General features: G+C 41.3%; 13 protein-coding genes across 28 annotated transcripts in view; 5 read left to right on the top strand and 8 right to left on the bottom strand.

Moving 5' to 3' along the window:
* The window catches only part of pms2 (PMS1 homolog 2, mismatch repair system component), a 6880-nt gene extending 3402 nt beyond the window's left edge, over positions 1 to 3478 (top strand). For all 5 annotated transcript variants that reach the window (XM_086196545.1, XM_086196543.1, XM_086196544.1 and 2 more), the window contains 8 exons: positions 1 to 94; positions 180 to 264; positions 360 to 515; positions 910 to 1735; positions 2327 to 2494; positions 2583 to 2683; positions 2798 to 2967; positions 3075 to 3478. The exon at positions 1 to 94 is cut by the window's left edge and continues 6 nt beyond it. In XM_086196545.1, coding sequence (XP_086052671.1) covers positions 1 to 94; positions 180 to 264; positions 360 to 515; positions 910 to 1735; positions 2327 to 2494; positions 2583 to 2683; positions 2798 to 2967; positions 3075 to 3212 — 1738 coding nt within the window. In that variant the 3' untranslated portion in view covers positions 3213 to 3478. The remainder of the gene's footprint in view (positions 95 to 179; positions 265 to 359; positions 516 to 909; positions 1736 to 2326; positions 2495 to 2582; positions 2684 to 2797; positions 2968 to 3074) is intronic.
* A 105-nt stretch (positions 3479 to 3583) lies between these two features.
* Positions 3584 to 8767, top strand: rsph10b (radial spoke head 10 homolog B). 2 transcript variants are annotated; one of them, XM_086195352.1, is made up of 16 exons: positions 3584 to 3839; positions 4074 to 4142; positions 4414 to 4445; positions 4533 to 4618; positions 4699 to 4819; positions 5000 to 5176; positions 5269 to 5368; positions 5451 to 5548; positions 5641 to 5830; positions 5943 to 6054; positions 6480 to 6559; positions 6675 to 6820; positions 7096 to 7200; positions 7303 to 7395; positions 7735 to 7834; positions 8014 to 8767. In XM_086195352.1, exons 2-16 carry the CDS (start codon positions 4118 to 4120, stop codon positions 8172 to 8174), a joined length of 1626 nt encoding a protein of 541 aa, XP_086051478.1. In that variant the 5' UTR covers positions 3584 to 3839; positions 4074 to 4117; the 3' UTR covers positions 8175 to 8767. The 2 variants fall into 2 exon arrangements, with proteins under 2 accessions (XP_086051478.1, XP_086051477.1); XM_086195351.1 differs by having other exon boundaries at positions 4272 to 4445; positions 8014 to 8763.
* Positions 8463 to 14569, bottom strand: dlgap5 (discs, large (Drosophila) homolog-associated protein 5). Of its 3 annotated transcripts, none has more exons than XM_086195349.1 (19): positions 14491 to 14569; positions 13409 to 13656; positions 13005 to 13192; positions 12623 to 12688; positions 12503 to 12533; positions 12331 to 12417; positions 12140 to 12232; positions 11945 to 12019; positions 11789 to 11841; positions 11452 to 11699; positions 11143 to 11316; positions 10969 to 11057; positions 10667 to 10827; positions 10486 to 10587; positions 10121 to 10361; positions 9400 to 10034; positions 9147 to 9309; positions 8855 to 8898; positions 8463 to 8712 (listed from the first exon to the last, which is right to left on the bottom strand). In XM_086195349.1, the coding sequence occupies exons 2-19, from the start codon at positions 13644 to 13646 to the stop codon at positions 8605 to 8607; spliced, it is 2796 nt and encodes a 931-aa protein (XP_086051475.1). In that variant the 5' UTR covers positions 13647 to 13656; positions 14491 to 14569; the 3' UTR covers positions 8463 to 8604. The 3 variants fall into 3 exon arrangements, with proteins under 3 accessions (XP_086051475.1, XP_086051473.1, XP_086051476.1); XM_086195347.1 differs by having other exon boundaries at positions 14419 to 14567; XM_086195350.1 differs by lacking the exon at positions 8855 to 8898 and having other exon boundaries at positions 14419 to 14567.
* Positions 14570 to 15098: 529 nt separating this feature from the next.
* ccz1 (CCZ1 vacuolar protein trafficking and biogenesis associated) lies at positions 15099 to 25203 on the bottom strand. The gene is made up of 17 exons (XM_086195346.1): positions 25055 to 25203; positions 23927 to 24002; positions 23742 to 23838; positions 22463 to 22560; positions 22168 to 22261; positions 21948 to 22028; positions 21814 to 21861; positions 21614 to 21697; positions 20627 to 20802; positions 20114 to 20195; positions 19913 to 19974; positions 18825 to 18936; positions 18569 to 18602; positions 18303 to 18420; positions 16695 to 16853; positions 16153 to 16280; positions 15099 to 16044 (listed from the first exon to the last, which is right to left on the bottom strand). The coding sequence occupies exons 2-17, from the start codon at positions 23938 to 23940 to the stop codon at positions 15989 to 15991; spliced, it is 1443 nt and encodes a 480-aa protein (XP_086051472.1). The 5' UTR covers positions 23941 to 24002; positions 25055 to 25203; the 3' UTR covers positions 15099 to 15988.
* An 894-nt stretch (positions 25204 to 26097) lies between these two features.
* On the bottom strand, positions 26098 to 29204 carry pvalb9 (parvalbumin 9). The gene is made up of 5 exons (XM_086196495.1): positions 28899 to 29204; positions 28171 to 28238; positions 27929 to 28061; positions 27307 to 27416; positions 26098 to 26454 (listed from the first exon to the last, which is right to left on the bottom strand). The coding sequence occupies exons 2-5, from the start codon at positions 28229 to 28231 to the stop codon at positions 26429 to 26431; spliced, it is 330 nt and encodes a 109-aa protein (XP_086052621.1). The 5' UTR covers positions 28232 to 28238; positions 28899 to 29204; the 3' UTR covers positions 26098 to 26428.
* A 3073-nt stretch (positions 29205 to 32277) lies between these two features.
* Positions 32278 to 33556, bottom strand: pvalb3 (parvalbumin 3). The gene is made up of 4 exons (XM_086196255.1): positions 33490 to 33556; positions 32982 to 33114; positions 32531 to 32640; positions 32278 to 32416 (listed from the first exon to the last, which is right to left on the bottom strand). The coding sequence occupies exons 1-4, from the start codon at positions 33548 to 33550 to the stop codon at positions 32391 to 32393; spliced, it is 330 nt and encodes a 109-aa protein (XP_086052381.1). The 5' UTR covers positions 33551 to 33556; the 3' UTR covers positions 32278 to 32390.
* A 4236-nt stretch (positions 33557 to 37792) lies between these two features.
* LOC147239398 (parvalbumin, thymic-like) lies at positions 37793 to 39117 on the bottom strand. Its single transcript, XM_086196373.1, has 4 exons — positions 39054 to 39117; positions 38786 to 38918; positions 38578 to 38687; positions 37793 to 37993 (listed from the first exon to the last, which is right to left on the bottom strand). The coding sequence occupies exons 1-4, from the start codon at positions 39112 to 39114 to the stop codon at positions 37965 to 37967; spliced, it is 333 nt and encodes a 110-aa protein (XP_086052499.1). The 5' UTR covers positions 39115 to 39117; the 3' UTR covers positions 37793 to 37964.
* A 13405-nt stretch (positions 39118 to 52522) lies between these two features.
* On the top strand, positions 52523 to 62151 carry bhlha15 (basic helix-loop-helix family, member a15). Of its 4 annotated transcripts, XM_086194635.1 has the most exons (7): positions 52523 to 52641; positions 52778 to 52877; positions 54696 to 55383; positions 55526 to 55613; positions 56567 to 56771; positions 56906 to 60331; positions 60921 to 62151. In XM_086194635.1, the coding sequence occupies exon 7, from the start codon at positions 60954 to 60956 to the stop codon at positions 61515 to 61517; it is 564 nt and encodes a 187-aa protein (XP_086050761.1). In that variant the 5' UTR covers positions 52523 to 52641; positions 52778 to 52877; positions 54696 to 55383; positions 55526 to 55613; positions 56567 to 56771; positions 56906 to 60331; positions 60921 to 60953; the 3' UTR covers positions 61518 to 62151. The 4 variants fall into 4 exon arrangements, with proteins under 4 accessions (XP_086050761.1, XP_086050760.1, XP_086050759.1 ...); XM_086194634.1 differs by lacking the exon at positions 60921 to 62151 and having other exon boundaries at positions 56906 to 60326; XM_086194633.1 differs by lacking the exon at positions 60921 to 62151 and having other exon boundaries at positions 52778 to 52970; positions 56906 to 60326.
* Positions 61704 to 73692, bottom strand: tecpr1a (tectonin beta-propeller repeat containing 1a). The gene is made up of 26 exons (XM_086196358.1): positions 73517 to 73692; positions 72422 to 72661; positions 71752 to 71934; positions 71562 to 71684; positions 71362 to 71481; positions 71088 to 71262; positions 70899 to 70999; positions 70586 to 70687; positions 70350 to 70498; positions 69652 to 70247; positions 69404 to 69549; positions 69158 to 69313; positions 68514 to 68663; positions 68124 to 68281; positions 67799 to 68029; positions 67167 to 67263; positions 66949 to 67028; positions 66791 to 66847; positions 66343 to 66517; positions 66042 to 66177; positions 65817 to 65909; positions 65615 to 65721; positions 64554 to 64673; positions 63986 to 64110; positions 62012 to 62102; positions 61704 to 61820 (listed from the first exon to the last, which is right to left on the bottom strand). The coding sequence occupies exons 1-26, from the start codon at positions 73601 to 73603 to the stop codon at positions 61704 to 61706; spliced, it is 3915 nt and encodes a 1304-aa protein (XP_086052484.1). The 5' UTR covers positions 73604 to 73692.
* A 1270-nt stretch (positions 73693 to 74962) lies between these two features.
* Positions 74963 to 105820, bottom strand: baiap2l1a (BAR/IMD domain containing adaptor protein 2 like 1a). 5 transcript variants are annotated; one of them, XM_086195698.1, is made up of 14 exons: positions 105520 to 105820; positions 104213 to 104288; positions 103327 to 103413; positions 90877 to 90938; positions 89252 to 89323; positions 88961 to 89086; positions 85529 to 85681; positions 85305 to 85448; positions 84967 to 85090; positions 84498 to 84711; positions 82186 to 82245; positions 81956 to 82106; positions 76921 to 76964; positions 74963 to 76781 (listed from the first exon to the last, which is right to left on the bottom strand). In XM_086195698.1, exons 1-14 carry the CDS (start codon positions 105568 to 105570, stop codon positions 76709 to 76711), a joined length of 1437 nt encoding a protein of 478 aa, XP_086051824.1. In that variant the 5' UTR covers positions 105571 to 105820; the 3' UTR covers positions 74963 to 76708. The 5 variants fall into 5 exon arrangements, with proteins under 5 accessions (XP_086051824.1, XP_086051826.1, XP_086051825.1 ...); XM_086195700.1 differs by having other exon boundaries at positions 76921 to 76961; XM_086195699.1 differs by having other exon boundaries at positions 81956 to 82103.
* Positions 105821 to 107227: 1407 nt separating this feature from the next.
* Positions 107228 to 111411, top strand: tmem130 (transmembrane protein 130). The gene is made up of 8 exons (XM_086195587.1): positions 107228 to 107322; positions 107394 to 107473; positions 107558 to 107729; positions 107826 to 107971; positions 108226 to 108310; positions 108403 to 108605; positions 110640 to 110746; positions 111166 to 111411. The coding sequence occupies exons 1-8, from the start codon at positions 107315 to 107317 to the stop codon at positions 111304 to 111306; spliced, it is 942 nt and encodes a 313-aa protein (XP_086051713.1). The 5' UTR covers positions 107228 to 107314; the 3' UTR covers positions 111307 to 111411.
* Positions 111412 to 114996: 3585 nt separating this feature from the next.
* nptx2b (neuronal pentraxin IIb) lies at positions 114997 to 120448 on the bottom strand. The gene is made up of 5 exons (XM_086195022.1): positions 119807 to 120448; positions 118886 to 119105; positions 118252 to 118496; positions 117835 to 118014; positions 114997 to 116575 (listed from the first exon to the last, which is right to left on the bottom strand). The coding sequence occupies exons 1-5, from the start codon at positions 120245 to 120247 to the stop codon at positions 116345 to 116347; spliced, it is 1317 nt and encodes a 438-aa protein (XP_086051148.1). The 5' UTR covers positions 120248 to 120448; the 3' UTR covers positions 114997 to 116344.
* A 5909-nt stretch (positions 120449 to 126357) lies between these two features.
* Positions 126358 to 209265, top strand: trrap (transformation/transcription domain-associated protein). 2 transcript variants are annotated; one of them, XM_086194887.1, is made up of 73 exons: positions 126358 to 126390; positions 126938 to 127121; positions 127560 to 127609; positions 127824 to 127934; positions 128170 to 128274; positions 129045 to 129128; positions 129819 to 129875; positions 129994 to 130119; positions 130623 to 130700; positions 131115 to 131203; positions 131870 to 131966; positions 132900 to 133038; positions 133634 to 133712; positions 134211 to 134445; positions 134529 to 134865; positions 134959 to 135056; positions 135255 to 135449; positions 135534 to 135725; positions 135812 to 135977; positions 136068 to 136324; positions 136903 to 137103; positions 138097 to 138248; positions 141058 to 141257; positions 141502 to 141719; positions 141866 to 142063; positions 142237 to 142497; positions 142677 to 142838; positions 143157 to 143253; positions 144774 to 144895; positions 146230 to 146400; positions 146775 to 146843; positions 147928 to 147948; positions 148476 to 148595; positions 149503 to 149622; positions 149908 to 150072; positions 150176 to 150357; positions 150784 to 150982; positions 156219 to 156347; positions 157640 to 157906; positions 158297 to 158503; positions 162457 to 162615; positions 162917 to 163060; positions 164149 to 164259; positions 165375 to 165521; positions 167032 to 167245; positions 167339 to 167467; positions 168292 to 168441; positions 169646 to 169845; positions 170265 to 170386; positions 171938 to 172151; positions 172332 to 172511; positions 172765 to 172911; positions 173610 to 173729; positions 174799 to 175086; positions 175265 to 175402; positions 175719 to 175831; positions 176249 to 176384; positions 178426 to 178617; positions 181722 to 181917; positions 182743 to 182861; positions 182959 to 183105; positions 184660 to 184760; positions 186668 to 186869; positions 189374 to 189535; positions 193656 to 193746; positions 194068 to 194273; positions 195270 to 195531; positions 201621 to 201846; positions 202112 to 202329; positions 203062 to 203246; positions 203677 to 203880; positions 206641 to 206835; positions 208252 to 209265. In XM_086194887.1, exons 2-73 carry the CDS (start codon positions 127022 to 127024, stop codon positions 208534 to 208536), a joined length of 11559 nt encoding a protein of 3852 aa, XP_086051013.1. In that variant the 5' UTR covers positions 126358 to 126390; positions 126938 to 127021; the 3' UTR covers positions 208537 to 209265. The 2 variants fall into 2 exon arrangements, with proteins under 2 accessions (XP_086051013.1, XP_086051014.1); XM_086194888.1 differs by lacking the exon at positions 147928 to 147948.
* The last annotated feature ends 79093 nt before the right edge of the window (positions 209266 to 288358 follow it).

Here is a 288358-nt window from a genome sequence, read left to right as displayed (position 1 = left end):
AGGCTTTGTGTCACAAGGAGACCACGGTGTTGGCAGAAGCGCCACAGACAGACAGTTCTTTTTCATAAACAACCGACCGTGTGATCCCCTAAAGGTTTGTAGAGAAAGAATCCGGAGACATGAAGGGAAGAGTTTGTATTTTCAGCCTGACTTTTGGTTTGGTTGTTCTCCCTTTGCAGGTGACCAAACTTGTGAATGAAGTCTATCACATGTATAACAGACATCAGTATCCTTTTGTTGCCTTGAACATAGCTGTTGCATCAGGTAAGAAAACCAATGTTCATTAAATGAAGTTTTTTTTCTTTTTGAAAGCACGCTTGTTTGACCTATCCACTTGTTTTTGGTCTTTCTTACCTCAGAGTGCGTGGATGTAAACGTAACCCCAGACAAGCGTCAGATTTTCCTCCAGGAGGAGAAGCTCTTGTTGGCTATTCTGAAGACTTCACTCATCTGCATGTTTGACGCTGGCGTTAATAAAGTTAGCCTGAACTATATACCAATACCAAGCAGCAACAGTAAGAGCAGTTTATTATATTTAGATAGAATATTACCGGGCATTGTGTACTTCAAATCTTTTTTGTTTCTAACTGAAGTGAGTGTTTGCAAGTGCTTTACTGCAATCACTGTCTTGTGAGTAAATTAAAGACTGAACCACAGAAGGAAAGAAGACATCTTGCCAGTAGTTTGTGCTATTTGTCCCTTTCCTCATAATCTGTGATTGGTTGAAAAGTGACAGTGATGAGTGAGAGTTTTTAACCCAAGTCGAACATTTTTCAATTCTCTTCAACCAGAAAAAAATAGAATACAGGAAAAAAAAAAACACTTTGGCGGGCACAGTATCTTTTTGCTGTAATTTCACTTGGAGATATTTGAGAATAATGTGACTGAATAATTGTCATTTGTCTGTAGTTGCGGCTTCTGCATCTGAGGTGCGCCCGGTTGTCCCATCCGATGAGAACCCGGCAGAATCAAGAGAAGACGCAGTACCAGCAATTCAGAGCCTGAAATCATCCCTGAACCTGGCCAGCCTAAAAGTTGCTTTCTCAAGTCATCACAGATCTCATACTGGTCTCAAATCCAGTAAAGGTGTTAACAGTGGCCCGACTCAGAAAACACTCCAGTCCTTTCTCAAGGGTTCTGGAAAATCTTCCACCTGTAACTCGACTATAAAATCTCATGCAGAATCCACAAGAGATTTATCTGCACGCTCTCCAGTGAAGAAGTCGGTGCTAGACGGGTTCAGGTACAGCGGAGTTGACTGCACTGATTCAGACTCTGAAAAAAACACTGACTCAATGGTGGCGAAAGACGAACAGTCTCCTGACGAACCCAGTACAAAAAAACAAACATTTACGGCAACAGACCAAAGTCAAATCTCTCAGGAAGATGCAGAATCATTAAAGAAACTGAGCACTTCCAGTGACCTCTCCACTGTGAGCCCAGATGCCAAGCGAGCCAGAAAAGAGAATCCATGTTTCTCCATACAGCTCAAACCCCCGACTCCTTCAGATTGTTTCGAGGGCGTCTCCCCCTCCCTAGTGGATGCTCCAGTCTGCCTTCAGAGGAGAACGGTGCATCTCCGGTTCTCTTTAGCAGAGCTGGCAGGGAAGATGAGGAGGTTGCAGGACCAGCAGAAACAAAGGGCCAATGGGGAGCTGCTCTACCGACGTTTCAGGGCCAAAATCAGTCCTGGAGAAAACCAGAGTGCAGAGGAGGAGCTGAGGAAGGAGATCAGGTATCTTATCATCTATCTTGACTCTGCTGGTTAAGATGTTGTGCTGATATCCTGGCTGTAGGAGCACTGTTTGGACATTTATAAACCATATTTGGAACATGCATGTCAAGTCAGGGATTTGACTGGAGTTCCTAACCTTGCAGCTCACTGCCTCTTGTCTGTTGACAGCCAGATGCATCAATGCTGCCATGTAGACCCGAACGAGAGATATAACTTGTCTAATGTCATTAGAATGAAGAAAACACTAGAACATTTAAAGTTGTTGTTTTTTTCTTTCGTTATGCACTTTATAATAAATTATGTGTAAAGTTTAATAGTGGGTAATATTTAAACCAGATAGGAGGGAAAATATGACAGTGGGCTGTAGTTCCGGACTTCACCTCGGACAGGTCAAGCTAGTCTGAATTACGTGGAAATTTTCAAGTAAAGGAAAAATGAACTTGTAGTGGAATATTGATTTTCCTTTACGATGGAAACAGCTTAGTTGGACCTTTGTCAGTTTAGGAACGATGGCAAAAACCTACTTTAGAGTGGTATTTTGAGTGTAAACTGAAACAGTTTGTCTTTACCCCCCCCCCCCCCCTTTGATAGTAAAGACATGTTCAAAGAGATGGAGATCATCGGTCAGTTCAATCTGGGTTTCATCATCACCAAACTCAACTCAGACATCTTCATGATCGACCAGCATGCCACAGATGAGAAATACAACTTTGAGATGCTGCAGCAGCACACGGTGCTCCAAGGACAGAAACTCATAGCGTAAGAATGTTATTCTAGTTACATTTTTGATGGTATTATTTGGAATTAACTGGTCACTGACCTGTTTTATGTTCTTCTGTCGCTGAAGCCCTCAGAACCTTCACCTCACTGCAGTCAGTGAGAATGTACTGATTGAAAACATTGAGATTTTCAGAAAGAACGGCTTTGAATTTCTGGTCAATGAGGACGGTATGAACATCTAATCACTTAATTACAAAAATGTTTAAAAATTACTGATTGCATAAGAGACCCTCTCTTTGAATGTCACATGCTTAGCCAACCCTGTGTTTATTGTGACTGCAGCTCAGGTTATGGAAAGGGTGAAGCTTGTATCTCTGCCAACCAGCAAGAACTGGACATTTGGTCCAGCTGACATTGAGGAGCTGATCTTCATGTTGAGTGACAGCCCTGGAGTCATGTGCCGACCATCCCGCGTCAGGCAGATGTTCGCCTCCAGAGCTTGTCGGAAATCTGTGAGTTCATATTTATGCAAATATTTGTTTACACCAAAATTGGGCATTGGTTCCGATGATAAAAGGCTTGTTCAGGTGTGCAATGCATCTGTTGTGTTCTCCTTCAGGTGATGATTGGTACTGCTCTGAGCACCAGCGAGATGAAGAAACTTGTGGTTCACATGGGTGAGATTGAACAGCCATGGAACTGTCCTCATGGCAGGCCCACCATGAGACACCTGGCCAACCTGGACATCATCTCGTAAGACTGATCACGTCGGTGGCGTTCCTGTCCTGTATCAGGATGTTAAAACAAGTGGACTGTGATTTTAGTTACTTTAATTTTTGTGATTTATCCCTGGAATGGCTGGTAAAAGTGACAAGATGGAGGTCCTAACCCTTGATTGTATTTTTGTGGTTCACATGCTTTGTTTTAGTATCGGTTTAGATATGTTTAATTTCCGATTTCTATCATAACACTACAGTTTGTTACATGTTTTATACATAATCGTTATTGCCAATAAAAGCGGTGTAATGCTACATTATGCGAAGTGCGTTCCTGTGTTTTAAATCGCAGCTGGTATCTTTTGACTGAAGAGAGTTTCCGTAGTTGCAAGCGTTCTTTGCCGTTGCCATAGAGATGATCCTGACGCTTTTGGGCATATCAAGCACAAGGAAGAGAAAAGAGAAAAAAGAAGAAGAAAGGCTCGATGGAAAATAATAAAGAAGGAAATATAAATTCTTACAACAACGTGCAGATGCCGCAGGTTGCTCAAGAAAGAAAAACAAAGTTGGTAAGCAGCTCTGATAACTTAAATCCGGACTCGGCAGTTACGGATGAGGACCGAGCCTACATCCCGGGACAGCGAGAGGGGTGTCGCATTCATTCGCAGGTACATCATTCAAACATACATAACATGAACCTTTTCCTTAATAGGGCCTTTAGACGATTAACTGACGACACTTAATGAAATTCATTATTAAATCATTATTAATGAGATCAATATTATAACTGACTCGGGGAAGCAACTGCACTTATAGTTTAAAAATGCATTAAAAAGTGCTCCAAAATGAAATCATTTCGTTAAATCTAACATAACGAGTTAATTCCAAACTTTATTTTTCAGGGGCCGTTTTCCATGGGGTTTATGGATGAACCTGGCGTCTTCACATGGGCAGATGGTTTGAAATACGAGGTGGAATGCAATAATATAATTATGTCGAGATTAATTTTCATTACATAATGCTATTCTATTAGGATACAGATAAAAGTATTTACAAGTAAGTACAAAATGGAAAAATAAAATGGGTGCATTATCCTAAAGGGAGATTTTGTGAGTTTCGCACCGATGGGCCAGGGGACGTACACTTGGCCTGATGGCAGCTCTTACAAGGGGGACGTGTTCAATGGTGTCCGTCACGGTTATGGAGCCCATAAAAGTGCCAACAACTGTGTGTCTTACACAGGTCAATGGCATCTGGGCAAGAGGCACGGAAAGGTATGATTCCCAAATACACATCAAGTATCTCCTCTAATTTAGGTGTTTTTGTTTGTTTGTTTTTAAAGATTTTTGTCTGACTTTTAGGGTGCAGTGTATTATAACCAGGATAAGACTTCCTGGTATAAAGGAGATTGGGTGATGAACACCAGAGAGGGATGGGGAGTGAGATGGTAAGTACGGATGGACTCGTAGTATTATGTTGATTGCATGAGTGGAAAATAAGACTAAAGTTGGACTTGTCTTCTATCAGCTACCCCTCCGGTAACATTTACTACGGTGAGTGGAAGAACAATGTGAGACATGGAAATGGAACGATGTGGTGGCTGAACCTGAGACAGAAATATGTTGGAGAATGGCAGTATGGAGTCCAGGTATAAAAGCACTTTAAAGAAGAATGGATTTCAATACTCCTTTTGGACCATCGATATCCATATATGCAGCTACAATAAAAGATTTTTAAGAGATTATCCTATGAATAATATATATATGTGTGTGTGTGTGTGTGTGTGTGTGTGTGTGTGTGTGTGTATATTTATATATTTATCTTACAGCATGGGCAGGGAAAACATATCTGGTTCCTGTTGCGATTACATGGATCCCAGTATTGCCAGATGAATCAGTACACAGGGGATTTTGTTCAGGGTGAGAGACACGGACAAGGAACTTTTGACTATACTGATGGTGAGATTTACGAAGGAGAATGGAAAAACAATAAAAAACACGGACAGGTTTGCTGCTTTTTTTCCTTCTAGAGTCTAAATGCCTTTATGAATTATATGAAAACAGCATGCAAATCCATTTGAAATACTTTTTGTCAAAGGGAAAATTAACTTTCGAGGATGGCCACATTTTTGAAGGAGAGTTTGTGAATGATCAGATGGCAACCAGGCTGAGTGGAAATAGAGCTCCCTCTCTATATGGTAAATACTTGCTGCATACAGTTCTTATTTTACCATCAGTGAGATGGACAGTAACTACTATTTTTGTGTCTTACCATGTCAGACAAGGATGCATCGGTACCAGGACCTGACATGACCGTTAATATTGAATGTCTCCTAGACAAAATCCCCAAGAGGAACCGATACTCTGAGCGCAAACAGGTGAGGTCCCCCTTCCCCCGACGCTTGTCAGCATAAAGTCCCTATCCTGACCAACAAATGCATGCTGATGTGGTCTCACTGATGTGCAACAGGTGGAGTTTGTGGTGCAGAGGCACCATGACGAGCTTAAGTCTATCTACAGTTTCTACAGCAGACTGGGCCAAGCTCATCCTCCAGATAACGTATCCCTGCTGTCCCGTATGCAGTTCTGGCGTCTGCTCAAAGACTGTAACATCCACCATCATGGCGTTACTCTGATGCAGCTGGACTTTTACATTAGAGGTGACAGGAACCACCATCCACTCCTTTTAACACACCTCGCATCTACAGGACGGGAGACTGACGGCAGCATTATCAGTATGTTTAATGCGTTTACTCTCTGTCTTTGTTGCAGAGGACTCCACCGCCAGCACAGACGTCTTCTCTCCTTTCACTTTCATGCTGCTTTGCAGGCTTCTCAGCTGCCTCGTGGTTCTATCCTACCATCTCTACCATGATGTCATGAAGTAAGTGGTAAACCTCGATTTAATCAGAGGAGGCTCTGTAGAGTGCACACTTCTGAAATGATCAAAACAAAATTGGGTTTCCGCGAGTTTTTACGCAGACCAGCCGGGGAACAGACAAACTAATAAATGAGGGTGAAACCTTAACATCTCTAATGAATGTGATAAAACACCAGTGGATGAAAAGCCAACACCTCTTAATCATGAAGGTGGAAGGACAATAGAGAATGACTTTTAAACTCTATCCCGCTGGGGTTTTCAAAAAAATTCCAAATGAGAAAGTCTTGGACATAAAAGAATGAATTAAGTCTGCTGAAATTAAAGTGACACGGGGAAAATAGAATCACCTGTGAAATAACACAGTGAAACCTTTACATTATGTGATTAACCTGCAGGAACACCACGTCCCCCATGTGCTCTTGTTACAGGTCACAAAAATACCTTCTGGCATCCTGTTTTACCAAACTGCTGACAGATGACATCCTTCCTAATGCTCAGATTGTAAAAGGTGTGAACAATGTATCGATGTATGAACATGTGTTGCCGATGTATTACAGTTTTTTTTTTTTTTTTAAAGATATGCAGTAATAGTGTGCTCTTTAGCTGTAACTGTGTTTAAACAGGCTTCCTGTTTAGGCAGCCAGAGTGTGCAGTGCTGGCTATGAAGTATATTCAAAAATGCAGGGACGTCTATCAGGCTTTCAGCAGGGCCACTGCGGCTGGAAACGGCCATGCCATGACCTATCGGCACCTGCTGTGGATGTTCAAGGTGAAATGGGTGAAACTACACTTCTACTTCTTTTTCAGTTCTGTCGTTTAAGTTAAGTGTACAACGCAACATTGGGAAATGATAGTTGTTCTTCACCACAAGGGTGCAGTAATATTTTGCAACTAAATAAACTCAAAAGGGCTTACAACTGCGATTCTTTTTATCACAAACATGACATATCTGTGAGATTATTATCTCACAATAGCAAATGTAGAAAGCAATTACACAGAATTGTAATTTATTTCACTTAGTATATGAAACACTGTGTTGACCAGGATCTTAATCTGCTCGACGATAAGCTGACCACAGCGAGGTTATTAGAGGTCATAACCGCCGAGAGCCCTGACCCCACCAACCCATCCTCCTGCATGGATGTAGAGGTCTGCTTCTAGCATGTGCAGCACCCATTTACAGATATTAATGCTCTAGCTTTTGGTACCCCTACTCTGTTTATATCATATTTTCTTGTACATGTGCTGCAGATCATATTCCTGGAGTTTATTGAGGTGCTTGTCGGCTGCGTCGAGGTGAAGTGCTTGCAGGTTTCTAGAGGCGTGGATGAAGAGCTTCCACAGGTAGAGGAAAGAGGGAAATCCACTACAGAGGATAAGCTTTTGGTTTTCACTAATTGTTGTCTTGAGCTCAAAAAGATATTTTCCTCTCCCGTATCTCTTCTTTGCTCTTCCATAATGCAGAAAAAGCCAGATACATATATTTAGCTTGAAGCTAATGGTGGAGCTTGACGCTCATTCGCAGCAGTGTAATCAGTAGGCTCATGCCTTTGAACCAACTACTCAAGCTTGCTCATGGTTATGCCAAATTTATAGTTTGTTTTTAGTGGAAAAGGTAAGTGGGTATATTTAACTGGATGATGCCCTTGACTTATCTTTACTGTACTTACATCTTGTTCATAGGCAGGACGATCCAGTAACTCACCAGAATTAACCTCTGCTCAACATGTGGGAAGTCAGCAAGATCTCACAGCTTCTGTCGCTGTGAAACCTCAATTTTCAGGTTTGTTTTGTTGTTAGCTTGCTGACTCCATTCAAGTATTTAGCATATTTAGAAAATTGAGGTGCAGATTAAATGATTTACGTAGGTAACTACAATTTAAGAAGAAAAACCAGACATATATTTTTGGTATTATCTCCTGGTTTACCACTGCAGCTAATATTGTATCATATTTCCTCCAGACAAACCAGGTGACAGAGAGGTCATGAAGGCCACAGACTATAAATCAGATATTTGGACCGAGATGCTCCATCAGTTCTTCAACCAGTTGCTCTTCCCTGCGTTTGACCATCATCAGTTAGTGACCAGATACATGAAGGAAAACATGGATCACTCTGGGTAAAGAACCAGTTAGTCTGTCTACAATAGATGCAGCCTCTGAATTGGGAATTTGACATTTACCATCACTGCCACCAGAGGGAGTCCACTTCCTCTCCAAGTAACTTTCATCGTAAATCTTGCACCCCCCCCCCCCCGGTTTCATATCATTGTGACCTTAACATGTGGCGTGTGAGAGGTACAATTATTGGGAGCTAATGGACAATAAACACATCAGTTGGTTAGCAGAAAAATGTAATTAAATAGTCCATAAGTTAATTCAGTGTAAGGTCTTCAAGTACGACAAGAAGAAAAAAAAGAAAACATGCCATTTCCTTGTTGTAACTAGAACTTTAATTAAAGCTTTTTCTAAGACACATTTCAAAGGTACTTTTTTTCTCTAAAAGAATAAACCAAAGTAATCAAAATGTCACAAATTTAAACCTTTGAGGATTTTAAAAGGGAGGGGTGAAGACCATGAGGTCAGCTGGACAGACGGACTGGCGGATCCGGTCTTTCTGGTTCGGAGTGAACAGAAGAAGAGAAGCCTCGGCTGTCTGCGCCTGAAATATGAACCAAGAAAAATACAGTGAGAACATCAGCGAATGATATTACCTCAGTAAGGAAATACAACAGCCTGGTTATGTGATCAGTGTAAACGTGAGTCAATATTTGGTAATAAAATGTTAAAAAAAAGGAAGTAACCTGTTGTGACTGTGAGGTTAACACCAAAGGCACAGCTGGTGGAACTGCAGTGACAGAGAATGAGCACCGTGAGTTTATTTGCAACTAAACCAGAAGACCAATGTGGTTATTCCCATACTAGGCTGCTACAATTCATCTGAGAGTTGCAGTGAGGATTGACAGTGTTGAAATGTCAGTAGGTAGAAAAGAAGACACAGAAGCAGAAATCCAGAGACTTCATTAGTCATTTGTGTTGCTAAACAACTGCAGCTCAGGTGTAGCACTGTCCTGCACATACGAGCACCAACCACACCTGCTTCTTGTTGAGTCGGACCCTCAGCTTCACCTCTGGGGCTCTCAGTTTCCATGTCCTCTGCCATGGGTGATAGCGTCTCTATGGCAACTGTCTCCTTTGGTGACAAGCTGCATCTCTGTGATGGCTGCAGGTACCGTTCAAAGTCCAACCCCGGAATTTCCTGAAAAAATAGCCAGAGGGAACCGATTAGAAACAGCTTTTGTTAGAATCCAGAAGTTGAGATAACAGCATTCTTAAAAGCATTGTTTACCTCAACAACTGAACTGTCTGGTGTGTGACACTCAGACTGCTGCGCCTCCATTGGGCTTAGTACAGCAGGAGAAATGACTGTGGGGGAGGAGAAGGGGGGCAGGTGGGGAGCTCTGTTGGGAGACAACCTCAGTGCCGATGAGGGCTCAGCTTCCTGGTACACAGGAGATTTACATGGAGAGAGAGAAAGCCTTGGCGAGAGAGAGCAGCCAACATCGAGAGCTTCAGCTGGTTCATCCTCCACCTGGACTACAGGAATGGAGGGGAGAGAATGTACAGGTGTGGTGGATCCAGGAGCCACACTGTCCTCTGTCAAGACTGTGTCTGGGTGTTCTCCAGGCAAGGTGCTCTCTGAAGGTGGCGCTTCCTTGACAGGTGAGAAACAAAGAGAGCCATTTATGGGATCCTTTCCTCTTTGTAGAGGCAGAGGAGTTCCACGCTGAGAGTTTGATGCTTGTCTGGGGGTTTGGTTTAGGACAAGATGGGCAGGGGTGTGGAGGGTCTGGGCAGGAGACCCCTGGGTTTGAGCCAACGCAAGGGAGTGTCGAGTGACTCTTCTTGGGGAGAGGAAGTTGGAGAGGGGAGAGGCCTGTGGCAGCGCGTTGGTGATCAGACGGCCAGATCTTCTCACAGAACCTACACATAACGATATGCGAGACAGCTATTAATCTTGCATGTTTACATGTACAACGATGATCAACAAGCAGTGATATTCCTTTCACCTGATGCTTTGGCTGGGCTTTCCACTTGGAAGAAGCCTCCGTCAAACACCACAGTGTCCGTTTGTGAAGCCTGCTGTTGGGGTTCCTCAGAGCTCTGGCTGGGCTCGTCTTCAATGCGTCCTGCAGCTTTCTCTGCCTCAGCTGCCTGCTGTCTGGCTTTCATGGCAGCTTTAACAGCAGCCAGTCGAGACTTGGCTGCTGCTTTGTTGCCCGTTGGCTTGGCAGGTGCAGCTGCCGGCTTCTGTTCAAAGCCAGGCCAGACATGTATTGGTGTATTTGTCACATACGCCACTGCACTTTGGTAATGATGTAGATGACAAAAATAAACAGAATGGGTTTGCATTAACATGCAGAGTTGTTGTCACCTTCACGACCTTCCTCTGTCTTGTTGGGGGCTTGTGTTCCTCCACCCAGCCTCGGGTCTCTGCTTCTTTGAGGGCGTCAAACTTCTTGTTGACATCTTCGACCTGATAGATAGAAATAAAATATTTCTGACTTGCATATTTGACGTTTAGAACACATGTTGCCCTCCTACAAGGGACTCACCTGGTAATAAACCATGTCCCAGAATCCCTGCAAGTCAGTGCAGGTGGTAATCTTCTCCCCTCGGCACAGCTCACAGTCATCCACAAGACCACTGAACTGGTTAAAACGCTCTTTCATCAGCAGCCTGGCCTGGCCAACAGCTGTACGCATGCGGTCTCTCACTAAACACACACACACAGACACGTTATGGACTATAGGAATTGGTAACTTGAGGAATGTTACCAGTAACCACAGTACCACTATGTTAAAAAAAAAAAAATTCAGAATATTCTTTATATCAGCTTAGAATAAAATTCACTCACTTTCTTCTGGGATGGACTCATCTTCCACTTTACTCTCCCACTGAGCACACAGAGATGTCAGCCGGTCCGTCTCACCAGCAATTTGTAACCTGACAACACACAGGACAAACTGATTAGTAGCAGTTAACACATTTTAGGGGAACCAGAAACTGAATAAAGGAAAAGATACACTACCTGAAGTATGGCACATCATGCTTCGATTCAAGTGGGCTGCCTGGAGTTGGAATAACGTCTTTGGGAGATGGAGGAGGAGGAGAGCGGCGAGGAGACTTAGGGGGAGAGGGTCCACTTGGCTCAGCCTGAGGCTCAGTGTTGAACACAGGGGCAGGGGGAAGACTGAAGCTGTAGCTGGTTAGGAAAAGTCCAAACAATGACTTTACATTAAATTAAAAAACAAAAACAACAAAAACAAGAGCAGCTGAATCTAAAAAGAAGAAATAATCTAAATAAAGAACAAAGTATAAATAGAAACTGTGAACTGACCTTGGTGTGAGAAAGGCATCTGCTGAGCGAGGAGTGAGAGGCTCAAACTTAAAGGAAGACAGGCCGACAGGAGCTTGGAAGGTAAAGCCTTTAGGAGCAAATGAGGACAAAGAGGGAGGACCCTGCTGGTCCTCAACAGGATCCAAAGCAGGAACAGGGTCTGCTGGAGCCTCATCCACCACCATTTCCTCCTCCTCCTCTTCAGAGCAGGGTGCCGAGCAGGGAGGGCAAGGTCCTTCCTCAGGCTCCTTAAAAAGACAAAAGCAGAAAAGTGATTCAACAAGTTACTGATAAAAAGGTAGTTACGGTTTTACAAACTGATATTTGTGACACTCACAGGAATGCTCGCTTTAGGCTGAGCAGGATGGACAGTGTTGACAGTTGCTGCACCTTAAAAGGATTCAGGAAAATTTGGGGTAGAAATGAAAACAATTGCGCTTCTGACATTAGAATGAGAACAACTGAAAAATGTATGTTCTACATTTATCGATACCTTTGCAGTTCCTCTTTCTCCCAGAAGAGGGAGCCACAGAGTGAACAACTGCTCTGCTCCTTGTGGTTCTTACATCTAAAAGAGACATTTGACAACAAAACAAAGAGTTTAGTAGGAACTAACACCTCCAATAATTTTCCTCAGACACTAATGAGCCAAAGAATAAAAAGCTGCTGGTTTAGGCCTGGCGTGTACCTGCAGATGGATCCTTAGGTTTCACCACAGGAACTGCTGTAAGGGGAGGCCTGTTGACTGATCTGGTAGACAAGGCTCGCACAACAGGCTCCACTACAATGCAAATAAGGAAACATAATAAGGTGAATTAACATGATAGCTGGTGTCAAGTATGTAGTATGTACGGATTTATTTCCCTTCTCATTAGTTACCCGCACAAACTTTGTTCTTGGTCAAAGTCGGTGCTGGCTTGACAGCTGCTATCCGGCTCCTGGTTGATCGTTCCATGGCAGGTGGAGCTTTATGTAGAAGATACAGAGGTCAGAGGTGAACCACATCAAAGTCCTGCTTCATTTGAAATGGAGAGACAAGAATGGATCTTACCTCTTTTTGCTGCTGCATTTGTATTTTGCGTCTGTTGAAAAAGTTCATTAGTTTTCAGTTGAACAGAAATCCTAAAAATTTGCGGGGGGATACATGTTTAAGATTTTAGAGATGTGAAACCTTCTGCTGCTGTTTCATTGAACGGGTCACTCTGCTGCTGTGGGATGCAGCCGTGATCACCTTCATCTGGGGAAAAAAAGAAAAAAAAAATCATTGCAACCACCTAATTGTATCACACTTACCAGAGCCACTCTTGATTATTGGTCTAATTCTTTGTTGATTCCCAGTCATTTTTCAGCATCAACACAAGTCAGTATCAAAGTGCCAAGAACATGCAAGCATTGATAAAACAAAATAAGATTGGGGACAAGATTTTTATGAAGGTCAAACCATACGGACCTAACTCAAGTTTGAGTCACATTCTCACTCTCTGGTCCAACTCATAAATATGAAAATAGAAATGTACGTTGCAGTGAATTTACAGTTAATGCAACCTGCTCACCTCCTTAGCTGTGGTTGAGGCAGCTGAGACTGGGGGCAGAAACACCAAGGTATTGTCGTCTTTAGGATGATACAGGCCAGTCTTAAATACCCCTTTACGCTCCCTCTCTCTTTTTTCCTTCTCCTTTTCAAAAGCCTTGCGTTCTTTCCAGCGCTCAAGCTGTTTCAGCCTCTCTTCTATAGCTTTGTCTGAGGAGAGACCGGGTTTGAACAGGGAGGACAAATGTTAGCTATGATGATGTGCGCAAGAAGCTTCACACAACTGTGAGAAACAAAGACACGCTTCTAAACAAAAGCTTTCAAGAGGCACTGATCCTTTGAGTCCTCTCAAAGCATCAGGAAAACTTTCAACTTTCTGTGGATAAACTGAAGGTTACCGTGCCCCAATAGCTAATGAAACTTTACTTTTAGCAGAATTTGCAGTGTTGTGTTTTTTCTCCTGAATGGTTGAAATTTGGGCCACTGCCATGGAGGCATCCAGAGAGGAGATTTCCAGCTCAGGGAGCTTGTCCAGCTGCCTCCGTGTGTTCACAGCCCGCTCTCGGTTCTCCTTCTGGGACTGAGACCTTCTACGGGACATTTTTACTCTCAGCATTGATACACTGGTGTCCCGCTGGCGCAGGTGAGAAAATCGAGACTCCATGTTCAGGTATCTGGAAAAAGGAGCAGAAGATGGTGTATTGTCTGTCAAAATGTAACAAGTGAAGAATGAACTTTAATATTCAGAGAAAAGCCCAAAACTGATTGTACTTTCGTCAGTCATGGATTCAGTTCAAAGCTATAAAACTTAGCAAAAAAAAAACAACAACAAAAACCCCACAACATCACAAGACTTGTTTGGGAAACAACATTCTAACTACAAGCCCATTTTAGGCCTTTAAAGTCAATGGCTGGCTGCTTTTTCTCACATAAACATATTATGATATGACAAATAAAATCACTTTAGATTCCTGCAACGTAAATAACTCAGCTTTGTTAATGTCGAGGTAAGTTGCCAACAGTCGATTAACGTGACATTAAAGTCAAATCTAAGTTTGCACAAAGGTAAAATGTCCAGAAATTACGCCAACACAAGAATAAATCTTTTGTTTCTATTCAGAAATATTTTCCCTGTATTCCCCCTGTAACAGCTTGAAGCAGTAACCCAAAATCTAGCGTATAATTAATAATATCCGATGTCACTTGACTACTGACTGTAATCAGCTGTATAGACAAGCCGCCGTTAATGTTGCTACAAATGATGATCTCAAAATTGAATTCAACACATTAGAAACATAGCAAGTCTTCGGTAATGAAGTCCTCACCATCTCACGTAGCAACAGCAACTTCGGGAAACAAGCTAACGCTAAATTTGACGAGCAAACCAAACTCCAAACGACTTGCGTGACAAATATATTAACAGAAACGCATCTTACCTGGTTCTTTCCGAAAAAAAAAACTTATTAAAAAATCGATCCAAAAACCTAAAATAAAACCGCCTTACTTACTGCGCCACAGACAGATTTATTCCGTCCAAATCCTAAACACACCAAACAATCATGGCGGGCGAGTTTTTGAAATTCGTCAATGGTGAAGCCGATTGGCTACAAGTCAAAAATACTGACTTTTGATTGGTTGGTGGAAGTCATCTTCTTCTTCGGGGATTTTTTTTTTTTTTTTAGCGGTAACTTCCGTCAGTGGGGAATTCTCTGCACCAATTGACAGATCTGAAGTTGCAGAACTTGGCAACTGATGTACCCTCTAGTTTAGGTAGGTTTTTCATTCCTCCCTTACTATCAGAACACACCTCTTCAGGTACAGTTGACCAGAAATTTCTGGGGGGGTCACTGGAGCCTTTCCCAGCTGACACTGTGCAAGAGGCCCTTCACCTGGGACATGTCTCCAGTCCATTGCAGGGCTACCAGGAGCAATTAGGAGCTCAGTGTCTTTCTCAAGGATACTTCGACACGGTCATCAGGGGAAGTGAGGATCAAACCAGCGACCCTTTGGATGCCAGATGGCCACCCTGCCTCTGAGCCATGCTGCTCCCATCATAACAAACATGAACAGATTATTCTAATTGAAAGAGATTTACTGACCCACACTGTATCTTATCACATTTATTGTCTAGATAATGAATTTGCTTGGACCAACACATGGAGACAAGCAGGGTTTTGTTAGTTCAGATTCATACATTCTTCACTCAGTAGTATTTGAGGTTAATTATGCTTTGTAACTGGAACCCTAAAACAGAGGTTAAAACATCAATTTTAATTATCAATCATATTAAAGGGCTCAACATTTGTTTCCTACATGCAAGTAGACATACTTTACCATATAAATGCAACATTTGAGTCACACCTGAAGTTTCCTTGTTATAATCAGTACCCAGTCTATAACCTGAAAACGTAGCCAACTGATTTCAGATGCACACACATCAGTTTTTATTGTGAATATTGCTTCAAAATACTTGTAAATATTCACATCAAAAAAAGAGAGATCACTATCGTTAAGTAAAATTAATTCTTAATTTATTCAAAGTTAGCAGAGTTGTTTACAAACCGCAATACTTTTGACATATCATAAAAGTGATCAATGTTCATCAAAGTAACCCAGAGTTAAATCTTCTGTGCATGTAAGTTATTAAATCAATTTGAGACACTCAAGTGCTCACTAAAAAAAAAAAAAAAAAATTTAAAAATGCATGAACAAACTGGAATTTGAAAGAAATCAGACTTAACTTGTAACCAAACCCTATGAAGTATGTGCAAAGAAAACGACTGAAAATAAATGTACAGTAAAAATCTGGATTTTTACATGTAATTACAAAAGAAAATTACAATTTTTATCGATAAGATTAAAAAAAAAAAAAAAAACATGGTGAGAATGCTTTTTATTTTTTGTTTTAATTTTACAATGCAATTATTGCATTACGCTGATGCTGTCATGATACCCTGCAACGCTGACAGTTTTTCATGTGGTAAAACGGCCTGTGTGTCCACTCCATCAGTCCAAGAAAAATATGTTGTTGAACTGTGTTGCGCAAAGCCTCTTGACCTCCTCTGTAGTGGAGAAAAGAGAAAAGAGCGTTCAAGATACGCAGAATGGCAGCAGATTTTCTAGTGAGGCGGTGATGGCACAGATTCACTCATCACTTTGTAAAGACGTACCGTTCACTTCAATCAGATTAGCATTCTTCTGATTCAAGATCACATACAGTTCTCTCTGGTCTGACTTCTTGCCGACTACCCAGTAGTCTGTCATCGCTTTTACAATGATTTCTTCATCTTCATCAACTCTGGAAGACAATTCCACGTACAAATCAAACATCAGTTCATCAATGCGAGCTGCTGAAATCAGGAAAGGATGTCAACTGTGGAAAACACGCCAACGCCAGAGTACTTTCCACAGTCACGTGAGAAGAGCCAAACAAGTTCTGAGGATCATCATGTTATCCACGGACAGGACACAGTTGTGCTCTTATTCATTCATAGACAACAGTTTGAGAGCTGCAGTTTATAGCTGAAGATATTAACATGGCTGCCTGAAGAATTGCTTTAGGTTTACTTAAATTTAACTGTGAACGTTCTGGTTTCTGATGAGAAAGTCCACAATTCTGCCAAGGTCTGCCATTTTTTTTATGCAATGTCTGGAGGTATTTGCCAAACGTAACATACCTAAAACTGCACTGACTAAATGTTCACGACAGTACCTGGCAAAGTCACAGTTGATGTCCCCCAGGATCTTCATGAGGTCGGGATGGACCGAAGTGAGGCAGACGCTGGCTGTCTTCCTCATGTGTATAGTGCTCTTCTCAGCCAAGTTCATGTGGTTGAAATAGATGAACTTGAACTGGGGCTCCTTTTCTGGCCTGAATTGACATGACGTGAAGATTGAAAAAAGAAAGAAAAAAAAAGGAGAAGCTGATTAAAAAAAAGAATTAAAGTAAAACCATCACCCACATCCCTTACAGGCCAAATCGTGACACAGAGCTGAGTACAGAATGAAGAATTTGGGTGTGTATCATTTATTCAGTGTATTGTTCACTAGAGTGATTAAAAAGGAGCCCATCAGGTTGTCCAGGGCAGAGAGTCCAGTCTTGGATTACAGGCAAGGAAGCAAACTGCTGGGTTAAAGATTAACGTGGTTTGAGTTACCCCTAAGCAGTGTGATGATATCTAGTGACATCAGAAGATACTAAGCAGGGCAAAACACAAATAGTTAGAGCACTGAGGGTGGCATGGTGGTGCAGTGGTTAGCACTGTCGCCTCACAGCAAGAAGGTTCTTCAGGGTCTTTCTGTGTGGGTCTGCATGTTCTCCCTGTTCCTGTGTGGGTTCTCTCTGGTACTCCAGCTTCCTCCCACAGTCCAAAGACATCAAGAGGGGACGAGGCTGATTGATACTCTAAATTGACCATAGGTGTGACTGTGAGTGCGAATGGTTGTCTGTCTCTGTGTGTTGGCCCTGTGATGGACTGGTGACCTGTCCAGGGTGAACCCCGCCTCTCGCCTGTAGACACTGGGATAGGTTCCAGCCCCCCCCACCACCCCCCCGTAACCCTTAACAGAATAAGCGGAATCCAAGGATGGATGGATGGACAAAATGAATCTGGTTCAATCATCCTTTATGGGCCTCGGGTGGTGATTGTGTCTGCAGAGCTGCTGTCCTCTGCCTGTATGTATTTTTTGTTTTGTTATTATGTTTCCAAGTGGGAAGTGGGTGTGTACACCTCCGCCAGTGACAACACACAGATGAAAGTGTGTGTGGGTAAAATTAGGACCTGACCAATATGGGATTTTTGAGCCCGATAACCGTTTTAGAGCAGAAAGAAATCCCAGATTACTGGCCGACTGGCATATCGGTCAGAATTTGGATAAAATATGTCTGGTGCCGGTGACTCCAGGAGGAGGAGCTTGAGTTGACTGAATGTTGCATTTACAAGCTGCAATGAACAACACCATGGGCTGTACCCTTGAAGCCTGAACCCTGGTGGGAAGCACAAACAGTAGGGCTACTCTATTCACCAAACACATAACACGAACGGTAGAAAGTGGTCTCATCAGAACAATGTAATACCCTGGATTCAAATGTTCAAATGTTAAATTGTCGGAAAAATGAAGAAATCACAAAAATTTCAAAACTTCCAAGTTGATGGCATCAAGTAACTTGGGAATGAACCTAAAAACGTGTCATCAGGTTTGCCTGCCTTTTTTAGGCTATTTTTCTACTGTCACTTTTAAATCCGCCCTGTCTCATTAGTGAAGTGGCTGAAACCAAGAACGAGTTCTGAATTAGCCTGATAGTGGATTCTCAACTGACCCTGATATCCTTCGATTAATGGTGAACTGTTCACATATATCCGACGCCAGCAGCGTAAGCTGGGGGCCAACCAAGGCATCCAACTGCTCACAGAACTCTCTTGTTAGCTCCACAGAGGCTGGAAAGAAGAAAGCCAGCCATTATGAGAGATGAGTAGGCGGAAAAGGTAATATTTTATCAAATACCAGAGTACGATTTTAATGAAATAGGAGGAAAAGTGGAGATGAAAGTTAAAGCATCATATAAGCGGGCAGGTGGACACTTACCATTGATCATAAAACACGCTGCGGCGCTCATCGCCTGGAACAGAGCAGATCAGTGCAGGTTAAACGCAGGATCAAGGTCGGGATTAATGGGAAAAGCATTATGGGACATCACCATTTTAAAATTCAGTTGTTTAATCCCCGTGGTTTGAAACAGCGGTGGAATATTACATGTAAGATCTACTGTCATAAATAAACAGTCAAATCCTCGGGACGTAAATGATGAAAATGAATCATGAGAGAACAACAGCCACTCTACCTTATAAACTATCAGGTGCAGCTCCTCATAGCCATCCACCGCACTGGCAAAGATTTTAGGAAATCGAAATTTGGCCTCCGGATCTTTAAGATTTGTAGGTCCTGTCAGAAACCTGGAGATAACAGAAGATAGATTAGAACATCACAATACACCACAACAAAAGGGAGGAAGAGGAGCTTTAGGAGCAGGGAACCAGAAGTGTTTAAGTCCTCAGAGGAAACACAAAGTCACTTCATGAGTTATCATGTCTACTTCTCTTGATAATTTTGGCTGTGTTTTTTGGCACTAGACAATAGGTCAGTGGGTCACCCAAATTTATGCTGGAAGAAACATACATATTTCCAGGATGTTCCTTCAGCCTCCGCATACAAATCATTAAAAGAACTTACTTCATTTCTTCCCTTCTAGAATGGATTAGAGGCGATTTCTCCGTACGACTACTAACTGCAGCAATTATTTTAGTTTCATTTGATTTTTTTCTTCCTTTTTGTTCCTGCTGGGTGCTACACTTAATGGAAGCCTGCAAGAAAATTAATAAATCCAAAAACTGCACACAAGATATTTACTAATCAACTGTTCCTCAACACACTGGTTTCCAAGGATGACACTGACCATAGATTGAAAACACTTTCCTTGGAGGGTGTATTTATATAATACATGTGCCTCCATCATCTGAGACACTTGATCAGGTATAACAGGACCCTCTGCTATTCCCACCTTCATATTCTGGTCTGTCAGTCTGTTGGGGGAATATATGGAATCAGACTTACACAATGGACTAGGGCTGCACTTCAAGTGGAACTATTTATACATGAAAAATACCTGGGTAAACTGAAATTTGATGATATGTATACTGAAACTGATAATGGATCTTCCCTTAAGCTGCAGAATTCATCTACTTTCATTTGTCTACAACATGTTAGCCAAGGGAGGAACCTCCTTGTCTGCTGCAAGGTGTCTGTGGTGTTAGAAATGCACGCGTATGTGCAAATTTAAGCACACATGCTGAGTGGCTAACAGACATTACACCACAATGTTTGTTGATGCATCAGTGACACATTCAGAGGTACGGCGGTTTAGGAACTTACCTCCCATAGTGCAAAAGATTCCCTGCAACTTCCGGCCTCAAAGGGGAGTCCCTGCCAGCCAGCTAGTGGAACAGCAAGGAAAAAATGTATTAGAGTACAAAACAACCAGAAAAAAATGGAGTGTATCAAACAAATAATTAAGAAGGAGAGCGGCCTCTTTTCTCCATCTGACACCAAAATCCAGATCCCTCCGGTACTCACCTCAGGTTCAGAGTGTCTGGGGAACAGTGAGGTGGTCAGGTACTTGTACAGGATCCTCATGTCGTCTTGTTCCAGTCCGCTCCTGCACACACAAAGACCTTTACACTTTCACACCAGCATGAGTGTTTAAATGTGTGATAAAACCTATGTTGCATCATGGGCAGGGCGACCGGTATGCTAATTAACCTTCAGCAGAGGTGTAAACATAAATAAGATCGAACAATGCAGCCACTTCATATGGAAGATAGTCTGTTTGCCTTTTGACAGCTGGCAAAAAAACATTAGCAATCATGTAATCCTCAACTGTGAGGCTGATAATCAAAAGGCAAGTGATGTGCCAGATAGCACATAAATCGCAAAGGAATGCAGGTTTTGTTTAGGCAGCATCCTGTGATGCCGATGCTCCTATCTCATCTATGGTTGCAAATTACGATCGTATAAGAATGTTCTGGAATATAATATCCCTACATTCACTTTATGGAATACAGTTTGGAACAAGGTTTGAGTGTGTACCAGATGAGCTGGTCGTTATAGAGAAAGGCGGTGTATTTGATCAGTTCCAGGCTCTCCTCCACTCTGTTCACAAAGGATTGGATCTTTAGGTAGGTCATCTTGTCCAGTGGGAAGAAGCTGATGCCCCCAAATACGTCGAGCAGGTCGCAAGACTGCAAGTGGAGAGTTTGCAGATACTGGAAACCCCAGGAGGAGAAAAAACACAAAACACACACACACACACGAGATGCCCCGCAGACACAAGAGAAGGGGAGGAGAAAGGGGTTAGTTTACCTTCTACAAGTGCATTCTTACAGTGCAATAAAGAACATTGAGTAAGATCCAGAGCGAAGTGATCCAGACGCTTGCATCACGGCAGACACACAAGTATTCCCTAATTAGGAATGAATGTTTTATGTGTTTGCATAAGATTTTGTGTCAGGAACTGCCAACACGATGACAGCAGCAAGCTGATACGACCAAAATAAGAAATCAGACAGGACTGCTTCTCAATGAAAGCTTTCACAAAATATTTATAAAGAAACTGATGTGCATGTGGTTGTCACCCAGTAATAAAAACTGTGATTAGCTGCTAACATTCTGGGTTCGATGCCCAGCTCCAGCACAGGGTTGTTCTGTGTGGAGTCTCCATGTTCTCCCTGTTCCTGTGTGGGTTCTCTCTGGTACTCCAGCTTCCTCCCACAGTCCAAAGACATCAAGAGAGGACGAGGCTGATTGATACTCTAAATTGACCGTAGGTGTGACTGTGAGTGTGAATGGTTGTCTGTCTCTATGTGTTGGCCCTGTGATGGGCTTCACCCCCCCCCCCCCCCCCCCACGACCCTTAACAGGATAAGCAGTAGAAAATGAATGGATGGAAGGATGAGGAATTCAAGAGTAACTTACTTCTTATCAGGTTCTGTAAAACATTTTTCCTTGAGTGCATTTATAATGACAGCTATGATGTAATTTTGCTTAGAATTTTGTAAATAAAGAAAGCTTTTTTACCCTGTAGAAGAACTTTTCAAGCTTCTGGGTGAGCAGCTCTACTCCGCCGGCCTCCATAGCTCTGCCAAATGTACCGTTAAAAAGCTGCAGCAATAAGAAAGAAATCAGTTTCAAAGAAAAAAATCTGATTGCTGGTTTGACTACACACATATGACATGGGGGACGACACACTTTACTTTCCAGAACATGCTGGAACTCACCTTGTACATACTGTAGCATTGCCTTACCACTGCTCCATAAACAGTGTCCTACAGAGGCAAGATGGCATGATCAGGACAAAGTTCAACTGACAGCATTCAATCTGAGAAATAAGGATGATGTTCTCAGTGCTCACAAGAATTTCTTCTTCCTGATACTCTATCGTAGGAGGTTTGCCATCTTTGTTTGGTTTCTCAATCATTGGGTTTCGAACGACCTAAAGAGTGAATGTGAAATCAATATTTTGCAGACAAACTTGATTAGAGAGAAACAAAATGAATAACATTATCATAAAGAGTCAACAAAGTCCAGGCAAATACTGATTAAGTGATGAACATTTAAACCATTGAAGGTACCATGACTATCCAGAAGTTGTCCTCAGGCTCAAAGAAGAACTGCCGGTTCTTCTGTGTGTGCAGGGATTTAGCTGGTTTTGTTGGACAGAAGGTCCTGGAAGGAACAGAAGAAAAAATACGCACCGAAAAGGACAATCAAATCTGTGCTGGTATGCATTGCACGTATTCTGTAATCAATGCTGGATCATTTTTTATTCATATAAAATCTTAGCAAGATTCAAGGAGGCAAAATAAACGGTCTGGTTCATATCAGGGAAGATGGCTCTGCAGCTCCGCTCTGCTCGGGTTTCTCTACCTGGTGAACTGGACAATGGCTTCACAAAGGCCCACATTTCGGATCTTCTCATTCTTCTCCACATCACTGGGGTGGTAGAACAAAATCTTCTTCTCCTCCTAAAAAAACAAAAGATGTGTTGCAACATTGATGTTAAAAGGTGCAGTAAGTGATTAACACATTGTCAAAGTAAGTGTTGGAAAGCTCAACATTCAGACAGCCATCACTGATGGAGCAGTTGCTCAATAACATGGGTCTCCCAGTCCCTCCACTCTGCAGTAAACAGAAAATGCATTTTCTGGAATCCTGATTGGCTGAAAGTGGCAACAGAATACCAGAAAATGTTTTTTTCTGTTTACTGCAGAGTGGAAGAGCTACATTACTTACAAAAGACTCTATATATGAGTATTGTCTGGCAGAATGGAGAGCTATTTTACACTTCTTTACATTAAAATAAATCTCTCTCTCTCTCTCTCTCTCTCTCTCTAATATATAAAAATGAAAATCATTTTAATTACAGAGTGTAGGGAATTATTTAAAAAAGGTTTTGAGTGTGTTTCTTTAAAAAAAAAAAAAAAAAATGGAACTTGACATTACTCCCTAAAAGATTCATTGAAATGCATGTCCAAAAGTGGTTTTGCGGAGTATAATAATGTCACTTTCAAGCTGGCCTTTGACCTTGAGCATATAAAATATAATTAGTTTGTGAATTCTAGAGATAATGCCAAAAAAAGTGACTTTCACCACTGAAATCTTATCAGTTACACTTTGAGGACGATATGGACCAAATCAAATTTCAGCATATTTTTGACCATACCTTATTATCAATATTGTGGCACAGATGCAGGGATGACAAGTGGTTGTCCCAAACAATGATTTTTATTTTTTGCTAAAAAAATAACTCCAATACATCAATAATGTGGATGTAACGGCTAAGTGGTTAGAGGCCTGTCTTAGAACAGTCTGGTATATTCAAATGATTTCACCACTGTAATGGAATCTTCAATACTAATAATAATTAGGAGAGACAAGTCTTATGTAATATATTAATACAATATACAGACATACAAAATCTAAAATGAGATCTAGTCTAATTTCACGATAATAATGTTGTATCAATATGTTGCCAGCCACAAGTCCAAGTCAACACTAGCGCCAAATTTGAAGTCATTCCCTCAAGGTGATGCTGAGATATATGGGATGAATGAAATATATAATGTGTCAAGCCAAAGTAACACAGAGGCATAAAAACACAGTGAGTGAACAAGTATTATGTGTGTTCTAAGCATGTTAAGCTCACCTCTCCTTCCCGTGGTCCAAATGTCGGGTTGTAGATGAAAAAACTAAGCAGAGATGGTGTGTACTGTTTCTCTTGCATTCCTGAGGCCATTCTGGGGCTGTAACATACACAGAGGGAGAGCTGATAAGCAGATGAAAGCCTTTCATGTTACAGAGGTACATGATGCTCAATCAGGTCTGCTTCACCTTATCATCAGCATCAGTGTAACGTGTGTCTAGATTTCCTCTGCTCCGAAGACAGTTTGGTTAGCATGCCGTAAGCCTGAAGAATGAAGAAAAGTGAGAGATATTGGTGATACAAACAATAATAAATAACCCAACCCAAGTACAGTTGATTTGCATCGTCCACATGCAAGGCATGTAAGACATTTAAGATTAACTTCAAAATTGTCTTAAGGAGAATCATTATTTAAGTGGCAATACAATACTGGAAGTAAAGGAAGGCAGAAAGTAGGGCAACAAAATACATACAGTATCAGTCTCAGTACCTAAAATGGCTAACAATAGCTCATGGATGCTGTTATTTAAGCCTCACACAAAACTAGACAGGATACTTGCAGTTGTCAAGAATAGCCAAGTACTTGCCTTGAGTATTTGTGATTGGATTAAATGACAATCTCAAAATACAGTAGTAGTCTTTTATTTCAGATTGGGTATACTTTACGTGTTTTCCTTTTATCAAAAGTTTTAATTTATCATGTGCCTTTTGTTTTGCCTTTGTCTATGAAACAAACCTTGTTATTAAATGCAGCGGTATTTGGCATTATTCCACCCTTAACCCTTGTCCTTAATGCTTTGTTTGGAGTTTTCTGGACCTTTATTTTTAGCTAGCTTAAACATCCAAAAATGGCAGCGTACAGGATTTGGCAGAAAATTGCATTCAGACGAAACATTATTATAATTATTATAACAATTATAATTATTTCTTTCAGATCATTTCCACCACGTGCTTGAATAGCTGTCCTTCGGATCCGCATCATTGTTTGCTGAGGATAATTTGTTTAGTAAATGCTGTCACTGTGTGAATGTTTTCTTGTACTTTTAGCAAAGTATCTAACGTTTAAGCAGTGAAGTGGTGAGGGCAGAGCAAAGCAGGAGGAAACCCTCTTTACACACCTGAGCATTTAGTACATAAGTAGTGAAAAGACGGAACACACGTGTTTCTTTCACGATTAAAAACTCCTAAACATTAACGTTATGTCCCTCTAAGCAGCTAGTTAGCTAGCTGTGCTAGCAGGAGAGATGTGTGTTTGCAGCGCGAAATAAACTCCGGTTACAGCGACGTTAACAGAAGAGCACGACGGTATGACTCACCTTCGAGAGCACAAACACAACACTTTCATATTCTTGTAGTACAGAGGGTAATTAAAAATATAAAAGGAGGAAATGAAACCAATGAGAGGATATGCCGCATTATACTTCACATTCTTAACTTCCTGCTTTTGACAGCAGAGTGTCACAAGTTCAACTGTTCGGGTGAAATTAATACCAAGCAAAAGAAAAGGTTCCTAGTCCCATCGGAGAACAGGACGTGTGGTATACTTAAAAGAAATAAATTAAGGTAAGGAAATGACCAATACACTTGAATTTGATAGAATTCTAATTTATATTTATGTAGTGTGCAATGCTATGATTTTATGCAATAAAAATTTATTCTTATCTGCACTTAACACTTTATGGTAAGCTTATCTTGTTTGACAGGTAGGACAGTTGATAAACGTTTACAATTTTTTTTTGCAGTCATTGTGTTTTTAAGAGTGTGGATTTCTAAACACACCGTAGTTATACTTAACCAATTATAGTTAACCCCTTGTTTTGGCCTCAACATTGTGTTAAAATTTTGTTTACCTTTGCACTTAAAAATGACAGATATTCAGTCTTTTCCTATCAAAATAGTATCATATTGCTTTATACATTCATAGAGATACTGAGTAGCAGATTGTTCCAAAGTAAACTGTATAATGATAGATTATTGTATTTATGTTTATACATTTGCTTAACTTCACCCATTTTATTATTAATTAATGAGCAATTTCATCCTCCTCCTGTATCTGTATTTAAAGATGTTTTTTTTAATTTCATGTCTATTTCACCATCCAAATTTTACTATGATTATATTCATTATTGCTTTGTCTTTTTGACCTATGTATTGCTGTTTTTTAATCTCTACAAAGTAGTTTTAAACAATATTGCTCGTTATTAGAGCTCTGTAACATACATTTATTTAACTTTTTTTGAATTTTTTTTTGTTCTTATGGTCTCCACTTTATCTTATCAGGTTTTCAGTGATCAGTGAAGCAGTTTGAACGGCACTATCTTGTTTTAAATGTGCTATACAAATATAGTTTGATTGACTTATTGAGAATGCAACAGGGCTTTTATTCCCAGCTCTCATCCATGTGGTTTCAGTTTGTAGACTTTTGTTCAGCAATATGATACTTTTGAAGAAAAGGCAGCAGATGTTTCCTCGTGTTTATTCATCTCATTCAATGCCACAGGTGTTGTGTACACAAATAAGAAAATCGTGGACCAGCGAAGTAAGAAGACACATTAAAAGAAGATAAAAGATCATTTAAAAACATTTAGCACACACAGAGTTCAGTAGAAAACAAATGAATGGAAGTTGGGATCAGAAAACATCAAAGGTGTCGAAGGCCTGAAAACTTGAACTCTCGTCATTTGCAGAACTCAAGACAGGACCATTGTCTGAAACTCTGTAGAAAAATAATATATGACAAATTGGTCATGAAATCATCTGCCAAAATAATAATAAATAATGTATCAGTTTTGCCCGTGAGTTTCACATCATGAATTGCTGAATATCCTATTAGCACATTAATTAATCCTTCGTCCTATTTACTCCATAACATAAAGAATAAGACACAGAAGCACAAACTGAAAGCGCGTGCATTCTATAAACAATCACCATGTTGGGAAAATATGCTACGATCCTATATTGTTTCAAACTCTGTTGTCATAAAGGAAGCATTTTCAGGATTTTAAATCTGAACTCAAAGATGTGTATAATGTTTCCTTTACAGTGAGAATGATTTAGCCATCTACCTTAAATCTGTCCGTTCTATCTCACAGAAGAATAATTTTACACATGCACTTTTCCTGTGTCATGAATCATTTTAATTGTTTAGTTAAACCTCACTGGACAGAATCAAGTACAACAACAAACATGAGGTACATTTGAGTGAAAGTTTTAGTATTGATCGTTTTCTTTGAGAATGTTTTTTTTTTCTCCTCAAATACTGGAAACTGCATTGCAGCAGTGAGGTGATTTATTCGTCCTATAAATAGGTTTCTGCTGCCAGGGCATCTCTGGACATGGACATATCTATAACAGCACACATATATCACCCTGACCATACAAGACTATAGTGGAGTATAAAAGTCACCAGTTAACCAAAAAATCTCTTTAACGATAGAAATCTGAATTTTGCTTTGAATCAGCATCAAAATTGGTGTTACACATGCTGAACTCCATGAAATGAGGATCTAGCTCCACCCACTAGGATTTAAGCCAAACTTCGGCCCACATCAAGAAATTAGATACTGACCCTCTACTCCAATTCTGCCGTCATTGTCATCATCGACTGCAGAGATGAAGCTCCTGGTTTCCGCCTCAGTCAGTATTCGTGCTCCAGGAACAAACCGCTGCAGGAAGAACCTACACACACACACACACACAGGCGTGCGCACACGCACACAGCACGCACGCACACACGCACACACACACGCGGTATGTTCTCTGTGACACATGCAAACATGTAACTTGCTAAAACTCTATGTATTTTACCCACTGTGAGCCCTTGACACACAAAAGTGAGTTATATAACACAAATACAACAATAACACTTTGCCTAAGGTGGATTATTAAGAGACAGCTTAATGGTGCCATCCTTTTTAATACCGCTGTGTGATTTATCCAGTAAATCTCTTTTATTCTGGCACACACACGCGAGCACATTCTGTATACCACATACCTCTAAATGCAATATATCTAATGCAAAAAAGACAGCTGCTGAGGATGTTTGCAAGGTTATTTCTACTGAAGCATGATTCATTATCACACACAAACATGACTACAATAGGAAGCCCCTAGTTAAAAAAAGAAGTGCTATTATGCGTCAGACCCTTGAACATATATCCCAACTCTCGAAGGATCATGGCTGTACAAACTTGAGTTCAGACTCCTCGATGTAGCCGCTGTTATCCTCGTCGAGGATCTGGAAGACATCTCTGATTTCCTGCGGTGTTTTTGAGGAGAGGCCACACAGCTGGAAAAACTTCTTGTAGCAGAATGAGTCTGGAGCTTGAAACACACAATTAAAATATGACCAAATGCTGGGGGAGTGTGTGTGTGTGTGTGTGTGTGTGTGTGTGTGCGTGTGTGTGCACGTGTGCGTGTGTGTGTATACTACCTTGACAATCCTTGACAGCATTTTCAATGGCCTCAGCTGACAGGATAGAAGTGAGAGACATCTTGGTCCTGTCGCACAAAAACAAAAGCTTTGTCAATTATTCACACACACACTTTCTCGCCTACTTTAGCCTTTGCCATGTCCTCTGATTCCATTTTAGTGTCATGTTAGACATGGCCTCTGTATGCCTGATTAACTGGGCTATCTGATCTGATTTCCCCATGCAGCCTCTTAATTACTGATGGGATTTGCTTTGGTCCATTTAATTTGTTTGGCTGTGCAGGGTAAGTGGCAATTTGGTCCTACATTAAATTGTTTTTGATGGACAAATGTTTTTATTAACCCTTTAACAGCCACTGAAACGTAAAGAGGACCCAGGGGGTTATTACTGATTTCTAATAAATACACAATTAGATAGCTTGAGAAATATTAGCACACCCTTCCCTCCTATCTATTGAAATATATTCTAAATAAAAAATAAAAATTCAGAGCTCTCTATCTTTAATTTTTAATGCATTCCCTTGAAACCTGAAGAGAATTTGCATTGGGATTTTTCTTGTTGAGTGTAAATAATCAGTCATATAACAAACATCTCTAAAACATGTCCTGCAAAATTAGAAAAAAAAAAATCAAATAAAAATCCTAGGTTCTACCTCTTTCCCCCTGCCAGGTACCACGACCTGATATCACCTGTGTTGAGAGTTTCCCCATGCAGCTGTGATACTCACCGCTGGTGGCCTGGTTTCCTCTGCTCTGGTCCCAAACAGCAGCAGCAGATGAGGCTTAGTGGTGGCCTCTGACAGCTGGCTCACTCTTATATCTGAGGAGGGATGCTTGAGTTTCCAATCTGACCTCGGATCAAGTTGTCCTACAGCTAGCCATCTCCTTCTCGAGTTCCTCCCCTGCACACCTGTCCAATTAACCTTCACTCTTTATATCTGCTGTTCTCTCTCTCCCCCCTCCGTCTTTCCTCTCTCTTCTTTACTCTTACAACACTGTTGTTTCTGTCCAATCAACTTTTCCAGCATGTTAAATTGCGCTCTCTACGTCTCTGTGTCTCTCTCTGTGTCTCTCTCTCTGTCTCTCTCTCTCTCTCTCTCTCACTGTCTCTCTCTCTCACTGTCTCTCTCTCTCTCTCACTATCTCTCTGGCGCTCTCCTCCACCCTCCCTGTTTTTCACCCTGCATGTGCATGCGAAAGCTCATTGACATATTTAATCCCCTTTTCTCTCTTTGGTTTTGTGAATAAGCCCCTAACTCATATGACTGTGGAGCAGCAAGTTACAAATCATCCCAAAACACACTGGATGTTATCCATATATGTATCACATTAATATTACATTACATCCAGCAAAACCTCATATTTGTCTTTTCTATTCCATTGACCAATAATTCTATTTTACTGGTTGAATGCAAATTTTTTCAATTCTGAAGCAAAGTTTAGATTAATTTTTTTGTTTGATTGCTTTTGTCCTGTTAAGGATAAGGAGGGGCTGGAGCCTATCCCAGCAGCCTTCAGGTGAGAGGCGGGGTTCACCCTGGACACAGGGCCAACACATAGAGACAGACAACCATTCACACTCACAGTCACACCTACAGTCAATTTAGAGTATCAATCAGCCTCGTCCTCTCTTGATGTCTTTGGACTGTGGAGGAAGCTGGAGTACCAGAGAGAACCCACACAGGAACAGGGAGAACATGCAGACTCACACAGAAAGATCCTGTGCTGGAGCTGGGACTCCAACCTGGAACCTTCTTGCTGTGAGGCCATAGTGCTGACCACTGCACCACCGTGCCGCCACTTTCGTTGATGTACAGAGAGAAATTTAAAAAAATGAGATCATGTGTAACATGTTCCCTCAATATATTTGGTTTATACCTTGAGTTACATCTTCGAGCCTTAAGATAACTCAACTGTGGGAACAAAGTATACCTCATGACCTCGAAAGATAGTTGTGTAATTTTCTCTCTATGCCAACAAAATGAAAATAAAAGATAAAATAAAATCAGATAAGGTTATACTCTTTAAGTACACTTCAGGGCCCTGTATAGGATGATAAAATAAATTATCTCTACCGTCACGAGCACAGATGATATCCTGTAATTTATTCCTTGCAGATTACAATTTTAGGAAATAATGTAAAGGATCTGGATGAACTTTCCAACTTTCATAAAAGTCTTTTATGATATTGTTCAGGTGAAGAGAGAGTTATTAGAGTAATTGAGATAAAACACTAGTTTTCTTTGGTGCAAAAACCCCTCAAGGAATTTCTATGAAAGAAACATTTATTGAGGCAGCATGGCTCAGAGGTAGAGTGGCTGTCCAGCAATTGAACAGTCGCTGGTTCGATCCTCACCTCCCCTGATGACCATTTCGAAGTGTCCTTGAGCAAGACAGTGAGACCCTCATTGGTCCTGATGGCCCTGCGACGGACTGGCGACCCGTCTAGGGCGAACCTCACCTCTCACCCAATGTCAGCTGGGATAGGCTCCAGCATCCCCCCCCCCCCCCCCCCCCCAGCAACCCTTAACGGATAAGCGGTAAAGAAAATGGGTGGATGGACGGAAGCACTTAAAAACTTATCACTCACCATTCAATTCAAGATTTCAGTGCAGGGTCTCTCTTCCCTATTGTGATAGTTTGCACCTGAAAATAGTGATGGAGAAGCAACCACACTATCAGAGACATGTATATTCCGAATGTACTCTAATAAGGTATGATGTTACACATGTGCATGGTGGTGCATGCTCACAGCAAGAAGGTTCCGGGTTCGAGCCCTGGCTTGGGATAGGCTCTAGCCCCCTCGTGACCCTTAACAGGATAAGTGGGTGAAAAGGGATGGGTGGATGGATTACATATGTGGCTATCAGGCGTGGCAACGCTTGGTCACCATGACAACTGATCACTCCAAACTGATGACTTTGTTGTCTGCAAAGAAAAACCCTCTGGAGAATCCAATCAGCAGTAATGTCATTAGCACAGTGGGTAAGATAGTTTTTGTAATGAGAACCAAGGGAATCAAGTTCATTACTGCTCCAGGTTTCACCTGCTGTGACCCCCTGGTGTTACATGTTGTGCGTGTTAATCCTCTCAGACATCTCACAATCGCTTTTTTTTTTTTTTTTCACAAAATGAACTATACTGCAGATCTGAGGCTCAGAAATCTGTGTTGCACCCACCATACGTCAAAAACTTCTGTCAAATGAAAGCTGCCCCCTGGTGGTTGCTTTGTTTCAATTCATCTTTATGTGGCATAAGGGAGACTTCAACCCCTCACTACAGAGATGCTTTGTAGGGAGGAAGAGTCGGATGCATTCAACACTGCTTCCTAATTTATTGACTATCGCATCATCACGAATTGGTGAGTACATGGACGGAAAATAGACTCATAATATGCCACAAATGTGTATCACACAATCCAGAAATGACAAATAAGATTAACAAATGTGTTACAGACGGGTCAGGCACATTCACGTACGGTAAAAGGCTATCGGAGAAAATCGGATTTTTGATTTAATTTTGTTGTTTAATGAACAGTATGGAAAAGGCAAGTCAGTTTGAATAAAAGCCATAGGTCTAAGATTTGCTTTGTTTTGTTTTATTTAATTTTTCACACTGCTACAAAGACTGAGAAATACAAGTTTTAGTGGACACTGAGTATTGGGAGTTTTTCCAGAAAACCTTCAGATTGTTGGAGGTCATGCCATAGTTTATGTTGGCATTTTTAGGTCTAAATAGTTCAAAGTGAGGCAAGTGATCTTTGCAAATAGTATTTAAAATGAAATAAATTTCCCCTATTAATTACCTTCGAACTAAGTATTGAAGACCAAGCTCAGACATGTGTTATTGAAAAAGAACCTTTATTGTTTTTCTCATCGTCCGTTTCCCATAAAAGTGCATCATCACTGATCTCACAGTAAGCAAAACTCACATAGTAAAACGACGACAGAAGTATGTGTTTGAGAGAGAGAGAAAGACACAAGTCAACCACGCTATACACTTAGTCAGGTACATTCATCGTGGACAGCAAAGGGGTGAGCACAACCAAAGAGACAGAGAGCAGTTGATTTTGTTGTCAGGGGTGAAAGGTTGCAGAGTATAAAAGTAGAGAGCTGAAGAAAGAGAGTGAGAGTGAGAGGGAAGAGGAGAAGAGGAGAGGAGGAGTATGTCTTGGCTCAAGTTGTTCCTTCAGAGTAGCAGACGTTGGTCAGTTTCTTCATTTACGATTTGATCAAGGCAGAAAACTCTGCAGAAGCAAAGAGAAAGAGAGAGATTTGTTATTTGCAGATTATGTGGAGGGTTTTAAAAGCATTTGAAGACAGTAAATGTATGAAATAGTAGATTTGTCTCAAATTCTCACCATCTACTCCGATCTTGCCATCACCATCAGTGTCACCGGCCTTGAGAAACGCCTTGGTCTCAGAGTCGGTCAGAGCTCTGGCGCTGGCAGAGAAATTCTGCAGGAACAGCCTAGGGAGGAGGACCAGGGAGGAATGGATCAGAAAGGATCACATCGCAATATTTTTGTTGAAAAATTCTCCAAGGCCTCTGATTTAAAACTGGGAAGTTCACTTAAACAGGCGATTAAAAATGCACCTGATGTGGCCCCACAGTCAATTTGGATGTGCTCCAAAGCTAAACACCAGAGGAGCAAGCCAGCATAGAGTTACCCCTGGGGAGAATACCTGCTACCCCTGAGCTTCTCAGATGCTTTAAGGCAGTGACATCATTCTGATTTCACTTTGGGCCAAAGAAATATGATCCCTGCGCTAGAAGCTTTGTGAAGCTTAAATCTAAGAGAAGCTGCCTACTTCAGCTCATCCTCCTCAATGAAGCCACTCTTGTCCTGGTCAATGACGGCGAAGGCCTTCTTGATGTCCTCTGCGGACTTGCCAGCCAGGCCGACCTTAGCAAAGAAATCTTTGTACTTGAAAGATTCGGCAGCTGTGGGAAGACAGAGAAGGACACAGGAGATGTGTCATGCACAAACGTTGCAGTGGCGCTGTGTTTTTTGTTGTTGTTTTTTTTTTTTTTAACAGCTCGGCATTTTTCAACCATCGAGCATTTTAAGCTCTTTTACAAACTTTCCTCTGAGGGACATAACATAAAAAAAAAAAATCACATTCCGTGTGCTAGCTGCATTCTAACACTCAGATGTATTTAAAAAAAAAAAAAAAAGATAGCTTGCTAGCTTCTGCAGTCGTGCTTTTATTCTGCAACAAGTCCCTCAACTGCACATGAATGAAGTAAGCTGCTCTGATTAACTTGTGCACCTGTGTAGCCGTCATATCGGTGTAACATTTCAGTGAAGACTTTTACCTTGGCAAGCAGCGAGGGCTGCAGTGATGTCAGCTTCGGCCAGAATTCCAGCGAATGCCATTTTTAACTGAGGAGAGGACAGAGCAGAGGACAAATCATCAATTCAAACAGGATGAAGCACAAGATGCACACTTCTTTTTTTTCCTGAACATAAAATCAAACAAAATTACAGAGCTGTATGTAATTTTATATCTTAAACAGTTCTTCTCTGTGAGTATTCCTCTCTGGCAGCACCCAAAAGAAAAGGTAGTCCAACTCCCCCAAAACCAAGCCCTCCAAGGCAAAAGATCAGATATCCTTTGCTGCTGTGGTTGGTTGGGTTAATTTTCCATTTGGTTCCTTGTAGTCCAAAGCCAAACTCTGAGCCTCTGGTGTTCAGAATCTAGCCCTTTCCTCGATTTATATCCCACTGCATGAAGTTGCAGCCCTGCAACACTCTTTGGGTTGGGCAGTAGCTTTGCCCTAAAGGTCTGAAGCTCTTCTTGAAACTCACCTTGAGGTTATCTCTAGGACTAGAGTGGATTCGCTCAGATGAATCTGCTCACTGCAGTGAAGCCTCCAGCCACTCTTGCAAGCTTATATACCTTCACTGGCCCGAAATATGATGCATAGGCCATGTAATAGACACTGTGTGCAAAGCGGTCAAAGCAGTCGGTCGAAAAATGTGTCCAGTAGACAGAGCTGTTCTATTTATATGTACATAAATGAAGATGCTTAAATGGTAGGCTAAGTGTAGGCCTATGTAAAAGTGCTTGATATTGCATAGGGCTAATAATATACGCTGCTGATTTGGGGGAAACGCTTGCTGTGGCCATGTGGTTTTACATAGTGTTAAACTGTGCAGGGCACTGTGGATTTAAAAATGAGGTAAAGCTTTATATTATGCATGTCTGGGATTTGATTTATTCTATCATCAGTAACTGCTTTTTTTCCTTGATTTAATATGACGACTTTGCTTTAATACCAGTGTATTAACTACTTAAAGGAAATGTGAATGTCTTTTACCGTATGGAAAAAAAAAATGCCTATATGAATTCATGTAAATGTAAAATCAAATTCTGTAGCTGCAGCTGAGCAGAGCACCCTAAACCCAACGTGTGTGTACAACTACGCCGTCACTGGCGTTGATTAATGACCCCCACGTGCCCTCTGAACTGGACGGTTTTAGTGAAAACGAGCCTGTGCGTGACTGGCATGTGTCAAATGTCTGCAGTGACTCAGCTGCCATTCCAGTGTCAGAAAGGTCTTGTTGTCATGATTGATTATCATAAACGATGGCATGAAGGTAAACCTGTTGAAAATCGTATTAAATTTTAATGTCTGGTATTAATAGTACATGGTCAGATTATTTTTTATTTTTTTTACGATAACTAAGATTTAACAGGTTTATTCACCAACACATAAAGGAATATGATTCTAAAGTGATTCCCGTGTTGCTTCTAACTAAAATGTAATGTTTATATGCCGCGGTTTTAATGGACTCACGCAATCAAGACCTTTATTTTTGCTTTAGTTGGCCTCACTTGTGCAACTCTGCACCACCGAGTGTTCAAGTTTTTTGCATTTGGCTGGACGTTATACACAGAAGGAATTCAGTCTCTAAACTTTATGAGAGGAAGATGATGAGAACTCAGACTGCGGGCTCAGGAGGAGAGGGAATTTCTTTGAGAGATCGGAGGCTTAATTAATTTGATTTAATAGTCCGTCATCATCATCCTCTTACACGTAGCGGAGAAGAAGCGTCTGCCAGGTTTTATTTTTGGACCCTCCACATCTCTTACACCCATTCAGACTATTTCTTCTTATGGAAATTAAACTGATTGTGACGCTATTTCGGCAGTCTGATGACCTCATCGTCATTGCCTTTAGCATCCTTGTCATAACACTACAGCAAAACATCCAATGGTTGCGTCATGACCTTCACACACTAGACAGAACAATGAAATTAAACAAGGAAAGTGTGCAGGGGTCTTCCCGTGCCCATATTTGCTGATTGCTGCAGCCTCTTGTACACTAGATGGCAGTGTTGAGAGCCCTCTGAGAATACTGAGTTAATATTGAAATATGTCTGCAGAAAACTAACTTAAAAAAAACCTTTATTGGGCTTTCATAATATAATTGAGTGCAGTTGAGGTCTATCTGAAGACTTTAATATGAATAATGTCAGGAATTTCATCTTTCTTCACTTCAGGATTCTTCCACCAGCAAGATAGCTTTATGTCAATTTTCTCAACTTCAATAAATGTTCTTAACAGCTTTGTTGCACTAATCCTTGCCCTTTAACATCTGCAGTGGTCAAATGAGGTCTGTCACCTTAATGGACCTGGCCATAGATACTGGAACTATTCCTGCCCCTTCTTCAATATCAGTTTTCAATTACAAATATCTCACGGCAGGGATGCAGCCCATCGAGCAGGACGTCTGTAACTCAAGACAGCAAGGAGACCCCCCACCCATCCTGCTCTGAACTTGAAAGCATCTAAGGGGATAAATTATTTTAATGGTTTAAATGTATTTGAATTTAAAACATATAAGACTGATGAAAATATTAGAATTACATCACCACTTTTATATTTTGATAAAATTCAAGACGACTATCCAGTGTCTGAGGCTGCAGCAGACTCTGATTATTCTAAATCAATGCTCGTCCTGATCTAGGGGGAAGATTATGCCCTCATCCAACAGCAGAAATAGAAATGACCCATATTCCTGTCTCTCCTTCTGCTCGGCACCAGCTTCCATGTGAGAGAAAGTTGCAAATAAATGTGCCTCACTGACAGAACCTGAGGAAATGTACTGGCTGAGAAACTCTAGACCTGTCTGCTGGGTCAACGCCATGAGTCGTTTTCCCAGATCCAGCTCTCTGTCTGCCAGACCTGCTTCTCCACCGTACTGTGTGTGCCAGGCGTACTGCTCACCCCTCCCTCCTTCATCTGCAATTCACACCAGTAAACATCCCGAGACTACGAGTGAGTGTGTGTGCGTGTATATGTGTGTGTGTGTGTGTGTGTGTGTGTGTGTGTGCGCGCGCGCGGGGGGTACTGATTCCTTGAGTCATTTACAATGCTACAATAGTCAGAAATGTACAAGATGTAGTTTCTTGCAGTTTTACTCTCACTCTCAATCATATTCTAAATCAGGGTTTGTGGTAAATTTGGAACAGGAAGGAAACAACTTTTTTTTTTTAAATAAAAGTAAAGATGAATATGAAATGTACTTTTGATGTTGGGCACATCCATTGTTTTATGTTTACGCTTTTCATTTATCTACTTGTTTTTTTTCCTTTTCCTTTCCTTTTCTTATTGGTTTGGAACTCTAGTTTGACTAAGTCACAGACCCGAACAAGGATTTTGCTCCTTGGGGACCATGACTGTACATCTAAAGATATTTTGCTTTAGGCTATAATTAGATACTTAAATAAGGTTATTAATTAATTTTCATTTTTATTAATATGAATAGGCGGTATTGTGATGCAGTGGTCAGCACTGTGGCCTCACAGCAAGAAGGTTCCGGGTTTGAGTCCCGGCTCCAGCACGGGATCTTTCTGTGTGGAGTCTCCATGTTCTCCCTGCTCCTGTGTGGGTTCTCTCTGGTACTCCAGCTTCCTCCCACAGTCCAAAGACATCAAGAGAGGACGAGGCTGATTGATACTCTAAATTGACCGTAGGTGTGACTGTGAGTGTGAATGGTTGTCTGTCTCTATGTGTTGGCCCTGTGATGGACTGGTGACCTGTCCAGGGTGAACCCCGCCTCTCATCCAAAGGCTGCTGGGACAGGCTCCACCCCCCCACGGCCCTTAACAGGATAAGAGGTAGACAATGGATGGATGGATGGATAATGGAATAATGAGAAAATAAGAAAACGACTGAAAATGTGCAAAGATTACCAGAAAATGACCAAATATTTGCAAAAATAAATCAGCAAGTAGGGGACAAATATGTCTAGAAATGTGAGATTTCATGTATTTAAATGAGACAAATTACACAACTCCTCACTTTTGTTGACAGCCTCATGGAAGACACAGAAGGACGCGTCTTTTCAAGCCTGCTCTAGGATTTATTCTTGGACAGATGTGATTCAGTTGTGGAAACACTTGATAAAAACTTTGATTTGAATGTCACAAATAAATAAATGTCTTTAACGAACTGTGCCATGCATACATGAGCTACTGTTCCTTAATTAAAATAGACAAAGACATGCAGTCTTTGAGTGAGGGACATTTGTCTTTGCTTAATGAGACAAATTATTTCACACAAACCAACGTCTCCATGAATCTCTTGACACGTCTGTCAGTGGATTCATCACAACTCAGTGGAGATTTATTCCAGCAGGAAATGACACATATCAGAGAAGGCAATTTATTTTAATGAACTCATAACTTTTTTTTTTAAATTAAACATATTTGTATCCTTGGATGAATCTGTAGTCGCTCGGCCCACTCTGACACCTTCACCATGTCATCTGAAAGGAGGACTTTATGAAGACTTAACCAGTGCAGAAAACTCTGAAATACAGAAAGAAAAATCCATTTTCTTTTGGGTAAATTCATTATTTTATCACCACAATCGTCTAATGTTGACTTACAACAATGACGAGTTTAACAATGTGAGAAACAGCAACATTCTTGATCAACACTTGGTTTTATAATTTTTCTGAAATTGCAAAAGTTCCTTAAAATATTCCGCCAAAATTAAGAATAAAAGCTATTGATCAGGCTGAATACACAAACAGGTATAAGAGAAGGATCTAAAATTTAGTGTGAGAGGATTCATGAGATTTAATGATCCAATTTTTTATGTTGTTGCAGAATAAATGTGTCTGAGATACATAGCTAAAAACCAAAGATAACCATATACTTGAATTTGATTCGCCATTTCTGCTTTTTAGTAAATTATTTATAAAATAAGTCATAAGACTAAACAGCCTGTGGAAACTTCTCCTTCAAAGCAAAGAACAAACGACCCTAATCCTGTATGTTTCTCTTCAAGACATTAAAAAAAATAGAAAAACCCCAAAAAATTCATACACCAAAATGAAATAAAATGCAGACGCCTGATCAGATACTTTCATCCCCTCAGACCTCCATACCTTCCCAGCCGATCTTCCCATCGCCGTCCGAGTCTCCCTCCAGCAGGAAAGCTCTGGTCTCTGCTGCAGTCAGGGGCCTCGCTCCTTTGGAGAAGTTCTGCAGGAACAGTCTGGTGGAATAAAGAATGATGTTGGTCCGTTTCATACTGATCTATGGTACAGAGGCTCAAGAGAGAAAGTTTCTTTGTTAGGAAAATGTAGACTCAACTGTAACTCATCCTGTTCTATGAAGCCACTTTTATCCTGGTCCAAAATCTTAAAGACCCTCTCTATCTCTGTGGGTGTTTTCTTGGACAAGCCCACTGTTTTGAAGAACATCTTGGGAGTAAAGGAGTCCTTTGCTGAAAGTCAGATGACAGATGACACTTGATTAGGTTCAACATGTTGAAGTCTGAAGCTTGCGTCTGTCGTAGTTGAAACTATACTGAAATGAAGGCCTTAAACTCAGCAACAGTAATAATATGATAAATTCTTACCTTTACAAGCATTGATAGCTGAAGTGATGTCCGCCAGTGCTAGAAAGTCAGTAATAGCCATGATGGTGGAGACTGCTGTGGGTGATGTTGCTGCCTGTTGCAATCTGTGACCGCTGTCAACCCCTGGTGTCAGAAACCACCAGTGTCCTTCTGTTTGCTGTCACCTGCAGCTGACCACTTCAGCCATCCCACTCTGTGTGTGTGTGTGTGTGTGTGTGTGTGTGTGTGTGTGTGTGTGCGTGCGTGTGTGTGTGTGTGTGTGTGTGTGTGTGTGTGAAAGACAGAATATAACACACTTTTCACAAGTGTATTCCTCTGAGGTCAGAGGTCGTGTTGGGTTTAAATTGACCTAACTATATCCAACCAGGTAGTCTGCCTGTAAACACCACAGTTGCTTGTGAGGTCAAATCTAGTGTGTGTTGCAGGGACCTGGCTGGCCTGCATTTCCTCTTGTGTTTCCAGCCACATGCACTTGCTGCCTGCTTGTGGTTGTCCCTGGCAGTGTTTCCGCACGCTGTAAACATCCTGTTATTATGGCCTCTGTCACTCTCAGGCTAAGTCTCTTCTCACAGTCACCTTGTTCCCACATGCTGGCTGGCTTAGGCTGGCCCTTAGTTATGCTGCAACTGGGCTAGACCGCCAGGGGACCTCCCACGACGCTCTGAGCGTCCCTGTCAACCTTTCCGTCCTCCTGTACTCATTCATTCATGCATGTTACTAACTTGACTTCTTCCCCAGAACCTCTGTGCTTCCCTACTTTCCAGATCCCAATGCTGCTGCTGGAGGAGGCTGCAGAGACGAAGAGGCTCAATCTTAGTATCAGTATTACAATAAGTACTAGTAGTATTCATGTTAAATATACACACTAGCATTGTGTTTGTACTGCATCTGCTACTCCTTAAATGCTCATATTATGATGAAATAGCTTAGGTAACCAGTAGATGTTACCATTGAAAGCAAGCTGACTATGATTGCTGTTGTTACTGATTGTAACAAGTCTTAACTCTCCCCCATTCCCGAGCCCTCTATCTTTATCTTTCCTTGTCTTTCTCCTTCTGTTTTGTTCTGCCTGTCATTCCCCCTTCCTTCTTTCTCTCTTTGGCTCTGTCCTCTTTTTTTCTGTCTCTCTCCCTTATCCCTTATTGTTTCCACCCCTGCTTTCCTGCTCGCTTTCCCCCACCTGGTCAAAGCAGATGTCCAGCCCCATTGAGCCTGGGTCTCTTTGACTTTCCCGCCTGTTAAAAAGAAGGTTTTTGTCTCTGCTGTTGTAAGGTGTGCTTGTTCATGGAGAATTGTTGTGTGTAAATTAATTGAAGGAATGAATTGCTAAACCTACCCTACTTGTACAGTGTCATGAGACATAGACAGACAGACAACCATTCACACTCACAGTCACACCTACGGTCAAATTAGAGTATCAATCAGCCTCGTCCTCTCTTGATGTCTTTGGACTGTGGGAGGAAGCTGGAGTACCAGAGAGAACCCACACAGGAACAGGGAGAACATGGAGACACGGAAAGATCCCGTGCTTTAGCCGGGGCTCGTCCCCTCTTGGTGTGAGGCCACAGTGCTAACTACTGCACCACTGTACGGCCCACATTGAAATTTATTTTCACTATAATAATAGTTAACATATTTATATTCATTATACATGCACAATATCCAATAGTCATTATCATGTGATATTTGTTATTAAAAATTAATAATTGGTTATTGTGCTTGTAAGTATCACAGTATCTTCCATTCATGAAAGAAATTCAAAGTTTTTGTAGGTAAACAGTATCAGTAGTAGCACCCCCCCCCCCACACACACACACACACATACACTTTAAGCACTCCTTTTAAGTGAATCAATTCATATATTTTAAGAAATTTTAAAACAACCTCTGCAGGGCATCAAAGCCAGACAGTTTCAAATTCTGCATGGTAGCTTTCAATTTATTTTTTTGAGTTCATCCTGCTGCATTTGGGGTCACATTTCAGCCCGCAGAGCACCACTTGAAATGAAACCTAAAAATCATCAATATTGTAATGCAAAGCTGGAATATAATATATATGATTATTCATGCCATTTACTTGTGATGGTCACAGTGAAATTACCAGCCAAAGGCAGTTTCTTTCAGTGGCCAAAGTACATTTTATGTATATATCAACTCTCAGTACTCTTTGGAATTACCTGCTTAAGAGTTCATTACATACAGGAAATAATTCTGACAAAACAAAAATGTTCTCAAAGTGTCTCCTGGATACTCCTTTGTGAAATACACCTATGTAAAGCCACTTCTCTTCCCATTCAGGGCTATTTTTATTTGAAACATAGTGTTTTCCATTGTTTTATCCCACATATGTCTTTACAGCTCCCAAGTGTGAGGGAGTGCTGGAGCGCAACCGTTACTGCGTCACACCGGCCGGGGCAGGCTGCACGTGTGGGCCCCAGGCCTGGCCAAAGTGACGTGAGCCTGATTTCCTCAGGATGGACCACAGTGAGGCCTGCAGCAGCCAGAGGGGCAGAGGACCGACAAAAAACATCCTCTGCTCCCCCTCATGTACCTTCCCCCCTCGGCCTTGTCCCTTTCCACACTCCGATGCTTGTTTTCAGGAAGACCAGGCTTCCTGCGTGATGGAGCGGTGGATGAGAGGAGGAAGAGGGGGATGGGACCAAGAGGAAAAGACAGACACACAGAGAGATGGATAGCAGTGGGATGAGGGATTTGTGCACGTAGTGACAGAGGGAGTTTTTTTGTAACAAAAAGTTATTTCCTGGAGGTAGAAGCAGATGTAAGGGAGTCTGGGCACCATTTGTGGTGAAATTCAAATATTGCGGGCAGGTGAAACAACTTTTTGTTCACCTGAGAGAAAACTTGTCCTACAGCTGAAGACAAGACAGGAGGTGGCTTCATCCACCTGCTGGCTGAAGATGAAAAAGACAATAATTTGATGTGAATCTAGCAGCATTTTGAGACCAGAGCCTGGATGTTTAAACTTTCACACTTTCAATTCATTTTTGGGAAATACTGCACACCAGCTGTGGTAAGTAATTCAACTGGACTTTACATGAAGAACGATAACGCATACCGTCAGCATTCTTATTTCATCTACGAATGTTTTTTCATCACATATTGACAGCTCAGCTGCTCCACCAGCTGTGAATGAAAGACACTGAGAAGCTCTTTGTCCAGCTGATGCTCTCAGCCAACGTAACTTTTTCTCATTGCTCATTTTTGCCATGATGTGTGAATCAGGACACATTCTACTGTTCGGTCTTTGCAGGTTGAACACACCTTAATTCCACTTTTTTTTCTGTGAATTCAGTGGCTTTAAGCTGTATTTCCTCTTCGATCTGTCTGGTCTCTCTTTTACAATTTATGAGCGATAAATGCATCCGAACATGTAAATCATGAATGTTTCTGTGTTGTAATAAGTGTTGCTATTATAAACATGTAATGAAAGAAGGAACATGATTTCGGAAAAGTTGGCCAAATTTCTTTTGTGTGGGTCATGCATGGGGGGAAGAAAAGAAATTTAGAAGAGCAACAGTTAGATTTTTGAATGTCTGACAAATGATGTTAAGGCTTAATGTCTGATGTGACTGTTTTCTCAGACGGACACTCACTCACTCACTCACTCACACACACACACACGCGCGCACACGCGCGCGCACACACACACACACACACACAAAGGAGAAGTGTTCATGTACTCTATGCATCCTTGAGGAAAGTAGGAGCCGCTTGTTTCTCTGGGTTCAGTTACCACTTCATCTATTTCTATCAGTCCAACTGTAGCGTGGACATGCCAAATGACACACTCAAATGCAGCCACACACACTCTCAGCTCCACCCACCGCCACCACCCTCTGCCTGGTGGCCTCACGAACTGTTTCTGCATCAGTTTTCAGATTTTGCATGAGCAGCATTCAGTATGTCTGCAGTCTGTGTGTGTGTGTGTGTGTGTGTGTGTGTGTGTGTGTGTGTGTGTGTGTGTGAGATTGCTGTGTGAGTGTCAGTACTATACATTACAACCGGATGTCTGCAACTCAATGAAGCTACAGAACATTTTGTCTTGAATTCTGTTGTAGCACTTAAAATAATTTGAGTCGAGCATCGCATTTTGATTTATTTGGAATAAGATTAGTTGGAAAGTTATATTTATTATTTATTAAATTAATTATCTACATTTAAGTCAGCAGAGGGCTAGACTAAAGTAATTGTCTCACTTACATCACTGTTGCTGTTTTGCTTGTAAAGAGGTGGATTATTTATTCAAATATCACACAAACCCAGCAAAATTACTTATTTTGCAATTGACATCCTATCCATTTCATCTGAATGGGCACTCAAAGTATTTATCCATGTTCAAGTTAGAGGAGGGTTAATGTGTGTGACCTCATTCGCAAGGACTTCTATATAAGGGATGTTTATTTAGATAAAAGTATGATGCACTGTAGTTTTAAAGCAAATCAACACTTGTACTACTGTCAGACAGATTTGATAAAACGGTAAAATAAGGATTTGTCTCAGCGGCACGGTGGTGCAGTGGTCAGCACTGTCGCCTCACAGCAAGAAGGTTCCGGGTTTGAGCCCTGGCTCAAGTACAGGATCTTTCTGTGTGGAGTCTCCATGTTCTCCCTGTTCCTGTGTGGGTTCTCTCTGGTACTCCAGCTTCCTCCCACAGTCCAAAGACATCAAGAGGGGACGAGGCTGATTGATACTCTAAATTGACTGTAGGTGTGACTGTGAGTGTGAATGGTTGTCTGTCTCTATGTGTTGGTCCTGTGATGAACTGGCGACTGGTGAGGCAGTAGTGTCCAACCCCCCCCCCCCCCCCCCCCCCCCAGTGACCCTTAACAGGATAAGCAGTAGCAAATGGATGGAGGATTAATCTCAGGGCAATTTTTTGTATTGCACTGTACTGCATATCTAGGGGCTTGTAATATGGAAAGGCAGATCCATGCTCTAGTATCCCTACTTTGACACTCACAGGCTACTCTTTTTGAAGAATCGACACAAAATGAGTAGCCTGTAAACATTTAACTTAAAGAAATGTGACTTGCAACTGCATCACTTCTGCTCGTGTCACATGACTGAGGAAAGCTGGCAATGAACCCCCCCCCCCCCCCCAGTGCCATAGCTAAATGCTATCTGTAGGCTTGTGGGTCTTAAAAACCATTGAACTGTTATTGTTGTGCACAATAACAATGATAACAACTCATTAGGATTCATTTCTGCACTGTAAATGGAAGCAAAGCAAGAGCTTCTCAAAATAGTTGCTGACTCATTTAACAGCAACATAATTTGACAAAATTCATACGGCACCGTGACCTAAACTGTAAATTCATGAACTTCATTCATAATGTTATCACTGAATTATAGTATTTCTGTAAAATGCTGACATTTTTTTAAACTATTACAAGTGTAAACATTTTATGACTTCATGTATGGGGTTTTTTTTGTTTGTTTTTGTAATAATTTGTTTTTTATTCATGGCTGTTATGTGTCATGTAATTTGCCTTTAGTATGATCCTCTTTTTGGCTGATAAAAATGACCATTATTTTATAAAACGTGTCACCAAAATGTAGAGTATCTGTATCAGTATCATTATCAGTGTTGAGCTCATAGTTGTATTTTGGAAGCTGTGCTCTCTGTCGTCAAGAATGAAGATACTGTCAATTTAGGAAGGCATAAAGCCTGGAATGGGGAGAAACACCCCTTTTTGCCATTTTTACCAGCAATCAACTGGTGCTGACATAATAGATCACAGTCTCAAGGGAGATGAACTTCAAAGATGAAATGTGTACGTTCCATGTTCTGAGCACTCTTTTTCTGATGTGGTCAAGCTGTAAATAAGGGACATCCCTGACTCATTACATTTAAGAGGCAAAAGCGGTTGCTGCCGTGCCACTGGATCGGGCCCTGATGAATTCCAGCCAGATTAGGATGCAAAGAGGCAGTGCGGCTGACAGTTTTGGGAGGGGGGAGGACAGGGACTCCCTGAGGTGTTTTTAAGGAGACCAGGGTAACGTAAGTAGGTAAGATCGTGGTGACAGGGTGAGCAGTGCGCTGAACAGATGGGTGTAGAAGATGTAGAGGTTGAAATGGCCGATATATCCACCAACTAATACCCCTCCTAAAATATATCCTCATCATAGAGCTTTTTCAGTGACAGACCAAAACATGAAAGCATAGTGTCGCGTTTCCTGTTCCTATAGTGTGAGGTAGAGTGATATACCCCTGAGCACCACCTGATTCCCAAATATGTATTATATATTCATATGCCTGAAAACCTCATCACATTTAAGATTAGCCACTGAAACGGATCTGCTCTTATCTTATCAGGTGTGTGTGTGTGTGTGTGTGTGTGTGTTTGTGTGTGTGTGTGTGTGTTTGTGTGTGTGAATGAGAGCTCTGTCACCAAGTGGTCAATCTGAACTCCTCCATAAACAGTTTAAACCCAGCTGAGTAGTCCCTCAGCTGTCTCAGCCTGTGTGTGTGTGTGTGTGTGTGTGTGTGTGTGTGTGTGTGTGTGTGTGTGTGTGTGCGGGCGTGCGTGTGTGTGTGTGTGTGTGCAGGTCAGAGTTCACGGTCACACTTTTCAACACTTCCTCTGCTGCCTTTACGTGCCAGCAGTCCTTACATTTCCAGTAAATTCCTCATCGTGTGTTTGTGTGTGAGTGTGTGTGTGTGTGTGGTAACTATGTTCATTTTATGTAAATGCTGAAATATCAGTTTGCGCTGCTTAGCTGTTCCCTCCGCTGTGCTTTGATTACAGGATAGGGATGAGGTAAGTGCTTACGCGCGCACACACACACACACACACTGGCACACGCACGTACACACACATATACACATTCATAAACACTCACACATTGCTGAACATTTAACGGGCACAAGTGTAGCATCAGCAGCTCAAGCTATTCACCATGCATTTTAGCACCAGACAGATATACTGGTTTTATGATGAAAGCGGTTTGTTCTGGGCTGCACACTCAGTGGAGACGTGTGATCTAGAATACAGAATAGAAATACACTTTCACGAACATTGCCATGCCTCTAAGATCAGTGTGTGAGCATGTGTTTGTTTGTGTGTGTGTGTGTGTGTGTGTGTTTGTTTGTTTGTTTGCTGGGATGTAAAATCCTCACTCATATTATCACCACCACCCCGCCCTCTGGTGGTGGGATACTGCAACGACAAGCTGTAAAGCCCAGTCGTAAAGACATAACCATCTATCTTTGCCTCCAACAAACATGATTTGAGAAGAAACTTGGAAGTAGACGTATATCTTTATTAAAATTACAACATGTCAGAAAAGGCTCAGGAGAGACCATTGCAAGTTTTGATCTGCTGCATCAAATTCTTGAACATGTGCTTTTTAAACCTTTCAAGCTTTTAGCTTTACTTACTCACACTGTTGATTGCTAGTATGTGACACGTGTTCGGTATATTATGTTGGCTTGATGGGTATGTGAACTCCACACATACTGATGCTGTGCACAAAAACTTCCTAGCAGATGGATAAAGTTATTTTAATGGATTTGAACTGAATGTGCTCATTCTGAAGTTACTTGTGTGTGCAGACAACACAAACATAACACAACTATGAATAAAGCTGCAACAACTCTTTTCTAGTGTTTTTATTTGTAAATTACTAAGGCATTTAATGTACTGAATAATTATTAATTCAGTTTTTCAACCAAAAAGTGTGATTTACCTTTCAATTTGTCACAAATAAGTGTCTTGAGCTCACAAAAACATAATTTTTTTTTTTTTTACCTCCCACACTTCTTTGAGACTTCTGAGGGCAGAAAGAGCCAGCCACGTACCTGAATGTCTGAGCGCAAAACTGCCCCAAAAGGTTCATGAATGAACTCTCAAGCACATCGTCTAGCGTGACCCACATCGCCTTTATCCAGCAGAAGGCTCGTGTATGCCATCTTGGGTAAGCATCATGCACCATTAGCAAAGGGGCTAAAACCCATGAGCTCTAGTGTCAATTCCTAGCACATCTCTTGAGGTGTTGGGGAGTGAGGTTTACTCCATTCAGAGCGTGAGGTGGTTCAAAAGTAGGACCAAGGCTGAGCGTGCAAGGTGCTGTTGTGAACGAGCGCCAAATCCGCTTTTTTTTGTCGGTGTTGTTGTTTTTTACTCAAATCTAATTGTTTGTGGATTACCGGGCGTACAACTGGACAAAGGATGTGGATTATACAGGAAGTATCTATGGCTATTGTTAGCCATTAGTTGCCATTAGCTTCCAGCTAAATATACATGGCCATTTTTCTTTCTGCTTTCTGGACACACAAAGAAGTGATACAGGAGGGTATCCCTTTCAACTTTTTTTTATTCATATTTATGTTGGCACATCTTGGAATGACAATTGATAAAACTAAACCAGATAACTGATTAATATTACATTCTCCCTCACTAAAAAAAAAGAACATTCATTTCAAATATTTGATTATTGGACACACAATGTCTTCTTCTTTACTCCAAAGTCCAATCTTAAGCTTCCAGCTTCCATGTCCCATTTGTGTAAATTGCACACTGGGCCACAGTAGATTCCAAACTATCTGGGATGTCTCACATCCTTCCCGTACATTCACGCCGCAGAGGAGAACAGATAAAATTCATCCTTCAGTGAATGACTGTGAAAATTGAGTGCAAAATTCTGCTCGTGCATAAAACAAACTTCCATGGAAAAAATATATTTTAAAATGAAGAGTTCTGTTTCACACTGAGTGCATTAGTAGCTATTTTACTTGACTTCTTTCAGCAGGGTCTTGTTCTGCCAGGTCAGATGCACTTTTCAGAGGAGATATTCATTTCTCTGTCTGTCATGAGATGAATTCCATATGCTGAATGATGGAGTAATAGATGGCTCTCGTTAATCCTTGTCCATACAGCACTAGCAAATGAGTAAAGATAGACTCAACCCCTCCTATAATCCACCCAACCAAATCCTGCCACCACCAAAAACCCAAGTCCTCTCCCGGTCGCCTTCTCTTTACACCTTTTCATACAAACACACAGCTTCTGCACCTTACACACACTCACACTTCTCCCAATATGGCAGTGCATTTGGCAGTGGTGGTGCTAGCTGAGGCAGGCAGAGATCCCAGGCCTGGACTGGAGAGGAGCAGGTGTGCTGCTGTCAACACAGACTCATAAATACTCCGCCAGTGATCTGAGATGGATTAAACATTTATGTCATCATATTAAAGACACTCTGTCAGCAAACGCCTTTAAGTCCCTACAATCTCCAGCTAAGGACACGTTTTTTTCTCCCTTCAAAGGGCAAACACAGCAAGTGTTGATCTGAAACAAATTATATTCAATTACAACCTGATTCATCCTGGCTTATATCATTAGAACTGTAAGGACTGCGACTTCCTTTACATGCTAACAGTAGAGGACTTTAATTACAGTCGAAGAAACACACCTTGAACTAATATGTACACACCAGTGACGTATTTATCACCCTGTATGTTGTTGTTTTAGTGTCTTATGTCACTTCTTCCCTGCCCCTCTCCTCTGCAGCCATGGGACCCTGCTGTGTCCAAATAAAGGCTGCAAACAGCACTTGAAGCGTCCTGACTGGATGTTTCATTTCCCATATTACCCATGGTGCTTAACAAACCACAGCTCCATATGTTCCTCCTCAGGCCTTGAGCACAGTGAACTCCACATGCTCAGAATAAGCCCAGTGATCTCCAATTACTCTCCTTGCACGGATTGTTTGGTGTCACTTGGCGTCTGCCGGCTAGATATGATGATTCTGCGGCTGCAGTGTAAAAGGATAGTAACACAGGTCTTTTGGCGTGTACCATGCATATTACAACTCAATCAGAACAGTAAGCTGCAGCTGGCGCTATCCAGTTGATTAAAAAATTCAAGTGCAACGCTTGTTCTCACCCTGTTCAGCACAACAGACACGTTCTTTATCCTGGTGGTGCAAAAGATCAGGTTTCCCTGAATGCTGCAGTGAGTTGTGGGACTGAGGTGCTTCTTTGAGGACATGATGGGAGTGTTAGCTGGCTGAATGACTTCCTGTTTTGAGGACTTAAAGGAACACACCAGTTATTTTGGCAAATACACTTATTGTCCATTCTCCCCAGAGCCAGACGAGAGGCCAGACACCCTTCTCTCCTTTATGTGTACATTCGGAAGGTGAGACGTACAGAAACCGGCTGATTGCTAGCTAGCTTGGTACAATGGATGGTAGCAGAAGGGAAGAGTTAGCTTCGTCAAAAGATATCAAATATGTAAGGTTTGGGAGCTTAATTAGTCTAGAAGTAATCCTCCTCATCCTCTCTTACGAAGCCAGCTATGATCAGTAACAGCAAGTGCTCTTATTGTCATCATCAAAAGTTTTGTTTTGTTGGCTGAAGTTTTGAGGTGCTTGTTGAAATCACTACGCCAGCTCAGGAGAGTAGTCCCAACTATGTGTCTGCTTCTAAAGTTACAATGTCTATTTATTATAAATTGTTATTTCACAGGGAGTTTGAGGTTTTGGAGGGGAAAAAAAAGAGTATTTGATTACTTTTGGTGGACGTATGCTAGCACTTCCCAACCACTACCATTCATTGCATTATGCTAACTGCTAGCTGTTTTCTGTGTATCTAAGATTCCCAATGCACACACACAGGGGAGAAAGGTTTTCATCCTCTTGACTGGTTCTGGGGAGGATGATAAATAAAATGTGTTTCCCAAAAGTTGCTGTGTTGCCATGGGAGAGTGGAGAGGTGACATTCAGTGCTGTATCATTTTAGTAGGTGTTGTAGTTTATGAAGAGCTTCATAAAAAACAACAGCTACTGAAATGCAACCATTGGGCTTCCAAAGCTTGGGTCAGGAGGGCTGAAACCAAAGATGCATCACTCAATCATCTGACATTTGGACACAGAAGTTGCTGAGCTATCAGATTATAAGCAACTGAGACAAGACACATCAATCAAAGTGAAAATAGCAGGGGAAATAGGATGGAACAAGCTCACATTTTGTGCCAGTGAGGAAGCTTTCAGCTCAGCCACTGTATCACATCCTCGCATGTACTGCTAAGTCCAGTGAAAAAAGAGTTGACTATTGAAACACTGTACTGAGGGCAGTCACGGTGCCCTGGCTGACCTGACATGGGTCCACGGGTGCAGGTTGCTGGGTGACACGTTGTCTGATAGGATGACTGGATGAAGTGAGATTAAAGGAGAAGACTATCACCTTCCTCTTTGAACAGACCCACTATCTGTCCATCTCTATTTCCCTGTTAGCCTTTCTTTTGTTGCACTTCTAATTCATTCATCTCTTGGGAACTTGAGATGGACTGAATGGTGAACCTGTTGCCTTCTGGGAACAACATCCTGATGCTGTCTGGGTGTGTAAAAACAGAACTCCAGCATCAGTGATTTTGTTGCCAGAGGAAATACACAATCTACACTTGCTGGATTTTCCAAATAAATGTGGACATTTGCTTCAAAGTTCCAGGATGGTGAAAACTATGGACAGAAGGTGCACTAGATAGTTCAGCACAGCAGGGGGCAGTAGTAGCAATATTTGTGGCGCTGTTATACAGTCAAAATAATATGAGTGTACTGTATGCATTCCAAGACTTATAATAGGAGTCTTGATGAAGCTGCTTGAAAACTTGCTAATAACCTATAGGGGGAGCTAGTGTTCACTGTTCCATCTGGTGAAACTAAACATGAAAAAAGGGAGCAATGGAGTGAATGTTAGGATTATGTTTTAGTGAAGACCCTGGATTTCCCGAGGGACCCTTTACCCTGATCTGTCATGTGAAAACAAATTTGCCACAAATTGGCTTATACATAGCCCAAATGCAGCCACAATACCTTAGAAATGTGTGCCACGATGCCCCAAAACTCTGCAGTCTCATGTGGAGCCAGTTTGTAGACATTTTAAGTTGTTCAGAAAAATGATGGGCCTCAACAAAGCAGAGGAATACTAGAGATGTTTACGCTGTGCACTGATTCAATGGTGTTACAATTCATCAGAATTAGAAAAAAAAAGAATATAATTTAATGACAGAGACCATTTACTCTCACATTCACACCTATGGGCAATATTGAATCTCTAATTTACTGAAGCTGAGAAGCCATCTTTGTATTTACTTTTTTGATGTAGCTCAATATAATTAAGCATATTTTCTTGTGTCATAGTTACATCTCATTATAGAGTGGCACAGGATTGTGTCCTAAACATGGAAATAAGTTGTAGAACATTGTTCTCGCTTATCTCCAAGTCAACAGTTTTTTTTCTAACTGGTTTTTCAGACAAAGGCCTTAAACAAGGCCTGTGGTTAAGGGAATTAGAGGCGTCCTTAAACCGACAGTTGCTAATAAGTGGTTAGACAAGACTACATACGGTGTCATGGATATTAAAGGTCATCACACCTTAAACGATTACTTTTTCTCTCCATCTAAAGGAAAATATATTCATTGAACACTAGACAGTCAGATTAAATATGTGAAGAGCATCAGGCTAGATTTTGTGTACTGTATTAACAATCACAAAAAATTGCTCCATGGCAAAAGATCTCACTGAATTTTTTCAATTTACCGGTACTTATTTTTTTAAAATTTTGTCTTACTTTTAATTACTTTTATTCGTTCTTTATTATCTCATATTAACTCATTGCTCTTGTGTGCATGCTTATTTCATACGTTTTGTAAAAAAAAACATCTGTGGATGGCAAAGTGTGATATGCTTATAATTTTTTGCTGCTGCCCTAATAAAAAAAAATAAAAAATTAAAAAATAAGAAATAAACATCATACCAAAGTGGGAAGAAGCATGTAGCTTAATTGGCATTGAAGTCATGCCTCTGTGGTGTAGATTTTTTTTTTAGCCTAATGTTGACGTTTTACTGCTAGCAATTGCAATTATACTTAAAATTTATAAAAGTAATGTTCATTTGTGAAGATCATGTTGCTGAACAAAATGTGAAAGTCTCATAAAATTCTGTCTGCTACAAATCTTCTGTTCTGCAATAAGACGTAATCGAATGTAAAAATCCGTTAGCATTTGGTTGAGGAAATCCGCGGTGATGCCAGCTTCTGGTGGAGTCAACAAAAATATGGAAATTAATTCGTTATGACGAGAGAACCTTCTTAGTTTCCTTGAGATGACATGACTATTGACTCATTAGCTTGACATAATGGCATTAAACTCCACACAGAAAGGTTTAAACCCCAAAACTTGCTGAGGGGCAAAAATACTAACTACTTTATGAATGATGATGATATTTGACAGCCATACTGTGCTAGCAATGATTAATATTTTTAAGCATATCGTGCATCAGTGGTTGCTGTGTCAAAGTGACATCTTATCCTCTGTCTGTCACTCAGTAGATAAGTTATTGATCCCACCTTGCAACTGCAGTAAAGCCAGCAGGGAGTGTATTCTGCTCTTTCTCCTGTGCTCACACTTAGTCGCCCCCCCCCCCCCCCCCCATCCCATTATCCCCCCCCATTGATTCAGTCTCTACCCGGTCCCCCCTCTGTCGATATGTTCAGCTCATCTCTTTCCCTCTCTCTGACGTGCAGAGAAAGCTAAAGGAATGAACGAGGCTGCCAGAACACAAGGTAGGAAAGAAAAGTGCTGGCGTCATGCATGATGGATGCAGAGAGACTGAAGCATGTTGCGACACGTTCTGCAGCGGCATTATGCAGCAGGATTTTGAAGCATCTCGTAACCATGTTCCTTCCTGTGTTTTTGCAGAGCTGAAACACTTCAAGAGTGGAACCACACTGATGATTTCACTGGATAGTTTAAACTGGCGTTCAAAAAGAAGATGCGGTGAAAAAGAAATCAGGAAACGGTATTGTTCCACATTCTCTCACGATAGTTTGACATGGTTGTCTCTGGTGATTGTGGGAGAGCTGGGATTGTTTGTTCCTCAACCTGTTACACAGTTAGGTATTACTTTACCTGGAAACAGGCAGACTATGGACGTCACGGCCTGCCCCATGCATGCGCGCATGTCTGTGTATGTGAGACTGTGCAGTCGGTGTGTGTGTGTGTGTGTTCTTTTACGTCACAGCTGCTGTGAGTCAGCTACTTTCCTCCTTTCCTGAGTCACTCATGCAGCAGTTGCTTGGTTACCGCAGAGTGGTGAAAGTTTCCTATTGCGTCGTTGCTTCCACGGATGGATGGGCCCCGATATTTATTCAGGCTCAGGAGTGACCCAATAATGCATGTTTGTGTGCACTCTTTCATCCAATGAACAAAGGCTGACAAATCAGTTTTAGTACATCCTGTTGTGAACAGACAGCGAGAGGTTGTCTTGCCCTGCAAATGAACTCATAAACTGACCAGCAGGATAAAAAAAGTGATTAAACGAAATCCTCTCACAAAACCTTGAATACAGTATCCTTCTAAGGTGAATTGCTCCAGCTTTTTGATCTGTGACAGTCCCTGATTCATCCAGTTTACACAATCAAACATTTTGACAAGTTTGACAGGCACTGTAAGCATCTAAATGTGTAGGATCTCGAGTCATCAGTTGATGAAGTTGTGCCTCACCCCTCCCTAAGGAACACCTATTGCAACTTGCAAGATAATTGAGAAATCTGTTCAAGGGATATTTTGCATCGACTGAGCCGGGTTGGCTGTCATCCCTAGTGCAGGTGTTAGCTTGGTATATGTGGGTCAGTGTGTCTTCCATGCAAAAAAGCAGACAGAAAAGGACGTTTTGTAGCTAAGTGTCGCTCTGCCGGAAAAGGGGTACTTCAGAAAAAAGTATCATATGCACCAAACAATGTCCAAATAAAAAATAATTATCTGTTTACATGTTCACTATTAGGGGGCAGCATGGCTCAGAGGTAGAGTGGCCCTCTCGCAACCGAAGGGTCGCTGGTTCGATCCTCACTTCCCCCGGTGACCATGTCCAAGTATCCTTGAGCAAGATACTGAACCCCTAATTGCTCCTGATGGCCCTGCGACAGACTGGCGACCAGTCCAGGGTGAACCCCGCCTCTCGCCCTACGTCTGCAAGGATAGGCTCCAGCCCCTCCACAACCCTGAACGGATAAGCGGTATAGAAAATGGATGGATGGATGCTCTTATTTTGTAACGTTTATATTACTTTATTTCTCCTGTAAGACAGCCCTTTCGTTCGGGGTCTCGGTTTTCAGTTGTATAACTTCCTTCATGCCTACCTGATGCCGAGTATTATTCCGCAGCATCAGCTTGTCTCATCCACGGACCTTTACTACCGATGACAACCTTGTTCAACCCAACCGAAAAATAATCAAAACTATCCCTTAAATCCATTCCAATTTGTGCAAAAATGCTGCAGTGAGGCGCTTAACAAGAAGAGCAGAATTTTAGTGATATTACAACAACTGACAGTTTGTTTGATTGATTTTCAGACTCCACCAATTTCATCGAAAGCCCATCATAGCTCCAACATATACATAAGCACTGATGTGCCAATCCCAACCAGTCCATTCTCCTGTTACACATTTTTCCATCATAATTTCAAATCGAAGCCATGAGCATGCCTGCTACATTGCAATTATGAACAAGAAAAAAAATGGATAATTACACTGATTTAAATAATTCTTTAATTGCTGCTGCAATGCAAAATCAACAGAACCACATAATCTCCATGTGTCACTGTGAATCATGTATCCAGGGCTGGGGACCTCAAGGTGTGCCAGTCAGGGCCGATCACCTGCACCTCTACCCTCACTCAAAGAAGAAGTGCAAACCTGAAGTTATGGAGGAGCTACGACTGTAAAACAAACTTGGCAGCAAACCCATCTCCCTTCTTGCTCTCTGCACGCCTCCTCAAGAAGTCAAATCATCTCTCCACATTTCTACCCGCAGCTTCTTTTTCCTCAAAATGCCCAAAGGAAGCCACTTGGACAAGAACTTCATTGAATATGAGGGACATTTTTAGTTTGATCACTGAGGATTTAAACATGGTGACCCATCCAAAAGCTATTATGATGGACTTGTACAATCATAGGTGTATCATATTCTTTGATGAGGACATACCAACACAATTTTTTAGTGACATTTGCCAAACTCAGGATTACTGGACATGCAAAGGAAACACTTTTTGCAATAGTAATGATTACCTCTCAAAGGAATTAGAAAACTTAACTTCCCTCTGGTGCCAATATCCAAACACCCACAACTCAAAGGAGTGCCGCCAGAGCAAAACAGCCGCCAGAGATAATTTAAATCCACACAGCCTTAAAAGCCTTGTGAAAGTCTGTCAAAACTACAACCGTCAAGATGAATCATCAGGGAGGAACAGGAAGATTAAAAAGTCTGTGTCTTTTGGTGAAGACGTCATGGTCTACCTGTTTGATCAGGTACTGTTCTTCTGTTTTCCCATTTACTATACCTTGGTGGTGGACTGTAAGCTAAAGTTAATATTTATATAGCATTTTACTAATCAAGATTAAGGCCAAGAAGCTATGTTTCTAGTAGTAATCCCCTGACTGTTATTCTTAGGAGAGTCCCACCCTGGAGCTGCTCTGTGAGGCCTGCACATCTCTACCCAACAGCTGCGACTGGCCAGATGTTGAAATGGAAGACAAAGGTAACACCTTATTGTGCCATAACAGGGGTCTGCATGTTTTACACCCTTGGGTACTCAAATGAAGGATCTCCATCCCTATTTTCCCCAAAGTGGAATTTGCCCTTCAATTAGGCTACTCGCCATTAGAGTCACCACAAAGTCATGACTCTACAATTAAGAAAAAGGCAAGTCACATGTTATTAGCTTGAAGCTAATGAAGAGAGACAACCAGCAAGTATGATCCACGTCTTCTGTAGCCAGTCGTATGTTCTGGTGTTTCTGGTTTAGCAAAACTATGAACTAGAGTGGACGAATTTGAGCAGCTAGCAAATTTAGTTGAGCAAGTTAGTGGATTGTTATAGGTTTTTTTTAGCTTGTCGTTCAAGTCAAGATTTTGTGGATTACTGAGCATACAGCTAGATAAAGGAGGCAAGGATTATACCGGACTATGCACTTGCGAGTTCGTAAAGCAACTTTGTAAACAGCTCTGTGGTTGTTAGTCGTCAGTGTCCATTACATTCATGCTAATTCAAGTGTTTTCTAAATTCTCGAGTCTCCAGTAATTCATGATTCATGAACAGGCAAATTGCACTTTTTGGGACAATGTTGCTTTAAGTGAAGGGTTTGTATCCATCATGATATTACTGGTAATATTTTTATAGTGTAATATTAGAACTTTTGCACGAGCGAATGATCTGAATCATCCTGATTATTTAGAGAAGTTATTATAAAAATGGTTTTAAAATCCACAAATGTGCACTGTAACCCACTTTTCCATACACATGTGGCTTTTCCACATTGATTAACCATCAATGTGGAAAAGCTATTTTTATCTCACCTGTCAAACTGAGGCTGCCGCTGATGTGACAAGATCTGGGTGGAAGACCACGATGGTTAAAAAGCTCAACTGTCTGTAAGTGCAGCTGAACTCAAGTGCTGCAGGCTGTTTCCTCTCTAACTGTGTGTTTGGTTAGTTTCACCTGCAGGTTTGGAGTGGGATGACGACTTCTCAGCTTTGGAGAACGTCCATTTTCAGTGTGCACACGCACACACTCAGCATCTTTCCCTACCAAGGCAGAACTGGACCGTTCTCTCTGTGCCGGAGCCTTTCTTTCTATCCCAAAGCTGCCTGTTCCTCACCCATATCACCGAGTCAGACCTTGAGCTGTGAGATAAAGGGTTAGTGACACACAAACACCAAGGTGTAGGTGGCAGTCAAACACAGTCTCTCGATCACAGCGTCTGCCTTCAGCCAAAGGCCATCTCTCTGTCGCCATGGCCTAATGTGACATCCACACTTGTTTTCCTTTCAGACAGCCTGCCTTGGCCCTAATGGAAAAACTGACTAATCGTCCAGATCTTCATCTTCACCTCCCCTCCTCTTTTATGACGAGACCGGGATTTAAATGCCTGTTTTCTTCTCTGCTGTAAATGGATTCAAAGCACCTGCTGTTAGTGACATCACGGTGTGTTCAGTGTTCACAGTTGTTGGTAGGCCATGACACCGGGATGTGATCAGTTGCATAAGAGTGCTGGTACCTTTCCAGGACCAAACCATGTTGAAAACTACCATTTTATGCCTGATTGTGACCTGAAATTACATAAAAATCATGCCAAGTCATGAGAGAAGTAAATCATCCATGTCTTAAATCTGACTTTGTTTTTAATTTCTGGAAATAATCGATTTTTGGTTCATCTTGGTGGCAAGATAAAAAGCGTATTTGTTGTTTATGCTGTTTGTTTTGCTCAAACTGAGCATGCTTGTGGAGGCCCTGTTTGCTTGCCTCATTACGGAGGTGTATTCTGCTCAGAATTTATCAGTGACTGTGGCTAAATAAACAGTGTGAGCCTTAGGGCCAATGAAGGCAGAAACTGAACAAACTCACAGTAATAGATAATGTTTCCACAGAGCCAGCATCAGCGAGGTTTGGTTGATTAGATACAGTGTACCTGGGGAGGAGAGGAAAGCTGGCAGGACCAGTCTTCTCACACACACACACACACACACACACACACACACACACACACACACACACACACACACACACACACACACACACACACACGTGTAAGTTGTTCAAGGACATCAAAACTTCTGGCAGTGAAGCCAAACACTTTTAGGAGCTGGGAATGTTCCACCTGCACATTGTTGAAATTGTGACATGATCATCATCATATTTATCAAGTCAACATTCATACACACGAATGCCAAAAGCTTGACAGTTTTATATCTATATCTATATCTATCTATCTATCTACACACACACACACACACACACACACACACACACACACACACACACACACACACACACACACACACACACACATATATGTACACACATACATTATTTGTATCCTCACACTAATATATAACTACCCATCCCCCTTACCAGTGAAACAATTCCATTTTTGAGAACACAAAGTCTATCAAGGCATGTGAGACATATTTAAGTTTTTCTGGCAGGCAGAGAAAGTTAGCTACAATTTTACCAAAAATGAATAGGACCAAGCTATTGAAAACTTGCAAAGTTTCAGGATTCCGGTGACATGGTTCTGGAGTTTGGCTCCACTGTGAACAGGAACGGCAAGTGGGGGCGCACAAACATAGCAGTGCTCCCTTGTTTGACAGTTGACTGATATTTGAAACAAATCCATCAAGGCAAATATTTAAAATTGTGCTGCTACAGGGAGGTAACAATAGAAGCATAAACAATAGAGACCCCGTTTAGACTGTATAGAGAGTCTCATATGTTTTAATGAGGCAGTTCATAAGGAAGACATGAGTAAGTGTAAAATCGTTAGTTCAATTGTAAATTAATCTTTTAAGGGCAGATGAACGACATTTTTTCCCTCAACATTTTAACTGAGAGAGTCTAATGCCTAAACCTGGGGGGGGATAAGCAACGATGGTGTTCAGGTAGTCCCCAGGTCAAACACAGACCTGACAGGCTGCTCCCATGTGAGGAGTGGGTGGGATTTCTAAGAAAAGATCATGTTAATTACCATCCATCCTGCTTAATTACCATCTTAGCATCCAGGAGGATGCATGCCTCTCTCACACTCTCTGGTACGATGCAAATAATGTGATGTTGGTCAAACAGGACAGGAGCTGATTGTTCAAGTGTATCATGGAGGACTGTTTTAAATGAAGTAGGGGAATATGGTAAAGCACAATGTAAATTATGTTAACGGCTTGGATGAAATTCTGGAGTACCACATTGAGTCTTTTACAATCTACTTATTACATTTATACATGCAAGTGTTCTACTGACTCCTTGCTCTTGACATCTATTTTTTACACACACAAACACACACACACACACACACACACATATATATATATATATATATATCATATACTTGTTTGCATGTATGCTGCAACAACTTTGTAGTCAGAGCAAGTAGATGTTGGGAACAAGCCAACAACACACAACCATCTGGGCTTCTTCCTAACTATACGACTTAACTGAGGGCTTCAACAGTCCTAGAGTGTGTGAGAACAATTTTATAAGAACACTACATCGTATGAATTGCTCAGATCATATGAAAAACATTAGCACTTCAATGATTATAAAGTTATACCATGTGCAATGAGAAATTCATGTCCTCACCACTTTAAAAAGCAAACCTGCTCACTTGTTACTGCTTTATTACCTCCTTTAGGAACCATTAAAATCTCATATCTTAGCACATACTGAGCTATTTAACAATACTTCACCCCAAATGTTTTTTTTTTGCCTTTAATGTGCTCACAAATAGGTGTCTTAAGCTCATAAAGATGCTTTTTCCTACCTACCTTACCGCTTTGTGAGAAGGCAGACATATGAGTGATATATTTAGTTTGAAACTACTGCAACTGATGACTAACAGCAACAGTTTTGGTCTTGTGCTACACTGAGCGAGCGCTAACTGCTTGTGTTGTCATTTGTTTTTTCACTTGTATCCAAGTATTTGGATAATTAAGAGTATGGTTTGATAATAAAGAAGTAGATTGGATTGAACAATCCACTTGAGAGTTAGTAAACAAATGTTTTGGAGTCGTTTTGCTATGTTTTTTTTTGTGCTATATCTGTTGTTAGCAATTAGTCAACATTAGCCTCTTAGCTTAATAAATGTGGCTGGCTCTTTCTGTATTCTGGAGCCAGAAAGATGTGAGGCAGCAGGGAAATTGTTTTGTGAGCAAAAGAAACCTATTTATGAGTACTTGAATGGCAAAAAACACTCTTTAAGAGACACTTTTAATTGAAAATGTCAGGGGTCACCACAGAAAACAGGTCTGGGAATTCCCAATATCTTCCATTCCAAACTCTTTTAAATATCCGACTATGAAGATATTTCAGCCCTGCTGTCATACAGCTCAGCTCTAGTGTAGCCAAAAGCCTACAAAAAGTGAAAATATTTTGTTCATTTTGTGACCTCACTGTCTACTTTATAATTTTGTAGTTTTTCCAATGTTGAGGCTGAAGCGGCAGCAGGAGGGAGTGTGCTGCTTTCTGATTGGCTGAGAAGAGCGACGTGTACATCCTCCAGCTGCAGGTCGCTCGCATGTGACACTGACATCTGTGCATGCGTGTGTGTGTGAATATTGTGTGTGTTGTGTGTGTACCCGCTGTACGGCGACGCTTCGCCTCTCTCCCCGCTACTCCACTTCCCAACTATGGTGCTTCTAACCTGACCGCTGCATGGCGACTCATTATCTGTGAGGCGTCAGGAGAGAGAAGAAAGTTAGTTTGAAGGTAAGACTTTCTGTTTTTGTTTTGCTTTGATATCCGTTGTTGATGAGTGTGTGTGGATCGTTGTGAAAGACTGCCTGGTTATCTCATCTCACTCACAACACACTTGTGGTGATGAAACTAATGAGACTAAACGAGGAAAGAAACTATGGAACGTACAAGCCTATGTTAAACAACATATTTGATATTGTGGTATTGTTTCTAAATCTTCATTTTTTAAGATGTGACCATCAAGACTTTTGTTAATTAGCCGACTGATAAGTTGATCATAATATTTAAAGACAAACTATATTTAAAAAGGAGACTAAAGAGTATTGAAACAGCTGCAAGTGCTGGCTGATCCATGTGTGTTTTTGTGAGTGTAACCTTGAAATGGGTATTATCTTAGCAGCAGGATAAGAGTAGATTAACTGACCAACATCATGAAGGTTTCACACTGCAGCAGGCTGATTAGATACAACAGGATGTAAGGTTATTTGAATTGGACTGATGGTGGCTCGTTCATTAATTGTAGAGAGAACTGTTAAAAAGTACCACAACTTAGAAATCTTTAAAGTTCAAGAGTGTATTCTTCTCAACTCTTTTCTTTTAGGCTTGAAGTTGTAGATCTACATTGAGAAATAGGATGAAATCCAAAGGGAAAGCTGTAAAATCCTCCAGGAGGACCTGGACTGACCCGGAGCCAGAACTAGAGCCAGACACAGAACCTGGTTCCAGTGAACAGGAAGGCTCAGAGGCCTCCTTGCGGATTGCAAGCCCTTGGAGGGGCTCCCTGAGGAACAGAGAGGGCAAGCGACAAGGAGGAAAAGGTGGAGGTCGGCGGCGCCGGCAGCATGGCTCTACCACAAAGGAACGTAGCATCCGGCGATTAGAAAGCAATGAGCGTGAACGCCAGCGCATGCACAAACTGAACAACGCCTTCCAAGCGTTGCGTGAGGCCATCCCACATGTGAAGACTGACAAGAAGCTGTCCAAGATTGAGACACTGACATTGGCCAAGAATTACATCAAAGCCTTGACCACCATCATCCTAGACATGTCGGGTACCTGCCTGCCTGCTGGCGGTGTCCCATCAGAGGCCAGCACTGCCAAGCTGCTCCAGTGCTACCAACAGCACCTGGAAGAGGAGGGGGAGGAAGGTCTCACCCAGTACCTCACCCACATGCACAGCTTTGGCCAGCGCAGCTAACAGTGGCTGCAGTGGGGTTCAGGGATGTGGGTGGACTTTCAGGACCAAATGATCTCTAGTTCCTACAGACACCAGTGGGATCTAATCAGGATGGGGTTTCCTCTCGAAACAGGGGGCTCTGCTCTAATCGCTGCTCTTATTACTCTGACACTCATGAACAGGCTGCTCTTCACACTGAGTAACAGGTTACTCAGGACCATCCTGCAGACTGGAAAGTGAGAACCAGATGGTCATGAAGTAGAAAGATCTGTCTAAGTAGCGGTGTTCAGAAAGGAAGGACTCATCTCTTTTATTTCTCATCTGCTATGGTTGACATTGGGGGAGGGAGTTGTTCTTGTCTGTGCTGTCTTGTGATCTTGTCTGTTGAGAAACCTGCTGAGTGTAGCCTCAAGTTCTAACTGCCACATCCAAGCCAATACATTGACGCCCTGACAGAAAATAAGTGTTTGTACATGATGATGAGCTATCGTCAAGCGAAAAACTTGCCTACCTACTATTCTGTTGTGTTGCTTGAAGGCAGAGATGGTGTTTAAATTGTGTAGCATTTGCCTTTCGTGTTGCCGTGTCTTGAGGCAGGATGTTGTGCTGAAAAAGATCAGAGGAAAAACTGATGGGTTATCAATAAATGCGTTTATTTATTGATGAGCACTGTGTTTGATCATGCACAACACATGAGAAATGCACACCGCATCATATTTAGATAGTGCCTCATTATATACGAAGACTAATAACACAGATGAACCTGAACAGACGCTATCTATCAGTGTGTTCATGAATATTTCTGAATGGACACTTTTAAATTAAGTGTGAAATGTTCATATATTACTTTTGCAACACTCACTACACTATACAATACTATTATCTTACACATTTACAACAAAAATACAGTGGTTTTCTCACTGCTCGGTCAGTTGACAACCTGAAAAAGTCGATGATATGCAAATAAAAACATTCTCCTGAGAAAGAGGAAGGCTTTAGCATCGCTGCCAAAAGATTTTTATCCACATCTTTTTTCCTATTTACAATCACTGCACACAGGTCATACTTAATCAGAATAATGATGACATTTAGTGTCAAATGCTAAGAAAAGATTGGTCAGCTGCCTATGCAAGGCAAACGACATACAAACACTTAAAGACTTTTTGGGACTTTCATGTACTCGCCATCCTCCTCACAGCACAAAGCTGAGACCGGCCAACTGCAAGTTAGCTTAGCAAAAGGAATGTAAGTGGGTGGGAAGTGTTAGCGTACCTCCATCAAAAAACACTCCTCTGAGACAGTCTTTGCATGCATTAATATGACGATGGTTGGAAATAACATTCGAAATGAAATAATTTAAAGTGACAAGAGATTGTAATTTTAGATCAGATACGTACAACTATTTCCTCACTGGGTTCCGTGATTTCAAGCAGCACCTCAATTTCAAATGCTGCTGCTTTGGGTCCCTAACGCACACACAGAGGAAAGACGAGTGTCTTATCTTCTTGTCCTGTCCTGGGAGGATGGCTAATGAATAAATTTCCCATAAAGTTCTTTCAATGTTCAAGCCAACACAGATCTTGTATGTTGTAGTCGTTGCATGCAAGTTCCACTGAGCCCACCTCAAATGGTCAAAAGGGCAATCATCTTCCATCTCTGTGACATGTCAGTACATTTGTTATGCTAAAGAGTTCATTTGAGTCTTTCTAGTGTTTCCAGAACCAGTGAAACAAAGACATCCAGGGAGATAGAGCTGTGATTTAGGGTTTAACTTGATTTTGCAAGTGTCAAACCCAATGCCATGGTGGTACCTTCAAACTCGCACAGGTCTGGCTCAAAGGAAGGATTATAACAGATGATAAAACCAAATGTAGTCATTGAAAGGTCAGGGAAATGAGGACTGATGAAAATGTTAAATTTGAAATTTTTCAACAAAACACCACCTTTGACAGCTCAGCAGCTACAAAGTCATTATAGTACACCATCATGAATGAAATGACACATTTTCACATCAAAAACAAACAAAACAACCCTTGTACTTCAACCGGACAGACGCTCATCTCTAGATACAGAAATACACATTCAGAGTAAAACGACCTTGAAGACTATCCTGTATTTATAAAAAACACGCAGCTACAACAAACCATACAAGCCAGGTTGAAGGAGAAGACTGGTTAAGACTTAAGATGTAAAAGTGGTCCGATTTCTCTGTTTTGCACAAGACATAAACGTTTGAAGACTGAAGACTGCAAAAGGTTTGAGGCTGAATTATCATCACAGCTATCCATCCATCCACTTTCTATACTGCTTATCCATTAAGGGTCGCAGGGGGGCTGGAGCCTACCCCAGCTGAGGTGAGAGGTGGGGTTCACCCTGGACAGGTCAATCACCACAGCTACTTCAATGTAAATGTTTGACAAAGGTACAAAATATGTGCATACACACGACACTTCCGAAAACAACAAGCGTGTATTAGTCTCTGTGTTTACATTTGTATTTTACATCCCGAAATGTTGCCGTTGACCTCTATGCTCCTGACAGATGTTAGAGAAGGAAGACGGACATGGGGGGGCTCCATGGAGTTCCCTCTGATGGTGATATGGTCCCACCCACCCTGAGGGATGAAGACAGTGAGGGAACTTAGGTGAAGTGGCAAGTTGTCAGATCTTCAATGTACACCAAATGACAAATCTGAACATGACTCATGGCATATTTTCGAATACTCAAAGATCATTTTCCATAATGCAATGTCAAAATTATCCAATAATAAACTGCAAACAAGCTAGAAATTCAAATCTGTATTGTAAATATGTCATATTAGCTGACCACATAATTTTGCATTGTAGTATGAAGCCTGCTGAAGACAATATAAAAGCTATTTATTATTCAAGGTATTAAATGTCAAGACAATAGCAGCATAAATGTTTTTGCCATCAAAGGAAATTAAATAAACTAGTATAAATGCTAAAAAAAAACAACCCAAAAACCCCTGAGGAATTTAATGCAGTTATCATTCCCCTCACTGGACTTAAACAGAGTTTAACTTTGGTTCTGTACCCCAATGCCGTAGTCCCATGACTGTCCTTTGGGCTCCATGGGATGGACTCCCAGTCGATGGCACACCGTCCCGCAGCTGAGGCTGTGGCTGCCCTGAACCTTGTCGGCTATGATCCACACCTTCACCAACACGACAACAACAATAATCACTCACTGAGGTACGTGCAAACTGGTTTTTACGCCTCCCCGCTATAATGGTTGGTGAACATTAGACTGGTTCATTTCTGGTGTGATTTCAGTGGATTTAACTGTAGCTGCATTCAGTGGGTTTACATGCATAGTTGCAGTTGAGCTTTTAGTCAAACGTCTGTTTAACAGGATTACTTTCTTTGTCCAAGCACTCCTGTCTTCCCCATTAAAGAGGGAAGAATCGCTTTATTCACTGAAGCATTTCTGCCTCTGGTACACCCCCTAACAGCTGTTTTTGCTGTGGTATGAGGATAGTGATACCACCCTGGTCTTGCACCTGGGTCCCCAGAGTACCTAACATGCTCACTGGCTGCAACGCCAGACAGCCAGGCTCATTAGCATGGCAAACAGAGTACACATTCGGCATACTGATGGCGCCCAAACACGTTCTTACAATGGCTTGAATACGAAAATGTAAATGTTGTGAAATGATAAGATTCATTCAACGACCCACAATCCACATGTATGCGGTGGATCTAAAGTAATTACATCAAGATGCCCACTTAAATTTTTCTGCAAGATGACTAGCAAGCAGCTTTAATAAATGCTTGTTTTCTGAGTGTATTTCAGATTTCATCATTAAATTTGAGTTTTTTTTTTTTTTTTAATATATGGTAGCCAAAATGCAAAAGTGATCCTTTTTCAAGAATTTTGTTTAAATTCATACTTGCAGAAGTTCTTATATTCTATCAATGCATGGGTTTAAATCTTAATTAAGAATACGGTAGAAAATGAGATCCTACTTAAATGTGTGCCAAATGAAAGTAGTCTGTGGACATCATAGGTAATCTAGACTTTCATTTCTGTCCTTCACCTGCAGAGATGAACAACAAGGTGAACAGCAAAGAAGTTTTCAACATCCTGGTACCAACCTGATCCAGCGGCCCAACTGAGACTTTTCGCACATTATTAGAGATGTGTTCCCATGAGGAGCCCTGAGGGTAGCTGGGGGTCAAACCCTGCCGGCACCACAAGTTACCTGGACAGGAAACAGTCAAGAGAGATTCTACTATCAAACATTAAGTCTCCCAAAAAGACACAAATCTTTAAAATTCATGTCACCAGTCTGCAAACCATTGTCATCTACGGCGTAGACAGATGTCCTCCCCACAGACACCTGCTTCAGCTTTTGCTTTGCAGGTGAGGGGATGTGATACCAACAGTCTCCTGCAGAGGGTGCCACAGTGAACACATTTTAGCATCAGAAGTTAAAAACGTCTCTTGACAATAACTTAACTGTTCCTGTGGCTTAACATTTAAGCCAATCTTTATGAATTGAGATGGAAAATCTGTATTTACCTGCAGGGTTCTGTGGGGACACAGATCCCCTGTAGAAGGCAGAACCATCCTTGGCGATGGCCCAAACCTGGCTCGCTGCCCCGATGGAGATAGATTTGAAAGGTTGGTCAGTTCCAACATGAAGCCATGATGATCCCTGAGAAGGATGTTAGAACAGCAACTGCCTGTTAACTGCTTTTAATGACATTACGGATGATGCAGCACTTTATCTTGAGCAGGGTGAGGACTACTGGTGCTCCCAGTGCTCTAATGTTAAACCTGTTCATGAGGTTTCTGCGTATGTGCAGACAATGTGACTCACAGCTGGTGTCAGTGTGGTGACTCCCAAGCGGCAGAGAACATCGCCCTTGTTGCTGATGGCCCACAGAGGCGCCACATCCACACTGCTCTGAGCTGCACATGGCAGGATGGTCACGTCACTCAAGGGGATGGGCGGGATTTCTTGCCAGGGCCCAGTAGTAGCCACCTTACACTTTCTATGCAGGAGACAGAAATGATTACAGGACCAAAGGGGCCACTGGGAGATAAGGTGTAGTGTAGCCTTGAAAACATACATACTTGAAATACCTATAAAGATCATTTTTACTGCACTGCTCACAAATTTACTGTCTCTCTGTACTGTGCCTCCTGAGTCTTTAACTCACTGAAAAAAGCCCTACACAAATTCAGCAAATGTCAACAGCACCGACCACTCTCAGACCGCCGTGTACCTGCTGCACAAACATTGTCAGTGTTGCTTTTAATAGTACCTGGCCCATCGCCTGCGACGCACAAAGTCCTTCATCGTTTTATGGCCATGATATGACCTACACAGGGAGATAAGGAGGATTGCAAGAAAACTATTAATGGTGCCAGCATCAGAGAAGAGGCACAATAAAGGAATCACGGTACAGCAACTGAAACCCACGCTGGGAAATCAGCTGCATATTGCCAGCCCTCTCTGTCTGTCCCTCCAGAGACACCGTAGTCGATCACCCACTCAGACACCTACAAACACCAAAGACAGGAAGTGAAATAAGTTGTGGTCTGTGTCGAGCATTATTAGCTTTCAAACGAATGGTTAAACTGGAGGAATAGTGGTTTGTCTGTGTGTGTGTGTGTGTGTGTGTGTGTATTCATACATACCCATGTCCATTGAGGGGAAGGAGGTTTGGTATTTGTTTTTGTGCACTCATGTAGTCCCGATGCATCACTCCACATGTAGCGGTCTGTAGGAAGACCTCTAAAATACAGAAGAGACATGTGATAACTTCATGCTGTAAAAAATTTACAGGGCTTTGTTTCTTCATGGTAGTGCAGGTTTTTAAGACTACCTGCACCTGTTTGACCCATGATGAGAGCTGATGCACCCGACGCACACAAAAAAGGGCTCATTTACAGCCCGAAACCAATCTGCAAACCTCAAAATGTATGCTATATTTATAAACATTTATTTATGCATGACTGAATAAATAACACAATTTTCCTGAAGTCCTTTTTATCACAAGAAACACTCATGACTATTTTGTAAGTTATGTATGAATTTACTGTGCATTTTCTTTTGTAGGAATAACTGGAAAAGTGAATGAGAGCAGCCCGCAAGAGGACTGACAATCATTCAGTAACTGCAAGTGTTCGAAAATACAATTCATGTATGAAATTGAATAGATGGAAATTTTTTCAACACAATTTCTAGCAGTAAAAGCTGACAAAATGTTACCTAGATTATCTGGAGAACCTAAATACTGCATGGCACTGTCTTGGAATAGGTACTCCACCTGTTGGTGTAGCCGGTGACAGGGTTCCACCTCTGGTTCTCGTAGATGTAAACACTCTTAACATCAGTCTGTGTGTAAATGTTGTCTGTGCTACTAGCAAGACCCTGGAAGAAACCTCCACCATAGCCCCCCGCAAAGGCCCAGGCAGTGTGGTCATATCCAATCCCCCACACTATTCCCATGCTGTTACACTCCACTATGCGAAGGTGACCTCCGATCTGCCGCCAGAACCTGCACACAGGAAGAAAGAACCCTACAAACTGAAACGTGTTACAATAAAAGACAAGCCACAGGTGGATTTCAACATCACCGTGGATCTCCTTACATCTGATCGCAAGGTGTTGGGTAGGGCATGGCCTCCAGGTCAGGAGAGGGCTCGCTGACAAAGATGTCCCCTTTACAGGTGACAGACCAGATGGCCTGTTTGGAGGAAGGACCCTGGATCCCTCTGGAGTCACAGCATGACACACTCAACAATGCCAGCTGGAGGTGGGGAGGAGGAGCACATATGGATTAAGAAGGGAAAGAGATGAAGAGAAATGTGTGAAAACCCTATTTATTAAAACGAAAATGAACACCAAGCATTCATATAACTTGGTTGGACAATATATTTGTGTGTTTACTCTTTATTTCCTTCAGGGAAAAAAATAACCAAATAACTGTTACCAGCAGACTGTCGTACATCACTAAAAGGACATGCAGCATCCATCCTTACCCAATCATGCATTTCCTGCTCCGTGGCAGCAGCCAATCTGATAGGCCACCTCTGTTTTGTCCGCTCAGGTGTATAGATGGCAAAAGTGTGTTTGGAGTCATTTAGCACGGGAACCAGGATGGTCACATCATTGACGAAGGCATGCAGGTACTGGAGAGTGGGAGCAGGGTTGGTGGGGGGGAGGGCAACAGAAATGAGATGGCAGAACTGACTCATTTGCTAGAAAGCCCATATTATACTGACAAAAGGTGAAAGGCCAGTTCACATTAATGCTTTGAAAGACAGCAAAATGGGTTTAGAATGTTGCAGAAAATTGTGTGAGCTAGATCCACCTTGTCAAATCTCCAAGTGTAGTTTTAGAATGTTTTGACTTTGTGTTCAGTTGCTCCAGATTATGAAATTGCTTGTGAAAACTTCCAGCTCTATACATATATTGACATAGGCACCTTGTCTCTGACATTGCAGTAACAAAAGATGGCACTGGATCGGGCCTTTTTTATAAACTTGGCATCTTTCCCGCTTTTAGTGTAAGCACAAACACGAAGTAAGTCATTGTCAATACTATATATTCCTTTCATTTTACCTGCCAATGTGTAATGTTACACACACACACACACACACACACACACACGCTTCCTACTCACCTTCTTCTCTTCATAATAGTTGTAGTAGATGAAAAGGATGCCATCTTTGTTGCCATCCGGGCCTGAGAACTGCTCCAGAGCAAAATGAACATCTATCCACTTGTGTGGCTTCCAGTCTCTCCACCACTGCATGGTTCCCTTCTTCACCCACACTGACTGTGACAGAGGCAGATGAGTAAATAAGAGTAGAAGGTGGAAGCAGCCATGTTAGATACACAGGTCAGAGACTCTCATTAGTGTATTTACCTGCTCTATAGCTTGTTCGTAATGTCTAAAATCGTCCATCTCTCTCTTGGTCCGCTCACTAAGCTGCTCAAAGATTTGCCTCCGCCAGGCTGCTGTCTGGGCCGGGGACACAGACAGACTCATGGACTGGACAGACTGGGCCAATACTGAGAGAAGAACAGAGATGATCAGAAAACGACATGAAGATTTGACCGTCAACTTTAAGGTCAAAGCACTGATTGATAATAATGATAATAACAGGAACCCACATGAGGTGTTCATGGTGCAGCTGAACCAGCTGAGCTGGGAGTGACTGTCCACAGAGCAGCCTCCCCCACTGACCCATGCCCACAGAGGATGGTCATCTCCCCCATACGGATCCTCCATGTTGAGTGTGTATGTGGCAACAGAGGACAAGCTGCAGGTATCAGCAGAGTCTAACACAGTACCAGTCTCGGCCTGCTGGTTCTGTGCCTCCTCCAGGTCCACATTACTCCACTGGGGGTCAAGGGGCCCTCCAGACTTATTTGGGGAAAGAGCAACATCAGCAGTCCTGACCTCACTGTCTCCAGGGGTGTTCTCTCCCTCTGGGACAGCTACTGACCCATTCGCTCCCGAGGTTTTAGCTGGTTCTCGGTCAGATACCAGTTCAGAGATGAAGCTGTCGCTGGTGACCTTGGGGATGTGGGCTTTTGAGGTGTCAGCAGGCTGGATGGAGAGGTCTGTGGGGGCATCAGCAAATGACTCTGGAGTGGCAGATGTGACTAAGCAGCTGGCTGCATCTGTAGATCCTTTCTCTGTGTCTGATTCCACGTCACTGGTGACAGACTGAGCTCGCACCTCACCGCAGAAGTAACATCCAGCACTGTGACATGGAGAGACAGAAGGGATTAGGATGAATCCATCAAAAACGCTGACTTATCAACTCTATCAATGAGTGTGTGTGTCCACAGCACAGCCTCTTCACCTCTGCAGGCTGTTTGCACTGGCACTGGAATGGGATCGGTCTCCATCTCTAGGAACAGATATGGCCTTCCACGTTTTCCCACTCAGTTCACTGGACGTAACTCCCTGACGGAAGTACACCACCCGGTCCTCGCAGCCGATGGCCCACACCTGCTCACCACAGGTAGACTTTGAGAAACCTTCGCTCGACTTGAACACGTCCAAGGCAGTCAATATGTAACAGGATGTGAAATTCACCTGGTCGTTCAGTCCGATGTTGATCGTGATCATTTCTCCAACCATGCTGATCCAGCCAGAGCCACAGGGGTTGTGGGCATTTACACCACGCCTGAACCACACCTGGTGACGCAGTACACGAGATTGATCCCTGCTCTTTACACATAAAACTGCTGAAGTACTCTAATAAACGCATTTTTGTAGTTATTACTGTTTCATTATAGTGTTATTACAAACGTTTCCATTGACATTTCCACAGTGCTAACCCTTTTCCAATACTGCACCACAAAGTAATAGTATAATTTCTGTTTATATGACTTTATACTTTTCTTACTTTTTTGTCCTTAGTTACAGCCCAAACAACATTGACTCCCACTGCTACATGAGTGGCTCCCACTTCAAGACTCGGAGAGTCCACCATGGCCCAGGACGTACCTGGAGTACAGACAACAGAAGTCTCATTGTAAAACACAAACAAATAAACAAACACACAAACAAACTTCTCAGGAGTGAGACAACATACCTTGGGGACAGTCTCGACTGATGCCCTCCCTGACAATTAGCTGCCCTTCCCACAGTACCGCCCACACCAGCTCCCCAGGGCCGCAACTGATCTGGACCACCTCCCCAGGGAGAGGTACCTCCTCCCATGAAGAGCCCTCAGGATTGTGGTGGTGGATATCCTCTCTGAACCACACCTGGACAGAGCCAAAGAAAAGAGGGTAACAGTGTCACATGAGAAGCTATATATGTTTCGATGGATACCAAAAGGTAGGTGTTATGTGTCTGAGCAGTACCCTCCCCTGTAGAGACACAGCCCACAGTGACAGCCGACCTCTGGGTTCCTCACTGATTTCCCACCCGCCACAGCTGATATCACTGTAGGGATCAGGTAGGGTGGTCTGCTGCAAGGGGATCTGTCAGGAAGATACGCGCAGATGTGTGAACTTCATGGCACCTCACACACATACACATACATATCCAGTTTAACACCCACCTTAGCCCAAGTATCCATGGCTTTGTATCTCCTGTGGCGGAGCCAGCGCCTACGGCGCACACACGAATTCCACTTCTTGTCTTTGGTGTAGGTAGCAGGGAAGTCGATGGCGTAGCTCCATCCCTGATGAAACAAAGTCATTAAAAGAAGTCTGGAATAAAAAATAAATAAATAAAAATGAGAAACTCACCTCTTTCTCTGTTGGTTCTCCCTCAAAATTCTCATCCATGTACCAGTCACCCTCCCACTCCCAGCTGCTGGATGGAAGCAGGAAATTATCCAGAGGTTGGTGTTGTAGACCTGTGACATCACTCCACTGCCAGCGGTCGCTTGGCAACAAGCGGTCCGAAAAACCATCCACGGGATTCCATCTCTGACAGAGGATACACAGGTTACCTCACACAACCATTAAGCTGCCAAAGCACTGGGTTGCCTCATAAATCACATATTATGGGGGATTGTTTCAAACGTCAACTTAAAGTCAGCTACCAAAAATGTCACTAAGATTAAAAAATATATTGCCAAAGGGCAGCTTTGGTGAAAACAGCCAAACTAGTGTGTGATCTTCTGTCTTACTTGTGTTTTAAAAACTGGTTCTACATGCTTCTAATTTACTGCTTAAGGCTGACAGGGAACAGTACTGGTGTTAGCAATATAGGAAGCGAGACTGCTGTTCACACCAGTACCACCAGAGTAAGGGGAAGCTCACATTTTTATTTAGGAAACTTACTGAGGAAAATATATTGCATGATGGGAGAAAAGACTTTCACTTTCTTTCTCTGAAGATGTTGCAACAAAGACAATTGAATATGCTTCTAAAAAGATAATACGTCAGCTAACATTGCCTAAAAAGGACCCACCTGGTTCTCATAGGTCTCCTCTTGGAAGCGGATGGGCAGGTCGGATGCCTGGACGTTCAGGTAGATATTGTTGTCGGAGGCAATGCCCCAGCAGCACTGCTGAGCGGCTGTCACGCGCTTGAACTCCATCTGTGCATCACGGCATTGTTCCCACTGTTGCGCCACCGTGGACAGGCTGTAGACCCGCCCATGCACGTCCACAGCCCAAAGCAGGGACTCAGGCATGGCTGCTGCAGGATCCTGAGAGAGAGGTGCAGATATAGATTTACTACTTTAGCAGGTATTTAGGCAGTCAAGATGGTCATATGATGCTCTCTCAAGAACTTTATGTTTACACTGCCTGTTGTTACGCTGTTTGTTCGTCAACAGGATAAGGCAATATATGGGCCAATCAAGAACCCATTACATTTTTGACATTTTTATTTTTCCACATTCTTTAACATTGTGAGACATAATTCTTCATAAATTTTCAAATCTTTACTCGCATAGCAGCAAGGAATCATTTCAGATTGATCCAATTCAGAGTGTGAAAAAGTTGTAGGAGGTCATAACCCCTACAACCTAAAGGTCATCCATATATCTCCTGGTGTAAGACAGCATGTCAATAAAAATCTGAACAACACAATGTGTGTTTGTCCGAAAAGATTGAGTGAGCAAAAGAGGGATAAAAGCATTACTTCTGGATAACTGCACTCATTCATTTCAGGTGCGTTAGTCACATTAATGCAAGCTTTGCTAAATGCTTGTTTTCACAACACTGTAACCAGCTGGGATGCTTCCTGGTTACTGTACATTCATCATATAGTAAAGTAGAAAGAAGCACACACACCTTTACAGTGCCGACAACTGGGATGCTACAGTTAAAGAAGCAGTGGGGTTTGTTATGTCCGAGTCATTGCAAACATATTACCGTAATTGCTGTAACAAAAACAATATCTTATTGATAATACGGCGCAGATATTAATGACATGAGGCTGAGGTGAAAGGAAACCGTCCAGTAAACCCAGCTTGAGGCTTTACCGACGATACTTGTTTTTGGTCAAGGCTTACGGGCTTAGCTCTCTAGAAATAGCAAACAACACAGTTGCAACGCACCAACCTTGAGCTGCCTCCCGTTAACCGTCTACCGGGGCAGCTGGGATGTCCGAGCCCCTTATTCAGTGAGGGGAAATTAATGAACATCGGTCTATACCATGTTTAGGACGCGTCCCTCTGATATCCATTGCAGAAAATTCTCTCCTGAGTGAAGCAGGAAGTGCTGCTTGTTCATCATTCTCATTGGCTTCTTCCGCAGCAGCAGGTGTCTATATCATCCAGCAGGGGGTGCTATTGACTCATGTTTCACATATGTATATATGTATCTATATATACACGTATGTATGTATGTATGTATGTATGTATGTATGTATACACACACATATATACTGTATGTGTATATATGGTTTGTATATATATATATATATATTTAAGTTATATTGAAATTTTGGAAAACTATTTACTGTAGAAAAGTTTAGGGAGCTATTTATTTGTTTAGTTTTTTTCACTTTTTGTTAGAATTTTAAAACAAAGAAGTCTACTGTCTAAGATTAAAACAACCTTTAACATGTTTAAAATTTAAAAAGCTAAACATATGCTTAAAGGCATTTAAACAAAGTTAGGTGTTGGAGTTTGTATTATTCAAAATTTATACACCAACGTTTTAATTTTTACTGTAAATGAATATCAGCTCCAAATATTGGTTATTGGCCTCCTTGACCTCTAATAATTGGTATCGGCCCTGAAAAGAAAATATCGGTCTATCTCTAACACACACACACACACACACACACACACACACGCCTCTATTGCTAAGGATGCAAAAATATATCAGTCCAACTGCAGTCCTTCAAGGCAACCGAGAATTAATGAAGTAACTTTGATAGTGATGGAAATGATGATGTGCTTTACTCAGGCTCATTAGTTTGAATCACCCCAGTTAAGTATTAAGAATTAAACACTGCATTTAATTTGAGAGTTTGTGCAACCTTGTCCCGGGTGCTGCTGGAGGAGGCTGCAGACCTGAAGAGGCTCAAGCTGCCACCCGTAGCTCCACCTGCTCACGTCCCCGTCTGTCTATCACTCTTCCCTTTCTCTCTCTTTATCTCTGTCCCTCTCTTTCCTTTTCTCTATCTGTCTCCCTCCATTATCTGTCTTTGTCTCTGCCTCGCTCTCCTGCTCTCTTTCCCCCCAACAGGTCAAAGCAGAAGGCCGTCCCCATTGAGCCTGGATCTGTTCGACGTTCCTGCCTGTTAAAAGGAAGGTTTTCGTCGCCGCTGTTGCAGGATGTGCTGCTGATGGAGAATTGTTGGGTGTAGATTCATTGAAGGAGCGTGGTACTGGACCTGCTCTACTTGTAAAGTGTCATGAGATAACCTTTGTTGTGATTTGGTGCGATGTAAATAAAATTGACTTGACTTGTTAAAAACAACCTCCTGATTCTCGGCTGGAACAGCGAAGAGAATATGAGTTTAGATGAGCATCAAGCATGCAGACCGTATCATGTTTTATTGAGAAAAAATAGACTACATCGTCAATACAATGGCAAACGTTACACAATGAAGGAAGCATGTATAACTATGTCTGTATGGTTAGGTCCTCATACAGTATACATTCATTAAAGCAAATACATGGCAAAAAAAAAATTCCTCAATTTCCTCACAAAAAGTTTAATACTTCAGTGACCCAACATATTCACGTACAATGCAAATGTCATCTAAAAAGGTACATTAGCACACGTTTTGCATAAACTGTGCATTGTGCACAGCATCCACACTAAACAGTGAAACCGTTGGAAGTGAAAAATGTTCCCTTCATCAGACTGTATCCATTTAAAACACATACGAGCAACCAAATTAAAACCAGTGGGGGGTGGAGGGCTCATGTTGAGCACATCATATCCAGAGGGGCACCTTGACATAAAGGACATCTGCATACATTCTATTTAAATACTTCACACAGACTTACTGCATATAAATATATATCCTTCTTAACTTTAACAGTGACATACTGTTTGGCCATCACTCAAACGACAAACCCTTTCCCAACACAGCACTCTCCCTTCATTCTCACAACCTTTTCTTTTGAACACAATGCCTCTTAAAAAGAAAGACGAAAATCATTATATTTAAAAATAGAAATACCGGTATGTTTGGCAAGTCAGGAAGGCAGCCTGGGCACTGGTCTGTCTCAGCACGATCCGGTCAAAATCATTTCATTCAGCATTAAATCACTGCACTGACTGCAGCGCAAGCAAGCTGACACAATTTTTACATGAATGACAGTTTATGGCACACTTTTTCGAAGACTTAAATTAAAGGGAGATTTCACCTCAAGATTCTTCCTTTTGTCAGTTGAAAATCATGTTGGGTTTGTATTGTATATGGCTAGTAATAGCTCTTGTACCAAACAAGTAGAATCAATCAGGCAAATTTTTACTTTTTAAGTTATGTACATGCAGAAAGCTGGTTGTAACAAAAGCCATAACAGCCGAGTGTGCATACCCACCGTGGGTGATAGAAAATTCTGCTCGGCAAGAAGCACGAGTCTAGGCTGGCAAAATTTAAGCCAGTTGCCTGGCACTCGTGATGACAATGTTGGTGTCCATTTATCCATTTAATTTATTGCAATGAATTTTCAAGGCTTTTTATCCTTTAAAGGTGAAAATTTGCCCTGTTCAGTATCGTAAGAGCTACTATTTATTTTGGCACAAAAGATCTTGATACTCTTCTAATGAAATCCACTTTCCCAGTACTATGGTACATCTAGATAACTATTACCAATAACATAAGCTACTTTGTGTTCTGTGCTAATTTCTAGCATGCTAAAATGCTAAATTAACACGGGAAGAGTGGGTTAATTATGTTATATAAGTGTTTGTCAGTCACGTGAACATTATCTTTCATTATGGCAATTATTTGCAATGATGACACCAACATCTTAGGGAAGGTGTATACCTGAACATTCCCTTTGAGTAATACATTTCACATACATATTAAAAGTCATTGCTTCTGTGTGTGTTGGTTATGTCATGTGTCCCGGTTGTGGCTACAGTAAAACTTGTGTTGCACGGTAAACTATATTTAGGCCAAGAAACAACGTATCAGTTAAATAAATCATACAGATACTGAGACAGACTAGCATGCAGGCTGGTGAGATGTCAGGTTGGGGTGATCGTCGTTGTGTGAAAGGGGTCCCACAATTCATGATTCCCCTGAAGGCATGTCGGCGGTGAAGTCCTCCTGCTGCACGTTAGATGATTGGTGCTGATCTATCATTCGTCACAGTGGGTCTCAGCTTGACCGTGGCAAATGGATTCCCTCCTCTGCAGGGAGAAAACAGTTGCAATCCTCTTATCCGCAGTTGATCATCAATCTTTTGACTTCTCTTTAATTAGTCACAAACAGACGTGGATCAGTGAGGGTTTTTTTTTTTTTTGGGGTTAGTTGTGTTAGGTCACTCACCCTAGAAAAGGAGCCTTTGCGATCCCATTGACTAAAGAAACCTGCTGCGAGAAAACAAAGACAGAAAGACCCTTGAAGATCCAGAGGACACAGAGACATGACATTCAACACACACCACCACAGTCACCACAAACCCACAGCTTCTCTCCAGCTGTGATCAGTCAGTGTTGCCAGACTGGTTTGATTAGATTTCTCATCAACATTTCTCCCCCCTCCTCCTCCACCTCCTCCTCCTCCTCCTCCTCCAGCCTGATCAGTGCAGTGGAGCTTTGACACGTAGCCTTTATTAGGCCACAACCTCAGACCTCAACATGTCTGGAATCTAGATAATCCAGACAGGCCTGTGAGAGACACACTTCTCCCTCACCTGAGGACAATGACGATTTTATAACCTCACCAGAAACAAGTGTGTGTGTGTGTGTGAGTGTGTGTGTGTGTCTGTCTGTCTCTATGTCTGTGTGTGTTTGTGTCGGGGGGGGGGGGGGTTACATTAAATTCTATGTACCCTGAGGAGTTCTAAACCACAAAATTCTAAAATTCTGCAAAGTTAGGAAGATAATTGTATCCATTTTAGGTTACAGCATATTATTAAAGATTTTTATCATTCATGTAAAAACGTGCAGTGAAAATCTAAAGTTTTGAATTTCTTGTTTTTCATTTATTTAATTTTATGTATTTATCTACTTATTAGTTTTCTTCCAAATTGCTTACCACTCCAGAAACATTAACTTGAAAGTCCAATTGAAGCATACAAAAACTGAAGGGAATGAATTTTCAAGAACAAATTAATTGGCAGTTGTTGGTTTTTTTGTTTTTTTTTTGCTGTTGTGATTGTATCATGAAATGGATGGCATCGTTAAAATAACACTGATCTTTGCTTTCCGATAACATTTCAGGAGTACCTTCTTAATCCAAAGGCCAAAGGTCACCTGACTAGCGTCACAAATTTGATGAGTTTCGATTCGCTTTGACAAACCCATAAAAGATTTGCAACTTGACACTGACATCAGTGACTTGTGACTTTGACTGGACTTTAAAAGACTTGGTACACTCTTCAAGAACAAAATGGTTAAAAGAACGCAAAAATGATTCCAGATTCAGGTTGAATCAGTCCATTAACCATCAATCAACTTGTGCACGCAGACACAGAAGCCTTGGAGACAGAAACAATCATCCTGCAGCGTTCAAGATGCCTCCAATGATGATCACCTTGCTGTGATCGGAATGAAAGTAAGAACTGAAATATGCTACACATGCAAACTATTTGAGATTTGGCTTGTTAATGTTACATAAAGCTTAAATAAGAGGAATTAGGTAAGAATTGTTATAAAGGTCAAAAAGCAACCGCTTTTCTGTTGGCATATTTCTTAAAATGACACTACCCTCAGAGGTCCTTCAATCTCTTATTACTGAAGTTAATGCACTACCCCTCTCCTCCCAGCAGAGAGCAGACAACATCCACAGAGCACTGACAACGCCTTCAAAGAGACTTCAATGCCCTCACATCAAACTTTTGCAATCACCTCCCCTTTGCACTGCCCTCAACAAAACATTTATCTTTTAAGCATGAGAAGATTATTCATGCAACTTTTAACTTTCCTGACTAACTGGCTGTAAATAATGGAATGTTACTAATAATTGCTTGTGTCCACAATATCATATGCACAATTGGACAGCATAACACTGGATACACATATTACAAAAAGACATGAAATGTGTAACCCTAACTCTTCCATCCATTTTCTTCCGCTTATTCCGGTTAAGGGTCGGGGGGGGGGGGGGGGGAGCTGGAGCCTATCACAGCAGCTACAGGCGAGAGGCGGGGTTCACCCTGGACAGGTCGCCGGTCCATCGCAGGGTCAACACATAGAGACAGACAACCATTCACACTCACAGTTACACCTACAGTCAATTTAGAGTATCAATCAGCCTCGTCCTCTCTTGATGTCTTTGGACTGTGGGAGGAAGCTGGAGTACCAGAGAGAACCCACACAGGAACAGGGAGAACATGGAGACTCCACACAGAAAGATCCCGTGCCCGAGCTGGGAACCCGGAACCTTCTTGCTGTGAGGTGACAGTGCTGACCACTGCACCACCCTGCCACCCCAAATTTTGTCTGTGAATCTGCCAAAGCTAAATCTTATATAAAATAAAATAATAAAATATTATTTTAATTTAAAAAGTTTTGATCTCCCTGTGATGCTAACTAACGGCAGAACTTGAGCCAAAAGCAAAATAACGTTTCCACTGAATTTCACAAACTTTAAGTTACAGTCCCCTCTACAGCTTGTATCCAACATCGGGTTAAAAATCTAAGTTTTGAAATGCTCAACTAAGCAAACCACAGTGATGGTGACAAGGTCCACTTTTGCTTTACAGTCACATTATCAAACCCAAAGAGCACTGTTAGCCTTTGACCTGCACCTGAACAACGGCTGAAGAGTGACTTATGAAGAGAAACGTATTCGACATGAATTATATGAGAAGCTGAAAGTGTGGGAAGCACCAGGATTCCAACCCTATTGCTTATCACGGTGTATTTCATGGAAAACCCTGAGGCAGCAGATCCAGAGAACACCAAGTACAGAGAGGAAGGTGATGACGGAGAGAGAAGTGCGCCTGGGTTTGTCCGCTGGTCAGACACATATTACTTCATTCTCTATCAGCTGACACACCACGAATTGAAATTATGTCTGTACCCTATTGTCCTCTACGCCTCCCTCTTCCTATCAACCAGTCTCTCCCTTCATTACAGAATGGAGGTGAAACCCTCGTGTCTTGATACAAAACTTTACAATTTTCACAAATTGTCCTCATTAGTTGCAAAAAAAAGGGAATACAAATACAAAGAGAATACAAATCAATACACATAATCTTCTAGAAAAGAATGATGCAGTTGAATATAGAATATTTCCTTTAAGTCATTAGAGGAATTAAGGATGTTTTTCTTCGTTTTGTTTTGAAGGTGTGGAGGCCATGAACATGCAGCAGGTTGATGACACATTAACAGTCACACTAAGAATTTGAAATATGTGATGGTATGTGGGTGCGGACAATTTGACAATCAAGCAATGGTCATAAAGACATCCCAACAGGAAACACGGGACATTTATTAGCCATGACATCCAACGTTACGGACACTTAAATGTGGAAAGTGCCAGTCATCTGCCAGCCTGGAACCCGTTAGCAAAATGCATTATTATGTTACCTGTAGATAAATTAAACAGTAAATAAATAAATGGTAAATCCTTCATCTTACAAATGAAAAGCAAAAAACAAAAAACACTAACAAATATCAGGGGATTTGCTGTGACTAATTTACTTGGTCTTGTATGACCATTAGCTTTTGATGGCTGATGAGAATCGATGATTGCTGACATTTTTTAATCACTTCACTGACTTTACAACTCCATTGTATTTGTGCTTCTTGTAGGTAAACACATCATGGCAATTTGTGTAAAAAAAAATACAAATTGTGCCCGCAAATGTCTCATTTTCAAAGGTACTATGTGTAACATTTCAAATATTCAAAATAGAACTAAAATTATGAACAGAATGTGAAAGGAGAACTGTTTTAACATTCTATTCAAAACACATTCTAGCTATGTATGTCTTATGTATACGTAATGAGCTCACATATATTTGCATGCTAGAGACACTGCATGCTTCACAGCTAGCGTGAACCCATCCTGTTGCATAATAATGCATAATAACTTTTAATACTTCAACCTAGAATTTATTGTCCCGTCTACAGTCAGTCCAACATCGTAGGATGAAAAAAAACGTGCTGGACCAAGACAATATTATCAGCAAACAAAGCAAATTAATGAATATAATTTTAGATTATATAGACTCAATATATTAAGTCATCTAAAAAAAAAAGAAAAAGAAAAGGTGATATGCTGCTGGAGCGTGCATGAATTTGACGAACGACTAGTGCTTACAAACAGCACTGTTCAAAAATGAATGGACTCATGGATGGTAAATGGACTCTATTTTATACAGCGCTTTTCAACCTTAGCAGGACTCAAAGCGCTTTACAGTGTCATCTCATTCACACACACTCACGGTGGAGGCTGCCATTGCAAGGCGCCAACCTACTCATCAGGAGCAATTATGGGTTCAGTATCTTGCTCAAGGACACTTTGACATGGTCACCGTGGTCAGGGATCGAACCAGCGACCCTTTGGTTGCTAGACGGCCACTCTACCACTGAGCCATGCCGCCCATGAATGTTATGCTTTTAAAATGTAAAATAAAACTACTGGTCTGTATTGAAAACACAAGTCAGTCATATTACATAACAACATTTTAATCACCTGCATGTCTATTTAATTGAATGGTTCTTTACACATAATTAAACAGACAAAAGATTTTAGGCCAGCCACATCTAATACCTTGTAGCTACAATTAACCGAGGATCACACCTCTTCTTGTGACCAAAAAGGCTTCATTATTTGTCAAATTACAGCAGGACATGTAAAGCCATTACTTTGAAATCATGTCAAACACCCATCTGTTGTGCTTCGTTATTACTGAGTCTATTTTGAACAATTTTTGTTTTTATTGCGTGATTTTTTTGTTTAACTTTTGTCTTGGTTGAGTCTTTTCTCATAAAGTTCTTAGGTAAACAAGAACTTGAAAGCTTAAATTAAGCCCAGCATTTAACGGCAGCCTGCTCCTAACTTTTCTACCAGTTAGTGATGTGCTATAAACCAAAGGATGCAAATCAGCTCAAACAGGCAAAGCACCCAATGCAGTGTTCTGCTGCTAAGGTTATTTTGTTATTTCACTTCAGAAAGCAGATAAATGGGAATGCAAATCAAAAGTATAAAACCCTGTACTACAACTTGTAGTACAGTTGGAGTTTTACAACAGTAAATGTGACACTATGTCCTTTCCAACTGGTATCAACTGTGTCAACACCTTTGATATTTAGGCTGATAAAAAGGGTATGTTTTAAAACAGAGGAGAAAATAGAGATTCAATAAATACAGATTTGACTATTGTACTACTGAAGGTTCTGGTACTGACCGTGTTCTGAGGCGATGGTGTCGAGGGGACCACTGGCATGGAGGGGGGGTCATCGCTGTAGTCGGGCGGTGGCAGCAACACTGGCTCCTCCTCCTCCTGCTCAGGCAGGCTGGCCACACTCGGACTACGCACCGGTGTGCCCACATTGCTGCTGCCACACATGACATCAAAGATCACCCATCCAGAATCACCTCTGAAATAAAACCTGTCAGATTATAACATTTTCTTACCTATTTGACATCAGCAGGTCAGTACAGGGCCTGCAGTAGGATGATGGAAACCAGCCTCGCCTAAGAAAAGTACACCACAATGTTAGAGAGAGTTATAGAAACATATAATATTTCATAGTTGATTAATTACATAAATAGTTTTAACTACACAGCAGTTGAGATGAAAGAAAATGCTTACACTTCCCTTCAAGCAATGATCTGCAACCTTACAGACAAAATCACCCCAAAACATATGCTGTCCAAAACATTAGCATAGATTTGTTTGTTATTCATAACTGTATAATATACAAATTATCTATTGTGAAGACTGAGAGAAATTCCTCTGAGTCGTGGAATATGCACATGCATAGCAATAGCTTCTAAGCTAATTCATAGTCTGCTAGCTTGTTGTCGTTAGCACATGACCTACAGTCTTTTCAAAACCTGCTGGAAAGCTTTTTTTTTTCTAACATACTCAAGGCAAATACCAGACAGACACTAAATAGAAGGAGGAACTCTGCAATCACGTCACAATGAATTTGCTCTTTTTTTTTTTTAACACTCTGACTCCTTCGACAGAAAACGTGATTAAAATTATGAGCATTTACCTCCATTATTGGACATTTCATAGACCAAATAATTGAGCTCACCGTTTTTGCAGATATTTGCATAATAACATAATATGATGTCCTCATATCAACAGACCCTTTTAACAGAAGACGTCTGAATTTGTCCAACTGGGGAAGACAGAGTTCCTGCGCCAGAGCTGAGACACTTAATGGAATGGAGCCGCGGTTAATTTCATTATTTACACCTGTGTGACAGGTCAAAATGTCTGCAGTGAGAAGGGTATACTCTGCCAAGACGACAAACAAGCCTCCTGAAGAATGCTGGAAGTCTTTCAGTACTATAGTGAATTAAATAAAACTAACGTTGGCATTCATCGCAAGCCTTTTCACAGCAGACATTTTGATATGAAGGAGTGGTAAGTGTTGCTGATAACATTAACAAGGGCTTTGTTCTGTCTGATAATGAGCCAGCATGCACACTCTCAGCACTATTTACACCTGTGCTTTCCATCCTCTCTGACATTTCAAAATGCTCTCCCCCCTCTCTCTCGCTTTCTCTCTTTCTCTCTCCCTCTCTCTCTCTCTCTCTCTCGCTCTCTCTCTCTCAGATGACAAGAACGCTGTTTTTGGTTGAGAATCAAAGCAGTAGAAGATATGCTTGAGCGTGATGAACCCAACAGCCACAATATACATGACAGACACATTTTTTTTGTTTTTGGGAAGTTGTCTCCAAGTCACGTCCAGAGAAAAAAGATGGCTCATCAGTCCGATGCAATGGATTTGTTGCTAAGAAACAGAGTGTACTGTGATGTATCCTCTTCTTGAGGAACTGATTGCATTAAACTCATCAATTCAAAAGCAGCTTAACGAAACATTCACTCGCGTTGCACACACAGGGAGAAGATGAGGCATTCATTTGTTGAATAAAAAAAATAAGCAACACAATCTATGAACATTTTGCAATGTGTTGTGCAGAATAATGAGTCCTAATTGATCTAGCGAGGAGCAGAAAATTACTGCAGAATTATGAAGGTGCAGCTAAATATAGAGTAAAAAAAAAACAAAACATGAACCTGAAACGTCTTCAAACCTTCAATCACTTCAAGTGCGAAAACTGAATTACTTTTTAAAAAAATATAGCTTATTTCCCTCACTTGTTAATGCAAGAAAGGTGTGTATGTGTGTAGGACTTGTGCACTGGATGGTGTTGTTAAGGAAGTGAGTGTGTGTGAGAGAGAGAGAGAGCGAGAGAGAGAGAGAGAGAGGTTTATGATGCTCATGTTGTACATAGCTGACATACTCCTGTGTTTCTAGGCATGGTGCATAAGCAAAACAAAATATTAACAAACACAAAGTAGAAACTTGTATGGCCACCTGAGCAATGTGAAAAACGCCTGTGTGTCAGTGCTGCTACATATTTGTCAGAATGAAAGTACATTTCCTTGTGTGGGTGTGTCAGTGGTTACAGACTGTACAACGAACCCAGTCCAAAACAGTTTTTCCTGTCCTATTAAAAATGATCTTTTTAACATGTTATGTTGGACTTAAAACTCTTCACATCTTATCCAGCTCTTCATACAACAGGTTGAAGAATATGTTAATTTCAGCAAATGTGTCCCAAAATCGAGTTATTCCAACTGATGACTTAAAGTCTTTACAAACAGGTCACAAACATACAGATTAATAAATTCACACACACACACACACACACACACACACACACACACACACACACACACACACACACAAACACACAGTACTTACTGCCCTGTCTTCTCCAGCTCTCCATAAAGCCACCCATCCTTCTCTTCATGGAGGAGCAGGGTGATGACGTCGCCATCATCGAAGCTGAGGAGCGTGTTGTTGTTGCCTGCTGTGTGGGGAAAGATGGTTCTGACCCGGGTCCTCCTGCCAACGTTGAGACCAGACGACTGGGATGTGGACCTGGACAGACTACCCTCACCAAGACTGCCCTGGTCTGGAGGAAGTCAAGGGATGTAAGAAATAGAGATTTCTCAATGCTTAAAAAAATGATGTTCTTAGCTTAGCTTAGCATTAAGACTGGATCAGCTCATCTAATTTTCACTGCGTTGATATCATCTCTAAAAGACATTTATTTTCACACCTTATTTAATTCATACACAATTTGCCATTCTATAAGGGGCTGTGAGAGATTTCAGTAAAAAAGGTAATTATTGTATTGATTTGTGTATTTGTGAAAAGCTAGAAATACCTGAATTTTGATCTGAAGAGGAGGTGAGAGGAGATCTGGGGTCAGGGTTGAACATGTTGACCAGTGGACTGAACTGGGCTTTTACTGGTGGTGCTGGAGGGGGCACCACTGTCTCCACATTGTTCTGAGGGGATGACAAATAACGTGATAAGAATATGAAATAATGCGACAAAATTAAACTCATAGGACCTTAAATACATATGCAAGGCTAACGTCCATGTTCGAGCTTATTTCCTCTCCTGTGGACTTTAAAGATAACAACAACAAAAGCAGATGCAGGGTGCGCCACGGCTGAGCCAGCTAATATTAGTCAGTTTAAATGACCAGCTGATACTCACCATGTTGTAGCGTTGAACCAGGGGCGACTGCTCTGGAGTGTTGGAAAGCTCGTCTATCATAGACATCACCGTGTCCGGCACCTTGGTGATGTCGCAGCACTTTTCCTGCCAGCTGGGAAGCCTCAAGGAGAGTATCTCTTTAGCCTGGAGACCCCAATTTAAGGTAGTTAAACATCTGAACCAACAATCTGGCTTGGCTATATTACTCTTCTGTTCACTCTTACCTTATCGTGGAAGTTACTAATCTGATAGGAGAACATGCAGTGTTTATCGGCAAGAAAACAGAAGCGTCGCTTTTCCTCCAGCAGAGCCTCCCTGCAGCCGTCTGCAATGAACTTCTGCATGTCCATCTGGCGTGACGAAATGGTCTCCATATACTGCAGGCAGGGTTACAGAAGGTCATAAGGTGTGGGATGGATAACTTCTCTTTGGTGTTTTCACTTTCTTGTCATTTCTTTCAAGAATTAGAGGCACACAGAACGATTCTACATGGTATCAACAGGGAGTAATTTGCAGAATTAATGCAGACCTCAGTGAAAAACAAGCTAAGAGCAAAAACTGATTAAAGCTTACTCAGTGGCCACATCTTACTGTCTCCAGGATAGTTTTACAAATCGAGGCACTAATGAGCTTTGTAATCAAAGTCTCTACACTTAGCGATGAGTTTATTTGGGTCTCCAGTTGTTTGTGGATTGATCTTAGCCTGGCGGGAAACCAAATTACTTGAAGACATACCCTCCCTACAGAGAGACATTTGCCTGTCATGCAGTGTGGATGATAGACTGGACTTGGCATATCAAACTTCTCAACCTCCCCTCTGTCCCTTTATCAAACACCCAACCACCCCCCTTTCTCTTCAATCTTCCCCAGGCTGTCATGGCGACAGTAAAGCAGCCTGTCTCTAAGGGCTCTCCTCAACTGTCTGCACCCCCCCCCCCCCATTGGCTGTCAGACGCTGAATCAGTGCTCCTCTTCTCCTATTTTCACAGCATCCCAAATCTCCTAGACTCTGTGCGAGCAGTGGGAGAGCAGGCAAACAGGACCTAACTGCATGATTAGAAAGCTGGGCAGTTGGCCTGGCAGTGGTTCACTAGATGATGAATAAACTGCCTGAGAGGAGGAGGAGGGGTCCCTGTTTCAGCTCAGTCTGTGGAGCTCCACCCAGATAAAAAACGAAGTATCAATTCAAGTGCAATGATAAACGGGACACTGATACCAATTGAAGTGTGTCAGGGGGGGAAAGATACAGCAGAAATGGAAGTCAAGTGTCTAAATTCCTCCCCCAGCCCCTTAAATGCTGCAATCACTGAATAATAATCTGTTCAATAATCATCTCTACACTAGCCAGGCTTATTATAAACCATCCATCTTCTAAGTGAATCCATGAGAATGTTCAATAAATTAAAACAACAGTCAGACGTTTATTACTCAGCCTGCCTTTTACTGCAGCACATCCCCTCCTTCATCTCAACACATTGATTTACAGCACAAATCCCTGTCTGTGCTGTTATAGACAGCTGGCTGCTGGGGGACAGAAATACACACTGACAACACACATTTATCACTCAGATCCTTTGATTTAAAAGCTCACAACAAGGCAACGTCTAAGCAGTAAAACTTCAAAGTCACATATGTGTACCTCTGTTCACTCAGCAGCAACGCTTCTTTGTAATTTTGTTTCAATGTCTACTTCCCATGCTAAACGTTAGCCTTTATGAGAGCAACTTGGGCTCATAAAGGCTATCATAGCAAACTTAAAAGAAAATCAATAACAGATCTAACACCAGAAGCAGCCACTCAAAGCCATCTAAGAAAATCTGTAAGTCGGACATAACTCAGCATCAGTCGTGTTCTCACAACCAGTTTACATTTTTAAAAATCGTTAACAATGCACACAGATTTAGGCAATTAGTCGCCAAAAGTTGTCTGCAGACTGGGTTTAAATAGTTAGTAATAGTTGACTCATAAATAGCAGGAATGAAAGCATGAGCTGTTCTGATACCAGAACCAGGAACATCATCAATACTGGTTTATAATCCAGAGTCACAATTGGTGAGTATGCAAGCGCTGATTTGATATTGTAGCCTAAGCCTATGCAGCAAGTTCCACTGAAAACTACTCTTACAGAATGACAAAAAATGAATTGATTTCCACTTTATAACAGTGAGCTAAAGCCAAAATGACAGCAATGTTGCAACAATTTACATCAGAAAATCCTAAAATGATTTTGGGGAAAGATCTCATCTTGAAAACTGATTATTATTATTTTAACATACAAATCATGCCCAGTATAACTTCCACAAAGTATTCACTTAGTAAAATATGACTTCCACATCGATGACTAGAATTATATTTGCAGGTCTATTCTATATCGTTTGATTTTAATGACAAACATGTACATTGTGTCTTTCTCGGGATCCTCACTTTCTGTGTGAAACGATCTCAATCTCAGCAGGGTCTGGAAGCGTGTTTGTGCCTGCATACATGTGATCGGTCATGGTGTGTATATGAAAATACAATCCTTTATCTGAGGCTGAGCACACCGAGCGCAGGTGTAATGGTGTTCTCCTGCTAATTCTAGGTGGAGTGGCACGTTTCACTGTTTCACGATTATTATGAATATGTGTCTGAACATTCATTTCACATATCTGTCATTGCTATGCAAGATCGTGAATTTAATATCCACAACCCAACCTGTGCCTGTTATAAAACCCCACCGGGTCCTTTCTCGGTTGCCTTTGCATGTAAATGTCATGAGAGCTATTAAGATGAGCACTTGTTGAACAGGAAGCAGAACACAGACACAGAACAGTGCCGTGCTTGTAAGAACAATGTAGGACAGGTACTGCATCTTGACAGTGCACACACAAAAACAGAAGTGTATTTGTAAGTAGAATATTCCTCCAAAGTGCATGTGATACCTCAAAAGCACAGTATTTGTCTTCAAGGTGTCAGAGTTGCACCTTCTGAACAAAGCTGAGCATGAACTGTACAACTTTAGGGAAGTTGTCCTAGAATTCCAACTCACACAGTATACTGAGGTAGTGTACATAATGTACAGCCAGAGCTGAAAATTCTTCATCTAAAACAGTACGGCTGGTAGGCACCCGATAACTATTGTCAGTATAAGCTTTGCTTGAAAGCTCCAGTAGTGTTGTTTAGGGCCTTTCAACTTCACCTTCATGAAAATTTCTCAATGTGAATGAGCAGCTGAAGCCAAACTTTCTCTTGGTCACATGTTTTGAGATCGGATGAAGACGGGCGCCCATGTTGTTGCCATTGCATTTTCATAGGCTGTCTGCCGTTTGGTTTAAGAAGAAAAAAGCATTATGGGTTGAGGAAATGATTCGTGGCTCTGATTCTACTATGCAAGATCATGAGACAGCCATTCAAAATTTTGTTTATGTCTGAAATTCATTTGGATGAAGGACCATCAGTCCAGAGAAGCTGATGGGGCCACAGTGAGCTTCCCTCTAAACTGTGGAGAAAACTATGTACGGTGAGGCTGAAATTCAGGGGGAGGCTTGCTGCTCAAAAATCGGACCTGGCTCAAATCTTACGGTGTACAGACAATTTAGAAGAAGTGGTGTCTTTCAAAGGTGACCACACTGGAACCTCAGATGAAGAATATCCTGTCAGTTTGGTTTCTGGCTCACCTCGTTCTCTTTAATCTCATATTTGGTGGAGTGCTTTTTCCGCCTGAGCTTCTTCAGGTCTGTTTGTGAGCGTGCCAGGGAGTCCTGCTTCAGCTTATGCTCTGACTGATAGCGCTTGAAGGTGGCCTACAGGGGATATTTGTAAGAAAAGTGAGAGACAAGTGAAGATGATGCACTTTTTAATCATGTAAAAGTTCCACAAGTGCAGAGAAGCTGAAAGAATGCCTCTGCAAAAAGGAAGTTTGACCTTTGTGAAAGATGTTTTCAAGAAGGCTCCATGGAGCCACTTACATTCATGTATTTAATATCCATTTCTGTCTTCTTCTCCAGCTCAACAACAACCTCCTGGTGGAATCTCTTGAACTGCAGAGAGAACACACACACACACACACACACACACACACACACACACACACACACACACACACACACACACACACACACACACACACACACACACACCTCACGTTGGTTACAGCGTACATTATTCAGCAACACGCATACGCCGTTAGGAACACATTGCACAGCTGTGTCACATGGCTGGAGGGTGATATTGAGATAAGAGTGGAGTGACCCAGAGGAATGCATGATAATGGGTTTTTGAGAGCTACTTGACAGGGATGGTTTATCAGCATGTTAAGGTTAAAGATTTACAACTCTCACAGATAAATTATAATCTGGATTATCACAATAAAACTCAGGGAGACGAAAGGACGTTTTTCTTATGCACCAGGTTATTTGTATTTTGGGGTAGTATGTTTGTATCCAAAACACTTATTACATTTGTTGCATTTCACTCATAGCTTCAATATGGTATTCATAGTATTTCTCCCGGAGGCAGAAGGGTGCAGGATGGATGTAGCATTTCAACTGTCGTTCACCTTTTGTTACCAAACTTTACAAGGATAAAATGCACGAGCTGAAAAGGTAATGGAGATCACATGTCCAGAGATCATCTCAACTGTGTGAACACGAGCACGTCTGGTCTCCCCTGGAGAAGGTGACAGGTTAATGCACAAAACTGATCAATAAAACAAACAGGACAGACGTTTTATCCTTCAGATCAGCTGTGCTGGTTTAATTTTCCTGATGTAGGACTTGAAGTACTGTTTGAAATACTGATTTATACATCCTGCTGTCCTGTATATTTATGTGGAGAATGGAGAGAAATACACACAAATTATCTATTGGTGGCCTTGTTAATTAGGCCAACTGCTTTGTCCGGATGGAGGTCCGGTGGCATTTAAAACTGATTAAGAAACTCACTGACCCAAAAGGTGCAGGATGTTTTTTTTCCTTTGTCTACTTGTCTAATTTTTGGCACAATAACATATTCAATTGTCATGAGTGCAGCAACCCCCTTGAAAGCTAATTAACGTTCGGGGGAGGGGAGTCTATTTCAAGCCATGCATTTGGTGTGGTCCTGCATATTTATGGCATTTCAGGATTGATGGAAAAGTTCAAGGAGCTGCTCTTTCAGAACAGGACCAGAAATCACAGTCATATGTGGGACCAAACAGGGAGGACGAGATTGCACAGAAGGGGTGGTCTTGACTCATGTCTATTCACATCCTGGCGCTGTTGCAGCGAGAAGCCGATCGAATCAGCCAACCAATCGCATTAAGTAACTTCAGCAGTGCTGCACTCTACAAACACCCTGCCAGAACTACCATATTAAAATAAAATGACATAGTATTGGATTGGTCCATACACACCTCTACACGCCAATACCTTTATTTCAGGTGCTATTTGTTCCATTAGAATCTGAACAAAATATGATCAGTTTAATTATGTATTTCTCCTAAAAAAAATCCTTCCAGTATCATAACAAATGTCCAACTGGTGTATATTAATCATATCAACTCAATATATTTCTTCAGAGAAAAATATAAAAAGGCCTTTTAAGGCACACTTACATTTTCCTCCAGTTCACTGTAGACCTTCTTGTGGGCCTCTGCGATCTCCATAAGAACCACACCTAGAAAGACATCCGGAGTGAAATTTTGTGAATCAGATATCTCATTTAGGAAGCAAGTGATGCTGGTGGAAGGGAGTTACATGACAGAAAGTAAAATCAAAAGCTGTATGTGATAAGATGCAGTTTCAGACAACGGGATAACCGGAAAAAGAGCAGCAGCACCATGTAAAAAAAAAAAAAAAGTTTCTCGAAGGGGATGTTAAGTGTGTTTCATCGAAATGTACATAAATCTTTACAGTATATATTGCACAGATGACTTATCTCCTTTCAATATTTGAACAGCCGTCAATAAGTCATCTCTGTGAAAGGTTCTGGTATTGTGTAGTCAAATACAGAACAGTCTCCATTCACCGAGAGAGCAGCATATGACATTACACAAAGGCAGCACGTCAATACTGTAAACAGAGGTGGACAATCGGTTTATAGTGCTACCTCTATCACAATGGGGTGAAATCTAGACTCAAGGTTTACTATAGGACACAAACCTATGAAAGGATGACACATATGGCAGCCTGACAACGACAGAAAAAAATGTTCAATACTTGGATTTCAATACCTTAAGAAGAAAGCACAGATTGTCTAAAAGTCAACAGTCTCCACCAATAACCCAGAAATGAATACACGTATGACCCGACACCTGACATTCCTCCCTGCACCCCACACTGGTCTGCGCAAACAAACGTAATGACCTGCTGATACAGAGCTGTACTTCTGCGATCCAACGGGCAGCTACAACAACATTGCCCTCTGAAGGTCACCAGAACGTACTGGTAAATGCTGCCTTTGTGCTTCCAAAGGGAGGGGTGGCTGTTTGTACAACCCCCAACAACACACTGCGCGGGGGTAGACAGGACAGGCTGAGAAAGGACTGGAGGGAGGTTCAAAGAGGCTGTTGTGCACCTGCAGGTGCCACTTTGGGTGTTAACAAGGTGTGAAAACCTGCTTGAGGGAGAGCAAATACTACAGCGAGATATAACAACCTGGTATTCAAAAGTTGGAGAGGGTTACTCAGGGTGAGAAAGACCAAAGACCCTGTATAGGCATTTGAGATGCTTCCAAGGCTCCTATCCATGGAGAGGAGGCTTGAGATTTGTATAGCGTTAATTTACTCTCTTTAATGCACTTTCAAATAAAATAGGTTTGCCATCAAAACATTATTTTGGGACCAAAGCTATCGACATTAGTTTTATGACATTCAACAGAAAACAAAACTTGGATTGGATTAAGAAAAACAAAACGTGCAGATTCGCAAGAAGAAGTTTTTGATTCACAAGCAAAAGTTCTTGATTCACAAAGAAAAGTTTTAGATTCGCAAATGAAAAAAAAAATTTGGATTTGCGAAGGAGTTTTCATCAATAAAATTTACAGACCTAAATTTTGAATTCTTCAATGGAAGTTTTGGATTTAGAAAGCAAAATTTTCAGATTCACAGACAAAATTTGGGGCGGCACGGTGGTGCAGTGGTCAGCACTGTCGCCTCACAGCAAGAAGGTTCCAGGTTTGAGTCCCGGCTCGGGCACGGGATCTTTCTGTGTGGAGTCTCCATGTTCTCCCTGTTCCTGCGTGGGTTCTCTCTGGTACTCCAGCTTCCTCCCACAGTCCAAAGACATCAAGAGGGGACGAGGCTGATTGATACTCTAAATTGACTGTAGGTGTGACTGTGAGTGTGAATGGTTGTTCGTCTCTCTATGTTGGCCCTGCGATGGACTGGCGACCTGTCCAGGGTGAACCCCACCTCTCACCCATAGACGCTGGGATAGACTTCAGCCCCCCCCGCGACCCTTAATGTAGGAATAAGCGGAAGACAATGGATGGATGGACAGACAAAATTCTGGGATTTTGTCAAAAAAAGAGTTGGCCTTAAAGAAAACAACTCTTCCTGAGGTGTGAAACCCACAAAACAACGCAGGAAACCATGTATAGTTTTCTACTTGGCAATTCAAAGTTTTGGAGTCTGCTGGACTGAACTGGACTCAAGTTTGTAGTTGAAAGAATAAGTGGCTTATCCATGTTCATCTTATCTCTTATCTCTAGCTCTTGTTCTTGATTTGCTCTCTCTTGAGGATTTGAAGTACAGAGACAATCTAATCTCACCTGAGTGACTTTAAACACACACACACACACACACACACACACACACACACACACACACCGATTTTTACGCATGTTGGCACAGTGATGATAAAAGATCCTTGTGGAGATGTGGAGAACTACATTATCCATGATTCTCCCATGACTTCAGTTTTACTCCACCTGTTCTCATGACCTCTGCGCAACACTCACACACGCGCACAAATTCAAATTCACGATAAAAACTAGCTATACGTGAAAATATATGTACGTAATTGAAATTCACATTCTAAATGTGTCATCACACTGACAATAAAGACTGAAAAAAAAATTGTTTTGATGTTGTAATAACTGAGCTGGGAATTTAAAACTGGTCCTGTGAGGAAGATTACTTGTCATGCATTCTTTACGCACCTTCTATCAAGCAACTTTTATGGGACTGTTGATAAGACGCAGAGCAACACCCATTCTCAGCAGGTGACATCATTTATGTGGCTGATGCCCTTCGCCAACACAGCTGATGCCTGTTTGGCGTCTGATAAGGGAACAGTTTAAGATGACGTCGAGTATGAAAGTGCAAAAACTGGCAGCTGATTTTTCACTGATAATCCTTTGTGCACATATCAACCAGCACTAAAATTGATGGTCATGGTCTTGTAATAACTTTTGAGTGAAACGGGCTTGCCCAGGCTTGATCAAATTTAGCTACCACCTATGTGAGTCAGGACTGAATAATAGTTCAATCATTAATATTGTTTGACTTAGCTATTGCCCACATGTTGTAATCGTGATGCCACTCGAGTTCTCCTAACCCCTTAGGTTGCTCCCAGTCAGACCTCATTCTTTTTCTGTCAGCCACTGTAGGGTAAATAAAATCCTGACAATGTATCTACCACTCCCAGGACTTGTAAAGCTCATCATTCTAACCACTGACAGACACTGAAGAGCCCATCTGCAGTTGAAGAGGCACATGCCTGAAATCTAGGGTATTTTAACCCCGATAGTGTGTTTGCTTTGTACCAGTTGATGAGTTTTAGAGGGTTTTCTTCTTGGTTTGAGTTCTTCTCATACAGAGAAAAACCCAAAGGACCCAAAATGTGTAATGGTGTCTAGGGCAGGAGCGAGAATTTAAATAAAAAAAAGAAAAAAAGACACCGCTGTAATCTCCATCTTTGAATGCATCCAAAACTTGTTTACAGAAAGGATTGTTCATCCTGATAGAGATGATGTTGATTGTTAGAATACTTTCTCAGCTCAGTCCATGACGTTCCTCATACTAGTGTTGGAAAGTTGAGCAAAAGTAAATGAGAGGTCACTGGGGTCACGCTCCTGTATGTACAGGCTGACTGAGGCTCAATGAAATTTCCTCCACAATGCGCGCAAAGTAAACTTCAGTGAGCTTGTACGCACAGAGTGTGACCCCAGTGACCTCTTGTTCATTTTTGCACAACTTTCCAGCACACATATGAGGAGCAGTATAGACTGGAATGCTGGCAATAAAAAGTAGCAAATAGGGACTAGACTTCCAAAAAAAAAAACCCCTCAACCATTGCTTTAATCTTGCACATTTGGCCTGAAAGTTGGGTCGGGTCAAGTTTGGATCACAGTCATACCACAGAAGAATGGTACCAGATGAACAGAACCAAGAGTATAAAAGCACCTGATTCTGACTCAACCGGACTAACCAAGGCAGGTGCGCAAACACTCTGAACGGACCTTGAGGTGAAACTGTTTTGTCAAGAAATACTACATGTACTGAAAAAAATGCTGTTTTCTTTGGTAGAAAGTTTTACACAGCTGTAATAATACACACACACACACACACACACACACACACACACACACACACACAAAATTCACTCATGTGGAGCCTCACAGCAAGCTTGGTTCACTTTGGACAGTGCTATCTATCAATATGGCCAGTCAAGTAGGGTATTGATCGTCAGTATGTCACACAAATAAAGATTAATTTCACTCTATTTTGGCATTTTAGATACCAAATGTCTACCTTTTGTGCTGCAGATCGATAGCTGTGATAGCTTCTTTAATACAGAATGATGACCTGCCATCACACACAAAACAAATCATTTTTCACGAAGTCACTCAAAGGCCCGAGCATCTCAAATCGATTTCATTAATGCAACGAGGAAAAGTTTGACCCGAAAAAAAGCCTACAATTGTGCGTGCCATTCAAAAGACTTCTTCGTATTATGTAAACTTTCAAATAATTAGGTCTAAAATCAAGCAGACAGTAATTTCTGTTTGAAATGCTGCTTGAAATCTGTAAAAGTCAATAAACGACTTGAGTTGCAGAGTGGGCAGTGAGGCGTCCGAAAGAATCACGGGATATTTGTGTGGAAGGACTGAAGTGTGACGGGGTTTTAGATGGTCCGGTGTCATGGTTTATTGAGCGCTAAGTGAGTCTTTGGGTCTCTTTTAGAGGTCCCTCGAAAGAAATATGCTGTGTACCAGAGAACCTTTAGTTTAGTGCCGGATGCAAAATGAGAGTGATTGAGGTCTGGGGTCATTCCCAGAGTTTTGGGCTGTGACGACACAAGAGTCAGAATTGAATGGAAAATGAGAGGGCTCTTTGAAGGACCCTGCACCCTTCTTTTTTACCCTTACTTTTATCAGTGGCTGACTGCTTTGAGAAGAAATGATCTGTGCCTGTGTGGCTGACAAGGAAACTCTACTCCACACGTTCAAGCTAGGGTCCTGGACATTCGCTCACACTGCTAGCATGAGAAGATGTACAGCTACAGCATTAGACAGCGTTAGAAATCTAGAGAAATGCACTTCCTCATTCAATTGATGAGACTTAGATGAACAGATTGACAACATTCATGTCTTAGAGGAAATAGGTTAGCAGCTAGCTTAGCATTAAAAACCGGGGGCAAGGGGAATGCTAATCTGGCACAGTTTAAAATAAGATTCATCTACCAGCGTCTCGACCCGACAATATGTTTGTTCAATCAAAAAAGAAAAACAAAACTAAAAACAATGAGTTGCCTGGCAACCTCATTAAGACAGCAAGAAGGAGTAACTGCCCTTTGCATTAATGTTGTATTGTAAATCGGCTTATTTTTAAAGATGTGGGCGATGACACGACAGCTACAGATTTGACCAGTTTTTAATGCTCGCTATGTAAAATTGCATTCTCAATATTATTCTGTGAAGATGTACGACCGCACAAACGACAGCTACGCTGAGTTTTCATTGCGGTTCTGAATCTCACAGAAAGTCACTTAAGAAAAAACAAAAACGTTGACGTACACAATCAGTGACAGCACTTGTTCACCTGTGGTTAAAAAAAAACAAAAAAACAAGCAGGTTGAGTTGGAAATTAAGGATTGGTGATGCTTCCTGATAAGCACGGTCTTTCTGTTCAGTTTTCATTGCATCTTCTTTGCTTTTTTGCTGGAACAAACAAGTCTTCTGCAGGTTTTCTCCAAATAAAAATATGCGCCGAGAAGTAAAGTCAGTGTGTTTACTCTAACCTTTGGGAACTATTTTTGATTCCCTGATGCTTCTGCTGACGTCTGTAACGAAAGGCAAATTGCACATCATGTACGCCTGTTGATCAGGCAACACTGTGGGGCACCGTTGTAAAAAAACAAAAAAAACAACAACAAAAAAAAACCTGTTGTGAAATAGCTCTCAGGCAAGATGTCTGAAATGCCACAAACTCTTAGTTAACATAACATGCACCTCATCTGTAAAGCTCAAACCTGTTACTGAAGCTATCAGCAGGAAACATTCAGGGGTCTCTCTGTGCTCAATCCTCATTCTCTCGGGGAAATAATTGCTTTGGTTGACATTGCCATTTTTCTCATGCGGACAGTGTACCTCAAGATTTCGGAAAAACAATTTCTCCTGAGGCTTGACAAACAGCCCGGAGAAAGGGTGGAAGGGGTGTGGATGGTGCTGTTCTTTCCTCAGTAACGTTTTCAGTCTCTAAATACCTGCTGCTTCTCAGAGTGGAATGGCAACTCCCTGTGGAGTCCAGTCATGCACTCATGCACAAGAACTCTCTAATTGTACACCCCACAGAAAAATATGATTTTTATAGAGAATGCTATGTGTTATGGCACTGTACTATAGATGACTGACTACAAAAGTGGTATTTACAGCCACTTAAAGTGCCTCAAAGTTAGAATACTTCTTTAAGTCGAAGATAACCGCTCATGAAATTGCTCTGATGCAGAAACAGCACTGAAAACATGTCCTCCTATGCAATGTCATCTAACTAATAATGAGGTTCACATACGTAAACACAACCCCTCTGAATGTAAATCTCACTCATGTTGCAACTTTTTTCTACTCTCTGGTGGCATTAGCATCATCAGCCGTGTCTGAAGATGAAAATCTGCTCCTGGTACAGTGCATGAAGAAGAGGGATGCTGCCACTCAGCACGCTTCAGGAAGTCGGCCAATCCGCGTACGATCAGTATGAGATCAGCTACGGTTGTCAACAATAATGCGGTCATTTTGATTAATTCATTATAGAAAATGAACACATTAAGAGCACGGATGCAACTGTGACCTTGTCCCTTGAACCCATGCATGGATTTAGCTTGTAAATTGAGAGCTATGACTAACCAGTGAAAGGAAGCAATTAGTCTGAGATGTATTTAACCTGCCAAAAATTAAAAGTAGAACTCTGCACCTGTCATCGGACATGCTCAGTGGTTTTGTAAAAAAAAAAAAAAAAAAAAAAAAAAAGATAGAATTGTGAACTGAGATGGTTTGTAGATCAAATTTGACTCATATTTTTGATTGTTGGGGCCAACAATAATACAAATTTCAGAACACATGGACATTCAAACTGATTTTGACCCCATTTGTTCAAAAATTCACCATTGTCTATTTAAATATTTCAAATGATTGCCAAAGAAAATATACATATTCAGAATAAATTACTTTAAAAAATCACGTAATTATTGTAATTGCTTCACAGCCCTCAGATATGGTTACTCAAGATTTTTTTTCAAAAAATTGTGAATCCTCGCCAGAATAAAAATATAAAACAAGAATTGAGCACAGTAGGTAACTGTTTCTGAAAGAATAAGTTCTTTTAGTTTGAAATTAAAAAAAGCCCCAAAAGAAGATGTTTATTCAGCCTCATATGAAGACGTTAAACCATGATGAACTCTTAACGCCACATTACCCGAAACAAGGCCAAGAGAAAACTAATTTGCTTTTTTTATACTACATTTTGGCAACATTGTTACACCAAGAAATGCGTGTCCATCAAGAAAAATTAATAATTTACAATGATGTTTCTTTTTTTACTGCCACATTTCTTTCCACCACTTAACGCCACTTAGGTCAAGGATTTTTGTTTAGATGATAAAAAATGGCCTTTTTCAAAAAAAAAAAAAATCAGACAGAAAAAAAAATGGCCAGTTTTCCTCTGAGTTTGAAAGTGAGAGTATGAAAACAGCACAAACAGGAGAGCAGTGACACGGGTCTATCAACCAACTATATTCTTTTGTATCGCCTTCAGGCAGTTTTGCCTTTTTCCTCATTGCTTGAACACATCCATTACAACATCAGTCTGCAACAGAAAATGTGGACCAGCTCTTGTCATGTGGTTAAAAGAGCCGCAGACAAGGAGCAGCACTCTATGAAGTAAAGGCCACCGGTAACTATCTGCAAATACCTGCCAACCACTGTGACGCAAGTGCATTTTACACCAGTCCAGTTACATAAAGTTTCTGGGGGATTAAAAAAAAAGAAGGGTGTCTGCACTGAGCTATCCATTTAGTGTGTCCCTCCAAAAAGGCTTAAAGGAAAACATCATATGTATGTCTTAATCACAATTTCTTCACGCTGAAAATTTATTTGAAAGAAAAAAACAATCATAAATCCCTCATTTCCACAGAATTTGAGGCGCCGTGTCGGTGGATTTCGGTGAGACAGATGGAGGATGAGGAGGATCATTGGTGGGAAAACAGTCTTCTCTGTCTGTGTGTTTATTCAGTGTGTTTGCTACTACGCTTGCTGCGGGGTGTGAGAGAATTCACACTGGCTTGTTGTCAGCTCGTCCAGGAATGGCTGAGTTCAGGACTCCTTGTGCCTCTTTACTAGAAGACATTTTTTGTCAGTCTGACTAATAAGAACATTCTTCTCTTTCCTAATTATGCAGGAGATTCACACTCTCTCTCCCTCTCTCTCACAAAAACACACACACACACACACACATATACACACACTACAAAGCTCCATAAAGACACGTCATCTTGTGCAGTGCTTATAGTGTTTGCGGTGAATACATCACCGAGCAATCATGCATGATTCGTGAACATATTACTTAATGAACTGTTCTGCCATTGTTAAGTGAAAGGTGTGGCCAAACAAATTTGTTATCCCAAACGCTGAGCACAACTATGACTGACAGATGCAAAAAAAATACGATAATTTAAAATTAATTCTTGTGATTGCACTTCAAACTTTCAAGTAAAAGGGACATCATACTGAATAAGGTCCATGAACTTTATTTTAATATTGGCAAGTTTAGCGTGCACATCTACATGGATTATCAATTCGTCCTGAAACCCAGAAATAGATTTGCATTGTTTCAAGTCTCAATCCCTCGCCTCAAAATTGAGTTTTTGAATTGTCCATCCATCATCGTCTTCCGCTTATTCCTTACTAGTAAAGGTCGCGGGGGGGCTGGAGCCTATCCCAGCATCTACGGACGAGAGGCGGGGTTCACCCTGGACAGGTCGCCAGTCCATCGCAGGGCCAACATAGAGAGACAAACAACCATTCACACTGACAGTCACACCTACAGTCAATTTAGAGTATCAATCAGCCTCGTCCCCTCTTGATGTCTTTGGACTGTGGGAGGAAGCTGGAGTACCAGAGAGAACCCACGCAGGAACAGGGAGAACATGCAGACTCCACACAGAAAGATCCTGTGATGGAGCCAGGACTCGAACCTGGAACTTTCTTGCTGTGAGGCGACAGTACGAACCACTGCTAACCACTGCACCACCGTGCAGTCCTTTTAAATTGTCTTTAGGTGAAATGCCTGTAATAATATCTGTGGATCAGATTAGATCAAGGTGTTTTAAAATTTCATTCTTCACAAAACACATCGGTACGTAGCCTGTAAATCTTCTGTTTGTGCTTATTTTCAGCATCAATCAAAAATCCAATTTCAAAATGCCACTGGCTTTTAGTCAAGGGAACCCATAGCAATGCTAGCATCCAGGCTATCCAACATAAAACCTACTGACCTATTATTGGTCAGGCAGATTAACAGATGCAATCCTGATCTGATTCTTGACAATTATCAGTATCTGTATTTCTTCATCCATTGCATCTCCATTGTAACTTAAGTTTATCAAATGATCCATAAGGCTGGCTCTGCTGCAGCCGCCTGGCACTGTCTGTTGTCTTGAACAGTGTCCTGCCCACAGCACCTCTCATTGGTTACCTGACATGAGTAATAGCCTATCAACACCAGAAGTATGACACTAAAATTTTAACTGCAAATGATTTTTGCTGCAAGTCATACATTTGTCTCCTGAGTTAATAATGATCAGATCGAATTCTGGGAGTGTCTGGATGTTCTTTTGACAAGGCTGTCTGTCCATTTAGCATTTCATCTCCATCCATCCATTTTCTTCCACTTATCCTGTTAAGGGTCGCCGGGGAGCTGGAGCCAATCCCCACAGCCTTTGGGTGAGAGGCGGGGTTCACCCTGGATGGGTTGCCAATCCATCGCAGGGCCAACACATATAAGCCCCTTTCACACTGCACCAAAAATGCGGGTCAAAGCGGGTTTTTGGGCACTCTGAAAGGGTTGACTCAGCATTTCGACCCGCGTCGACCTACTCGCCAAGCAACCCGGGTGTTTAGCGGCTCAGCTCGGCCCGGCTCGTCTCGCCTGCAGTGTGAAAAAGGCAACCCGCATCTCTCAGGTTTCATGTGACCTTCCTGTCGCATCCTGATTTTGTCACTATGCCGCCTGTCAGGCTTCGCCTGTAGCTTCTTTGGCTCCCTTCCAGACTCGCCAAAAACTCCATCCTCCTTCGCTGCATTAGCGCTCAGACATTTTCCAAACTGCGCCGAATTTGTATGCTTTGCAAAAGAGACAACATTGCAATGCAAGCAACGACAACGCAAACGTTCGACTTGGCGACGTCCATGTCGTCGTTTGTTTACCTCTCAGTGTTCTGGTGCACGTTTATGTGAAATAATGACGTCTGCGCGATGATGTACGAGACAGAAAAACACAGGCACGCAGCACTCACAGCAGGAGTTCAGACCCGGGTCTTCTGGAAGCTTGAATGCGCCCTAATGCCAAGCAAATGCGAGTCCAAAAACCCATGTTGACATGTGTTTTTCAGTGTGAAAAGGGGTAATAGACAGACAACCATTCACACTCACAGTCACGCCTAAGGTCAATCTAGAGTATCAATCAGCCTCGTCCCCTCTTCATGTCTGTGGACTTTGGAAAGAAGCTGGAGTACCAGAGAGAACCCACACAGGCACAGGGAGAACATGGAGACTCCACACAGAAAGATGCTGTGCTCGAGCCGGGATTTGAACCCCGAACCTTCTTGCTGTGAGGTGACAGTGCTGACCACTGCACCACGTGCCGCCAATTTCATCTCCTATTTTCCTTGTTCCTTTTTTGTATGTTCACTAAAGGGACACTTAATCCTGTCACTCACTGATAGCTCCGTGAATACTGTTTTTCATGGCTTGAAATAATGTAAATGTCATAAAAAAACAGACAGAAACAGTCAGAAAAAAACCACAACAACGCCTTCCTTTCTAAAAGGAGAGCTAAAAGAACAAGCATTATCTTTCCATTTCAACTGCCCCACCCTGCAAATAATGAGATGCCTGTCACATCAGCCCGAGATTACATGAGGCCAATGCAGAGCCCCACATTAAGGGGTGACACAGCAGAATACAAAAACAACCTGATGAATAGCATGAAATTTGGTCTGCGGGACAAAGTAGGTCAGCTCAGAATTTTAGCACTAATAGAATAATCGGAGATGAGTCACAGGATGGATGAAAAGCAACCTGCACAAGCTTGATGGCTGCCAGACAGAGATGAGGAAGCAGTTCAATCAGAGAGAGAGACAGAGAGAGGCAGACGGCAAAAAATAATGAATTTCTGCTGCTCCTGTGCCAAAAGCTCCAATTAAGTTTGTTTCCAGATGTTTGCATAATGAACCTGAAACAAGGATGATGGCTGCATGCAGGTACGATAGCATTTTGATCATCCCTGGCAATCATAAAATGACAGAATGTTTGTGCGGTGACTGACGTGAGGATGGAAAAGTATTTTTCGTCACTTGATGAGGGAAAATGTTGAAATTTGGAGAAATACACATCGTGCTTTCATGCTGAGAGAGGAGAGAAACCGATACTTCTGATGCTACCACCCTGAGCTGATTCCTTTTTGGCTGAAAACAAAGAAACTAATAAGTAAACTAAATAAAACCTGCTAACCAACCAACCATCCTATTTTTTTCATTAACAAGCAGAAGCACCTGTAACATCACTAAATGTCACATTTTAATATTTAACAGTTTGTAGGCATGTATTACATTCATCCAAAAACAATCCAGCCAACTGTTCCTCATCTTTATCCGATGCTAGCTGACTGCTTACAGCAAATGGAAAAATATAATATTACAGAGTAGTATCCCTTCTTCAATAAAACTGACAAAGAGAAAGAATAAATGTACATTAAGTAATTTGACATATTGTTAAAATATGATGTTTGTTGGAGACATTTTAATCGTATCATTCAAACTACTATGAAGTTTAATTGTATTTTTCTTCAAAATATGTTGGCATCTTCCAAGAGCAATGGCATTAATTTGAGGATGCCTATTAGATTCCAATATCAATATTTGGATCTACAAATTCAGTGTGTGTGTGTGTGTTTTTTTTTTTTTTTTATTTTTGTCAGCAAATGTAGCAAGAACGTCAACGCAAGCAGCTCAGTTTGGGCAGTCGGGCAAAAATCGGGCCCTGTCAAGTCCTGTCAAGTTGTGTTTTTAACTACTCGCCTTACAACTTCAACCCAAGCCAGTGTTTTTCAAATTCTAACCAATTGTTTGTTTCTGCCTTTTTTGTAATGTTGACATGCCATAAAATATCCTTTTTCAAAAGGGAGTTTCTTTAACACAAACATATACTGCACGGGAACTCTTCCCATACGCTGGGATTTTACGTTTCTCAGCTTCACAGAAATGTACAATTCTAATTTTTCAATATGCTTGTATGGGTTACACATTTCCCTCGGTGTAGTTAGACAGATTATGGACCGGCAATCACTCACCAAGTTCCCTGGAGACTGGAGAAATGGTAGCGTTCTCTCCTATCTTTGAAACAGCATCGAAATAGACATTTCCAGCCAGGGTCATCGCTGCAGAAGGACATAAATCATCAGATTACAAGACTCACTGCATCCAGTTGGGTCGTGAGTGCTTGTTACAAGCCAGTCTGTTTAAGCGGGTATCGCCTCTGTTTAACAAAAGCTGATGATCGAAGTTCACAGTAGTTTCAATTCCTGATGGGCCCATTTCACAGCCGCCATTTTGACTTGGCAGCTCAGGGGAAACACAGGTGTACTCATTAAGGCCCTCGGCGAAATGGCAGGAAATGGAATCAAACCGATTATTTTGAGCGCTCGTGACTGCGTTACACCCGTTTTGATCTGACAAAATGTGACAAAAATCCTTTTTCTAAATAAGGCAATATTTCAAAACAAGTGTTTCCGTGACTTTCTTGTGTTATATTGTGTTCATATTTTTGTTTAGAGTCTAGAGAGTCAAAATAATGACTCCCTCCCACAGGGCATCGCAGTTTTCCACATGGTAGTTTACTTACATAAACTGTGATTTGATTTATCCCGAAATCATTTTCACTGTGTTGCTATCGTGGTACAACTTGAGTGTTTTCTTACTAGTAATGCAAAGAAAACTGTGCTTAGGCTGCAAAAATGCTTCGAAATCTGTTAAGACTTCATCGTGCGATTGAGGTGTATACATGTCGACAATGTACTTCAATAATGTAAGATCAGAGTACTTGATGTCCAAATTTGATTATTGCTCACTCTGACAATCATCTTACTCGGGTTGTTGGAAAATGCTGTTCACATGCTAGTACTGTCTTAATCTGGTTATTGATTCATGTTGTCATTCGGAGGAAAAGTTGCACTTCACCTGCGACGGACTTCTCATAGCTCTTCCCGAGGTTGACCAGGTTCCTCAGGCTAGGGTTGAACTGTTCCATCACATTCTGGGACAAAGAGCAGTGAACATTAGTGAGAAAGCAGCTCCGTGCTTGATGTCATGATTCAACTTTTACATATAGTTTTTTTTAACACTTTTTTTTGGGGGGGGGGGGCTTTAAATGTCTTGTGTTGAAAATAACAGGATTCACAAGGCGATTTCTGCTGAGAGGAGGCGGACATGAAAACAAGCGCTCTATAAATATCACCATGTGAGAACAATAAAACCTTCAATCTTTAACCTGACCTCTCGTGTGTATTCTTGTCAACTCCCTCAAAAGAGCGAAGTCCCCACACAAAGTTGCGTCTATTTGTGGCATGAACCTTGTCGCTCTACCACCTCACCAGACCCCCCCCCCCTCCACCCACGAGCCCAATCTCTCTCCCTCTCTCCCTCTATTGAAATGCCTCAACAATCAAGAGCTGTTCACCTCCCAGTCTCTATTCCCCTGGCACGCCCTCAATAGAACAATGAAGGGGCAGGTATGACTTTTTTTTGAGCATTGCCTCACTCTGGAGGAAAGTAGTGAGTGGAAGAGAGGGAAGCAAACAGGTTCCTTGTTCCTGTTCCCCTCTCTCTCTCTCTCTCTCTCTCTCTCTCTCTCTCTCTCTCTCTCTCTCTCTCTCTCTCTCTCTCTCTCTCCTGAAACTGTGGCAGCTGTAAACTGCAGGTTCAGTGTGATCGAGAAAAAGTATCATTTCACTTTTCCTCTCACTTCTCCTTCTTATTTTTCCAGTCTCTCCCAGGTGAGAGGGAGAAGTGTAGGCTTGATTAGATCAGCTCCACTACAAAACCAATCACTACATGACCACTGATTAAAAGCACATTTACTGACATGCAGCAGGTTGACTGACTTTTCCTCTCTCTCCTCACATGTCAAAGTTGATTGATGCATCTTTTAATCATTAGATAACAGGGTGTGTCTCTCAGGGTTTTTTTTTTGGGGGGGGGGGGGCGGCGAGCAGAACAGCTTTACTTGTAAACAAAAACAACAAAAAAGTTCCAGTGGCTCAATCAGATGTTCTTCTACGATGTTGAGGCACAATTTAGTTCTACAAAGGTGTTAAGAGGACATAAAACTCCCATAAAGCACTGATATGAACAAACAGACGTGCATATTTCTTTGTTATTGAATTTTATAGTTTCATAACCTAACACGTGATTTGTCTACCTCACCTTAAATCACAGGTAAAGTTATATTATCCATCGACAATGGATTATTTCTTTGCTTCACTCACCTTGTATGTGCTCTCAGTGAGCTTGCTCACATCATCCGGAGCTTGAGACATGTTGGCCAGGTGATTTCTTGGGGTAAAAAAAAAAAAAAAAAAAAAAAAAATATATATATATATATATATATATATATGTATGTATATATATATATATATATATATATATATATATATATGTATGTATGTATATATGTAAAAAACAAAAACGATTGTCCACGTGATCAGTCGGATCGGTATATCCCACCGGCGGCCCTGCTCCAAGGCTGTACCCTCACTTCGTGCATGTGTGCGGGAAAACACTCTGCAGCGCAGTGGCGGCGGACACACTGCCACCGGGAGAGACGTCCCCTGGCGTTTAGGGGTGAGGGCGGAGGAGCGGGAGGGAGGGGCCGTGACGTCACGAGAGGTACCATTAAAAAGTTGAGCGATGGTGAGAGAAACTACAGTAGTGCTTTGGAGTGTGGGGGGCGGGGGGAGCGGGGGGGGGGGGGGGGCGACGACACTTTTTGACGGGATGACACATTTTGACACCGAAATAAGGTTTTGTAAAAATGACTGCGACCTGCAGAGGGCGCTATGACACAAATGACACAAATGTAAGCAGTACGTGAAGTCGGGGAAGATATTTTCCCCTGAAAGTGTCATCCACGATTGTACTTACTTAAGTATTTTCAATAGGAAAAAAATAGAATTAATCTGTAGTTTAACCTGTTGTGTTCTTTGTAAAGTCTCTTAAAAAATAAGACAAAAGGATAAAACAGACGCAAATGAGTACAACAATATGTAATATGTATGAATTTAAAGTTTCTGTCAATATACATTTGGCACGAAATTAGTAAGAGTTAAGTTGCTGCTACTACTACTACTACTATTACTTCTACTACTACTACTACTACTACTACTTCTACTACTACTACTACTAAAATAACAATAATGATAATAATGATTATCTTAATAACGATAAGAATATAACCAATAAATACAAGTCCTTAACACAGTAAAAATTGACATCAGTACAGATGGATCATTCTATCAGCAAAATTGCTAATATTAGATATTATCTGTAAAGTAGATAACTGCTGTCATCAAGATAATACTGGCAGTTGCAAAAAATATTTCCCTCTGATATGATGTGGGGTACATTTAAAGACATGTTATTGATATGTTACATGATATTTAAAGAAATACAGAAAACTGAGGTCCATTAAACATGCAGCCATGAAGTAAGAGGCTTTGAGCTTTTTATTCAATTTTTACATGCTACTTTTATATTTTTGGTAAATTCAAGTAAGTGAGTATGTGTTTAAGTCAATTTAATGTAATTGTAGGCTGCAAAAAAATTATTTTTTTTTCAAATACAAGTATTTTTATTTTTGCCATATCCACCTGTTTAAGCCGTTTTAGTCCTGTATCTTTTCTTGAGTGGCTTTGTGCCTCTTGTTGTGCCATTAGCACCACCATGTGGATATTTCCTTTAGAGAAGTAATCAATAAACCACCACTGATTTTTTTTAATCAAACTAAGATTTAGGTCAGTTTCCAAGAAATGCACAAAATAAAACTATGATGAGGCCCCATATCACTGACAGGAGTGTAACAGGCGACTGAGCCTCCTACTCAACAGCTGATTGTTGTTCCACAGGCACATGATTGAAACGCATGGTGACAATTTCAAGCCTTCCATCTCTCATCTTCATGCTCTGAATCTCACAGACGGAACCTTCCCATGTCCCTCTACTCTGCTGTCAGTATCAACTCGATCTGAGGTCCTCGGTGGTCTCCAGCGAAGAGGACCAGCAGACATGGAAAGGTAAATCCAACAATCTTTCAGACATCATAGATTTCTGGAATAATTTCTGAATTTATGGCTGCATTTTACAGAAAAGTTGCATGGCTCTTGATGCTTCTTCCTCTGGTTCTCCTGGGTGTGGCAGAGATTATCGCCCCTTTGACAGAATTAGGTATGTCACTCAATCATTTATATATTTCTGATTTAGACACAGCAAATTTAAAATAATATATACAGTATCAACTCTCTTTTACAGAAAATATTGCAGGGAAATTGGTTTTCTATCAAATGGAGGGTAATGCTACCTACGTGAGAGACACAGGAGAACTGGCTTCTGATGTTCCCACGGAGACTATGTTTGAACTTTTCGATCCCGAAAAGAATTTCAGCACTGCAAAGTTCAACTACACGTGGGATTTAGGGAATGGGTAGGAGGATTTCTCTCTTTGCTTTTCTTCGGTTTAAAGGGTGCTGGAATGCTTTTCTTGGTCCTTCACACTTCTTCTGATCTTTGTGTAATGCAGAGAGGTGATCCAAGGGACTGAGCCGGTTGTCCGTTATCATTACCCCGAATCAGGAAACTACACACTGAGGCTGAAAGTAGGAGTCCGTGCCACTAAATACACACCTCTGATCACTGGTGTTTACTCCACAGATGTTCAAGTGCTCGGTTTGTAGAGTTACATTAGTAATTTGTTGTAGCATGATCGTCTTGTAGTATTTATATGAAGTATTTGGTCCTGTTTTTAAGAGAAAGGTCTGCATCTGTAAGTTAAGTTAGAATGATACAGAAAATCTTTGATATGAATCCAAGAAAATCCCCACAAAAATTAGATGTGGATTTTAGTCTCACAGATCTAAATACTGAAATTCATGTATGATGTGAAAAGACAGGAAGTATTAATAACCGCAATTTATTTGTAGATCCCATCAAACGCATTGAGCTGAAGGGACCTTCAGATTATGAGGTGTCTCAAAACACTGGCTTGGCCTTTCATATTGTCGGAAGGTAAGGTGTTTTCATTCAACTTTTCATTAGAAATAATTTTTGATTCACAATAACAGCAGAGAAAGAAACTAAACTTGAATGTTTCGTGCCAGTCCTCCCATGTGGGTATGCTGGCGTGTCTTGCCTAACTGTGTGCCGGATACGGCGGGGGGCTGCACGCTGACGATGCTGTATGAAAACACCCTGCAGTTGAACCACACCTTCACCTCTGCTGGTGTTCACTGCCTGGACATCAGTATTCGCAATGACATCAGCAAAATGGAAACCTCATTTAGCCTTTACGTTCGGAGAAACAGTGAGTGGGTCACACACACACACACACACACACACACACACACACACACACACACACATACACACACAAAGCACAAAGCACAAAGCACACAGGCCATCAGATAAATTCCCAAATAGATGGAAGGAAGGACAAAAACTGGAAGAGCAGAAGGAGATAACTAGTTTCCTTGTCTGTGCAAAAGTTTTCAGATTTCTGACTTTGATCTTAAAGGTTCTTTGATCTTCAGGTCTCAACTTTGATTTGACATGAATCTCCGTTTGATCCCTCACATCCAGATGATATCACAGAGCATTCAAAAGCTGTCCAGGTAGAATCCTAATTTGCATCTCAGTCTGACATCTTGACATCATGTGGCGAGTTGTCATCATCATCTGATCACATCACAGTTAGTGTGTGACTCAGTGGGAGTGAATGAGGGGCCTTAATTGTGTCTGACCTCAGGCACTGTGACAAGAGGCAAAAAAAAAAAAAAAAAATGCTAAAAGACTCTTTCATTCATGGCATGTTTTTGTGTCTATTTGATGACTCAAGTGTCAGTTATTTATAGGCTAACTAAAAGTGGTGGTTACAACTGAAGACTATGAAAACATCCACACAAAAAAAACCCCTTTGAGATTAGACAGAATTACTTTGCAATCAATTTACACAGCAACGCCAGGGGTTTTCGACTCTGTAGATCAGCATATTTACCTACAACGCAGCACTAGAGCGTGGTTGAGGGACTTAAAATGCTACATCTCTAATTGTATACAACAGTTTGATAAGTTCCAGGTCAGCGGAAGCAATCACACAACTCAGTCCTACGTAAACAATTCAAAACATCGGGTCACAACTCAGCAGGGGTCGACCATTCAGGGATATAATTACCAACTCCGCAGATCCTCTGGGATTGTTTTACCCTCTTAAACATGGCTTTCACATATGACTGCGAGACTCCCATGTGACATCATGCTCTGAACGGACCAGAGAATGACGAACTCCACAGGATTCCTCCTGATATTTTTTTCAAAATTAATTCCTCTGTGTGGTTTAAAAAGACATGACTTATTTTTCTCCTCACCCTGTAACGAGTTCACATGGGATATGAAGCAGATATAATGTATGCTGGCGCATCTAATTAACATTATATCTAATTTATATTCGGGGGGAACGGAAGAAAAGCTGAGACTTTATGTTCAATCGAAAAAGTTGGGAAAAACATGACTGGAGGGTATAAGTTGAAAAAACAAATAGAATATTTTTTTAAACAGTATTCCTCTTGTTATTCAATCAATTACATATCTGTGTTAGAAACTTTGTTTTTTTCCAAACAATTACATGTCTTTTTCATTGAGTTGGAAAATTTTAGAGGCAACTTTTTTGTCTACCAGTGCGAACATTTTCATCAGCCATTTTACCTGCCTTTTTTTTTTTTTACATCGATTTTTTTAACTGTCCAAAAAAAAAGAAATCGAAATAAAGAAGGCTGATATTTCCTTCTATAGGAATTTGCGCCCTTGTATTTCTGTCTCACTCAAGATTTGTTTTTTCCAACATGGGATAGTTGTGAAGCTATAGGACGGGCTTTTCTGTGTCATGTGATTTTTCACATTAACAGTACCATGTACCATTTAGCTGTGTTAGTTCCACAGGGACATAGAGAACCAGTGAAAATGGAGGAATCCAGGCATAACAGAGAAGATGGATCCGTCTGGTTAACATCTCTTCTGCACCCAATTGATTCGAAGTGAAACTGAAACATACCAACAAACTTCCAATGTCAGTTTCTTAGGTACTGGGAAACAGCAAATTAATCTTTTTTTCCTCAAACAGCTGAACAAATCTTAACTTCTACTAAACAGAGAGGCTGTTTTTGGTGGTGCTTACATCAGTTCCAAAAGCTAACTGAGATGTAGACATGGAGATTTACATGCTTTATAACTTTCAAATGTAAAGGAACTAATTCTAATACCAGATGAGACCACAGGAGACATCAAATTAGCTTGTATTTGAGTTAAATGTCAAGAACTAATGTGCTTTAACTGTGGGTTACAGCAAATGGTCACGTGATCTTCATCCTGTCTTGTGCTGCTGTTCTTGTGGCAACCTTCTCTTTCATCACAGTCATCGCTTGCCGCCCCCGACATCTCAACAGATCTCAGGTACTCAGCATGTTGCCAAATCATGCAGCAGGAATATTGTATCAAACTGGGTTCACTTCATGATTCTGCAATTAATTAGGCCAGGGGTGCTCTGGAGGGCCAAAACAGAAACTTAATGTAAGGCTTTTCAGAATTAAATATATGGCAATATATAAACATGTAGGACAACATGAGCCATATGAGATAGTAAAAATGGTGCAGGTTAGAATTATACTCTATTACAGCCTCTGCAAACTCTTTAAGTTTCAACTTTAAACTGCATTTGTTTTGCCCTTTAATGCAGATTATGGCCACAAGGAGGCTGTCTGTACCTACAAATAAAGCACACTAAAGGAAACACTCCTTGTACGTTGCTATTACGCTGGAACGATCTACTGTGTCACTGATTGATACTTGTCTGCATATGTGATATTTTGCAGGTTGCATCTTCCAGTAATGCCCTATTCCTGAAGAGTCAGGAGTGCGGCGGTCATAGTAGGATTTTTTTGAACTTCTCCACTGTGGAAAGAGAAGAGAAGGAGCCCCTCGTCTTGCAGTGTGGATCGCAATACTACTCTTAACCATCATGTGTTCAGTAGAAGAAAATGTGAAGTTGTGGTGTTGCATATCACCAGGTTATTGATGTATATCTGATTGTATCACTGTACATACGCACATTGTAATATGTGACTCACTCACGCTGTATAAAGCGTGCCTTTCTATCTATGTATTTATTCCTGTGATTCTCAGAAGTGCTTGAATTAATGCCTTAACTGCTCATTAAGCTATCAGGACACAATCTGGGAATGAGTCACTGTTTTTAAGCTGACATTCAGATAAACTCATTTATATTGTAATTATTGATTTAAGCTTGCTGAGAATGGATCACCACTCATCTCATTAATTCACTTTTTTTTTTTTTTGCCACAGTGACATCACTGTTGCTTTGCCTTTGCATTAATTAAAATCTAGTTCCTTTGTAGAACGTTATGGCTTTGACAAGAGCGAGCGCGACATGACGTGCGTACACATCACATTAAAACACTTTTACTATTCCTTCGTTGACATAATCAGAAAGAATTTTTATCTCTGGATAGTTTCGACAGAGGCAATGTGTGTATTGAAGGGGCCGATCGTCATGGTTACCATTCACAGTCAGATGAGGAGTTTAAAAACACTCAAGAATGGTGCCCCCACTGTGCCACAAGAGCGATGGCTTTATTGAGATCACGTCATGATCATGAATCAGATATACATTGCAATATATCATATAGACTTTACAGACTTGAATTCTCATGCAGTTGCTATTAGGGAAGGTCAAACAGCAAGCGATACTTCACCTAAAGACTTTACTTTGCCTTTCAAGTTATCAAAAAAAGCCTCGAGTTTTTTCACTTCCCCGTGACCCCTCTGTGAATATGAGTCAAACTAGAAGGGTTGTAATTGGTTTGTTTTTAGCTAAAATCAATGTATGTGGGGATTGTTAAGCACATGGCTGATGAAAAATACATGAGTTGTACCGGACAATGCACCTTAGAGTTTGTAAAAGGATACTCTTGTGCAGTTTTGTTGTTGTTCATTGTTGGTGGCTGAATTTATCTGGCTGGCTTTTTCTGCATTCTGGATTCTCAAAGAAATGTCACTGTAGTTAAAAAGAAAACCCTTTTTGGGTGCACGAAGTCGAATATTTGGGTGGAATATGGCTTTAAAGATTAACTGAGGATAGCATGTTATAAGGATGGGCAACCCCTACTATCCCATGGTTGTATGTTACACAAGCTGTCAGTTGCAAATCTCTTAAAATATCTGATATAGGTTGTAGCTGCTAGATTAAAAAAATGGAATCCTTTTGGATTTAATAGCCTTATTTTCTGCAAAGATCTCCGGTGTAGTGATCCAGGTATTTGCTTGACGTCGTGTACTTCCTGCATGTATTGGGAATGACAAGCAGCAGTTTATTATTATTTCGCCCTGATAGTTTTTGGATGTATAGTTTTTACCACAGGTTTGAAAACATGGTCCGTCATGTGACTTTACCTGTTGCACCCACAATAATCACCTAATGTACTTTACAGTGATCATGTGACTCATTAGAAGAAAAGGCATACTGGAAACCAACTTGACCTGATTAATAAGCAACCGACAAGAGGGAAAGTTCCAGCTTCTTTTATGTTAAAACACCTGTCCCACTCAGAGCTCAGAAAAAGAGGCTTGACATCATTCGACATGTGGCATTTGAAGAGAAAATGAAAAATCTCATTTATCCACTCCAGAGTTTTATCTTTCTCATTGTATTTACCATATCAGTTGATTTTTTTTTTTTAATTGGGGTAATTTGACCCTGTTTAGGTTGTACAGTATAGAAGTGATGATTGGGTTGTTTGTTAAATGTTTCTATTCTAACAGCAGCAAAAGAGCAGATTTCCTGGGAACATAAACACTCCTAATTTTAAAGCAACAGGTTCCCAATTCAGGATTTCACTAATATCCACCAGCCTGAATGCACAAGTAATGACTGACACTTTACTGCCTGCATGATTGAACAGAAAAGAGATATGAAAGGCTTTTTAAATCTCGTTCATCCTCATGGAATACGTTAGGCGGAGCACGATTCCCTCACAAAAAGCCCCAAATTCTTGACTCTTTACCAACTGTGTCGATGACAGTCAGATTGTGTGACAGCTTGTCCTCTGTTAGAGATGTCACGGTGTTGTTAATTGTGATGAATGCGTCGCTATCCGGAGGACCGCAGGTAGCTGCAGGTGGTACAGTCATTGTCATCGCTGACCTTGAAGTAAAAGAATTCCACATCTGTGTTCATCAACAGTTTTAAACCATTAGATATGGCCTGTCAGGTATTTAAATGAAAGCCATGTTGAGACACTCATCCGAATAGGACATATTGTAGTTGTTAAACTAAAAGAGGCTTTCGTTACCAAGAGGTTTTGGACATTTCTGATGTGTCACATCTCTTTTTATGCTGCTGTTCTTCAGTCTCTACAGTTATGTCTGCTGCTTGGCCTGAAGCAGAGGAAGCAGAGAACAGGTGAGGGTGACTCCAAACAGAGCAATTTTGGCTATAAAATTAAAAAAAAAAAGAACTTAAAGAGGCTAAAACATTGCAGAGATTAATAATCCTCCAGGGTTCAGTAATAATTCTCTGTGTCATTCAGTCATTGGATCTATTCTTAGATGGATATACAGAATTATTACTGGAGATTTGTGATTTATTTTATAATTACACACTTAATAGTTTATTGTTTTTCACATCACGAACTTTCTTTGTTTGTTTGTCTCACCACAATTCTTACAGTGATGTTCATGTGTGAAGGAAACAACCACAAAAGCCTTTTTGTAGCCTCCACAAACCCGAGGACTTAGTCATATATTTCAGGCCAGCGTCATATTTTCGTGGATTCGATGGCTACTTAGAACTGTCTGTTGATCTATTTGTTTCTTGAGTTTTGCTCGATTATATTCCAAATTAAAATAAAAAGTGAAACAAAGTTTTAATATTCATCAAGCACATCTTGCTTTTGCAGACTTATTCATACATATATGCTTTAGCATTGGTCAATATGTCATTCAGCTCAATAATGTTAATGTAATATGAAAGCGTGTTCCAGCCAGGTGAAAAAAAAAAGAGAAAGAAACGGCCATCATGAAAAAAGAAAAATACACGGGGAGTCATAACCAAGAGATATAAGAGTTAAAACTCATCATTATGTGCAAATAAAATCATAACTATGAGATTAAAAACTCCGAATTATGGGACAGAGTCATGATTATGAGATTAAAAAGTTAATAATTTGATAGTTAAATAATGCGATACATAAACCTATTATTCTCATAACTCTCAGAAATTCTGCTTTTTATCTCATAATTTCAATTAACCATGGACTTCTTTCACATCAAGGCTAATATATTTAAAGTTTATCACCGGGCGGGAACAGGTTTTCATAGACATTTGCAGCATATTGGTATTTTTTTTCAAATGCATGAGTCTGAGGGAGTGTGTGTGTGTTGACACTGCTGACCGTTTGGCCTGTCTCATCTGTTAAGCGTCGCTAATACCACCCAGGCCACCTGTTGTTGTCGTGATCTAACCATCTGAGCCAAAAGATCTTGCATTATTAGCTTCTTGTGTCACTCTGGAGCACTTTACAGTTACAATTATCAAGGCACTGATGAATTTAAACTGGCATAGAGGAGATAAAACAAGGACTGAATGATCTCAGATGATCCTTTATTATTATATATCAATATAACCAAAACACAAGAACCATTATCCACGAATTCATGTCAGCAGTAGTTTTATTTATTGGCAAAGCAAATCGTTTATAACACTTGAGAACAATTAGTGGCACTTAAGTGTCCATGAAAGGCCACGAGACAGGGTGGACACATAGTTGTGAATAAATTGTGCGAAGGTGATATAATAACATTCTTGGACATGGACAACAGAGACCTGCATGTGCGAATGAATAGTGTACCACAAGTACATTCAGAATACACGGTCCAAGAGTTTCTGTTACATGTCTAAAAAAGACAATACATTGCGACCACAGCGAGTACAAAACATGGAAACTATGAATATTTTCTCAACATGATTCTCCATTTAAAGAGGTTATGCTCAAATGGAAAAGGCAAGGGGGGAAAAGCACTGTGATACAATCACTGGTATCACTGGTAGGCTATTAGATGTAGGGCTAAAGCTAGCTAGCTATCGAGCTAACGATCAGTGGTCAAAAGTGCAGTGCCAAATAACAGGTACAGCGTTGTATTTTTCCAGTTCATTCTTCCTTAAAACGGCTGAACACATCAGGATAGGAGCTGTGATTGATTTTGGCTTTAAGCCTATTCCCCAGTTAAGGAATAGACATAACATTAGCAAGACCTTTAGGCTAATCTTTGCTCCGACTTACTCCTACACAACATGCAACACCCACTCACATGTCAGCGCCAGCTAGTCTGGGCCTCCATGTAGTAACAGTATGCGTGCGTCTGTGCTGGACTAGAGTGGATTTTCATTACTCCAAAGCTTTCAAGTGTGCGTAGGGAGGGGTATGGGAACGCTGTAATACCTGAGGGCACCTTTTCACCAGTGTGTGTGTGTGTGTGTTCTTGTACTTGCTACATATTGAGGACTAGAATACTATTTAACCAACAGAGTGAAGTCATTTTTGGAAAGTGAGGACATTTTAGCCGGTCCTCACATCTTCAGAGGGCCGCTTGAAGGTCAAGACTTGGTTTTAGGGTTAGAATCAGGTTCTGGTTAGGTTTAGGGTCAAGGTTAGGGTCAGGCAGTCAGTTGAGATGGTTAGGGTTAGGGTGAGGGGCTAGGGAATGTATTTAAAAAAGTGAAAGTCCTCACAAAGATATAAGTACAAGGATGCGTGTGTGTGTGTGTGTGTGTGTGTGTGTGTGTGTGTGTGAGTTTATGGGGAGGAGGTGACGTTCTGTTTGGTACTAGAATCAAATCAGATGGTGATGACGGTTGTTTCCACATTCAGTGATGGCAAACTACCTGTATGTGTGTTATTTTAGCTGTTTGACAGTACAATTAAAAACAGATGATGGAAACAACAGCTCGTTAAACAAGTGGCAGACAGATAGTCTTTAAGCGTTAGGCAGCCTCTCCTGACACATCTCCAAGGGCCTTTTGAATGCTCCCCTCCCAAAGACCTCCACATTGCTCACTAGCCAGGAGATTACATTGCCCGGGATGTAGGATGTACAGTTGGCCATAGACTGGATCTCCAAAGGCTTTAGAACACGGTCCCAAATGTTAACCTGACTCAGCTCACCCACGAAAGCCTGTCCCGCATCAAAGCGCCCACCCACAACGTCCTGTAAGAGTCATAAAGGGCAGGATGTAAATAAAAGCAGCATCACCATCAACAACAAAACTATTAAAGGTAATTATCCTTCTGAGCTGTGGGAGGAAGTCTGCCACTATAGATGCACTTGGAATTCAACTTCATTCGTTTTTTTTTAATTGCCTTTTACTTCTCAATACTGACACGACCAAAAGGTACTGTGACATGTGTGTAAATGATGTATATTTCTAATGTTTAGACTATATTCCTGTATGCAACATGTATAGTTTACAGTTTTTTCAGGGACACACCATAAACATTAACATGTCTGTCACAAGACATTTGCTTTCAGAAAGAATGAGTTTACTGTTTGCTTTGGCAACAACTTTGTACCCTTCCGACGTAGCTCTTTAATTTTGGACTAATAAAAGTGTATGCTATTATATTTCTGTGAGGCTGCTAATGCTAACGTCAGGATGCTAACATGCTACGAGTCAGCGTTACAGTGTGACTTGTTTTCTTTTGAGTGTTGTGACATGCTTGGAAAAAGCTAAAAAAAAAACACCATATATAACAGGGTCGATTTTTATAACTTAATTGATTAATTGAGGTACAAAAAAATGTGAAAGAAGAAAAAGGATTTTGTATTTTTGCAAAAAGTTAATTAATCATTTCCTCACCACAGTACAAACTTTTTCCTACTCCGTTTGGACATGAAATACTTAAGTAAATAAATAAGTTTTCCTTGAGTGTTGTGGCTGTAATTTACTACCTAATTTTAAAAATATTGTTTGTCTCTTTTATATTCCTTCTGGAAGGACCAATATTGTGATCAGAGCAAATTATATCATCTTGTATTTAAACTAAAACTTCAATTATGTTTAACTTGCCATCTGTTGCTTCCTATATATCATTGTCAGTCATACGATTAGAAAACGCTCTCGGTGAAATACAGTCTCATCTATTGGATTTATGAACAGTGATGCATCTCATTAATTCATGCTGGCATTTTTAATAATGCAGTGAGGGTCTGGAGGGAGATCTCTGCATCTATGGACAGTGACATGTTCACTGGTCTCTTGTTTCATTTAGAAAACCTGGCATTTTCTTTGGCCTGGTTTCAATCTGATAATCCTCCATAAATGACTTGGGGAGTGTTTGGTTTGTGACGATGCGAACATTCTTTTTTCAACTGATAAAAGGAAACAATGATAATTTCAGGAAAGCAGCTTTCTAAAAGCTACAGATTCAAATATGTTAAAGATTTTGGGAGCCACTGGACATGCTTACCTGTTCCTGCCCCAGTATGATGACTCCTCCTGGTTTGATGGGGTGCCAGGCTGCCAGATTGTCTCCAGTTCCCTGCTTCTCCCCATCCTGGTAAGCCTCCCACTGACCATCCCGTGTTGTCCAGGCGATACAGATGTGGTGCCACCTGCCGTCACGTACCTCCAAGGGCAGCTGGGCAACCTTAAACCAGATGTTGCACCTCAGCTTTCATTCTGAGACCTAAATATCGTTGTCTTCGTAAAATAATCACCTCTGTCATTTTTCAAGTTTTTTTGGAAAACACAAAAAAAATCATAAGGAATTGATTTATGCAAAAAACTAAAAACTGCTAAAAATGATTTAGGCAATTATTTTAAGAAGGTGACGATATATGAAAACAGCCACAGGAGTTTAGTTTGCAAAACCACAATGACTCACCTTGTCATTGATGAGTAGCTCAATTGGGTTATTGCCCCATTCGATCAGAACGATTTCATTGGCTTGCCCTGGGACACCGTAAGAGAATGGCGTCCCAATGCCAGGGCTGGCATTGGACTTGATCCACATGCAGAGTGTGAATGCATACATCTCTGGTAGGGTCTTGGTGATGCGGCCGTAAAGGTAGTTCGTACGCTGGGGAAGGGAAAGTTTGAATTGCTCTGGGGACTTAAAGTCTCCTCCTCCTGTCCAAGCAAAGACAGAGAGAAAAGAGAGGGAGTGAAAGAATGAGAGGGGTGACAAGTGTCACATTAGGTCTGTTTTTTAAAGTTGTTAGTGGACCCTGGGAATGAAAGCGAGGGGGAAATGGCCATCACCTCCCTTTATGTTTATTCCACGCGGTTTTAAACAGCGTTCATAAAAGTAAAATGATGTGATTGTGTGACAGGCTTCTCCTCATCCATCAAACCTTCTGAGATCCCTTAATTTTGAGTGCATTTCCTTCTCTCATTTCTGTTTCTGTAGGTTTCATGTGCAGCGTTTTATATTTCTTCACTTATAACATGTTCTTCAAGTTAGTTACCTAACCATTTCTCCTTGATGATGATGTAAATATTGGATCAGCCTGCAGTACCTTTCTCCAGCTCACTGATCCTCTCCACCAGAGCATTGAGTGTGCTCTCTGTCTTCAGCCTGTACGCAGCCGTGGCGTTGGACAGCAAGCTCTTCTCCTCCTCCAGGTTGCTGACTTTCTTTAGGAGCTGTTTCTCCAGCTCCCCGAGGCGACGCTGCAGCAGGTCACGGAGCTCGCTGGGGAATGAAGCGCCAGATATGTTGGCCCGCAATTGCTGTTGCTAAGGAAGGATGGACAGGATGACATGAGCGGGAGGTGCACATTGATGACCAAAAGAGCTGCATAACACTTTACATCCCTATTACGTGTCGCTCTGTATTCTGAATACTGCTGGGTATCAAAAATATAACCACGTATATATTTCCCTATCAATTTTATTGCTCAGCCTTAATACTGAATGTATGAGGAAGAATTCATAAAATGAAAATGGACTTCACTCATAACATTTCTGATGCACAAATTAGTTCTCCGACACTGTAAGATTTATTTTACTCTCAGTTTAGTCAGACGGACAGGAAGCAAAGCCTGGCGGCTAACACTTGCTTCTGACATCTGTTGTGAAGTACATGATAATAGCTCACTGAAGATTAAAGTAATGCGTTTTCTATAGCGATCAGGCTTTGCTTCCTGTCTGTAAGACTACACTGAGGGAACAATCCTGTCCTGTTTAAAAACAAGTTTGGTCAATGATCATTTCAGGAATGTGGCCTAAACTATCTAACTTTTGCTTTATTGACAAAATGGTAACACTTCTCCTTTGCTCACATCTCTGTGTTTGATCCCTAGAACGCTTCCCAGAAATGCTACTCTACAGTTGAATAATGAATTGACAGTATGTCGTAATCCAGTAGATCCTTCCTGAGAATCAAACAAAGCTTTTACGCATGTATTTGATGGAGCAGCAAAGCTTTGCGCAGTTACCTCCAGGTTCTCCAGCCGGTCCTTGAGCCCCTGCATGGTTTTCCCAAGACTGTCAATGGTGTCATTGGGATCTCTGGGAACATCTCCCATTGTGTTCTGCTTCTCTTTACCCCATGAAGCCCCCTTCTCGTACTTCTTATCGTCGGTGGCTGAGACGCAGAGGGACAGTTTGGTGGTCAGCTCGTTGATGGTTCCCAGCTGTTTAGAGATGGTTTCTTTCTGTTGGAGGATTGTCTCCCGGAGCTGCATGACAGTGTTTCTCAGTTCTTCCTCCTGGCTTCCCGCGCTTAGTTCGGGGAGCAGAGTCACCGGGCAGCTGGCGTCTCCGGTGAGGGGGATCGCGCGGCAGATGTACCGCTTCCCGTCGTCTGGTTGGCCGCTCGCTTGGTGACTGCAGCCCAGCGCGCAGAAACATAACAATCCGTACAAAAGTCTGAGCATAACTGGAGCAGTGAAAAGTCTAACCTAAAACCTTAAAACGCTCTCTCAAAAAAGGCTCCACTTATTAAAGTGGTCGTTCACCCACATATCACCTACTTTTTGCAAGCGCGCGACATGTAAACGAAACAAGCTGAAACATCAAGAGCAGAAAATCAGCTGAAGAGTGAGTCGGTCAGTCTAAGCCCGGTTAAGGAGACTATTCTTGGCACAAACAGAGCGCAGAGTGGTGCTGATCGGACAGTTCCTCTTAGAAAAGAGGATTACCAAAAAAAGGTGTCTGTAGGAGGTCCCCGATTGGTTGTAGTAGGCTGACGTCAGCAGCCAGCTGGGGCAGACAAATATTCATCCGTTTGTAAAGTTAATTAAGCAGGTAATGGTCTGGTTCATGACGGTTGTCACGATACACTGACAGATTTGATCCACTTTCGTGGCTTCACATTCTTACTTCCCCTCGCTCTAATTCGTCGTCATCTTCCGCTTATTCCTTTCTAGAAAGGGTCGCGGGGGGCTGGAGCCTATCCCAGCATCTACGGGCGAGAGGCGGGGTTCACCCTGGACAGGTCGCCAGTCCATCGCAGGGCCAACATACAGAGACGAACAACCATTCACACTCACATTCATAGCAATCATACAGTCAATTTAGAGTATCAATCAGCCTTGTCCCCAAATTGCATGTCTTTGGCCTGTGGGAGGAAGCTGGAGTACCAGAGAGAACCCACACAGGAACAGGGAGAACATGCAGACTCCACACAGAAAGATCCTGTGCTGGAGCCGGGACTCAAACCCAGAACCTTCTTGCTGTGAGGCCACAGTGCTGACCACTGCACCACCGTGCAGCCCCCTCGCTCTAATTTTTGCTTCATAATATCTTAAATCTTATAACATCCTCTGAGATCTTTGATAAGGGAAGTAAAATTGACATGAAATAGTGATAATAATGATACTACCACTACTACTACTACTACTACTACTAATGATAACGATAATAATAATAATAATAGTAATAATAATATAAAAGTTAGAGTTGCATCTATCACCTAAATAAAATTCCCAAAGGGCTTCACAAAAATAAATGGTTGAAAATGAAAAAATTTTATTTAAAAAAAAGAGGCAATAAAAGTCGATAATAAAATAATAAAATACGTACATAATATGTAACAAGTGATATGTAATTGGGTCCCTATGCATCTAATACGATACTTATTACAAGTTGTGAATACCATCATAAACAAGGGTTAGGGCGAAGGGTTGTTTGAGGTTAATAAGGTGAGAATGATGCCCTACTGAGCTTAACAAAACTAGCAATGCATGCCTATTATAACCACTTCTTTCAACACCTAGATTTGTTAAGCCTGCAATTAGTTATAGCCATTCTGCACCATAAATAAATATATAACGAGTGGCATCATCAACGCATAGAGGTATCTAGGTCAGCTGTCAAAAACATGAGGGGTTATTCGGGATGCAGATGACACTTGTCGATGAAGCAAGCCACCAAGAACCACGTGTGGGGGTAAACAATTAGCAACAGCTGCCTACCCGGCCGTGAAAGGTCAATAAATCCTGGTGAGCAGACTGGAAGACACACCACTGTGCTTTGAACATGGCACCCAACCATGCTCCCAATCACCCGTCGTCGTCACTCGGGGATGTCAGCGATGACAATATTACACAACATAAATAATCCTGGTAGCTGAGATACATTTTCTTTTACAGGTGCTCAGTTGAAGACATTCCATTTTTATCCATCCTGTTTTAAGAGCCCCAGCTGAGTCCCACTTTTCCCTACAACAACCGTGGCCGTAAAATATACGGTGGCTCAGTAGTCACGTTCGCAATAAATATGCTTTCATTTCCTTCAGAGGGACAATACACCCTTCAGCCAAAACAGTAAAACCATTGACAGGTCTCCTGTTGAAAATAGAACAATAGATTCCTCCTTCAGAAGGATTATGTTGTTGATATGATTATAACTGAATCTGTTTGTGGGAGTTGATTTGTTTCACAGATTCAATTAAAAACCAAATCATATTATTCCTATGGGGGGGGGGGGGGGGGGAGTTATCGCGGGGACATTCAAGTGCCCTTATTGTAAAGTGTTCTTAATTTGCTCTGGATAAATGTTCAAGCACATAGAACATGTTGATATTTTCATTAAAATAGTAATGATGTGAAGTTGCTTGTCGGCATGACACATCGACAGACTCCCTCCAGTTTCTTATTTCCAGAATCAATCTAGTAAGCAGCTGGTGGGCCAGCATGTTCCATTCTCTTCTATTAGAGGAGCTGTGGTTGCTGTCAGCCAATCAGAAAGCTGCACATATCTATCTTTTTATGTTCCTAAAGCCTACATTGAAATAGTGTGGAGATCTGGAGCACGAGATAGATATTAATGTTGTGTTTCTTTGCAGTAATCACTTTCAATCATTTGCTGTGGTATATTTCCAGGAGAGATACATTCTTAATGAACATGATGATTTCTCCATGAAGTGAATGAAATACCGTATTTTAAGACAATTATACAAACTGGAGAAAGAAAAAAAGAGAAAGAAAGAAGGTAAGAATGAAAGAAAGAAAGAAAGAACGAATTTTTAAAACAGCATCCGGGAGCAGGAACCAACAATCAACACCTCTGGTTTGTTCTTGTTGAAGCTTGTACAAACCAGTTAGAATCCTTGGCGACAGACTCTACCTCTCTTTGTCTAACACAGAATACTTTACCCAGACATCGCACCTATTTTCTGGTTTCTGGGTGACAAATATAAAAGATACCTGTCATTCCATCTTGTTACACAGTTAATGGAAACCAAAGAATTGGTTTAAAAAAGGCAAGATGTGCTGTGAGATTACAATTTTTAATATGTTCACAAAACCGGAATATTGTCTGGTCTTTTATTCAACAAAAACATTTTATTATGCAGACCTCATGTGGGTTTAAGGAGTTTGCAGCTTTAGATCCATGAATATATTTTCAGTACAATGATGATTCAGACTCAATCTCAAGGAAAGTGCACTTCTTTCTTTATGACAAATAATGCTGGTGTGATCTGGCTGCATCATGAGGGCATCAACAGCTGCAACACTGCACTGAGAAAACACAAATCTAATGGACTGATGAGTGGTTTTGCAAAGATAGAAAACCAGAGTGTCATCTACTCTCCTCTCTCAGAATAAAGCCCCTGTCAGGAAAAAAATATAGTCCCACTAATGAAAGAAGCCCGACATCACAATAAACCTGAGACAAATATCTTTTAGCAGACCATTATTACTTAGGGAACAGAGAGTACAAAAGAGAACGAGAATGTCACATTACATGTCAAATTATCACTTACATTATAGGTGACACCCACTGAAAGTCATGCTTCCTCCTGCGGCACATTCAGGCGGTAAAGCAGAGAGTTATTAATTAAAACCCATCAACAAAGCGTGTACGTATGATATAATAGATTGGTCCAGAGAAATGATGGCCATCTTTCAAGAAGGCGTCATTATTTTCAAAACCATTTGAAAAAGAGGAAAAATTGCCAGCAAATATGTATCAATGTGTTCGTTTGTATAAATAATTATGTGGATAAATGAAGGTCAAAATTCTTTGGTAGCTATCTCATATTTAGACTGCGACTGTGGGATTTAATCTCTTTCCGAATATATTTTTTAGGGGTTGTTGTGAAACAGTGTTTTCTTGGATGAAATACTTCAGTTATGTGACTGTTTTTTTCCTCTCATTTTGAGATCTTTTTATTCAGCATGTTGAGGGTTTTGTATTTTATTTTATTTAATATCACCAACAATATTTATCACAGAGTTGTCATGCACAAAGTCTCAGTTGCAGACTTGGAGACTAAAAAGGTCTCAAGGTTTAATCAGTCCAGGATCAGTAAACAAATATCTGTCAGCACAGGGAACAGTAGAACTGCCACATGAAATCAGAGATAAAATAAATACAGGGCAAAATGGGTTGACATCATTTAAGCTCACTGAAAAAGTAATGCTTCAATACTGACTGTGGGGTCGAGACAAACTGGCATAGAGGGAAGGGAAGACATGACTTAAATACACTGAGGAGAGACAGGTGAAACATTAGGGCCTGGTAATCACACACAGTGGCAGGAAGTGAAGAATCTGTCATGAGAGAGACAGGTGAGAACCAAAATGAAAGCACAAGACAGGACGCTTGAGGAATAAACTAAGACAAATCAAAACAAAATCACCTATGTGGCACTGGAGCGTGAATCCCCGATGGAAGCCTATGTACACGTCATATCCTGTACCGTGCAACACAACTCTGAGGAAGGTGAATAACCAAAACAAGTGTGTTTGTTGCTGCTACCCACTTCATTTAACAAAAGAAGAAGAAAAAAATATGAAGGCCTCTGCATTGTAGCCTTTTCACTCTATACAAAGCAATTAAATAAATGAAAATGAACTGTGACGTGCTCAGATTTGTTAATTGTTATACTAAGATGATTACAAAATCCTTCAAAGATTTCAATTTCTAACATTAATACAACAAGAACAGACAACTGAAAAGATTGAAATGCACAAATGAAATATTTTTCACTCCAGATTTCTGGCTAATACTTCTACATAACATTTCACATTTAGCCTTTATTGCTGTCTCAATTTGAAGTCCATATGTCTTTGTAAAGTCTCTGTTATGAAAAGATAACCACTGAAGATCAAGTTTGAGGCCAATTTCCTGTGTTTTTTCCCCCCCCAAACCCCAACTGACACCAGAATTCAAATAATAAGAAATGACATGGATGTGTAACAGTGTACTTTCTGTTGATACCAGAGTTATACTGGACATATTTTTCAATTCTTGGTCCTCAGGGTATCAAGCCAAGTGTTAATTGTTAACAATTTCCCTTTAAGGAGAGGGAATCGAAACAAGAAATGCTGCTGATTGCTTTAATCACGAATCACTCTATTAATTCAAACATTTTTTTTTATAAAAAGAACAATGGGGGAGTGATTTTCCACAGTAAATAGAATATTTTATTTTCTAATGTCATGGATGGGTTGAACTGAGTTGAGCTCAGTTCAAAAGAGTAAATGAGTCCCCTGTGTTTTATTATTCATAAAGGTTTGTGTTATGACATTGAAGATGTCAGATTGTACAGACGTCACACACTGATTAGCTCAGTGGACTGCCATCGTGTGGTAGAAACAAAAAGCTTATAACTAATAATTGTATTCAGTCAATAATTTGGATTTTGAATCCATGAATGAGATCATATTCAAGTGCTTTGTTGACTGACTTTTTTCTCGTAATTTTTCCACACAAATGTTATACACATTGATGTGAGTTGCTAAATTTGTAGACACTCCACTGTGTTTTGGCAGGTAAGGTCATTAAGGAAGCTTTCACTGTATCATTTGATCACTGACATTCTTGAAAATAAATGCAACCATCCATCCATCCATCCATCCATTTTCTATACTGCTTATCTGCTAAGGGTTGTGGGGAAATGCAGCCATTCTGGATCAAAATAAATTAAAATCAATGATAAAATACGATATCATTTGCATCTTCTCACTTATAGTATAGGCTTTTCAAGTATAAAATAATAATCCATCCTTATTTCATCATTAATCAAGCCATTAAATGTATATCTCTAAACCCTTAACAAACCACTGTGATTATTTGATACAACAAGCCTTTCGTGTTTCTTAAAGGGCTCCATACGTAAACTCCTGGCTACGTTTTAAAGCGTCATGTAATAACTCCAAAGCGGTGGATGCTTAGGAAACACTGGGGGACAACTACTTCTTGTGGAACTGCCGACAGCGACCTGCGCAGTTACTCGCTAATATTACTTCCTTTTCAAAAAGTAGCAGCAGTCAGAAGACCATCGAAAATGACGGTCATAGAACCGCTCACGCTACCTATAATATCCTTCCGCCAGTACTAGAAAAGATACTTTCTACAATAACACTAATTTCCCGGAATATAAAATAGTTTGATTATAAGTTTTATACATTTGAACGTGCATATATTTTGATAAAATTGCATCTATGCATTTACAATGGAAAATGTTGCACAAAATGCGGAGTGATACAATACATCTTTCACGGTCGGAAGCACTGGACCGCGGCGCGGCGGACTGGCACACAAGCGGCAGCGTCTGGTGTGGGACTATGTAAGTGTCAATGGTTTTGAGTTTTGGCTGAAATGTAGGTTGCTGTAATAGCTCCCGCTGTGTATGGAGTTTTGTACATGTGCATGTGTAAAAATATGGTTTTCTCTGTGTTATGCTTCTTTCTCGTAAACAGGATTTGGGTTTGCGCGAGCGCTTTATTTCTTAGCTTTTTAGCTAACAGTGGCGAATGTGTTTTGCGATTTTTGCGTGATAACGGATTTGAAGTGGTTTGAGGAATTAATGTATAAGGATGAAAGGACTTCACTTCACACTGCCGTACTAATGTAAACCCCGGAAAATGTGCTTTTAATTTAGAAATACTACAGAAGTTAATGCACATTGTGCTAGCTAACGCTTGTGATGATGTCATCATTGTGCGCCTGTTGTGAGTTTGGAGCATGTACGTTCTGTGCTCGGTTTGTTTAGCAAAAAGTATACATTTTATTATATTGATCATAGACCAAGTGTTCTTTCTTGAATAAACTGGAACTGTTTTTTCCCGGTTTCAGTATAGGTTGTTTAATTTTGTCTTCTCTCCTATACGCAGTGTAATGCAATCCCACTGAGATCTGTGCTGGCTGCTGGCTGCCCCATTGTACCCTCTGCAGCTCGGTCTGCTCTGATCGCAACCATGGCCTTTGTGCCTGCTCCGAGCCCCACTGTGGTTGACCAGACCACCCTGATGAAGAAGTACCTCCAGTTTGTGGCAGCCCTCACAGATGCCAACACACGTAGGTTTATGCATCTAGTCGCAATATGTCAGACGTTACAAATGTCAGATATTATAAGTCCACAAGCAAAATGTATTGACTTTGATTAATTGAATCACGATTGATCCATATTAATCACATAATTTTGGCTCAGTGTACTTTGTTGTATAAATGACGAGTTAGATAACATACTTGTGTTCAGCATGGACAATATGATGAGAGCGATGTGCTTTAGTCCAGACAAAGGTACATTGTGTGTGTGTGTGTGTGTGTGTGTGTGTGTGTGAATGTGTGTGAGAGAGTGAGTAACTAGATGTACCTTTTGATCGATCTGGACGCTGAAAGTAAAACTGATAAGATCTGAGAGTCTCTGTTGAGCACATGATGAAGGCCATGAAAAGTGAAGCAGCGTAATTAGGAAATCTAATTGATGATGATGCTCTGTTCTTCAACTTCCAGCTGATGAGACAAAGCTGAAGATGATGCAGGAGGTCAGCGAGAACTTTGAGGTGAGTTTGTCAGATGTGCAGTGGAGGACATTAATTTTCTTTGTCGCATGTTGTATTTTGATAGTTCTTAAGAACCCCATTGAGGTGTAATTAGCTAATGTCTGATTCCCAAACTGGGATACGCACGGTATACAGAACTCCATGAACTTAGTTGTATCTCAAACTAAAGTTTTCTCTTGAAGTGGAAATACACCTTTTTTTTTGTCAATTTCAGAATGTCACATCTTCGCCTCAATACTCCACCTTCTTGGAACACATCATCCCTCGCTTCCTCACATTTCTTCAGGATGGAGAGGTGCAATTCCTTCAAGAAAAACCCACACAGGTATGTGGGATAAAACAATACCATGGTCTCTCTTTTACGCCTGTCATTTTTTTTTCTATTCATGAATTAAATAACTGTAGTTGCCTATTGTTAAATCAATATTAAATTTGTGGTTATACTGTGCACCTGTTGCTCTTCCAAACACATCACCTGGAATAAGTGCAGTTCATTTCAAATGTTACCAGCGTATTCAGGGTTACTCTTGGGGCTTTAAAGATTTCTTCCATTCCAACAGCAACTGAGAAAGCTTGTTCTGGAAATTATCCACCGCATCCCAACAAACGAACACCTTCGACCACACACCAAGAACATCCTGTCTGTGATGTTTCGCTTCCTAGAGGTAAGGCTACTATTCTTTTACAATGTGACAAAAACATGCCGTGTGTGTTTGCGTGTTCCACATTTGTTTTTTTTTGTTTGTTTTGCTTTTGCATCATTCTGTCTGTTTGAAACTGTATTTTGAGAAGATGTATCACTAATGGTTGATTATTATCTCTTTTTTTTTTCCAACCGTGAACGAGTGATAGTTTTCCAAAGCTTAGCAATGAACACAAAGTTCTGGTAAACTAAAATTATCGACCTGCCGGATGCAGCAAATTTTGCTTTTTACATTGTGGTGGTTTTGGTCCTCAATTGAAAATATTCAGAAGACTCAATGAAATCATTTGGATTAGTTGCCGAGTGAGTTTCTTTTTCTTTTCAATTAAAAAAATAAGAGAATCATTGTTCGTATTTGGCTGTGACAACTTGGACAAAATTACTCTTATATACAATTGCAGTTTTTAGGGTTCATATCACTGAAAATAGATGGGAAAAGCTTTCAAAAAAAGGCTTAAAATTGTGGAAATTTGATTTACCTTAATATAAGAGCGTATGCGGTTCAACAAAAAAAACACATTTATATTGTTTTTAACCACGTAGCTGGTCTTTGATTCTAATTAAATATATCCTGGTAATTAAAAAAAAAAATTGTAATATGTAAACAGACGTTTCAGATGATCAGTGGTCATGAAAGTTATTGCACACACACATTACATTACATCACAAAAGTTTAAAATCAATTGAATAAGAGATTAAAGGTTGTCCTTTTTGCCTTTTTTTTTTTCCTAGATTGAAAGCGAGGAAAACGTGCTGATATGCCTTCGCATTATTATCGAGCTGCACAAACAGTTCCGCCCTCCAATCTCTCAGGAGGTGAGTTTCTCAGCCTTGTTATTTTGACATTTCTGCTAAGCCACTGAAAGTGATATTGATGGAACTCAACAAGTTTATAGTTCTCTAATCAATTAGGAAGCATTTGCCCTGTACTGATCCTGTCATTCAGAGAGGGGGCAGATCCATGTCTACCATCATTGCTTCAATTGTGCTGAATTACCGACTGGTGAAGGAAGAATTTTGGCTGTTACAAGTGGACGGAGTCTATGGGATCCTCTCCCGTTAATTCCAGGAGAACAGTCCCACTAATCATACTCATAATTTAAATGTAGATTGTTAGCTTTAATAGTTAGAGCTGTTATTTAAACTTGTCAGATACACATTTATATGACAGCCAATCAAATATATGTATCCAACTGGACTTCACGGTTTTCAGAATAATCGTTCAAACCGTTTTTCCTTATTTTGGCAATTGTGTTTTGAATGGGACGCCAGATATTGCTGTCATTTGAAGTCATGGTGAAGGATTCCATTTACGAAACTAAGACCCCTAAAATGAGGAAATGATTGAAGAATTACTTAACTGACACAATTATAGAATAGTTGCCAACCCTATTAAGGATATATAATTCTTTTCCTCTTAGATTAACCAGGAGAGAATGTGAAACGATAAAGCACAATGCTTCAGCATATCCTAAATCATCTATTTTGAATGTTCTCTACAAATAGATTCATCACTTCTTGGACTTTGTGAAACAAATTTACAAAGACCTCCCCAAAGTCGTTGTAAGTACCATCTCATGTGCTTTGTGTTGATTCCCTTATTTCTCTCGACTCATGTCTGTTGCCCCTCCTTTATATTCCTAAATTTCCTTTACTCACACTCCCCGTCTTCCTTATTCAGGCCAGGTACTTTGAGAACCCACAGGTGATAGCAGAAAACACAGTTCCCTCCCCAGAAATGGTGGGAATGATAACATCTGTGTTGGTGAAGACTGCACCTGAGAGGGAGGACAGCGAAACACGAACGGTAATAAAACGTTTCATGGGATTGTACATGACCAGTTCCAACACTTTCAGTACCACGTGTGATCACTGGATGGCGGCAGTGTGTAGCATTAGCAGACTGACCAAGAGGGCTAAAATAAATCCAGATGTTCAAGTGGACATAAGTTGTTTTTTTTTTAAACTGAAATGAGATTTTAAATGTATAATTTTATAAGAAGTAAATAAGCCATGTGGCCATACCAGTCAGAAGACAGTTACCTTGAGGAGCCTGCTGCTGCATTGGCTGCCAGTTTCTCCCATTGAATCGTAATGAAATCTCAATAAATCCTGTTTGATATTGACTTGGAAAAGGTTCCAGATGTATTCCTTCCAGAAACGGATCAACTTATTTGTTTCCCTTTTGTTCACTGAGGCAGTGGTCTCTTTGTCAGAGACACCTCCTTTGATAATGGGTCTTTAGACATGATCAGCGGCCAAAATGCGCCTCATTAGTCATCCTTATCATGTTCTCCACTCTGCCTCCAGCACACCATCATCCCTCGGGGGTCCTTGTCTCTCAAGGTGCTGGCAGAGCTGCCGATCATAGTGGTGCTAATGTATCAGGTGAGTCAAATATTCCCTTATCATTGCATGCAGTTACTTTATGGCTCATTAGCAGGAAAAAGCCATAAAGCCACTGCTAAATTATGTATTTTTGCCCCACCTCCCAAAATCTTTTCAGTGTAAATGCCTTGGGAGCACATGAAAATAGCACAATTAATTTCTAGGTTTTTGGATGATTGCACTTCATTATTTTTTTGGGTGAGGGGGTAAAAATGTCCTATTTATATCAAAGACATTGACACTGCTAACTCATTTACATGTTTAGATAACTGGAGTCATGGAAGGTCTTACATAGGTTCCACTGAAAATAGATTTGGAATCTTGGAGTCAATCCCCTCATCTTTCATAATGTCTGTGGATTAATAGGGCTTAAGCTTTCCATTGATTAAGACTCTTTATTTTCTCTCTTTTCAGCTCTATAAGCTGAATATACACAACGTCGTGTCAGAGTTTGTGCCTCTCATCATGAATACCATCATGCTCCAGGTGTCTCCACAGGCCAGGTAACCTGCATCTCCGTGTCAGTTCATTTTCTCCTCACAGCCCTCCAAATGAGGTTTGGCACGTTTCAGGTGAATTGATCTCGTTTTTTTCCTCGCCATTCCTCCTGAAAAGAAGATTTGTTGACGGCGTTTGTCTGCACTCTGCCTGCCAGAATTTAAAATCCATTTGAGGAAGTTAAAATGGTAGAAATTGGCTTTGCAGGTGGTGAAATCATCAGATGAGGGTTGTGAGGAGCATTCTGAACAGGAAGGAAATTGGAGAGGGATAACTTAGGAATAAATGCCTCGGCATTCTCTGGCAGGTAGAGACATTCTCTCTGACTTACAGGAACAGCTGCGATGCAAACAAACAAGTCATCCATGTAGAACTGACTCCCACATGTAGACCTGCAGTTTCAACCTCCATTAATTGTCACCCACTGCAGGTGTGACATCATTCATGTTTTCATTTTGGCTGGATGGTATGGCCTAAAAATAAATTTCACCACCCTGAAATGAACATTTTTAATCATTTCTTTAAAACAAATCTGAACTGTCGACGCTTCCTTTTTGTAAATTTGTTAGTTAATGTGATTTTTTTTTTAATTAAAAAAAAAATTAACCGTTAATTCAATTTAATAGAATTGATTAATTGCCCAGCTGTAAATTGCGCCGTTTCCTTTGCAGGCAACACAAGCTTTATAATAAGGAGCTGTATGCAGACTTCATCGCTGCGCAGATCAAGACTCTCTCGTTTCTTGCCTACATCATCCGAATCTACCAGGTAGACCTCTTTACTCTGTGTCCATTCCATCACAACATGACCAGCTCAGTACATAATAAGTTATGCTTGTTTCCTACCTCCCGATGGGCCAAATTTGGTCGATAGGCCTCACTTTTAACAGCGTTTTCATATCTGTGAGTAGTTTCCTCCCCAGCATTTTGCCATTTATATATCTTATTTAACTTTTAATGTCTCAAAAGTTCCGTTGTACTGTAATGTACTGCTCAATTACCTGTTGGAAAGGAAAAGATGAGGATGCCGGTAAAGAAGCACACACCCTTTGAACAATAATGGTGGATTTTTTTTTTCTTTCTTCCCTTTCTTCTTGTGGGTATCAGGTGATTGGCACAAAGTACAGCTGTATAATGTGTGTTCACTGATAGGACAATAACGAAGCTGTGAAGAATAAAGATAAAACAGGCTCAGAAAATTTAATTAAGAATGAATGAACGGCCCTATTGGTTTGCTTTTCTACTCTCCTGGCTTGTGAACAGGAAAAATGAAAATAAGAACTGGAAAAATTGACACAAATATCAACTTCAAATTAGATAATGCTAGATAGTTGTCTGTTACGTGAGCCATGGCAGTTTTAGTTAAAAAAAAAAAAATCTGTAAAGTCTGAAACTTGACAAATTGTAAAAATCACTACCAAATCCTAAATTCAAAAAGAAAGCAGGGACGAAAAGTATATGGATTGAATGTATCAAGACTGTGTCAAAGCAACAGTATGATGATCATTTTTTTTAGTTAATCTTTAATTATACCATATCATTCATGGCTGGCCTGCCTGGCTCACTCAGTGAAGTCTGATTTTATTGAACATGGTCTAATTTTGTTCCACTGTGTTTAAAGTTCAATTTCAGGAACATATCTGACCAGCCGTCATTTTAAAATTAATTGTGCTTTTAATCTTGTGTGTGTCCACCAAATCAGGACCTGGTGGGGAAGTACTCTCAGCAGATGGTGAAGGGTATGCTGCAGCTGCTGACCAACTGTCCCTCTGAGACTGCTCACCTCCGCAAGGAACTGCTCATTGCAGCCAAGCACATCCTCACAACTGACCTACGCAGCCGTATGTATACACACACACAAATGTATTTCATGCAGTGTGAAATATGAAGCTGATCTGTATTATTTTCTACAATGCTAATAATTACTAATATTGTTTTTTTTTCTCCTGAGCTTGATGAATGGAAAGGCTAATTGTAGTTTGAAGTGTTCCTCCTCATGAGAAACATCTGAAATATTCTTGCAGAGTAACAATCACATCTCTGAAATACACAGTACAACCTATGTATACAAATTTGTGTTGTTGTGGTGCCTGAGGAATGAAAAGTGAAAGGGAATCAAACCAATTAAAGGTGGGAAAACAGTCAGATCTTAATCTTGAACAAGAATTTACATTCTTGATGATGTGGAGTCATGAAATCAGGTTTTCCTGCTGCCAAAGAAAGGAGCAGTGCTACAATTGGTAATTAGTCACCATTATATTTGTCAAAACAATGATCTGTTATGTATTGACGTGTGTTATGCTACCGTGTTTCAATCATTTTGAATTGAAATGGTTTATCGCAAATAAGGCTTTGGAATAATGGCGCATCTTTCTTTCTTTTTCCACACCTAAATTAAATCATAATGGAAAAATGTATCTCTTGAATGTGTTTCAGAGTTCATACCCTGTATGGATAAACTTTTCGATGAATCCATCCTGATTGGCTCCGGCTACACGGCTCGTGAGACCCTTCGGTGAGTTGCGTGTCTGTTATTGTGATCGTTTGATCTTTGTGGTTCCAGTGCCCTCTCTCTGTGTGGGTGATTGCTCAGCCAGGTGCCTTAAGTGTCCCAGCATATTAATCAGGCGTGTCTCAGTGCTGGTGAAATTCTCAAGGAAGCCGACTGAAACGCTTCGTCTGAGATCACACTGTCAACTTGTCATGTACACACACATCTCCAGAGGGCAGGCTTCTCACACGTCCTCCTGTGGGTCAATTTGAAAGCCTCTTCGACCCTCCATCAACTGCCAAACAAGCTCACCTCTTCAACAAAATAGCTGTCATTTCACATTAGTGCTGCAGGAAACAAGTTGGATGAGACCTGGCAGCACTATCAGTGTCACTCATTAGCTCACCTCTCTCTTTCTCCTTTACATATGCCAAGATCAGCAGCCTTTCCTGCCTTCACCTTTACTGATTATCTTTTCTTTTTTTTTTACTCCACTCTTACTGGGCCTGTCATCTTTTCCAGACCGCTCGCCTACAGTACACTAGCAGACCTGGTGCACCATGTTCGTCAGAACTTACCCCTGACGGATTTATCTCTTGCTGTGCAACTATTTGCCAAGAACATCGATGATGAGTCCCTTCCAAGTAACATTCAGACCATGTCCTGCAAGCTGTTGCTCAACCTGGTGGACTGCATTCGCTCAAAGTCAGAGCAGGAGAACGGTAATGGCCGGGACATCCTGATGAGGATGCTGGAGGTAGGCAGTACAGAGCTGGGGTCAACCAGAGATATTCATGTACATTTCACAACTTGATTTTTCTTCCTTTCCTTATGAATCAGGTATTTGTGCTGAAGTTTCACACAATTGCACGCTATCAGCTCGTCTCTATCTTCAAGAAGTGTAAACCCCAGTCAGAGATGGGTGTGGTTGATCCAGGTGCCCTGCCAGGGGTCCCCGCCACACCCACTCCATCTACTACCCCTGCCATCCCACCTCCTGCTCCCCCTACACCAGTTTCTGGAATACCACAACCCCCTACGACGCCCTTTGACCGACCAGGCGAGAAAGAAGACAAGCAGACGTTTCAGGTGTCAGACTGCCGAAGCTTAGTCAAGACCCTGGTATGCGGCGTGAAGACAATTACTTGGGGCATCACCTCATGCAAGGCACCTGGAGGTGAGAGGACAACTTGGATGCTGTTAAGAATTTTGTATCAAATCATCCAGCACACAAATGAATATGTTTGTTTGTTTGTTTTTTCTTTTCTAGAGGCACAATTCATTCCCAACAAGCAGCTCCAGCCCAAGGAGACACAAATCTACATCAAGCTGGTGAAATATGCCATGCAGGCCTTGGACATCTACCAGGTACTCCACAGACACTTCAAAGTCAATAACATTTTTATTTGTTTTTAAGGTCAATTCCCCACTAGTTTTGCTTTTCTCATATGTCGTATGTTTAAACAAGAAATGAAAAAGTACAGCAATAACAAAACAGACATAAAAATCCCTCTGATAAACACATGGCTCTGATAGATGAATGCTCACATGTCTCTTTATGACCAGGTACAAGTTGCCAATAACCAGCAAACCTATATCCGAGTGGCCAACTGCCAGACTGTACGCATGAAGGAGGAAAAAGAGGTTCTGGAGCACTTTGCTGGGGTCTTCACTATGATGAACCCTCTCACATTCAAAGAGATTTTTCAAACTACTGTGCCATACATGGTGGAAAGAATCTCTAAGAACTACGCCCTGCAGGTGCGCCATAATAAAAATATGGAGTTTTTCTGTTTTCATTTATGGCTTGTTGACAAATTGTTTTTTTTTTCTCCTTTTTCATAGATTGTGGCAAACTCTTTCCTTGCCAACCTGTCAACATCTGCTCTATTTGCCACCATCCTAGTAGAGTATCTTCTTGAAAGACTGCCAGAGATGGGCTCCAATGTTGAACTGTCAAATCTCTACCTCAAGCTCTTCAAACTGGTCTTTGGATCAGTGTCATTATTTGCTGCTGAGAATGAACAGATGCTCAAGGTAAATTGACATGTGATGAGATGCATATCTGTGCTTTTTTTTTCTTTTTTTTTTCACTTTTATGTATCATGACCCTGTTTCCTCAGCCCCACCTGCACAAGATAGTGAACAGCTCCATGGAGCTAGCCCAATCAGCTAAGGAACCCTACAACTACTTCCTCCTTCTCCGTGCTCTCTTTCGCTCTATTGGGGGAGGCAGCCATGACCTGCTCTACCAAGAGTTTCTGCCACTTCTACCCAACCTGCTGCAAGGTAAAGCCTCCTATTACTCATCTTATTCATCTGGTGAAAGGAGAAAACTCTCAGTAGTTGCTTATTTCTAATATATTCATCTCCATTTAGGTCTGAACATGCTGCAGAGTGGTCTTCACAAGCAGCACATGAAGGACCTGTTTGTGGAGTTGTGTTTGACAGTGCCAGTGCGTCTTAGCTCCTTGCTGCCCTACCTACCTATGTTGATGGATCCCCTGGTATCTGCCCTCAATGGCTCTCAGACTCTGGTCAGCCAAGGCCTTCGTACCCTGGAGCTGTGTGTGGACAACCTGCAGCCTGACTTCCTCTATGACCATATCCAGCCTGTCAGGGCTGAACTCATGCAGGTAAGGGATATTGCATCTGCACTAGAATAAATTAATGATGTAATAAACCAGGTCTACGCTTTAAATAATTTCAACCAAGAAGTTCAGTCATCAGAGATGCTGCCTGATGTTGATTTCTGCAAGCAGGGGGGCTGTTTAACACTGATTTATCTTCAGATTTGGCTCAGTCAACAGGTCTATTTTTGTTTTTTTTCCAACCCTTTGTGGCTCTTCAGATATTGCACCACCATCCACTGGCCCGAGTGTGGGTGCTGTAGAAACCTTTTTAAAACGAGTATAAACAGAAGTATCATGTGTCCATAAGTTCTACAGCTGTGTCTGTAGGTATCTACTTCAGAGAACAATACTAACCAAAGAAGGACAGTTATAAGATTAAAAAAAAAAGTAATTCATGGCCATTCAATAAATCCTACTCTCGTTGTCAGATTGTACACCTGCCCTCTAGTGGTCAGTTGGTCTCAAGATCATTATCTGCAGATAACGTACAGAATCAGGATCCCTCCTCTGAATCTTCACCGTGGTCTTTTTTTTAACATCTCCACACTGAAGTGAATATTTCCGTGCTTTCTGTGCTCTAGGCCTTATGGCGCACCCTCCGAAACCCAGCTGAGAGTATCTCCCATGTAGCTTACCGAGTCTTAGGGAAATTCGGTGGCAGTAACAGGAAGATGCTGAAGGAGTCTCAGAGGCTGCACTATGTGGTGACTGAGGTCCAGGGGCCCAGCATCAAGGCAGAATTCACTGACTGCAAGGCCTCAATACAGCTACCCATGGAAAAGGTAAGACCACACTGCTATTGTTGGTAAGGAATTCTTCCTTGATGAGGGTTAGTGGATGCTTTTACCCGACTTTTCAGTTCTTCCCTGTCTGCCTTTCTATTTAGATGTAGAATTAAATGTAAAAAAGCTTGGTATTGCTCATTATTGTTCTCGAAAGAGAGCGATATATCCTTGTCAGGAGTTTGTGTGTGTCAAAGAGAGATTGAGTGTGAGGACATCTGTATGTCCTCCATATAATTAAATTCATCTCCCGTTTCCCCTCCTCATTCCCAGTCAGTAATCATCAATCTTCTGTGAGCCACCACGGCGGCATTATTTACTCTCACTAATGGCTACTCTTCTTTGTGGCTATCTGTCTGTGTTTTTGCCATTGTCTAGGCACAAGACACACACACACACACACACACACACACACACACACACAAACACATTCTGAAGTCTTAATACAGCTGTATGAAAAGCTTGCACACTGAAGCAGTGATTACGTCATCTATGGTAGACAGAGAGATGAAGTCATAGCATCATTCCTAAACTTTGGAGGTTAAAGTTAAAAGTTGTGTTTTCTTAGTAGTTAGCATGCAAAATATTTGAGACTTCTTCAAGAGTACTTTTTCAGAGTCCCAGTCCTGACATAATAGCTTGATATTCTAATAAACTGGCAGGTCTACAATTCAATTATTCTGTGCCCTCATCTACTCTGACTATTCTTCCCTCCTTCTCTCCCTCCTTTCCTCTTGTCTGAGTGGCATTAATTAGTTCATTTTCTCCCTTTTAAGTGTCTGGCTGCTGTGGCTTGTCAGCCCATAATGTAGAAATCATAATGACCTTTGCTCAGCCAGATGGTGCTTTGTTACTTCCTGCAAATTAATCACAAATATAGTCTTATATTGCAACTTAACTCCCATCTTACTAATTTGAAAATATTGGCATTTTTATCAGAGAAAAGTAGTTGTATTGTACACATTCTGAAGAGATTTGTGCTCTATTCCTTAGGCAATAGAGACGGCTCTAGACTGTCTGAAGAGTGCCAACACGGAGCCGTACTACAGACGACAAGCCTGGGAGGTTATTAAGTGTTTCTTGGTGGCCATGACCAGTCTGGATGATAACAAACATGCTCTCTACCAGCTTCTCTCTCATCCCAAGTAAGTGAACATCTGGTTTGCAATTCTAATGTTAATAGTGTACAAAAATGTGCTCCACTATTAATTCCTTTACCAGAGCAAAACAACATTTTGTACAGGCTTGTAAATGTACTAAATAATGTTTGGTTTTGTGTAAGTTTCAACAGTAACAAGGCTCCATACTAACTTTGGAGTGGAGCACAACATTTTGTTGTGCGCTACATAAATGGAAATGCCACACTTTATAATTGTAAGAAGTGACAAGTTGTAGGAATAACTTAAGTCTTATTTTAAAGTTCCCATCAAAAAGTGAGGTTTGAATTTATTCGAAGTGGCACACATGCTGTTTACTGGAGTAGATTGATAATTTGAAATCAATTATTTTTTTAGTTATTCACAGAGCACCAGATCAAGTTTTATCACCAGGAGCTCATCACTTATGATGACATATACCACATTAATATTTTTCCCTTAATTTTACGGATTGACAAATTGAAGGAAAGATTTGTTTTATTTTAAAGATCCCATTCAAAAAGTTAAGTATACAAGACCAAATGAATGTAGAAAAGGAAACAATACATATGGTACACATGCAGGTATTGTGATATATTCTTTTTATTATGAAAATACAAATAAGTATGTCCAATTGTAAAAAAAAAAAAAATAGATGTATATAATCACTTCCTGTGTTGCAAATTTGCCCTCAAAATAAAAGTAGCAATGCCTTATTAGTAGCATTTTGTCAGAGCTGCCTTTTTGAGCCTTAGTCTGAAAAATCAACTGCAAAACAAGTGATTCTATTGTGTACCTGTCACAGTGGATAGCCAAAATTACTCCATACTTGTTTTGACTCCATATCATTATACTATGCAGAACCGGTCAAGGAGGCAGCAAACTTAATTTTCACTGACCACACTGAGAACAGTTCATATAATACAGCGATTCTTGGTTTGCCATTTCAATTCTTATGACCATTCTTGTTGGAAAGAGCAACTCTTCATCCTCACCAACAATGGATAACCTGATTACTGAATGCTCCCGTCTTTTCTCTTTTCTCTACCCCTCGCTGAACTCCACCCAAACCCAAGCTATCTTTCTATCACCCTGATTCACCACCTCCTGCTCCATGTCTAGTACCTCCTACCCTGTCCCACCACCTGCTGTCATGCCCTGCTTTCAGTCCCTCATCTACACCTCTCTCCCTAACCCTGCCTCATCAATTCCATCTCAAGAGCGTGAGTTGCTAATTACACCCCCCTCGGTCCCCCCAAGCCTCTGGCAGGCTTCACTGTGAGGCAGAGACGCATACAGTGAACAGACAGGAAGTGAGGAAGAGGTGGTTGTTGGGGGGGGGGTTAGTCACATTACCATCATTGATCCCCGGGCAGGGGCTAATTGACTTTCCCCTGTTTGTTTATGCTACACTCTGCCCCTTACTCTCTCCTGTCATTATGCACTAACATACAAATGAAGATGAGTATGTCTGTGTGCACATTTCTGAGGGATAATGAAGTGTGTCAGTTACGATCAAGGGGGCTGCACTCGCCACTGCCTCCTGTCAGATGTCTCGATTTGCTGTGGCTTCTTCCTTGTGAATGATTTTCTCACTATTTTATTTCCTTTCTCGCTTCATTTATCCTGTTCCCACCATCTCTCTTTACCTTGTGATTTGATCATTGTAAACATAGCCTTTCAGTTTGAAATGAAAAACAGACACATAGAGCAGTTCTTGAAATGTCAAGTGGGGAGAATGGAGCAACACTGGAGTGGCAGGTCCCTGAATGAGTGAAGGGCAATTGATCTGACATTCTGTCAGCTGTACCACCCTCCACTCTCTCCACCCACCAGGTTGCTTGCCTGCTTTCTTGCCATCCACAACAGCAGCCTTTTAAATGGCAGTAATGAAATGAAGCTATCCGTCAGGACTAACTGTGGTATCTGGCATTATTAAACACAAGCTCAAATACAGAGAAAACAGCTGTTATGTCACACCATTGCTCAGTCGCTATCAGCTGCAGCTAAAACGCAACAGAAAAATTAAAAAAAAAAAATTCAAGTCTGGACAAAGTGAGACGAAGACAAGTAAACATCCATCCATCCATCCATCCATTCTCTTCCGCTTATCCTATTAAGGGTGGCGGGGGGGCTGGAGCCTATCCCAGCAGCTTTCGGGCGTGAGGCAGGGTTCACCCTGGACAGATCGCCAGCCCATCACAGGGCCAACACATATAGACAGACAACCATTCACACTCACAGCTTTGCCTGCAGTCAATTTATCGATCAGCCTGGTCCCCTCTTGATGTCTTTGGACTGTGGGAGGAATCCGGAGTACCAGAGAGAACCCACACAGGCACTAGTGCTAACCACTGCACCACCGTGCTGCCGACAAATAAACAGATTAATCAAAAAGAGACAAATTTAGTGACAGAGGGTCAGAAGCAAAGATGCCGCAAAAAAGAACCCTCACCAATCCGGCTTTGTTAATTTACACTGAACAGAATTAAAGCTACCATAATTTACCTTAATGTTCGACTTTTCGATGGCATGCTGGCATTCTGCAGCCAGAAGCAAGCAGTGTGATGCCGTACACTAATTTGACTGTGTCACCACTTCTGCAGAGCAGTGAGGCAAAAAAACAGTGCAGCATTCCTGCCTTAGATAGTGTGTCAAAGGATAGAGATACAGGCTTGGACTGTGGACAGTGATATTCTTTTTGAAATATTGGGCAAAGGCCTGAACACAAACCATTAAATAATATTTTGGCTTCTGTCTGAAATTCAACTCAAACACCATCCTTTAATTCATTGTGTGTGTTTAATCTCTGCTTCAGCTTTACTGAGAAGTGGATCCCCAATGTTATCATCTCTCACCGCTACAAGGCGCAGGATACGCCTGCCCGCAGAACTTTTGAACAGGCTCTGACCGGGGCATTCATGTCTGCTGTGATAAAGGACCTGAGGCCCAGTGCACTACCCTTTGTAGCTAGCTTGATTCGCCATTATACCATGGTCGCTGTTGCTCAACAGTGTGGTAAGGCTCTTTTTCCTCTCTCTGTCAAATAATGGCGTCTTGTTTTCACCAGGGAAAGGTATTTTTTCCACCTGCTCGAGAAAATCAGTCACTTGTTGACTTTTTTGCTTTCTTGTAGAAATGTATTAAAGACTTCAAGTTCTGGCCTACAAGAACATCACTGTACTAGTAACCATTTTAGCAACTCTCTGAATGTCCCTTTGAATAATTCTTGTTCTTTGAATCTCTCGTTCCTCCCCTCCAGGTCCATTCCTGCTGCCGTGCTACCAGCTTGGCAGTCAGCCAAGCACAGCCATGTTCCACAGTGAGGAGAATGGCTCAAAGGGAATGGATCCCCTAGTTCTGATTGATGCCATAGCTATCTGCATGGCCTATGAAGAGAAGGAACTGTGTAAGATCGGAGAAGTGGCCTTGGCCGTGATCTTTGATGTGGCCAGCATTATCCTCGGCTCCAAGGAAAGGGTAAGTTAGTGGGAGATGTGCACTACTTCCATCCATAACTGAACACAATATGTAACCAAATATCTTTATTTGCTTGTAGTTTTGAAATGAATATCATTTCTAAATGGGAAGCAATTGTTTATCCTTTCCTCTTACCTCCACCTCAGGCATGCCAGCTTCCCTTGTTCTCCTACATTGTGGAGCGTCTGTGCGCCTGCTGCTACGAGCAGGCTTGGTATGCCAAGCTCGGTGGTGTCGTGTCCATAAAGTTCCTGATGGAGAGACTGCCTTTGATCTGGGTACTACAGAATCAGCTCACCTTTCTCAAGGCCCTGCTATTTGTCATGATGGACCTCACAGGAGAGGTGAGACAAACTTGATGAAACTGATGCCTTCTGCAAGATATATCTGCTTCAAATTGTTTTGGAGATACATTGATGCTGTAAAAGGGTAATGTCTGAAGATACATATCTTCTCTTTGGCTGGTGCATTCTGTGTGTGATGATATTGTTCTAATAAACTTTTTTTTTTTGCAAAGGTGTCAAATGGAGCTGTAGCCATGGCTAAGACCACCCTGGAGCAGTTGCTGGTGCGCTGTGCCACTCCACTGAAAGATGAAGAAAAGACTGAGGAACTTCTCACTGCTCAAGACAAGTCTTTCCACATGGTCACGCATGACCTGGTTCGAGAAGTAACCTCTCCAAACTCTACTGTCAGAAAGCAAGCCATGCACTCCCTGCAAGTGTTAGCTCAAGTCACCGGCAAGAGTGTCACAGTCATCATGGAACCACACAAAGAGGTGAATCTGGGCTGTAAAGCTTTCCCTCTCAGTATATCATGATTTAATTCATTTCTAGACATAAATGCACCTCCTAGATCAAGGACTGTTACCCTTCAACTTGGACTTGCAACTTAGGAGAGTCTCAGCAAAAAGTTGCACCAATTGAATATTTCCTTGTTTTTTTCTGTCCTCACCAGGTTTTGCAAGACATGGTTCCCCCCAAGAAACACCTGCTACGCCACCAGCCTGCAAATGCCCAGATTGGACTGATGGAGGGCAACACCTTCTGCACAACCCTGCAGCCCCGCCTCTTCACCATGGACCTCAATGTCATGGAGCATAAAGTCTTCTACACAGAGGTATGCAAGGTGCCAAAATCTGTAACTGTGAGCAAAGTTCTTGTACATTTTACATGCATTAATTTGATTTAATTTTGTTTATTCATCTTCTTTTATTATTGTGTGTAAGATCAGTATACTACTTTTGGATGAGCTGATATTTTTCCTATATTTGAAGGCATCTCAGGCTCTGTCTAATATATGGGCACAAAACTGCAAAATCTGTTATCTCTCTGAATATTTTAAATTCTATGGACTGCTTCAGCTCTAAATGTTTTAAATCACCTTTTTAGTGCTAGTTATCGATTCTGACCTTTATGAATTTCTCTCTCACTTTAGTTGTTGAACCTCTGTGAGGCAGAAGACGCTGCCCTGATGAAGCTGCCATGTTACAAGAGCCTTCCCTCTCTGGTTCCTCTGCGGATTGCTGCTCTCAGTGAGTCGGTCCAAATCACACTGTCGTTGTGCTTTCATACAAATTTTAAACTTCAACCTCCCTGTGTGTTTTTTTTTGGGGACAATTATGGTCTCAAAACTACTGTGGTGTTGGCAGACTGTATTGATTATTGCTTTTGTTTCCTTTCTTTGATCTACCAATTTGTGAATTTCCTTTCCATAATGACATTTAAATAGTATGACATTATTTTGAATTATGGTTGTTGTTTTCTTTTTTAAAATTGAATTGTGGTCTGTTCCTTGTCAGAGATCGTTTTAATTTCAGTCATTAAAATAGGATAAGTCATGGAATGAAATTCCATTTGAAAAGAGCAAGATCCAGGGCTGGAAAGGGTTTGAAGAATACAAAAAAATGCCAGAAATTTTAAGAAAAGTCACAAAATCTGCATCATAAATATGACAATATAGTGTAAGTCATTGAGTTAAGGTCAGTTAAAAAAATATCTTTTGATTATTTTTGATTTACTTTCCTATTGGTTCATGTTGTATCAAACCATATGGTTTATCATTAATTTAAGGTAAATATACTAGGGCTGTAGTCTCCCAGTCGACTGGTCGATTTCTTAGTCAATATGTTCCGGCTCGACCAAAATTAAGATTGGTCGATTTTTTGCCACGTTAATTTCATCAGGAGGAAAGTACCGAAAGCACCCCTGTTTCACAAATAACAATCTATCTTTGAACACCCCCCTTGTTTTTGCTATTTTGGATTAGCCCGACCCGCAAGAGACAGACAGACTGAAGAGTACTATAAGGCCAATGTCTGGTGGTTTGATGAATGTGTATTTAATTTTGACGGTTTCATTTAAAGTCAGTCCTCGTCCACCATGTCAAAGACATCTGCAGTGTGGCAGCATTTCATGAAAATAGATAAAGGAAAAAAAGTCGAATGCAAAGTTTGCAAACAACAGTTTTCATGTCACAGCTCCACTACAAACACGCGTATCACCTAAAAACGGTGAGCTAACGTGTCCACCTTAGGTTGCCCCGTCAGTTTTGAGCATATGAACATATCAGAATTGACATTTCAATGTTTTAGTCTAATAATTGTTTTGTTTTAATTGTAAATTTTTTTTTACCGTGGACTTGCCCTTTTGTGTTTGAACGTAAAGTTTTAAGTTAAAAGTCTATTTGTGTCTCAGCCGCGATGCTGAGCTCCTCTGTTCAGTCTGGCTCTGTGCGCAGGACAAATGATAGTGTCAGTTATTATAACGTGACAAAAACAATTGTCTACATATCCCTCAACAGGTTTTGTGCTAATAGTTGACGGTATATTTTTCATATATAAAATTTGTCGATTTTTCGTCGAAATTTGAGGGCTTCAGTCGACCAAGAATTTCTTTGGTTGATTACAGCCCTAAAATATACAGTGTTAAATTGTGACACAGACTTATTGGTTTATTTTTCCCACGTTTCAGATAAGCCTGGCTCTGTCCCTGAATCTGATGCACTTCAGTCTGTGTGAACAAACCCACTATTCCTGTTCCCTCTCCTGCTTAGATGCCCTGGCGGCCTGCAACTACTTACCACAGTCAAGAGAGAAGATCATTGCTGCCCTGTTCAAAGCCCTCAACTCTACCAACAATGAACTCCAGGAAGCAGGAGAGGCATGCATGAGAAAGGTGAATGCATTATCTCCACTCTCCATCTGCACAGCTTCTTCCCGCTGCTTTCCTTTATCACTCAAGCTTTTCCGTCTTTCCTCTCTGACATGAAATATGATAAGAATTCTAAAGCTCATGAGAGAATTACACATTTACTTTTTAAATTCAGCCATATGGAACATCAACCTCAGCTCCTTTTGAGCTAGAACACGACTAGAGGCCCACATATGTCTTTGACCCGTGCCCTTCAATTATGAAGCCATCAACACAACATTGTACCACATCTTTTTTTAATCCACATTTCCTGCAGCGTTTTTTTTTTACTTGATTCTACTCATTTGTAGCATTTTTTTTCCTTTTTACTCATTGATTTTATGTTGCATTTTTTAGGGGGCTTATTCCTCTCCGTTTCCTCCTATCTTTTCTGATTCACTCATGTTATTTGCCATCATCACTCCTGCTCTTATACCGTGTCGTCACTTCTTATGGACGCCTGGCTTCTGTTTTATCAGAGACCCTATGAACTGGCCCTACCTCTATTCATCAAAGTATCCATACCATCCTAGCATTCATCCATCCACCACAAAGCTCTTTGTCCCATTTTCCTTCCATTTTTGTGTCCTTCATTTTCTTTCTTAACCACTGTCACTCCTTTTTTTCCCTGCCCAGCCATTCTCTGCTCTCTCCACTCTTTCATCTCTGCCCTCGTAGCACTAATGAGCGTTGCCATGGCCCGATCGATACAGGATGGAGTGTTTGTTCTCAACTGTGAGAGGAAAATGAATGTGCCTGCCATGCATCTTTCCTTCCTGTCTGTGTGAGGGGTGTGCATCATCAGTGCTTGTTGTTGGCATGTGTGCTTGTTTGCCACTGACCGTACCCTCATTTGAGTGGCTTTTGTTCCTTAATGGAGACACAAGGGGTAGTGAGCTGAGGACCTGACAAGGCCAGCTCTGATATTTAGAAAGTAATTTGTGTAAGAGAAATGGTTTGGTTTGGGTTTAGTCTATTCATGCTCACAGTTAAACAACTGAAAAAAGCACAGGTTGCATAGTAGAATATCAAAATGTCTGTAAGCCTAAAAACTGTATATATCCATGCACACACATGCTCCCACACATTGAAGTTCATATGTACAAATTTACAGATACAACAACCATAAAATAACTAGGTATAACTCCATTTGTTAACAGATCTAAATAATACATGGAACACTTTTCCCTTCAAATATCAGAGCAGACCTGTACTATGGAATTATGACTTCAAATTGTATTCTGCATAGACCAACATTTACAGTCTAAACTGCTGGGTCCAATAGTTGAACTTGTGCACTCATGTACGTTCCTCTGTAGTTCCTGGAAGGTGCAACTATCGAGGTGGACCAGATCCATACTCACATGCGCCCCCTGCTGATGATGTTGGGTGACTACCGCAGCCTGACTCTCAATGTAGTGAACCGCCTGACCTCTGTCACACGCCTTTTCCCCAACTCCTTCAATGACAAGTTCTGTGACCAGATGATGGTGAGAAACATCCCTCTGTCATTTTTAAATTTCTGTGTTGTCTTTTATTTGAAACATTTGAGAGTGTAGCATCTGTCACGGCATCCATGTTGAGAACATGTCAATAAAATCCTTTACCTACAAATTCCTTTCAACTCCCTATGACATAATGTTGCATTGAATGTTTAAAATGTACTTGTCTTCTATATAATAGTTTCATTTTTAAACATAGCATTGTAGCAGATTAGCATTATTTGTTGACAGATAAAGCAATTCCCCCATCCCTGTAGATGCAAGGCTCTATCTGTTAAACTAGACAGTGTGTGTCTAGGTGTGTGTCTGTGTGTGTTTACACCTGTGCTGTCTTTTCTCACAATCTTCTCTCCATCTTTCAGCAACACCTGAGGAAGTGGATGGAGGTGGTTGTATTAACACACAAAGGAGGCCAGCGCAGTGATGGGAGTGTGAGTATAAACATTAAGACAAGAGTTTCACACAAATCCAACTATATGAAATTTAATACATTCATGTAAATCTGCCATGTTTTTTCATCTACCTCTGCTCAAATTTTGACTGAAGGAGCAGGTCAATACGGCTGTCCACGGATAGCTTCTTTTCTTTTTTTTTTTTTTAGGTTATCTCTGCTGTCCAAACCAAACAGCAATCACTGAGGGGGCAGAGAAATTGCCCCCTGAACACACAAAGCCATAGTCACATGTAGTCAACACATCCTCAATGTGGCCTTCTCCCTGATGGGTTGTGAGTGGCCATATTACAATCAATGATTAATTAGGCGCCAGGCAGGCGCTGGTGGGCCCAGCGCTGCGTCTCCTCATTATCTCCCCGACAGATAACCTTGTAAAGGCAAAGAAAAGGTGAGAAAGGAAAAAAAAAAAACAGCTGCCTCACTCGTAGATATGAAGCAATTTTTTTCCCTTCACGTCTTTTTATGAGAGTTCATCCTTCCTCATCTAAAAATGGTGTGCTTAATTAGATGCAAATTGGCCCTTTGTCTTCCCTCCCCTCTACTCTTTGTCTTTGTGCCTGTTGACAGCAAGGCTGCCCGTGACAATAAAGCCGGGGTCATGTGGTCAATTAGCCAAGCCTGATAAAGACAAAAACTGGAGAAAGAGGGATGAAGTAAGACTGAGGTGGATAAGAAGTTTTAGAGAGGGAGAAGGGTGTGATTATGGAGTGGACCTTTGAGGTCTGGGGAGCTTGTTTGAAAGATGGGAGAATTAAAACTATTTGAATCTCAACGCTTTTAACTGGAAATAAATCATCTGTCATTGTCTTTTCTCTGAATTGCTGTGGCCTCTTTGTTGCTGGACCAACATTGTATTACAGCCCTCACCCTGTTATTCACTCAGTGCAGGAAAAAAAAATGGTTCCCTAGGTCATCCACAAAGGTGCCCATTCATTTCATTATCATCCTGTCTTATCTGCTCACCTTCCATATGGAACAAAGACAGACAACACACACAGCCACACAAAAATACACACATACTGCTCTGCTGACTCTGATCATTGTCTCCCGTTCCGGTACAGCCTGCGTTGGAGGGCGTTGAGGTGAGATGTGACCTGGTATTGCGCCCTCTGTTGCTGACTTTTTGTCATTGATTGAAACTTAGTAGAAGCAATGTCATGTTGGTGAAACGAACCAATGTTGTGGTAGTCGTGCTGGTGGAATTGCCCCGTCTTTCTGTGTCCGTGTGTTTGTTGTTGTCTTCGGAACTGTCGTCAGCCTTGCTCTAACCTCACATTTTGACTGTTAAGTCATATCTAATCCCCCACTTCTCCCCACTGACATTTGCACCTCCAAGGTTAATAAAAATAATCTTGCATACTGTCCTTAATTCGTTTGCACCCTTTGGGTTTGTAATCTAAGAACTCATGCGAGTGTCTTTCCTGTTGGAAGTTATTTGCCTAATGAGCACAGATTGCATTTTTGACTAAAATTCATCCCCGTCTTTTCACAGTGGCTGTTCATCAAGACTGTCTGTCAGAAGTAATGTCTAGCGCTCTCATCTTCTTCCCAAGACTTTCATTTACCCCCTTCTGCTTTCTGCTCTCTTTCTCCCACTATTTTTCTGTAGGAGATGAAAATCTGTTCTGCCATCATTAACCTATTCCACCTGATCCCAGCCGCACCTCAGACTCTGGTAAAGCCTCTGTTGGAGGTGGTCATGAAGACAGAGAGAGCAATGCTTATTGAGGTAGGTCATAAACTCCACTCAACACTGTCGTGGTTATTTATTATATATGCTGATTTATAAAAAAAACAACAACATTTGGGGTTATAACAGAAAACGGTCATTGTTTTGAAAATAGCTGTGGTGCTTTTGTGGTTAATGATTTTAGTTTTCCCTTGTTTTATTTTATGTGTCTGCGTTGACTCCATGCTGCAGCCTACAGCTTAGTCCAATGTACACCTCCCCAAAGTTGTGATGTCACAGATCGCAACGGCCATAACTCTTCTGTTTTGTAGCATCACATGTCCTCCTACACCTTTTCTTCACACTAATCCCCACACCATTCTCTCCTCTGAGCTCTCTTTTTGTATCGCTGTTACATCAGTAATTTAACAGTTGTCTCGAACACAGTGGCTCAGTTCCTGCCTTCACTTTTTTAAGCACGCAAAGAAAGTCAACACAGTGCCAAAGATGCTAACTACACACACTTGGTTACACAGTCTGCTCTGCCTTGAGCCATAAATTAGCCTTAAAACTGTTGTGATAAAAGATAACGATAAAAATTTTGGTCCAAAATTAATGTGTACAATGGACAAAAGATGAGGAATTAAGGCCCGTTGAACATATTTCAGTTAGAAAGGGTCATTAACTTTAAAAAATTTAGCAGTAAATCCTTTTAAAAAATGTACAAATTTATTGATCATCATACAAAATTCCTGTTTCTAGTTGGGAAAAAGTTTCTTCATCCTGTGGAATTGAAATTTTATTGTAACATGAAAATGTGCCATTCAGTTTTTCCCCAGAGGTGATGATAATCTGCATTTACTTGGAATATAAATCCATCTGATCCTTTTCCTTCTGCTTTTGTTCATCTTTTCCCTTGATATCTCTCTTCTCCCTCCTATTACTCTATTCATTGCTCTTGTGCCAGGCCGGCAGCCCATTCAGAGAGCCTTTGATCAAGTTCCTGACACGTCACCCATCTCAGACGGTGGAGCTGTTCATGATGGAAGCTACACTTAACGACCCCCAGTGGAGCCGCATGTTCATGGTCAGCCATCACGAGCTCTAAGTAGCTCTCCCTTTAGTTCCTTCACTGACACATTTTCTATTTAAGCAGCACTTTGCTTTTCATGCTATATCTATAATATGCTGTTATTGAGCATATATCGGATGCTCTGTTCATATGAACATTGTTCAGTTTTCCTTGTCATGTTTTTTTTTTTTTTTTTTTTTTTTTAAATGTGTTGTCACAGTTGCTGATCAAATAGAATAAGCAATTTGCTTCAGCCTTAGTTATTTTGTTGTTACAATAGGTGTTTGTGTTCATATACAGAGTTTTTTGAAACACAAAGATGCCAAGCCACTGAGAGACGTGCTGGCCTCCAATCCCAACCGTTTTGTCACCTTGCTGGTTCCTGCTGGTACCGCAGCCACTGTCCGCCCGGGATCTCCCTCAACCACCACAGCCAGACTGGACCTGCAGTTTCAAGCCATTAAGGTTTTCTTTCCCTTTCGTTCTATCAGTGTCCTCATCTAAGACCTTCCACAAACAACCATATTTTCACCTCTTACCCTTTTTTTCTTTTATCGTGTCTGCTCAGATCATCAGCATCATAGTGAAGAATGATGAAGGCTGGCTGGCAGGCCAGCACTCCCTGGTGAGCCAGCTCAGGAGAGTCTGGGTCAGTGAGGCCTTTCAAGAGAGACATCGCAAAGACAACATGGCTGCTACCAATTGGAAGGAACCCAAGCTGCTGGCCTACTGTCTGCTCAGCTACTGCAAGTATGTACACTTAACCAAACTGAAATGGTGTTCATCATGTTGACAGTTTTGATAAACTTGCTGTGAAAATTTGACTGACAAACTGATGGGGGGGGGGGGGATATGCCCTCCCACAATAACTATTTTAGTTGAGCTTCTATTCAACCATAACTCTGAAATCAATAATGCTGTTTGGCAGATATTTTGTAAAGACTTTACTTGCAAGTCCCAGTCAATTCTCAAGTCATATTTCCTGGGACCAAGTCTGAGATCTCAAACATGTGCGACTTAATGCAACTTTTGTGTGATGTTTTCTTTAAATGTAAAACTAATGTCCTGTAACATTGTTATTCAAGATGAATCTAAAGTTCAGTTGCATCATTCCACTGTTGATGATTTAATTATCTCTACCTGTGCACTGAAATTATTCCCGCTTGTCCCCCAAAGGCGCAACTATTCAGAGATTGAGTTGCTCTTCCAGTTGTTGCGAGCCTTTACGGGTCGCTTCTTGTGCAACATGACCTTCTTGAAGGAGTATATGGAGGAGGAAATTCCCAGGAACTACTCCATCACCCAGAAACGTGCCCTGTTCTTCCGCTTTGTCGAGTTCAATGACCCCCACTTCAATGATGAGCTCAAAGCTAAGGTATGTACATCTGCAATCAGAGCAGAAAAGTCCATTTATGACTGCGTGGCACAGAAGCCTCAAAGTCCCCAGGGACACTGACGGATTTCAGAACTAGTTTTTAGAATTGACATGTAGTTAATGATGGGCTGCCATCACTCAGCCTGATTTTAAAACTCCAGCACACGTTTCAACAGTGCCAGTTGATAGAGTCCTCTTTTACATTCTGTTAAGAGATATTTCTTACAAAAAAAGCACATCAAGAATGAATGCAATTGATGGATAGATGTAACTTTGTTCAAAATTGCTTATGTGCTGCACAGAAGTTGCTATATTTTGTCCTTTTTAGACTTCTAAATAAAACAGAATATTCGAGAAAGTAATACATGGTAAAACAGCCAGATTTATTTTTTTAACAGGAAAAATCCCCGAAAATAATTCTTCTCTAATCAACGCTTGGAAAAAAAATGTGTTCTTTGCAGCCCATGACTCAATAATGCCTTATAAATCATGTCGCATAAATCCTCTGTGTGTCACCTCGGCTTTGTTACTTTGTTCCCCCAATGTGGGGAATGCCAGCATTCAGGGACCTGAACTGGGTGACTTTTATGGTTGGTGTGTTTTGTACCAGAAGTTCTTTGATGGAGTCGGGAAGGAAGGTCATTTTGTCTGGTTTGTGACCCTCAGAGGCTCACAGATGAATGCCTCTGTCCTCTCTACCTGACCTGCTGCTGCCAGCATTACAATCATTTTGGCTGCTTTTAATTAAGCTCAGTCTCCCGCGTGTATGCACTCATGCAGAGGACACACACACACACACACACACACACACACACACACACACACACTTGGAACAGCTGGAACAGGCACTCAACCTGGCACAGAGGAGCAACAGCTCTGTTGTTAAGTACAAACGGGTCAATGGGGAAGGCTGGCCCTGGTACACTGTTGCGCAAAGCTTCACGACAATAGCACACACATGAAGCTGGCACTCAGTATCCAAGGACATAGATTTATGGTGCTGTTTACTGCCATTTTGTGGTCATCTTCTCTTGCCATTTCATCGTTGGCATATGGATCATAAAAAAAAAAAGACAATCAAAGCGGAATGATTCTGATGGTACATTGTGCCTTGTTTTTCCTGGTTAAAATCCCATATTTAGATCAGGTTTTGTGTCTAGTGTCTCCCCCTCAACAGAATTATGTTTGTATAGTTGCAGGGTTCCCACATGTCCTGGAAAACCTGGAATTTTAGAGACTAGTTTTCCAGTTGTGGAAACACCTGGAATTGATTTAAATGACTAAATATGCTGGAAAACAATGTAAGTTGTCCTGGAATTTTTTGTATTATATCTTGTTTTACTTTGCTTTTAATACACTAAGAGAAGATTCATTTTTTATAGAATAAATTATACTTGCCTTGAAATGTTACTTATGGGTTGTGTGGCCTAATCAATTTTTTTTGGGTTAAACAAAATCTGTAGTACGCTGTTGTTTTTGCACTTAATTTTATGTGGAACTTGTCCTTGGCAATAGCAAATGTATGATATTTGCTATCTTCATGGCTAATTTAGATGATTTCTAATTATAGATGGGAATTAGGCAAGGCAGGAAGGGTCCTGGAAAATGATTTCTTAAAAAGGTGGGACCCCTCAGCTGCTGTTTTCATAATTGCGGTGCTCTGTTGTGCAGCAGATGCAAGTGCATGCCTGGCTGAGGACAGACAGGAAAGGAGAGGAGGTGATTCTGTTGTTTGTGTGTCTGTTTTGTTGTCATGAGTCGTGAGCAAGAGAATGAGTGTGGGTGTTACCTCCTGACATTTAAATGACTGCCCTAAGCATTTTCCAGGAAGCAAATTATCACAGAAACGTGTGAGTATGCATGGTTGTAATAGATAGAAGCTCTGGTTCTTGTGTATCACCCCAGGGTTTTGGGGGAATATTTCACTCCCAGCAAGACATAGAGAGGAGCATATAAGAGAAAGACATTGTGAGACAGCAGCAGTGAATTATCTATGTCATCAGCTGACCTCATCCTGCTCCTGTACCTCTTTTTCTTACTGTTGTGCAATTTTTTTTTTTATTCATCAAGTAAATTTCCAGCAAACAAATAAATAGACAAGTATAGGAAATTGATGAAGCACAGTGCCTGGGTTTCACATTCTGCCAAACAGCTTTGTTTTGTTCCCAGTGTGCAGTATTTTCTACGACGTACAATGTGTGCACATGCTGTGCAATGATTGTTTTCCCTTGTTGGAGATTGAAATCAAACTGCAGTGTTCGTATTTGTGTTGGTATCTGTTATGTTTGTCTTGGGGCATGATGTGTTTATGAAAAAGAACAAAGTTGATTTAACAGGGGGAATCCAAGTGAACAAGACATTTTCAATCGAGTTACTAATAGCTGCGTGTATGTTGTGTATCGCAGTTTTTTTAAAAACATTTTTACTGACTACTGTCAAAACATTTTACACATTTTCAAATGATGAAGAATAACACAGAAAATAATTGTCAAGGTATCACTGACGCTGAGTTCTTAAAATCTTCTTCCACCCTGGCATTTGAATTTAGACATTTCGTTCGTGAAACAATACCTGCCGGTCTTTACCTTACCCTGTGTAAAACCAATCCACTAATAAGAAACAGAGGAAAAGAAATCCACAAATGTAGACTTTAAAGTGATACTTCCCTGAAAAAGTTTTTTTTTTCCCCTTTAGCTCAGGAAGACATTTCCCCTGCTACTTCCTTCAATTACTGAATGCAGTAAAAGGCAACTGTGTATATTTGGATTTAAGCTATGGTGACTGATGGCTAACAGTAGTGAATTGGTACGTATTTCAAACTGTCAAGACCATATCCAGTATAAACCATGTCTTCTTTCTGTATGTACAGTTATCTGCAAAAACTTTGGTTTGAGTTAAAAACTAACAAATTATTACAATAAAGCCCCTTTCACACTGCACCAAAAACGCAGGTGAACACGGGTGTTTGGGCACTCTGGAAGGGTCGACTCGGCATTTCGACTCGCGTCCACCGACCCTCCAAGCAACCCGGTGTTTAGCGGCTCGCCTTGGCTCTGTTCTGCTCGCCTGCAGTGGGAAAAAGGGAACCCATGTTGTCTCTGGTTTCCCGCGACCGTCCAGTCGCATTCTGACTTTGTCACTGTGCCGCCTGTCAGACTGTCATTGTGGAAGCTCTGGGGGGGGGGGAATAAATAAATAAATAAAAAAAATTGGGCTGGGCTGCACTGTGGGAGCTGCTCACTCATCTCTCAATAAAGTTTTGGCCTCTGCCATAAGATCAGTCTTCCTGTTGATGTCCCAGAGACTCTATGATGACGTATGAAAGAGAAAAACACAGGCACGCAGCCTTCACAGCGGGAGCTTAGACCCACGTCTGCTGGAAGCGTGAATGCGCCCTAATGCCAAGCAAGCGTGGGTACAAAAACCCGCTTTGACACGCGTGTTTCAGTGTGAAAGGGGTATAAGTGAGTGCTGAAGCAGAGGTGAAATTTTTTTTTTTTAGGCTCAAACATTTTTGGTAAATTGACATTTTTGGGCAGTTTTGCTGTTTTGTTGCTATAGCCGTTGTTCGCTATATGTCATCATTAGCCTCAAGCTATATATATGTAGCTTTCTCTTCCTGCATTCTGGAGTCCCCAAGCATCACAAGGTGATGCAGGAGGAAATTTTTGTGTGTGTGTGTGTTCAGTGCATCTATTTTTGGGGACTTAAAGACAAAATACACTTTTCAGGTGAAATATCACTTCTAGATGCAGTGAGTATCAGTAAAGAATTTTCTAACAATTCAGAGTAAAAGCTATTTTACTAATTTGCACCTTTCTTGTGTGGTCGTGTGCCCTGCTTGGTCCCAGCTTCCTCCTAATTTGTTTGGAGGGGAAACTGGCCAGTAACATACAAAGACACACATAAACACACAAGCCATTTATTTTAAGATTTGGGAAATTGGGGTTTAATATTATAATGTTACCTGCAGAACAATATGTAAGCTACTTACCCTGAGATTTGGAGTGTGTACATGCGTGTGTGCGCGCACACACACACACACACACACACACACACACACACACACGCGCACACACACACACACACACACACACACACAGCCTGCAGGATCCCGCCATCATCTGATGGTATTAGAGAAATGTGCTGTGATCGCACAGTGATCGATGTCACAGAAGCTTAGAATTAATAGGAACAGATGACACTGAAGAACAGCCTGGTGCTTGATGCATTTTCTGTCTTCATTTAGGGGCATGAGTCTTTCTGCAGGCACGCACAAGTCTACCAGCTATACATGTATATTGTGCAGAACATGTGTGTGTGTGAGTAACAAGTTAATGAAGGAACTGGAACATATGCTGCCACAGCTCATTCTTAACTGAGCCACCCTGTCTCCTCCAATGATGGATAGAATAAGAGGGCTCATTAACAGATAGCAGCCTGTTTAATAAATGTGGTCGTTAGCTGTATTTCGGTTGGGTTATTCTGCTTTTTACTAGCTAATCAAACCTTGTCTCCTCTCACACAGTCATGCTAACAATCCCTGCAGGTTTCATTGTGTTTCTAAATAGCATCATATGCTTTGCCTCATTTGAAAGGTGGGTTATTTTTACTCTTCATACCTCTTTACCGTGATCATAGCCATTATGACATTTCACACAAATTGGTCCCATACAATAAGTGCTGACTTAAAAAAAATTGTATTTATTTATTTATCTATATTGTATTTCTTGTATTTAAAAGGTGAAAGGTAAACTTTATTGGGACATCATAATAATCCTGCAAAAACACATTTTGTTCCAGTCTTCCACGAGTCAGAACACTGAGGGTTCCTTCAAAGTTTCTACTGCATATATTATTGTAGATCTTTATTGCAGCTTCATTGGCTGGGGGAGGGAGGCATCCAATTGCAAGTAATACTAGTTGCTTTTATTATTTAACAGAATGTCTGTTTTCTGTCACACATCTTTAATCAACATTCAATATTTACCTTCCTCAAGTCTGTCATTGTGTCCCGTTTTTATTCTAAAAATACATTTGTTCCTGTGATTTGAAAGTTTTTAGAGAAAAGTCACCATGCCATGCAAGACAGAGTTTTCAGGCTGACAGACCACAATTGTTGATTTCACTGATTGTTTCTGCCTTTCTGCTTGGAGAAAGTATCTGTCTTTGAAAACCTGAAGTAGTTGAAGTTTGCGTGTTGACAAAATGTTTTCTTGTCTTTTCTGGCTGAAAGGTGCTGCAGCACATCCTGAATCCAGCCTTCCTATACAGTTTTGAGAAGGGGGAAGGTGAGCAGCTGCTTGGACCCCCAAACCCCGAAGGAGACAATCCTGAAAGCATCACCAGTGTCTTCATCACTAAGGTACACATGCAAAGACATGCTAGCATGCATTCGTTTTCCTCCTCTTTTTTTTCTCTATTCACACTACTCAGCTATTGCATTGTCTTTCTGTCTGTTTCTCTCTTCGTTTCCTCTCATCATATCACCCCAGCATGCCTAAACACCTAATTTGCTACATATCATTCTACTTTTCTCGTGGCCATCCCACTTTCATTCATCACAAAGTGTCCTTCCTTCCTTTCTTTTTAGTCTTTTCCATCTGTCTTTGTTTCTTTTCTCTCCTTCCAGGAATCCCAAAGGTCCCTCTTTGTCACGTTTTATTCATCAGGCCAGACTATAATTCCTGGTGTAAATGTCACAATGTGACCATGCTAAAGGTCAACATGTTTGTTTGTGCTGTGACAGATCTCATCACTGACTAACACCAGTCTTAATGGCTGCTAATGGCTCCTCTTTAGTCTAGTTAAATTCATTCCCTCCCCTTCTCTTCTCTGTACCTCCTCTTTAGGGATTCAGGTGGCATTTTTAATTGGGACAATAGTTAGAATGTTAGCAACTCAGTCTTTATTTTACATTGAGTGTGTCTTTCACGTCATACAGAATTTAAAGGTTCAGTTTGTTGCCGATCTCGTATGTCACTCTCGACTCCATAGTGGGCAGCATATAACCAGAATAAAGAAACTGCTAAATTCTTCTTCACCAGCTGATTTAGCAATTTAAATTTCAAGTGTCGTCTGTAGCTGAACACTTCAGATCGTTCCAAATTAGACTTGTGTATTGTTCCAAGGGTGATTAATTGTAAAGCCACTGCTTCTTTATGCCTCTTGAGGAACAAAGAGGTACCACAGGACAAGACCCTCTGGTGATATCTATCTTTTGAAAAAAGTAAAATGCTCTTGCTTCTACTCATTGAACAGTATGTCTCTGCAACTTCTCACTAAATCAACCCAACAGACCTGCCTCATTGCATTATCCAAATTTGTGTCTAAGCTTCCAGAGTGTAGTCTGCCACCAGCTTACCAGCCTGGAGTTTGTCCTTATTTACATAGCAAAAAAAAAAAAAAAAAAAAACAACTTAAAAATGGCAGTCGGCAAAAAGTGGCACAGGAGGAGAATGCAGACTGAAATAATCATCTGAAAGCAAGCTTATCCATGCGACATTGTTCCAGTAAACTAGACTGTACAGGTGCAAGCTGGCTATGGCTAAAATAATCAGCTTACATTTCTATTTACATAAATCTGCTGCAGGTTAAATGTCAATACCCGAGCATCTCGTACCCTGTAACCCCACATCTCCTCTATCCCCCTCCAAGGTTCTGGATCCAGAGAAGCAAGCTGACCTGCTGGACTCTTTGCGCATTTGCTTGCTGCAGTTCTCCACCCTGCTGGTGGAGCACGCACCCCACCATATCCATGACAACAACAAATCACGCAACAGCAAGCTGCGGCGCCTCATGACCTTTGCCTGGCCATGCCTATTGCCTAAAGCCTGCGTGGACCCAGCCTGCAAATACAGTGGTCACTTACTTCTGGCCCACATCATTGCAAAGTTTGCCATTCACAAGAAGATCGTCCTGCAGGTGAGGAGGATCTCAGAGAGAGAAAATCAACTCGGTGAAGTGTGGCTTTGACTTTGACACACAAATAACAAAGATGAAACCCGGCACTTTTTATTTTTCAACAGATGTAAAAGCACTAAAAGTGTTTGTAAAACAGTCAAAACAAGCAAAACATCAAGATGAAAAACACATAGATTTGAAATAAGATGCACTCAGGGGGACATTTGTTGCCTGAATCGTACTGATGGAAAAGAATGTGGCAGACTGTGCTCATATGTTTTTGCAAGAGTAACTGGATGGTTATTACCATCACATATCTGTCGTTCAGTGTAATTTTAAAGTGTGCTAAAGGAAATACAGCTATACCTTGGCACATTCCCTATGCAAGTATGGTTTCTGTGTCTGCTATAGGTGTTCCACAGCCTTTTGAAGGCCCACACCATGGAGGCCCGGGCCATTGTTCGTCAGGCCATGGCCATCCTCACCCCAGCTGTGCCCGCTCGCATGGAAGATGGCCACCAGATGTTGACACACTGGACTCGCAAAATCATTGTGGAGGAGGGACACACTGTACCGCAGCTGGTCCACATACTGCATCTCATAGTGCAGCACTTCAGGGTGAGTAGAGGCAACATAACACACAGAAAATTTATTAATTTCGTCCTGGTCATGTTATGTTGATGATGGTTGGTGGCGTGCTGTTTCTGGTGACTGCAAAGGCCATATGACTGACATCGTTGTGCACAGACCATTTATAGGTATCTTGCACCCTATAGATGGGGGCATGGTCACTCCGTGTCTTTACTTGTTTTATTTTTCAGGTAATTTTTCAGCCATCTGTATATGAAATTTCGGTGACTCAAATTATTTAGTTTGACCTACATAATAGTGGTTATGTATGCTAGCCGTCATAACGGTACTGTGCTCATGGTCTGCCTGAGTCACAGAAAGCCAGCGAAGGATCATTGGTTTGTATGTTTGCATTCCTCTTTAAACTCAAGAGCCACTTTTTGCACTCTGCCTCCTTCACTTGATACTCGTCACCTCGCCAGTCAGAGAGCAGCAGTCTCTTAGCTGAAGACTGACATTTTCCTTAGCTCCCCTCTCTATCTCGCTGACAGGTTGCTCTCACTGGGCCAGATGACTAATCTAATGTAATCACATCAGCATAATTACACTGGGGAGGAGATAATGACAGACAGACGAGAGACTTGGTGTGTCTGTGCGTGTGTCTGTGTGTGTGTGTGTTTGCGTCTGTGTCTGTTCGATGAAGGAATGGAGCGATTGTGTGTGTGTGTGTGTTTGTCTGTGTGCACACGTGATGGACAAGGCTTAGCCGTTCCGTCATTAAGGGGCTGTGAAGTCCTGCTCTATCGACTATAATTACCCTCAAAGTGAGAAGCTTTAATATTCTTTGACACTGGCAGCAGCAGCCCTCAGATAGACATCTCATCTCTTGCTCTTTTGTCTTGTGTGTTTGAGAGTCCTAGTTCGGTTCGCAGTGAAGCTAAGTGACTCTTGAGTGTGATGTTTGAGAGTGTGGATGCTCAGGGCTAAGTGTGTGTCATCATGCCCTTGAAACTAAGTAGGAATACAACATCTGACTCAGAGTGATTTGACATCCCGGTTAACTTGGCATGTATTATTACCCCAAAATCTGGAACAAAGTGTTGCCAGTGTGGAAAAATGAAACTCCTCACCTGGAAGGATTGCTTGCAGCAGTATGACACTGATGTCAGGGAAAGGCTGTGGTCAGTTCCACGGAGCGCTCAGTCTTCAGTTTAATTTACACCTGTTTATACTGGCAAGATAGTCCCTTTTATAACATCATGGTAAAATTTTTGATAGAATTTCTGGAAGAGAGAAGTTCTCTTCTACTGCGATTCAGTTCACAAAGCCAGGTTTAGGCTTAATCTGCAAAACAGAGTTATTAGGTCTATCAAAGATGGCCATTCTTCTCTTTCCCGCACTAACTTGGAGTAAGAACTTTATGATTGGTTCTTTTTCCCCTAGACTAAAGGTTGAGAGGAAAATTCCAATTATTTGGGGAATATGCTTGTTTTCCATTAGTTTTAGTACCAGACAAACAGATAGTTACCCTTCTCTCCTCTCTCGGTGCGCTTCTAATGCATTACTCAAGACCCCCAGCTGTCAGCTGACTTCTAGTTAGCTTACCTGTAATGACAGCTAATATTAGGGCAGTCTAGAAACCTGTCTCAAATACACTTATTTCCACCTATTGCCTTCGTTGATAGTTTTACTTAACATTTGCCATGGAAAACACCGGATACAAAATGTTTTGTTGACTATAGTTAAAGTTAGGGTTTGAGGTGAATCAGTTCCAGGTATGCAACGTTCTCTAAAAAAAGCAGCAGTTTATAATTTCAGCAATAGTTGATTAACAGTTGCCCAGCAAATGTTTGGCACAACTCCTGTTGTGTTACCACAGACAAAGACCATTTTGTCCATCGTCTGACCATCCAGGCATGTCATCATTTTTCTTGTGCATTTCTTTCGCTCATTCTTATCTGACATTTCTCTTTAAAGGAGGGGTAGAAGCTGCCTGATTTAAAAAAAAAATGTATTCTTTTAGTTTCTTTTTTTAATTTTACAAAAGAAATACAATATACAAACAATATGGCATAAATCTGTCTAAATTGTTTTTGAATCATACTCTGATCAAGAACCCTCCCTCCTCACTCCCACTCGCCCTCCCAGGTAAACTGTCACTAAATAGATCAGCGACCATTACATTAGTGTTTTGTCCTGGCTCACAAACTACACTGATAATAAATAACTGCAAATATAGCCTGTACAGCTTGCTAGCAAAGTTGGCAAATTAGTTTCTTACCTGTCCAAAAGAAAGGCTGCTACTTGCACTTCCGTAGTTAAACATTTTGATTCTTTTATGTTGCTTTTATACTGGACAGCAATCTGCTAATTTGCCCGTCTTTTTTGCGGCTCGGTCAGAGGCTATAGACAGAGCGCGGCAAATTGGGGGTCAATTTTGGCCCGGCAATATTCCTCCTCGGAGGGTACACTTATTGCCACCTCCACTGCTATGTAAATCCAAGTCGTCAATGTGCCGGCTCGGTGTGTGGGCAGAGGTGGCAGTGATGACGCAAACATAACGCTCGCTGGTTCTCCTGCATCAAACACGTCCAAGAATATCGACACTGACAGCCAGAGCGGCAAATTGCTGTTTTGATACTCACAGACTGTGTCATGGGGCTTAATATTGTTTTGTTATACGTCACTGTTCACGTGCAACTTTGTGCTGCACGTCACATCACATGTTTATGCCCACACAAGAGGCGGCTTTTTTGAAAAGAGGACTATTACTCCTCCATTTCACACAGACAAGTATCTTGCAAATTCCCGCCACTACCTGGCTGCAAATTTGGTGCATTCTGTGTTTAAAAAGGGCTTTAGACTCCTCCAGCGAGCATATGAATCCCCTAGAATCACTCGCTTTGCACCCAGCCTTTTATCCTTCTCCCTCTTATCTATTGCTAGTTCTATAAAAGACCTTTTCCTTTTTGAAGTGTTTTCTTCTGGATCTCTGCTCGTCCTCCTTGATGCTGCTCACCCGACACTGATCCAACAAGGCGTTGATACCTGCTTTAGGCTTCCTGGTTTCAGCCCTTTGATGGACAGCTAAGCTGCCCAATCAGGTGCAGTCTGGTTTCGGCTGTTGATGGACAGCTGAACTGGCCAACCACTCTAACTGGTAGTGTTTTTTGATTGGGTGGTGGTGAATTTGGCCCTGCATCCCTTGTGTATCAGGGATATTGATGGTTCCTTTTTTTTAAACATCATAATTTATTGATTGCTATTGAGACATCATGACAAAGGTATGACACAGGTATTATAACACAAAGTACATAGAAATCTGGGGGCCTACCCCTCCTTTAAGGGGTTACCCACTGAAAGCGATACTGTCTTTTGCAGAACGGCTATGATCACATTCAACCAGTTACGCATTTACACTGCTCAGTACAGCCGCTGTCTGATCTGCTGGCCCCTGAGCAGCTCCCCTGGAGCCTTGCTTAGGTGGTTGTAATGAGGGTTGAGCCAGTGCTGCTTCATCACTTTAACCAACCAGATTTATCCAGGTGGCCCTGGGAACTGAACTGGCTGCCCTCTGGTCTCAAGCTTGCATCACTCACCTTAGGCCACGACTTTCCCCCTTTGATTTCTGTAGGAAAAAATACGTGGAAATCCTGGTTGACCTTGTGTTCACAGTACCAAACAGATGCATTTCAACTAGATGTTAGGTATTATTAATCACTGTGTAGTATCAGCAATAGAGGGCAATATATTGCAATTGACTGCAGTAGTTTCGACTACATTAGATTTGAATTTATTTCAAACATGTAAACAGAGATGTCATATGAAACAAAGCAAAGAAAAGATTCTCAACACAATTTTGTAGTTCGGTTTACATTTTCGAAAAGGAGCGGGAAGACGTACATACTTATTTAATCCCACCCCCTATCCATAAATAGCTTTTTTGTTAATTAACTAACTTGCCATTACAAGAGTTAATCTTTACTGTTGTGCCTCTTCAGGTCTACTATCCTGTACGCCACCACCTTGTGCAGCACATGATCAGCGCGATGCAACGGCTGGGCTTCACTCCTAGTGTGACCATTGAGCAAAGGAAGCTGGCTGTGGACCTGGCTGAGGTGGTCATTAAGTGGGAGTTACAGAGGATCAAAGACCAACAGGTGTGTTCATAGACTTGTGGAAACACACATCTTCTTAATCCAAACAGAAGATGTTAACTTAAAGTAGTGTTAGTCTTACCAGTTTGTGACTATTAAACTGTTGTATCTACCTACATTCATATTTAAACTGTCACCAAATGATGCATTTCAGTTAAAAAAAAAGGTATTTATTGCATGGAATTGATTTTTTACTTAGTCATGTTCCTTAATTATTTATGACTTATAATCCTTGACAAGATTGTTTATTCTGTAAACTATAAGTATTTGACTCCTCATCTCCTCTCCTGCTTGGCCCTGGCAGCCAGAGTCTGAGGCTGAAGCAGGAGCTGGTGGTGAGGGGACCAGTAGTGGAGCTGTGAAGAGAGGGCTGTCTGTGGAAGCTGCTGCCGCTGCTGCTGGACAGGATGTCAAGAGGTTCCGTACAGCAGCTGGGGCTGCCTCTACGGTGAGCTCATTTTGCCATCATCAGATGCCAGCAGAAAGTTAGTTCCCAGTGACATATATAAAGATGACATAGTTTATTACATCCTATTATAATCTGCCACATCCTCCAAAATCAACAGCTGCTTTCTCTTACCTTCAAAGTTTGTTCTGTGTCTCTGCCTTGTGAATGACAGCACAACAGTTTGCAACAGACTTTGATCAAACAGCCAGTTTTACATCTGTCTGAGACAAAAATTTCCACCAGGAGATGACAGCATGGTTGCCGCAATCCATTTTACCTCGTAACACGATGGCAGCCCAACATCTGTTTCATCTTGAATCTCACTGGGATTTGCTGTTTTTCGCTGTATCAAACCGAATAAGAGACTTTTTGTCAAGACATGTCTGTTCAAAAACGGATTAGTAGTTGTTGGATTACGTTAAGGAACTCTTTGTTACAAACAGAATATAGACTTTTGAAAGCCCATGGAGTCCCAGAAAAGCCAACCACTTATCCTATATTGCCGATGTGTTTGGTAAATTAGGTTTAGCTGTATATCATCATATTCTCTCAGATGAAAATCTGTATTCATAATGATTTCCAAAATGTATGAGGGCGTTGATTCTTTAACAATGCTTCCTTACCAGAAGTTTTCGTTTGTGTGCATATAACATTCATATATGTTATTATGATGTATTTGAAAATGACCTCAATGCTTGAACAAAATCGAATGGTTTTCCAACACTTGCACAAGTCATACTAGTCATCAGTCTGGTCCTTAAGCTTCATTTATGTGATATTTTGAGTCTAATAACAATTGATAGAGCTGAAAGTATCCATTGCTCTGAATGTTTCTAGAATAATTTAAAAATCGTAATTGCTGTCCTGTTTTCATTGGTGGTCCAGGTAAAAATGTTGTCTTTGATATCTTCTCTAAAAGACTTCTTGCAGTCTTTGCATGGTTGCCAGTTTTATAAAAAAGTCTGTATTGTATCCCAGAATCTGAAAGTTTAAAGCCTTCTGTGTTTATATACTCTTTCTCTTCACAGTATTCACACACAAAAATGCATACATACATAATGTGTTGATTTTTGTATCTGTGTTGATAGGTGTTTGGCCGTAGTCAGTCCATGCCTGGTACTGAAACCATGCTCACTAAACCTGTTGAAAAGCAACATACGGACACTGTTGTTAACTTCCTCATCAGGATTGCTTGCCAGGTAAGAGCATCACCATCTCTCTCTTGCTCTTGCTCTCTCTCACACTCTCTCTCTCTCTCTCTCTCTCTCACTCAATCACACACACGCGCGCGCACACACACACACACACACACACACACACACAAACAAGGCCAGGTTCTGCCATCCATATGGGCTTCAAGGAAGGACACAACTTTCCAAACCCTTCAGTTGTGAAAGAACGTTTCACTTGATGGCACATATCTATACACTAGACTTACAGGCATATTGTCAGTTGGCTGATTGTTTGCTAGATGTGCTTTTGTCCAAACAAAATTCGTATTGGTTGGACACTCTCCATTCAACATTAAGCAGGAGAAAAGCACTTCCTCTCAGTAGCCCTCCAGGACTAACCAGGCTGCCACTTGCCACCCTGCTGATTGTGCACCTTATTTAGTTATTGAATTCCTTGTTGTGTGTATTATTTTAATTGACATTCACCCCTTTTGGAATCATTCAAAAAAAAAAGTTCCCATGAATAATATTTGTCCTGTGCCATTTGGCATCCCCATGATTTGAACAGTTAACGTGGCCCAAAGCTTAACTTGCAGCAATCCCAGGCTGCTCCTCTCCTTACTGTTAGCCACAAATGTCACAGGTCTCCACACAAAACTCTTTTGGTTTAGTGGCAATGACCTTGCTCATAGGCCTGAAATAGACGTTGAAATTTCACATGCCTGGACTTTTACTGTCTTTTTTGGGTCAGGCCCCGTTTTTATGTTTGAGCAACTAGTGGCGATTTTTCAACGCCAACAAAATATCGTACAGAAACGGAATCTATCTTTCTATTTCACATGATGATTAGGTATTGGGATATTAAATTTATAACTGTAGAAAAATTTAATTTTTTACCTTGCCTCAGGAATCACAAGCGACCAAAGTGCACCCAAGCTAGCTCATATGGATTCATGGTTAGCATCAATCCTTGAACTGTACATTGCCAACCTCCAGTCTCAGTGAATGAAATGGCAACAAATGGGCACAGTTCTTATGTCTCCTTTACCTGTGATTTCTCATCTTTGGGACACTGTTGTGATGTAAAGATGGTAGGATCACACCAATAATGTCAAACCTCCTTCTTCTTGTGTCTTGTTTAGGTGAATGACAGCACCAATGTGGCTGGGTCTCCAGGGGAACTGCTGTCTCGCCGCTGTGTTAGCCTGATGAAGACAGCCCTCAGGCCTGACATGTGGCCTCGAGCTGAACTCAAGCTCCAGTGGTTTGACAAGCTGCTCATGACAGTGGTAAGATGTTGTGTCCTTAAAACCACATGGTCAGATTGTGTGACCCTGATAGGTTAGAGGAGCATTCATGCTTGTTTGCTTACATTTTTGGATACAATGTTTAAACCTTTCCAAAAGGTCAGTAAGTTCTGGATGGTTTTGTGCTCTTTTGACCTGGCCAGTCACAAGTACCACAGGAGCATATCACTGATGGTTTGAAGTTGCCTGTGAGGATGTATAGTATCAGTAGTCTTTTACGCAAATGCATCCACATCCAAAATACTCAGGATTGTTATTGTCATGTTTGCTAGCAATAAGCGGCGAGTGGTTAAGGATAACTAAATGCTTTTTGCCTTCCCATCGTCTGCAGAAGTTTTCCTGTTCCTGCTTAAGCTCTGACTTAGTGTTTGCTCTAACGCCTCTGAGTCCTTTGTCTGTTATCAGCACTACATGAAGTGAGGCACCAACTGCCATAATGACAAAATAATGACAGTGGTGAGATAACTGGAGTCTATCCGGGTTGGCCTGTGCCTTCTCTTTCAACCCCCCGCCCCTCTTCATCCTCTATTCCTCATCCTTGCCTTCTGTATCACCCCACTGTGCCTCTCTGCATCTCCCCTCGCCTTTCCGTCAGTCCCTTGCCACCACTTCCTTTTTTTTTTATTTTCAGGCTCTTATCCCAGCCTCTTTTTTCTCTTTCTCTCTTATCTGTCGTTCCTCTCTGTCTGCGCTCATCTCTCCGGTCTGATTCGGCACCAGTGTTCAGGCAAGGTTATCATCATATACCAGCAATTGTCACGTACCTCTCCTGTTCTCTTCTGGGAATCATTGCATCAGCTGCACTGTTTTCTTTGCCTCCACGCACAAAACCCCAACAACCCCTACGGATCCCATGGGCATGGTCCGACAAACAAGGCTCTGTGTAGTTTTTTATGCAGATGCAAATACACTGTTTTTTCCCCATGGGAGCATACACTCCCTGCCCTGCAGTCATACTCAGACTAATGAGCAATGCCCTAAATCGGATTACCTTTTATCACCTCATTGTATTGGCACGACAGTGACTTAGCGTCAGGCAGATGTGCGTGTGTGTGTGTGTTTTCATATGCCTCGTCTGCTTGGCTTCAGAGACAAGGTCGCTTTCTGTTACTATAGTGCTAAAATCAATACTGTCCTAATATCTACCAGGAGCCTTATCACTAGTCACCTTGTTCATTAGCCAAGATTAGCGCCATGGATCTGTCTCTGATTATCCTCTTGGCCCTGCCAACTTTTAAAACTTCACTGCAATTTAGACCAAATTAGGACCCTATGTTCGCCATTGATCTTTGGTTTAGTTGCAATCACATTGCCTTGGTTCTTTTGTGTAAGAAATAACCTGTGTGTACAGTATTGATTTCTCAGTTTGTATTATTTATTGAGTAAATACTTACTTGATTTATATATGTACTCATGAAATATTTATAGTTTTATTGTAGATTTGAAAATCCACCAACTTTCTTTTTCCCCCACACCCTCCATGTGCTTTCAGGAGCAGCCAGCACAGGCTAACATCTCCAACATCTGCACTGGATTGGAGATTCTCTGCTTCCTGCTGACTGTGCTGCAGTCCCCAGCTATCCTGGCCCACTTCAAGCCCCTCCAGAGAGGCATTGCTGCCTGCATGACTTGCGGCAACACTAAAGTCCTGCGTGCTGTCCACTCACTCCTGTCTCGCCTAATGAGCATCTTCCCCACTGAGCCCAGTAAGCACTAAAGGCTGAATTTCTGATTGAAACTTTCATCTTTAGCATTCTGTGTTTGAATGAAACATTTTTGTCTCCTCCCGCTTTTCCTAGGCACATCAACCGTGGCATCTAAGTATGAGGAACTTGAGTGTCTCTATGCTGCTGTGGGAAAGGTCATCTATGAAGGGCTTACCAGCTATGAAAAAGCCACAAGCAACACTAACCCCACACAGCTCTTCGGTGAGGCACCCAAATCTCTAAATTTCCCTTCTCATTAATCACTTTATACACCCTTTTGCTCTGTTACTTCCCACCATTTTCCCCCCACACTCCATCACTTTTCTCTACTAAACCAAGCAACCTCTCAGTTACTTTGAGCAATTGAGACAGTGTGGGGGTCATTAAAGTCCTCGCTGATGGTTGGCTAACATCTGGTTTGTCAAAACCACGGCCACAGTCCAGTGGTTTGGGAAAGATTGTGTTGGGAAGGATTTCTACCTCCGGTCATCCGACCCCTATGATCGTTACTAATATTCATGCAGATGTCACAAAATATGTAAAAAAAAAAAAAACAACTCACACTAGATTTTATAGAGATATACATTTTTTTTATTTCACTTGGCTATTTTTAAAAGTACAGTAGGTTTCCAGACAAATGACCCTTGGGTGAAGGTGACAAATAGATACTGAGAGACATCTAAGGGTTATGCTATTTGATACAGTTTTCCAAATGGTAGTTGTGGTCAATAAAAGGCTTTTGCTATTCTTTTGTCACAGAGAAGTTGCACTGATGTGATGCATCCGTCTGGCCAGAGTAGGTGACATTTTAACATTTGTCTCCCCTCGAGGGAGTATCAGAGGGGGACATTACTCATACCTATCCCTGCCTCTGTGACGTCCTGAAACTTTTGTTATATTCCTTCCAAAAATAAGTCCTTGTCAAGCAAGGTGTAGCTGTGTGCTTGTCTGTTACACTACCCCGCAGAGTTTAATTTCAGATTCTTCTATTTCCTATCCACCCCGTTCCTTTCATCATCCTCCCTTCCCGGCCATTTGTCTTCCAGGAACACTGATGATCCTGAAGTCAGCCTGCAGTTACAATGCCAGTTACATCGACCGCCTCATCTCTGTGTTTACACGGTCCTTGCAGAAGATGGTGCGCGAACACCTGAGCCCTCAGCAGGCCAACCCAGGGGTCACTGAAACCAGCACTGGTACATGAATCCAACAGGGAGAGGAAGAATGTTTAGCACATTAATAAAAGACAGACACATATTTATCATGCTTTTTAAACGAAATGAATATGAAGTCTACAAGGCTGCATTTACAGCCGACTGACAGTATTGAGAAGGGTAGTGTTCATGTTTTCCTCAACCTAAAATCACAGCAAGGGCTTGAGTAGTGAGGTCAGTTGTGCACGTCATACACATGCACAGTCCAATTGAAAATGCCGATATCCCATGTATCTCAGCAGTGCCTGGCTCCATACAACGTCTTTATCAAAATTGCTTTATCAATGGCCCCAGCTGTGTTCTCAATAGCTGACATGGTGGGGGGAGATTCACTGCACAGATAGTCTGGTTTCACAGGGAATGTTCTGCTGTAGCTGCTCTTCCCAGCCAGCATTATCTCCTCATCTTTCTAAAGCAAACACACAGGTACCATGTTCTGTTTGGGTAGGCTTGATGGTTCCAACTTGATGCAGAACCTTTCTTCAGTTTGTCCCTCAGCACAAACAAGTTAAAGCATCATTAAAACTATTTTTGGTTTTCTTAAGTACTTTATATTAGACCTGATTATTGCACTTACTTGCTGCTCTGAGCTTTAGCTTTATAGAAGTCGGGCAGTAAATAATTCCTGTTTCAACTTCTCAGACAGAAGGTAATGGCTAGAAGATGCTATCTGTGCTTTAAATGGACCCTTAATGACTATATCGGGAAACACAGACATTTACTCCCCACTAGGAGCGGTTATAGTCATGAAGACCAAAGGCTTTCTGACCAGTCAGGCCTTTGTCCTGAAAGACTTCATGTCTCACTGACCAAATAGGCCTAATTGATGCAGTTTATCCTGACTCCGTTGAAGCTGTTCCCTTCTGTGTTGTCTGGCATCAATTTTAGAAACATATGTATGTTTCTGTGATAAAGTAAAGTTAGAATAGATGTTGTGAGCCTGAATATCTTGGCCTGTCTCTTGATAAAGATGGGACAAGAAGGGCAATGTTCCTATAATAATTATATTGCTTCAGTCTTATATGGGTAGGTTTAACTTATTTACTAAATAATCGGCTCAATAATCTGCCCACAAGCAATTAAATAATAGTTTGTTTCACAAAGATGTGAACAATTACTCAGATTGTTACAAAGTTTAATTGTAGCCTGTTTGTCTCTTTAACTCTTAACTTCCCTGTTGTCATAGTGACCAGTGAGCTGGTAATGCTGAGTCTCGATCTGGTGAAGACTCGATTGTCAGTCATGAGCATGGAAATGAGGAAGAACTTCATCCAGGTCATCCTCACATCACTGATTGAGAAGTCCCCTGACCCGAAAATTCTTCGCGCTGTTGTCAAGATTGTGGAAGAGTGGGTGAAAAACAATTCACCTATGGCTGCCAATCAGGTAATACAACTTCTTTTTCTTGAGTAAGATAATTCAGCATGTGAAACAATACCTAGTCATACAAATGTGATATGAAGAAAGAAATAAAAATGTGTTATTCAGCAATATCATTCTTTTAGTTCTTTAATACTAGCTGGTGTAAATCGGAACTGTATCAGCGAAGTACATTTGAAAAAAAAAAACCTTTGGAGAAACAATAAGCTAAGCACGTTTGTATATTACATTTGAAGGTTTCACATTTACATAATTCCAACTGAGGAGAATAAGGCTTAAGGAGCTGAGTTGGACATTGTGATGCATTAATGTTCATTCATGTGTTTTGTATTTTTTTTCCCCTCTTATTGCTTCCAGTGTCTTTAATATCAGAAAACTTTTAACCTTTGCCTCCCCTTTCTAACCAAAATCCCTCCATATCCCAGATGCCCAACCTTCGTGAGAAGTCCATCTTGCTGGTGAAGATGATGACCTACATAGAGAAGCGTTTCCCCGATGAACTTGAGCTAAACGCCCAGTTCCTGGACCTCGTTAATTACGTCTACAGGTAATTACTGCCATTCATCACATGGCCAAATGCCCGTGCCGCTGATGCCATGTCGCCCTTACATCCATCTTTACAGGAGGAATGAAGGTCAGTAGGGTGGTGAGGCAGGAAAAAGGACACAGGAAGTTGGGTCAAGGAAGAAAATGGAAGAGGGAGTTTGAAACGTTGAGCACCATAACAAAGAGTGAAGTGCAAGCGGGATAAATCTTTGTGTGATGTATAGAGATGGTTACAATCCAGTGGATTAATTAATAGACATTGATGCAGATAGAAGAAAGTGTGAGGTGTGGAATTGAGCTTAAAAGAGGTCAAAGCGACAGCAGGTAGTGAAACTGATAGAAAGTGTTCCAGGGTTTTTCAACTGGGTTACAATGGTGTCAGGAACTCCTGACAGGACACCTAGCAGGTGGGGGCCAAAGGGGAGAGACTGCCCTATTGCCTGTAATCCATCAAACCATGGCTCTCTTTGTCTTTCTGTCTAACACGCATACACATTTAATCAGCCAAATGTACCTTGTATCCCTCCGCCCCATCTGCTCTTCATGTCAAAAGATTTAAAATGAGCAGTAAAGCCATGATGGACAGTCAGTAATGATAATGGAATGATAGAGCAGCTGCCTGCGCCAGAACAATGTCTGATTAAAAGAATACTGCAAATGGTAGCAACACACAGCTGTGGTATCTTTGCTTTTGTTGTTCCTTCTGTTACATGAATCATACCCATGAGACTCATCCAATGCAGCAGGATGATGTAGAAATAATGGCATTTGTTAAGAAAGTGTGTAATGTGGAACTGTAAGTGTTGTACCATCCCCACAGTCTTGCAGGCTAATTTTACACAACATTTGGTATTAACTGCTCTCCTCTCACACATCAGTGATCTTAAACATTGTATGACTGTGGCGATTTAAACATAGTGACACCCTGCCTTTGAATGTTCCTTGGAGATGGCTTTTTGTGGGTGTAACGTGTGGAAATGTATCTGTCAGTTTTCTTGTGTAACCAGAAGAGTTAGAGGTATCATATTAGATTGTTGTCAAAATACTCGAATGTTGTATTCTTATTCGTCTTATTCATGTTTTCTGCTGCTTTCCCTCCTTTGCACATTTGTTTCTGTACCATGTCACTTGAGCTGAACTGGCACCAAATTCCTGCTTGCTTGTGCTACTTTCAGGGATTAGACGCCAGCTCTAAATTCTCAGCTTCTTCCATCAATGTCATGTAATGTTTTATGCTAAGAAGAGGAAAGTAAGACTAATACTTGTTGCTAGTTAACCAGTCATTGTTATCCTATGTGGTAAACTGCATTGTAAAATGTTCACTACTGCTGTGGTTCTACTGTAGGTCAACAGTCAAAGTAATGAGCTAAAACTATAAACTTGAAAGATGTTATAGTAGAACCTAAATATGACCAATAATAAGACAATATAATGCTTCCTTAAAGTACAATAAAACAACAAAATGCATATATTTATACTTCATGCTTCACATTGGTGAGGTAAATGGGTAAAAAGTCAATCAAGTCGATGTATTTTCTATGTCTTTATTCAGGGATGAGAATCTTTCAGGAAGTGACATAACATCAAAGTTGGAACCAGCTTTTCTGTCTGGACTTCGCTGCACTCAACCGCTGATCAGAGCAAAGTTCTTTGAGGTGTTTGATGCCTCCATGAAGCGGCGAGTCTATGAGAGGCTCCTTTACATCTGCTGTTCTCAGAACTGGGAGGCTATGGGCAGCCACTTCTGGATCAAACAGTGCATCGAGGTAAACAGCGCCGCTTCTGATCTTTCATTCGGCTTCTCCATTTGAAACATGTTGTTGACTCAAAAAAAGTCCTCAGGTTTTTTTCTTTGAGTCTCAGTCAATCTCATTTCCGTTAGCTACTGTTACTGATCTTGTGTTTTGGATTTTGCGTGTGTGTGTGTCTGTGTGCGTGCTTGTTAGCTGCTGTTGGCGGTGTGTGAACGTAACACCATCATCGGCACCAGCTGCCAGGGATCCATGCTTCCATCTATCACAAACGTCATCAACTTGGCAGACAGCCATGACCGTGCTGCGTTCGCCATGGCAACCCATGTCAAGCAAGAGCCGCGTGAGAGGGAAAATAGTGAGACCAAGGAGGAGGTAGGACATTAACACACATGCCCCACGAAGCATCAAAAACATGCTCTTCACATAAATTAGCACATTATCCCATTAGGAGTGTGTCCCAGATTAAAGCTGATTCTTAGCTCTATAAAACAAGGGCCAGTTCTCCTCTCTCACCGCATACTTTGAGGCGAATAGTTAATTTTATTTACTTAAAATGCCCATTGTTGTGTGAAATATTACACTAAATGTCCAAACTTTTGCCTGCCTCTCTTGTCATTCATGGCAGGATGTGGAGATAGATATTGAGTTGGCACCAGGTGACCAAACAGCCATCCCCAAGACTAAGGACCAGGCTGAGAGAGATGCAGGAAACCAGCTGCACATGCTTACAAACCGCCATGACAAGTTCCTCGACTCTTTAAGAGAAGTCAAGGTGAGGTTGGTCCATGTGGAATCTGAGAGCTTGCTTAATTTCAGATCAGTTTGTGCAAAGTATTTTATTGTGAGTTGGTCTATGAATATAGTTCCCATGGCTTAGTAATGCAATTGATTCATAACATTGAGCCTCATTCATGAAATGTTGTTATTTAAAAAATTGTCCTTAAACACTCCAGTTATTTTTAGCCCTCGTTTAAGACTTGCAGACTGAAAGAAAGGCATGATGATTATTTCTAAATCGTTGCTCCTGAATTCTTTTGTGTAAACTTGTAACTGGCTTGGCTTGAAAAGTGTCCAAAATTCTACAAAAGGTACACGGTAGATGTAGTGTGTAAGAATAAATGAAAACACATTTCATGAATGAGGCCCAATGTTCTTAATTTCAACCTAACATTATAAACAAATAGAATATTAACAGCCAATAATTACGACAATGTTGTTCCAAATCAGCTGGCATCTTAAGAATGGCTTTTGTGGCTATAAGATGGACCATGAAATGTCGACTTAAACTTCATTAAATCTTTATTAGCTGCCAAACACTGTGGTCTATGCTATTGGAGTTATACATCTTAACATCATGCTGAGGGAATCGGATTTATCAACTCAAAAGAACTGATGTTGACCTGGATGGAACATCAGTTGAAAACCGCTGAATCACTTTGTTGGAAATGAAATGCCTCTGTTGTGTGTTAGACGGGAGCCCTCCTGAATGCTCTGGTCCAGCTGTGTCACATTGCGACGCCGCTTGCTGAGAGGACCTGGGTGCAGCTTTTCCCTCGTCTCTGGAAGATCCTCTCTGATAGGCAGCAACATGTGAGTACAATTTACTGGCAACATAGACACCTGTGCTCCTATGTCATGCATTTTCTGATTCTCAGTGTGAAATATTTTACCTTTGTCTGACACAGCTGCATACAGTGTGACTCTCGTGTATCAAATCTAAAAGGACAGTTTGTCTTTGACCTTGGCTCTCTCAACACATGTAAATCTACTTAATGAGGGTAGATTAATTTATGCTAAATATGGAAAGGAGAAAGCTGAGGAAGGAAATCTGTGAGTATTTTGAGAGTTGTTGAAAGGCTTTGATTTGAAGTGATTGAGCTCTTAAATGACTGAAGTATGCCATCAATAGAGAAAAGCCTCCAGAATGGTGATATTTTTCCCCAGTGGCGTGCATGATGTCACACATGTGCTCCATGTGTTTTGTTCTGATGCCTGTCTCCCCTATAGCCTATCATCTGTCTTCAAAACGGTAATTACTGCAGCTCAGCCTTCACTTCCCTGAGCTGATCATTACATCGTCGTCTTAGTCAGGAATTTGGTGACCAATTGGCCTTCACCACCACCATCCTAATTAAAATGACCATCAAGGCATTAATTGTTCCATTCTGTCATCGGGCAGTGGAAATTATACTCGGTGGCAATACATCATTTATTTCTGAGTGTGTGTCAGTCTTGATTATGGAAGCGCTTAGCCCACAGTCACGCTAAAAGTCGATCTACATGAGAAACTCTGATTGGTTCTGAACAAGCAAATGACCTCACTGTTTTTGACTTTGACTATTTTGCATTATAGACTATTTGTACATATGCATACAAAATATAGATATTCAAATTTAGATGTTACTTGTTCTTTTTTGATCTCTTCCATTGACTCTGTTTACAATGTTTCTTGTTGTCTTGCTTCACATCAAGGCTACAAACATTGTCATTTGTTCCTTACCTGGCTGTTCTCTTCTACCTCTTCTTTCCAGTTTCATGGTGCAATCTTACTGGAAAAAGGCATCACGTTGCATCCCATTCCAAGCAACAGTATGCTTTTATCAATACTCTGTATCATTCCACTGCTGCTAATGTTGCTGCCTCCATCTTCTTTTTCCAGGCTCTGTCAGGAGAAATGAGTCCTTTCCTGTGCAGCGGCAGCCACCAGGCCCAGAGAGACTGTCAGCCTAGTGCCCTGAACTGCTTTGTGGAGGCCATGTCTCAGTGTGTGCCCCCTATTCCCATCCGCCCTTGTGTGCTGAAGTACTTGGGAAAGACACATAATCTCTGGCTGAGATCCACTCTGATGTTGGAGCAGCAGGCCTTTGAAAAGGGCCTTAGCCTGCACAGCAAACCCAAGCAGAGCGCAGAGGTCTACGAGCAGGAGAGCATCACTCCACCTCAACAGGTAACACGCTTTAACACTGGGGAGAACTGGAGCCACATATTAACTTAAGGAGACTTACTGATATCAAGCATTTCAGGGATGCACAATGTTACCAAGTCCTCTTCTGCATTGTGGAGGATCTTTATGTTTGAATTAAAATGAGCAAAACTGACCTCAATTCTGCTTAATGTCCCAATAGGAGATTTTGGACTCTCTTGCAGAGCTTTACTCTCTCCTCCAAGAAGAGGACATGTGGGCAGGTCTGTGGCAGAAGAGGTGCAAGTTCCCTGAAACTGCCACAGCTATTGCCTATGAGCAGCATGGCTTCTTTGAACAGGTAAGAGACAGCATGGTACAAGGCAGTAATGGACCGATTTTAAGTATGTGTGGTAGCTTTATATGAGACTTAACATAGTTTTCTGATGGTTTGTTATGGTCACTTTGGTAAGGTAAATCAATTTTCTTATAGCTGTCTATAAAATACCGCTCTACAGCATTTTGTGTTGGCTGTAGGTGTTTATTTAGCGCTTTTAATTGTTTATATTCCACATTTACATCAATGAAGACGACCTAAGTATCGGTTAATGATTTTTTTTTTTGGACTTATTTCTATGAAAAAAAACGTACCAAAAATTTTTAATGTGTCCATCCAGGCCCAGGAAAGCTATGAGAAGGCAATGGAAAAAGCTAGAAAAGAGCATGAAAGAAGCAACGTGTCACCAGCCATCTTCCCTGAGTACCAGCTCTGGGAGGACCACTGGATACGGTACGATTTCTGATGGATATATGAGTCTGTCTAATGCATCGGAAGAAGCTGCAGGACATGAAACATTACAGATTTGTAATTTGAATTCATGAATTTATTCCGTGGATCAAGGTAGAAATCACAGTTGAAAGTAGATAATTTTCCATTAAGCCTACTGTCTTTATGACACGTATGTCAGAATTTAATGGCATCATACAAACAGCTGGATACAGTGAAAGATGACTACCATGACGAATTTTTGTTTGGGAAAATCGATCATGGTTGGTAGCTTTAAATATTTTTTAAATTTTTAATAATATTTTCAATATAACATTTGGGCTTGAAATAAAAGGACGCAATCGTCTTGTTTAGCACAATTGTAGCACACTGTATTGTTCAAAGTAAACTTTCTGTCTTACTTGTTTTCCTCACGTCCAGCTGTTCCAAGGAATTGAACCAGTGGGAACCGTTGACAGAATACGGCCAATCTAAAGGCCACTCAAACCCTTATCTAGTGCTTGAGTGCGCTTGGAGGGTTTCCAATTGGGCTGCCATGAAGGAGGCTCTAGTACAGGTGAGAAGTGCACAGCCACCATGTAAAACTAAATGCGTGTATGGCTTTCCACACACACTCTGAGAGGATGCAATAACCTTAGACAGTTTGACAGAAATAGGAAGTGTAACTACAGGTTTCTACTTACCCAGTCACAGATGAAGTAGAGGCTCAAGGTTTGAACCCAGTGAACCATAGACTCAACGTTTACTCATCGTTTTTCCATTTTGGTCCCAGTTTCCGGCACAGTGCTGTATATTCAGCTCAGACTTTATGTTAGTGTGAAGAGGCATTGTAACTTGATATTGGCACTGTCTGGCCCCTCCACAGTCACACACCCACAGGGGAGAAGGAGAGAGCTGACTATAAAGCTGTGCAAATGCAGTTCAGCTGCTTGGTCTGTTAATTTATTGTCCTCATGTTTCCTAAAACAGAGTGTATACGGGTGGCAAGCGTGTGATAGCACCTGACATATAACAAATACTACTGCTTTGCTCTTTCAAGGAGACTTGAAACCAATCCATTGAGTAGCTCTGTCCTAAGGTGACAACTAATTAAATTGTCTGGATGGCAGCACCAATGTTGCAATATCCCTTTCTCCTTGCTTCATTCCTTTCTTCCTTGGTGTACCCATTTCTCTTTCTTTTCTCTCTTACCTCTCCAACTTCTCCACTTCTAGTTGCTATTGTTACCCTCCCTACTTCCAGCCCCCCCACCCACCCCCGTCTCTTCAACCCTGGCTCTGTAGCTCGGCTAGCAGCTAATATTTACGACAGCTGCGTGTGTGAATAATTACCCTGGCATCTGCTGTGGGCTGATTTGTTTTATAGTGGAGGAGAGGAGCAAGGCTTTCTGTTGGCTGCCTGGCCACTGCTCATCAGCTCAGAGGCAAAGTCCAAATGTCCCTGCTTTCAATTAAAGCAGGCTCTTGATAAGGGCATCCCTGTCTCCAGGATATTCATCAAGCGTCAGCCTTGATAAGTGCGCTCTGACAGATTACTGTAATTTTTCTCCGCATCGGAAGTGCTAACACAAATGCACACCTTTGCTTTCCCCCTTTCTGGCTCTTTCTGGGTCTTGCTACTTTTAGTCTTCCCTCATTCCTTTTCTCTTTAAGTGATATTAAAAAAACAAACACTTTTTGACATCACAGGCTCCCACAGCTAGTGTTTGTTTAGTGCTAATGCACGCGGCATTTTAATCAATAGCATAGCTCTAAGTTTCCTCCACCTCTGTGTCAGATTCGTAAGGTTGATTAGTTATTAGTAGAAAAAGTCATTCTTAAAATTCATTTTTAACTGTATTGTTTTTGTTTTGTGCTAATTAGGTAAGAAAAGTGTCAGAGGCTCTTTCCCCTCAGAACTTTTCACTTAATTAAAACTGCAATACACACGACAAGGTGAAGCGTGTGTGCAGATGTGCTTGACACCATGAGAGACACAGGAAAACAGCACGCTTACACATACACCAACTGAGTTTCCTGAGATTATTTTACCAATCTATCAACATCCCTTTTTAGTTGCAAACAATAACTTCTGTTCTGTCTGAGAGTCAGCCATATATATATATATATATATATATAAAAATAAAAAAATAAATAAATAAATAAAATTTTACCTTTGAATAGAATGATAAAGTGGGAGATTAAACCCCTTCTCAGTGCTGCATTTTATCAAACCAGCTGAAGTCTTTGGTTTTCTGGGAGCAGCAGATGGTAGAAGTGGAAACTGAAAACAAACGATGAATGAATAGCAGCACATTTGCATTTTTACACTGACCAAAGAGGGAAAATATCAAAGCTCCCATTTCCGACCCAAACTGTGTTCTTTGAAGTTATCTTGATCTATTGCCTTGATTTTCAGAGACATGATCTGATGATGAGACACCCTCCCTAGTGTATCCTGAGCTTGTTATTGTGTTTATATGAAGATACTCTGATTAAATTGCTATTTGTTTACTCATGTTAGAAAATGTTAAAAATTGCCTAACTTGTATTCTTAATTAAAACACGGATCTTAAATCCATTTGTCATACCTAATTTTTTTTTTTTTTTAATTTCCAGGTGGAGCTGAGCTGTCCTAAGGAGATGGCTTGGAAGGTGAACATGCACCGTGGCTACCTGGCTATCTGCCACCCTGAGGAGCAGCAGCTCAACTTCATAGAAAGGCTGGTAGAGATGGCCTCAAGCCTGGCCATCCGTGAGTGGAGAAGGTTGCCGCATATCGTCTCCCACGTGCACACACCACTGCTACAGGTTAGTATGTAAAAGAGGTCTTCCAGCTAAAAAAAAAAAAAAAAAAGGCTTCAATTAGGCTAAATCTGCAGCCTAAAGAGTGATAAAAGGAGACCAGTTTATTGTAGTAATCATTCGAAAAGATGCATATTGAGAGATCATCAGTAACCTTGACACAATGCAGAGTTGAGTGTTGGTGATAACAGCCTCTCCCCCCTTCTTCTCACTCCAGTGCATAAAATTGACATGGACAGATGATTAAAAACATCCTCCAAAAAACTTTAAGCCTCTTTGATTCCCCCATGGAGGATTTCAATAGACAGGGGAAAAGATGAGAAGGGACTATGAGAGGCAGGAAAGAAGAGGCTAAGAGAGGAAAATGAGAAGGCGCTGAGAGAAGGAGGGAAGAAAGAGTTAGTTTAGAATGGCTGTAATTACTTCCCTACCATCAGATACCGTTTGATTAAATACCTGCAGCAGAATTACATTTACATGATGAATGGGATGCTCTGAATGAAAGTTAGAAATTGGCCATCAGCTGATATTAACAGATAATAGGGAAAAATATTGTATTGCCTAATTTATTTTGTTTTGTAAAATTTGATTTCAGAGCTCGGGGTTAAGTCTTCAGCGCAGTACTGATTCACTACATTTATCTTTTCAAAATGGGTATTTGAATCGGGTGACAACATTCTTTATTGTGTTTGTGAGCTCGCATATGTGCGGTCCAATTATTTACCCCAGCCGCGGGAAAACAAGCTATTTATTCCTCCAGCCAGCCGAGCAACCTGTTGTAAATCTCCATTGCAAACTCTCTATATCTCACATTCATGACTCCACGAGCCCTGGAGATTGAGAGGCCTGGACTCTACAAATAAGGTTTCAAAAAGCATTTGAATCAAGTTATTATCAAATACTGTCTCTAAGCAGTGACTGACGATCAATGGATGATCACCTTCTCTATCGATTATGAGGGTAGCCATTAATATTGATTGATGAGTACTTATAATGGAATGATTGATTGTATGTTCACAGAGCAGCTTTGGGCCGATCGATGAGGCTTCTTTTCACTGAATGAGATGGAAGGTCTTTCTCATCATTTTTCAATTGTTCCATCTCTTAAGCTTTTTTTGTCCGCCAGAAAAAAGTTATTGCAGTACATTAAGAGCGCATAATAATTCTGGTGGCATCTGGAATGTCAGTCTCCATTTTTTTTTAATGCATGTTTTCAGATATGAATGCGTGTATGCGTAATACTTGGGGTTTTTAACGTAAATATGTCATATATTTAGACCATTTTTAAATTTGGTATTTGGATCAAATTTGACAGAATTTTACAGAAATTGATGTGCGGAGCCACTTCAAGACATAAATATGTTTTTAAATAGTATTCCACATGACAACACACACACACACACACATGCGCAGTTTTAGGAATATTTAATCGATACATGCATTGTCATCATCCCCAAAAAATACAATATCAACAAACTAAAACTCTTCCCTGTCTGTTTTGATTCTTTCTTCAATTACAATCTGGCAGACCAGGCACAGGAAATGAAATGAAGTCCTGTCTGCACATTAAAAACAATGATGCACCTGATTTATTTACATATACAGGACACCCATGACCCATTCGATCTTTAATGCCAGGTCTGAACAGAGCCTTTCAGATTGTTGAGTTTGAGCCTTAAGCTAAAGGTCCAGATGGAAGCCACGTTAGCATTGACCGTTGTTGTTCTAATGCATTTTGTATTAGCTTTTCTTCTTTTTTTTCTTAATTAGGTGTTAATTTTCTGTTTCTTTTTGTGAATTATCATCACTCTGATCTGTCTTATTACATTTTGTCTTGCTGCTTCCATCTATCCCCTCGTCCCTGTTCATCTGATACACCATTTTCCACCTCTTAGTTGAACTCTCATTTCCACACAAATCAATATTCACACTTTTTAACCAGGCTTTAACCTTATCTTACAACTCTTTTCCTCACCTTCCCCCCCTTATCGTTCTTTTCAGATTTTTCATTTGGTTACTTTTTGGACTTTTCATCTTCATCATACTTGAAATCCAACAAGTAATGAGAATGAGATGAGGCAGAACTCCACAAGGAATAATGGATTTATTACAATAACGCTGTTAGAAATTTCATGTTGCATCTCAAAACACTTGAAGGCAAGCTATGTTCCGTAGTGTATTTGGTTTTATAGCAAAACAGTAAAGGAGAACAAATGATTTATTTGAAATTTTTAAAATATGCAACTACTATTGAAAGTAGATAAACAATGCGGCAGTGCGCATTTGGCACTCACACCTGTTCATTTTATGTATGGCAAAGAAAACATTACAAACAATATCTTAAAGAATATGACAAAATAGCATGAAGATTAAGTGCAGCTGGTGTTCTGGCTGGTCTAAATCTGTGGAGCAGGCCTGGAATCACAGTGTTTTAACTGTAAACAAAACATTAATACATTGCAAGGTTGAGAAGCTTTAGCGATTTGGCTGCTACTTCAGATCAGGCACCTTGCAGGAATCCGAAGAATAAAGTTAATGAAAGTGAGGTCATAATAGTGTGAAATACCATGTTTCCCTCTTGACTCTACTTGCCTCATGGTAGGCACATTTGGATTTGTATGTCCCAACCTTCATCTTGCCTTTGGCCAACTTGATCAGTGTTAATGTCACAGCTAAAAAAAGGCAGCAAATCAGTCCTCCTGGTCATGCGAGTACCCCCTGCCGTAGGAAGCAGCTCCCCTCTGCTTCCACTGGTACTCCAGAAAAAGTGAAGCTAAATTTTTGTCTCTCAGCACTGAGTTGGTCACTGCCTGTATGTGTTTGTCTCAGCACAAATACCGTGAGTTTGCAGGTTTCCATTTAGTTGAATGGGTGAGTGAATCTATAGTAGCTTGGCTGTGTGTTGTGCGAAGGTGATGCATTGATGATTCTTGAGACATATTACTCAGTGTCAGCCCAACTCACCTGTAACCTCAAATGAATAAATACCAAAAACACAACTTTTGACTTATGGAGAACCAAACAGTCTAATCGAGCTGATACGTGAAATGTTGGTAAAGATCTAAAAAGGTAGGCATTGTCATGATTTTCAAAATCTGCTTTCTCTCCAGGCTGCACAGCAGATAATTGAGTTGCAAGAAGCAGCCCAAATTAACGCAGGGCTTCAGCCTGCCAATTTAGGACGCAACACCAGCCTCCATGACATGAAGACTGTGGTAAAAACCTGGAGGAATCGACTGCCCATTGTGTCAGATGACCTGTCCCACTGGAGCAGCATCTTCATGTGGCGCCAGCATCACTACCAAGGTACCACAAACACATTGATAGAACTAGTGGTGCTTTCACTGTTTCAATTAGTGACATTGAAACAGAAATCTAGGGTCCCATGGTAAACAGATGAGAGTCCCCTCTGATATAGTTGCATAGTAAAATGTATAGAGATCACATTTTTGAGGCGATGATAACAACAAAAAGCCATGGATCAATAGGTATTGTTTTTTTTGGCTTCTCTGCTTTCACATCTAGAGGACGCACAGTCTTATGCCAGCTACTTAGGTTTCCAATAGTTTCAGGTCTGGGTCTTCTCTAAAAATGCCATAATGTGCAAATCCCCCTCAGGGTCTCTGTACATTTCCAAATGTCAGCTTGCTAAAGCACTCTCAGGCTTGCTTTCTCTCTCTGCAGGACACAACACACCCTCACTCTGACACAAATACATATTTACCTTGACTGGCAGTCAGCTCTCTCCCATGGTGACTTTGAAACCATTCGGAGAGGCAGACGCCACAAAATGTGACTTCTTGAGCAACTTCAGCTCCTGCCTCTCAATGTGAGACGCTGAAATAATGATTGCGATAGTTCTGCGGCACCATGCCAATAACATCCACTTCATTTATACATGACAGCATTCAGACTTGTGTTAAAGTGAAAAGGAATTTTCTTGATAAAAATCACTGCCATGCCCCATTTACTTTTGAATATATTCTGTGTCCCCAGTGCCCTCACAGCAAAGGCACATCCTCAGTATTCACAATTCTCTGTGTTATTGAGGTCTTGGTTTACTTCCTCAGCAGTGGCACTTGTACAATGAGAAAAGCCAAATTTTTCACTATTGCGTGTGCCTGTCCACAGCCATAGTGACAACGTATGAGACGAATACACAACACGATCCAAACAACAACAATGCCATGCTGGGAGTTCATGCCTCAGCTTCTGCGATCATTCAGTATGGCAAGATAGCGCGCAAACAGGTGAGTGAGCAACACACTGAGAGCACCTCAGTTGCACTAGAAAAACTCTTCAGCTAGGTTTGCTTTGCATTTCAATTGCTTTTGTAAAATCACGCAGGGTTTAGTGAATGTGGCTCTGGACATTCTGAGTCGTATCCACACCATCCCCACGGTGCCCATTGTCGACTGCTTCCAGAAGATCAGACAACAGGTTAAATGTTATTTGCAGCTGGCTGGCGTAATGGGCAAGAATGAATGCATGCAGGTAAGACAAAAACATCCCTCTTTTTGTTGTCATTTTCTTTATTTACTCACCCGCTGTTCTGCCTCCCTGGTCTCAATGGTGTTTTACTGATGGAAAAATGTTACCTGCCAATGAAAACTTCATGGGTAGTTAAAGTATTTCTGTAAGCAAACTTATTTGGTTTAATCCCTGAGCATTTTATGGCAATATATAATACATGTCAGCGTGTTAACGATGTTTGTCATGTTCAACATCCTTCTTGGATTTATTAGCAAGTACATAATTTTTTTATTACAGCTTGCAACTAACTCATTAAATCTTTTATTGGAAAAATTATCAGAGAGTGAGAGAGAGAGCGAGCAAAAATCATTTAGATCGCTACAATCTGTTTATAAAGTGTGATGAAAACATAAGGCAATTTTAGAACTTGCCAGATGGCGCAAACGTTTACAGGAAAGGATTCTAATTGACCTTTCTCTGTTTTCTTTGCCGCTTACAAGTTGATGTAATAATTTTGCAACAGTCTCATTCACAACATGAATTCTGAGCTTGCCAAAACTGCCAGCCATGTGGAGGAAGCAGGGAAAGAGCAAAGTGAAACATAACAAACAGCACTGCAGCAGCCTTTCCGATGCCCTTCAAATTTATATCAAGTTTGCAAGGCTCAGAAATTGCTATTATCCAAGATGTCACAAATATATTACAGCAAATGATAAGACTGGTCGAGGGGCTGCTAAGAATTACCTGTCCTGGAGTAGTTGTCCTTCAGTGAAAGCCTGTTAGGAACACGAGCAGCTTGAATGTTCATCCAAAAAAAAAAGTATTTTATGAATTATTTAAGTAACATTTTCATTCATTTTATTTTTTCACTGTTTAAAGTTAATACTTGAAGTACTTTTTTTTTTAATTCAGTGTTTATATAAATCATTCATATAATTAAATAAAGAAACCTGCCATATAAAAACACTTCAAATTGAAATTAACTTTGAAATAACTCAGTTCTTAGAGGAAAAATGAATTAGATATATTCAGTGTGCAATAAGGCACCTGGGTTGATTTCTTAGCTGTTGTAGTTAGAGGTAGTTTGAGTGCAAAAAGTAGTGAGAGCAAGAAGTGTTTGGGGTAGCTTTAGGTGACATGTTGAAGCAGTGAGAGTGTAACTCAGGAGCTTCCTCTTAAGCCCACGGAGTACTCTGATTAATAGAAGCAGCTCTGCACACCACAAGTCATTAAAAGTGCCAGTAGACACTCCTCTCTCTCTCTCTCTCTCTCTTTTCTCTCTCCTATCTCGTCTTCGGTGCTTCTGTCTCTCTCTCCTGCTACACATCGTTTGTCACAGCAGTACACAGGGTACACCTAATCAGAGGCTCTCCGTAATGGATGTTTAGCTCCCTTAACACCTCTTTTCTTACTTGGTAATGAACACCGAGCAGTTTGTTTGTTTTTCACCTGTGACTATGGCCCTGTTTTACAGAGGATGTCATGGTGTCCTGTTCGCGACGCCTCAGTGACACTTCTTTCACCACTGTTTTGCTTGAAGCTAAGCCCCAGGTCGTTCTCTTCTTTATCTATTAGGGCTTGGAGGTGATCGAGTCGACCAACCTGAAGTACTTCACCAAGGAGATGACGGCTGAATTCTATGCTCTCAAGGGCATGTTCCTGGCTCAGATCAACAAGTATGACCCCCAACTGTCAGATCTTTAACTACATTACCAAGATTGCCTCTTTGCTTCCAACTTTAAATTTGTTTCTTTCACCTTTTGGTCTTTGAACTTCGAAGCTTCTGTGGTTATTTCTTTCTGTGCCTGTCTTTCCTTCATTCATGATCAGACTGTATCAGTGCTCCCTGAAGTCTGTGTAGTCCTCTTATTTTAGTCATATTATGTCTGCACCTTTTGGCCTCCAGCTGACGACCCTCTGAGATTGTGTAACTCTGTAACCCCCGTGACATAGCTGAGATGTTTATATACATCTGAGTCATCAGCTCGTGTCAATGTTGTGGTTTTGGTTTCAGGGGTTGCCAGTGGAGCAACGCCCCATCAGCCTTCAGCCCCACCTTTTTGCCTGTCATCTTTGACACAACATGGTGTCCTGAGGGGTGAAAGACGAGTTGAGGAAGGCTTATTAAATGTATATGGAGCTCAATAATTAACTTGAGGCAATTTGCAGGAATCTCTGGGATCAGCAGAACCTGCTTCTACCTCAGCAGGGTTTATTGCAATCATTAAGTTTCCCCCTAACTGGGGGAGAATTAACCACTGAAAGGGGGGGAGGGGTATTGTGTGTGTGTGTGTGTGTGTGTGTGTGTGTGTGTGTGTGCGCGCGCGCATGCATGTGTGTGTGCATGCATGTGTGTGTGCGTGCGTGCGCTTGCGATCATGTGTTGTCATGAGGATTTGGGGATCATTCAATTAAGTGGGTGTCAAGATATGACAGTCCGTTGGGTGCCTGGGCTCCTGTTGAGCTGAGCAGTAGAAACTGTAAATGTACTTTAACACTAGCAGAGTGTCTGAGGCAACCCCATTAAATATTACTGAAGGGTCGTCGGCTCTGACTCCCAGAGCAATCAAACTCCCATTTCTTAATCACATGCCAAAATGCCTTTTATAATAACACATTTTAATTGATTGGCTTGGGAGACATTTCATTGTATTTACGTGGGGAAGTAGTTTTGGAAACACTCCTAAAGTAGAGATCCATTTACCAAGTGAAGCTCACAAAGATATTTTTCATTGACAGGCTGGTCTGCTTGTTTTGACTGCAGGATTGCACGTGGTGGGGTGGCTCATATCTCTTATTTATTAATCAAAGACTGCATGCCAGTGAGTGGTTAGAAGCTGTTTAGCACGGTGAGAACAGGCAATTATTCAGAATACATTTCCTAGTCTCTGCTGTTGGGATTCCTGCCAGATTTCACCTGTTTTGTTTTGTTGTTTTTTTTTCTTCCTTGTGTGCCACTTGAGTATCTAAATCGAGCAGGGAAAGTGTGACTTTTAAGATTGTGAGACAAAAAAATGAAATCCCAAGGATTCTCAAGTTTATCAGCCGGCAGATTTCTCTAAGCTCTTGCGGTGCTCTTCACGGTCAATGTATTTGTGTACAGATAAATACTGCCATTACTGTGAGTTTTTTTACCTCACTGAGGCACTGTCATTTGTGATAAAGTAGGGCTATGTTAAGCTCATGTCTCACCCAGTATTAAATACATTGATCTGCACAGTATGAGAGGGTTGGGTTCAACTCATATCGCACCATAGTAAAAGGCCTGAACACTTGGTGACATTAATTCATGCTGGGTTAAATGCTTGCTCCATAATGCCAATGGGAAAGGCCTTGAAGATTACAGCAAATGAAAAATGGTGCTTATTAATGTATAGTATATAATTCAGAATATGATCATCATAATCTGTTTCTTGCACACTCAATCTCTCTTTCCTTTGCCCCTTCAACCCCCATGCTGCACCAGTACTGCATCCATCTTTTTGAGACCTTCACCCCCAACCCCCACGCTCTTCAGTGTCCCTCCATATTTCTGTCTGTCTGTTGCTTTCACTCATCTTGTTTGCTCTCCTTCCCCCTCCAGGTCAGAGGAGGCCAACAAGGCCTTTTCAGCAGCTGTACAGATGCATGATGTCCTGGTGAAGGCCTGGGCAATGTGGGGGGACTACCTCGAGAACATTTTCGTCAAGGACCGCCAGCTTCACTTGGGAGTCTCTGCCATTACTTGTTACCTCCATGCCTGTCGCCACCAAAATGAGAGCAAGTCTCGCAAGTACCTAGCAAAGGTGATAAAGTGGAAGGTGTCATTTGTGTGTGAAACTGAGCGTGAAGCAAAAGACTTGTATCAGAAATATCATTGCTGCTATTTAACTGTCTCGTTCTAGCTTGCTGGAGATTATAAATGCATTTTCGTTCTGAAATTATCACATTAGTAGCTCTCGTTCAGCGCCATCAGTAGCTTCACTAAGGTTTTTTTTTTTTATACATAAGGTCATGGTTAATTCCCTAGTTTCCAGACCCCATCCAACCCATACATTATTGGTGTTGATGAGACAAAATGCATTTTATTCCACTTTCAGCCTCTTCCACAGTTACAAGCAGAGAGTAGTAATTTGATCGATTACGGCCCAGCAGTAGTCAGTGTGGATGAGTTTTCCAGATCAATGGTGGAGTGAATCCTCTTACACAGGTGCTAACGGACTAATGGCCTCCCCTGGCACTCCAATCTCACAACCCTCCACATGGACCAACCTTTTTCCAACAGTTAGACCAAACAGTTTAGTAAACCATGCATGGGAGGCGAGAAGATGGACTCCTTGCTAACAAGTATCCAGCCTATTTACTCAGGCACACTCGTCTCAGCTTCTTCACTGCCATGCCATTCCATTCAGAGGTTAGCGTTGATACTACAGAGAGAGACCCCCCCCCCCCTTCTCTTTTGATGGATGAGACCTGCTTGGCTCCACACTTAACTCCAATAGACAGCTGTGTGTACATCAATCTGTGTCAGGAAATTGAGGTAACGTGAAATTAAATAAGAAATTAAAGTCAAATTATGGCGCTCCTGGAACTGCCCCATGATATAAAGTGGCTACAGGCAACAGTTTTGCATAATATACATTCATGAAAAATGAAAAATTGGGTGGAAAGATTAGACCATCACTATTTGGACTGGTTCCTGAGAATCCTAACCATAACATTCTGCCTGCCAGTGGGTACAAGTCAGCAGGGAAGTTAATAGAACAATTTACAGCAAGAAGAACAAAAAGGATAGTAACTTAATTTACAGATGAAGAAGTTGTTGGTAGCAATGTGTCATGATTTTTGAATATGGATGAAGTATTAGAAAATCTAAGAATTCTGTGACTATTTTTGATGTCGTGTTTTTTAGTTTTTTGCTGCCCCATGAGAGTCTCCTGGAGCGGCAAGATGGCTGCACCTGGTCACTGTGTTTGTTTACTACAAAGTTGATGTATTTTATAGCTTATATTGTAGTTTATCAGCGGACAGCACAATAAAGCTGTCTTCAGATAAATAATTTTCCATGTCTGTTGTAAGACATCGGAATAAGTAAACGTTCAGAAACAGCAATGCTACATATTAACTAGCATTCATAACCTTATGTTACCACTGGTTAGCTTTTTTTGTACAGAAGTGCTGTAAGTCTTGATTTGATCACAGCAACATCGCCTTACAAAATCAACAAATGCTTGGTTGATCTGTGTGGCATCCACAAGTAAAACAATCGCTTAAAAGAAAAGGCCCCATAGAGAGACAAAGCAAAGGTGACAAATAGGAGTGAAAGAGCTAAGAGCTTTGAAGAACTTTCAGATGGATATTCAGTTGGCATGCTTTCTACTATATTAATAAGTAACACAACCTACCTACCTACCTACTAGTCTGCCTTTATCAGAGCACTGACATTAGGGTTTCTTGTTCAAAACCCCTTAAGTACTGGTTTGTTGAACATTGTTAACTGTCTGTAGCAGCTTGAAAGGACTCTTTCATGGCCCATATTTTGCTAGGTTTCATGAAAACCTTCCTGGTGCATTTTGTGTTATCCTGTTACCAGACAAACAAACAAATCAATCACACAACTCTTGTTGAGGAGCTAATCAACTGGAGTTTTTCTTAACCCAGAGACAAAAAAACCTGTTACCTCATGCTGTATAAACTATAAACAGTATGGTTTTGCCCAGTCAGCGTTAGCATTGGGTGACATTATTAATTGTCTTTCCTAATAATGGCTTCCGCTTGCTTCACATGCCAATTACATGTATTCCCTGTGACGCCCCGGTGTTGTGCTGCCAAGCTGAGTTGGCAGTGCACTATCCTGATGGATGAAGCGAGTTCACCAGTCATTATCAGTAATTATACACAGTCTGTGTAACCTGGTTGGCTCACCCAAGGAGGCGGGGATGGGGGGCTCTTGAGTGGTTAATGTTTTCATCATAATGTAGATGCACACATGAGCATGCCATGGGAGGAGAGATCAGCTCCTACCTTGGCTCAGCTTTGATGATGGTAAGGATTGCCAAGATGTACTTAATTGCTCTGTGGCCCCCTTCCTGCTATGAACACAAGCCAGGGAAGCAGCAAGTCTGATTAATGATAAAGACCATGCCTCTTGCTGTCTTCCAGAAGTTACCTTATTGTAAGATTTATTGAATATCATGTGATAGTCTTGGTGGAATGACAAGACTGTTGCATTTCTCTGTTTATGTTGTTTTCTTGCCTGTCTATCCTCGTGCCTTTTTCTCACTTCATCTCTGTTTTCTAACATCTTTAGGTGTTGTGGCTTCTCAGCTTCGATGATAAGAACACCCTGGCAGACGCAGTGGACAAGTACTGCATCGGAGTCCCACCAATCCAGTGGTTGGCATGGATACCACAGCTGCTGACCTGTTTAGTTGGTTCAGAAGGCAAACCTCTGCTCAACCTAATAAGCCAGGTATGATAGTCCCAACCCTGTTGCCAGAAGTGTATCCGTTTGTGTGCCAAAGCCAAAAATCCTCTTGGTCCCAACATTTTATCACTGAAAACTGGTCAAATGGCCACTGTGCATATTGTCTGACAATTAAGAGAATGTGTGAAAGGCGGCATTACCCCCTCCCAGCATTCCCCTTTTTGCTCTACTTTAAAATGTCGTCTTCTCCAATTTCAAACCTGGATGTCATTGATCATACAGGTTTTTCTTTACTTTCTCCATCTATTCAGGGCAAAACATCTGGCTGCTGTGTTAGTGCTCATGCACGTCTTTCTAATCAAGATAAATTAACTGCATTCACGCCAAAGTGGCCCCTCTCCTGCATTCTATTTACCAAATTAAGCATTCCGATTCTTTCACTTCCCCTTTTAAAGCAATTTATTGGCTTTCACTAGTCGCTCGGGGAATTGGTTTTTAAATTATTTGTTCAAGAAATGATTATAAAGTTAATATTGTGCGCATCCGCACTGCAGGAACAGAGCAAGTAATTAAAGCGAGGACTAATTTGCTTTGCTTAATGGGGTATTATTTCTGCACAATTTAAAGAGGGTGATCTTCAAAGAGTAGTGTGCTATGACAAAAAGCCGAGCAGGAATATTGTATGAGGGGAAAGTCTGGAGACGGATAAAGAGGGAAGAGACATGTTTTGAAATACAAGTGGGCAGCGTGAGAGTTGAGTGTCCAGAATAATGTGCATCATCTCAGATGGCTGCTTGTTAAGCCCATTAACAATCCTTTGCAAAAGTGAGCTGCTCAGTACTATGTAAAGTTAAATCAACAGTAAAAGTAACAGCTTAGACCATAGTATATACCATAGTGCATTACTTACTTGTTTATAGAACTTAAACAATATTAAGGGTTCACATTGCTGAGAAAAACCTGGAAGAGTCATGGAATTTGAAAGTGCCAGGCCTGTTAATTTTTTTGTTTGTTTGTTTTTTTAATTAGGTTTTTTTTTTTCAACACAGCCAGACGGTTTGGAAAAGTTACAGATTCAAATGAGTGTGTATGAGGTTCAGTAAAGAGTTGCATCAAATCAGCTAAATTATGAATATTAGTTAAATGTATGTTGGTGAAGTTTGACATGAAATCCTCTATTTATTTTGCGTGTGTAAACCAATGTTTCAAGGACTCAATGGTCTTAAAAAAAATTCCTATAAGGTTTAGAAAAGTCATGGAATTTATTGGTAGTAATGTGTATGAACCTTGAGTACTGTAGTTCTAGGATTCACTGTCATTTGATAGGTATACCAACAGGTGTTGGTCTGGTCAGTTTGGCCAGGACATAATGACTTGAGGGTAAAATACTGATGCTTTTTCTTCGTCCTATTTTTATGTAAAGACAGAATCACATTTTAATGCATGGCAAGCTTTATCTCTGTCGCTTTCCTGAATTATTTAGAGTTTCTCTGCGGCAGCGGGATGTTTAAAAAACGTCTGCTGAAATATTGATGAAGGTGAGGAGAAGAGCGCCTGGGGGCAGGCGGGAAGATGAATCAGAAGTTAACAGTGAATCTCAACAGCCCACATCACATGCTCCCACCTTCCCTCTCTGCCTCTTCCTTGTCTACTGTTCGCCCTCTTCCCCTCTGCCCTCCTCAGCTTCACCCAAATCTGACATTTCTGATCTTCCCATTAGCGTACTGATCTCTGGTTCCTCCTCTTCCTCTCTGCCTTCCTTCCTCTTTCATCTTTAATGCTGCTCTTAGCTGCCACTTGGAACTCTCTCTCCTCCTATTTGCCCTGACTCTGGTCTTTCACTTCTCCTCTCAGAATTGGATTTTTCATCTTAATTTATCTTGTGAAAATGACCAAAAAAAATTACATATACTTCATATATACTTAAAATTAACAGTATATAAGAGACCGTGGGTAAACCATTGCAGTGTACAGCATACATACAGGATTTAGATGTGTTGCTGAGGCTCTTTGTACTGGAGGCAATTTACAGTTGCAGCACTTTTGACCCAAACAAGCAGCTTAAGACCTTTGGTGGTAAATTGGTGACCGGTTCCATGGATGCTCACCATTGAGGGGATAGAATATGTATTCACAGCTATACTTAAATGTTATGATATTCTATATAGTCCCTGGGCTTTACCTCCTTTCTCTCCTCTATCACCTATTCTTAGTCCCCTATGATCACAGTTTTGTCAAGGGGTTGAGGTAGCAGGTCCTTGCGTGCCTTATAGCCAATCTCAGCCTATTAAATTATGCTGAAAGACCTCGAAGAACCTTGTTTGGTCACATGTTTTACACCACTGCTACAGAGTTCACCACAGCAAGTAGTCAGACTACCCCCCACATTATAAACACAATTCAAACGTTCATTTCAAATGTTCTGCACATCAAAAAATAACTATTTGCTAACTTTGGTTGTGAAAAAAAAAGGCTGTGGGTAGAATTTGTTTTACCTCAGCTCACGGTGTAGAATATGCGAGAGCTTTGTCACAGATCATGTTCTACCTTTAGGCACCCGCTTTATGCAGTCACAGTGATAGCCAAAGGAGACACACACACACACACACACACACACACACACACACACACACACACACACACACACACACACACACACACACACACACACACACACACAGGTTTCAGGTTGAGTCGAGTGCTCTCATTCAGATGGTGATTCCTTTACAGTTTCTGTGTGTGATTTGTCACAGTGGGTGCCCTCTTATGTATAAGAATGGCGTATGTTGTAGAGCAGGTACAGCATTCACAGAAAGGGGGTGTTTTGAGTATTTGTGCGAAGCCTTTTCTACACAATTGTGATGTAATTTGTTGTCTTTTTCAGTGTATTTTAGCAAATGGTTCGTGTTAGTTTTTTCTACTCGTATAGAAGAGGGAGGAAAGGAAAGTGAGAGATGAAATATTGGTGGTTTGCCATTTTCTGGAACGTCTTGTTGTTTCTGTATTTCCAGTAGGTGACTGCCTCTGATGATTAAGCCGTTTAAGCACACTGGAAGTGCTAGTTTGTGAATCCTTCTGGAATGGATAACTGACATGTCATATACTGTCACAGAATCAAGCGAGTCGCATACAATAGTTCTTCAGATCATATAATAATATGCTGAGAAAAATTTCAAATCAAAGAATCACAAATGCCAACCTTTTTTATTTACAGTATTTACTTTATCCTTGGTATGATATATTATCAAGAATTGCAGTACCTAACTTGAATATTAAAGGGGCCGTATTATGAAAAACTCACTTTTTCAGTGCATATATAGTTGTATCTCTGATATGCCTTGACACACAAACTGTGAATTAAGAAAACCCCGTCATGTTGATGTGGGCTGGCCTGTTATGTAGTTTTATAATTCAATGAGCTGTTGAGATTTAATGCCCCCGAACGCATCGCAAAGGACTTCATTGAAATTGATAACAGGCGTTTTCATGTTGTGCTGGGACAGGAGCCCAAACTGTGTGTTTCTGAAGCAAAGACAAAAGTAGCTGGGAACATGCTCTGTTGAGCCGTAGCTACGAGATATTTGAACCAAAAACAAACAAAAAAACCATGCTAATGTTGGTCAATTAACCATCAAAATGAATGTATTAAACTCCAGCTGCATAGTTAACTCATCCTACCTGCACAACAAACTGACCTGAAACAGCAATGAATTATACAGCAAATATGTCCCTGAAGTATTTCTATCAAAGAAATTGTACTTCCCTAAGTTTGAGGTGAAATTTCTTTGTTTTTAAAACTTGAAATCTCTTATGTACTGACTTCAACCATTAAACCCTCAAATGTTGTCAGTGACTTTTCTTCAAAGTCTTGAGGGCAATTTCATCATCAGTCACACTCACTTTTGTATTTCAGCCATGACGTCTTTCCTTAACTCTCCTGACTCCGAGCTTCAAACGCTCCCACTGTTACAGCAGAGGTCCCTGGCTGTATCAGTCTGATCTTGCTCTGACACTTTCACACACAGTATATCTCTCTCTCTCTCTCTCTCTCCTCCCCTCCACAACCCCCACCCCACCCCACCTCTGTCTACCTCCTCTCTTGCTCCTTTGCAGTCCTAAGGGGGAGTCTTTGAAATGTAATCTATGACCCTCTTTTATCTGTTAGGTGGGACGAGTGTACCCCCAGGCAGTCTACTTCCCGATTCGCACCCTTTACCTGACACTCAAGATCGAGCAGAGGGAGCGCTACAAAAGTGGTAAGTAAACATGGCTGGCTTGCCCCTGAACCACACACTGATCATGAAATGCTTCTTTATGTTGATAGCATGCTCAGTTATTAAGTTTAAAAAGGGGTGTGTGTGTGTGCGTGAAGGGGTGTGTGTGTGTGCGTGCGTGTGTGTGTACGGTGCATATGGGTGTTTGTGTGACGTCATGTGGAAAACTAAGTTTCCGCTAACTGAGAGAGAGTTAACCACTGAGTGGATCGATCTGTCTGTCTGTCTGTCTGTCTGTCTGTCTGTCGATCAATCTATCTATCGATCGATTTTCTTCTTTTAACATCTACACTTCTCCCTCAGATGCATCCGGACAGCAACAGCCCACTTCAGTGGGGGCCCAGTCTCACTCTGGAGCATCCGACCCAGGGCCTATCAGAGCCACAGCCCCAATGTGGCGCTGCAGTCGGATCATGCACATGCAGCGGGAACTACACCCTACCCTACTGTCCTCACTTGAGGGCATTGTGGACCAGATGGTTTGGTTCAGAGAGAACTGGCATGAAGAGGTGAGAAGAACAAAGGTGCTGCTTCTGTGGGTGCCTGACTTTGCTCTCATGTGTGTTTGTTTTGAGTGTATCAGATGGTGAGAAAATAATACAGCTGGCTGTGAGAGCATTCATGCATATGTGCCAGTGTGTGAAAGCTAGTTTGTGCTTACATTCTGACGATGTGTGGGCCACCCAACCTTGTCAACCAGATGAATACACTTCGGTTGATCCTGACTTGTTTTGAGCCACACATCACATCTGCAAGACAGCAGTGTAGTCAGACAATGAGGCACACACAGGCCCAAATTGAGACTTTTTTCACCATATTTTAGGAATAATGGATTTAACCCATGAACATTAATATAGAGTAGATTTTCCCCTTGAATTTTTTTTTTATTTAGGTTCTGCTTCTTTCTCAATTGTCTCCACTAATCCTGTTGATGGCCTGCCATTAGTATCCAAACAAAAAATTGGGTGCTGCTGATTTTAGCTGGGCTTGGGTCCAAGGTAGCATCCACGCAAGGTAGCTTTGGAGGGGGAGGCTGGGAGGAAAAGAGGCAGTGGGAGCAGTGAAGAGGGAGACAGGTGATGGATGGATGCAGTGAGCGTGTAGGACGGGGTAAGGGATTTAGAGCTTGAACAGAGAGAGAGAGAGTTTGTGCGTGCGTGTGTGTCTGTGTGTGTGTGTATCTCTGTGATAATCTGTGGTGCTCTTGGGCACTCAGCAGCAGCTGCAGGCACTGTGCTTCATTTCACTGGGCAAGCAGGGGGCAGAGGCATGCAACGCTATCATCATCCTCCCCCTCTCTTGCTCTGATGACTATATGACATCACATGGATACACCTTTGCTTCCTGCACCTGCACTTATGTGTTTTCATATCATAAACTTTAAAATTTGTTCATTGAACAAAAATCTGACTGAGCAAATGCTTTTAGAATGAAATCATTTGGATCAGAGCAGACATCTCCTCTCTAATTAATCATAATATAAACACTCTTCTTTCTCTCTGCAGGTCTTGAGGCAGCTCCAGCAGGGCCTGGCTAAATGCTACTCAGTGGCCTTTGAAAAGAGTGGCGCGGTATCTGACGCCAAGATCACGCCACACACACTAAACTTTGTCAAGAAGCTGGTCAGCACCTTCGGTGTTGGTTTGGAGAATGTCTCCAATGTTTCCACCATGTTCTCAAGCGCTGCCTCTGAATCACTAGCCCGTCGTGCCCAGGCCACAGCCCAGGACCCTGTATTCCAGAAGATGAAGGGACAGTTCACAACAGGTTGGTTGTCTTTCACCAATACTAGTTTCTGTTTTATGTAGATGTAAAACTATACAGTGAAGACTGAAAGAAAAATGTGTTGAGAAGACCTTTTATCGTGATATTTGAAAAATGTGTCCTCTTTTCTCCCCTTTAAAATGATGTGATTTTAATTTGATTTCATGGCTGACAACCCGGTTAACTCTCAGCATCACTGCTTAATCCAAGTGCATCTTAACATGTAGGATTTTGAAGACCTAAAATACACAGCATTTGTTTTTCAGGCAGCTAACAAACTGGTTTGTGAGTATTTGAGTATATGTATCAAGTGGACAGGTAGTGAAATGTACACCACCTCCACTTTCTTCTACCCTACATCTCTGCATGATAATAGTTCAGGCAATGGGAGCTGTGTTCATGTAATGTCTTCAGCAGTTAGGTGAGGCAGCTATAGAGACTAGACATGTCCTGATCTGCCCCAAGGCTGAGTATCAAGGCGAATCTGGCTTATTTTAAAGGATCATATCTCATCGTTCTCCTTTATCGCTACCTACCTACCACAAATTTGCTTGGACTCCGGCTCGAACTCTTATTGCAGCTTTTCCTTTTTAGCTGACTATGCCTTTCTGTATGGAAGGGCATAAAAACTTTTCACTGATTTATTTTGACCTTGTGAGCCATTTCATGACAAAAGAATAATGCAAAAGTAGTTGTAGATTCTGCCTCGGAGTTTGCGTTCGTAATGGGACACTTTGCCCCAAAACTGGGTTTTCCTTTCTGTCTTGTGGTCACTTCTTTGCAGTTGCAGGATGTAGGAAGGACCAGATACATATTTCTATCTTGAAACGAATAGTGCTCCATGGCCAACCACAAACAGCGAAACTGTCTCAAAACAAACTCTCAGGCACATTCAGTATAATCCACATCTTTATCCATCTGTATGCTCAGTAATCCACAAACACTTTGATTTGTTCTTGATGAAGAACGTCAATATTGACCAAAATTATTCAAATGGTTATGATTTATGCAGCAGCCCTAATGCAAATAGATGCGTATCTGATCAGATGGCAGTGGGACAATAATAACGGGTTCTGTTAAATTGGTGTGGACACTGGTGCTGCTCATATCAATGTTTCCAGCACAAACTGCGCCGTCACTGGCAGCAGCTGGAGCATCAGGTTTCAGCAGTGTAATTAAGGCTCCCAGATGATTTGGTTCCAGGCAGGGGTGTAGGCTGGTGACTGGTCAGAAATAAGTCTGTGTTTATTTCATCATGTGTGCACACGCCCACATGGCTTCTAATTAGATACAGGTCAGCTGCATGCTAGAGTGTATGTAGCGTCTGTCTTCAATATCACAAGTTTGTATTCATGTGAAAATTCCTAGTTGCCTATTTTGTACTTCCAATCTATTCTCTGAGGTGTTGTACGCCGTTGTGACATCAGAGATTAGGAATTGGAAGGGAGACAGTTGTCTGATCTAACCCTCATTTTTTTGAGTCATATTTCAAAACAAACATTCTGTCATATCCATGTTGATGCTTGTAAGGCAGCAGTGAAGCCTGCAGTCATTCTGGGCTGCATGTGAAAGGCTGTGGAATCCAAGAGAACAGGTGCAGTTCTAGTTTAGTCCCAGCCCCCCACCCCTGAGAATTTTTTTTTCCTGAAAACAATCATCCCTGTTTTTTTGGAAGCAATGTGTTTGTTTGTTTTTTCTGCATTACATAAGGGAGTTGAACCACAGTTCAGTGGACCTGGTTAGGCAAGGACCCTCTGCAGCGTTGAAGTAAACTTGTTTGATGACTTCTTTTCACTCCTGCAGACTGGCTGCTCAGACATGTCTCTGAACAACTCAGTTTTTTCTTTTGTTGCATTTCCTCATAGCAGCTCCTCTTCCTACTGCTTTATAATCCCTCCTGTCCTTTTCCCTTCCACTGGTCCTGAGAGTGACCCCGGCACAGAGGAGGACAAGAGGTGTGAATAGAAAGCACCTAAGGAGAAAGTGATGATCTTTGATCAGAGAGAACAAAACAAGCCAGAATGAAAAAGCTTTGAAAATTACCACATGATGGAAGAGATGATTAGCTGACAGAAAAGAGTGAGAGAACCAACGAGCCAGGTTTGTTGGTGTTAGCAAGCAAAAGACCTCATGAATGAACAACACAAACAAGGACAAGCGAGACTCAAGAGTGAGCCTGTGATGATGAATCTTACCAGATGTTGCAGTGCCAGCTGTGCTCACGCGGCCAGCCGTCACCAGGGCTTCTGCCTCGCAGGGTGCCTGTCAACCGTCGCTACCCAGCTGTCGCCACAGCGACGTGGGAGCAGGGCCGACAGAGACTGAAACCACACAGGCCTTCCAGAGCGGAACAAACAGGGTTTACAGAGCTGCCGAGCACTGAGCAGCCAAGCTCCCTTTCCCCGCATCACGTTAGAGGCTCACTTGCTTTCACAGGGTTTGTGGGCCGGAAAATATGGGTTTATGTGTGCACATATAACATTTGGCAGCAGGGAGGCATTCAAATCCAATTATGGCAAATGCTATTTGCATGAGTTACTGTTTTAGCAGTGGATCTGTTTCGGAGACTTTTGTCAGAAGAGCTTTTCCTGAAAAAAGTTGCATAACTGTCCTGTCTTTTCTTATGGAAATATACCCGGTGTAATACTGCAGTTCCATGTGTTATTTAATGCATCTGTCTGCTTAGTGGATTTCTTCCGGCTCCAGGATTACAATCAACTACCTATCAATTTATCTGGTCCAAGTCTGTGACGCTTAAATGTGATCACTTAGGGCTTGAAGCTTGAAACCCCCTCCCACGTAGCTGGAATGACCGCTGAAATGCTTGCAACTTTATCCCACTCATCAGAGACAGCGCAGTGAAGCAGACTTGTTCCTAACACACACACACACACACACACACACACACACACACACACACAGCAAGAGAGTCAAGCAGGTCAGTACACGGGGGAATGCTGGTTTTATATCCAGAGGTGGCCCACTTCCTGATTCTGCCTCCATAATTTGGGGGCTGTCAGGAAGCCCAGATGGGGCATAGGTCAGACAGCAGCTTGGCTACTTGCACTCTTCCTCCAAACTTCCCGTTCATCCCACTAGCAGGCAGGGTGGAGGCCAAAGATTAAAAAAAAACAACAACCTCTGGTCTGATGGAGTGTGTTCTGTTCACTACAGCACACTCCTGCAGTAAAGGACTTTATGGCTCAAAGTTCTCATAAATGAGGCTGGATAATAATTATGATGATGTAAAAATCTCAATGTTTCTGTTCCTGTTAAAACATTGTTTGCATTTTACTGCATATGTCAAAGCCGTGTGACCACAAATATGAGACTATATGGATATAGAGATGAACGGCAAAATATGCTTAATTGAATGTAACGCAGCCACTATTGTTGCATGCTGAGCTTTACTGTTACAACTTTTTTGGGATTAATTATACTATTATATATTATTGGAAGTGATGCATTTTTTGCAGCTTGTTTCCTTTTTAAATTGAATTGCCTAAAGGGGGAATGAAATTAGGGATTGACCAATATGTTCTTTTAGGGTCAATATCGATTATTAGTTATCAAGGAGACAATTGACTGATATGTTGGAACTGATAAATATTTTCAGTGTAAATTCAAATATTTTTGTCAAAATTTAGAATAATATGGTGCTAACATAAGCTTGTTGTAAACTACAAGAGAACTTTTAAACATTATTTTAGGATCTCTGAGCAGCGTTTCATCTTAGATTTGAAATACATAAATAAATAAAATGGTTCCCTGAAGTTTTAAGAAGTAAATGAATAATAAATAACTACTTAATTTAAGTCAAGCTAAATTTGTTCTGGAATTTGAGTCTCCATTCTGTAGTCCCAATTTAGCACAGGTGGTAGCAGTTGAGCAAAGTACCGCATTTTGTTATTTTATTTTTATTATTAACTGCAAGCAATTTAAAAAATGCAGAATCTGATGTTAAAATTTGTGTGTGTATACATTTGCCATATATCAGATTGGATAGGACAGCACGGTGGTGCAGTGGTCAGCACTATGGCCTCACAGCAAGAAGGTTCTGGGTTCGAGCCCTGGCTCAGGCACAGGATCTTTCTGTGTGGAGTCTCCATGTTCTCCCTGTTCCTGTGTGGGTTCTCTCTGGTACTCCAGCTTCCTCCACAGTCCAAAGACATCAAGAGGGGACGAGGCTGATTGATACTCTAAATTGACTGTAGGTGTGACTGTGAGTGTGAATGGTTGTCTGTCTCTATGTGTTGGTCCTGTGATGGACTGGTGACCTGTCCAGGGTGAACCCCACCTCTCGCCCCCAAGCCTGCTGGGATAGGCTCCAGCCCCCCGCAACCCTTAACATGATAAGCCGTAGAAAGTGGATGGATGGATGGATGATGGATTGGATAATTGGTTGATTGAAATTAATTTTAACTTCATTTACTAATATAATAATTTAATAAAAGGTGTAGCAGCTTTTGTAGAACAGCCGATTATAGATTGCATATACCGGTAATTAAAACATCAAGCAGGGTGCTGAAAGTACTTTGCTTTTTGTTTTATGTAATAATTTGCTCATATACATATGTCTTGATTTCATGATACCACTGACTTGTGTGTAGTTGTGTTCCCATCAGAACAGCTAAAAGTTTTACATTCATCTGATAAAGATGGAATATTATCACATGGTTTCATGGCTTCCAAGGAGTGAATAGTGTCTCATTTTTCTGTTTGTAAGCATTATACACCTTTATGGCACAGAATTGTTGTCGGGTTGCAATTTCTTTTGTTTCAATTTTACTCCACTATTCAGGCAGGTGAATTGCAAGCAGGCGGATGGCGAAAAAGGGCCACTACGGAAAGAACATTGGCTGTTTTAAAGGGCTTATTTAAAGTATTAGTAGGTCTCACTCTGGGAGAGATTGCACAGGTTTGAAATGGCAAGGCCTTGCAGTTTCATGGATTCATTACAACAGGCGGCACAACAGGGTGTACTGAAATAGGAGGGGTGTGTGTGTGTGTGTGTGTGTGTGCGTGTGCGCACGCAAACATGCACTAATGTTACTGTGGTGTCCTAAGGGCTTTTCTCTAAAATGGAAAACCTGTTTGGCTCACCTGCCCTCCTTCCATTATTGTTGCCACAGCTCATCATAATATCTTGCATGCAGTATGAGTTCTGACTTGAAACAGGAATTTAAGGCTCATTTTTATAGCTTTTAATTTAATCACCTCCCAGCCTCCACAAGGGAGTTTTAAGTTGATAGAACAAACTGTTCTTGTGCTGTCTGCCTGCCTGCCTATCTGCCTGCCATGAATAACTTATCCTTCAGGTTCCCTTAAGCAAGGCACTGCACCACACGACTGGAGCGGTGTGGCCAATGGTGCAATACAATATTTATAATGGACTTTTCCCAGATGGAAGTTTATGTATCCACCGCCCTCCCGTGGGCCTTCACTCTGGAAAAACAAGGTGTTCTTAGTCCATATTACTGGTTAAATAAAAGTAACATAAATACCCAGATGTCAGTTCCATTAATCGTGGTTTCAAGCAGCTCACAACATGCTGACTATTTTCATAGTTTCATCGGACTGTGTTTTGAGTCTCTTGTGTTGTGCCGCTTGTCTGTGTTTTAACAACTTCAGAGTGTTTTCTTTGGCAAGGGCACGTAACGTTTGTATTTTTAGCGCTGGTCTGGGAGCTTATAGCTGCAGGGGAGGTTAAAGGTCACTCACACAAACACACCTGGGTGCTTCCCACTACCGTTGGCAGCTGAAAGTGGGTCCTGTGGAACAGTTTAGGAATTAATGTCTAGCTGAAGGACATTGGGGGGGGGGGGCAATTCCATCTCAACACTTTCACATATTGGATGTCTGTTTATTCATATCTGTGGTTTTCTTTCTTAACTCCATTTCAAATATCCTGTTGTCACTCAGTTTAGACTTGTGGATAGGAAAGTTGTTTTTTTTGTTTCCATGCAACTGTTAAAAGCACAATTGATCTTTGTGACTTTCCACTGAGGAAAGAAAAAAAAAGAGACCGGGAGAGAGGCAGGCCCATGAGAAATTCTTGCAGTAACTGTAGTGTTTCTCTCCTCCCCAACCAGACTTTGACTTCAGTGTGCCAGGTTCCATGAAACTGCACAATCTGATCTCCAAACTCAAGAAGTGGATCAAAATCCTGGAGGCCAAGACCAAGCAGCTACCCAAGTTCTTCCTCATTGAGGAGAAGTGCCGCTTCCTCAGCAACTTTTCTGCACAGACAGCCGAAGTGGAGATCCCTGGGGAGTTCCTCATGCCCAAACCTACGCACTACTACATCAAGATTGCCAGGTAAAAGAAACAACTTTTCTGCTATACAAATATTTAGCTTGTCGTTTTCAGTGTTTGCGTGGACAAAGGTTTAATACTCATTATCCCTCCCAATGAACACTGTAATCCCCAGTGAGTTTAGTTCTACCTCCAGTTAGATTGCTTTAGACAATAACTAAATATGGATTTTTTTTCTTTGATTCTGATTTATTATCATAAATAGCAATAATATTTATCATAGGTATAGAAAACAGTACAGCACGTTTCTCTTTCTACCTCTGTCCAGGTTTATGCCCAGAGTGGAAATTGTTCAGAAACACAACACGGCAGCACGGCGTCTCTACATCCGCGGTCACAATGGCAAGATCTACCCGTACCTGGTGATGAACGACGCCTGCCTGACTGAGTCTCGCCGGGAGGAGCGGGTTCTGCAACTCCTGAGACTCCTCAACCCCTGTCTGGAGAAACGGAAGGAGACCACTAAAAGACACCTCTTCTTCACTGGTAGGAGAAGAGAAAAGATGGGGATCGATGTATTGTCTTGGCAGGTGACATTTTCATCACGAAAAGAAGGCAGCAAGTTTACACCTGCTACTGTATCTGATCAGAATATTAGTGGTTCCAGAAATACACCGTAACATCTAGTGCTGCGGTGCCCTCAAAACACTCAGCAGTGACCCTCTTCCTTCATTTATCTGTCTCACTCACACACAATTTCAATTCACTTTCAAGCGCCATTTCCTCTCTTGTCCTCCCCTTGTGGTTTGCCTCTACCCAGATGTTTGCCCACTCTCCATTTATGCTCTTGATTGGTTTGTTTAAGGGGGAATATGGATGGGGAATTCAGCAGTCCCTCTCAACCCATTTCCTCTTGACTGGAATGGCTGGTATTGATTTCATTTGGGTTGCCAATGTATGTAAATGTTTAGCTTTGCTTTCACCGTGCAGCCCATCCTCAGTCAGTTTGACCAGTGTGCTGTTGATGGATGGCACGCCTTCAGTGCAGCAGCTTTGCCAGCTCTGGAGTATTTAAGTTGCAGGTTTGGATCTGTGGATGATACAGTGCCTAAACTGGGACTGTTTACTTCCAAGTGAAGTGGAATGTTGGTGGTTGGTTGTTTTCTCTTTTCTTTATTGCCTCTTCCTGTCACTCTTTTTTTCTCTGGGCTTTCCTCCCTCTGCTGTCCCCTCTCCATCACACCTGTGTCCTCACTCCCACTCCCTCCATCTCTCCAGTACCCCGAGTGGTGGCAGTGTCGCCTCAGATGCGGCTAGTAGAGGACAACCCCTCATCTCTATCACTGGTGGAAATCTACAAACAGCGCTGTGCCAAGAAGGGCATCGAGCACGACAACCCCATTTCCAGATATTATGATCGTCTGGCCACAGTACAAGCCAGAGGCACACAGGCCAGCCACCAGGTAAGGATGGAAATGCATATAAAACAAACACTGGAACATCTTCTGATGGCCCCTGTTAATATGTAACTTGTGGTATCTAATTGTAATTTAGTAGAGGCCTCTTGTAAGCCTAGCTGTGTTCTTCATTTAAAAATATGATTGGTACTGCAGGAACTGTGTTGTAATTGGACAAAAAATGGAGTAAAACCTGCTTTGTTCTGTTCTATAAAGGCTTTGTCTGCCAAAGATATTCTGTCTGTGAATCAGTGAAAAACTTCAAACTTTATGAAAGCCTGACATCTGCCATCTCTGATAAGTAGAATGATCTGGTTTAACTTTGGAACCTGAAAAACACAAAAACAATGTATCAGGAGAGAAAATTCCAAACCATTGAGAACTAGAACTTCCAGGCCACCTTCCCTAATCTCTGCCTCACTGGTCTTGCCACCAGGTCTTGCGGGACATCCTGAAGGAGGTGCAGGGCAACATGGTGCCTCGAAGCATGCTGAAGGAGTGGGCTCTCCACACCTTCCCCAATGCCACAGACTACTGGACCTTCCGCAAAATGTTCACAATCCAGCTGGCACTCATCGGCCTGGCTGAGTTCATGCTCCATCTGAACCGCCTCAACCCTGAGATGCTGCAGATCGCACAGGTAACAAAGCAGACACAGTGGACTCTCTCAAGGGCAGGCAGGAGCTGTGTGAGGGGGGGCTAATTCAATATACACAGACTCTCATAGATACATTAAGCGATCACCATTACCAGCTCCATATCTGGCCGCATGAATTACCGTTCTCCCCCGTGACTTTCACCCTGGGCCTATCAGTCAGCCAGCCGCTGTCAATGCAAAGGATGTTTTGACAGAACATTATATTCGGTCCCTCTGCTCACCAACTATCAAAGATGTTTCAATTTGAAGAGGCTGCGCGTGCGTGTGCCTCTCAGTCAACATGCATCTGTCTGGTGCGCAGGTTCCACAGACAGCTTTCTCAAAGTCATTATTAAAGATGATTGTGTCAGTCGGCCACCCCTCCCCTCTGATCCTAATCGGCCTTTGCTGACAGGCGTTCCACAGGGCAGCTCAGCGCTGGTATTAAGCCCCCACTCTGCCTGTTCCATTCCGCAGATCCCATTAGACACAGGAGGATTACGGTGTGGAGAGTTAACACACACAAACACACACACAAACAAAGAGAGAGTGCAAGGACGGGACATCAGAGCCACATCATGGAGCCCCACCCTGCTTAAATAGAGACCTTGTGTTCCTTCCAGTTGGCCCTTACAGAGCCCAGAGGGGCTGCCTGGCTTCCGCTTTGTGTTTTGTTTATCCAATGAAAATCAGCTTGTCATCAGGCATCAATTTATAGACTTCATTCTTCATAACTACATCATCTCCTGAGACTCACTTTAATTTCCTTGTGTAATTATCTCAGTGTCTCTTCCGGCATCTTTAATGTTTGTTCTGCCAATTACCCAGCACCCATCGTCTCTGACAGAGTTGCTCCATGTGACACCCAAAGGTTGCGTCATGGTGTTCACACCAACCACTACTGGTCACCAGCGTGGCGATTTAGCATTCTGAGCACTGCCTTCGCATCTAACTGTCCACAAGCTTATCAGAGCCTCCCGGGGGTTGCTGGTGTCTCAGCCCACTGCCTCGAGGCCCTCCTCTGGGGTCTGGAGAAGCAAATGACAGTGGGAGAGGGAGAGGGGAGGAGAGAGAGGCGAGACAGGAGGAGAGGGAGCATAAACTGGAATGAAATGCTCTGCTATAAAGCTGTCAGAGCCACTCACCTTTTCATATAAGGGAGCTTATCTTCTCCAGAATGGCTGCTCGTGTAGCAGGCCTCTCGCACATAAACGCCGGCTTAAAGATGAAAACGGGCTGTATATATTTAAGTCAGCAGGCAGGGACAGGGGGGAGAGGGGAGTGGGAGTGAATTGAGGATTATAGATGCTCTGCCGCTGATAGTTTGACGTGTTACTGTGTCTGGGGCACGCAGATCAATAACAGCAGCCATTTTGTTGGTGCTTGTTTTGTAGCTGACCAAACCTTCCCGATGAGGAGTCATTTTGCCTGCATGTCAACAAAAGCCTCAATCAGAGACGTTTGTCACAGTGTCCATCCGTCCCTTTCTTATGAAGGCAAAAATTTCAGCAGCGTTTGAAGGGATTTCTTTGAAATGGTTGTTGGAACTTGAGGGATGACGCTGGTGTTTAAAAGTCAAGGTCAGTGTGACCTCACAAACCATAACTTGGGCTGCAAATCTACTGCTTGTTCAAAAGTTTGACAACATTTCACACAAATGATGAAAAGCAGCTGTCTATATCCAAAAGGTCCGAGGTCCCCTGTAAAGGTGAAAGGGACAACATTTACATCTCCCACTTGGTAGGAAGGTCACTCACTCGTGCCACGCTAAACTTTTCTTCTGGTTACTAGGTTGACACAACCATCTGCATATGGTCAGATTTGGAATAGCAGTAACAAGACAGGCAATTCATGTGGTCTATCTCATCATGATGCATTTTATGATATCGTGTCATACTCTAACAAGAACAACATGACCCTTTCAGAGGCTAAAGTTGGTAACTTGTGCAATTGCCATTCTTATTTCGCAAACATCAGCTTCCCCGTCCAGCAGAAAAGTGGCGACCTCGGCATACCTTCTCAATCGCCTTTGGTCTTTAAGCTTGGACCACCTTAGAAATGCTGAACCAATATTGATCCTCTCGCTCCTCTGTTGGTCCAACAGTATTTTAGATGTATCACAGAAAGAATATTTCTCGCCTCCGGAAACTCCCGAGCCCCCGAGGTCAGTGACGACACATAGACAACACGTGATTGTTTGTTCTACTGGCTCGGACATCCTTTATGGTTTGCCAGCCAAATCGCTGTTATGTAAATATTATGAACATTTTGGACCAGATAAAATATTTTTCAATAATAATGTCACCACTATAGAATTTTAGACTTTCACTCTGCATCCTTCTGAAATTTCTGTGAATGAATTATGTTTTGTGTGCTTGGAATTGTTGTCTCTTGTACATTTAATGTGACATCGTCATGTTCTGCCAAAGCCCTTCTTTAATGCTCTCTCTGTGGTCTTGAGGGAATAATAACAAGTTCCATTTCACCAGTAAGACATCTTTTATTCAGGGAACCTCTTCACTACATAAAGCAGATTATGAGTCTGGACTAGAGGTGGTTATTCTAGTATTCTTGTTGATTTAATGTTGTCTGTAAAGAACAGCGCATAAGAAATGCGCGGATCTTTTTCCTTTTCTTTTTCGCTGAATAAGCAGATCCAACTGAACAATGCTGATACCCTCCCTCATGCATCCTGCCACATCTACATTTTACTTAGTGAGGCTGCTGACCCGTATAAACCTCTTCTATTTACTCTACTTTTAGGACACAGGCAAGCTGAACGTCTCTTACTTCCGCTTCGACATCAATGACGCCACAGGCGACCTGGACGCTAATCGCCCTGTTCCATTTCGCCTGACTCCAAACATCTCAGAGTTCCTGACCACCATCGGCGTCTCTGGGCCGCTCACCGCCTCCATGATCGCCGTGGCACGATGCTTCGCACAGCCAAACTTTAAGGTATCATTAAAAACTTAAATGGTATTTTAGACCAAAACTATTTGTATTCTATAAAGTGATGAATCAACCACCTGATCATCGGTTGTCCTCATTTGTGTTGGAAGAAACCTTAAACTGGAGTGCCGCTGATTTAAAGAATGGAGGAAAAAAAACATTTTAGGAATAATCTTCCATGCTTTCTTGTCAAGAGTTTTATGAGATGAGCCACTGCAAAGAAAATCCACCCACCAACAGGAATTCGATGAAACCAACAGGTTATTTCTTATCACTGAAAGAATTCTAAGAACATCATGAAACACATGTTTGAGTTTTTACAGTCCTGCTGAATCTGCTGCCATTTCTTAAAGCAGCATTATGAAGCACGTTAAGCTTGAATCAAACTATTTCATCAGCAAGCTGCGCTCCCAACCATAGCAAAACAATGCAGCAAAAGAGCGAGCAGCGTATCTGCAGCAGGGCTGTAAGAACAGGCGTGTGCTGTCTATGTATAGCTCATGCATAAAGCAGAGGAGAAGCCGTCGTGCTTAAAGATGCGGACACACACACACACACACACAAAAACAAAAACAAAAAAACACTCCACCACGTGAACCGGTCGAGGCCAAGTGGCAGTATCTAGTATTTGTTTTGGTCAAAGCAACTGTCTGTTTCCAGGGCGCGGGACAAACACAACATACATGTAGCAATCATCCACTCAGATATAAACAACTTAGTACTGCCTGAAACCATATAAACACTCCAGAAAAGGGAACATTGTGTGTACCTAGTTAGGTGATGATTGCTGGTGTTTGCCGCTGTAATGAACTGCTAACGACATGGGGGGGGGGGGGGGGGGGGACAGACACACCCGACATTGGCATTAACAGCTTTGTTTTATACGTGTGTGTTTGAGACCGGCAGTGATGTTCTAAAGTGAGTTTTATTACGTTTCATAGAATTTGGAACACATGGCTTAGAGAACTAGAGATTGGCGTATTCTGTTTATGTAAACAGTATTCTTAGACGTATAATTAGAAACTTCAGATCAACAGAATGGTTGTCGAATTAGCTGGAATCTCACGAGCAGCTTTACTGTGACGGCTTCCACCCGTACAGTTGCATTACTGAGCTTTGAAAAGCATTAGACATCACTTGTGTTTTTGCATAATTTTATGCAAGACAAGCGATGACGTTCAAAATTCGTTGCGCCCCCCCCGTCCCCGCCCCTGCAAATAGGACATGTTGAAAGAAACTACTACCTGAACGTGTGAACCTTTCAAAAACTGCATTTCCACATTTTTTTGCTCTTCTCAATCCTTACTTGATCAAGGACAGCAGCTTCTGAGCCACTAAGCTATGTCTCGAAATATGGATGGTCAAGTTTTATTCTTCTACATCCATCAGACTAGAAATCCCCATTTCCTCTGTCTTTGATAGGTGGACGGCATCCTGAAGGCGGTCCTCCGTGATGAGATCATTGCTTGGCACAAGAAGACCCAGGAAGACACGTCCATGCCCCTGTCCCCAGCTGGTCAGCCAGAGAACATGGACTCTCAGCAGTTAGTCTCTCTGGTCCAGAAGGCTGTCACAGCCATCATGACCCGCCTCCATAACCTGGCTCAGTTCGAGGGGGGAGAGAGTAAGGTCAACACCCTGGTGGCTGCAGCCAACAGTCTGGATAACCTTTGCCGCATGGATCCAGCCTGGCACCCCTGGCTCTGAGGAAGGAACCATGGCGTGGCACACAGGCGAAGGACAAAGATGAATTGTTTATTATTACGTACCTTACAAACGAGTGTCGCTCTTGACTGTCACCCCACGCTGGACTCTCTGGATGCACTGATGTAGTTGAACCTTGTTGAAACAAAGGAGGGACATTGTTCGTTGACACTCAAAGCTTGTGAGTTTGAGGACTTTTTTAAAAAATGAAAATACCATTTCTCTTTCAGCTATTTATTTTTATAACTAAATGACCAAATGTGTAGTTTCTTTTTCTATCCCTGCTGAATGAAGAGTATTTAGTCCTGTGAACAGTCGACGAAGCCATTTTACTTCATATCATTGGTGACACTTAACACAATAGTTACATTGATAATGGTTAATTAATGCTTAGTTAACTGTTATTTAACAGTTAATGTGTTCGTGTTGACATGTTGTATTAATTATTCTTGCATGTAACTATGCATTGATTGACTGATTATTAATGTACCCTTATTGCAAAGTGTTGCCTTTTTTCCTTTCTTTCACAGCAGTTTGGTTGTAAAATAAAAGAAACCTCAGGTTGAAATTGTCACTGTAATAAACAACAGCTGCCATGTGTTCATGTTCCCACTTTTGTTTTGTTTTTTTATGCATATTTGTTTTTGTAAAGGTACAACAGATGTGTTATCTCTGGCCTTGTTAATAAGCATTTTGTTGTAATAAAATGCTTTTGTTGGCTCTTTTGCATTATTCTCCTACTTTTCCTTCCTCAGTGTGTCAGGATACTTTCTGAATCTTCAAGTTCCAATTGTGTTTGGAGTTTCCGGAAAGATCTCAATTAAGTTTCCTAGCGACGTGTTTTTAAATGGCTAGTAAAGGAGCAATAATACCCAGTAAACGCCATCTGTGCCTCGTATCTCCAGCATCACCGCCATAATCACCCTGAAGGACACACTCCTGGATGTTATTGCAGCAGTAGCTCACGCTGTGAAACCTCTCCAGACAAGCCAAAGAAGTCATCGCTGTCATTCCGGCGGTTCTCCGTCGTTGGTCGTTTATGGAGAGGCGTTTCAGCGCAGCCTCGTAGAGGGACGATAACCTTGCAGTCACTCCCTCCCTCTGGTTAGAAAGTCCTGCAGAGGTATGTCGAGGCGTTTCTCTCCTCCCCCGGTGCTTGATTAATGCGTGCCGGTAGATCTCCGAGTGAGCCGGCCTCTGTTGACTTATACTCGCTGTCAGCCGACCTGCATGCACTCGTAAACAAAGGTTATATCTCTGTTCGCCTTTATATGTAATGTGTACACATCATCCAACATTCCCCCTCCTCTCTGATCCACGCGCAAACGTATATAAGTCTCGGTGGCAAGTTTCCAACCTCTACATTTTTCTTCCAGATGTGTTTTTATTGGGAGCTTCAACTTCTAAAGGAACTCTGGGAAGTGCCTGTGATTGTTTCTCGGAAGACACACCAGTGTGTTTTTACATCTCGCGTTTTTGAAAACCTCAAAGAACAAAGTTGGTTTCATTTTAAAACACTCTGCTTTTCATATCTGAAAATGAACAAAAAACACCTGGATTAATGATGGTAAACCTTTACTGATTAGGGAAAAAGCAACAGTTTGACCCAACAGCCTTTTAGGGCAGAGAAGTTTCTAGAAGAAAAAAAAAAATCCTAATTATGATTATTTTTCTGATATAGCAACTGCAATATAAATCACAGTATTAGAAGGCATTAGTGTTGTCGGCAGTATTTACATTTTAATTGAAAAGCATTTTCCAATACAGCACCTCCAATTGATTTTGATGAAATTTAGGTTAATCGTTCAGGCCTTTAGTTTTCATCAAATCAACATGACAAAGAACAAACATCTGCTGGCATGTGAACCCCTCAAACCCCCCTGCCTGATCCTTTCATCCTCTGCGTATTCACACACGAGGATGTTTTCAGCTCATGCAAGAAATTCATGTCACACAGACTCTCATTCAGACTCTGACTATGATAATCAAACCTGACAAAACACTAAGTCAAACAAATCGCCATTATGGTGTAATTATTTCTGCAGTTAATTGCAATTAAATCCCAGCAAACATTGAGGCAGCAGTCATCCAAACATTGCTCAGCAGTCTAGACCAGAATGCCCACTGTCCAAAGTGAGTCTAACAAACACATTAACACAGTGATCTGGAATCAATGCCCCCTCAGAAATATGAAATGATATTCATGTCAAGTTCAGGGCCGGAGCATGATGGAGTCGATTAGTTCGAAGCGCGCACACACACACACAAACGCTGTCTGTTTAGTTAGATTATGTTTGAAGCTGCGGCTGTGCAGTATTTGGATGGGCATCCATTTCATGCCTCAAGTGTCAACCCTGCCTCCATCTCCATCTCCTGCATTCAAACACCACCACCCCCTCACCCCCACCTTCCAGAGTGAAAGGAGTGTGTGTGATTGATGTGCTCCAGTGGGAGAGAGGGTGTCGAGCCTGGATCAGCAACAGCCCTGGCTCGCAGGAGAGATCTCTAAAGACATCAAAGTAGGAAGAGATCCTTGCAGGACCCTGTCATGAAATGTTCCCTGTCTCCGCAGAAGGTGAGGGTGTGGGGGAGGGTGGGTAGGGGTGTGTGTGTGTGTGTGTGTGTGTGTGTGTGTGGTTACCTCACTGTTTATGACATTTACATTTTTCCTGATAAGCAGTGTAAAAATTTAACCGTAGAAATGTCATTGTCTGAATGCAAAGGCTCTGTTCTTCTGATGGCTATTGATGCAAAGTGATGCTGACCAACACTTTTTATCAGTGCCTGCACTACCAAGAGTGTGGAGGGAAGACATCTAGATGCATAGAAAAAAATGTAGAGGAAACTCATCTGGGTGCACATCAAGACTTTAGAGGGAACACATCTGGATCCACAACAACAACTCCAAAATCAAGACTGTAGAGGGAACACATCTGGAGGCACAACAACAACTCCAAAATCAAGACTGTCGAGGGAACACATCTGGATGCACAACAACAACTCCAAAATCAAGACTGTAGAGGGAACACATCTGGATGCACAACAACAACTCCAAAATCAAGACTGTCGAGGGAACACATCTGGATGTACAACAACTCCAAAATCAAGACTGTACAGGGAACACATCTGCATATCAAGACTGTAGAGGAAACACACCTGGATGCACATCAAAACTATAAAGGGAACATATGCGGACATGCATCATCACCTCCAACATTAAGAATTTGGAGGGAACACATCTGGACACATACCAGTGCCTGCAACATAAACACTGTAGAGGGAACACAGCGGGATGAACCTTGTTGCCTGCAACAGAAACATTGTAGAGGGAACACATCCGGACACACATCACTGCCTGAAACATAGAGGGAACACATCTGCATGTACATCAGCACCTCCAAAATCAAGACTGTAGAGGGAGCACATCTGGATTCACACAGCACCTCCAAAATCAAGACTGTAGAGGGGGCACATCTGGATGCACATCACTGCCTGCAACATAAACACTGTAGAGGGAACAGAAGCCTAAAAAGTACTTCAGCATCCCTCTAATCCCCATCATTCAAGACCCGGATGCCGACGACTCCTTATCTGCTTTCACAACCAGCATCCAATTATATATGACAGTGTGTCAGGCCTTGTTTCACAGTAGAGACACAATCTTTTGGTATCTTCATGTAAACAAACAATATTAATCAAATAACAATAGCGTGTTGATCTCTAGTCGGCGAGGCAGCACATCTCATATCTAGCTGCCGAGGATGTGTTTTGTTACTCAGTGAAGGAGCTCCATTAAGACTTCTAATGGCATTTTCACTCCGAGGAGTCGAGCTCATTAGTTTTGTGTTTAAAATCTGCCATTATGATTTTAATTGCAGCAGAATGGGAAGTCATCAAAGTCACTTTCTCTCTGGGTGACAGTGATGCAGAGGCACGCCACACCATCCGGGGTTAAGAAGGGATAATGGCTGATCACTGTTGTTTGTTGGATCTTCCTGGTTAAAAACACTGCAACTATTTTCTGCACAAATGAAACGAGCATCTGCACTTGAGTTTGGCTCAGCTAGCTCAGGGAACCCACTAATGGCTGTGACCAAAAATGCATATATTTGGAAGAAAAAGACCTGGCATTACCATAGAGATCTTTAGAAAAAAAAACATTTTGAGCCATGAAATACAACTTGTAAATTTAATTCTTTGTCTGTTTTCTAAAAGGTATATCTTGTATCCTCAAATTGATTAAATTGAGGGAACAGGTTATATCTTGTAGCCTCGGAATTTCTCATGTGAAGGAACATTCTGTATCTTTTAGCCACAATATATATATATTTTTTTAATTCCCCGTGTATTTTTCTCACTGTGTCCACAATTTTTTTCTCTCCCTATGGCCACTCCAGGGCTCCATAATTTGATTGTTATTTCCTGCAGCCATTCCCATATCTAAAAGTGCTGCAGTCGAATTTGGATATTCAGTGGCCCACCTGAGATATAATCCTCAATATTTATTCATTTATTTGTTTGTTTGTTTGTATAGTTACATCGTTTGCAGTGTTAGTTGTTGAGGCCGTATCGCAGCAATTCCAAACAAATAAATGCATACATGCAGTATGATAGTATAGTAATTCTTCACTTCTGATTTCTTGTCTCAGAATTTGACTTTATTCTAATGTTTTCAGTATTTTGCACCGGTGTCTGGACCATCAGCTATACCCAGTCAGCCATCGAGCTGAGGCTCCTGTTTATTGCTGCCAGTTGGCAACATCAGCTTTACCGGAGTGTGAAGCAGCAGAGCATGATTAATTATGGAGTACTCTTGGCACTGAACAAAGTGCTGGAGTGGTATTTGTGTAAGTGTGCATGAAGTGTCTATTAAGGGTATTTTACATTGTTCAGACATGGGACACAGATTTGCCCCAAGTGCACTAGTTTTGTTTCCCATTAGAAGGAAATTTGTTTAGAACTGAGCGTTTAGTTCCATGAGACCGCTGGCAAAACTGCTTTTTTTTTAACTCAAAAAAATAATATGAGGTTGCATAAGCTGCATCTGGACAAAGGGCAGGTAGGAGTGCAGCTGTGGGCTAACATGAACAAGAGGTCAATGACCTGAATACTGTTTTAGTTTTCTGATTCCTTTTAGTGCCCTTTCATTTTCATGATTCCCTCTCAAATCAAACGTTCTCATCAGAAGCACGGCTGACCGAGTGCTGTTCATGTGATTCCAGATGTCGAAGCGTATTTAGCACATCACAACGCTGCAGGAGTCAATTGTGTGTGGTCGGGCTCGGTGGGAACCTCTGAGCGCCTGCAGCACTCATTGATTCAGTGCTACTGGGGATGCGCGGCCTGGTTTACAGCATGAAGAGATCAAGAAGGCTGCTCAACCAACAAGTAAATTCCCAGTGATGGGTTTTGGATTAGAATGAACAGAGTTTGTTTTTTTGTTGATTTTTCTCCCTGTAGGGCATTGATGCCAAATGTCCGTAAATATAAAGGGTCCAGAAACACAGACAAACGCTTCAGTTTTACTCCTTCATGTAGGTTTTCGCCACTTTCCGGTAGCTGCCCTCTGTTTTTGATATGTTACTCTTCAGTCATCCACATCTAGAGGGAGGTGGGAAAACGGAGTCAGATTAAAAATGGCAACTTTGTCTAACGCAGTTCAGTGTGCATCCGCTCGGAGGAGCTGGAGAACGGCGGGCCACAACAAGCCTCCACGAACTGTTTATATCCGCTTTATGATACTTTTGATTTAAAACAAACCAAAAGCACCACATTAGCAGAAGGATTTCAATAAAAAAAAACGTTTTTTTAGGCTAAGGCAGACAAATTTTAGCCAAGTTCAGTTACACTGGTTCCCAGACATTTTGAGTGATTGTTTCTTTGTCAGAAGAGTTGCTTCATGGGGCCGCCATGTTAGCAAATTGTGATACTGACTTTCTGAGCACGCACACTTACCTTCTTTTCCACCATAGCGTTGACCTGAGCAGGATTCTTCAGCTTCAGCTCTGTCACGACAATGAAGTAGAGTGTATGTATGAATGTAGAGTGTAGTATCATGCTGTGCAATGTGTTCAACATGCAGTATTTAAACTACCCTCAGTGGGTATTTCTCCTGTTCCAGCACTAACAGAATTAAGACGGCTCTGTCACTGCTGGCTATGTCCATGACCAAGTCATGATGGCTGGCAATTAGAGTTTTATCAGAGATAAAGCAGCCCAAGACCAATAGCTTCATTTCCCAGGCGATGGGACACTTTTTAAAGCTTTTTGAGATAAGCTGAGAAGCCATTCAGAAAATTTATAATACATGCCTTTATTTTTAAGAAAATTGCATCGCCTGATACTCTTGCTGTCATTCCAGGTGGGGTTTTTTTTTCCGTGATGAAGGTCAGTAATATTTTTTTGGTGCGTCAGTTTCCCTCAGCGTACTTTACTTGATGTACTGAAGTCAGAGATATCCCACCCTTCCCAGTCATTATCACCCCACCAAGTCTAATCACTTTTAGTCCTGGTTATGAGCCACAGCGCCGATTTTGTTTGGTTTTTTTTGTTTGTTCTTCATTTTCACATTTGAACATCTCTTTTTTATTTTCACAATGCAATTACATGTGAAAATGTAGAGTATTTTTTGACAGCCTGACAGCTTTGCAGAGCTCGCCAGATGTTAGTTCTTCTGCGTTCGGTTTAAACTTTGTGACGAGAAATGATCGACCGCCAAAAGATGAAAGTTCGTTGAGCAAGGACGGGCTTGAGCGGGTGTTCTTTCTGTCAGCGTGGGCTGCTTTATCTCTGATAAAACTCTAATTGCCAGCCATCATGACTTGGTCATGGACATAGCCAGCAGTGACAGAGCCGTCTTAATTCTTCCCCAGCGTGGATGTCCTGATCCAGCTACTCAGCCTGGCTGACAACGGCTCCCCCAGCCCCTCCCTGCCCTCAATTCATCCATTGCAGCATCCACAGCTCGCTCCTTCTCCTCTGCGTCCAACTGCGTGATTTAATTTGTTTGGTAATATCAGGATTGGCATGTTCAGCCCAGCTTCACTGCAAAGTGAAATTGGACAAGGGCATTGGAGCCTCATGTAAAACCGCTTCACCTTGACAGCTGTTTGAGTGGGCAGTGGATTGCCATGGAGAGAGGATGAGGAGAAAGGGAGAATGAAGGATGTACCTGAGAGGGAGGTAGACACCAATTCACTTCTCCTTCTTCCACAGGGGAGATTTGTGTCAGGAAGAGCGCCAGCTATGAAGATAGAGGCTGTTTAAAGTGGAGACGAAGCACCAGGTGCTACCGGGCTCCAATCTGCCTCACGACAACATGCTGGAACTTGTCCAATCTGTTCAATCAGTCTTCAAGGAGACTCTGGCAACACAGCTCATCCTGATGTGTGTGATGGAGCGCATTGTTATTTGTGAAATTCATTTTGTCAGCTCAGATCTTCAAACTCTGTGTTTGAGCTCAGGTATTCACGAGAGATGTCCAGACCTTTTCTGTTGTCCCAATTGTGCCACGACCATCTCATGCAATTGCTCTTTAAGGTACTCTGAAATATTACAAATATCCTGCTGATAGACTTTAAAAAGGTGCACGTGTTTGGTTTGAAGCCTCAACGTTTTTTTACTGTTGATTTTTTTGCAAGGGTTGGCAAACATATTGGATGAGAGGATGCAGCCTTAGTTGTCACTCAAATCAGCAGTTTTGGAAGATAATGTTTAGTTTTCTTTGCAGACATTCAGCATGAATCTCACTGCAAGGAGTCTGTACAGGCAAATAATGTAGACTTATCACAGTTCAAGTCACATAGAATAATGTAATGCTCGGGAGAATAAATCTGACTGGCTTTTCCATCTCTGGGTCCTGGCCTTACACACAAACCAAACTTTGACTGACATATAGACTGAAGCTTTTTTGGGAAAAGTTCTGAAAATGTCAAAATTTTCTGTATGTCATGTTTGATTTGGCTGCACGGTGGCACAGTGGTCAGCACTGTGGCCTCACAGCAAGAAGGTTCCAGGTTTGAGTCCCGGCTCGGGCACAGGATCTTTCTGTGTGAGTCTCCATGTTCTCCCTGTTCCTGTGTGGGTTCTCTCTGGTACTCCAGCTTCCTCCCACAGTCCAAAGACATCAAGAGGGGACGAGGCTGATTGATACTCTAAATTGACCGTAGGTATGAATGGTTGTTTGTATGTTGGCCCTGAGATGAACCTGTCTAGGGTGAACCCCACAGCCCCCCCCGCAACCCTTAACAAGATAAGCAATAGAAAATACATATTTCTCTCATTTTACTGGTGGGTGATGAACATTGTAGACAAAGGCCTCATTTCCGCACACCCTCTATGTAGTGTATAACCTTAAATCCCTCCCTCCGGCACTTTTTTAAACGTTCATAGGTGTGCATTGGAAACTGATCTCTCCTAAATTCCTAAATGGCTGTTTAAGAAATGTAGAAAACATGTCAAAAACGCCAATGTCCAAAACTGCCAAATATCCTGAATGCAGCGAGTCTCTTTGGGTAATTAGTTTCACGTCAATGCACACACGAGTTCCTCAGTGAATATAAATTTCAAAAATCCTCCAAATGAAAAAGTACTTGAGGCATTTTAGGGAGATTTGAAGGAATGTGCTGACTTGATTTTAACCATTCTCAATAGCCAGGTGGAAATGCATGAAGTTGACAAACATTTGCAATATTGTGGGTGATTCTCAGAAAGCTGACTTAACTTTAACTTTGCTATCCTACACAGGAATAATTCTGACAAGGCTTTGAGAAAAGACCGCAGATGTGTATGTGTGGATCGACAGCTTAACCAACTGGCAGATAGACAAGACAACCAGCGGATATTATTACATGTATATATGGACGTCTTAGAATCTCAGACAGAGGAGAAACATGCTGAGGTAGTGAGGAGGGATGGTAATCCGATTAGTTTCCCTAAAACTTTTATGCAAGGCAGATGGGCATCATTTGTGACTTCGTCACTGTGTCAAGGATTTTGTTGCTCCTGATAAGTCATGGCGGTTTGATGGACAGTGATGGAGAGCAGAAAAATGCGAATCCTTGAGTGTTTCGCTGACTCTGCTGCTTCACAGCATCTGATCAGCCTGAGAAAGAATCAAACATAATTGGATTCAATGAAATCGCACAGCAATTGATCATCCTGTACTTTTGAAAAGTTGAGGCTAAAAACACACACACACACACGCACGCACGCACGCACGCACGCACATATTTCAGCTGCCCACCCGTCAAACAAAGTGAGATGACCTAGATAGGTAGGCGGGGAGACAAGCGGAGTGTTAGAGGGAGCAGAAAGGAGTGGGGATCTGAGGCAAGATTCATTTCCACCTCCAGTGGAGGGAGACCACCTATTTAGCCTGTCTGTGAGAGGCCAGGCCACTGGGACGATAACAGATCACAGCCCATCAGCCGCAGGAAGCTCCGATCTAAGTGATGGCCTTGAAAAGAGAACTCATGACTGCATTTCACCAAGTTACAGCTTCAATTTCCATATCATTAAGCTTGTCTGCGTTAGTGCATTGCAGTGCTAGCTCCTATAAATCCACAGCAATACATGACAAACAGTTGTCATGAAGCCAGCGACGGATCTGTCATGTTTGTCTAAAATATGTACTTTCTGTTCAATTCACCTGCAATATTACCAGTCATTTTACATCTAAATAGATGAATATTGTGACACGCAGATTTGCTGAAAGATCTCTTTGATATTGACTGAAAAAAGGAGGAGCCCCAACCTCCTGTCTTCACACCTCATTACCCACACCTGGATAGGACTGTGGGAGATCCTAATTTAAGTCACTCGTTAGTAATGTCCTAATGCATTCTGACAGCAACAAGAGAAGAGGGTGGAGCGAAGGCCAAAGAAAGGAATAGGGAAAAGGCACAGTCTTGACAATAGTATGGAGAGACTGCTGCATCTGTGCACAACTGTTCTTATTTCTTGATTTGATTTCCATAAAAGGAGCATTATCCTAAATCATCCTTTGCCGTTGGCCTCATATACATAAACCATTAGACTCCTTTGCTAATGCACATAAACTAATGACTATTTTCCACCACTGTACGCCGGAGCACAACAGGAAATCAAATAAAATCCTGTTTGCAAAATAAATTCTTCGGCCTGCCTCCGGTTGATTGTATGTTTTGTCACAGACACCGCCGCACGGCAAATGGATCAGAAGAAATTATCAGACTGACTTTTTTGAGTTAAGAGCATTGAATTAACTTCTTCCAAATGGGTTTGGAACGAGATCGGAAAGATTTTCCCTTTGTCATCCCTATAATGTCGAGAGATATGTCCTCTATTAGCACAGCCTTTCAAGAACCAGCGTTCACTCGTACCTTAGATATCCACATTAGGCCGGCGATATCTCAAATATATTTAGTAATTGAAAGTCAATGAACATGTCCTCCACACAATCCCGGTTCTTTTGAAAGAAAAAGAGGGTTTGTACTTTGTAGGTCTTTACAAAGTGGGGTACAGAGGAATTGAATGTATTTCCTCCATAAAGCAGAGTTCTTAGCTCAAGTTGGTTAATTATTATTCATCAATAGGTAATATTCCTTTTTAACTTTGACTTCATTGTGATAGAGTGAAATTATCTCACACATTTTAGAGCAAAGAAATGTCAGAATGATATCTGCGTTTCACCTCATTTCCACATCTGGTATCCGTAATTTTGAATAAGTGTCCCCCTTTAAGATAAAAGGAATGCCTGCTGGCTGGCCTGGATCCAGAAGCTAACTTTGCCCGTTTTTGAAAATCTAGAGACATCAGCATCGACAACAATAGCCTGTCAGCTCATTCGTCACCTGTTAGCATGTTTTTGTGAGCACATTATCTTTAGCCAGTCTGACTTTATGGTACTTAAAAGACACACGCAGAGTTTTTGGTAAATATAGTTATTATCCATCATTTTTGGACCCAGCCAAGCAGACAGAATCTCTTCTCTGCACTTTGTGTGTGTCACTGAGCTCCAGATCCTCACTGGACAGCTGACTGCTAGTTAGCTTAGTGGCAATGAACGCTAGCAGTGGGGTTGCTCCTAAAACTTTAAATATATAACCTGTTCAGGCAATACCATGCTGCTTTTAGAGGTTGCTGAACTCATTTAACATCCACCAGGTTGCACAGGCTTTTTTTTTTCTTTCTATGGAAGCACATTGCTGTTCCAACGTAGAAATAAAAAAGAGATGTTTTTAACTTATTTACGATGACAGGTTGATCTCTTGAGTGCAGTGTCTCATTTCACACGTTTCACTTCCCATTCAAAAGGCTTCTTCAATTGGACCAGATTGTGGAGAAGCTGACACCCACACTACAAAGTCTAGACCTGAAGAAGCCTTTCAGATGAGAGGCAAAATGTCTTCCAGGAAACAAACAGTCCAAAGTATGAATGGATAAGTGGTGAATAACAACCCAATTATTAATCATAAATATATGGGTACATAGATTTTTTTTTTTTTTCAAACATGGGCCTGTACAGAAGGAAGAATGAGCCTGACCCCCTAGGGGTCAGCACATTTCTCCCTGATCAGCTGGAGGGTCACAGAAGGCTTCATGGAGACAAGCTGCACCATCTTATCAGTATCTTGGGTGGGAAAGTTGTAACCCAAAGTATCATGTTACGACGATAAATTTTACATTTGAACATATGTTTCTTATATAATAAATTCTCATGTTTTAACATGATAAGAGGAATGTTTGTACAATAAACAGCATACCGTTCTAATAAAGGTTATAACGTGATAAGTTTGTGTGGTGAAAATAATGTTACAGTGTGAAACGTACACTGTTATAACAATAAACTTTTCACGACGGCAATCCGCTTCCCTAAGTTTCAGTGTCACCTGGTCTAATTCTGAACTCCAGCAGCACATGGCATATTGTTGCTCGTTAATCACACGGCACTATGAAATTGGAATGGGTTTAAAAAACAAGACATTTTTTTAATGTATTTATCTGAACCAGTTGAAGTGCTGATATTTTTGAGTCTTGCAGAGCAGGAATAAGGGTGGAATCCCAGCACAGCCTGCCTGTTTCTCAGCAAGCAAGATAAATATGAATATGCAGTATAAATTAATATTTAATCTTGTCCTTACTGTACCCTCCTGTGCTGGTAATGCAGCCTCACCGCCTCTCCTCCTGATTGGAAACAACATTGGGGAGCCTGGAGCACAAAGATATGAGTTTTAATTTGGTTTGCTGATGCATTCTGAGGGATAAACAAATAGATAGCGGCGTGATCTTAGACAGACAGAGATGGATTTCCTGGTTACTTTTTCACGCTTGACTTTGTGGGTGTAGCATGTCGTAACACACTGGTAATGAGATTTTTAAGCTGAAATGAATTTTAAAACCAGTGCATATCGTGATGGCTAAGGGAAGCTAATATGAAGAGAGTATTCATGCAGTTAGTAATAGTTCTGAATAAGTTGTAATTATCTGCAGAAGGTTAAAAGAATTTATGTGACTTGATAAACCCCTCCCCCAAGTGGAAATCTAAGATTGGCTACTGAATCAAACGAAGGGAATTTTTTTCCCCGCGTTATTTCTCTACAAAACGAAATAACTCAAAAAATAGGTTGGCAAACGTAAGCTTATAAATTGCTAAAACTGTTGTAAATGGAGGCTGCACGGTGGTGCAGTGGTCAGCACTATCCCCTCACAGCAAGAAGGTTCTGGATTCAAGTCCTGGCTCCAGCACGGGATCTTTCTGTGTGGAGTCTGCATGTTCTCCCTGTTCCTGTGTGGGTTCTCTCTGGTACTCCAGCTTCCTCCCACAGTCCAAAGACATCAAGAGGGGACGAGGCTGATTGATACTCTAAATTGACCGTAGGTGTGACTGTGAGTGTGAATGGTTGTTTGTCTCTATGTGTTGGCCCCGTGATGGACTGGTGACCTGTCCAGGGTGAACCCCGCCTCTCGTCCGTTGACCCTGGGATAGGCTCCAGCCCCCCCGCGACCCTTAACAGGAGTAAGTGCAAGAAAATGGATGGATGGATGTTGTAAATGGTACACATCTGCTTTATTCAGTTGTAAACTCAGTGATTTTTGTGGATTACTGAGCTACAAACAAGTTAGAACTCAACACAAATTAATGACAGCCCTTCTGGTTTGGCCCTTGTTTATTTAAGCACCAAGCACAACTTGGTGTAGCCTTCAGGTGAATCAACCTGTTTATTCACAGTACTACCGAACTGGAATACTTAAGGTTACTTTGTTTTTGCGCTCAAAACAGTATTTGTGGATTATTGAGGAAACAGCTGGATAAGGATGAGATTTAAAGATACATTTTACCAGACGAAGCACTTGAGCATTTGTAAATTGTAGTTTTTGGACAGTTTTACCAACGTTGTTTTGGAGTCGCAAAGTAATAATGCAGCAGTGAAGAAAATGTATTTAGGAGCTCAAGACGTCTATTTGTGAGTACTTGAGAGGTACAAAAAACTCAGTGTCTCCAAGACATGGCTAAGTGGCCTTAGCTCAAACAGAGGAGCAACCCCGGGGCCTGCAGCACAACACACAAACGAGCTCAGAGATTGTGGCGCATTCTCCATAACAACACTGATGTGCAGTGCGTTCATGGTACAGAACAACCCTACACGGCTGGCTTTTCCACGGAGCAGGTGGGATAGGCCCGTGTAGTCTCACACATTCAAAAAAAAATGGAGCATCTCCCACACACAGCAGCACCCACAGCCTTTTTGGAAGCTGTTCAGGGATTGAATCTCACCATGAGCCACCTGAGGACCAGGAGACTGCAGGGACCAAAGAGGAATGGTCAAAAAAATACTTTGCTTATCACATGTGAGAAATCCATGTAATGTCCATCCACATACACTCGCACTCGCGAAATGGTTCATTTCTATCCTTTCTATTTTTGTTTATTTTGTATTTTATTCCTGTTTTGTGTTTTTGTTAATGCACAGGACACAATCTCTTACTTCAGCCACTTGTGGTCAGACACAATGTACAGAAGATAAGAAACCATTCCTCCGTTGCCAAAAAGTTAACACAGTTATTGTTTCCCTTCAATAAAAATGCATTATATCTAATTTTTGCACATTTCTGCTACTTCCCGAGGCTATAAATGTTATTTCTGTGTAAACAAATATTTATACATACCTTTAGCAATAATATTAATGATAACTTGGAGAGTGCAGACCTCTGCCAGGGTGCACGCAATATTTCCTGAGAAATTAATGAAAATGTCTGCAGCCGCCCCAGAATTTAATGGGTTCCTTCTTCGGCTCATGCTCCACCCTTCTTCCAATGTTCATGAAAACTAGCCATCCTGAAGACAAAAAAAACAACACAAACAAAAACAAATAGTTATGACGAAAACAATTTCCTTGGTGGTGAAGATAGTACGGATTTAGGGTTTAAAATTCAATTATGCTTCTATATTTTAGGGGTTTAGGTGTTTTTTTTGACCCTGAGGAGGACTTTGGGTGTACCAAATGTCCAGCACATTAAGAGCACGCACGGGTTAACCTTTTGAGCTGTTTTTTTTTTTTTTTTTATTCATCCAATTGAAATGCAATTTTACAGGGACTCCCCTCTGACCTTCAGCTTCTGTAATAGTGTCAGTATCTCAGTAGGAGGACTTGTAAAACTGGCTGGCAGATTAACTGGGTTTAAATATGTGCCGCTTGTTAGTGTGTATGTGCGAACCAGGTCAATGTCACAGGTTCACTGGGAATAGCTGTCTTATCTACCTGCTGTTGCTGTTGGGCTTAACACAAGGGATGCTTGTCAAATGAATCAAAGTTTAAGGGCCTCCTGCACAACAAATATCCCCATTACCTTTGTGGGAGGATTGAGAGATGACTCCCATGGACCCCTCCCTGTTAATAATTAAAAACACTGATGCTCTTGTCACTTTCCATAAATCACATTTAACAGTGTGGTGATGGGGGGGGGGGGGGGGGGGCTGTGCCTGCTAAAAGGTATAAACTAGTGACTTACAATGTGACCTTCGTGGCGTGATGATGGATTGCTGCGTTGTTTACATCCGTGAAGAATTGTTTTTGATTAGCTGCTGACGAATGATAGCAAAAAAAAAATACTATCAAGCAATAAATATGCATCTGTAAAAATGAACCAGTAGCTAAACGTAATGTGTTTAATTGTTTTTTATGGTAATGGTGAGTAATGTAAGAGGTTTGTTTACCTGCAAAATTAAACTAATAGAATAAAAAAACATCTTTATGGGAACCAATTAGGTGGCCACTCTACAAACAATTCAGTAAATGAATGGTTTTTGCTGCCTGTGTGTGTGTGTGTGTGTGTGTGCATGTGTGTGTGTGCATGAGAAAAACAACAACTTCTTCCTCAGGGCACTCTTCTATTATTAAAGGCCCCATAATACTATAATTGATACTTGTACATAAATACTTGCAGTACAGTCATACATAAATACATATATACATTCATATAATACATTAATTTTACATATACAATGGATGTTATATAAAGTTTGGATTGTCTCCTTTCACACAGATATAGCATGAAGCACCCATGAAGAAATGCTGGGGTGCTGACGCGAGACCACTGAATAGTAACAGGAGTTTTCCCTTTTCTGAAATCCAACATCTTTCAAACAGTACAAAATAAGAAAAATGTGAAAATTTGAAAAAAAAATTCATGCAAGAAATTCAGGAGACAAAAAGTGTTTCATGCAGAAAAACACAAGAAAATAGTTGGGAAAAAGGCCAAATAAATGAAAAAAGGGTGACAACTGATTTTGCATCTCTGTCAATGAATTCCACTCATTTTTCTCATAGTGGTTACAAATCTGGGCGGCACGGTGGTGCAGTGGTTAGCACCGCATCAAGAAGGTTGTGGGTTCAAGTCCCGGCTTGGGCACGGGATCTTTCTGTGTGAGTCTCCATGTTCTCCCTGTTCCTGTGTGGGTTCTCTCTGGTACTCCAGCTTCCTCCCACAGTCCAAAGACATCAAGAGGGGACGAGGCTGATTGATACTCTAAATTGACTGTAGGTGTGACTGTGAGTGTGAATGGTTGTCTGTCTCTCTGTGTTGGCCCTGTGATGGACTGGTGACCTGTCTAGGGTGAACCCCGCCTCTCGCCCAATGTTGTAATGTACTGTAACAATCTCAGCGCTGCAGAAACACGTTTATACAATGATGTAAGATGTATTATGAATATGACATAAGCTTGGGTTGATGTCATATCCAAGCACATACATGTACAAAAAGGAAAATATGAATAATCACACACTGATACAGACTCACACTTTATTCATATCTTATTATTTCAGTCCATCATGTCATATCCCCAAGTATTTCTTTTGATGTCATTACTCAGTGCTTTTATCTCTTTGCACATTTGCTGTGCTTTAATTTGGTTTGGATGCCGCATAAACTGATAAGTCTTTATTCCATTTGCTAAAACATACGTGTGTAGAACAGTCATGACTTTTGTAAAGGCTTAAGAGAACTCCAGAGTTTTCTCCAATAACTCCCAATACAGTGTCTTGACTTGGAATGTTACACTGTTATTTGTGTTTTTGTCCAAGTCTACTCCTATTTATACGTCCGTGGTCTGCAAGGTCACAACAAGCACATTTCCTCAACTCTGCACTTAGTTGTGATGTGCATGTCCCTGGAATGTACCAGAGTTAAATGTTGAATATTCTCCCTGCAAAGATGTACAGACATAAAAAGGCCACACCACTTGTCATACTATTTTGTTTTTGACAAAGGTTCTTTGCAAGAACTTTGATGAAGGTTTCTATACCATAAACAATACACATTCCAATTTACATCATTGTTTTTGATTCATGTTATGGAACACAACAAAAATACAGGTTTAGAGGTATGGGGACATTTTCAGTGATAGGTTTTTGCTTGTCAGAAGCTCTTCTGAAACTGTGTCAGGTGAGGTGCTGGGGTGCTCAGTCACCATGGAGACCCTGAATGCATCGCCCAGTCAGTTTTGTATTCTGAAGTATTTGTATCTTTAAAAAGCTGATCGCTAACAAGTGGCTAAAGGAGACTGTAGAGCTTATCATGGACATTAAACGTAACGGAGATGATCTTGTGGGACAAAATGAGTAAATCGCTTTTGCCACACAACTTAAAGTCAAAGTTTGGAGATGCTAACAACCCGTAGGTTAGCTTACACAAAAACGTCATCCCTGCATCACTCTATTCCACTTAGAGACAACGGTCTGTATAAAATGAATTAACAGGCCTATCTGCTTAAAGAATGCATGCACACATGCACGCGTGCACTTCCTTGTCTTATGGCACCAGTGGGTAACTCAAACCTGTCACTGCAAAAGCAGTTCTCAGCCTTTTAACACACATTTCTAGTTGATCCACCAAGTTGGCTGCCATCTGTGTGTGTGTGTATGAGGGTATGTGCTTGTGCAAAATATTCATATGAATTGTATGCATGTATGTATGTATAATTAGTGAAAGCAGCTTCTCATTGTTATGTTTTGTTGTGTTATCAAGCCTCCATGCAAATGTTGTACGCCAACCTGTGTGTTTGTTACCACGTGTTGTGTGTTTGTGCATGTGCACACGTGAAATCAGCAGCCTGTGTGTGGGAGCCCAGGGGACCTTGATGATAAATTGTTGACAACCTGCTGTAATTACTGATCTGTACTCTGATAGCTTCAGCCACCAAGTCCAAGGAGAGGCGATAAAGCAGATACTAGTTTTCCATTTGCCAGTTTGTCATATCTAATAAAGAGATTGTCTCATTTGATCATCACAGAAATCTGCTCACACAAATTAATACTTGTTTGTTTTCCGGGAACATTTCTTGTTTTTAGAAGGAAAACACTTTCCTCGGCTGTGACTTTTAACTTTGCATTCCAATTTATCCTCTCTTGTGAGTCCTTTGACAGAGTTATAATGGCAGCGGGATGAAAATAGATGAAAATAACATATTCACTGAGCACATGCTTACACAGGGCCCTGTATATCCACTGCGCCTGATGACATTTAGATAGTGATTGTGTTTCTCTGTGGGTGACCCGTGTCAAAGAGCAAATCTTGTCTTTTCATCCCACTGAATCTCTAATTACTGTGCAGTGAATCATTTTCTCCTATTGCTGTTTTCCCACTGACTCATTCACAAGCTCATTTAACTGCGGAAGGGGTGGGAAATCAAGTAATTTGAGTAAAACTGGTGTGATAACATTCTTGTAGTATCTTTGTGTATTATTATGTTATCAAGTTTCTTATTTCACCATAAATGTTTTTGGATTGATGCGTTTCTACTTCTAATTTGACAGTCATTTTTTATCAGACTCTTTGGTATGTCGGAAATATTGCACGAAATACTTTGGATGTTGAGCCAGAGAATTCTGAAGGGGTCAGTGGCGCTAATCCCTGGCTGGCTTTCATGTCACTTGAACATGAATGCAAACTTTGAAAGACTCTGATTGCAATTTTAGGGTGCAGCTTGAAAGTTTCAAACCCGCCATGTATTTATTTCTTTTTATTTATTGCATTTTCTTTAAAAGTTTCTTTTTCAAATGCATTGTCATCAGTGTTACCTTATATCAAAGACTGTTCCTCAGTTTCGACATGCACCATTTTAGTAGGGTCACTATTTCAGGACACAATGGTCTCGTTTCCGAGTAAATTTTGAGTCGTCTTGAGTTGTCGAGACAACTTGTTTATAGCAAGACAATACATTTTGGAGCTAAAACACCGCGTGTACTCAATCTTGAAATGCTTTCAAAGAAAATGAGAAATCCAGCTTTACCTTGGTAATACAGTTCGAACTGATGAAAACTGCTTCTTGCTTCATTGTTGGTTATTGTTCTTGTATTATCGTTTTTAACTTTAATTGGCATTTTATCACTGTTTACATAACATAGTAAACTGAGTAAATACTATTGCAGCATGTCGTTAGCTATACAGAGTATACGTCCATAGTAATTGCTGTAGCATTTACTTGGAATGACGTTAGCACAATTAGCTACAATAGCATTTACATGAGACATGTTAGAATGTAGTTAACACAGACTAATTACTGTAAATTAACATTAAACTTAACTCCCTAAGCTTTGTATCTTTTTCTTACGTTTAAATGACAAATTGTAAGCTAGGTACAGCCACCATCTAGCTCTAGCAGGTGACGTACATAGCATATTGTGAGCTAACTGAAGCTCTTTGCTGATTTGGTTGCAAGCTATTAGCTTTCATTACCAAATTGCCAAACTGGGCCTCATGCAGGAGGCGATACAGAAACAAAGTATGGACGGTGTCTTCTACAACAAAATGAAGAAATTTCCATTTGTCTGTCCAAGTCCACATATCTCCTCGGCAGGTGCCTGAATCCACATGGAATTTCTTATGACCAGAGAGCACTGCTGAGTAGCAACAGAGGGTAACATGGCCCAGTAATCAACATTGTTGATTCACTTAGTAATTTTATACAAAACAATGCGTCAGCCACCATCTTCTTTTTCTGAGTTAAAAAAACAGTGACACTCTGTCATTACAATCTACACTGTTGTAGAGGGTGACAACTGATTTTGCATCACTGTCAATGAATTCCACTCATTTTTCTCATAGTGGTTACAAATGTGGGCGGCACTGTGGTGCAGTGGTTAGCGCCGCATCAAGAAGGTTGCGGGTTCAAGTCCCGGCTTGGGCACGGGATCTGTCTGTGTGGAGTTTGCATGTTGTCCCTGTGCCTGCGTGGGTTCCTCCCACTGTCCAAAAACATGCAATTGGGGACTGGAGGAACGAGGCTGACTGATACTCTAAATTGACTGTAGGTGTGACTGTGAGTGTGAATGGTTGTCTGTCTCTATGTTGGCCCTGTGATGGACTGGTGACCTGTCCAGGGTGAACCCCGCCTCTCACCCAATGTTGTAATGTACTGTAACAATCTCAGCGCTGCAGAAACACGTTTATACAATGATGTAAGATGTATTATGAATATGACATAAGCTTGGGTTGATGTCATATCCAAGCACATACATGTACAAAAAGGAAAATATGAATAATCACACACTGATACAGACTCACACTTTATTCATATCTTATTATTTCAGTCCATCATGTCATATCCCCAAGTATTTCTTTTGATGTCATTACTCAGTGCTTTTATCTCTTTGCACATTTGCTGTGCTTTAATTTGGTTTGGATGCCGCATAAACTGATAAGTCTTTATTCCATTTGCTAAAACATACGTGTGTAGAACAGTCATGACTTTTGTAAAGGCTTAAGAGAACTCCAGAGTTTTCTCCAATAACTCCCAATACAGTGTCTTGACTTGGAATGTTACACTGTTATTTGCGTTTTTGTCCAAGTCTACTCCTATTTATACGTCCGTGGTCTGCAAGGTCACAACAAGCACATTTCCTCAACTCTGCACTTAGTTGTGATGCGCATGTCCCTGGAATGTACCAGAGTTAAATGATGAATATTCTCCCTGCAAAGATGTACAGACATAAACAGAGCTGAAATAAAATGTCAATTCATTTCTTTATCAAAACAATCTAAACTTTAACGGTATATTTATCAGTTCATTTATCGAGAGTTTAATCAACTCCATTTTTATCATCTCATTTTCTTGTTGTTCCCTCATTAAGGGGAACTAATTTCAGCGAACAAGTTCGCTGTCTGGCTGCTCACTGAGCTCTGAGTAAATGAACTGACCTTGAGTGTCAATCCGGTTGCTCACAGTGGGAATGAACACATGATCAGATCTTAGACGCTGCCCAGATTCGTATTACCGTTACCAGATAGAGAGAATTCAAGATGTTATTTATTTTCCACACAATTATGATTAATACAGATCATCTGTTCTATTTAAAGAATTTAATTAGTTTTGTTCCCTTCTGCCAGCAGTTTCAGGCTGTGTGCTGTTTCTGCTGGTTTGCAGTGTCAGTTCTCTACTGGAAACTACCTACCAACTTAAAAACTTTCACCAAGAAAATGGATTCAATGTAACAATTTACTCCCCTTTAAACCAAAAAAAAAAACAAAAAAAGTCAGTTGAAAACAAACGATCCTGTCCTGTTTGAGAATAACCTCTAGGGGGTTGGTTTTTTTTTAAAAAAAACTTGAATTGACAAATATGTGATATTGCGCAGGCTCATTTATAAACCAGTCAAGTTTTCTTTTTAACCAGAGTCACACAGAAATCAGTGAAGTGAGAGAGGAATAAAGAGAGCATTTTACGAACTTCAATTAGGACGGGGCTGAGATGAGAAGAAGCCTATTTCTCAAGTGTGAATGATCAAAAACTCATATTGATGTTAGACTGAGCTCAGTTATATCTCAGAGAAATAGGCCGGACAAAGAAGAGATCTTATTTTGAATCCCCTCTCCTCTGGGTATCGCGCTAGTTTACTGAAGCTTAGTAAAAAGTTAGTTTGAAAAAGAGTTTCTGTGTGCTTTTCAATAAACATTTAGAAGGATTCCTGAGTCATTCAGAGATGGAGACGAACCCATCAACAAGTGCTCATGACCCTGAATTGATCCTGTCTTGACCTACTACCTCTACACTAGGTTCACATGCAGAACTTTTTTCCTGTAATGCAATCGCATCTGCACACCACCCACTGCTTCTCCTGTTCTTTTTCTAGACATGGTTTTGCAAAATTGTGCATGGTTGATGCTGGACAGATGGAGACCCAAGCGGACCTTTCACAACATCCTCCCAGGTGAATATCACATCTAAAGGTGCCAAGTCTGTAAATGAACATTTCTGTAAACATCTCTAGGAAATGAAAGGTATTTTAACGTGTCCAGTGACCAGTTTGGACACAGCTGTTCCTTTCGTCTGCTGATACCATGACTCACATCAAACACCATAATCCTATTTGACTGTAATGATTCCCACAATATCCAGCCAAACCTTTCGTACACCTCCTCCTAATTATTTTTTTGGGATATATTTGCAGATGTTGGGAATGGCTTCAGAGAGTGTTAACATCTTAATTTTGCCCTTGGTTATACAGATTCATGGAAACTAAAATAGGCTTGTATTAAACCAAAAAATTAACCAGCCTCTCCCCGGACTAGCTAAGCTCAAAGATGTTTCCATGGTTACAGACAGTGACATCTGCAGACCAATGGAACCAAATGTCAAAAGATATCTAAATTTGTCTCATGTTGTGGAGCAAATATCAAGGTGAGAGAGAAATTTAATAGAAACAATAACCTGCTGATGAACACATGAGGCCAAGATGACTTCAATTCTGGTCTCAGGAACAGACGTATTGCAAACTTGTCTAAAACTTTTAGTAAAGTGTGCATCACATTTCAGGGATAGCGTGCTCTGGCCAAGTCAGAGCAATTTGAGTGGAGGCAAGTGTGTGTGTGTGTGTGTGTGTGTGTGTGTGTGCGCGCGCACGTGCATTTCAGTGTTGATCCAGGACGCATGTTAACCCCAGTTCTGAAAAGGGTCTTCTTATCAAGATACTCAAGAACTGGACAGCTGTTATGTTACTATACCCTGTAGTCAAATCTACTTTAATATATCAACTACATTGGACAGTGTGTGTCATGTGAAAAAGATTTGATTGACACCATGCACTGTTTGGTTAATTCTCGTCTTGATATATTTTGTGCACACAGTCAGTCTGTGGGCAAATTAACGTACCTCCACATGTTTAAACTGGTTTGTTTGATTTCTGTGTCAAGTTTCTAATTTATTTAATTGCATTTGCTTGATTGCATTGGTTTATTTATTTTAGTGTATTAATTTTCGTGTTTGTTGAACATAGACAGTAGAGTCAATTGACAGGTAGAGCTATCTGGACGCGTTATAGAGATAGGCAGGAAGTTATGGGTTTTTTATGGGATAAGCGTACAAATTTTCCTCTGTTGATTGTGGTAAGTAGTTTTATATTTAAGGGTTTTTAATTTATGTGGAGCCGAAAATAGTTTTGCCTACAGTTTTTATTTGACATACATTGAATACATTACATCTAAATTATTATATGATGATTCTAAATCCTGCTGTAAAATGGACATATGTTAATTTATAATTACATATTATCCTGCTGGAGCCATCCATATTTTTTTTTTATTGCTATAACTAAGTACCCCCTGCTTCGTTTCCATTGCATTTATATTCAATAAAATTCATACTTTACTATATTGTAGTTTTCCTACTTTTTTTCTACTTGTGCAGATTATACACCCTTGAATACAAAAAAAATAGTCACTGAAAGCAGTCGAGCAATACAAAAATTCAGCCGCTCTTATGAGTACATGGCTCTTCCAGGTTGCCACTGCCAACATCGTGGCGACACATCACTGCAGTAAGTCAAAGCAGTCAACAGTATGTCTCCATATGTGTACGCTTGAAGCGATGGCCTCCACTAGACGTTCCACCCGGGTGCCAGAGAGAATTTCACAATTTTAATCGTTGTAGTTTATCCTGTATCTTTCTACCGCAGCAGCTGTAAACTGAGTCGTAACACCTTCCTAATTAGATATGATGCTTTGTTTAATCACTCTAACAAGGCACAGTCAGCCAGTCACACCGACAGGCTCCTAATGAACCAACAAGTGTTTGTAATGAAAGGAAGCCCACCACATACTGTGGGACACAACTGTCTCTGGCTTGCATTTGCTGCCTTGGGCGCCTTCTCTGCTGTACTCACCGAAAGCTGCTGAACGATCAATTATTCCCAAGATAACACTGATAAAAACACAGGATTGGTCTGATTCTTGGTCAGCGAGTCTTGAGGATTATACGGACGAGTGGGAGCAGAGGAATAATGATTCAATATAATAAGTGCAGATGTCATAGAGAATGCCCTTCCATACGAGGGGGAAGGGGGTGGGTATTTAAATAAATCCTATTATCAATATGCTGAGGCAGTTTTACATCACAGAGATGTAGGAGAAAAGAGAAGTGAGGATTGAAAAGTGAACGACAAAGAGGAGACGGGACGAGGAGGCGAGATGGTGTCTAACAGAGATGAGAAACAAAGAATGAGGGGCGGAGTTGTGAGCAGATATGATAATAGATTCACTGCAGAGCCAAACCAATTTCCATTCTTAACCTCATCCAGACCAGCTGATGATTAAGAACACAGCCACGGTCACCTTGCTCCTGCTCTCCTTCCTCCATCATAAATTAGAGACTTAGGGATTCATGACATGCATACAGCCACTCTGAATTAGATGGCAATATTTAAATCGGGATGCTCTGAATTAATGAGCGAGGCTTGCCAGGACAGCATATGTCTTCAAGAAGCAGAATGATGGAGCGCAATCTGTTTCTTTTCACAGCAATGAGCAGATGTTGTCCTGAGGAATTTATTTCTGGACTCGTTATCCAACTTTTAATAGTACACGTATTACACTTGAGTTTGCGTTGAGACCATGTGACGTTTCAGATCCCACCCCTTGACAGTTCCTCCACGAAAGCAGGTTTTCCTAAACTTTTCAGTTCAGTTGTCCTGCATATTTTTCTGAGACCATTTCAATGTTGGTCATCCAGGCCTGACTCAGAAAATTGGGGATTTTACTCATAACTGACTTATGATGATAATAATAATAATAATAATAAATTAAATAGTTTGTCTAATAATGAAAATTCTATATTGCAGCAGACCTATTGATGAATTTCTGTATTATTGATACAACTATTTCTTTTAAGGTTGAATTTTTTTATACAGTGATAAAAAATAATGCCTTCATGATGTGTACCGACAGTGACCTTGACCTTTCACCCCCAACATCTCTTCAGTTCAACATTGAGTCCCATTGGATGTTTGTGGTAAATGTTAAAAAAAAAAATCCTTCAAGGTCTCCTTAGAAAATGCAATTATGTGAAATGACAGGGACCTTGACCTCTGACCATCAAAACTGACCTTTGACCATCAAAACTGTTTCAGTTCATCTCCCAGTGGATGTTTGTGGCAACTATGGAGAACTTCCCTCAGGGCTTTTCTGAGATGATACTTTAAAAAGAATTGGACAAATATTTGAGGTGACAGAGACCATGACATTTGACCACTAAATTCTTTTTGGTCAATCCTTGAGTCCCAGTGGCTGCCAAATTTGAAAAAAATTCCCTCAAGGCGTTCCTGAAATATTAATGAGACTGAGAGATGGACGGGTGGATGGACCACACTGAAATGGAAAAATGCAGTATGTTCACTCGAGGGCAGCTATTTATGCCAGCATGAAAATACACGTCGAAGTTGTACATATTTTTGTGCAGCTGCACCAGAGCTGAAGTCCCCTCTTTCACTGGTCCCCTTACTGACATCATTTTCTTCACTGGGTTCATTTAGCCCATTGCACTGTAGAGTAATAGAAGTGTAAAGCAGAGCTAGAATTATTCGAAGTATTTCTAGTATTACGACAGGAAATGGAGTGTTGGGTTTTTTATTAACTACTGTCATGCTCACAGATTGTGACTCACTGTATATATATATATATATATATATATATATATATATATATATATATATATATATATATATGATTTTCATTCATTCACTAGCCATGACAGTGATAACACCTACATGTCATCACCATAGAGCCATTGGGAGTTATTGGTCTTATCTTTAAAATTTTAATTAGCTGTGGTTAACGTTCAAATAATCCCCCAAATGGTGAAAACACACGGAGAGACATACATTCATTCTGGAGGAAAAAACAATTAACAGCACAATCAGTGGGGCCCACTAGCTGCTCCATAATTGCTGCATGTTCTAACTGACCTTGTTATCACACACTCACACACACACACACACACACACACACACACACACACACACACACACACACACACACACACACACTCACACACACACACACACATATTTTATATTGGCACAAATAAACATGTATTTAGATTGTAGATGTATAAAATAAATTCATTTTCTGTTTCAGGTTCACACATTGTTAGTTGAGGAGTGTAACATCTTGCTCAAGGACACTTCAACAGGAAGAGCAGTGAATTGGGTCATTGATACGTTATTTGACAAGCTGCTCTACCTCATGAGCCCCAGCCAATATTTTAATTCCATGTAACTTAGTGTGTTAAATTGCGATGAAAAGTCCTGAAAAGATACCTCAATCTTGGGGAAGCCTTCTAGTTAAATCCTGGTCTTTGAGAAGAAAATCCAGTGTATTGCTATTAGTAATCTCCTGGAATAGTGTTCTGATTACAAGTTTGGTGACTGTAATGGCAGCCAGCGGACTTGTCACCTCTTGATCTTATTTTGCTCCATCCGCAGGGGTTCACATACATGAATTCTATCACAAAACACCAGTCCCTCCTTCAGTATCCAATTTACTTGCGGTGGCTGTGCAGTTGGTTAATAGCTACAGTGGTCCCCCGTGGTAAATTGGTGGCTCTGTAGTGGTTAAGGGAGTAATCAAAGTGGCTGATTGCTGCCCATTCACCTGTCCTGATCTCTGGGGTGATGCCTTCAAATTGGCTGGTCACGCAGCTACTGCCGCTGGTCAAGCTATAGCAAATGGCAAATTGAATGAGCTGGGGATATAACAAGGGAGATGAAAACAGCTGATTGATGGGAGAACATGTGGGTTTAACAGGGAGATAAACTAGAGATACTAAGAAACCACAATGTGTACAGCCTGTATTATGTTGTGAGTATTGGAAATTGATGCTTCCCTGATACGGCTATGCTCCATAACATTAAAAATCTTGATAACATGGAAGTAATGCATAACATATGTAAAATGTCCACCAAGGTTTGTTGGGATTGGAGAGTTCGGCTCATAGGGGAATCCTGAACAAGCGTACTGACAGCTGAAATGTAGAGCATACATGTACATGTGTAAGATATGGAGAACCATCCATACTTGACTATAGTGACCAAGATTTGTGTAAGCAGTACAGTTAAAGCCACTCGTCTCTCTAAAATGTGTTTTTCTTAAACTTCCCTTTTATTTTTTAGCTTCCCTCTTCAGAGTTTTATGCAGACTTTGACATTAGAAGGCTGTCTTGCCTTCATCCGTCGGAGTTACTAAGGTTCACAGTGCTCACCTTAAATCTCGGTTGCACCGGGTGAGATATTTCCATCCTCACGCATTCAGGATTTTCCAGTGAGGGGCGTGTCGATGTCATTGAAAGGATCATAATGCGGTTACTAACATACATTGATATTCAGTGCTGTATCTGTTTATGTATTTTTAAGAATATCTGGAGGGGATCTTTAAAGAATAATTATGTTTTTTACCTTTACACTCCCTGTTTCAACATATTGTCCCTTGCCTATATTTATATCTCCTTATAGACATTAAGTTGAATGTGACTTAGACCAAACAAAATCCTCTCAGTTTATCCTTGAGATGCAAATTTCATAAAATTCCCTCAAAACTTTTCTGATATGTTGTGCTAATGATGCATAAACAGACAACCCGAAAACACAATGCTCAGCTGTTACTGGTTCAAAGGCATACAAAGAGCTTAACCAAATCTACTATATTAAAAGCTATGTTAAAATCATTACCATGGTGTTGCAGTCAGTTCAGCCAAAGAAAGCTGTTCTCTCCTCAGTAGGTTTCGTATGGATAGTTGTGAGAAGGTCCAACGTGTTAAACTAACTAGGCAGTATGCCTCTTCAGAGACAGGCCAGGTGCCAACACCCACAAAAACTGCTCAGATTGGTCTGTTCCAGACTTTTTATTTCAGATGGGGTGTGGACTCAGCAGTTGATGTGACTTCTAGCATGTTGTGCCGTGATGGCAACAATATAGAAGATGCCCCACCCATTCATCATCCATCATTATTCGTTAAATGTTGTGTGTGTGTGTGTGTGTGTGTGTGTGTGTGTGTGTGTGTGTGTGTGTGTGTGTGTGGGGTGGGGAGGTGGGGGCTGGAGCCTATCCCAGTTGACATTGGGTGAGAGGCGGGGTTCACCCTGGACAAGTTGCCAGTCCATCGCAGGGCCATCAGGAGCGATTAGGGGCTCAGTATCTTGCTCAAGGATGCTTGGTGATGGTCACTGGGGGAAGTGTGGATCAAACCAGCGACCCTTCGGTTAGTAGACGGACACTTTTTGTCTGAGAACATAGAAGAAGCAATTGAGCGAATGTGTAACACAACAAACTGTGATGCAGCAACCATCTCAGCTCCCAACAACAGTTACATCACTGCTGAAACTGTCACAAAATCACAACACAGCATCAACTTCTCAGCTTAGTTAAGATCATCCGGGCAGTTTTCTAGGGCCACTCAGAATCTTACAGTTGCAACTTTTTCCTCCCATGAATATGGTCTGGAAAAGAGGTTCTCCTGGGTTGAATCTGCACCGAAATGGCAATGGAAATAACCATTTGTTGCTTCACAATGAGAGAAAACAAAGCAAACCGACAAACATGAAGCAAAATTATGTTTCTGTTTACCCATGCATCACGCTGTGATGCCCTGAGGACTCAGGACCCCTGGGATGGAACCTCTATTCTAGATTATGTAAATTTTTGCCTTGTTTATAACCCCTCTGTGTGTCTTACTTTATTTTTTGCCCCATGGGATTTTACTGTAGCAATACTGTTTGGGGATTTCAGCAATTACCTTGGAGAGAGGAAATGTTATTTGTCGTAGAACAACAGGTTGAAGGACATTGGATGGGTCGGGGAGAGGAATGAGTGGTGGTTTAAGGAAAAAGAAATGGAGGTAAACAGGAAAAGATGAGAAAGTAAAGTTTCGGAAACTTGTGGGTGACTGGAAAGAACAGGTTTAGAAAAGAGACAAGAGCAAGAGAGCAAGAAACCTTGAGATATTATGTCGGGAAGAAATGAGGCAGGCTATCATTCTGTCAACATGGCCTATGTCGACCTTTTTCAACAAGCAAGCAAAACTCTGTTTGAGTGTCCAAGGATTCCTTTCACCCAACATGGCTCCTAGATGGTGGGTTTGAATATTTAAAGAGACAACATGGAGGGGAAGAAGCTCTGCTGTACATTATCTCAGTGAGAGATTTATCTGCTGCTCCCTCTCACTACAATAAATGCTTTAGAAAACACATTTGACTTAATATAATAATGATAATAACAATAATGCACCACATGCAATTTTCCCCCCCAGGAGAGATCTATTTTGGCACTTGCTGTGGCCAGTTGCCTTGTTCTGATTATCCCAGTGGCAGTAAGCTTTTCACCTTGAATGTCTGCTATTACTTGAAATAGCATGACTTTGGTTTGGCCGTTTCAAAGAAACTTGCTGTGGATCACATGGTACATCAGGTCTCTTCAGAGCTAATTTAACCATTCTGTGTTTTTATCAACATTTTAAGGCCAATGGCAGGTCATGTTAATCCTTAAATAAAGACACTGATAGATGTTCCTTTTATCTATTTTTTTCCTGTCACTTGACTCACTCTCTGCCCATTCAGACAGATTCAGGCAGAACAGGAGACAGGGTGTGCGCTAGTCATTGATTCAGGCAGACAAGCAGGCAGACAGACAGACAGTCACACAGTTGAGTTCTCAGGAAGGAATTCAGAAAGGCTGTCAAATGGTCAGGATTTCAGACACAAAGGCAGACATTTAGGAAATTCGATACTGATGCAGTCAAACAGGCAGTTAGAAACAGTCAGACGTTTGGACAGGCAGTCAGTGTGGATACGCCAGTCAGAGAGACAGACATACAGTTAGATGGGTTGGTAGGCTGCAGCATGGGGAATACTAATAACATTAAATCAGTGCCGTGACAGCACTACAAACACAGACAGCATGGTAGATTAGCCACTCTCCACTGACCAGAGGCTTGGGATGAGCCAACGGAGCCACTGAGAATGAATGGATCATTTAACAATAGGCACCTCCGCCTGTAATGGGTGGAAGAATATGGCTGCCAGAAGGACAACTGTGAGCACTGGAGGATTGAGCTCAATGAGCTTTGCCTTGGTTAGGAAGAAAAGATCTATTGCAAAAATTTAGAGAAACATTTAGAGTGTCGGCTAAACTTGACCATGAAAACCTTGAGCTTTCGGGAAGGAAAATGAAGATGTGTGAGGTATATTTTGCAGTTTACGTGATCATAATAGAAAATAAGTCAACTTTTTTGGTTAATTTGGCTGGAATAGTACAATTTCTGCCTCATTAGCTGATTGCTGCTCATTAATTCTATCAGAGCTGTTGCTGCGATATTATCCACGGGCATATTTTCAATAGTTTTGCAATCGGTTGTCACTTGTTGCCTTTCTATCCAGCTTTATTATCCTGTAATTTTGTTTTCCATCATTTGTATCCTTGTCTATTTGAGGTTTGACTGGCGCTCTCTTAATTACCACATCTCATTGCACCCTGTTCTTTAACGTGCTACCTACTGTTTATATCAATAGCTATTATTGGCGCAACAGAAGTGGATGGAAATGCACATAAGCTGGTATATCTTTTGATGAATTTCTGATAATTTTTGTTAAAATGAACAATAAATTTGGATGGAAACCTGACTTCTCTGAGTCTAGAAAATATGGTACTGCTGCATTTTCCAGTTGAGCCATAGGGAGCTGCTCCCCATTGTTTTGTAAGATGTAAACTACTTTAGCAAAATGTCTGTGTAGGTTCGCATTCATCCAGGTCATCGTAGATCGAAGTCTACTTTCTACTACTTTAGCAAAGTCCACACCATTACAATATGACTCACTTCCCAGACTGTAAGAATTAAAGGAAATATAACATACTGATGGCTGTGGTGCAGTGGTCAGCACTGTCGCCTCACAGCAAGAAGGTTCCGGGTTCAAGTCCTGGGTCCGGGGTCTTTCTGTGTGGAGTCTCCATGTTCTCCCTGTTCCTGTGTGGGTTCTCTCTGGTACTCCAGCTTCTTCCCACCATCCAAAGACATCAAGAGAGGACGAGGCTGATTGATACTCTAAATTGACTGTAGGTGTGACTGTGAGTGTGAATGGTTGTTTGTCTCTATGTGTTGGCCCTGCGATGGACTGGTGACCCGTCCAGAGTGAACCCCGCCTCTCGCCTGAAGGCTGCTGGATTAGGCTCCAGCCCCCCTGTGACCCTCAACAGGAGAAGCGGAAGGAAAGGGATGGATGATGGATAACATACTGAACACTGACGCTGCCATCTTCCACTGGCCAAGTCATTTAGAATCATAGTGGATGACGGAACTGTGGTCAAAAACTGTGGTCCTGCCAGAGTCAATTGCAAATAATTGGTCATGTCTCAATTTAACAGTCTGAAATAGATGATATTCTTCTGTAGGACAAAAGTTTTATAGTGTTACTAACAAGATCAACACATTTTGTATTCTCTTCACTGATCCGTCTTTGTAAACCATGACAATGTCACATACCAGGCATACCAGGAGCCTCTAGCAGCTACGTTGTAATCATGGTTAATTCATTATACCCCTGTACTCTCAGCTTTCATTGTATTTGAACATTTTGTCCTGAAAAATGGCGTTTGATGATGTTATCCCGGTGTGATATGTAATAATTACTTTCTTTGGTCATACTTTTCTGCTATTTTTACGCCTTTAATTATTTAAACAGTATTTATTTAGATTTATTTATCTGTTAATAGCAACCTTGGTGGTCAACTTGGAATTTGTCAAAAAAAATGGGGCTCCAGGCCAGATTGTTCTCTCTGGGTCTTTTTGTTCTTGCATTATTGAAGAACATAAACATGGACAGAAGCCCCCTATATTAGATTAGGTTCAAAACTTTGCAAACTATAATACGTTCTCTAAATTCTCCTCACATAGCTCCCTCTGCCTGGTTGTTTGTTGAGGTATTTTGCCTGCTCACAGCCACTAAATGATAGAAAGAGATTTATTCCAACTCCTGTTCGGGTCAAAAGCCTTGTTTTGCTTCTGGGCGCAGCTTAATAATGCCCGTAACAAGGGCTGACAGAGAATTAATATGAATTAAAATGGACCAAAAAGTGCCTGCAAACTTGTCTTCATTAATAGGTAAGTGACAATATAATTTCTGTGGGATAGTCTTGCCAAGAGGCTCATATAATAAGCTCTGTAAGGCTGCCATCCTATGAGTTATTTCATTGTTTTTGTGCATAATTAGCTTTTGATAAATCTTTATGAGGGGGTTGTGAACGAAGGCAGGAAAGAGGAAACATGAAATAAAACTGCCCTAACTGAGTATTAGTCCCCAACCCCTCTGCTGTGGGGTCTCAGCTCTTCTTGGTGTGTATCAGGTTATAGTCATTTGGAGAGTGGTATCTCGAGCAAGAAAGATGAGGGCCTCTCTTTGATGCGCTGCACCCCCCCCCCCCACACACACACTATGAACCATATTTCATGTGGGTGCTGCACTCCGTATTGATTAGGCTTCATAAATTGTGAAAGAGTATCGGGGTGATGGCGAGGCCTAAAAGCTGCCCTAAATAAGTTAATGCTAGCCAGCAAGAGCCAGCAGGGAATTGAAAAACACAGAGAGCCTCATCTCAGAGCTGCTCTTTGGAAGCCACTGCTGAGATCATGTATAATCCCCTTATGAATTTAGCTAAATGTGCAAGGAGCTATTTATCCATGTCTGCCTTTGTCTCATACAAATACAGATTTGAGCTACGTGCACGAGTTTTACTCTCACAGCATCAGACAGAGCATGTTCCATATTGGAATATTACACGTGTTTGAATGCAACTGATTGGAAGAGAAAGTTAAACAGTTCTTTTTTGTTCCGCGGTATTATATTTTGAGGACAATTCAGAGAGGGAAATTTTGAGAAGTATTGAATGTATTTGATATTACAAACTGACTTTTGTCAGTGTTGAGAAAAACGGAAGCTACTCAAGTGTTCAATATGATTTTTGATATCAAAGAATACAAAATCTAAGCGATTTTGTCCTGAATTAGCTCTAGTCGTCCACCCGTAGTTGCCATTTTACCCATGTAATTCTGTCTACGCTGTAAAGACATAGTAAATGGATATTATTTTTGACTGTGCAGTACACCATGTCTCATTGCGGTGAAATACCACTAGGATTTGTAAGTGAGCACAAATGTTCTGCCTCAAATGAGCAGTTGTCAAAAATGTACCAAGCAATGTTGGTATGGGTCTGTGCAGAGAGGAATTTTCCTGTCTGGGTGACAGATCGGTTTATATCAGTTTTTGCTTCAATACAAATCTCATGTGATTGTTCCAAGATCACTGCTGGATAGATTCTTCATCCCTCTCAGAGTTAATTCAGAGCAAAGAAAGTTAAAAAAAAAAAAAACCCGATCAAAACTTTTAATAATTGCTGGATTTTTGTCACTATCAAGACTGTTTTAATGCTGGGTGCACACCACAAGATAATCAATAGCCCCTCCCAACTACTGCAGGGGCGATTAATATTCAAGGCCAATCTAGGCAGATTATCTGCTCAAATTATCTTGCAGCTTGAGAAGTTGATAGACGTAATCTTTATGTTTCTATCAATATCAACTTGAAATCCTGTAGCCAACAAGATCAATGAGCGGAGTCCATTTAGCTTGCAGCTGTGAACTAGCTATGTTCAAGACAAACAAAACTTTATTTTCAACCTTGTGCTGCAAAGACCGCACTGATTACATCTCTGATTACACAGCCGTTTCACCTTCCCCCCTCCTTATCCGCGGAAAACATAAAACCAGTGTACTGTCCACTCCCATGCATAGAATGCATGCAGCTAGGTAAAATAAAACCAACCAGATGTCATAACATCTGAAATGACCACAACCTCTGTGACCACATGGTTCGGTGGTGGCAATGCCCTGGTGATACCACATAAAGTGGCTTCATAGGAACTCAGCTGGGATTTTTTTTTTCAAGGCGGTGGCTCGCTTACTGTTTACTTTATCATCATTCAGCGAAAACAGTTTCATGACATGACGTTCTCTGTTGGAAAATGATGTTTTATTATGCATCATTACGGTAAAGGTCAGGTAAGGTTTGGGTTCATTAAAAAAAAACCAAATGTTGGTCAGGTTAATTTGTGAAACGCAGTGCTGTACTGGGGTCTCAACCATGACTTGAACAAATGTCTCCCACTTCAAGCTTGTTCAGGATCAAAGAACACTCAGGATATGGAAACCAGTCTGTGTCGCTGGTTTGAATCCCCATGTTACCTCTGGCTTGGTAGAGCATTCCTGCAAACACAATTGGTAGGAAGCAGATGCAGATGAGATTATAGCTTTTTCCCACAGGCCAAAAAAACAGCAATCACTCACCTTTTGGGAACATCTGTGATTTGTGTCTTCTCACACACAATTTCAACACATCTGTCAGTCATGTTGGTGGGTGGTAATTGGGAAGGGGTATAATGTATCCTACTTGCTGCACCCATTCTTTGTCAGGGTGCCTGTTTAGGTTCACAATACACTCTACAAATCTATGTTATACTTTAATAGGAGACATGGAGACTTCCATCGCAAAGTCTGGCCTTTGTCGTTGCAACCCCCCACCACCTGCTGACCACAAAACCACCCAAAATGTAAACAAGGGAACAAAGAAATAAAGAGCAATAAAGAAAAAAGAAGAAGAAAAGAAACGCTGGCTTTTTTCTTTGTTGCTGCCACATAATTTAACAAATTAGCTGCCACCACCAAAAGGCCAGGCAGTGGTGATCAGCTGTCTAGAAGCGAACCACAAATAAAAACATGCCAACACACACAATCAATCATGCATACAAACACATACACACTCAAACACTTTGGTGTGTACTACTGAATATCTCTCTTGCTGTTTGTGTTGCTTCTCACTGAATAAATGCTGACAGTCATGTGTTCTGATCCCTCAGATTCAGATACACATGACATGGCAAACTGAAACCCCCTCGCTTTGTTTCCCTGTATCACACTGGTCTGCTGGCTGTCACTGCTGTGTTAGGACAGAAAGATGAATACCTCTGTTGCTCTGTGTTCCTTCACTATAGTATATAACAGTGTCAGCTATATGTTATTATGGTGCTGTGTGTGTGTGTGTGTGTGTGTGTGTCCTCCACCTCGTCCTGTGCATGGAAATAAGGTGAGAGTTGTAATGGTGTCGTGGGGAGTCACAGTCATCTGTCTTTGTTCAATGCTGATGTCCCGCTATATATCAGAGGGAGATGAATGCAGTTAATAGACTGTGACACAGCCATTAACCACAGCTGTAATAGAAGTGGAATGGAATCAAACAGCCACTTCTCTCCTCAACATAGGCAAGCGCAGGTAAATGTTTAAAGACCAGTCGCTGTTACAGGACCTGTCTCTTCCCTCCCTCCCTCCCATTCCATTTCTCTTTAATCTCCTCTTTTTTCATCCATATGTTCACATTTTCATTTTTATCTACCTGCTTTATGGATCAGCCCCACCCCTACTCAGTTCCTACTCTCCCATGGCTCCCGCTTGTCCTTGAACCTCCATCAACCTCTTCACCAACATCAAAGCCAGCAATTGTCCATTTCTCTCAGGATATTCTGTCCCACTAGACAGATGCACTGATGTTTGCTTTTATCCTCTTTTTTCTTTGGGTATAAAATGGGACATTGCTACCCACACATCCCCTCTGTAACCCCATTTGCCACTCCTTGTATATTCCTGTATGAGATTACCGTATTGATTGGTGAAATTGTCGTTTTTATGGTCCAGCTCTTGAGTTTCAGCAGATAATGGAGGTTGTGCTATGCACAAACTCAGACAGAAAATCATTAGAAAATGGAGAGTCATTTCTGCAGGATGATAATATCCAAGTATGAACACTGGTATGACTAAGAGTGAACATGTATGGCATATATGGATGTATAAGATCGAGATAATAATAAACGATACCAATCAAAAATTGTCATTCTTGATAAGGAAAATCTGTCTTCCATTATGATATGAACTGCACTTGGGATGTACTATGCATACACATATACTATATATATATATATATATATATATATATATATATATATATATATTCACAGTAACTGACTGTATATGTGTATTATGTAGTAACTACGTGTTTCATCTAAAGCCTGCAATATACACTACACTAAGATAATGCAACTGATGAAATGGTTCATCTTTCTTTTTTGAAAAAAGAAGCAAACAAATACAGTACGATCCCACACTGCAATTCCTGTTATATTACTGAACATCACACAAGCGCCTGTTTGCTCTCCTCCCTGCCTTCTGCGCCTACTGATAAAAACCATTAGACCACTTAATCAGAAAATGAAGCAGATTCCTTTTACCCCTGACAATGATACCCCAGCCTCACCTCAGGCAGTTTCAGTTGTTACACAGCACTTTTTAATATCTTGGATTGAGCTTCTCATTTGATCCAGAGGATTTTTTTTTTGTGCTCATTTTACTGTCTCGCGTTTACATCTTGCATCTTACTGCTTCCATTGCCGTGATGCTTTCAGGTATCATTTTCAGTGTACCCTTCATCCATGAGTGGTAAAGGCTGTTTACTCTTTATACCGGACTGGGAACTGCAGTGGCCATTTATTCTGCAGTGATACAACAGGATGAGTCTCCTCAGTTAAGAACCTGTTATTCCCAACTCCCAAGTGCTGACCGTTCCATATCATATCATACACAATATTGCTGGGTTGAAAGTCATAGATTTTCATTGTGTGGTAGAGTGGTGGAGCTTAATAATAATGATAATACGTAATAACATCAGTGATATGATCCCACCATTATTGTTGAAGTTATTGTGCTGCACAGTGAGCCCAGCTATGGTTGTTGCCTTGACAATGCATATCCATGATTAAGGGGGTGGGGCTTTTGAAGGATCAGAGAAGGGAGCTGTGTGTTTTTCAGATTTTCTCTCTTAAATTGCGGACTCCACCTTAAACACAGTAGGACAGCAGCTGTGTCAACTTTAGTAGGAAAGATATTTTTGATATGGTTTGAGGAGGATATACTGTAGTATTGATTCGTCCGTATCCTGTCATCGTGATATTCAGGGACCTAATACTCTTCATTATAGTGTCCTACTATGTATGGATCAATTCAGAACTGAACCTTTGTGACGCTGGCTTTTCTGTCATCCTACAACAAGGCTTTTTTTGGATGTGGCTGCAGTCCTTTTTCAGTTTCGTATCATTGACATGTGTCACCTGTCTTGAAAAGATAATGATTCTCAGTATTTTTCCAAATGAATGAACCCACTGCACTTAGAGGAAACGATGCGTCAGCCTGCTTGATTACCTCCATCAAGGATGTTAGGTTTTCACACCAAGTCTGTTTGTTTGTTCGTCTTTCAGCAGGATTATACAAAGAGGATGGAGGGTGTCGTGAGGGCAAAGGAATAAGCAATCAAATCCGTTCATTTTTCTTGGTGTGTCTGCTTACAGCGTTTCAAAATGGTTACACACCTCCAACCTTCAACTCAGCCCTCCAACCACTTTTGACCTGAACTCTATTTTCCCACCTCACTCCATGAGAACAGTCGATTGTGATCCCGACATTACTGTTGACTGTAGCCTTGCATGCTCGTGTGAACATATCTCCAATACCACACAACATCAATTAGACAACACATATCCTACAGATATTGATGGTAGCGCCATAATGAGATATGCCTCTCACCACTGACCACTGCCTCATCACGTGTCAGCACACGATATGAATATTTAAAAATTCAAAAGCTTTTGACGTTCCATGCAGGCTGTGTGCCATGCTTGATATAGAAATAAGCATAGCCTGATAAATATCCCATTACCATATTCAAAGAAATGTGCTGAAAAGGAGACTTTTTCAGTGTCACTGGCCTTGAAGGACAGTATTGGGTATCAGTGGTTTCTGAAGATGCAACCCAGTCTCTGCACTTTGTGTAGTAATCATGAAATTTCATCTTTCTATTCAGGTATATAACACAAGCGTGATACAAACTGTGTGGCCACATGAAATTCCTTGGTAACATTATGGGTACCGATGAATGCTGTTTTTAGCTTCAATCACTGTCAAAAGCTTCTTAACATTTTATGCACTGTTTGGAAAATATGTGTTATATGATAGTTTATCAAGTGCTAATATCTCATGTGCAAAGTTAAAGTGCACTCAGTTAACGTTAGGTTTTTAAAGCCCCCCCCCCCCCCCCCCATTACATGAAACAAGAAACTCTGGGTTTGCTAGCGGTGTGGTAGACATTTAAAACAAGACATTTAATTTTTTTGAGAGAACATAATTTGATCATTTTTCAAACTCATAAACAAGTTAAGCTAGTTTCAGCATTGGGTAGAGCGAAGCTAACTTAAAGATTTTCTTGCCGTAGTGTGCGCCATTTTCATGTTCGCATTTATCCCAGTTACTGAGATACTTTCTTTGAAGATTCTAGAACAATATTTTATATAAGAATTTGTCTGTAAAATGCTAAAAATACAGTTTAAGTAATTTCATGTGTAACCCAAAATACACAGTGTCTGCCAAATACATGAGTTAAAAAGATAAACATGTTCATTTAAGTTAAAATTCATGTTGAGAACTGGTTCAAATTATAATTTACCTAATTGAGAAAAGGTTAAATGAATAATTCAGTTCAGAGTGTATTCGTACTGTAATGATTTATACTTGATTGAAGTAGGCTTGGTATTTTTATTTACTTTAAGGATGGCGAAAAGCTGCCACCACCTTTGTTAACCCCGTCTGGTCCGGTATCAGAGGCAAGAGAATATTCAACACATACACAACTGGATATAATACAAAAGGGTCTTATTGGAAATATAAATTCATTAAAATGGTAAGTTTTCAACAGTAACACCGGAGGCTCCTCCCGTCCTGAGGCTAACCACTAAAGCCACATGAGTTGCCGCCCTGCAACCCTACAACAAGGCAACAGCTAGAGTAACATATGCACACTCTTTAAGAGTCACTGCACACATTAAAATCACAGCTATTGATATGGCACACTAATAAAACAGTGTAAAAAAAAAGTGTCACGTCAGGAAACAGGCACAGGCACCTTCTACCTCCTGTCCTTTGCTACCTAAAGGACGCATCCAGCCTCCCCTCCTGACTCATAGAAAGCTAGGCTCCCCTGCTTAACTGTCTTCTTGGCCAACTACACTAAAAGCTGCGAACCGCACCCTCCCGGCCCAGTGCCACAGCCTCAGACAAAAAAAAACAAGGTCTTCCCCACACGTGGAGCGGCAGTTCACTACCCTCTTTTCTTTGAGCATCCTGCCCACACCTTGAACACAGGCGCAAATCATCAGTAACCAGGAACATACAAACTCCTCCCCACAGCATCCACACGGAAGCAGAGAGCCTTCCTGTCATTTCTTCATCACAATACGGAGACGGCAGAAATTTATGATTTTGGTTGTACTGTATATTATTTTAAATTCAATACAGACGAGTAAAGACGAGAGCAGTGTGCCTGTTTATTCATAGACTTCCCTTGTTATTTTCCCCTGATTGAGAGCACAACAGTAGCAACTGACTCACTAAAAATGTGTTACAAAGATCTGGATTGAAAAATAAGGCAGACTTGCTTTGCTCTTTTGGTCATTAGTTGTCAAAATCCAGGTTCAAATCACATGAAAGGTTTCCAAGTTGAGTCCCAGTCAAGTCAGGATTACCTGAGTTTGAGTCCAAGTCTGATACCAATTCTCTGTCTCTGTCTGACTCTTCAAGTCCAAGTCCAAGTCCAAGTCCTAAGCCGTAAGACACCAAGAAGAGACTGGGCTAAATTTAAGCGACCTATGGCTCCAGTCTATTTGCAGATGGTGCTATGTGAGTGCATTTGGGACACCTCCTTATTCTCTGATATGTTTTAGGCATGACATCTTTCAAAACAATTGTTTGCATTGTGTCTTCCCCTTTCAAAATCAGACTGTGCAAGGACTTGGACTGGACAGGACTTAGCATTTTGCTGTTTCAGTGGCACACGCATTTCAACTCGAGAGAAGTGAACGTTTATCAACAGAAGAAACAGACCACCTCATGCACCAGGTGAAGGAAAGCGCACATCTTACATTTACAAAAGGGAGCACCAGGAGTCCCCCACATCCATAGGAGGTGAAGCAGACCTGGGAAGAGGTGCCAGTCAATGTTTCTATGTTTTCGGCATCAATAGAACCACATCACAATGCTTCACATCCGTTTATCTGATTGATGTGCCCTTTAAATATCACTTCACACATTGTGCCACTGACCAAAGACCAGCCTCCTCTATGCAGGGGTCTCAAACTGATCCAGTAAAGGGCCGTGTGGCTGCAGGTTTTCATTTCAACCGAGCAAAAGCAACAATTGATCCTACTTAAATCAATTAAACTGTGTTCACACAGCTCATTGGTTGGGTGTTGCTTTTGCTGGGTTGGAATGAAAACCTGCAGCCACACGGCCCTTCACTGGATCAGTTTGAGACCCCTGCTCTATGGTCTATGGTGCAAATGTTTACTGGTGTCCTAACCATGTGCCATGGTTGCACCAGACCATGCCTCATCAACATACTAAAGCAGCTGTCAGTGCAGACAAAGCACAAGTTAATTTGCTCATAAAAGGGTGATGGTGGTTGGCATGAAAGTCTCATTTGTGCTGGCTTGAAACTAGCAATGACGCTTGTGCTTGGCAAAGCGCCAGCTTGCACCACGCCTAAGATAGGGCCCTGTTTCTCAGTGCAAGGTCCAGTGTTCATTATCATTTACTGTAACACCTACCTAACCTAGAGAACTGCTTGTGTTTTACCAAGAATAACTAGCTCAATGAGAGACAATTCGAATGTAGTGCAGGAACAAAATAAATTTCAAAATGAAAATAATTTGGAAAATTTTGTATATGAAAGAATTCATTATATTTAGTAACTATCACACGACCTGTAGTTTCACTTTGAAAATCTGTAACATTTTCTAATGAAACAGTTGCATGATATCTCACAAAAGTTCTGCACAATTCTTCATTGATATTCCTGTGGATGTCCACGTGCAAGTCAAGTCTATTTTATTTCTAGGCGCCACACATCAAAAGTTCTCTCATGACACATTAAAAGTAAAGTAAGTCTAGCACCTCACTCCATCAATTATTTCACACCCAACAATTCTCTGTGAGTAAGCACATCAGGCAACAGTGGCGACAAAAACCTTCCTTTTAACAGGCAGGAACGCTGAGCAGATCCAGGCTCAATTGGAACGGCCATCTGCTTTGACCGAACAGACGAAGACAGATAATGGAAAACGACAGATTTAGAGAAGGAAAGAGAGGAGCAGAGATAAAGCAAGAGATAAAGGGGAAAAAAACAACAGACAGATGGGGACAGGCTGTAAGGAGAAAGACAGCAAACAATAACAATTAGCTACCAATAATAACATCTACAAGTTACTCAAGCAACAACTTCAGCATTTCATATGAGCAATTATGTGCTTGCAAATACGATACAAACACAAACACAATGCTAATGTTAATGCTAGTCGAGTATTGAGAATACTGATACTACTTGTACGAATACTAATACTGATACTAAGGCTCCGGAGAAGAAGTAAGGTAAGTAACAAGTATGAGGACAGGAAGACAGAGAGGAGGAGAGGGAAGCCCAATGCATCACTGGGGATCTCCACACAGTTGAAGCCTATAGCAACATATCTAAGGGCTAGCCTAAGCCAGCCTTCACAGTATATAAGCTTTATCTAAAAGGAAGGTCTTAAGTCTACTCTTAAACATAGAGAAGGTGTTTGCCTTCCAGAATGAAATTGGGAGACGGTTCCCTGGTAGAGGAACCTAACAGCTGAAGGAGCTGCCTCCCATTCTACGTTTAGAGAATCTAGGGAACACAAGTCTTGCAACCTGGGAGCAAAGGGTTCTAGCTGGAGAATAGCGGACTATGAGCTCTGTCAGATATAAAAATTGTTCCGGGCTTTGTATATTTTTTGAATTTTGAATTCTATTCTGAATTTGACAGGGAGCCAATGCAAAGAAGCCAGTACAGGAGCACTATGGTCTCTTGTGATAGTTCTTGTCAATATACAGGTAACAGCATTTTGGAACAGCTGGAGAGTCCTTAGGGACTTATTGGTGCAGCCTGGGGAAATTGGTTTGCAGCAGCATGACCACAGGCATTTTAAAAGAAAAAGAAAAGAGAAAATCAACATATGATAAAACGGCTTAGGACATAAAGTATGACATAATTCCACTTCATGCCTTGCAACAATTTTAAAAAACGTGAATGGCTAAGAGGGTCGCACCTGCTGCCCAGACCAGCTGGACAGTAAAGTGCACAGTGAACAACTGAGGTGTGCTGAACAGAAAAGGCGTTATTAGTTAAGTAACTTAATGGCTTGTGGTACAAATGAGAATTTTGACCTATTTTTGGTCAATGGGGACATACGGTAGCGTCGTGCAGAAGGCATCAGTTCGAAGGATGGGGCAAGGGGGTGTTTCTGGTCACCCACAATGCTGTTTGCTTTTCTCAAAGGTCTCTCTCTGTCTCTCTTCTTTGTTTGAAGGTAGGCAGCATGATCCTGAGCAGTTGACTTGACAATAATACAGTTTTTCTGACCAACTGTTTCTGTGCTTCAAAAAGCATGGACAAGTTTTTCTGCATCTTTTTGAGACAGGACTTGTCTGAGCTTAGCTATGTTACATGGATGACAGAATGCAGCCCCGGAGATTTGCTTTATATGGGAGTTAGAGGACAGATCCTGATCAAAGATAACTCCCAGGTTCCTTCTGGTGCTGGAGGTAACCGTAATGCCATCCAGCGTACCTATCTCATTTGATAAGGTGTTCCGAAGGTGTTTTGGGCCCAGCACAGTTTCAGAGTTTAGTAAAAGAAAATTGTGGGTATTCCATTTTTTAATTTCCTTTAGACAGGTCTCAGGGTAAGTCAGCTGACTGGTTTCATGTGGATGCATTGATAAGTACAGCTGGGTATCGTCTACATAACTGTGAAAATGGATGGAGTGTTTCCTTATAATGTGACCTAGTGGAAGCAGTTTAGAATGAAGAGGATTGGTCCAAGCATCCATCCTAGTGGAACACCCAAGCTGACTGTTGTGGTCATAGATGAATCACACTAACGAGTAAAAACTACCAGTTTAGTGCCGTTCCTTTAATGCCAGTGTCATGTTCCAGTCTCTGTAATAGGATAATAAGAATAAGAATAGTTGATTTATCACGCACGGGGGAAATATAAATGTGATGCAATGTGATGGTCAATGGTATCAAAAGCTGCACAAAGATCTAACAAGGCCAGCACAGAGATCAGTCTCTGTCGTCTGGAGGACCTGGGCTATTTCTTTGCTATGATGAACCCTGAGATCTGACTGGAAATCCTCAAATAAGCTATTGCTGAGAAGGAAGTCACAAAGCTATGAGGCAACTGCTTTCTTAAGAATTTTGGAGAGAAAAGGAAGATTTAATATTGGTTGATAGTGTGCCAAAACTTCTGGATCAAGAGTTGAGAGGGGGTTTAATTACTGCTACTTTAAAGGACTGTGGAATGTAACCAGATAACAGCGTCACATTGATCGTATCTAAGAGAGAGGCGCTAACTTTGGGTGAAGTGTCTCTAAGTAGCTTCGCTGGGATGGGTTCTAGGAGACAGGTGGATGGTTTAGAAGAGGAAATTGTACAAAGTTTGTTAAGGTCAACGGGAGAAAAGCTCTCCAGGTACAGTGTATGTGTCTGGGCCTACAGCTGTCTCTATGGGTTCTGAGTTTATAGATGTAAGGTCAGCTGATCGCAGGAGGAGAAGACTTTTACCTCTAATAATTAGATTTTTTTTTTTAAGTTCATTAAGTCATTGTTATTCAGGGAAACAGGAATATTTGGCTCAACAGAGCCGTGGCTCTGTCAGTCTGGCTGGAGCTGAAGAGAAACCTGGGGTTGTTCTTGAGTAATAAGCTGCTCTAGTTATACGGAGGGCTTTCCTGTAAGTTTTACGGCTATCTTGCCAGATTGCGTGTGACTCCTCCAGTTTGGAGGAGCACCATATCCTCTCCAGTTTTTTTAAAATTCCAGTTTTTGAGTTTTTTGTTTAAGCTGTCAGATTTCAGAATCGTACCACAGTGCTTGTTTCCTTTGTTTCAACTCCAAAGTTGTTTGTAATGTACCTGTTGCATTATTGATAAAATGATCAATTTGGGAAGGACGAAGGTTGTCAACAGGGTCCTCTGTTATAACAGGACACGGCACTGAATTTAGCACCAGAGAGATGGCTTCCTTAAATCTAGCTACAGTGTGATCAGGCAAACATCTGTAAACTACAGTTTTCCTTAGTGGTGTGTAGTTGAGCAATACAAATTCAAAAGTGATTAACGGATGGTCAGATTAAAAAAAAAAAAAAAAGAGTTATGTGAAAATACGACGAAATGTTCAGCTTCAGTTCCACAGGTCAGGATGAGGTCGAGGGTGTGGTTGTGACAGTGAGTGGGTTCATGCACAGACTGATGGAAACCTAAAAGAGATAAATGCAGTACCCAGACTGCTGTTATCAACATCCACGTGGATATTGAAGTCACCTGTATTAATGACTTTATCTGTTTTGAGAATTAAACTGGATATAAACTCGGATAATTTCGATAAGAATTCAGAGTACGGACCAGGAGGGTGGTACACAATAACAATAGAAGTGGCGGGGCAAAATCCTGCAGTGAGAGCCTCAAGCAAAACACTAACATTCATTCAATCCAGAAATATAATATTTAAGGATAACTGTGAGAATGGTGTGGAAAAAGCCCAGTACAGAATATGTAAATACTTGGTTAAGGTGGTTTTACTCTTAGTTCCCAGATTCAAGGATTGTATATGAATTATAAGGAATTATTTTTGTCAATATACTGCCTAAAATATAAGGAGAAATGTTCTGAAGTGTTGTTCTTGAAACAGCTGACAAAATCTCCACAAACATAAAATCCTGGAGGAGATTTCCACCAGGTCTATGTTTACATTCTAACAGGAATTTATCTCAGAGATGAGCAAGGGTGAATGAGCTCCATCCTGTCCAGCTGCAAACAATCAGCTAGTGATATATGAATTGTGTCTGCTTGCTGTTTACCAGAACTGTGTAGCTGCTTCCTGATTAATCCAACTCACCTGTTTTCAGGCCCGTCTGGGAATGGACAAACGGAGCAGCGCATCATTACCTGGTTTGATTGGAGGTGGATGGCTGCAGACGGCCATCATGGGGCTCTGCACCTGCGTCTTCTGCCAGGTAAATGTGTGACAAAGCTCTCTGGTACCATGCCATTTAGTTTGTTAGCTTTCCTTTCTTTCTACCTGCTTTAAAATCTCAAATCATTTAACCTCATTCTCCAAAATAGCCTTTTGCTGTCCCACAGAGATGAGGAAAAGCTTGTTGATGCATGTACTGATGTTACAGTGTCAGCAGGAAGCATGCCTCCACTGTCAGCATAGCAGTACTGTAAATCAAGCTCAACTTGTCCTTCCACCTACTGTCCCCCCATCAGTGTTACGAGTCATTGCTCCCGAGAGCACAGTCCACAATTCTGACTGCTTGTGTGGCCGCCTGTTCACGATTTAGTAGACTGGTAAATGATGTCATCCATAACACACACATACACACTCAAGGCTTCTGTCATTCCTCGTGTTAAAACTCCTGTTAAGCGGCCAGATGGAGAATTATAGGCCTGGAAATTGTGGTTTGCACAGTCTGCACTCATACCATGACACGGACACTTGGAGTCAGACGTTTTTAATTCAAGAAAGGGTTAGAAATGACCACGGAGCAAAAAATGACCTTGACAAAAATGCCTACAAATAAATTAATTGTCTTCTACACTTCACCTTTTTCAAATGTTACTCATTGAATTGTCAGTGTTATAAACAAGAGATGTGTTTGTGGCTAATTTGAAGATTCTACCTATGTGATAGTATTGTTTTAAAACTACTGAGTATGCAGTCTGAAGTTGTATAAAGTGTTGGCAGCACTACAGAGGACGAAAATGCAACACAAACGGCTGCAGTGGCAAAAAATAACCAACCAGTATGGTGTAAAAAAAAAAGAAAAAAAGTAGAAGAACAGCAGCATCTTTATTCTGAAGAACCTGCCAGCAGAGACCTCTCTGCCAGACTGATCTTTCCTTGCTTATAAGAAACTCCTGTATATGTATGAAATCACCCCTGCCAAAAATACCCCCCTAAAACCTGTGGCTTCCAAACCTGGTGCACACACACAAACACACGTAACATGATGTTGATTGAAAAGCAAGCCAGCACACGCTTGTACACAAAGGAGCATTGAGGCAGGTGGGCTCACCTTGCTGCGTACCCTGTGATTGAGATGTAAATGTGCTGCTCACCTCGGCGCGGCAGGATCCCGCTGTGATCAAAGCCTTTTCAGACATGACTGTTCTGCTCACGGTGAAATTCTGCTGCGAAGAATATCACTGCGGGTGGAGACATGGTTATTTTAATTACATGACTGACACTCACAGCGCACGTGAGTGTGTGCATGCGTACTAAGTGTTAATATTTCATGGCTTTTTTCCGAGTTCCAGTACAGTACATGCAGGTTTAGCTGTGTGAGTGTGTGTGTTTACGTGCAGGCTGGTATCTCAAAGAGGCAGCTGGATCCCATAGAAATGCTTTGTGCTGCAGTAGAGTCTCCGCCACCTGCTGTTTATATTACAAGCCTCCAGACCATGAAGCATATCATGCAGGTTTTTGTGTCAGTATTCTTAACAAAGAAATGTAGCATTTTTTTCCCCCCCTGACATATTTTGCTAGTTCCACAGCAAATATATATGAGTGTGAACTGTTATGCAATAAAAATCTGGGTGGCAATCGATATTAGCACCTTCATAAATGTTTTATGGTTCGGTCACAACACCAGTATATAAAGCCCGTGAGTCATGATGAAAACTGGGGGTGTTGCCTCGAAAAATCTGTGGTGTCTTGAAGATAGTCAAACAATTTTCAAGACCAGCAACTTTCAAGTCTATAAAAATTGATCTGTTTGTCATGAGAGCAGACCCATTTGGGATTCCTCATGCGTGAAATCTTTGTGAAATGGCTGTATCAATCAGAAAAACAGAGAGACAGAGATTGAAAGATGATCGGGGGAATGAGACAGAGGGAGAGAGAGAGAGAGAGAGAAAGAGAATGAGTGGATGAGCCTGATACTAAAAAAAGACTATATCGTTTTCATTTAGTCATTGTCTCAGCTTTTCTAAATCCTCTGAAGAATAAAGGCGCTCTTGTAGCTGTTTCTCTCAGAGCAGCAATATCACTGCATTGTCAAGGCAGATATGGAAAGCAATCAGCTCGTGTTACATGCACAAATGTATGATATCTTGTATCTTATGTTCCTAATAACACCAGGCTGTTGTCAGATAACTGCTTTGTATTCCTCTGTATTGTTGTTTAGCATCACAAATGCACTGCAGGCTGATTCTTTTTTTTTTTCTGTAGTTGCTGAGCTGCATGTCAGAGAGGCACAAAAGCAGCTCGACAAGTATCTTCTAATGTTTGCAAAGATGCCATGCACCATTCACTAACAAACTACTGACTCTGGCTTTGAGAGCTTCTGAAATGAGACAGAGGAGAGTTATAGGCTAGAATTGTATGTCTACATTTAGCCCTCAAGAGAATAATGTGATATAGAGTAATGACAGGCCCTGCCCCCCTTAGTAATTGTTGCTGGGTCTGTCAAGCTGTCAAGGACTTTTTGACAACAATGGCATGGTTCTATTTCCATGAAGCAGACTTCCTATTTCCAACCCACACTGGCCAGCTCGAGATAATGGCAGAGAACTGGTATTCCAAATATTCCCGCCTGAATCAATCAACTCAATTTTGTGGAAATACTGTACATAAAATGACCGTGAAAATTTCAACGCCTTTTGAATACTGCATCCCATCTGTTAAAACCAGGAGCCAGCACCACATAAACAATGGCAAAAGAAAGTCAGATAAGATCCTTGCATGGTAGAGACACAAATCCTTGGTTCGACAGGAAACGCTCTGGGTGCTGGTTACTTTATTTTGTAGTTCACTTATTGAAAACAGTGTCTTGAAATGACATTCACTTTTTAAAATGATGTGTCAGCACAGTTAAGTTTAAGTTCAGTTGAGGTAAACATTGTTTTGTTAAGCTATGTTCCGCCCAAAAAATGTGTTTTGCCTTTCAGATACTCATAAGAAGGTTTCTTGTTTTGTTGCTCATGTTATCTCTGCTACATTACTTTTTTGTTACCCCAGAATGCAGAAAGAGCCTGCTACATATCTTTATCTTGAAGCTAATGGTGCTTCATAACAACCGACCACAAACGCTAGCAAAACTGTTCATCGCACAGTGTCTCTCCTCTTTTGGGCTGGGAACAGCCGTGTTGTCTAGACAACTCGTGCTCAGGCTCTTGCTGTGATGATATCTGTTGGACAGCTTGGCCTGCAAATGATGAAGGATTTTCAGCTCTGAGTTGTGAGGTTTGCCTTCTGCCCACGTGGCCACCTAATTTGCAGGAAATGCTGGGGTGTAACAGCTCTCTACCCACGGAGAAACTCAGCAGCTCACTAAGGCTTGGTGTAACCATGACGATTGATGTGCCGCTCTAAGGATGGGAAGCAACCATGATGCCCACTTCATTTTTGGTGCATGTGTTCTGGGTTGGCTGACTGTGGATCAGCATGATACCACCCTGCCTGGATCGGGTGAGGTTTATATCTCCAATAGGAAGGACTGAATGAGCTGAGAAAAAGAACTTTGGGTTACTTAACATAATCCCCAGTTCTTTTGTAACAGAACGAAATGTTTCACAATCTTGTTAACTTGTGTTAACTTGCAAATACTTGTTACTGTTGTGTACAGACACCCCAGTGCCAATGCAAAGAACATAGAAACAACTGTTCAGAAGGTTACACAAAGTCCCTCTCTCCTGAGGTCTTCTGTCTCATCCTGACTTCAATCTTTGTAACCTCAAATCACAGAGCAACTTTTTGCAGTACATTTCTCGCCCTACCAGTCGGAATAAAACTATTGGCCTACTGTACGTTACGGTGCAGTCAAGGGTGCCTATAAGTCTGTAGCTCAGCTGCTTCTTGGCTCTTCTGATCGCATCACTGTCCATCTCCTTCCAACCTACAAACCACTCCTTAAAAGGGATGAAGTTTCTGCTAGAAGGGGTGGAGATGTGGACAGAAAGTGTGCTTGATGAACAAAAGAGAGCCCTTGAATGCAGACTGGAATGTTTTTAAAAATCCTACAACTGATGTTGATGAGAGGGTTGAGGTGATAGCCTCTTATATTCCTTCCCCTTTTCTTAAAATGTATTTGTGAAAAGGTGCAAAGCGTAAAAGATCCTTATTTTAAAGATGTTTACAAATAGTACAGTAAACCAGGGAAGGATTTGCAGCACAGGAAGCCTCTTCACATAGCGGGGGGGGGGGGGGGGGATTCTTAAAAAGAGGTCAGATACACGATCAAGAGTGCTAAACTCCACTATCAAAATAGAATAGAGGAAAAATTTCAAAGCAGTGGCCTGAATGCAGTTTGGGACAGAGTGAAAGCTGTAACACACACTTAGAGCTCACAAATGCACCGAATGATTTATATTTACGTTTTAATGATGAACATGATGCAAATGTGAACAGTGATTTTTTTGACAGGTTGAGAGACTGCACTGCCACCAGTCAGCCTGCATTAAATACTAATTCTGTCCATGTTCCATCCGTCCATGTTCCAGATATGTACCGGGCCTGATATGATCACAGGCAAATTTCTCGAAGTCTGAGCAGGTCAATTATGTGACATTTTTAGCATTAGTCTGGTGAAATGGATTTTGGACTTGATCACATGCACACAGGTGGAATAGTGCACCATCACCATCACCACACAATGCAGTGATAAGAGGACATGGTCATCATTACGATTCATTAATTTTTCATTTATTAAAGGTGGTAAAGTCCAAACAGAGACATTTACGCCTTCAGTGGCTTACCTGCTTCGATCGTCAGTTCTTTTATCTCTTCTAAAAAAAGTGTTTTACTGTTTGCATCAATCCGCACCTGATATGCCACGACACTTCCATTTTCATAGCACAAACTCATGTATTTGTCTTGGAGGAATTTGCCATCAGTATAGTAACAGTAAAAACAAGAAGAAAACGGTTGAATTCTTTCACTTTTTTGTTGTGCACCCTGATAGTGCACTTGGTCATCACAATAACTTTGGTTGAAAATTGTCTGATGACCATCATCATCAGAATATTTGTAACTCCTCTAGATCGTGCAACCCATAGAGAAAGTTCACTAGAGATGTCTGCGGGTGAACCAGTTTTGCAAAGCAAGCTTATTGGAACAAGTATTTTTTTGGGCGAGCGTGAATCATTTGATGGAAACCATACTTGTCATAAGCTGTGGATCCTTGATGCTACGGTGTTGCCACTTGGATAAGAGTATGATATTTTGAAATGAGTAAGGGCTGCACCCTGCTTGGTGAGGATAAAATGATCCTCTTACAGAGTGTAGCTTTAGGAATGTGAAGGATGTTGTACTTGATCCTGCGACGCTAGTACTCCTACGCATATTTGTGTGTTCCAGAGCAGCCAAGCTGTGGGTCACCTGTCACAATTCCACTTTTAATGTGTGTCATGCTCTCCCAAGGTTGGGAATATGTTGTCAGGATCAACAGTATGATGGTCATATCCAGCCCCTGTCTGATGGGGAATGTTCTGTCAGCACCAGTACAACCTTGATGCAAGCAAACAATGAGCTGCCACGGGGATGTAATAGCACTCCATGACCATAGTCCTTATCCATTATGGTCACAGATCCATTTGACCTCAAAAACTAATGGAAAATGATATTGAGCAACTAGGATACTTGACCTTGAAGGGTGCTATGATCATACTTCTTGACACTACATGCCAACACATCTACTTCTATTATTAGTCGCAACATAAGTCTGTGATGTGATTTATTTATTTATCATGTGCTGGTAATGCCCATAGGGTATTTGTTGTCTGGTCACAAATAAAATCCTTACGTATTCAAAGGAATATTTCAAATTACAGCAAAACAGACTGTTTGGGCTTGATTTTTCCAGGTTTGGAGAGATTTGCGTTACAAAAGTCTAAACCTGAACTCCAATGAAAAGGAGAACAGAATAGAGCTAGAGGTAAGCTACAAACATCCGTTAACTGGTCTAAGAGGGCAGAAACATTCAGTTACAGGGTCAGTTATAGGGTGACAAAGGTGCGCAGCTGAACTAGAAAAAGACCTCATTCAGGAGGCAGAGTAGGAGCGGTGCACCACTCTGAAATGCTGCCATTACATCTGGATTTAGGGGTGAAGAATAGCAGCTAAAAGCCTAAAGAAATGCAAGTAATCATGGAATCATGGTCAAGGCTGCTCCCTCACCATAACATGGGCTGAAATGAAGCACGACCCACCCCCAACACACACACACACACACACACACACACACACACACGCACACACACATCCACCTGCAGCTCTACTCCTCTTCCTCCATTTGTCATCAACCTGGGATAACTGAGCGAATGGGAGAGTGGGGGTGAGATAGAGAGAGAGAGAGACTACCTGAAAATGAGTATAGGGGAGAGATATAATTGCTTTCTTGTCTTTTGCGGTTCCCTCCCAAAAGGGGGGGGGGGCATAGCTGTGAGTGACTGAGGTTATCTTCACCGCACTATCTGCTGAAGAAGCACATTAATGAATAGTGCATTAAAAGTTCTGAGTCTGTGCTGCACACACACACACACACACACACACACACACACACACACACTATCCTGCCACGGCTGTAATGCAAAAACCACAATAGGTGCTGCGCAATCTTGAAAATGAAAAGGCCTTCAGGCATTGTGCACAGAATTTATTTTTATTCAAATAAAGCAAAAAACAAAAGTTACCTTTCTATTGCTCCAGCCTGAGTGATTGATTTCACTGCTCTCATGTCATTTCAAGTATACTTACAAGAAACATACAATAAAAGGGAATGGACGTTCAGGTAAACAGAAGGATCTGTTCAGCAAAAATACAGACTACATGGGGCTCCAGTGTCTGTTTGGGTTCAGGCTAATATAATTAAAAGCTATGAGAAGTCCATCTGTCATCCTTCTCCAAGTCTGTCTGCACCATGAACCGATGTTGGAAACTGGCTGGGCGGCTCTCTGAACTAAAAGAAACCAATCATTGTAGCGTGGATGCTTGTTTAATTAGCCTTGTATGATGGCTGCCCATCCATTACATGGCTAATTGCCATCCTATCAGACCAAATAAAACGCACTATCACACTTCACAGTCTGCATCATTGCGCCAGATGATATAATTTCCTTCGGAATCATCTGGATAACAAAATGAGAGTGCCTGACTGAGGGGTGGGCTAAATGAGTGTTTGTGTGTTTTTTATGTGCATGTGCACATGTATGTGTAAGGTAGAAAGCAGCAGAAATCCAAAGCCCAAACTCAAACATTAAAGCTTGTTGGCAAACAAGCCATAGCAACCGTTAGCAGGAAGTGTTCCTTCATCTTAATTGAGGATGGATGGTTTGTGTGTGTGTGTGTGTGTGTGTGTGTGTGTTGGGATGTCACTAGAAGACCCCTATCTCTCTGTGGAGTGTGTCTTCAGCTCATCTGAAGACAGATCTGCACTACACAAGCCACCACAAACGTGCTTTATCTCCGCCGAAGTGAGTTGCACTGTTCAAATGAAGGAACTGAACATTCTTGTTCATTTACCTCTCAATGAACTGACCCTGCATCAGTTTACTTTGCCCAAAAATACCTCCCCTCCTAAAGACATTGACTCCCATATTTGCTCCTTTTAGGGACCTGGCACAGTGTATTCTCCTGATGAAACTGAAGCAAAGAATGACTATGAGTAGATTTTCACATCGGCCGGCCCATGTGAAGTAGAAGAGACTGTCATTATGCTGTTCACTGGAGCAGCAATATCTCTAGCTGCTTGGGGACATTGGGGTGCCTGTGCATATCCCTCCTGCCCGTCTACCTGCCGGCCCGTCTGTCTGCATGTGTCTCTCTGCTTGTCAGATTATCCGACTGTCTCTTAGTTGTTCTCCTCTGCTGTGTACATGCATCTGCTTGTGTGTGTGTGTGTGTATGTGAGTGTGAGGGTGTGTGCTGTACCCCAGGGATCGAGCTCTCTGCTCTGCGACAGCATAGCACATAATAGGAGCTTCTCTGCAAGATTACTGGGCCTTGTTCTGTCCCCATCAGCCTCTTCCTCCTCCTCCTCCTCCTCCTCCTCTTCTCCCAGCTCCGGTTTTAAACACGGCTGGTAAGGTTGTCGACGCAATTATACTGATTCTGTCTCTCTCACCTGCTTTATTTTTATTTTTCCTTTGCTCCATCTCCATCATTCCACCTTCTTTTTTCTCTCCACACAGCAAAGGTTTCAGGAAGAGAGAAAATGGACCTCTCATCCTTCTCCACATCTTTCCTTTATTATTCTCTCTCCTCTATCAGCCTTTAGTTATTCTTTATGTAGGCTAGGCCTTGACAGCTGTCCTCACAGAGCGAAGCCACAGTTCAACTTCAGACCGACACAAATACAGATTTTTTTTTGGGCAAAGAATTACTGCACCAGAAAGCTGATAAATGATCGCTCTATGTCAGTGAGAATTCATGCTACTGTTTTGACCTGCCTAGTCAGTGTCTGCTGTAGAGTGACAATAAAAAGTCAAATGAGCATAACAATGATGCATTTTAAACATTTCAAAAAATAATAATAGTTAATAATAGACAGTAATGGTGTCATGGTTTTTACAGTTTATAACTTTTGTTCAAGTATGACTTTCAAACACAAATCTGACTAAATGATCCATCACTCGTGGGCAGATTTTGCCAAGATACAAAATATAATTAATTATGAATCTGAGCATCTTGGAATTGGGGTAGTTCCCAAAAGGTGACATGTTTGCTCCCAACCAATCTGCTCTATTTTGAAGCTCAGGCATTATTTATTGCTCTGCCATTGTACAAGTGGTATTACTTCACAAAGCTATCATGCTTGATCGGGCTGATCAGACATATAATGTATATGAGGCACAACAGTGGTGTTGTTAGCTAGCCAGAAGATGTTTGCTACATGAAAAATATCCATCCATCCACCATTTTCTTCCGCATATCCTTATCCTAGAGTCACAGGAGCTTTTGGGCATCACCCTGGACAGGTCGCCAGTCCATTGCAGGGCCAACACATATGGACAGACGTTCACACTCACACCTACGGTCAATTTAGAGTATCCAATTAGCCTCGTCCCCATTTGCATGTCTTCGGACTGCGGGAGGAAGTCAGAATACCTTGAACCCACGCACCTGCAAACTCAACACAGAAAGATCCCATGCCCGAGCTGCGGCTCGAACCTGGAACGCTCTAGCTGTGAGGCGACAGTGGAGACCACTGCACCACCGTGCCGCTGTACATGAAAACTAGCAACTTGATAAAGATAACAACAAGTAAACTGTAATGGAAACTTGTGCAGTACTTGTTTATGGGCCTGCTGCAGTGGGACATTTATGTACACAGTGTGCAAGAAAAAAGTAAATAGGAGTTAAATAGTGAAATTATGGAGAAACACATCAATTATGAAAAATGAAAAATGTTGAATTGAGACTGCTGATCACTCAAAAGCACAGGCCATGGCTTCTAACATATCCTTCATTCCTGTCAATTTCCTGCACTATCAGAAACACTTACTGAAATGAGGATTAAGTAATAAAATTAAGAATTATGGAAAATCTGTGCCAGCGGCCACAACAAAGTCAATTGTTTATCCACCAGGGCTGAGATTAAATTTAAATGGATAAAGTAGTTTAAATACAGCTAATAGAGGTGCTTTCACAGAAATAAAAAACAGCCCCTATTAAAACAGGCTTTAATTCATTTTTTCCTCCCTCTCCCCCCGTGCTAATCCAGGCCCAGTGGTCCTCACCCTGACAGCCAATGAAATCAAGCCTGGCACACACAGCCCAACATTATTAGCAATGGCACAAGAAACTCTCCATTTGCCTGCAGGGTTCGTCTCTACCGCTATCTTACTCTCAGTCAACACACCAGGGTTACAATTCCCTCTGACAGGTTTTGCACAACCTGTGTGTGTGTGTGTGTGTGCGTGTGTGTACGTGTGCGTGTGTGTGAGATGGGGCGTTATCATGTGTGCCGTGATACTCATGCTACAGAGCAGCTCTTTGGCTAATTGCAGCTATTAGGCCTCCAGAGACTGTCTCAAAGTCTAGCATGGTTAATGAGGAGAGCACAGTGAGATAAATGAGAGATTGTATTTCTCATGTTAGAACAAAGATCGAATGACATTCAATGTGCAATTGAGGACCACTTTGAGCTGTTATGTTCCACGTGACCCTCACCCTAACAGCACTGAGGAGGTACTACATAAATGAATGGTGTTAATTGGAGGTATTATTTATTTTTGGGCACTGATTCATTCTTTGTTCAAGTGATTGCTCAGTGTGTCCAGGGATATGTACTTTCATACTCTTTTAATTTCTCACTCCTTTTGCATATTTGCATCGAAAATTTGAAAAATCTTGCTCTTTAAAGCTTCCCTTACCTTGTAAACATTCAAGCGACACGCTTGGCAGTTTGCGTTCAGCATAACCTCTCACATGAAATGGGTCGAAAAGTGCAGCTTGCATCTCAATCACAGAACACCGGCCGTGCTTTCAAATGGATGCAATTTATGTTCGCATGAAAAGAGATATAAAGTTATCCAGTTCCCCTCTGCATTTTCAGTCTTTGCTGCATCATTTATTGAAAGATCTTCTCCTTAATTCCTTCAGCAGATTGGTCAGACTATATTGACTTTTATATCTACTCAATCTGGAAATCCCCTTCGTGTAGGAATTTAAATCCAGCAAATATTTATTTCAACTTACTGATTGGTGCACATTTATGCTTGCAGAGAATGAAGATTTGTGGAATGAAAAAAACAACAACATTTAATTACGATGGGTTATAAAACTGCAAGCTATAGCTGATATTACATGCTAATTATCTTTTACATGCCAATTATCTTTTTATTACCTTTGCCAAGGACATTGTGTGGGATTGATGCGGCTTGTCAAACGATACAGTATCAATTTTTGGCCAAACTTTTTGAAGGGTTATAGAATGGGCAGGGTAAGAAGACATTACATTTTGTGTCAGCTCTGAAAACGTATTCTTACGCTATCGTTGGTTGTCTATCAGCGGGGTGAGGTCGCTCCTCACTATAAACTCCTAGAGGTAAAAGCTGCATTGCATCTCCACTTATTCACATCTGAACCTTTCCAAATAGAAGCCCGTCACTGCCACATGAGGGAGATTTTCAACTCCCTCTGCTGTTTTATTATGCAGAAAAAAAATGAAATGGGCTTTTAAAAAAAAAAAATGTACAGCACTTTATTTACTGAGATGGAATACCTTCTTTTTTCCTAGTAGTTCAGTCTTTTTGTCAATAAATATGCTGTGTATGTGAAACGTTGCCCCAAATTTTTTCTGAGTGATCATTTTAATGCAAATACAGCCCTTGCCTTTCAGTTATGTATATGTGGATACTGTCGGATGACTTTACTTTTATGGAATCTACAGTGTAGCAGTGCAGAGAATTGGCTGTACTCCAGGTTATAATGTTAATAATGCTTCAGTGCTTAAGTCTCTACCTAGTCATCCTATTTTCTCACAATAAAAATAGAAAAATACAGTATCTACTTAAAAACTTTTTGGGGAATCCAGCTGTTTGAAATACATAATATGTGAATGTAGGTGGTGCAGTGGTCAGCACTGTGGCCTCACAGCAAGAAGGTTCCGGGTTCGAGTCCCAGCTCGGTCACAGGCTCTTTCTGTGTGGAGTCTCCATGTTCTCCCTGTTCCTGTGTGGGTTCTCTCTGGTACTCCAGCTTCCTCCCACAGTCCAAAGACATGCAACTGGGGACGAGGCTGATTGGATACTCTAAATCAGGGGTAGGGAACCATGTGCCATGGAGAGCTGTGTGTATGCAGGTTTTCCTTCTGACCAAACACTTTCACAGGTGATTAACACTCTTCTGTGGCTGAAGGTGTGTTAATCAGTGGAATCACCTGTGAAAGTGTTTGGTCGGAAGGAAAACCTGCATACACACAGCTCTCCATGGCACATGGTTCCCTACCCCTGCTCTAAATTGACCATACAGTAGGTGTGAATGGGAGTGTGAATGGTTGTCTGTCTCTATGTGTTGGCCCTGCGGTGGACTTGCGACCTGTCCAGGGTGAACCCCGCCTCTCGCGAGTAGATGCTGGGATAGGCTCCAGCCACCCCACCCCCCGCAACCCTTAATACGAACAAACTGAAGACAATGGATGGATGGAATATGTGAACGTAGAGAGTAGAAGAACACTTGCAAATTTTTGAAATATTACCTTTATGACAAAAATCATACTCATTTATTCAATATTTGGGAATATTTTCATGTATAAATTGGTTCCAGTTCTGGATTTGCATATAACAGGAAAGTGGGCTGTTGGCCTTGCTCTAGGTCTGAGTTCCCTGACTGCATTTCCAGGTGGAACTGCATCTATCAAACAAGGCCATATGAATTATTTTTAAAGTTTTTTTGCTTGAACTTGTTTATTTATTCACTGACTATTGATTTCCTTTCATCCCTTTTTTCAGCTTGCTCTCAGTGCCAACCTGAGCAGTAATAATGCAGCATTCAGTCTTCATCCAGAAAAAGTGCACTTGAAAGGAGAGCCTGCATTCCTTATAGTTTCTGAAGTAGACCACCTTGATAGACCTGAATGACCGTGAGCGGCACTGACTAGCCTGACAAGGTGAGTGTGAGTCATCACCATTGTTCATGCTATGTTAATGTTATTCTCAAACAGTAGATAGCGAATGATAATGTAACTGACATCGCCCTTCCAGATGATAATAACATGGTTTTGCTCTAATCATGGAAGTTGCCTCTTAAGTGGCATTAAGCATTTTAACTCAGATTGCAATTCACAGATCCGTTCCTAACCTGTGTATGAAACAGCATTTTTGCAATGTGGCCACAGATTAATTTAGAGTTTATAGGCTTTTTTAAAAGGGTTCATATGACGAGGTTTATATATATTTTTGAACTTGCCAGGGAGTGTGGAGTTCTTCCAATTGTTATACTGTTAAAATATTGTCATAAGAAAATCCTGCCGCTCTCAAATGTTGCTTTTCCAAAAGTCAAGGTAACAAGCCTTTTTCATTTTGAAGGTAAGATGTTTATCCAGAATGCCTCGAAGTTATCAAACCCACTTCCTACTACCAACCCAACAACAGGGAAAATGGTTGTACATCTTTTGATGCTCAGTCGTCTTGCACATATTCATGCAATTTACTACACTGGATTGGACTGATGGTGTTGACAATAATTAATGAGTGACCTTTTGTACGTTTCTCACACAAATACTTGAGAAAATGAATTGATTTCCAGCGACACGGTGATCATGTAGCTCACTGTGTGAAAATGTGGTGAGACCATGCATAGGGTGTCAAAGTTGTGGACGAGTATAGATCTAAACAGCAGGGACAACAGCAGCTCCAAGGTAACAGAATATACAGGTGAGACCTTGGAGGCTGCTGTCAGTTGAAATTAATCAAACACGGTGCCACTTTGATGATGTCATGATGGCCCATTAACTTCATCTTTTGTTCATCCAAACTCAGTGTCTATACAGAGTAGAAGCACAGTGGTGTAAGGGAAATATGATTTCCTGTTGACATTTTAATTTGCTCCCTTTTTTGTGGAGAAATGATTTTTATTATGCAGCTGTTGCAGAAATTGCTATTGTTCAGAAGGGAGTATTGCTGTTTTTTTTTCCATCTGTATTTCAATTTTGGTCTCTAAAGGACATGATTACTCAACATACAAAGATTTACGCTGCAAATGTATGTCACTGCAACCTGACGACGCCAATCTTGGTACAAATAACACGATCACACTTTCCCATGGCCTGCAGTGCCTATGCCAGTCTTTCCTTCTGTGCAGAACACTTGTGAACCATTACCATGTTATCACCCCTCTGTAGGCCCTGAGGGGTTTTGCAACTGAGACCACAGTTCAAAAAATGGTGGATTGCTCTCTGTGGTTAGAGAGTTAGATGCTGCCCCCAGTGAAGGAGTTCAACTATCTTTGGGCCTTGTTCATGAGGATAAGGTAGCGTGTGAGTTAGCCAAGCGCATTAGTACAGTGTCAGCAGTAATGCAAACTTGATCTGGTGTGGTGCAGAAACAACTTCAGTTGGAAGGGGAAGCTCTCAATTTACGTTCCAGCTTGGGGTTGTGACTGCAAGCACACGTGGCCACACAAGTGTCCTCTGAATGGTGGCTTGATGTACAATAGTTTTAGACATAGGGTTAGGTGCGCAGACATCCTGAGGGAGTTTGAAGTAGAGCAAGAGTCATCAGGGGGTTCAGGTGCCTGATGGGACACGTCCTTGGCACCACCCATTGGAGGTATTAGAGCATATCCATCACAAAAGGGATCTTTTGGTAGACCAAGAACACACTTCTTGGGATTATATATCTCATCTATGTATCTCATCTAGCATGGGAATACCTTGAGGTCCCACAAGAGGATCTAGATTGGGGAGGATGTCCAGGTCTCCTTACTCATGGATGGCTAAACCTTCAATAGTCATGGTATTAATGCTTTTGGGAAAACACGTCTGCTGCAAGACAACAAGACTTGGTGGCTGTGGTTGATCGTCAAACCCGTCAGTACTGATCAGGTTAAAAAACAATCAGCTTGATTCTAAACATTTTATGGACCCTATTTAAGCGATGCCAGGTGGTTGATGAATGCTGTTACAGTATATTTGTTCCCTGTGTTCAGGGCATGTTCAGCCTCATTTTGGTATCGAGAGTGCTTAATCATAGCGCAAACCATTGAGCAAGGTGCAAAAAGGCAGTCATTATACACTTCATTGTTCATAGGTGTGTTTCAGGCAAGATATCAATTAAACCAATCAGAGTGCCTCTTGCCAACCCCTTTGAAGCTGACATTGTGCCAGGATTTGGTGTGTTGCAATTTCAGAGGCGTAAACATTTTACCTCAGGAGAAATGAACACTTCTCATCTGGAAAAACGGACCTCCTTGTGTACCAAATGTAGGTGAACACACATGTCTTGGACCAAGGGACCAGCATTACTGCTGGTCAAGGGACCAGCAGTAATCCACCAAAGCCATCCGAGGTGAAGAAGGCCAGGGAGGAGGCAGCGGCCACTGTGTCCATGTTGTTGAGCATCAATAGAACGGCATTGCAAACTGCTCATCTGACTGATGCTGATGCGGAAGTAACACTTCACACATAATGCCACTGACCAAAAACCAGTCTCTTCTTGGTCTATAGTGTAAATATTTTCCGGTGCTCCGAAATGGCAATGTGCCACGGTTGCACCACACAACACCACATTAACATAATTGAATACCTGCTGATGCAGACAGAGCTGAAGTCCATTTGCTTGTGCTCATTTGCATCATTTGCACCCGCTTGAAACGAGGAATTACATTAGCGCTTGACCAAGCACTAGCTTGCGCCATGCTTAAAATGGGGCCACTTGTGTGTTTTTCCTGTTTTTAAAAATAAATCAAAGGGCTGGAGGACATTGAGATAGTGTTGCTCGTACGTTCCTGTCAGAGCAATGTTTCCTGTTAGAGAGATGAGGGAAATGGAAGATTCTGTTCTCAAGGAGGCAAATTTGTCTTTTGAATCATTTGAGCTCTCACAACCTATTTTGAGGAGAATTGCAGAACGTAAACACAACACACAAACTGCCAAATAAATTCCTTTAAACGGATGAAACATTTATGTTGACAGCATATTATATATCTTGCAAAATGTGGGATGTGTTGATGGTATGGAAATGCTTCAACAGGATTTCTGCAAATATGGGAAATTGTCTGACAAATCACTCTGTGGGGACCAATTTGCAATCAGCACTCATAATAGCAGTGTTCAGCGGATGCTCTCGGTGATGGTTCAGATGATGATAGCCACAAAGAGACAGATGCTGGAGCCATCTATCTCTGTCCCCATTGTCAGTGCTAATGAAGTTACACTCATCATTGTTGAGATTGAGAGGCATCAAAGATGTGCTCTTCGTTTCTTCTCAACTCCAGATGAATATATTCATTCCATCCTTCTCAATCTCCTCATTTCCTTTCTAGTCAGTTCTTCTGTGTTCTGCTTCTCTTTTCATGCTTAAATCTCTTCTTCTTGCTGATGTTGCCAGTTTCTTTTCTGTGAAACTCATCTCCATTTGGTGTTTTTTCCATAAATCCTTCTTTCTCATCAAAGACTTTTCTTCTGCCATCTTTTTTTTCTTCCCTCAAGCATAAACCTGGACATAGCGGAACCAAACTAGTGATCTATTTGGATCTTTATTCGACGAAGAGTTCCGCAGTGGCCTGAAATTTTTTCTCTTCTGAAAAACAAACTGAACCATTTAAAGGCGAGCTTGACAGGCAGGGCTGCTGTTGATCAAAAGGCCTCATTAACATTTCAATCTGACACTGCCCAGATAACACAACTACGGCCATTTTGAGATGGACACCGTCTGTCAGATGTGCTGGGTGGCCAGTAATGATGGTGATATTTCATGTATGCTATCACAATCTCCATGCCTCTATCTCTCAAATAACAGATGCCACAAGCTTAATGCATCTACTTAAATGAAAACATTACTTACCAAAGGCAGAGTGATGCACAAACATGATCTTAATTTCCAGTTCCATTCCCCTGATTTGAAGATGGAATTTAATTATTATCCAGGGTGCCAGAAGTCTTTAAAAGCCTTATTTAAAGATTTATTCAAACATAAATCAATCAGTTAATGTCAGCTGTTTGGACATCTTCCACGATGGTGTTCAATAAGTGTAAGGAAAGTTATAATGTGTGTTCAAACTACAACATGGAAAAGAAATGGCTCCTGAACAAAGAAGACAGAACTTGACTTGTACATCAAGAGGATGGTGCCAAGACTTGATTTATATTCTATTGCTTGACTCGATGAGGTTCATACCAAGGAAGGCATTTATAGCATATATACAGTGGTCTTCCTGCAGCTGCAGAAACATGTTGGCAGTCCACTCAAATGAATTATTGACTCTCCTCTCCTCTCGTCACCAGATCATACCCTCATAATTGCAGGGATGGAGAGGACGGCAGTATAAGGAGGAAAAAAGGACAATGTAATGGTGGAGCATGTCAGCAAGAACATCAAAGAGATAAAGGATAAAAGAAAGCGAAACCTTTATGTGCTAAGCAATGAACAAACCTCCAAACCAACCTTGTAATTCTTTCCCTGATCAGGACTCACTCGAGTAAATGAGCCAAACATTATTGAAATCTGTGTTGTGTTCTTGGCATCACTTACTTTAAAAGACCAGCAAGAAAGGCTTTTATCGCCCCATAGAACAAATTGACCTGATAGTGGTCGATAAGGGTTGTTGATCAATACTCATGGCTCGATGACTGCTCATCCACAAAGGCTGCAGAAAACCTTTTTTTCTACAGCCAGAGAATCGGTATCCCTATCCCAACCTAATATTTCAGTTGTATTTCTTCTATGATGATGCTGTCACTTGAATTCCTGCTGGTGTCAGCTTAGAGGAAGTATTTCACTCAGTGTCCCCTTTCAATGCAAGTGGTGCATGAAAAATGCCAATAAATATACTTAGTACTGCAGTGGGTTAATGATGTGGAAGATACACAAGAGTTGATCCACACACCCTTTTTCTTCCAATAAATAATTTTATTCTCTGGGAGCAAACAGTGCATGGACCTAATCCTCTGTAAACTCTATTAAAAGACTTGCTATCTTACCCCTGAATAGTTTTTTTTTCTGGATATTTGCATGCTAGGTTCCTCCTGCTGTACCATCATAACCCTTCAGTGAGACCAGTGGTCAGCTGTCTTCAGTGTTCTTCATGATTTTGGATTATTTCATGATTGCTGTTTTTGTGTAAATGGATTAGAAGGAGGGCTGCACGGTGGTGCAGTGGTCAGCACTGTGGCCTCACAGCAAGAAGGTTCCGGGTTCATGTCCTGGCTCAGGCGTGGGATCTTTCTGTGTAGAGTCTCCATGTTCTCCCTGTTCCTGTGTGGGTTCTCTCTGGTACTCCAGCTTCCTCCCACAGTCCAATATATACTTATACTTTACTTTATAGTACTTCAAGAGCTTATTGACTGTAACAACAGAATTTCCCCCCGGGATTAATAAAGTATTCTGATTCTGATAATTTGATTTGTTCCTAATGGATCTCCCAATTACCCCCCCCCCCCAAAACAAACAAACAAACAAACAAACAAAATTCAACATACACAAACATACAAACAGAAACACATCAGTCACAGCACACAGATGTCTCTTCTGTTCTGCTCTGCACCCTTGCCAAGTGCTTTCTCAGGGGTGAATGTATAAAGATTATGGTCTGCCGTGAGATACCTTATGTGGTGACAGGGTACTTGAAGGTTCCGGGCACCTTATTGTATACACACATTGTATGCCCTGTTGGCAGAAAAAGCATGAGCAAAAATGATGGTGCCAATGTCGATAATAAGCTGTCAAGCGTTCACTGCACACTGTAAAATACACATATACTGACAGATGCATTGCAAAACTTGATCGATTAAACATTACTGACCCCTACAATCCCCCCAGGGTGCTATTTCAGACCTGCACTATTCAGACATCTACAACTACCTGATCAACTTCCCCTTGTCCTACCCCAGAGAACCTACAAAAGCTTGGAGGGCTACAAATGGTTGCAGTCTTGCTCTTTGATTCACTTCCACTTTGGGATCTACTGGCTAAAAATAGGCAGGTCTTCACTGGGAGAAGAAGTTCCCCTTCAGCTCACTTACATTAGCATAACTGGCAGTGGCATGTAAGATATTGAGTTTTGGACACATTTACTTCTGGACCCGATATTGAGTTTAGGATGTGTTTATTTCTGTACCTGATACAAAGTAACAGTGAGTTTCCTGCACTGTTTCTCAGCTCACTTCTTGCATATTTAATGGAAATAATCAACTTTTATTGTTTGGGATCTTTCAGGATCTTTAGGATCTTCCCTTTGCATGTCCTTGACTGTTCTGGGTTCTTGGAGATCATCTATATCACGTGGTCAGCTTTTATAAATGCAACAAGCAATGGGACTTGTTAGCTTCTGGGGTCTTATGGCTGGCGTCCATTTTAACAGTGTGCTTTCCCACCAGTATGGCAGTGTTTTGTTTTATATGTACTCTCTCTCTCTCTCTTTATATATATATATATATATATATATATATATGAAAATGAAAATAAAATTTAATACATTCTCCCATAGTTGGATCTGACTCCTACAATGTTAATATGTTTCTTATGAAGGCAGCATGATAGCTGATATCAGGCGCAGCATGCAACAGTTAAACAGGAGAGCAAACCAGTTGAATTCCAAAGTTGAGTCATCAGATTCATTCAGCAACAGTCAAACAGTGCACATTTCAACACACACACACACACACACACACACACACACACACACACACACACACACACACACACACACACACCATATCTATATTGACTTGCATCTGTGTGTCATACAGCGACATTCAAGAGGCAGACTGTGTTAGCTGTTAAGAAACTGACATTAATTTCAGCTTGTGAGTGTTTTATTGATCAGCTCTGCTGTGCTGAATTACATGGTGAAGGTGGACACCAAACAATATGAAGGTTCTCAGAGGAGGAGGAGGAGCATGAGGAGGTGGTGGTGGGACAGTTTTGTGCAAAGGGGCATCAAAGTGTAGGGACATAGTAAAGTAAGTAAGTAAATGACAGGGAAATAGATCAAAATTGTTAATAGCAGTGGCAATATGAATTCAATAATTTAGAAAATCTGAAACTGTCAGATCAAAGTCTGAAGGAAAACTATTCACTGTGAGATTCTCTGATGATAACATAACTGAATAGGAAGTGACGTTGATATTCAGATCATAAATAACTTGTGAATTCCCTATGCAGATGGTAGCACCACTTTTGATGAGATAAAGGACCGATTATATTTATAGAATGGAAAATATTGACATTGGAATAATTTAAGAAAAATGTGAAGACCCTAAGTGTTGGATGACTAAATTCTCAATAGCTGATGCTCAACTTTCCTGCCACAAATGGAAATATTAGAACAAAATATACTGACGAGCCACAGACAAATCAACCAAATGTTTGTGAATATCATACCAGACTGTTTGAGGCTGCTATATATTTTGTGATGAATGGAAAAATAGTATGTTTTATGTCTTTTGGCACTTAATTTTTTGACAAATGGATGTCCTACATGTAATCTTGCTTTAGATGTAAGCCTGTGAGTATTTCAGGGGTAACCAGAGTTCAGAGGCAAGTTTGTGGAACTGTAGAGATGACGGGATGCATCAACAAACATCAGTGGTTGTTCCATTTTCCCAATTAATCCCACTTTAAATACTGCAGCCATCCAAGAGATATTTCCTTTGCCTGGGAATCAATAGTTGAATTGAATGACTGAAGACTACTAATCCAATTTACTTTTTTTTGAGGGGGGGGGGGGTTCTATTAAGAGGCCTCAAATCGTTTCTTTAATTTGAAGAGGGCTAAATGACAGATCAAGGCGGAGGGTTTAAGTGCCTTTGGGCCAGATTGTGATCACTGGCCGCAGAGTGCATCTACGCTTAGCTGGAATTTGTCATTGTGCACAGAATCTGCTTTTCCGTGCTAGTGAGCGGTATCCATTTAAGTGAGCGCTGTTACAAATCACCTGGTTTTCCAGTGTATTTATCTGGGCACAGCCTGAAATGCACTGGACCCTGTAGGCGCTTCCTTTGAATGTAAGCCAATTTGAAAGTCTGAGACGTACAACACAATGGGGTCCTGACTCTATTACATTCAACAAACAAGCAGCAATTATGAGGCTAGCAGACAACCAATTCAGGGGGATTGCTGGAGTCATCCACATCTGCACTGGTAAGGAACAAGGAGCTCTGCACTCTTTGTTGCCTGCTACCATTGATATTTAGATGGATACACAATCAACCAAACAGCTGGAAATATATTGCAGACCTATTGAACCACTTTGAATAAAAGACCCTGAAATCCAACTGTCCTTGCACTACAACAGACTTCAAGACCAAGGCAGCTCACAGTTCCCATCTGAACCACTTGTGCTATTACTGCTTATTCGCTGTCTTTTACTGTACTTTTGTATCTTTTCTGAGAAAGACAATTGATGGAAGGAAATGAGATTGGGTGGGTGGTCTGAGAAAAAAAGCTTTCACCAGTTTAAAATCAGCCACAGGTATTAAGCTGCTCTCAGGGCCCAACAGAGCTGCAACATAAAGCCTAGGCAGGCAGGTGGGAGCTCAGACAACAGGGAATCAGATAGAGGGAAATCATTGAGATACGCCAATGCATGGTAATCTGGGCAAGAAAATGGGGCTTTTAAAGGCGAAATCTGCAGCAACCTAGCACCTCATACTCCACGCTCCAAACCAAGAAAGGGGAGAACATAACCAAAAAGCTTAAATTTCCATTCCGAGTGTAAGAAACACAGTCAAGTGGTGATTTGGAAAGCTTTTCCTGTTCGGGAATGATGTTAAGGTTCAGGCTGGGTGCTAGAATTCTTGACATAGGGCTTTCAAAATCTTTTATTTTGAAAATATATTAATACATATAAATACATTAGTTACCTCAATGTATATAATGGATTTACTGTCCAAGTGCTTCACTGTGTATAAATACTGCCCAATTCTCAGGTTCCTCTGTGTAGCTGCGGGTGTGTAGCTGCGCCTGCTCTCTTGATAATATTGTTTTGCATGCGCTGCACTATACCTCAGATCCACATAGATTCACTGTTGGAAAATTTGCTTCAGGTTGTGCTGCTATTTAATGTCAGAATGGATATTATATTGCATGTTCCCTCATGCTCTTTCAAACTCAGGCATTGCCATCCTCCACCCCCGGACGCTGGTGAGGAAGGCTGTAGTATCATGTTCTACTAAAAGATTGTATTTGTTTTTAGTTAGTTAATTTAATTCCCCTAAAACTTGACAAAAATCAAGATTTTTCTACACCAAGTGCAGCTGGACCATTCAACTCATGTTTTGCTGTTAGGACAGTTTTTACTGTTGCACAACTTTGCAGGGCCGCTGGAAAGACTTTTACCAACAAAACCTGGGAGATGTCCTTCATGTCTCTGAGCAAAGCATTTAAAGACTGACCTGTGAGTTTATCCTCCTGTTTCCCTCAGTTTGCACATTTAATCCCACCTCTATCCCCTCTCGCCGTGCGTCACATCGTCACACCTCTGAGAAATACTCTCCACCTTTCTTCTCTCCTCTGAGGTTTTAAGCACGTCATCACTTCAGCACGAACAAGGCCAGCCACCTGCCCTGGAAACCACAAACCACCACTTACACAACAGAGCTTTTGTCTTTTTCGCACAAAGACACCGAGTATGTGTTCAGGAGGACTGCGACAGATACGTGGTATGAGGAAGAAAACATAGAGGCAGGAATTGAAACCAAAGAGATTTTGGGTGGCCTTTCTGTTTAACTAAATGGGATTAAGTACAACATTAAGAAAAAAAAACAAAAAGCACAACCAATTCACTGGAGTTTCATTTCAAAATCCCTTTTTATATTTTGCTTTTGTCTTGTGAAAAAAAGAGAGGGATTACATGGTTCTTTATAGGTTTAGAAATTCAAAAATGTGTCAGCATATGAAACCATTTTAAAAGAATGTTATGTGTAAAATATTATTTTTCAAGGCCTTCACCTGACAGATGTCTTGTGGTTTACAGCATTTAGAGCCAAAGAGGTTTTTTCCTCTGTGTGTATGTGTGTGCATGTGTGTGTGTGCGTGTGTGTATGTGTGTGTGTGTGTGTGTGTGTGTGTGTGTGTGTGTGTGTGTTGATCTATTAAGGGGAACAGTTCAATATCTACGACATGAGCAGACGGGGCTTTAATCTCCGCAGTCTAGAGGGAAATAAGACAGGAACGGTTTTGTGTAAAACTAAATCAATATGTCCTTTGAATGGTAAAACATGGTCTTGCATGCTCTGTCCATTTGATAGTGTTAGCAGTTACAGAGTCAGAGTAGGTTTTATGAGGCCGTAATACTTCAAGGTTTGTCGTATTTTACTCCAGCTGATCCTATCCTCCACTGCCTTTATGTAGCAGATGTCATAAAGCAAAATTCTGTATGCTGCAGTATGAAATTGCAAAAATAATAAAATTATGGATGCACAAAGCGCAGACATAAAGGCATGTATGCTTCATGGCTCATATCACTCGACATTAGGGAGTACATTGGAACATGTCCCATACTCTTAATGGTTTCAATTTTTTAATACACCCTCTGTCCCTAATACATTTGCATGCTGGAAACTATTCCTGTAAAAGGAAAAATGTGTTTTCTCGCCAAAAGAAATGGACGAGAGTAAGAGTTTGTGGCAATTTTGCTCGACATTTAATAAGTAAAGTGGATGGGAGACAGCTGCCCTTCTGTCTTTCGCTCCCTGTTCAATAAAGCACCCATTGAGGGCAGGAAAACAGCAGACACACCTTTTTCTTTTTACCCCGAGGGAAAGTACCTCACATTGCGGCTATCACTGAAAGGTCAAGTCTCTCCGATTCTCGTGGAAACTCCATTCAGGGTACACACTTTTGGTGCCATACTGAGCCGGGTCTAGCTATCATCTCTGTTACAATAACATTTCCAGGACGTGACTGCGGGAGAGGCGTCCCAGAGGGGCAGAGAATGTCAGGACAACGTTCTGACCTTTTGATCAGCGTGAATATAGATGGGCAACTAAGACTGTTGATGACAGAAATGCAACCTGCGCCTTTCGGATTTCCTGTGCCCTTTTGCTCTGTCACTGGTCTGTGTCTTTCTTTAACACACTCACACTTTTCACTATATTTCTTATTTATATATCACATTTAGCGGTCGGTAAAATGTGCCTTATGAAACAGGAGAAATAGACTATGCAACAGACATGCAACATTAGTCAAATGGCTATCTCATCCATCTGAAATTTTAGAATTAAGTGAGAGGGTGCTTTCCTTAAAGTCAAGGTTAATTGAACCATGGCCTCTTGATGTAGCTTGTTTTGGGCTGGTGTAAACACAGGAATCACATCTGTGTGTGCACCAAAACAACTGAGTCAAGATCTCATCAAAAGTTTGTCTCGGCTCTCAGAGGAGACAAACTGTAGCAATTTGTCTTCAAGAAAGAAGTAGAAGATACATGCAAAAAAGTAGTGGAAATATGCACAAAACATTTTATTTGTGGTCTCACCCCCAGACACCACTGACCAATAAATGGCATAAACATTTCCTTGTGGTTTGTAGTAAAGCATTTTTGTTCCCTTGGATTTTTCCCTGTGTGGAAAGGAACCAAACCAAACTCTCCAAGTTTGCACACTTGTCAACTGACTGACTAGCAAAAACAATCAGTATGACAGAACTCTTAGTCTCATTAATTAATTTTGAATAAATCTTACCCTGCTAATGGTCTTACTCAGGAGTTTTAATGTCAGTCTGAAGGTGCATCAGTTCCTCTTGGCATTTAATAGTCGACTTCTGGAGGGATTACCCTAGAATGTTGTTACATTTGTTTATGTTTCTCACAAGATAAATCCTACTGATTTGACTTGTGTGTGGTGATTTGATCGTTTTTTAAAAAATGTGTTTAATATTTGGGTTTACCTGCAAAAGACCATATTCAAACTCCCAAGTGCAGCATCCAGTATAACCCTGTTTTCTTTAACCAGCTGTATGCTCAGTTATCTACTTGCTCTTTGATTTGGACTAAATTCAATCTGTCACCCTTCTGAAGTGACCACTTGGTGCATTCACTTGGACTGATTTGCTCATGTAGGTGCATTCATGGTTGCACCAAACTGGAGGGATAGTTTGTTCTGACCTTCTTGTGCCCCAGGTGAAGGCTCGCCAGCACATCTTCTGTTTAAGGGAGCAGCAGGCATCCACCAAAGCCATCAGCGGTGCAGCAGGCCTTGGAAGAGGTCGCGGCCTATGTTTTCACATGTTCGGGCATCAATAGAACTGTATTGCAATACCGCGCATCTGCTCATCTGACTGATGCGGCCATTAAATAGCACTTTACACATAATGCCATTGACCAAAGATCAGCTTCTTCTTGGTCTATGGCTCAAACATTTTCTGGTGTTTCAGAATAGCATTCAAATAGTGTGAAAACATCAATTGTGTTTCCTTCAAACTAGCAAACGACCAGAAAGAGTCCGCAACTGGGACTGAACTATACACCACCCACTTTGGAAGCGGATGTCCAATCAAAGGTGGCTGAACTCCATTAGCATTACCATTTGGCACTACACACTTATGGGTGTGATTAAAAAAAAAAAAAAAAACATCTTTGTCAAATCAAGACACACATTTGTCAGTACTTGAAAGGCAAAATACCATCTCTGGGTAAAGTATCGCTTTAATCTCAGCTTGCTAGTATTACCACTGCATTTTAGCATACTGACACGTGGTCACGTGACAGCTGATATAACCCTCAGACAAAATGCCATCTCTTTGACCGGATAGCTACGCCAGTGGGAAGCCAACAGAGGGACAAGGGTGCACATTCACACATACAGAAAACTACAAACACTCACACTTACCATGCATAATTTGGGAACTGGTTGACAGGCGAAGGTCTGATTTGTGTGACGGTAAATCAGGTGTAAATCATGTGCCTCTCCTTCACAAACTGAAATTTTGTAGAAGACACGCTTACACCAAGTTTATCTTGACACAAACCAGGAAGGAAGGCAAACTGAATAAATGGTGCATTGTCAATGGGCTCTTGGTTGCACTGACCTATAAAAAGAATCACAAAATAGCTGCAAAATAAAATTGTGTTAAGTGCTTTTGTATTGCTTTATGACCCACTTGCACAATACCAAAAGGGAAAAAAAACCCAAAAACAAAACATGGTTTATCCATCAAAATCCCTCCAGATGCATTTTAGTGGTTTTGTTGAAGCTTTGTGGTTCCACACTGTGTGAGAGTCAGTAAAGCCAGACTTGTAGCTCTCGAAGAAAAACAAAGACAATTGCTCCCTTCACTGTGTCACTGTGACTGGTTATCCTCCCACGCTGTCCTACAGAGGTACACACACACACACACTAAACCCACTGAGAAGCCACTACAGCATTGCCAAGTAGAGTCCGCTACCTCTTACCAACCTCATGTTTATGCAGACATTTGGCGTGTTCCTGCCTGACATTGACGGGACTTTGTTGACACGCCACAGCAAAGAATAGACAATACGAGGAAAAACAAAGAGGAGAGGAGATGACATGAGAAGAGCGGGAAGGAGACAAGGCAAGGCGACAGGAGGAAGGAAAGGAGGAGGACGAGAGGAGATGAGAAGGAAGGGGAAGAGAGGGGGATATAAAAGGGGAGAACAAGTGGGGGGTGAAGGAAAAAGACAGGAGAAAGGAGAGGACAAGAAAGGACAGAAGTAAGGAAAGCAGGGGAACGAACAGGAGAAGAGGAGAGGACAAGGAATGAGAGGATAAGAGAAAAGAAGACGGGAGGACAAAAGAAGAGGAAAGGCAAGGATGCTAAAAGAGGAAAGGAGAGAACTAGGCAGCGCAAGAGAAGAAAGGATGACAGGAGAGCACAGGAACAGAGAGGAAGTGAGAGGAGAAGAGAAGATAGGACAGGAAAAGCGAGAATAAGAGAAAAAAACAGGAGAAGACTTCCCTAACAAGGCGACTGTTGAATAGATGAGTAGGGGGAGACAAACTGAAAAGGGGGAGGAATGAGCTGCAAACTCAGCAGTCAAGAGGCAGGTGTGTGTGTGTGTGTGTTTGTGTGTGTGTTTGTGTGTGTGTGTGTGTGTGTGTGTGCGTGTGTGTGTGCGTGCGTGCGTGTGTGCAGCAGAGCTCCTGCTTTGCAGCGTGTACTGTACATTGTCCACTCTGAGTAAAGACCCACAGTGAAATAGGTTCATACATCATTCTGCTAATGGTTCTGGCCCTGAGTCAAATCTTGGAGGCATCTCTCTTTCTCTCTCATTATGACTTAACAACTTCAGGATCTGTCTTCATTGAGCTCCATTTCAGCTCGTCTGTCAATCTGGTGGGATTCACTGCAAAAACGCTCTTCCACTCCCACTGCATTTAACACCCCAAACACGTCTCTGCTGGCCAGATGGATGAATTAATAGTGAGATTTCAGTGTTTTCAAGCAATCACAATGTTTATACCACTTTCCCAACATGAGGCTTTGCGTGTGAAGGCTGCCTACACTAAATCCATAAAACGTACTAATATAAATGTTGATTTGGAGAGATGGTATCTGTAAAAGAGGTCATGTAAAAATGTGGCAGTAGCAAAAATGTGTTTTGCAAAAGGAGCATGTCATACGATAAGAATGTTTTCATTCAAAGGTGGTTGCAGTGAGTAATTCAAATATTTGTATGAAATTGAATATGATGTGGAAGAATAGCATTCAGAGTGACAGGAACATTAGAGTGACAGTTTAGCAGGGATGAGTAAATCCTAATGTATGCCTATGAAGAAATTCAGTAATATTCTAATAGATAAAACGGACTAAATAATAACTACAGAAAAAACTTTCTTAGCAGAATAAATTAAAATTGGATTCAATAATACTGCCAAACCACAAGTTGAACAACCTAAACCTCACACAAAGAAGTGACTCAACCATTGAACACTGCATGAATGATGGTTGCATCTAATATGTGAAAATAATATAAAATCACTGGAGCAATGTAAATCCATGTGGATCCTTTTTCATCGTGGGTACCTAAAATATCCAGTTCAACAATGTCACCTGTCGGATGGTGCTTACTGCTTTTAAAGAAACTCTGATCAGGTGGTGGCACGGTGGTGCAGTGGTCAGCACTGTCACCTCACAGCAAGAAGGTTCCGGGTTCCAGTCCTGGCTCCATCACGGGATCTTTCTGTGTGGAGTCTCCATGTTCTCCCTGTTCCTGTGTGGGTTCTCTCTGGTACTCCAGCTTCCTCCCACAGTCCAAAGACATCAAGAGGGGACGAGGCTGATTGAATACTCTAAATTGACCGTAGGTATGACTGTGAGTGTGAATGGTTGTTTGTCTCTCTATGTTGGCCCTACGATGGACTGGCGACCTGTCCAGGGTGAACCCCGCCTCTCGCCTGTTGATGCTGGGATAGGCTCCACCCCCCCCGCGACCCTTAAGGTAGGAATAAGCGGAAGACAATGGATGGATATATACAAATGAATTACTCAGTTATCCCATTACCTGGTCACTCCAAGTTATTAGAATAAACACTGTAGTTATTTATTCACTTAGAGTAATCACAGTATTCAATCACTAAGCAAAGTACTCAGTCGTCAGAAGCAATACTTAAGAAACATTAGGATCTCAATAACAAGAGTGGTCTAGGATGTGTGTGTGCTTTTTCAGTCACTCAGAATGATCCATTATTTAGTCACTTGTAGTAATCAAATCTTTCAGTCACTTCGACTTAGAATAGAAGAGGTACAATTAAAAAAACATTAGGATCTCAATAACAAGAGTGGCTCTCTTGGGTACGGTATATACAGTTTGCTTTAGACCAAAAATAAATAAAAACAACATTTGCCTGTGCCAGATCACTGAGTCACACGGAGTATTCACATTCCCCCGTTACTTGGAGTAATCAGCATACCCAGTGTTATTAGTCACTCAGAGTACTCACACTGCTACAGTATAGGTATATACCCTATACCCTATACTATATATAGTATAGGGTGAGGGATCCCTCCTCTGTTGCTCACCCTGAGGTTTCTCAGATTTTTCCCTGTTAAAAGGGTTTTCTATGGAGTTTTTCCTCAGTCGATGTGAGGGTCTGAGGGCAGGGGATGTTGTTATGATGCCATGTGAAGCCCTTTGAGACAAACTGTTGGGGAAAACGGGCCATACAAATAAAATTGCCTTGCCTTGCCTTACAGTATATCACTTAGAATAAGCAGAGATTTCAGAAGTTAGGATCTCAATAACAGATCCTAATGTGGTCTAGAAGATCTAGGAGAGGAGCTGAATGATCTAGGTTGTGCGTGATTACCCACACGGAGTAATCTCCATACTAGTCACTTCTTGATATAACATTACTCAGTCACTCTGAGTAAGGTTAGGATCTCACTAACATGAGACTGTTCTGTCTCATGTCTGATACCCCACTCAGAGTATTCACATTATTACTTAGTCACTTTGGGTTAGCAGAGTGATCAGAGTGTTAAATTACTCAAAGAAGAGAAACGTAAAACTCCTAAAGAAACACAAGGATCAGGAACAAGAGTGTGGTCCTGCTGGGGCCTTGTTAAAATGCACCAGCCTCTTCGTGATGCTTCAGGGACTTAAGCGACAGGTCAGGGAGCGTCCAAAGCAATCAGAGTAAAAGTTAATGAACAAATTAACTACATATGAATCCCGCTTGTTAAGGTTTGGGAAGAGCGCTGAGGGTCGCTGCTATATCTGGATCTGAGCAGTGAGCACTATGCTGGGGAGGCCAGGCGGTCAACAGAGCCGAACTCTAAAATAAACACAGGTTGGGCCTAAAACGATCCAAACAGGAACACTCATCTATCCACACCAGCCTTAATGAAAGCGGTCCACCCAAACTTTAATTATAGGATTATAGCACAAACACCGCAAGGGCCTCCGGTTGGATGCAACTGCCCCAAGCCCACTGATCACTGTACCTACTAACCCAGGTATCCAGCCACAGGCACACACACACTCCACTGCACCAACCCCAAATACTCATTTACACACTGTTTGTTTTTTCTCTGACCGTTGGCAGAAGGCTTTACACACAAGCCAAAAAAGACATATACTTGGGTATATACTATATAGTACTTGGGTATATAGTGCTAACTGTTTGCCTCCCAAACACTGTAAAAATAACCCCAAGGTTGGGCGGCAAGCAGAGTCAGCCTCGCAGTCTAATAACAGTGGAGGGCCAACGGGCAAAACTCTTCTCAATAGCATCTTGTTAGAGACACTCACTGCCTGAGCTTTTAAGATGTTTAAGAGATGACCCTGGGGAGCCTGGATCGCCACTTAAGAGAGGGCATGAGAGAGAACACGCACCCTTTCATGCTTTTGTGCATTTTCACTACCGAGGACCTCAGTCTCCTGTAGTCCATTCGTTTATTCTTTCAGCCAGAGGAAAAATAGAAATGAGGAAATGTGTAGAGATAAATGTTTCCTCGGGATCAGTATGCTGCAAGAGCAGAACTCTTAAGACCTGAGTACTTATTGTCAGTTTACCTGTATCATGGTAAAAAGGATTCTTTCAGGGAGTGTGTTTCCATCTGCTTCTGTCTATCTGTTGGTAAGACAAATTGATCCAGACCGAACAACTTCATCTTGAGATTGTTCTTTTTCAGCCTTAACTTAGCCATTATTAATTGTAGAAACTCCCAGATGTCGGGATTTTTGTAGGTAGTCCCGTTATAAGATATGATCACATTTGTTCTTACACACATTAGGATTTTGTAGCCTCCAATTTAGTCATTTAGACAGGAAGCAACAGGAAGCTTTACTTCAGACTCCCCACTCTTGACATCTATCCCTTGTAACAACAGTCTTTGCGAGCCTTGGTTCGATGGGTTTGGCTTCTCGTCTTTAGGACTAAATTGAGGGCTGAGAAAACTCCCAATGTTTGTGGGAACAAATTTCTGCTAAAGAATATTTAATGAATGAGGCAGTTGCTCCAGAATAATTCAAATGAATCCCCAAATGACTTAATTTCAATTCTGGGTTAGATTTTTAAGGTCCAGAAATATAAATTTCAGGAGCCGAGAAGCCTTGGCGAAATTATGCCCTCTCCAAGTGCCTTGTTTTATTAATTCCAATTCAGTCAGGACTACTTTTGTCTTAAAGAAAACTTAATTGTCATTGCAGTAAGTTACATTTTTGGATACAGCTTTGTTCCTCGGACCTCCCCGCCCTTGTAAGAGTGATGCATGAAAAGGAAAAGACACGTCTCCTATTGTCTCATAATGAACAGTGAGGGAATATGTTGTATAGACTAACACTGCTACAGCGCAGCTCCAGATCTGAAAAGAGCCTGCAAGATGTTTATTGCTTTTGAAGCCTTCAGGCATCCTCTTAAGGAACAATGAATGAATGTTTTCTCTTAATGATAAGTCGATCTTTTTTATCACACACTTTCATCCCACTGTAACAGAGAACAATCACTAAGAGAACACGACTTCCTCACGTCACACGTGCAATCAAGCAGACCTGGCTTTGTGCTGACAAGTGATAATTGTGTAAACAACAGGCGCATTCAAACATCATAAGGAAACAGATGAAAAATGGGGATAACAAAATAACATTATCAAGAAAAATAAAAGAGGTGCCTCTGGGGGGTGGGTGAGAGCAATTCAGGAAAAAAAAAAGAGTCTGATTTTAAAATGCTGCTGGGTCTCAAGAGGTTCGGGCATTTCTGAAGAAGGGACTATTATGACAGTTTAAATGTGTCTTGGTTTACACGTCTGTACTCTCAAATGAGCGACTCTAAATGGAGGTGAGGAGGGGCTGACAGGCGAGGAGGAAGAGGAGGTGGAGGAGCGCCACGAAGCTTATTGGGGCCAACAGAGGGCATTGTTATCTGTAATATCCATTCAAATGTTCTGTATCAGATGCAGCGAGTGCGGCACTGCTCAAGGATGGAAATTAGTCTTGTTCCCCACTAAACCCTGGTCACGCCAAGGGCAAATCCAGACAAATGAATTTACTCAGACAATATGGAAAGCCGGCGATACCAAGGGATGCATGAATGGCAGGAACAGTGGAGCGATGTGAGGCAAAGAGAACTGATGCCTCATTTTGCTTTCCAGCCACATTTTTTTTTTGTCTTTCTTATATTAAACAGTTGTCAGCATTTTATTTCAGGGTGACATTCATGTTTCATTTTAACTTCTGTCTGAGCCTCAGATGATAAATCAGATAAGCTGCGGCCTGTTATTAAAACACGCGAACAAACATTTCCCTCTAAATTCTCAAGGGGCCTTTCCCTTAATGCTTGAAGCAGGGAGCGGGAGTAAGGCAAAGGACTTTCCACAAAAAAAACACAACAGGCCATGAAAAGAGAAAAGTCAAGAAACACAACTTTTATATAAAAAATATAAACTAATAACAATGTATTTCACGCAGTTAAAAGAGGTGTTTACCCTGCACCTGTGCATTAGACTTTGTACAGTAACACACCTAAGTGTTCGATGCGATAGTGCAGATAGGGATGACGCTATCTCAGCGCGTGGAGGACATAAATCTTGCATATTTACGAGCGGCGCTGTAGTCAGCTATCTGTTAAGATGCCCTCCACCTCCTGATCTTGTCTTTGCTTCGAATGCTCTTGTCTCACAGGACATCAAGAGGAGGATGTTTCTCGATTCGTCTGTTTTTGTACAATGGCCCCAAGAACCCCGCACACAGGAAATATAAGAAAACATTTGAGATTATACAAAACTTGATAGAGCTACGCCAATGAATAAGTTTTAAGACAAATTTGCTGCCTGTCTAAACCTTTTGGGCTCCCGATTCTTCAATATCAGCCTCTTTTTGTCATTTTTGACAGAAATTGCAGGGTGTTAGGGATTTTAGTTTGTTGGATGGACAAAAGGAGCGATATGAACACATTATTTTGGGTCCTGGGAAACTGTGAGCATTTTTCTAATTTTCTTGACATTTCATAGACTGAACAAGTCATACTGGCGACCCATCCAGGGTGCACCCTGCCTCTCACCCAATGTCAGGCTTCAGCCCCGCCGTGACCCTAAAATTTGACAGTGTGGCAGCATTAAGAAAACCAGATAAATCTCAATGTTTAGCAACTCAAAATGTTAACTGTACCAGCACTCGTTTATATGTAAGTAGAAAACATTACATAGAATTTAACACACAAAAAAATCAAATGAGCTATATCAGTATGTAATTCCTTTATTCATTTTTAACTTTCCTATCAAGTAATGCGGCCTGATAGAATTCCTGAAACTTGGCTTTGGCTTTTAGTTTTGGTGTGCCACCCAAGATTTCCAAAGGTCCCATCGAGTCCCACCATAAAATGTTTTTGGGGGCGCAACTGCACAAAACACATTACACAACTGCCGTAAATGACATTAGACAACCACAAAGTGTTTCCAGAGGGCACTTAAAAGTGATGAATATGTCTGAAAACCTTCCTTTTTTAATCTTTATTTTTTTGCTGTGGTTTGTGACCAGAGCTCATCCCATGAGTCTACCGAGTCTCCGTCAGCGGTGTTGGGAAATGAGCTGAAGTGTTGTTTTTTTTTTAGTTTATTTCAATCAACAAAAAAAAAGCATCCAGATGTGTTTGTCACTTTCAAGTGCTCTCTGGAAATGCTTCCGTCGTTCATCTGTGTTGTGTGAGTTTGCTACATATTTTTTCAATGCTGTCCAATTTTAGCCAGATTGATCAAGATGTTCTCTTATTTTGCATTTGCTGTCTTGAAATGATGCTTCACGTGGAAAGGGTATTTTACTTACATGAAGGTGTCTTCAACTCACAAAGAAGTGCTTTTTTTCACCACTGCATCGCTTCTTTGTGAGTCTAGAGTACAGAAAGAGCCAGCCACGTATTTTCAGCTTGAAGCTAATTTTGCCCTGTGGTCATTAGCAGTTCAAGGTAGCGCTGACAATGTCCAGCTGGTGCATGCAGTTGTGCTGCACAGGAAGGGTCGCTGTTTGTTTTAAAGGAGCTCAAATCACACTGTTTGTAGCACACTAAGCGTACAGCTGGGTAAAGAAGCTGTGGACCCTGCACTTCAGAGTTTGTAAACTCATTTTATTGAAAGTTTTGCAGTCAGTAGTTGGTGGTCATGGGGCGTCATTAGTTTCAAGCTAAACATATGTGACTGGCTATTTTGGCATTCTGTACCCATAGAGTGATGCAGCAGTAAGAAATACATTTTGGTGCACTCAGTACAAATGTGAACTTGCAGTGTGTTGACCTCTCAATCATAATTATGAAGTCAGTCAAAAAAAGCTGAGAGAAAGAGTGACATCTGAAACTGCAGTTCAAAGCATTTGCATGCTTTTGTCTTGGACAGTGAAGCTCTCATTTCTTCTTAATATTAGAGATGAGATCATTATTATAGTGGAGTGGCAAATTGTCATCTCACAACAGTCCACTTGCATCACCAGCTCTGAAGCTTTAATGTCATTTGACAGCATATAAAATTATTTTAACAAAAAAAAACAAAAAAAACAACCCAAAAACCATAAACAATGAGAATCAAGCTTGAGTCTTCCTGAAAGACGCAGCAGCAATTGCACAACACAGCGCCTTGTGAGGAACCACTGACCCGTCGACTGCTGTGATCCATGTCTGACTGACATCAATACGCATTCATCTCTTGATTGTTTCACCTCAGGCTACAATGAGCCACAGGCTACAGAGGCTGGCAGCAGATCTGGACAGGCATCACTTTGTCTTCCACGCTGCTTTATCACTGACATCAAACACCGGAGGAGCCAACCTGATGGATCCTTTGCTTTGTTGGAAGTTGGTCAACAGATCCTGAAATGTTATGTGTGTGTAAACCAGAGTAATTCAGGGGTAAAAGAGGTATACTCCCTTTATAGGAGTACAATCTTTGCTCTGTGTCTGACACAATGGACAATGTTGTTTGCTGGATCCATTGTTAATGGCTTGACTGTGGAACTGTCTTCCTTGCTGTGACATCACAAATACACACACACACACACACACACACACACACATACAACTCAGAGCTTCAGATTAGCTGGTGATCTATAAACTGCTGTTTTAATTTGGCTTCTATATCAGCTTCATTAACATTCAACACTAATGATTTGTTCCAACCTCAACCCCCCATCCAACCTATCTTAAGCCATCTCCACTTTATGACTCTATTCCTTCAGACTCTCTCCAGTCTCTTTTAATTACAAACT

This window comes from Aulostomus chinensis, chromosome 23 (assembly GCF_037954235.1).
Source record: "Aulostomus chinensis isolate RoL2024-O1b breed Wild chromosome 23, RoL_Achi_v1.0, whole genome shotgun sequence".
NCBI lineage: Eukaryota > Metazoa > Chordata > Actinopteri > Syngnathiformes > Aulostomidae > Aulostomus > Aulostomus chinensis.
The sequence above is the reverse complement of the archived record's forward strand: the minus strand, read 5'-3'. Positions and strand labels throughout refer to the sequence as shown.

Coding starts and splice junctions, on each gene's coding strand:
- pvalb3 (XM_086196255.1), bottom strand. CDS start 33,550: ATGGCATTCGCTGGAATTCTGGCCGAAGCTGACATCACTGCAGCCCTC. Junction 32,641..32,981: donor ATTGAGGAGGATGAGCTGAA/GTAGGCAGCTTC, acceptor CCTCCTCCCTAG/GCTGTTCCTGCAGAATTTCT. Junction 32,417..32,530: donor TGGCAAGATCGGAGTAGATG/GTGAGAATTTGA, acceptor TTGCTTCTGCAG/AGTTTTCTGCCTTGATCAAA.
- baiap2l1a (XM_086195698.1), bottom strand. CDS start 105,570: ATGTCTCAAGCTCCGGATGATGTGAGCAAGCTCACTGAGAGCACATAC. Junction 103,414..104,212: donor CTATGAGAAGTCCGTCGCAG/GTGAAGTGCAAC, acceptor GTCCTTCTGCAG/CGATGACCCTGGCTGGAAAT. Junction 89,324..90,876: donor ACAGTGAACTGGAGGAAAAT/GTAAGTGTGCCT, acceptor TTCTCTCTGCAG/TTCAAGAGATTCCACCAGGA.
- tecpr1a (XM_086196358.1), bottom strand. CDS start 73,603: ATGTTCATTAATTTCCCCTCACTGAATAAGGGGCTCGGACATCCCAGC. Junction 65,910..66,041: donor GTCCCCACAGAACCCTGCAG/GTAAATACAGAT, acceptor CACCCTCTGCAG/GAGACTGTTGGTATCACATC. Junction 65,722..65,816: donor CTACGCCGTAGATGACAATG/GTTTGCAGACTG, acceptor TTTCCTGTCCAG/GTAACTTGTGGTGCCGGCAG.
- rsph10b (XM_086195351.1), top strand. CDS start 3,657: ATGGAAAATAATAAAGAAGGAAATATAAATTCTTACAACAACGTGCAG. Junction 4,820..4,999: donor AATGGCAGTATGGAGTCCAG/GTATAAAAGCAC, acceptor TTTATCTTACAG/CATGGGCAGGGAAAACATAT. Junction 7,835..8,013: donor TGTGAAACCTCAATTTTCAG/GTTTGTTTTGTT, acceptor TATTTCCTCCAG/ACAAACCAGGTGACAGAGAG.
- pvalb9 (XM_086196495.1), bottom strand. CDS start 28,231: ATGTCTCTCACTTCTATCCTGTCAGCTGAGGCCATTGAAAATGCTGTC. Junction 28,062..28,170: donor TGCTGTCAAGGATTGTCAAG/GTAGTATACACA, acceptor GTGTGTTTCAAG/CTCCAGACTCATTCTGCTAC. Junction 26,455..27,306: donor CGGCAGAATTGGAGTAGAGG/GTCAGTATCTAA, acceptor ATTTTTCTACAG/AGTTTCAGACAATGGTCCTG.
- nptx2b (XM_086195022.1), bottom strand. CDS start 120,247: ATGCTCAGACTTTTGTACGGATTGTTATGTTTCTGCGCGCTGGGCTGC. Junction 119,106..119,806: donor ACCGGCTGGAGAACCTGGAG/GTAACTGCGCAA, acceptor ATCCTTCCTTAG/CAACAGCAATTGCGGGCCAA. Junction 118,015..118,251: donor AGCTACTCATCAATGACAAG/GTGAGTCATTGT, acceptor ATCTGGTTTAAG/GTTGCCCAGCTGCCCTTGGA.
- bhlha15 (XM_086194633.1), top strand. CDS start 52,617: ATGAACGAGGCTGCCAGAACACAAG. Junction 52,642..52,777: donor CGAGGCTGCCAGAACACAAG/GTAGGAAAGAAA, acceptor GTGTTTTTGCAG/AGCTGAAACACTTCAAGAGT. Junction 55,384..55,525: donor TGGTCTACCTGTTTGATCAG/GTACTGTTCTTC, acceptor TGTTATTCTTAG/GAGAGTCCCACCCTGGAGCT.
- dlgap5 (XM_086195349.1), bottom strand. CDS start 13,646: ATGGAGTCTCGATTTTCTCACCTGCGCCAGCGGGACACCAGTGTATCA. Junction 12,418..12,502: donor AAATGCAGCAGCAAAAAGAG/GTAAGATCCATT, acceptor TTCTACATAAAG/CTCCACCTGCCATGGAACGA. Junction 9,310..9,399: donor CAGACAGTTCAGTTGTTGAG/GTAAACAATGCT, acceptor CTATTTTTTCAG/GAAATTCCGGGGTTGGACTT.
- trrap (XM_086194887.1), top strand. CDS start 127,022: ATGGCCTTTGTGCCTGCTCCGAGCCCCACTGTGGTTGACCAGACCACC. Junction 127,935..128,169: donor TTCAAGAAAAACCCACACAG/GTATGTGGGATA, acceptor CCATTCCAACAG/CAACTGAGAAAGCTTGTTCT. Junction 183,106..184,659: donor GCAAGAATGAATGCATGCAG/GTAAGACAAAAA, acceptor TTTATCTATTAG/GGCTTGGAGGTGATCGAGTC.
- tmem130 (XM_086195587.1), top strand. Junction 107,972..108,225: donor CACAGATGTTCAAGTGCTCG/GTTTGTAGAGTT, acceptor ATTTATTTGTAG/ATCCCATCAAACGCATTGAG. Junction 110,747..111,165: donor GACATCTCAACAGATCTCAG/GTACTCAGCATG, acceptor GATATTTTGCAG/GTTGCATCTTCCAGTAATGC.
- LOC147239398 (XM_086196373.1), bottom strand. CDS start 39,114: ATGGCTATTACTGACTTTCTAGCACTGGCGGACATCACTTCAGCTATC. Junction 38,919..39,053: donor AGCTATCAATGCTTGTAAAG/GTAAGAATTTAT, acceptor TCTGACTTTCAG/CAAAGGACTCCTTTACTCCC. Junction 37,994..38,577: donor TGGGAAGATCGGCTGGGAAG/GTATGGAGGTCT, acceptor TCTGTATTTCAG/AGTTTTCTGCACTGGTTAAG.
- ccz1 (XM_086195346.1), bottom strand. Junction 22,029..22,167: donor ACAACTTCTGGATAGTCATG/GTACCTTCAATG, acceptor TTCACTCTTTAG/GTCGTTCGAAACCCAATGAT. Junction 21,862..21,947: donor ATCAGGAAGAAGAAATTCTT/GTGAGCACTGAG, acceptor TTGCCTCTGTAG/GACACTGTTTATGGAGCAGT.